This window comes from Phalacrocorax aristotelis, chromosome 21 (assembly GCF_949628215.1).
Source record: "Phalacrocorax aristotelis chromosome 21, bGulAri2.1, whole genome shotgun sequence".
NCBI classification, from domain to species: Eukaryota; Metazoa; Chordata; class Aves; order Suliformes; family Phalacrocoracidae; genus Phalacrocorax; species Phalacrocorax aristotelis.
Window position 1 is genome coordinate 2,917,637 of NC_134296.1, and position 234,834 is coordinate 3,152,470.

Consider the following 234,834-nt stretch of genomic DNA (forward strand, 5'->3'; position numbering starts at 1 on the left):
GTTCTCTGGTTTCTACCAAAATCACTCGACAGATTTTGCCGGAGGTGAAACTGCTGGTGGTTAAAATGGGGATGACAATGGGTAGGGGAGAGCCAAGAGGTGACAGAAAAACCCTTTCGTAGCTCATCGTGTTTCGCTTTCTAACAAACACAGAAGCAAACTCACTGGCAGAGTCATTCTGGAGCCATCAAACTTCCATCAGAGTTTGATAAAGTCACGGAAAGAAACAGGGCAATAGCTGCCTGGCTGCAATTAGAGTGCCACGCTCCAAAGACAAGGATGCTCCAGTAGGCTGCATCCCCCAGCAACACGGTCCTCGGGCTTTTGGTCTCAAAGGAAATGGCTAAATAGAAAATTAAAACTCGCACAGGTCACCAGGCAAAACACATTACTGCAGCCCTGGCTTCCTGGCTTAAGTTAATTAGTTCATGTTTGTACAGTGCTTTGAAACAAAAAAAAAAACCCAAACCCCGCATTAAGTGCTAACATTGCCATCGTTCACTTTCTAGCTGGCAATCCAGGGGAAATTATCTTCTGCCTGAAAGCCCTTCTGTCCGTCCTCCCCATCTTCCCGGGGAGTTTAACCCTCCATCACTGGCACTGGGAACTGCTTTTTCTTAAAAAAGCCCTCCCTTAACTGTTACATTATTATATGGGGGGTTATTTTCTGCAGGGGAGATGCATTTGCGCAGGGCTTGCAGTTTCCAAACACAGGCAGTAGGTTGGTTTGGGTTTAGCTGTCACATCTGGGTGCTGGTAGAGCTGCAGAGCCTGCAGGTAAGGCTGGAGCTCCTTAACGCTTCCCAGCCATTAGCCAAAGGCTTCATTTCTAGCTGGGAAACCCAAACCAGCAAAAATCCGGAGCAGAGGAATTTGTGCAGCATCCCGGGGAGCCTGCAGGAGAGCTCAGAGACCCAAGCTCTCAGCAAGACCCCATGATTTCTTTGTAAGCAGTGCTTTTTAGCTACAGCACTTCTTCTCCGGGATCCCCCTTCTTGCACAGCCCGTTCCTGAGAAACACTGAAATCCTGCTCAGAAATCCCCTTGTACCACAGGGTGTTTGCGAGGAGGAATGCACCAAAAACGGGGTGAGGGGCAGCAGATGAGTCGGGTTTTTGTCTCCTTAAGCCCCCTCATTGGGACCAAGGGGTGTGATGCTGGGCGGTGGGTGACACAGTCCTGCCAGGAGGTCACCGGTGGATGCCACAGCGGCCGTGTTCGTGTTGCTGACTGACAGTCTTTTTAGCAAGAGCTAATAACGAACGACGTCTGCTAACAATTAATGCAAGATTCTCTCAAATGACTTTTCTTACGCAACCTCCAAAGCAAAAGTAAAAGCCACCATGTTCCTCTTTCCCATCTCTCTAAGCCCAAAATGACAATAGAACCAATCTGGGGATGGTTTCTTTGGATGGGGGGGCTTCCTGGAGCCTGGCTTTTTTTTTTTTCTATGATATATTAGGAAAAACAAGTCCTTGCTCAGCTTGGGGACACCAGGAAAGCTGAACCGCTCTGTCACCTGTGACAGTAACCCCAGCAACAGCTCGGCTGCTGGCAGAGGCAGGAGAGGATGCTGACTCACTGCCTGCTTCCCTTTTGCAGCTCATCCTTCATAAAAAGCATTGCTGGAAGAGTCTTGCTATTCCTTTCCTCTAACCCTCCCCTTAAAAAATAATTAAGAAACCTCAGTTATAAATGAACACATGAAAAAAGTATCAGTGAATATCAAGGAAAAGTTTTAATTCCACGAAGGAACTCATTTTGGTTCAAAAGGCAGCACCCACCATTAATTCGCTGAAGTCATTACAAACACAAATGACTTCCGAGATGGAAGGTTTTGCTGCAAATATAAATCACTGAATTATTAACGGCCTAGAGATAGCAAGAAAGGGGAAGAAACTTGAGAAGACCTTCTTAAAAGACGTATTCTCCCCAAAATGACTGAAAGTCTCTTCTCTCCTTTCCTTTGACCTTATTTCTTTGTCTGCTGCTTGCTTTCTTTTTTAATGCAAATCTTGTGCTTTCTCTGCTGCTTTGTTCCCCTTCTTCTCTTGAGGAAGCACAAAATGAGATCCAGAACAGCCAAGAGAGAGGAAATCAGTTGCCTTTGCCTTTTTCTCACAGCTTTTCCTCCCAGTAAAGTCATTTTGGCCAGAGAGCGATGGGAACAGAGCGCAGGCAGAGCGTGGAGACGCTGGCAGGAGCGGGACCCAAGGGTGCCTCCCAGCATCCCGGGGAGAGAGGGAGCGGGGAGGGAGCCGAGGTGTCACGGGGGTCCCCACCAGGACACACTTCTGCAGCTGCCCCTTGGCAGCAAAGCTATGTGACACCCCTCCTAATAAACAGTGAATTTGGTGATGCTTTTTTAACTGCCAGGATTTATTTCTGCTTTTGATTCACCCCTTTGGTCCATCATGAGGAGAAGGTCTAGGTACCCCCGACTCACTGTAAAGCTGCCCGGATGGTCTTGCCCGTCGCGGTCATGTCTGGGCTGGGTTCCCTCTCCTGCCACCCAGCAGTGATGGAAGACCCTCGCCTTTCGCTCAGAGGGTGGGTTTCCAGCCCTCGCGCAGAACAGAGCCAGCAAAACCCCGGCACAAGGTATTATTATTGTTATTATCTTCTCAAAACCTCATGTGGTGCCTGGTGATTTCGGGGAGGGGGAAGAGTGAGGATGAGATGTGACTCACGGCTGGGAAACGCACGAGGGTGGCAGAGCCTGTTAGAGAAAAATCTACCCAAAAGATGCTTCCTTGCTCAACAGTTATCATAAGCCAGAATTTATCAGGGAAATCCTGCTAAATCCTCCAATTTCTGCAACACATACAACCCTGTTCAGCACTGCAGGAACCCAACGATGCCAGAGCCCAGGGCACAGGGAAAATGTGGGTCTGGGGGTATGGTGGGATACTGAAGAAGCTCTGCTGGCCATAGAGACCCTACACACACCTTTTTTCCCCGATTCACCCAGGCTCAGGTGACAACCATCACCTATAGATAAGCCTCCCTAGGAGCCCCTGCACCATAAGGCCAGGTCCCTCCGTGCCCAGCAAGCAGCCTCTGTGCCATGGAGATGCTGCCGGCAGATCCAGTCTCTTCCTCCTGCTCCCGGCATGGGAAGCGGGTGAGAAAATGTGTTTTTTACCCCATACCCTTGGCAATGGGGTTTCAGGCTGTACCTGCCTGTGCCTATTGTGTGCCGCCTGCCTTACATGGGAGCTTTTAATAGCTCCATTATGGCAGCAAAGGCGGTGAGAGGCATCTCTGCAAAGCTGAACTGGAAATGCTTTTTAATGAGGATGATTCATGGTAGCAACTCGCCCCGGTGTCAGCCATGGTACTGCGGACGGGCGCTGCCTTGTGCTGACATTTCATCACGGGGGAGCCTGGAAGAAAAGCTTACGACTGCCAGCATCTCCCGGCCTTTTGCAGCGCGGAGCAGAGACTGAGGTTTGGACCTGGGGCTGTTCTCTGCTCATCTGAATCTCCAAAGCAAAGAGGTAAAAGGACTTTTTTAACTCCAAAGTCTGCAGGGATGCCCCAAAACATGATGTGAACAACACTGCAACCACCTCCTCCACCAGCCTGACTCAAGGAGAGGGATAAAGCCCCAGAGCAGGGACAGGAGGAGGTCCTGGACCTGTATTTTGGAGGCGGCTTCACTATTTAAAGATACGTGAACTGCAAATCAGGGTCAGGGAAACACCAGGAGACTTGACTCAGTGACCACATTTGGGTCTGGTTTAGCCCATCATTCATTAGTCCATTAAACAGATGACTTTGGGACTATTTCCCAAGGTGATGCATAAAATTGGGGCGAAAAAGGACTAAACTTGATGTCCCCTCATCCCTGTCACCAAGGCTCTGCAATGCCCTCAGGGAACAGTGCCTCAGTCTCCTCATCTGTAAAATGGGTTGCAGATATCGACCTTCCTTCGTGGAGTGCCCTGAAATCTAGGGAAAATGTGATTAGGGTGGTAATTGTCGTTATTTACACCACCCTAACGGCATTTCAAAGCCATCATGGTTGTGGCTGGATTTCTAACATTTGTTAGAAAGAGATAAGAGCTTTTTCCTCTGGTCAGTCTGAAGGCTTTCAGGCTCTCTTTGATGTGCTGTGGCTAATATCCCCTTCATTTGATTTATTGTCATTTCTGCCGTCGGTCTTTTAAGAGCTGCCACGCAGACTTTGTGAATGGATTGGAAGAGACGGAGCAGCGATCCCCCCCGAAAGCTGCTCCAATTCTCATTAATACAAATCCCCGCAGGGCGAACTCCCAGCCCAGCGCTCGTGTGCGAGGAAGCCGAAAATAGCAACGTTTATAACAATAATAAATAACGGGGCGGGTGCTAGAAACCATTAAGTGCCTCCAACGGATTTGGTGTGTGTGTGCGTGTATGTGTGTGGGAAGGTCCCAAAACGCAAGTGACAGCAATAATCGAGGCTTTTGTCAGAGCGTGAGTGTTAGGAATAATTGAATCGCTGCCTTGTTACATACGGACCGATTTAGACCCTCATTATGCATTTGGCAAGTACTTAGCATAACGAATCAATTTAAAATGGCACATGAGACTCAAGTAATTCATAATGAAACTCCAAATCAAGATTACAAGGCAAGACTAAGCCTCCTCAGCTCAAATTAACAGGATGGAGAGGCAGCCCGTGATGAAGATGAGCTGAGGGTGGGGAACAGGATGGAGGAAGCCTCGAAGCCTCTGCCACCGCCTCCCACGTGGCCTTGGGTCAGACATTTAAGTCTCCTGGGGCTCTGGACCCTCGTACTAAAATTGCACGTGTGGTATTTCTGTTTCGGAGAGTAATTCATGGCTGGCTCCTTTCACAGATGAGAAAGGCACGGTCTGGTCTGTGATCGCTGTTGGGTGTCCCTGGCTCTGTCACGTCTTCTCCTCTCTTGCTATTCAAGAAACAGCCCCAGATCTAACTAGTTTCTTCTCCTGAAATTAGCCCATAAAAGCCCCTTTGCCACCATGGCATATGAGCTTACTGCAGCTCTGCCGTCCCTCTCGGCCCAGCCACAATACTTCCCTGCCTCCCAGATATCACATAGTTTAATGGGCTTAAAACAGTGAGATGGGGAAGAGGCATCAGATGAGTCGCGTGGGCAAGATGGGGTAGCCAAGACAGGACTGAGGTGGAAACGAAGCACGTAAATCCAGGAAGGCTTCACAAACATCCCTACACAGGTGTACGCAACAAATCCAGCACACAACAGCAAAACTCAGCAGAAAGGAGCCGGCTGCTGCCCAAGAGGCCCAGAGCAAGGCGGAGCCTGGCATAAGCTGCGCTCAAGTCCAGCTTTACGCACCCAAGGCAGCAGAGGAGCGTAACAGCACATTCTCATAGAAGCTGTCTGCTAAGGCTTTACCTCTGTGCATTTTAGGAATTATCCAGCTGGGATTAAAAATGCCTCCCACCCTTTCATATTTAAATATAGGTTTTCAGGCTAACAGAAAAAAAAAAAAAGACAGAGACAAGGCTTTGCTCAACCAGAGCTGAATAATTAGGGATGACTAATATGGTGTACTGTGGGGAAATGCAGAAGAGACTCTTGCCAGGATGCAGACCCTGACTGATAAAGCCTACTACAACCACAGGACAGGTCATCTGGGGTTTCTGGGATACTGCTGTTTCAAGTTTGCAGCCTTTCCTTCTTCTAAGTCTCCAAACAGGCTGCTTCGCTTTAACATCACGGGTAAAAGATGAGTCTATGGGGAGTTTGCTGGGCTGGGACCACTCGTTTCGTCCTGTTCCTTTGAAGAGGTCCCAAATATACACCAGAGCCAAGCGGGTGCCCTGCGGGATACAAGCACAGCTGGGAGGGCTGGGAACTCTGACTTGGCTGGAGCTCTTGGGTTACTTGGGGAAAAGAAAAAAAGCCCATCTCAGTAAATTTACACCCAAGCGACAGCCTGGGAGTCTCTGGCGCAGGGGTTGTTGCTTGACAGCAGGAGGAGGATGCTCCTGCAGAATCCCTTTGCTCCAGGTGGTCCCCAGTTAAGCCCTATTCTCCCCAAGAAAGATTAGGAGGGGAATTTTTCATAGGTAATTCCAAATCTCTGCTCTTTGTGCTCAGCCTGACATCTCACCCCAGCTTCTGGCTTAACAGCATAGGTCAGCTAAAAGATATTTTCCAACCTTGCTGCTCCATGCAGTAATTCCTGGTTATAGAGGGCTGCTGCTGTAGGGTGACAAAAGGAGGCTACTAGGCTCCTGACAGGCACAAGCAGTCCTTAATCTCTGTATTATAATGTCAATATTTGGGATCCTCTGATATTCCCAGCGCTGCTAAAGTTACTACCCAGTGCTACAGAGAGATACTAGGCACGTGCAGCAGCAGCTCCAATGCTTTTTTTTGAAGATCTCAGGGGAAAAAAAAAAAAAAAAGGAGATCTGCACGTGCATGAATATTTAATGAAAGAGATTTAAAAGAACAGTACCATATCCAGTATCACGGTGGGGTGGTTTGGCTGAAAGGCACCTCTGGAGGAGGCTGTGCAGGTGCACAGGAACTGTTAGGGCAGTCAAGCATTGTGCAAAAAACATTCACGGAGGCTGGTACGTTGTGATGAATCAAGCTGCTACTTGTTGCATTAAGTCACCCTAGCCATATTTTTTCTTTAAATTAATGCTTAAGTTCTTAGAGGTTCAGGATTTATCCTGCAAAGTGCAGGGATGAAGTGGCAAGATCCTTTACAAGGCTATTTTGTCTATTTTTCAACATATAGCACCTAATTATTCTCTTCTCAGTATTACATCAACAGTGCAATAGCCTGTACCGGTCTTGGTTTGTAGCATATTCCACCCAAACCTCCTCCGTGCTACCCTGTGTGTTACAGTTAAGACAGAACAACAGATGTTTTACGAGGAATATAGAATTTTGGTGGGATGGGCCCCGTTGTCTCCAAGGTTTTAGCAAAATTAAGGTTCCTGCTGCCCAGGTGCTGGCTCGTATCTCCCATTAGGGTAGCTGGATCCATAAGGTTCTTTACATCAAATGCCCAGAAGCAAGTCTTTCCTGTCTCCACATTTTTCCCCAAATAATCCTTTTTTGCTGAAAACGCTGTGGTACATTTCCGTGTTAAAGGCAGGGGTTTTTCTGCTTCCTCTAAATTCTGATACAACTCAACAGAAAACGAGAGAAGTTCGTTCCCCAAAATGTGGTCATAATGCTGCTACCTAAAATAGTTCAGGGGAGCCAAACCAGAATGAAATATTCCGCTTTCATCCAAGTTTGCCCATCCTTATAAATTTATTTAGAAAACCACAATTCCTATGAAATCCCGAGAAAAGGCGGGGAGGAAAAAAGAAAATCAAAGGGGGAAAGCATGGGAAACTGAAAACTTGGTTCACAGCCAGCTCTAAGGGATGCGCTGCAAACGCAGAGTCTGTCTCCAGTGAAAACTCAGGACTTGGAGCATCTCTAGCGAGATTAGAGCGTTTGGATAGAAAACGGTGAACGTGGTCACCTAAGCCAGCGAGGGAGTGTGTGTGCGCGGGCACACGCGTGTTCACGGAGCACAACTGGGACACGGGGGAGTGTGGACGGTGCATTTTATTAGAAATTCATGTGCTCCAGTGAGGGTTCTTCGCCAGTCCTTTGCAAGCTGCGTCCAGGAGGCAGTGCCTTCCCCGGGTCCCACGGAGCCAGCTCCTCCGCACACGGGCACAGCTGGTTTCAGGGCCGCGATGCTGACACTGGGTGAAAACCAAGCCCGGGCAGCGCAGGATTGGTGCATCTTCTGTTGTTCCAGCGGGTCACTGTATGTGACCCAGAACGAGAGCGGGTTTATAGGTTGTCACATAACCTCCTCCTGCCATTTTGTGGCTATGTAGGACACGCAGCCTCCAGGGAGGCTCCAACGCTGATACAGCGTTCTTGATTACTGAGGTCTCTGCTGCAGCATGTTCGCTGGCAGATGGATTATCCGGGCCAAATCCTGCACTCAGGGATACCCAACACATCTCTCGATGACTTCATTAAGCCTCCTGAGTGACACAGGCGGTGTGACCCTGAGGTCTATGTGCAGCTACTGGAACAGCCTCCCATGTGTCCCCGGCAAGCTGTCCCGGCACACGGCCACGGGGCACGGCGGGGCAGGGGGGGACGCAGCCACCCACGGCCAGAACATCCCTCTCAGCACGACAAAGAGCGTGTGCCTACCCCAGGCACTCAGAAAGGCAGAAGGAAAAGGGTGTTCGTCAGCTCCCCAGCTTGTGTGTTTATTTTCTTTAAGTTAAAGGATGGGCTGGTCAAGACAGATTTCAGCTCCTGCCAGTTGTACTGCGCATTTACCCTGAATCCTCCACAAATCCCAGATCTTGAGAGAAGCCAGGTCGCAGCTGCATGTGTTCAGCCTGTAAGTGCAAATTATTGTAAACCCTTTTCTCAGGAGAACCTACCCTTCCATCCCCTCACCACCCACACAAATCGATGTCTTCTTCCTTGCTGGGAAAAGGAGTTGACCTTATTAACAGCTGTCCCTCCTCCAGAGCCACGAGGGAAGGTGACACGGTTTGGAGATCCAGCTGTGGCATGAGCTGGATCTCCTGAGCTTTGTTAGAGCATCCTGCAAGGTGCTCTAAACTAGGAAGGGTGAAATTTTCAGCACCCAATGTCTTCCGCAATGAGCTCTTCTAAAAAGCTGACTTGCTATTAAAGCACCCAACAGAGCTTCATGCTACTAAAAATTCTTGCCCCTGGTAAAAGACTGCTCTGAAATACCAAGAGCCGAAGGTTAGCCATTTCTTGGGAAATGTCCCCCAAACCGTGTCCCCGAAGCACAGACTAAATCCATTCTTGTTTGGCAGAGAGTTTAAGAAAATGATCTGGGCTTCCCCACATCTGGCTTGATGTTAATACAAAACACAGATTTAAAGGCCAAGAGGAAGGCTTTCCATTTCGTTTAACAGAAAACACCTCCTTTCCCTGTAAGTCCCACACCAAGCCTGGTTTGTGGCAGAGCTGGAGGAGATCTTTAACATTACACCTCATCTCAGTGCAAAATTTCCACTACTTTTTCTATTCCCTTTTTATTCTATGGCTGAGTTTATTTAGCTACATCCTACAGACACTCCCGTAAAGAGCCCCTCAACTGCTGCGGGAGATAGTCTTTGAACTGCAAATCTTAGGGCCTCAGCTCAAAACATGATGGAGCCACCATTTAAAGCAGAGAAAAGAAGGAGCATCTCCCTGCCAAGTATTTTAGCACTTTAGCCTACCAGATGCAGACAGGCGGCTTAGCCCAGCTTTGTAGGAATTCTTTTGGAGATGCAGATTTTGAATGAAAAATGCAATTTTGCTCAGGAAGAAAACTCCGCGAGCCACCCAAGAGAGAGACAGCAGCACGGCCCTCAGCACCGGCCTGGAGCAAACACAGCGATTGCTCTCGGCCATCTGAGGTCGAGGAGTTTGTTTCTTATCCTATTTTAAAACCAGCTGGGTCCAGGTGGCAGAAAGACAGAGCAAATGCAGTTGGCCAAAGCTGTTGATTTAATTTCTATTTGTCTCCTTCAATTTTGCTCGATGCTGAACCTATTACTTTTGATACGTCCCACAAAGATGCTGCACTGCTCTTCCCGGGAAGTGCATTATCCAAGCACAGCAAGCTCAGCAGTGGCCAAATCCTTTCTGGTTCTTGAATTAATCCCCACTCTCTCCATTTTACCTAATAATCTCTGTGTTGCTCTATTTATACTGCTCTGCTGACCTCCAGCCATACGCTCTCCTGCACTCCCCGTCTAGGAAAGCCAGGGATTAGGCTTGTGAATTTTTCGGTTGTGCAGGCATACATCTCGGTGATGTGTTAAAAATTCTGGTTTCAGATTCATAATCTCATATAGCCATTTTTCTTTCCCGTTTTCTGAGACAGTGAAAAAATGTGTGAGCTGTGGGGTTTGGGGGACAAACGGCCCCAGCAGCTCCCAGCAAAGGTGGCACCCAGCAGCGATGCTAGGGGTGAAGAGCTGAGGATCTCCTGGGTGGCCATTTCACTCCTTATCTCAGACGGACCCGACCATAAATATATGCAGAGAAAATAAGAGGAAAAAAAGGCTATTTTTAGCCATCACTGGGTCGATGGGAAAGTTCACTTCTGAGGCTCAAAGACCGACCTTTGTGGGCCCAAGGACTGGAGCTCAGCCGAGCATAACAAGTTCATCCAGAAAACCTGCTGCCCTTGGTTATGAGCTCTGCTTTAATACAGATGCTACAGGACTCAGCTCTCTGACTCGCGGGTTGGGAAGTCTGTCCTTGGGGAGGCTGTGAAGATACACAGACACCCAGCCTGGTCCCTTCACCTGCACGTTTAGTTACACCTCCCTACACACGCACGATCCCCGTCTCCTTCTCTGAGGCAACATGCAGAGCCCCAGCGCCTCTCAACTTCTGCTCATGTGCCTGGGGGGGATGTGTGTGACAAGCATGGAGATGTTTTCCAGAAAGCAGAAAACCTCACAGATTTCCCCAAGTCTTCCCCCAGACGCCTTCAGCTCCCAACCAGACTCTCTTACAGAGCCACATGCATTAAAATCAGATGCAAATCTCCCCGCTACAGAAATATCCAACTGACACAAGCCTTTGTTCTTTCCCAGGCAAAATTGCAATTTGAGGAATGCTCTCCTCTAAGAGAAATGTCTATTTAACCTCTGCATTATCTAAAGGTGGTTAAACTCCATGTGCCCATCTGCAGCAGCTGATAGGGAAACACTGAAGGAAGCTGATACCATCTCTCATTTCTCATCGCTAACCCCACGGCTAGCCTGCTGCCAGCCGGCTTATTTTCCATTGTACAAGGCACCAGCTGCATCCTTCTTGGTCCTAATAGCCCACTTTTATATCTGTTCAAAGCCTGTCATTTCTACCAATATCATTAATGACAAGATTTGGGACAAAATGTTTTGCACCTTGGGTTTTTGTTCGTTTTATACTCACAGCTGGGAGAAGGAGGCTTGTTTTTTGCTTTGCAAAGGAAGCTGCTAGGAGAATGACAAGCCTTTGTTCTTCCTAGGGCACTCGGAGAATTGGCACTTCCAGAATTCAAGTCTTTAGGAGGCTATTCAGACCCAAGGCTGTTAAGAAAATTGATTATAAATTCCATTAAGCAAGTCAAGATGAACTGAAGCTGGCACCGTTGATTGCCAGCCCTCCTTGCCTCAAACCGACACTCCCAAAAGCCTGAGAGATCCAGGCATGGGCTTTGAGAAAAACCCTTTCTGTGAAGTTCAACAACACAGCTGAATAGCCCCGATGCAGAAACCCAGGGCCAAGCCTTACACTTGGCTCCCACATCTGTGCTATGTCTATGATGTGTAAGGCAGCCTGGTTGTGGCAGAGCCTCCACCCAAACCCATTCATCCCTTCCCACATTAGCAAAACACCTCGCAAACTCTCTAGCTAGAGCTGGAGAATGAAGGGCAGCAAACAAGCAAACCCACCACCCATGTCCTCAGCAGCGAGTCAGGCACTGGGAGGAAGATGGGGCCCCGAGTGGCACAAACTGACTGCAGCGGATGCCCCAGGCTCCTGCCACAGACCCCGCAGCAAGGAGAGGTTGTCCTCCCTCGCCACAAGGTCCTGGCTGACCACAAGATGTGCCCAGAACTCCTCGAGAGCTTTTCTGGAGAGCTTGGAAAGCACTGCATCACCACCAGCACCCAACACGCATTTCTACCACAGTAAGGAGATAACTCTGGGCCTTTTATCAGTCCTGCTGCAATGGGACAATCTCTTCTTCTGTGGACTGATGCTGGTAACCCCCACCACAGTAAGAGCTGAGTGTATCCACCCTTACTCCATACCCAAAAGTCCTCCACCAGGCTCTGCCACTCCCTGTGTCAGGTCTTGCGTACACACCTACTGAAAGACCACTTTTGTTCCAAAAAGCTACAGCTGAAAGTGCTAACCTTGCTTCAGAGACAGGAAATCAAGGTGCAAGGTTTCCTCCAGCAGCCTCTTCTCAGGAACCACTAGCGTCTCACCTCAATGTCCCTGCTGCTAAACCACAGGCACCTCTAAGCCCAGCAGCCCACACACTTACAGCTGCCAGGGGAGCTGAACAGCGGCTCATTTCGGTTGCCTTTGCACAAGGACAGCTGAATTCTCCCCGTTTGCAGCGCTCATGCTGCGGCAGGACCTATTCCCAACCCAAGCGCCTGGCCAACATCACCTCACCAGGTGAGGTGTGATGAGGGGTGTGTGACACACCAGCACACCTCTATTTTAAGGTGCTGCTGTGCGACTTCTGGAGAGGTGTTTTTCATCTTCCAAGTCTTCAGCGGTGTGAACTTCGTGTCAGGGAGAAGGTGGAGACGGCCACCCCGCCAGAGCGCAGGCACGTGTTTAGCCATGCAACGGGAACAAAGCTCACATTTTCATCCTGAGCCACCACAGATGCATGGAGAAAGTAGCCATCCCATCCCATCCCAATCCATCCCAGCACAGCCCAGCCCAGCCCAGCCAGTCTGGGGCATAGAAGTGAGCTTGGGATGGGAGAGCTGATGATTTCACAGGGATAAGGGAATCAAGTGCCTGGTAACACGCAAACCTCCATCACCCCTCGGTGTCACTGGTGCCTGATGACAGCATCTTCAACCACTTCCATCTGGCCACCTGGAGACCCCCACCCGAAACCGCTCACTAGGCAAGAGCGGATCCCAGTGCCCAGCGCAGAGCTGACTGCTCCCGTCCCCGTTCCAGCGGCTCCGTTTGCTTTCCTACCTGCCCGCCAACTTACACACCCGGGCACAGAGGGGGAAGGTATGTGCCCCACCAGCCCTGCCGTGAGAAGACACATTGTGCTCAGCTCCCTCCTGGCCAGGAGTTATTTGTCTGCTGGCATTTGGGAGGGTTATTAATACAGAAGCAAAACTGAGCAGACAATAAACCCACAGTGCTAGAGCAGCAACACATGTTGTTTTAGGAAACTTAAAAAGCCTGTCAACAGGGACTTCAGCCCAGTGGTGGCTAACCCTGTTCTGTTAACCAGGTTTGTATTTATTTTTAATAATAATTCTTCTATTAAATCCACAGTGATTGGAGGTTGCAGAGACAGGAAAGTAAAAATAACGGGATATTGAAGCTGGAAGCCCAGACAGGGACGTCCACTGTTCTCTTTATCCTCCTCAAAATAACCCTAAAAACAAGCAAAAACTTGTCTCCCTGGCAGCCCGTCCTTTCATTTGCGGGGGGGGGATGGAATCTACAAACACTTTGGCAGACCGAGTACAGCAAAGAAGAAAGCCCTATACACTGACCTGCCTCTGATAACTAAGTAAAACCACACTTATGGGATTAGCTCAGCTAATCCCTGGTAAACACAGTTTTGTTGCACCATGTTTGGATTCAGAAAACAACCGAGCATAAAAACCAGGACAAAAAGCAGAGTTGCAGATATTCGGATCCCGACAGGGAGAGGCTGGGAGGGCAGGTGATGGTAAACACTGAAATCCAGCAATCAACTAAAAATTGACCTTAGGGGAGAATTTATGGTAGATGAAGGTAGTGCAGGGAAGGTTTCAGGGTTTTTGCCTTTACACCTGGTTGTGTATTTAATGCTCAACTCTGTGACACCCTCACAGAGCAAGAAAAATGGGTCTGAGGGCTTCATTTTAGCTCAGCTTGGACCCAGAGCCCACCAGAAATACGTTCAGATGGAGCTGCTGCACATAACGAGATGCTTCCCCACCTCTTCATGGCACACTTCAGCGGGGCAACCCAGCAATGGTCCGTACGCCTGGTGCAGCCCTGCTGCTAGTTAATAACCTGCCTGATGGACCAGAGCCCCCGGGGATGTCTCCAGTCCCCCTCTACGTGCTGCAATGACTCCGGCTCTCTGCCGTCCCCCAACCTGCGCTTCCCCCGTCAGGAAACCCGCAGCAAGGGATGCTCTTTCCCCACCTCAACTCCGAGGCTCTCAAAATGGAAAGAGTGCGATGCCATTCAGCGCGTCCGCAGCCACATGAAGAACGCGAATGCCTTCTGCAGGCACGGCTGGACGTGTTTCAAACCCCCCGAGACCTCACCCCAGACAGTGCTTTCCTTTCAGGCCTGCAGCAACTGAATTTCTTGCTTTAACGTGACCTGACATGGTTCTTTTTTTCCCCAGGTACACTGTCTGTCTTTTCCTCTTTCCTTCTGGTTTCTTGATTGCTGCAAAGCTGTCAGCCTCATCCTGTTCTGCAGCAGGGTCTGGCCCTGGGGGATTTTCACTGGAGGGAGAGCTGAGATGCTGTTATCTTCCCTTTAGTTGCAAAAGGGGGTTAGCTTTTGCTCCCTTCTTTCCCACAGGGCCAGCCCTTCATTGGGACTATGTATTTCCACAGCACTTTTTGCACAGGGACACCACGAATTGCAGCTATGTCACCAAAAGGTCCAGACCCCATGGATTTTAATGCAAAATAGGGTGCTGAATAGCTGGAGAGACACTGTGATACTCTGCTGTTGCAACCGCAGAGGTGCAGGGTTACACACGGCAAGCCACAACTCATGACCTGTACGGTTTGAGATTTACTTTGAAGACAAACACTCCTCCCAGATCCCATCCCCTTTGCCACATCCCTTCTCAGCAGCAACAGCCTGGCGAGCTCAGACTCAGCGTGCCAGATGGAGGACCTTCAGGCGAGCAAGCATGGTTGGATTTAACATGTTGAACAATCCTGCTGAAATCCTGGGCCCAGATCCTGCATCTGCTCCCGTAGCCCGACGGCACCTGCAGCCAGCCCCCACGGGGTTCCCTGCGTGTGGGGAATCCCAGCATGACACCGATACCCAGGGTGGTGAGAGAAAACAGGGCTTGGGCGGGGAAATCAATCTATTCCCGTAAAAGCACCTTGGGGACGTACTATCATAGCCTTGGAGCTGATCTAAGTGACACGTGGGGCTACCAGCCAACATCAGGGCCATAAAACAGGGCTGGGTTGCTGCTCTGCTTTGGCAGAGGCTGCGTATCAGTGCAGCGACGCAGGAGACGCAGCCAGGCTCGGATAAGGCTGAAACAGGCCCATGCTCTGCAGCCCGCTTTGTGGCAGCACGCCGCAGAGCCCCCAAACCACACCTGCAATGCCAGCAGCCGGCGAGCACCCGAGCCACCACCAGCCTTTTCGTGCTCTGTGTATACGTTTTCTAGTCTACTGCAGCAGGACAGAAAAGTCTCACAAACTCCAGGTCTGGCATCCTTTCAGCGTGCCGGGAGACCCGTCATGAAGGGAGCTGTGGATGCCAAGTGTGGCAGGATCCTTGATGCAAGCTACAGCGTGCTATCTTTAGAAGGAACACATGCTATGCTCAATTCCTTCTGCTCTATTTCCTACATGAAACCCTTCGCGGTGCACGCTCGCAGGGGCGCAGAGGGAGGAGGGGGCTCTCCATGTCCCACAACTTGTGCTAACGAGACTAGTCAATGAGCACCAAGCAGGATGGCATTTAAGCTATGATATCATAACGCACCTCCTCCTGCTGAAGACTTTCTTGTCACTTTATCAAGAGCCACAGGAGCATGTCACTCCGGTGGGGCATGGAACGGAGCCGCCTTCTGCACAGGCACCAGCACCACCCACAGCCAGCTCCAGGGCCAGGAAGGCTGGTGTAAGCTCTGGGCAAAGAGTATCCAGGATCCATCCTCCAACTCAGAGTCCAGCATCCAGGCTCATCCAAGACTAGGAGCTGGTGACTTCCATCCTTTTATACACTCACAAATGTCAACCTTTTAGCAACAGTTGTACAAGTGTGCCCTATGGAAGCCTCTAGGGTCGGTAGGTCTCTGCATGAAAGGACTACCCAGGAAGCTGATGCTGTGAAAAGCCAAAATCAGGACTCAACAGTCTGAAGGACTGTTAAGCAGGTATTCTTTATTGCAGCACTGGACGAGCAGGGGATCACTCCTCCTAATGTGCATCCCGCAAGTCATGATGAACAAAGCCTATATTGCTCAGTTCTTACTCATGCCTTAGATTTCCTGGAACTAACTCTAATACTTGCATCTTAATTACCCATGCGTTTTAAGTCCCTTCTTCCACATATGGCCATGAGTTGGCCCATCAAGTAATCTTGTCACAGTGTATTGCAAGGTGTGTTGGTTTCAACTGGTGTTCTGACTCTTATCTAGACGGAGGTGTCCTTAGTCCCTTTTGTCTTGGTTTGGACTGGTGCCTGCTGCTAGGTTGCCTGCATCCCCCCAGGACGTTCCCCATCAGGCTTTCTAAGATGATGTCCTTGAGTGCCTCCTTGCCCGAGGCCCCTTACAACAGTGGCAGTCATGAGGCTGTTGCCTGTTTGTCCTGGGCGCTTCTGAGTGGAACCTCAGGGATCATGAGGTGGTTTCCAGACAGGAGTTTGGTAGTTCTGCAGTGTCCTTATCTTTATGGTTCTGTACATCTGCGTCGTAAATTTTGTTTAGGCGTTTCTTGTCTTGAAGCCTTTCTGACTCCCCCAAAGCAACACGTTTTAGTCACAACAGCTCTAACTAGCAAAACCATATCAGCCGCTTGGGGTGGGTGCTGCTAAGTGAGGTCCTTCCAGCAAGTTTCTCCATCCTTGGTAGAGATTAATTTCAACAGCCTTGGGCTGGGGTCCAACCTCTGCTTCCTGGTGGAGTGTTTTCACTGCTAGACACTGCTATAAATGGGACAAAAGGGTATTGCCTGACTTGCAGAGTCTGCAGGAAAAGTGCTGATGTTTTTTGTGGATTCGGGTGTGAACCCAGCCAGAGGTAGACCTTACGGTCCCCTTGAGACTTAGTTGTACAGCGCCCTGGTTTGCAAACCCCAAAGAGGTTAATGCAGTGCAGAAGCTCTAACCTCAGACCAAACAAGTCAGCTTCATCATTTCCCCTAGATTTCAGGGGCTTCCATGCTTTATGGGAATCTGTCCCTAAAACCCAGGTCAGAAGTAAATGGCAAGTATTTACACCACCTGGGAAGGGAGATGGGAGAAATAAACTCCCCTCTGGGGGACAAATTAAACCCTAGTGCAGCCCCAAAGGAGAAACAGGAGTGAAGGGACACCCAGGCTGTCCCTGCCCTGCTCTGAAAATCTTCTCAGTGTGCCCCCACCTCTGGGGTTTACAATCCAGCCAAACCACGTGAAGTAGAAAGAAAAATGTTTGGCAAGGAGTTGGAGGCTGCTCTTCTGCACTGCCAAACCTCAGAGCTGCCTGTGGGCAAAGCGGGGCTCTGCCGCCTCCGTGCAGCACTGCACACGGCCACCCACCAGCCCCACCGCGGCTCCAGGGCAGGAGAAAAACATGCTGCCAGCCGAGGTGAGCAGAAACCAAATACACTTGTCTCCTGATAGACCCAAGGCAGGATTTTTAACAGAAGACCATTCTCTCTATTAAAAAAAACCAAAACTAAATAGAGAGACTGGTCATTTATTGTCATCAGTGGACTTACACACTATCGATACCGCACTGGTGCGTGATTTATCAGCAGGGTGACAAGGCTGTCACCCGTAACAACCTTTCCTGTTTTGTGCTGACAGTCACCCAAGGCGGGAGCAAGCACGCAGCCCCCGCTCAGGCAGGGCTGGTGGACGCAAGGCTGACTGTCGAGACAGCTTGGATGACTTCTGGGCCATTGCACCAGCGGAGGGGATGTAATCACGAGAGCTTATTGCAGTGAGAGACCTGCTCAGCAGCTTCAATTCCTCTTTTGCAAGCCATTGCTCATTGCAAGGTGCCAGCTCCTGTTTTCTTTGCAGGAGTTAAGAGAAAGGGAATGTGGGAATCTTTCAAATTAATCCAAACTGCCCCAACAGGGGAGGGAGCAGCGTCCATCCTCGGTCCCGGCAAAGAGGGAATTGGCCTCCTCTGCTCCCCGAAGTCGCGCACATAGAAGGGATGCAAGCAGCTGAGCGGTTCTCCTGCTCTCTGGGCATCTGGAGCACAACTCTGATACACCCCGTTTCTCACTGAACCCAGGAAGGATGGCGGAAAACACAAGGCTCCTTGCAGATATTTATTTCTCCTTTCTAAGAGGAACAAGAACAAAAAAGCTCCAGCGGTCTGCTGCAGCAAGCAGCCCAGCAGACCCGCTGGCCAGGCAAGCAATTAACACATTGTCAAGGAAGCAGAACAACAGCCCTAACGACTGCAACTGCAGAGCAGCCTCCGGCTTCTTCTCTTTTGTTTTGGAGCCAAAGCAAAACAGAGGAAGGAGCCGCTCTCCCTGTTGGCCAAAGGTCCAATTTGACTCAGTCACATCAACACAAAGCAGCCTGATGCACCCTGATCCCAAGCTGAAGTGGATGTAAAGTGGCTGTGGCCAGGCAGCCAGGGGCTAGAGGCTGACGAGGAGCTCTCCTCTGCCACTGCTCTGCCACCGGCCTTTAGTAGAGGCCACTTTGTCATCCCGAAGTGTTCAGCTATGCCTCCAGCCAAGAGGGGTTGCCCTGACATTTCTTGCGGCTTCCTCCACCCACCACCAGAACTCCAAAGGGATAAAAACAAAGTCTGGAGGTAGGAGGAGAGGAATCATTTCTCAAGACATTTCTACTGAAAATTACTTGGGGAGTTCCAGTTTCAAATCTCTTCTGGCACTGAGGAAAAGAGGCAGCGGACCTGTTCTCCTGGGGGACACCCAGCGCCGGCTGAACCTTCTCTTGTAGAAGGCATCTCAACCCACCCTGTTGCCGGCTTTAATGCCATGAGCCTGCTCCATCTGATACAGAAACCCAGGCTGGGAATGAGGTTTCGAACTGTGATTTTCAGTCTCTGCAGGAATACCGAGATTTTGGACAGCCTCGCAGGGCTCAAGCACCATTCGCAGGCAATGTCAGGAGCAGGATCGGGGGATGCTCACACCAGGCCGGGTGCTCTGACCCTTTGAACATCAGCAATAATAAAAGCAAAAGAACTACAGAGCCACAGAGGGGAGTGTTAAGCCCTGAGACAGGGGAGGTCACAACCCAGGGCTGGCTTTTTAGATAGCACAGCAGTGAGTTTGGCTCCTTCTACCCAGGAATGCACTTGAACTTGGCTGAAACAAGGAGGAAAAATTAAACAGGGGGGAGGGGGGTCCTTGATTAAATATTCATATGAAAAAGCACTACTCTCCTTCATAAATAACAAAAATGTGTTCTTCCTCAATTAATATGCATCACTACTAACTTCTCTAATGAAGCCAAGCTCTATCCCAGGAACTGAACACTAATGCCTTCTGTCAGCAACATGCAGCAGCACTCTGAGGTTATTTTTCAGTCTTCTTTTTTTTTTCCTCCTGATTTTCCTCCCAGGGTGGTAGTTCTCAGCTTGTGCCTGCCCTGAACAGCACCAGCTAAGGAGCCATAGCCACAATATGTAAGAACATCACGCTAGAAACACAGGAGCAATCACGCTGCACCAGGTGGTCCTACCTGCCCTTGGTGGCTTGGGTTTTTTTCTTAACTAGAAGTCTAAGCAATGCCTCTTGCTGGCCTATGTTTGGACTAGGATATTTAAAGCTGCAAAAAGAGGAAGACACGGAAACGACCCTGTGGGAGGAGGCTGATATCAGAAGAGATGAAGGCTGGGGGGGACACATGTACCCCATATTTCCCCTTTTGCCAGCCCACAGGTGGATGATTAGAGGAGGATGATGCTGAAGCCTGTCCCCAGGCACAGTGTAAAGCACCTCAAGGCAGAGCTGAGCTCTGCCTTGCACCCCTCGAGACCCTTGCAGAGGGGGTCTGGGGACATGCCCGGGGCAGTTGCAGGCCCATACCTGAATGCAGATGGATTTTGTGGATTACGGTTCAGCTGAGCCTTTGCTTCACATGTCACTAGAGGTCCTCCAGAAAGGTCCTTGACCGGTTACTTGCTTGAATCATTGCTCTGCATCTTCCACATTAGCTACACTATCTCTCCCAGAGTCCTTTCTGATTGCCTGGATCTGTTCTTTCGCAAAAGGCCAGTACACCGTACTTGCTGTCTCCAGCAGCTCTCTGCCCCCGCCACGTAACGCAGCCAGCCAACACCACCGTCTCTCGCCTCCCTAGCTGCCGTATGTCAGTGCCTGACTTCAATCACTGTCATTTGCAGCCTGCGCTAACGGGGCAGGCTGCGAACAGCGGCAGCGGGATGCAGACACGTGTGAGCACGATGCTGTCCCTCCTGCAGGGACAGTCGCCTCCAGGCAGCCAGAAAGGTAGCTCCTTCCAGAGCTCCAGCAAGATTCAGCAGAGCTGGGCTGTCACAGTGTTTAAGCCCTGGAGACCACAGCTGCTCCACAGAGGTTCACTGATGTCTCCTTAAACCACCCTAAAAGCTCCGTGAGGGTGACTTGCAGTGAAAACTGCAGCATCTGTCACAAATTCCATTGCTTTGGCCACAGTGAGTTGACTTTGACAGAGACCGAGCCGGCAGGCCATGCCCAACAGCACATCACCATGGGTCACTGCTCTCCATTTGCATAGCCACTCTGCCCACCCTCTCCAGCAGCCCCCAAAATGGTTGAGGTGTGATTTTAACATCATCTTGCTGGACCCCCGGCGAGGTGTCCTACTGCAAGCAGAGCGCCAAATGCCGGCTATAGCAGCCCATCCTCAGGGGAAGTCTGGGGCCTTTGCAGCCAAAGAGCAGATTATGGACCCCACACAGCCTGAAGTCCACAAGCAACTCCTGAACCTGCCATGCTGCTACCCTCCTCCTCCTCTCTCAGCTCCTGCCCCAGGGAGGAAAGCTGCAAAGGGGAGCAGAGAGGAGTACAGGTGCCAGACCAGCTCACAGCAGCTTTGGAGATGAGTATCCAAATGAGCTTCCCGATTTAAGCCCTCAAAATCAGGCTTGCATAGCCAAAGAGTGAGGCACAAGCCCAGCTCCTACTGACAGTTCACACTACACAGTGCTTACAACAGCAGAGTGCCAGAGACTGTACAAATAAACAAAAAATAGTCCCCGGTTTGAAACCTCCTTACACAGGTCCCATTCAGGAGGGCCTGGAATTGATGGATCCCAAATTTTCTTTCACCAGGCTGGCCAAAACCTTGTATCTGCTTGAGAGAGCACACAACGTTACACAGCAAGAGAGCCAAGAGCAATACTTTTAATCCTGCATTAACAAACACGACTCACCCATTTATTTTCGCTGTTATGTTCATGGTTATTTTAAGCTTTGTCTAAAGAATGCCAGCTACTGTATAATAACGGGAACGAAAGATGGCAGTGTTTTTATTTTGCTTTACAACCAAAGGTTTATTTTTAGTTCCTTTAAAAAAAAGTTAAGTGAAACTGGCCTGTAAATTATTTTAAATCCTTTGGCACCGGTTTCCTAAAGCAGATCCACATGAGCAAGTCCCACCTTCAGGCCAGAGTCACCACTAGGGAAAACTGGTAACCCCAGTGCCACCAGCTCTGGATCTGGCTCTGCGCTTCCCTGGGAGTCAGCCTGGCTGCCAGGACATCCCTGGCAAATCCCACCTCATAGATGAGGGTTTAAGAGCTAAGACATTCTCTTTGCAGGATGTCTAGCTCAAGCCCAGGTCCAAAGAGCCCTGCTGCATTTCCCCAGCCTCTTCCCAGCACTTAAGCAAGATTAAGTCTTGGTGTGCTGGACCCATCGTTGCTCTGCTCCCCGTTGTGCTGGTTGGCAACCCGGGGCACTCCCCACTCAGGGGCTGCCACGCAGGGTTACACCATACGCTCGTTTCGGGCGGCCGTCTGCTCCGCACGGTTCACCATCTGCTGCCACGGTGAGTGGGTGGCTGTTGTCTAGGGGTTACAGGCGGCAGGGAAGATGCGAGTCAGGACTCCTGGGCTCTGTTCCTATAGATAAATCAATGGAGGGGAGCATAAATATCCAGAGCGCGAGGTTGTCCTCTCTGCTTCAGAAGTGGGGGAAAAAAAAACACAACACAAAACACCCACCCCAGCCCCAGAGTAACCCGTTACCAAGTAGTCAGAGCCCAGGGTTCAATGACCTAGTTAGAACAGGAGTGACAAATCAGCACTCCCAGCTTTCTTCTCCTTGTCAAGATTCAAAAATGCTCATTTGACCCCCAGCACTGGGAGAAGAGCGGCCTGAAGCGTGCCTCCGGTCACGGCCTGGAGGAAAGGAGAAGCTGGGACTGCTGCCTGCTTCTCCCTGCAGTGCCAGACTCGGGCCACAGCATTGCTCTATGCCTCAGTTTCACTAGTGAGCCTTGTTGGATGGACATCTCAAAACACCCTGGATACCCTGTCTGGCAGAAGCTGGAGAAACAGGGGTTAGGCACCTGTTCATGTGCATGATTAGTTTTGCACATGCAAATCCCTCTTACAGCTTCCTTGATGCTGGCAAACATGGAGCTCCCTGGGGCCAAGGCCTGTTGCTTTGACCTGGCCACTGCAGGGTTTTCCCTAGGCCAGACCTAAGCAAAGCAAAGAGCAGCTGCCCTGAGAGCCGCTGTGCACACTCGAGACAATGTCTCCCTGGACACTCCACTGTGCATATCTGGTGTCGGCTGGTGGTTTGCATGCACCAGGGAGAACATATCTTCTCTCTCCATCACACCAATTTCCACACCAGTGCATTGGTGTAAACCACAATTCCTGTCTGGGAACTGCTGGGAACAGGAGAAGCAGTGTTTTTGGGATGAGAGGGGCTGAACTTTAACCGAGCGAGGGAACCGCTAGCCACACAGCCATCCCTTCTCCAACCTCCCACAACCCTGAGTAAATACCCTCCTCATCTCCTCCCATAGCTTCAGTTCTCCCTCCCACTTTCCCCATACTTGTATCTGGAATAAATCCCCTTTGCCCTACCCAGGAGGCAGAGGGATGAGGGCAGCTCACATGAAATGCACAACTGTTCACACAGGGTGCTCACGGCAGGGATGCCCCTGGTTTTGCTCTCTGCTACATGTTTATGCCAGCTCTCCTAGCAAATCTGCAATATACTTCTGCCTCCAAGCAGAGCAGAGCTCCCTAAGAATCCTCCATCAGAAAGTCACTGTCAGGCTCCCAGAGCCACACACGTTTCCACAGCCGTTTTCTGCCCTCTTGTGAGGCTCTGCAGAAATCCACGAGAGCTCTGCAAACCCACGCTCCCATGCTAGCTTGTTTCCTGTGCAGAGGCACAAAGAGATGATGACTTTAGCTTCCATTGCTAAAGATTTCCTGCGTGTGAATGAAGGGCTGTAAGGACCATTACCTCTCCCAAAAAAGGGCATTGCTACCAGCACCATAACCCACACCAGGCTCAAACCTCTTTTATCCTATAATTGATCACTTTTTAAATCCCTGAGCCAGGAGATTCCTCCTTGCACTGCTGGCCTTTGCTGAGATGAAGTTCTCACACTCTGCATCCAGCCTAGCTCAGGGCTTCCCTGGAATCCCACGGGATTAAAGGCTGATCAATCTATTGATTATAAAAAGCCTGAGCATGTCTGTGTGCTCTTCTCACCAATAGCTCCCAGAAGCACACACCAGGATGTTGCAAGGTTCATCCCTCCCTCCCCTTTTCATGATCTTATTTTGGGTATTGCCTCCATGGGACACCCAGATTTGGTGGTTTATCCCAGGGGATATGGCCAGGAAAGGGCAGGGATGCCATAAGCAGCCTGGGGCTCCGCACACTCCTGCCTGCTGAAGACAAAAAGGAGCAGGAACCTTTGGCTCTAATCCACATTTGGTGCCAGTGTGGGCTGTACCAGCATAGCCCAAATTTCCACTTCAATCCCATATCTCTCCCATTGGCTCCAGGTAGGGACAGAAGGGGTGTGACTCATCCAGAAACCGAGACAGACCAGGGACAGAAGGGGAGGTCTGTCACCTTGCTGTGCACATTGCCCTCCAAGCACTCCCCCCACCTGAAACCCTGCCGCCCCACCATCTGATCAACAAGTCATTTTCTTGTTCAGAGAAAATGGTACATCTCGCACTGACCCAGGCCAGCCAGATGGGTCCCTCTATAAATCTCTAGCTGCAACTCCCCGTGCCTACAATCTGTGGTCCCCCTCCTTTACAACAGCAAAACTGAAGCACAAAAAGGGCTGTGACTCAAAAATACCTAGCCTTGTTAGAGACTAGAAGATTCACCCACATGCCCTGGCTATGAAAGCCATGCCAGGTCAAACTCTGCCCAGCAATCAGTATTCTCCTCCTTCCCAAAAGTGTCTGTGACAGATGCCAACAGCTCCCTGGGGTCCCTTTCATCTTCCCAAGGCATTTAATGCTCTCATATAGATCATTACTGGTCCCATCAATTACTTGACTTTGGCATGATGATGCAATACAAAATACATGCTGCACAACCCACTGGCTTTTAAATGCCATGGACATAAGGAGAACAAACTCCATTTGGACTGCTCCAGCCATTTGTCATGGCCATTACAGGACCATTCCTTAAAATGTAGGGTTTTATTTTAGATTGCCTGATTGCATCCAACAGTATAACACCACCACGCCAAGCCTTTTTCCTTCCAAGGGCTCCTTTTCATTGCTTGAGCTCTGAACCATGCAGGTGCTGCCAGGGAGCTGCTTGTATCGATGCCAGATCCATCCCAAAAGCTGACAATCAGCACGATCCAGCACGTCCGGAGCCACACGCCAGATGGCACAGCCACTCCGCTCCCAGACAAACACTCAGCGACTCACAGCCCAACCTGCTCTGACAAGTAAGACAGGAGGAAGGTCAAACCATCTGTTTGCTGAGAGCTCAGTGCCATATTTAAATACAAAGCATTTAAAGACAGGAAAGCCGATCTTAGACTTCCCATTATACAATTGCTTTAGTCTGGCTTCTTGCACCTAGTCTTTATGAGCTTGCAGTCGCTTTGGGTGCTAAAGCTGGATGGCCAGAACAGAACGAGGACGGCACCCAACACCTACGAGGAGCAGCACAGTTGTCCTTCTCAAACTGATGCCACTTCAGTGAAGCACTGTGCACATGCCAGAGCCAGACCTGACTGTATGCCCAGAACAGGAAAAAAGACTCATTATTTTTTCCTGTTTAAGTCTCTGAAGCCCTTATTGCTTAAATATTTTGAATTCTCCCTACAGTTTCCATCGCTTTCCAGTGCAAAGCAGCTGGTGCCTTTCATCACAAGCAGCTGCATTTCATGAGGCTGTAACTACTGCCAAGTGTTTGGGGGAGCCCTGAGACAATTGGGTCCAGTTACTCAGGCTTATTAATTCCTCCAGCAAACAAGGCTTTTTTTTTTTTTTAAACCTAGCACTCCTACACACCTAAACCATATCATGAGTCCCCTGGTTTGAACTCCTGGCTCACACTGCTTTGGAGAGCTGGACTACCTGACTTTCCTTGAGCTCACTCAAGCTGAGTTTCGAGGCTGTCTGTTATTTATAACTTTACATAAGAAAAACCTTAAGAAGCTGTTTCAGGCCGTTTGCTCATTTACCTCCAAGTAAAGCAGCCATTATACTCAGACAGGAGCAACAGGCAGAGGGCTCAGGGGAGGCTTCCTTCACCCCCAGACCCTCCAAGACCTGGGGGACACCCCTGCCTAAGAATAAGCTCTAACATACAAAAACACGATAAAAAGATATAGGGAACAACATACCGACTACCACCTCAGTGGAGGGCGGCTGCCCCCGGCCGGCCGCCCCCGGCCGGCCTTTTATACCCGCGTGAGGGGGCGGGGCCTCCTGCCCTCACCCTTGCCCTTCTCCAACATGGCGGGTCCGGCAAACGCCGGCCTTGCGCACGCGTGCGCCGGGAGTCTTTAAAAATGCGAGGGAAGGGCCTAATAGAGGTGTTTTTTTTCTGCGAATGGATCTTTTTGGCGTTTTATTTAATTCTTTCTGTAGGCTGACATGAGGCGGGAAAGGGAAAATGGAGGAGGCGTGGTGGTGTGATGGTTGGGTGACGTCAGCGCGGCGGGCGGTGTGTGAGGGAAGGAGGGAGGGAAGATGGCGACCGCAGCCAAGGTGCTCCCCGCCTGGCGTGAGCGGCAGCCCGGCTTCTCCTGCGGCAGGCCGGGGGTAGTCCTGGCCTCACACCGGGCCCTTCTTTGTTAGGGGTGCTGTTATATATACTTCTTGGATGAAATGGAACAGCCCGGAGTTACTGGTAGTTAAGAAAGGATCACACCTGAGAATTTTAGAATATTCAAGGTAGTTAGGCCAGATAGGAGGGTATTAGCAATGAATGCCTTATTAACAAGAACCTCCTAAAAATAATACAAATTGGTAGAACTTAAAGGACTGACAGTGGAAACATCCTGCTGCAAAGAAGGTTGTGGAGGCAAGGGAGGGCCACAAATCAGTCAGCAGTGATAAAAGGGGACACCTTGGCCCAGAGGTGCTGAAAAACTGGACAATTGCTGAAGTACAATAACTGGGAGAAGGTAATTCTGGCATGGGGAGATTGCGATACCTGACTCAATTGAGGGATGAAAGGACTGACCCCCCCCTTATTCCTTTTGAGCATGGGCAGTGAATTAGAATCATACTAGCATTGAAGTTAAGCAAAAAAGATACCAATGGAAGAAGAGATGCTCAGTCAGGTCAATGATGTGTATTAGGTGTAGTGTGTTGACTTCCATGTATAAATGGCAAAATGCACTCCAGTAGGTGTGCATGTTAGGCAGAGCCCCTATGTACCTGGCACTGAATAAAGTAGCGCCTGCTCTTTAATGTGCCCAGTGGTAAGGAGTTTTATATCCAGTTTTGGTGACAGTGCTGATGTGAGACCTTCACCCCTCCAGCAGGTTGTGCTGCTGAGCTGCGCCCTGAGGGCCCCCCTGAGCCCCCTCATCCCTTCTGCAGCGTTTCACTGACCCCTCAGTCAGTCCTGGGCCAGTGGCTGGCTCTGAGGTGGCTGCAGGTGCCAGCCCCTTATGCCCACCGTGTGTTGGTGCTCCCAAATCATGGATAAGTTTGGGTGCCCCAATTTTTTGGCTTCTTAAATGGCAGCCATTTATGGTAGAAAATGCTAAATGCCCCAGTAAAGATTAGGAAGGTTCTGCTTCTTGCAGATTCTGAAAGTGCATTTTTTCTCTTTAGAGCTTGAGATACCCCTTTTTGTTAAACTGCCCATGTCAAGTGTTCAGAGTCTGCCTCAGGGCTTGTAGGTTCCAGCATTCTTGCACTGATGAGGGTCTTCAAACTTTTAAGTAGCAAAGTCTGCCTTTTCCTTGGGCTTTTCGCTTTCCAGAATGTGTCATCTGACTGCTGACTTGCTGTCCTGGGTAGCAATAGCAGTCCTACAGCCAAAGAGCACTGAAAAGCTCCTAAGTGGTGTGGGCATAAGCGTAGATGATGAACGTATCAGAAAGGTTGAGTTTTTTGCTTTCTTTTGATGTTCTGGCTGGTTCAGAAGGTTCTGGCTGCCTTTTGATAGGGAAGCAGCTCTTCTCAGGTCTTTTCCCCTACCTAAAAAGAGGAGGTGATGTCACTTTGCTCTGACATCATGTAACATCTACTGCTAAGGTAGCTTATTAGTATAACGGGGTGATCTTATGGGTCTGGTAAGGCTAAAGAATCTCTGCTACTCTGACTTCCTCAGACTGGAGATGACCTACTTCAAACAACTTGTTCTCAAAGCCCCACGTGCGCAGCTGTCAGCAGGAAAAGATCTGCAGCAGAGAGGCCACTGCAGTGGTCCGTTTGTCTGCGAGCACCATATGCTACAGCCTTTGCCTGCAGCTGTAGGGCACCTGTGAAGTCAGTGGTTTTCATCACCATTAGGACACTTCATCCAGCTGCTGGAGACAGTCACATCATGTCATGTGCCTCGATAAGATGCTTGTCACATGAGCAGGGGGAGGGCTTTTCTAACTAATGGGAAACATAGTATAGACTGGAGGTTCATATGCCATATATCTGTTAAAAGAAGAAAAAGAAATGTATCGTGGGGCACATTCTGGAAGCTGCCAAAGTCACAGAAATACCAGTTTACAAGGCAAGGTCTAGGATGGATTGTTAATCCTTTTTATTTTTTTCTTTCCTATTTATAATAAAGGTTGTCAGTGAAATCAGTGGCAAAAATGTTGATTCGGTTGTCAACTCTGTTAAAATCAGTGTCTTGGCAGGGGACAGGCAGATTGGAGCACGGTCTCTGGGACCAGTGTCAGCCGTTTCTGGTGAGGAGGCAGTGGGTGATCTGTTTCCAGGTCAGTGCTATGTGCTGATTTAACACGAGCAGGCTAAGAGGTAGACAAGGTGCACGGGGTGAGCAGAGCACACCATTGCCAAGCTGGGAGAAATGGCATTTCCCCCAGCACGGGCAAGTCCACACCACTGTCAGGGCCGCACCTTTGTTCGTGCTCCTGTTTCAATGCACTAAGCTGGGGAGGTGCCAAGGAAACTCCTTGATGAATCACTTTACAGGCTTTTTAGACACAAACAAAAAATGTTTAAAACAGACACATAAACTGATTTTTGCCAAGAGTAGGCTCTTACATGAGAAGATTTCAACCCAAAATAAAACTTGTCTTGAATTTCTACAATGATTTTTTTCTCCTCCTCAATCTTTCAGTTGTTTCTCCTGCTGTAGCTGGAGGGAATTCCCACTTTCCCTGTTTTGGACGCTGCAACATCACAGGTTGCTTCCAATTATTCACAGAAGTAGCAGGGCAATGAGGCTGGGCTTGTACATGGGGAAGCAGGACAGAGGCTATAGGCAAGGCTGATAAATCCTTTGGTGTTGGGACAGTCTTGCTAGTATTAATGTGAAGCCAAAGCCAGAACTTGCACCCTTTTGTTCCAGCACGTGTGAAAGAGGCTACAGCCTAGGCTAATCCCTGCTGACCCCAAGGGAGAGGAAACAGTCTCCTAACAGCAAGGGGTAGTCTGTCCCTGTTCTGGAAATATCACAGGCACTTTGCTTTTCTAGCAAGCCATGAGGCCTCTCCAGCTCAACAATTTGCAGTCAGTAACTTTTATTCCTGTGCGTTTTGCATCAGCAGCTGCAGGGTTCAGAATTCTTCCTCGTCCTGCACAGGGTTTGTCCCTGCCAGGGACATTCCAACTGTCGTGAGGCTTTTAGATTAGTGTTGGGCATTGCTACAAATATAGCTGGATTAGGAAATTTTGGGAGGTGACTCAGCGCACAGCTTGGATGAGCTCAGCCCCTCCTGACCTCTGCTTCTTGCCCTGAACATCCTGCCTAGCTAAAAGCTTCCTCATCCAGCGTGATGCATTTAGAGTAGCCAGACACTACCGTCTAAGGGGAACAAATTTGTTACACATGGCTGAGTAAAAAAAAGTTCAGACATGGCTTTTCCTTTTTTCTCAGTCGCAGAAGATGATATTTCTGGGCATCCAGTGGTCTGCCTGGGAAGCAATGCACCTGCAGCTCACGGCTAGTTAAATCCTGAAAGGCACCGCAGTACCAGCTCATCTGCTGCACTTTTAATGTATTTGTCGAGGTATGTGTTAGTGCTTGAAGTCTGACAAACTGCACATCTTAAGCAGTGAGTTGATTCATTGTCCCACAGAAATTAATTCCTCAAAGTCTTTCTCTTGAAACGACTTGCACATCAGAAACGCTGTGTGGGTTAGGAACACTACTGGGTTCCCAGAACAGTGCAGCCCTGAGGTCACAGTTTTATCATTGCAGAAGATCTGTGAAAGAAACATTTTGGTCTGGCAGCAGCTCAATGCTAAAATATGCCACCTTGGGGAGCCAAGATAACGTCTTGGCATCTGTCAGCCTGTTCCCTCCTGCGTCCTGACCAGGCTGCTGGGTCAGCTTCTGGTTCATTTTAATGCCATAGGAGGAAAATTCTGTTTTGGGTATCGCCCTGTATTCACAGTAATTTTGTGAATGCACATGGATTCCTTTGTTTCATTTGGCTGCCTGAAGTGGTGCTTCAAACTGACCCACCCCAGATGACCAGCTTGCTCAAGGCCAAGCTTGGCTTTGTCCAAAGCTGGGATGTAGATCTGAGAGACAAACGAGCAGGGTCCCTCTGCTGGGACCTTGTTCTGTCCCAGTAATGGAGACATGACACGTGCCAAAGAGCATGAGGGCACTTGGCCTGGTAAAACAGCAGACCTAAAACTCGGAGCGTCACGCAAAGATGCACACGATCTGTGTCCCATCCCAGTGCAGGGCAGAGAAGGGCCAAGAAGCAACTTCTGCATTTCCACAACAGGATTTCTCAATTACTGTTTATGCCATCTGGGTCGCTGCTTTCTGGATCACCTGGATTAATTCTACATTACAAGCCCCATTGGTGAGGTCTGGATACCCCTCACTCTGATACAAAGCCCACCCAGGGCTGTGTAAACAGGTTTGCAATTTTTTTTTCACTCCTTGCTCCTTTTGAAAGACACCAGGGACAGTCGGAGCGTTTGAAAGACAAGGAGAGGTGGCAGTACCTTCTAGTGATGGAATAAGCAGGTGGAGACTTGGCTTCTCTTTACTCTCCCACTAAAACACTGTTTACTTCTTGATGCTGCAAGATTGGTTAAGAAGTGAAAACAAATGGATTTAGAAACTATCTTAATAATGCAGAGATGCGATTAAGAATAAAACATAGCCTGTGTGGCCTGATCCATGGTTTTGGTTTGCGATTTGAGTAATCCAGTTGTCCAGCCGTGTTTGGAAAGCAGTGCAATAATGCGTCACGTTTCTAGCTCCCTGCCCTGCTGCTGACTTAGGCTTGAACCCGAGGCTTGAAGCAGTGGGGACGTTGTTGCTTCTGCAAGGTTGGCTCAATTTTTTTGCCCTCGTCCTGGAGTTGGGCATCAAAGTTTTCCTTGATCTCAAGAGCTTCCTTTGTGTGCTTCACCAGTGGGTTTCAAATGCCACGTGCCTCTTGTACCCGATAAACAGCACAGAGCAGCTTCTGGAATTGACTCTTCTCATTGCAGTTAATTCTTAGGGGTTCCTTACACTAAAGGGTAGATGGAAAATTATTTCTAGTGCATTTGTTCTCTTGACTGCTCATGGAATATATTTATTCCTCTCTTCTTGAGTCTTCAGTTTTTCTTTGCTCTTCTTACTTTGCAGTTCAGCAGTGGGATCTGCAATGCTCACGCGAGGCGTCTGCAAGGAGCTTAGTGGCTTGGCTCCTGGGTGGAGCTGGGTGGTGACATACACTGCTCCCATGTGGAATTGCGGCTGGATTAACACTGTGCCGATGGTGCTCGGACAACAAGAGCGTGGGGTTTAGTGGAGACCACAGCCCTGTTCGCACTAGCATATCCAGCACAGCTGCTATGTGATCATCAGGGTTGCTTTGCAGCCCCCTTGCATACATCAGGGCTGCATCCAGCTACAAACCTCACCCAGCACTGCCTCAACACACAGCAAGAGGGAGAGAAACGTCTCCTAGGTGGTTTTGGAAGCCTTTTTACCTGAAGACATTGGGTAGATTTCCATTTATCTCAGAGAAGTATGTCCAAATCGTTATTGTTTGTGTTGGACAGCTGTTTCTGCTCTTGCCCAGCTTTCAGTGCTGCTTTTCCCCATAACAGTTTCCCAATGTCTCGCCTAGCTGCAAGGCTAAGAAGGCTTTGCGTTTCTGGATGGATAATCAATAGATCACTCTGTGTGTCAGACTTCTTTTCCCCCCCTCTTTACTTCTTTATTGACCTGTTGCTCGACTGAAACCTCAGCCATTTAGGAGGCAGATTAAGCCACGAGTTGTTACTTGGACTCTGCTTTTACCCTTTTGTAAGCAAACTCAAACCCTGAAATTGTGAAACTGGGAGAGCAACTTGGGTTGTGATTTTTTTAATAATCCAGTCACCTTCTCCAACTTCTCTGATCCCTTGGATGGGGTTTGGTAACCTCTTACAAATGGGGCAAGACAGTTTTGAGCAGCGTCTTGCAAGACTCCTGTATACCAGGGAATATTTGCTGTTCCTACCTCCCAAGAGGCTGGAAGCTTAGGCTGGGACCCCAGGGTACCACTAAACCAGTCCACCAGCTTGAGGAAGCAGCTTTTCTCTCTGGAGGTCTCACTTCTGAGGCCCTGCTGACTGCCCCTGGGCTGCTTTCCCCACACATCAGTGTGACGTGCGGCCCTCCACATCACCTGGGGCTTCAGCTGCTAAGTGCACACCTTAGAAACATATTGCAATGTAGTAATTTTATTTTAATGAGTGGCCTTTGGTATTAAGACATCACGTCATCCACTTCTGACCACTGCTGTTTCACTAGACATTTGGTTAGGGATCTATGTTAAACAGAGAGATATAAAACAGCAAGAGCGTGATCAGAAACAGAAGCAGGTTGGGAACAGCCACAGCTAAGCATAGGCTGGCTGTGGAAAGAAACCTCTGAACCTGTCCAGGGCAGCTGCTTTCTTGTGGCCTGAGTGTTAGCAGAGATGGTGAAAATAAATGGAAATGAGGGAGGATCTTTGTCTATACTGATTAGAGGCTGCAGTTTCATGATACCATACGAAGCTGGAGCGTTACGTGCTTTGCAGGAATTGTCGCCTGACTTATTGAAATCTGCATCCAGGATCTATGGGGCATCTTCAGGATCACTTGTAGCTACATTTGCATTGTGTGGGTGTGATATAGGTAAGAGCTATGCACTTCCATTTATTCTGTGTCTAAAGAGATAGAACGTCTGGAAATTTTGGAGTTGTGAAAGATTTTTTTTTAATTATTATCCTTAATCAGTGGTTAATTCCTCAGAATTTTACTTCATTGACTCCTTTAGAGTGGAAAGCATGCATAAATTAACAAGCACAGAGAAAATAGACTAGATATAGTTACTAAGTCATTGCATCTTATTAGTTTGAATTAATGGTAAGCATATCTAATATGATAGAAACAGAAGTGCCCTCCCTAATAAGGCATTTGGGGTTGTTGGTAGATTCCCAAAACACAGTGTTGAAAGAAAATATTTAATATGGAGAGGATCAGTGTTGCTGTTGCACGAGATAAAAAGTTATAGTCACAGAGCTGAGAAATACATTAGGGGGCATAGATGCAAAGCCAGCAGGAGAAAATGCTACACAAAGGCTTCCTGTCAGTCTTCTCCCATATGGCCAAAAATTTGTAAGACATCTTGTGCAGGGAGTGGAGAGAAATAGGAAAAGAAAATGAAATAATTCTGCTTCCTGCAATATTGAAGGTCCTTGGAAAATCTGGGTCCAGTCATGAAAGCTTTATGAAAATAACAGCCCTTTATGAGTGTTTACCAACATGGTAAAATGCCCCTTTGCCAGGTGGAAGCGCAGCCAGAAAGTACATAAATAATAATATAATGGATGTGGAATGATTGCTTTGCTTTGCTTTAGATGAGGTAAAGCTGATTGCCTTCAAAGCTGTGAAAAGCTCTTTCTGGTGGTGGCTCCCTGGACAAAGAACGATTAACACCTTAAGGAATATCTTAAACCACTTTCTGCCTACGAACGCCCACCAGCTGGTATCTGGAAAGCTGCATGTTATCATCACCCGTGTGCACGACTGGAGAAGCATCGCGGTTTCAGAGTTTGCCTCAAGGGAGGACCTCATTCAGGTGAGAGCAGCCACAGCCACCCTGCGAGGGGAGGAGCTGCAGGAGATTTACTGCCTGTCCGTGCCCCACAGCATCCGCGGGGGAAGCCTGGGGCCTCGCACTGGTCCATGCCATGATTTCTGTCCTTACCACCCTCTGAAGTCAGACTGGGTCACAAGCTGAAAATAGTAAAAAAAAAAAAAAAAAAAAAAAAAGAAGAAATCAACCCTTTTGATTGCTGGCTGAATTACCTGCAGGGCCTGAGTATGCAGGGAGCAAAATGAGGCATTTCACAGGTTACCTTCCTGCTTCTCCATCCCTGGCTGTGGATATCACAGAATCCCAGGTTGGAAGGGACCTCAGGGATCATCTAGTCCAACCTTTCTAGGAAGAGCAGAGTCTAGACAAGAAGGCCCAGCATCCTGTCCAGACGACTCTTAAAGGCGTCCAACATGGCCGGGTCAACCCCTTCCATGGGGAGATTATTCCAACGGTGACTGTCCTCAGTGTGAAAAATTTCCCTCTCGTGTCCAATCGGAATCTCCCCAAGAGCAACCTGTGTCCATTCCCCCTTGTCCTCTCCATGGAACTCCTTGTAAAAAGGGAGTCTCCAGCTTCTTTGTAGCTACCCCTTCAGTCCTTTGATCATCCTGGTGGCCCTTCTCTGGACCCCTTCCAGCCTGTCCACATCCTTTTTTTATAGCGGGGACCAGAACTGCACACAGCGCTCCAGGTGTGGCCTGACAAGCGCTGAGTAGAGCAGGATGATGACTTCTTTCTCTCTGCTGGCGATGCCCTTTTTGATGCAACCCAGCACCTTGTTGGCCTTCTTGGCCGCAGCAGCCACTGTTCGCTCATGTTGAGCTTCCCCCCACCAGGACCCCCAGGTCCCTTCCCACAGAGCTGCTCTCCAGCCAGGTGCATCCCAGTCTGTGCTGCACTCCCGGATTATGTTTTCCCAGGTGCAAGACCTTACACTTGTCCTTGTTGAACTTCATAAGGTTCTTGTTAGCCCACTCTTCCAGCCTATCCAGATCTTGCTGCAGAGCGGCTCTCCCTTCCGGAGGGTCTGCTTCCCCACTCAGTTTGGTATTGTCAGCAGAGTTCATCAGGCTACACTTGATCCATTATCCAGATCACTTACAAAGATATGGTCTGGCCCACAATAGCCAGTGGTGCCCAATAACCCAGCCGTGGGTCCCCATTTTGGCATTCACAGAAAAGCCACCATTCCCAAAGGCAGAAGGGTTTTGTGGCTCTTTGCTCACCTCTGTGCCTTCCCTCTCACCCACAGGCCCTAATATGCAGCTGCTTCATCCCTGTGTATTTTGGACTTTTACCTCCTGTGTACCATGGGGTGGTGAGTAGCCTTGTGGTGTGGAAAGCCTATCCCGGGTCAGGCCGAGGGCCCATCTAGCCTGTGTCCTTTCTCCAGTGGTGGCATTAAGCATGTTTATATGCATGTTTGCCACCAAAGTTGCTTGGTGCTGTGTTCATGCAGTGTCTGCAGAGGGAAAAACTGAACTCAGCTGCCCCACAATCTGACCTCACTGCAGACAGAACTGACCTGCTCACATAAGAGTCCATCCTCACCCTGTTTATGGGGTTAGCTCAACTCCTTTCTGCTGCACTTCCCCCAGTTTCATTAAAGAGTAATTTTTTGGCTGGAGGGGAGGAGGTGGCGGGTGTAGACCTGGAGCACATGGGACAGTGGTCAGGGCTGTTCCCTGGAATGGGATCTCTGTAGCCTCAGTAACCTCAGTCTAATTTGGTCCTGGGTGGGGAAGAAACACCAAATGCATGCACACGTGACACAGCACTCTTCACTCTGAAGAGAGGAAGGCTCAAGGTTCCTTGTTTTCTTTTCTAGCGTTATGTTGATGGGGAACTCGGCATGTGGCGGGCCAACTTCATTTCCCAGAGCACGATCACCATATCTGCTTTCGCCGGCGAATACGACATCTGTCCCAAAGATGGCCCAGCTGCCTTCTTCACTTTCCACATCTCTGACTGTACTTTACAGATATCAAAAAGAAACTTCTACCGCTTCCAGTGTATTTTTCAGCTTCCTCCACTTCAAGTGAGCTGCTTCTATAGGTATCAAGAGCCATGAGGGCCCTATAGCTGGACCATCTTCCCTCACTGCCACCTTCCCCCTGCAGGTTCTGGACCAGCTTTTAACCCAAGGCTATGAGGACACAGTCTCCTACTTAAAAAGACTGAGTAAGTGATTGGGAGTGAGGAGCAGGTAGGTTGGGTGCTTCTCTTACAATGTTGGGTTGCTGACAGAAGGTAAGAGATGCTGCCAGCACATCTAGAGTGACCGGGGCAGGGAGATCCCTGCATCCCTGGCATTGCCAGGGTTACTTGAGTCCCATCCTCTCTATGGCCTCTCCTGCAGCTCCCTGTTCACCCCTTCCCTCTGATGACATTAGGCCCCTCGTCTCTTCCACACTGGGCATGGTAGAGCTTTCCTGGGAACACAGGTCCCCAGCACCTAGACAGAAGTGTGGGCTCGGGTGCCCTGTGTGGTGTTAGACTGATAACCCACACATTGGTGATCCCTGACCCAGAAACCCAACTCAGATTAGCCATGAACTGTGCTCATCGGTCCCCCTATTTCCAGTCAGCCCTGGTCATGCCTCACATTGCTGGAGAGCTGGTAGTTGAGCAACAGGCAGTGAGAAATGGATTCTCTTCCCACCAGGTGAATTTAGAATAAATTACCTTGATGAGGGCTTTATGCTTTCATTGTCCAATAAATCACTTCAGAAAGGTGAAGGGACCCTCAACAGGAAGCCAGAAACAAGAATACTTCACTCCAGAGCCACAGACCCTGAGGATGTCACCAAAGAGAATGCAGGGACCATCCAGGCAGCAGGTGAAGTGGAAGAGGAAGACCTGCACCACCTTCTCCACCAACAGAAAGGTAGAGGACCAGCAATTCCTTTACTCCATCAATTTTCATTAGCTAAGTGGCACTTGCCCAGGGCTGTCGCTGCTGAAAGAGGCTGTCTGGGGTTTTGCAGGCTCCAGTAGGTGAGAACATCAGGAATGGGAGAGAGTCCCCTCTTGGGTCAATGGTTATTAGTGAAGCCTGCTGCTGAACTTGGTTTGGGTGAGGTTTGAGGACTTAGGCTGTGGCCAGGTCAGAAGGGCTCTTTGGAGAAGTAGCTCTTTCTAAGAAGAAAGCCATTTATTCACCTGGCAAGGTAATCCCAGGTTCTACCCACGCATCAAGTCATTAAGGGCGAGGGAAGGAGCAGTGCCCCAATGGTTAGAGCTGGGTTTGCTGTGCTAGTCAAATCATAATTTCTACTTAGTTACTCTGGTGTGTAGCCACATGTAAGTACTTAAGTGCAAGAAAAGCTTATTAGAGCTGCAGGTAAACCGCTACCTGTATAATTTTTAAGCAACATAAGGCAGGTTTAAATCCAAAACAACCAGTTTTCTGCAAACCTGTGCAAAATAATTCCCTCTCCCATTTCAGTTTTGACATGGAAAACCAGTGAACCCTCAGCATTTTGGATTCCAGTTTGTCTTATTGTTACTAGCAGAATACAAAGAAGTATGTGCTGGAGTGCAATGTTTCTTTTAATTTTATTATTTATTTTCTTTTTCTTTCTGAGTCTTTCAACATTTCAGAATTTGTTGGCTTAGGAAAAATTACACCACTTTTCCAATATTACGATGGTTTAAAATGCTGCCACATAAATTAAAGAAATAGTGAAAAAAGACCCAAATATTGTTCTGCTATATCTACAAGGACAACACCAAATGAAGCATATAAAGGGGAAAGAACAGGACCATTACCATTCCAGATCTAAAAATAAAAACTTGGAAAATATAAAATAAAAGCAAAGATTTCCATTGAAAACAAAACAACTCTACCTATGGGAAGGGAGCCACTAAAGAAATGCAGGACACAGGGTTAGGCTGTACAGTTTGCTTCCATGCTTGCTTTTTTAAAGGCTTCATTAGTCTGAGCTACATGGAACTTTTAAAATCAACAGCGTAGGAACCAAGTTTCTTTGGAGGTTGGGCAGGCTCTGGGCTATAAGGAGTCTCTTGGTCTCTGGTTTGTAGCTGGGCTGCTTTGCACCAACCTGAGGTCACTGTGGAAGGAATCAAGACTCATTTGTTAGGCCACAGAGCAACCAAGAGGAGAGCCAGGGCTCTCAGTCTCCAGGGGAGAAGTACATTGGATTTTTCAAGTCTGGGAAGGAAAAGCCTGGATGATCTAGGCCAGAAAAAGACTGTTTTACTGTTTATCTGCACAATACTATAATATCATTGATGTTACCAAATGAGCAAGGGTATAAACCTGCAAGCAACTCGCACCTGTTTTCTTGAATAAGTCAGAATATCCCCAAAGGACTACTGCTGCAGTAGAGCCTGCACACCAGCAGGGCTCAGGCTGGATTAGCAAGGTAACCACAAACATTTGCATTTTTATCCACGTGCCCACCAGGACAGTTGCACATGAGTTGCACCCTCCTTAGTATCTAGACTAGAAGTAGAGTCTGGCATAAAGCACCTGCAGCCAACAGCCAGAGGCGCAAACAGGCTTGGACACATTTGGTTTTGTTTGGCGCAGTTGCATGGATCAGGCCCCAGGACTCCCCTTCTCACTAGATGCACAGTGGGATCGAGTTTTAGAGAAAGCTCCAGCTGACTTGGGTTGTCTCCAAACTCTCATCCCACCCACCCCAGTCTTCACATCTATGAGTTCCCTACAGACCAGGGCAAGCAACAGCACAGTGGTATGGGGGCAATACTTGAAGGATATCAAAACCTGCTTATCCCATTACCCTGTAGACAAAAGGAGGGAGGGAAGCAGCCCTGATCAGGTATTTGAATCCAGTTTGTCTCACAAGAACTGCCACAAGGGTCTGTCAGATTGACCAATATGGTTTTTCTCCCTTTAAAGCCATGCCAGACATACAAAAGCATTTTTGGCTCCAGTTCATGTTTTAAAGAGAGAAAAGGCAGCTTGCAACCCAGCCTGCAGACAGACACCAAGATGCACTGAAGAGCACCCTTGGGCAGCAGTGTCACCAGCACGGGCAGGGCCACAGCCCTCACCCTCCCACAGCCCCCAGGTGATTCCCATGACCCACCTTTAAAGAAGGCATTTCAGGCTGAGGACAGGATCTAGTGCAGCTGGTTTGAACTGCAGCTGGGTTTCCCAGTTTGCTTCCCTAGGGCAGAAACAAGCTCCTTGAGAGCCAAGAGATGCCAAACTTTGCCTCTATCCGTTGCCCCTTGCAGAGCCTCTTTTTGTCATTGGTTCCAAGCTCATGCAAAGACAGTGTCAGGTGTTCTTGCTTGAAAAGGTGGGGGATTAATGAATCAAAAAACAGCTACTTTGAATGATGAGTCATTAAATACTTTTAACACATGCCTGCAGGTTTGGAGCAGGAAGGTTCTATGCTGTGACCAGTTTGTTTTGAGTGTTCCTTGTAGGCTATTTTTTGTTAAAGTTCTCCAAGTTTTACTAACTTTTTATGATCAAGCACCTTGTCACGTGAGGGCAGGTAGGTAGTTCAACATAAGCTCCTGTTTGTGGCTGAGATTTGCATCCAAATTTAGTGGATTTGGATGTCAAATTCCTATACGAGAATTTTCTTTTGGTGCTTTTAATTCCCATTTGAATAGGGATAGTGTAACTGCCTGAGGCTGTCTGAAATCGTTGTATCCTGCCTGGAGGTGGTGGGGCTTGCTAGGAAGAGCAGGAGCCTGGTAGAAGCGCTCTGTCATGGAAGTGGGGCAGTCTGCCTGGGAGGGAAGGCAGAAGTGTAGTATGAGCAAAAGCAAATGGTGGGCTGTCTGGCCCTGCTCCTGCCTGGGGAGTGGTGGGGTCTCTGCACCCTCTCCGCTCTGACCTGTGGCAGGAACATAGTCACAGTTCATGAACTGGTTTGGAGCAGCCCAGCTTGGGCTGTAGGGGTTGAGAGATGTAAATCCATCTGGGATGGGAGGGAGACAGGAGTAGGTTTTGGTGGATCCAATGCAAATAAGCATCCGGGTTTCTTTTAGCAAGCTCATTGCAGAGATAATATTCCTAGGTCATTGATTTCAACCAGAGATAGCAGAATATATTATATAAATCTTTCGCTGAGCATTCATAGTTAACTTTGAATCTGTTTACATCAATGCAGCCTTCAGCTATTCCCCACATTTATGCCTGCAGTCTCCAGGGCCCTTTGGCCATGAACCATTTCCCTTTGTGCAATTACACAAGCTGTTCATTCAGATAAACAGCTTGTGCTGCTGTGATCCATTTGTTGCCCATCGGGAACCAAAAAACAGGGGATATAGTTGGGGTACAGCCAATCCATCAGCCTCTGATGTGCGGATTGTGTTTGGGATGATAAGAGTGCCAATTCGTTCTGCACACACAAGCCACACAAGGTGGGTTTGCCTGGACCGTACACTGTTCATAGCAGTGGGTTACAGAAGATCGCATGGGAAGAACTAAGGTGTTTGTGAAATGTCAGCTCTCCTGGTGCAATAGGAGATGCAGTCTGCAAGACTGTGGTACTTTGAAGTAGGGGGAGGTTAATCTTTAGGTTTCTCCATCCTTCTCCACAGCTGCAAATTCAGAAGGGTCCAAATGTGAGCCTACCTCCACTGTCAGCAGAAGCAGGCCTCCGAAGGTGTAAGAAGCTCAAGAATAGGTAATTGGTAAAATAACTTCAGGAAAATGGATAAAAATGAGTTCCTGCCCAGTGTGATGCTCCCTAAGGCTTCTCCCTCTCTCTGTTTTCTGTTTGATGAATCTCTCTGAAAGTTCTTGAGTGGGAGGCAAACACTTAAAATGGGATATTTCCTGGCAGATGTCTGCCCTGTAATCTGCATTAAAGCAGGGGGAGGGATGCTGCTGGTGATCAGCAAGTGGAGCGGCTAGGGAAAACAGCAGCCGGGATGTGCACCCATGCAAGTAAAGATGCCCAATCCCCCCTGCGCAGACTGCGGTTTGGCCGTCATGTTAAAGCAGGTCAGGCCTGGGCAGGGAGACTGCAGCAGCACTAGGAACGAAATCAGCTGGTTTTCCCAAGTGAAAGAACCACCCCCAAAATACTCCACAAAAACCCACAGCTGTGCCACTGTGTGAAATGGACTCTGGTGTCACCCACCGCTTCCCAGGCCAGCAGAACCGTGTGATGCCTGAGGTCCCCAGGGGCCATCCAGGATGGCTACCTAAGGAACAAACATGGCAGTTAGTTGAGTCAGGATCAGTGATCCAACAGGGGCAAGTAGTCCTGGGAATGTTTGATGCCGAAGGGCTTTTTCACGGCTGAGGAATTGTATAGCTGCCTGCAGCATGAAATCATTCTGTGCAAGTCTCTTCGCCAGCTGCACGTGAAGTAACTTGCAAGCAGGTTTTAGGGAGGTATGGCTTAAAAACTATTTGTGTGACAAGTTATATGCCTTGAATCCTTGAGAGTTTAGTGCCAACACACCTCTCGGGATCTTGCTGAACATGCCTGATGTCCTGCTAGGACAGAGCCCATCAGATAAGTGCTCTGGAACAAGAATATGTTGTTGTAGGGAAGCAACACTGAGCTATTTCATAGCTTCTTTCAGTCATCAGTCAAAAAATAATATCATGGGGACAAAAATTAGCTTCTTTTAAGGTGGGGTACCCCAGATTTGGAATCTTTAGCCACGTTCAGCATCAGTGACCCATGGGTGAGGTTCCCTGGGGTTTCCTGCTCTGCACCCTGCCCTCCCTCCGCTGAGGCTTTGCATCCCCTGAGCACCTCACCTCCTGGCCACGGCTCTCAGAGGCAATCCAGGCACCATGGTTTGGAGGAGCTTCTGGAACCGTTTTACCGTGGAGCTGATACCTTCCAGCACCCCCCACAGCTTCTTCAGCCTGCAAAAACAAAATAAACAGGCAGATTTTAATAACTGGTAAATGCAGCAAAAGGGGGAGGGTGTTAATGGTAAATGCACACTGTAGTGTTCTTTTTCATAACCAAGCAATCCTATGGTGTTCCTGCTAGCCACACCCACTCTCCCTGAGAGCTCCCCTTCAGGGAATACCAAATCCTCCTGCGGAAGAAGGGGATGCTGCTAAGCCTATTTATGCAGTAGATGTACATCAGCTTGCCCTAGTCCATGGAAAAGGAGGGACTCGCCGCCAACGCACACTGTCTGCCCCGTGTGTTTCCCATGGAGCTGCCATCTGAAGGATGCTACAGCCCATTGCACACCCCAGCACTGCGCTTGCAGGGCTGCCTGCCTGCCTCAGGCTAATCTCGCACCATTTCCCTTCTGCTGTCTCGCCACTGCTGAAAGCCCAGCCACTGGTTTCGGCATCACACTCAGCTTCGACACCTCTATCAAGATGTTCTTACCCCTTCCTGACAAAAGCTGGCAGCCTATATGGCTGCAACAGGATCTTCGACAGTGGATCCTGCAGTCCAGTCACCTGCTCCTTCTTCCACAGAGCCAAGCCTGTGCCCATGAATGACAAAACAGAAGTAAATAAAAAGCAGTAATTAGAAATAACCCAATAAATGCAATAATTGCTCTTGTCCAGCAACTCTTGCTGCAGCTCAGCCTGTAGGTACTGAAGCCCAAGCCAGCAGCCTGAGCCGCTCTTACAAAGCTTCTTTGAACAGCTACTGCAGATATAGAAATATTTACTATAATAAATACCTTAGTAACATCTTAAATATAATACTTCTCCTCTCAAAGACTGCAGCAGCCCTCAGGGGCCTCAGCCATCCCCAAAACCCAGGATCAGTACCCCAAATCCTCTACCTGGCAGGAAGCAAGGAGCCAGACACTGCGGTACCCTTTTGCACAGGCCGGCAAACATCCTGCTGGGTTTTGCAAAGTCGTTCTTCCCACACATGCTGGCGAAGCGGAAATTGCCATCAAAGTAGTTAAAGCCAAAGGCATCTGTGGGACATGAAAGGGCCAATGTTTGGCTGGTTGCATCGGCCGCGCAATGCTGATGGACAGTGGGTCACACTTCTAGGCTGCCATTGGGGTCTTGAGGTAACACTTACTGTTCCTGTACAGGAAAAGGGCAGTGTCCTGGTACCCTTGGGAGAAAATGTCATTCAAGACCTGCAAAGAGAAACACTTGAGGTCACTAAAGAGCCCTCCATCAAGTACCGGCAGGACCTATCCAAGGCTGTTTGACCGTGGGGGGTTGGGATGGCTCATTTGGGAAGGCAGCAAGGACAGGCTGGTGTCCAACCACCAAAGCACTGGTCCTTTGCAGGTTGTTAAACCAAGGTGGATCCCATCCCAGGCTGGCCACCCATCAGCAGTGTCCGCCAAAACAATGTGCTGCCCTTGAAATCTGATTCATTAACAGTGGAGATTGAGCTGAACCTTAAAGCTTGGGAAGGCAGGTCCAGCATGAATTTGTTTTAACTGAAACACAGCTGGGAAGAAGACCTGGTGGGCTTACCATGGTGCTAGGCGGAAAGAGAGCATAGCTAATCCTGCAGAGGTTTTCTATCGAGATCTGAATGCTGCCGTTGAAGATCTGGAAGCAGAAGAAGATAGCGGGACAATCCCGCGGACAGATATCGAGCTCTCCCGTGAATGGGGACACAGTGATCACGGCTTCTTCCAAGCTGGAAACAGGCTGCAGGCCGGTGAATCCTCCATCAACGTATCGCTGAGGGGGAACAGCAGAGGAGGGTTTGCTTTGAGGATTGCTACAGCGTACGTGTGAGGGCAGCGTTGCCAAGAGGAAAGCAAGCAGCTGCAAAGGCAACATCTGCCACGAGCCAGTCCCAGCACGTCCTCTCTTTCCACTTGCATCAGCATCTCTTCCCACCCCTTGCTCTTTATCCTGGCCTTTGCCAGCTCCTTCTGCTGCCCTGCCTATGGCACCCCACTGGCTCCTCAACCAGGTGCTGTAATCCACAGCAGTTATTAAAATGGAAATATAATTATTTTAATTCACAAAGCTTTGTAAAGTTGTTTTGGCAGTCATTAACCAATTCAAACATCACTGAATTCACAGCGTCATATAAATTTCAAGTCCTGAGCTCAAGCAGTAGGGCTTCTACATTAAATGATTGCCTGCAAATCCCTGGAGGATTACTCACTGGGCAAGGAAAATGTCATTTGCTGTATTCCAAAAGGAATCTGAATTTACCACCCACCTCAGTGGGGTTTGAGGTTGCAAGGACTGCAGCTGATCAGATTAAATGCTTATGAAATAACAGTGCAGAGGAGCCTCATGCAGCAACACCACTGAGCTCTGGGTCCTGCAAACTTTATGCACTTTGTAGGCAAGCCCTGCAGTCCAGGGTAAGCTGGAGATCTGACCTGGCAGCCTGGTACAGACATCGGAGGGCTAAATAGGCTCAATCTGTGCAGACCAACAGAGTCAAGGAAAGATCCTAGCTCTATCCCAGCTGCAAATCTGGTATCATGGCTTTGCGGGCTTTGACAGACAAGCGGGTCACGATGCATCGGCTGCTCCATGGTCCACCTGCACATGCTTCGCCACTGCGCTGCTGTGCTCCTCCTTTGCTGAGGGTTAGCAAGAAGCCAGCCAAAATTTATTGGCTTCACTGTGGTGTTTCACAGTTTGTGAATATGCTCGTGGTTGGGGGAGGATCCTTCCATGAACTTCTGATATTTCAGCCATGCAAGTCTGCACCTGAGCTAATGGAGACATTTGCACTGCAGACAGATCCTGCCCAGGATAACCGGACCGTGTGTCAATGTCCTGAGTGTGGGCGTCCTCTCATCTCACTTTGGAGATCTGCAAGGCAAGATCTAGTCATCCAGGCTCTGTCTGTAGGCAAAGCCAGAGAGGGCTCTCCAGATGGCAATTCCACCCAGCTATCATGTTAGGATGGGATGAAGAACAAGCTAAAATGCTTTATCATCCTCCGTTAACTAAAGAAGAAGCCTAGACATATATATCCTTCTCTGCTCAAGGGAATGTGAAGTTCAGACCCAAGAACTTACTGCTGGGAGCGTATCTTTTATGGGAAATATCACTCACCACACCTCGGTAGGACGGAGGGATGAATCCACAGTAGATAGGAAGAAAGCAGCTGCAGAGGAGAGCCTGGGGGAGGAGAGGGATTGCAGAAGTAAATGTTCTTGTCAAAGTTCTCCTGGACAAAAGCTGTTGACTTGGTGCCTGCAAGTTTAGGCTTGACAAATCGCCTGGAGCCCGGCTGGCAGAACCGCCTGGACTTTGTGCTTGCGTGTGTCAGGAACAAAGGTTCACGAAGAGGGAAACATCTCCTTTCAATAAAGTTGAAACACTTCTCTTTAAAAGGGCATAGCGCTTCATTTTTTATCTTTATAGCTGCCAGCAATATTAGAGTTGTGTATTTATATATCACAGTCCAAACCCTGCCCTTCAGTGGTGGCAAGGTGAAGCTTTGGGGTCATTTTTCATATTTGCAGGTTTTTGGACAAAACCAAGACATCCTCACAGTGCGTTTTCATTCTGCTGGGATTTGTCAATGGTGAAGCCACTGCTGGGCTGTTTGCAACCATTTTCCACCAATCTCATCAGCTGGGAGTGAACATCCCAGGCTCCTGGGTTGACCTAGGGCAGGGAGTACATGGCGAACTCCAACATCTCCATGGGCTTTGCCATCCACTACTGGCTCCCTGGGACAAGCCAGCCCACGGCCTCATGGTCAGCTCTTTAGTGTTTTACCCTGGGATTCTTTCTCCAGCAGCTAATTTACTGGTTAATCAGCTGCTTGTTGTTTGGCAGCACAAACACTTTGTCCAGCTCTTTCGTCCCAGGAAAGTGCTGAGGCAACGAGGGAAACTACTGCCAATGGGACTGGGCCAAGGAGAGACCTGTCCAGAAAGCTGAGAGGTCGTGTTAGCATTAACGCAGCTCTTTGCAAAGAGTCATTAGCACTTAGTAGAGCTGGTCAACATGTCAGCATCAGCTTTTTGAGGCTGGAAACAAGCCTTCTGCTTTTTTAGTGTGATTTATTCTTGCCTGACTCTGGACCTAACAACATCTTCCTCCCTCTCTCTAAGCTTCATGGAGCTCACTGTGGTGGGACCACAGCTCTGGCAGAGCTTCCTGACTCTCTCCCCATCTTGGGTAGAAAACAGTGCAGTTAAAGTCATCAACGCTTTGCTACCTCCACCCCAAGCAGTAGGTAGAGATCTTCCTACGGCATCAGAGGAGAGTCCCTTTACCTGAATGAGCTCCTCTTTCGAGCTGAACTCAGAGGCCATAACATTTTGGCCATCCACCACCCGCGTGAGCGAGATGTGCAGCCGCCCTGAAGCCATCTGGTAGGAGTCCTCTGGCAGCATCTGCTGCAAAACAGTCTTGATATTCGCCAGCAAGCTGCACTTGGGAGAGAGAGGGCCCAAGATGGTTTTCCTGACTTCCTTTGCCATGGCAAAGAAAAATTCCTTTAGGTCATCTGACACAGAGGGGGGAAGATAGAGAGAAGTCAATATCCCTGCTGCCCTAACAGTTATATTTTTAATCCTATTTTTAACACTCCTCACAAATAAAGCCTCTTGCAGCCCCTGTGCATGACACAGGATGATAGTGCTGCTACAGTGGGAGACATTGTGGCAGGACAGAAGGGGGGAAGTCACCCCCATGATGTCCTCAAAGGACAACGTACTGCTGAGCACAACCCCACTGGTGAAATCCCCATTGGCACCAGAGACCGGTGCTCAAGATGTTCCTGGCTGGGGATTAGCGAAAGGCTCCAAAGAGCCCCGGGAAGGGGGATGCAGGTGCAGGCACCGAATTATTGATGTCAGCGTGACTTGCGCAACAGATTCCTGCCTTACACCTCCGATTTTGCACGTGGGCAGCCCCGGGCCTCATGGGGGAGCTGGGACAGCTCAAGGGTGAGGATGAGGGGCAGACCCCCACCTCCTCTGCTTAGGGCTTTCCTGCAAGCCGGGCACCCTGGCTCCACCATGCTGGGACTCCCCGGTGACCTCCCAGCCGGTGTTAATAGTCATTACACATTCCAGAAGGTGGATTAAAGGAGCAGAGCTGCAGAGCTGCAGAGCGCCGGCCGAGGGCTCAGGAGATGCCGGGTTTTACCGGGTGACTGGGGGGAAGAGGGGTGCAACAAACCCAGCCGTCAGCCTGATCCCAGGGAGGAGCCTTGGTCCCTTTGCCGAAATGAGGAGCTCACTTGGAGGAATACCCCACCTTGGGGGGCTAAACTCTTGCAGCAAAAGCTTATCCAGCTCCCCAGTGCTGCAACGAGCAGCACTGCTCCTGGGGGGGGCTCCCCAGGACCCCGCACTGGCATGGAGCTGCGGGGTTGCCTTAGCGCCATGGCTTTGTAGAGGCAAAGGTTTCTGGGCTGTCTCGTGAGATTGCTTTAAAAGCACAGACAGACAGATTAGATGGAGTGTCCCGAAGGCAACTGGAGCAACACAGGTATTAAGAGGGGTTATAAATGTTTGAGCAGATGTTCAGGCCATGTGGTGTGATGATTAGTGCTCGGCAGGTTCACGCAGGGTCCTCAGGGACGCTGAAAGAGCTGGAGATACCCCAGGCAGGTGATACACCCACTGTCTGGCTGCAATGTGTCCTGGAAGTGGGGTAAGCCTGGAAAAACTGCCTGCAAGCTGCCGGGTAGGAGGTGGGAGCCAACCCCAGCTTTGGGAGCTTTGGCTCTGGATGGGGCTTTGACTCGGGGCGAGTGAGGGATGACCCTGGCATGCAATGCTGCGACTGCCCTGCCTGCTCCGTCTTGCTGGTGACCAGCATGTGCCCAGGAGGTGACCTGCAGGGTGGCAGAGGACAGCTGGGCTTGGAAAGCTCAGAGCAGCTCACCCAGCCCGGGTCAGGGGAGGGGCTGGGTACACAGCCACAGCCCCGCCATGGGACCCCAAGCACACCTTTAACCCTCCTTTTGCCCCAGTCCTCCCCAGTGTGAATTTGGCAGAGTTTGTGCCACATTCATTTTCCTTATTAGAAACCCAACCAGAGTCATCACTACCCAAAAGGTCTGTTCTTCCCCTAGGGAAGACGTTTTGGGCACAAGATCATGTCAGTGCCTCTAAGTGGATGGTGCCTACCACCCCCAGTGAAGCAGACCCCCATTTCAGCACTGGTGCCCATAGCAAGAGCGGTCGCCAAACTGGTTTGTACCTGCTGGACGGCCCCAGATCCATCCAATTGCACCAGCATGAAGAATCGGTGAGGAAAGTTTTGGGGCACTTGCTGATTTGTAGAGGAGTTCATCCCCATGCGGGCAGAAAGGTTCCTTTCTCCTTTGTGTAAATATACTTGCCAAAGTTTTGAATTCTTTTTAGCTCCAGCAGAGTGGTTCTAGTATCCACCAGAGGTTTCAGGAACTGCGTGTTTCCTCCCTGCTTCCTCCATCATTATTTGGGCCCTAAAACCCCTGCTCCTCCTAAATGTCCCCATTGCTTGAAGTGGGGCTTGGGTGAGCCTTCAAAGTCTTAAGTCTTGTGTACACTTGTTTACGCAGGACGCTAATTGGAAGTATGGGAGGGTGTGATTGTTAAAAGTGGATTAACTGCTCTGAACTAATTCTACACATAGATGATCTTACTGCTTGCGGGGTGCTGCTTCCCCATTGTCTAAAGGGATTCAGAGTAAAACCTCATTTGCACAAATAAGAGAAACCCCAGCCCCGGGCTGGAGCGGGGGCTTCTGCTCCCCCAGGCACGTCCCACTGATGAACCCTTGAGCTTTTTCCAAGGGGGAAGGTGCCACATCTTCCCTTGTGCTGGGAAGGTTGAGTGGGATAACCCCACGCACCACGCAGACAGGGCTGTCAGCTCTGTCGGCACCTATGTGACTGCCACTCGTGCCCCTTCGTACCTAAGGATACCAAAGGACCTGATCTATAGGGGACAAGGGCACCTCCACCCGCCACAGCCGTGTAGACTTGCTTTGGGATGCATCCCGGCACTCCTTAAACCTCGTAGCGGTAGAGGAGGAGATCTGCTTCTTCAGCAGGAGCAGGAAAATGAGGCAATAAAATACAGGTACGTCCAGATTTACCCCTGCAATATCTACCCGACCATCAGAGATAACATTCAGTCCGTAATAACTGGCTTTTTCAGCTTACGCCACCCAAAAGTGCTCCAGGGTGGCTGCCAAAGGTGGCAACATCTGCAGATTTCTGTTATGCCTTGTGAGTGATACGAGTTACACCAGTATCGCGTCCCCACTGGTGCTTTAAGGCATTAGCTCCTCTATTTCTATTTTGAAATAAAACATCTACAGTAAGGAAGTCTAGGCAATAATTGTCTTACCGAGGCTGATGCCGCACACCACGGCGGCGGCGATGAGCGAGCCGGCGGACGACCCATAGACCTTGCACGCGGACTTGAGGAGTTCGGGAGCCAGCTCCAGGAGGGACTGCACCACCCCAACCTGGTACAGGGCAAGAAAGCCACTGCCGGAAAAGGAGAGCGAGAAAGGGGTGCTCGAACCCCGGAGATCCTCCTCAGCCATCTTGAGATCAAAGCGGTGTATCCGGCTTGATGTCTTGGGTTGTCCTTTTTCACCAGGTGGACCTCAAGCTCTCTCCTCTGCCTCCTCCAGGCTCATCTCTGGCTGCGGAGGAATCCAGAAGATGGATTTTCTACCCCCTTTTATGACAGCTCCCCGAGGTGTTTAGATTCATGAGCTATTTTAATTGCTGCCTGTGCTAAAAACAGAATTTTTCCCCTGATCAAAACAGCTCTTGTAATCCTCGACCGCAGCCAGCTCAGATGCTCAGGGCTGGATCAAGGCTCCCTTTTTATACCAAGTGATCTGAAGTGCGCCAGGAGCCCCCCGCGAGGTGGTGCCCGCGCTACGGTGCCCGTCACACTTGGAAACATCCATGCAAAATTTCCTCTTTGCTTTGTGCTTCTTTCATCAAAGGTGTTTTCCTAAATAGGATTCTCCATCAATCCTGGCTTAGGCACAGCTCAGTACTGAGTGAGTAAAGGCTTGTATAAGACACTTAAAGCCAGAGGGTGTTACACAAGGGGTGGATGCACAGGGCGTTACGTTGGGTTGGGTTTGGAATTACTGCTTATATTTGTTCCCTATTGGAAGAGTTTTGTCCTTGCCTGACTCTTGGATATCCTTTGGGAGGCAAAACCAGGGAGCTGGATTTGCTTTTCTCTTCCCTGCCTCCAGCGCCGTGCTCTGTAGGGTCCAAGAAGGATGCCTGCAGCAGCACCGTGTTCCCCAAAGCTGGGGTTACTGAACCAAACCCAAACTGCCTTCAGGCTGTCTTCATCGGCTGGGTGGTAGTTAAAAAATAGGGGGAAATTCAGTACATTTCTAGTGTCTTTTCAGCCTTAATACCCTAATGCTGCTGCCAACACGCAGAACAAAAATAGCCATTTTAAACAGATGTATTTATTAAATATTACTAAATATTGTGTCGCTTATGTTGTCCAAACACATATAGCGTGCGCACTGTGTAATGAATATTATGTATGGTACGTTCAAGGTTGTGTCTATGTACAGAACAAGGGCATGTGCTTAACCACAGGCTGAAGGAGAGAGCTCTCATTCCCCGCGTTGGCCCGCCAGCCTGGCCCGGACCGTACAAGAGAACAGAGGGTGGTCCCAGCACCCCGACACAACCTTTGCAATGCTGTTTCACCCCAAATTTTCATATATTTTTTCCTTGGCCTCTCCAGCCATTGCTGGGTCCCCACGACGGGCGTCGTGTCCTGTGCTGTACCTGGGGGCAGAGATCCCCACCTCCATGTGCAAAATGTCCCTGGGTTGAAGTTTCGCCAGTAGCTGCCCATCAGCAGGTGAACACTGCCTGCACACCCCCCAGGTAAATGTCACTTGGCATGGCCAAGGCTGTCCTCGACGGCTGCTCCCGGCACGGCTGGACAAGCGGGAGCAAGTCGTCAGGTCAGAGGTGTTTTGGAACAGCTGGACTCTCCTGGAGGTGAACAACTGCTTGAGTCAGGGCATTTGCATGCGGTCCCGTCCTGCCGTAGGTACACGGCCTGACTGGGTTCGGTCTTCTCACCTCTCGTCTTCCCGGTGTTTGAAGTTGGTTTTATGTTATCCCCTCGCTGTGCGAGTCTCCCACACGTTCCAGCCTTTCTGCCAGCTTCTGGTGATATCTGGGGTCTCAGTGATTTGTACCTCTGTCTCCTCCAGCCCTTGGGAAAGCAAATTCCTTCATTTAAAGGACTTTTTTCCAGCGCTGGTAAACATCTGCAGGTCAAAGGGGAAAAGTGTCATCTCTCGCTGCAACCGATCCAGCGCGCAAGTGCATTGGGAGCGCACGAGTGTTTGCACGCTGGGAGAAGTTTGTTCCATGTTCTCTGTGCATTAACTAGGGCAATTATGTGCACCAGGTCCCCAGGAAACTCAACAGGTGCTGCATGGAAGGGGCGTAGGATGCTCCTGCTTCACTCAGCGCTTGCACCTCCTTGGTCAAGCCCAGACCCAGCTGCCAAGCTTCAGGAAGGGTGTAAACGATCCCATGGGACATGCAGGAACGTGCTCCTCTGTCCAGTGCATGGCACGAGGATGGTTTCCTCGCAGGAGCTGGGCTTGCTACAAAATGTGGTGCTCCAGGAGCGCCTTGTGAGTGCGAAGCCCAGCCGAGCGGAGCCGGGAGATGTTCTCCCCCCAGGCTCTCCTTTGGGCATCTTGTAATAGCTTCTTCCCTTGCAGCTGCCATGAAGTAATGCATTAAATGGGATTTTCCATTCCCAGAGCCAGATGATGAAGGGCAGTGCAGTGGCCACGAAAAAGCTGTTATCCCTGCAGGCAGGCAAGTGAGTAGCTCCGTGGGGAGGTGCACAGCGAATGCAAGAAGGTCCCTAACAAGGAGAAAGCCCAGCAGACAGCACAGCCCCACGCCGAGGCAGGGCCAGCCCCAGGAGAGGGACAGGGGGGCACGGCAGGACCGACAGGAGGACAAGAGCCACCTGACCTGGCCAGGGCAGGGCAGCACCCCAAAGGGCAGCGGCTCAGACCTGCGAGGACTTCGTGGCAGGCTCAGACACCCCAAGCTCCCCTTGGGATCCTCAAAACCCAAGAGGGGCCAGGCTTTAGGGCACACCTCGGGGGTCTGCCAGCCGAGGGGGTGCACAGCCACATCGCAGCATTTCCCACAAATCGCCCTGGCCTGCAATGAGCTACGGGGGGCATCTCAAGGCAGGGGCCGGATGCAAAATTTGCCCTGCATCCTCACCCGCTGCAGACACCGAGGCCCCGGGACAGCATCTCAGGAGGCAGCATCCTCCCTGGCCCGGTGCCACGCTCCCGTGAGATGAAACCTTGTCATCATCCTCTTAGTGACAGCGAATTTTGCATTAATTGGCTCATGAAGTGCTGGGCTGATTTTTCTAAGCTGCCCTCCCCCCACCTGGTGCTCAACAAAGCAGGATTAGCGAGGACTAATGACTTCGGAGATGCCAGATCCCAGAAGCAGCCTGAGATGCTTTCAGGAGAAGGCCCCCGGCTCACGCTGAGCACCAGGCGGGCAGGGGGCTGTGTGGGGCACAGAGCTGCTTTGTGCCCGGGCAGGATGAGTGCCCAGATGGCCAGTGTCCGTGATCCCAGGGATTTTCAGGCAAGGCGATTGCTTTAGCTGTTTGAAGCCACAGCAGGGTGTTTAGGGAAGGATGAAGGTAACACCAAGAATTGGAAACTGATCAAAACCCCGGGGCTAATAACTCGCCCTTCTTTAATACCTTCTTAATATCTTCAGCGGCCTCAGGCAATCAGGGTCTCAATTTTATAACTAAGAGATTAAGCCAAGACGCTGGAGTTGCTCACGAGAAGGCACCTGGGCTCTGGGAGCCACCGGCCACAGGGTGCTGCACCAACAGCAGCCGTGGCTGCTCCTGTCCTCGTCCCACCGCGCCAGGGCAACATCCCTGCTTCGGGCTGGGTTATTTGGGACCAGGAGCCTGTTGTGCAAAGGGCTGGGCAGGTTTTGCTCCTCGTTTCCCCAGTCACCGCTGCCCTGATGGGAGGGGAAAGGTCCAGTGACCACAGAAGGAGGATATTTGGTTCAGCCGTGATATCAGGAAAAGCACAGAACAAGGAAATGGGAGACACGAGTTGTTTTTCTCACCAGGGTTTTGCCCGGCAGGCACGTCCCATGTGCCGAGGCAAGATGATGTCCTCTGGGAAGTCAGCGAGGCGACAAAAACCCCTTTGCTGCTCTGTGCAAATGCCAGCCCACACCTGGCCCCGCATGAGCTCAGATGCAAAACAAATCGGGGCATCACATGATCGTCCCGCCAGGTCCCCACCTTGTCCCCAACACCAGCTCGCCCTGCCCCGGTCACAGCCCAGCACCGTTCCCCGGGTCGTCCTGACAGTTTGCAAACAGGCGAGAGCGGTTTCAGTTTCTCCTGCAGTAAATCTCTCCCGGCTTGGTTCCCGGCCAGAAGGAAACATGGTGCTGGTGCTGTGCTTGTTCCTGGCATCACCGGCAGGACCCAGGAGTGGGATCTGATGTTTTTCACAGTCCTGATTACCCTGGGCTAAATTAGACAAAGCCCCTGCAAGGTATCCCCCCTCCTTGGGGCCTTTCGGCAGCCAGTGATTCAACCCTCTGCAGCTTTATCAAACGTTTCCTTAAAGGCTTCGCGAAGGGGGATGTTGGTCTGTGTGGGGAAGGGCTGCTTCCTTCTTATGAGGACTGCTTCTGTTTCATTTTACTTAGGGTTTTACAAGGACTGGAAATATCGTGTCCTCCAGGAGAGGAGGTAAGAGAGCGGTGCTGGGCAGACACAGGACTGTCACGCCATGCATGGCACTAACCCAGACCCACAGGTTGGTTTGCCACCACCACCACCTTCAACCCACTAGATCACCCCACCTCTTGCACACTGTGAGCCCCAAAGTGTTGTGCCCTTCGCTCCAGGCTGGATCCCAGCCTGCCAGGGGAGATGCTCCTGCCTGTGGCACCGCCCTCAGCGCTGGCAATCCCCCCTGGCCCCAGGCTGCCTTAATCCATGGCCCTACTTAGGGGTCTGGGTGAAGATTAGCTAGGAACTAATTCCCAGGGATTAGGGTTTAATCTCTTTGACATTTCACATCTTCTTAGACCTCGTAGGTGAGACCCCGGCAGCCGTAAATCCCCTTGGTGCTCGAGGGAGCGACAGCGAGGGCAGCTCCTGCACCACTTGGAAACAAGCTTTACACAGTTCTTGGTGTCAGATCAAGCTGCTTTGGCCAATAAATCTCCTTCTGCCAGAAATAGTAAATATAAATAGTAAAAAATAGCAGGGCTGCACCGTGTATCTGCTAAGACTCCCTTTGTGCCACTTTGCATCTGGCTTGAAAGGAGCAGCCCACAACAGCTGTAGCAAAGCAAACATTATTCCATGTACAACGTCTGCACACATCACGCATTAGACAGGCCTGGCAGTCATTTAGGGACCAATTTATTTGAGTTTTAGGGTTTTTTCCCTGAACTGGATAATTGGCTGACAGCAGAAGCTACAAAAATTATGTTGCGTAGAAAAGCAGGTAAATAAATACACGCACATAAACACAAACGAACCATGAGGTTCAACACATGCACTTGGTGAGAGCTAAAATGCAAATACAGGGTGAAATTTGGGGTTTGTTTGATTTACAGACTCTTCGCCACCAGCCAGGTGAGTTTTAAGCATTTCATGCTGCTGTGGCTATCGCTACGGTTTTCCTTAGAAGATTTTAAATCCACACGTCAGAAAATCACCCCACCTCCAGGTCACCAAGAGGGACTGTCCCCCCCATCAGTAAATCGGCATCCTTGGGTTCCCCAGGCCCCGCAGGCCCTTCGGAGCAGCCGATGTCAGTCCGGGCTCTCGCAGTTGTCTGTGCTGAACTTTTCTTTGTCCTGCTGAGGCAAAAGAAAGCATCCGTGAGGCCCCTTCCAAAACTGAGCTGGCGCTATTGGTCTTCTAGAGGAGGAAATTCTCCCCAAGGAGAGCTGCGGCCACACCAGGCTGCAGCAGTGCCATGCACTACGGGGCATCTGGCTGCGGAGGTGCAGCGGGCAGGAGGCAAAGCAAGTCCTGCTCCTTGTGTGTGCCTGGGCCATGCTCGTGTTGGAGAAAAGCAAAGGCAGCCCCAACAGCATGGATCCAGCACCCAGCCACCCCCCAGTATAAGCCAGTATGATTGCTACCCACCCAGGTCTATCGATCACCCTAAAACTACACCCTTTGCCTTAACTTGCTGCTGGAAGCTCAGCCCCGGACCCGGCCCTCCTCCCTACCTGGAGAATTTTGCTGTAGGACAAGGGTGCAAACGAATCTTCCAGGTAGCGGGTGCCGAAGCCCATGATCCTGTTCACCGCCTGGTTGCAGATGCCCGCCACCTTGGCCGTGAGGTGCACTGTTAAGGCAAACTGGATCTCTTGGGGGTTGACATTGGGTCTGCTGGCCGTCATTTCCTTGCGGACGTAGGCGTCGGCCAAGTCCTTGAAGGAGCTGTAGGACATGTCTCTGAAGAACGTCCGTAGCCGTGCGTCTTCCTTCACCTGGTTGAGAAGCAAGCGAATGCACATTATGAGTCAATAACTTGGTGTGTCATCCTTGCTTTCCCTCCATGCTAGGATTGCAGTTGAGGGAGGACAGACAGACAGCCACGATCACACCCAGTTGAGGAATTAAAAGATGCCATTTCCTTGATTTTACTGAGCCTTTGCCTGCACCGGGAAATCGATGGTGTTGCTGTATTTTACAGCAGTGCAGAGCTTGGCCTAGATCCCCTCGACCCCAGCACAGCTCTCACCTGCCTGTCCAGCTCATCTCCTGCGCTCTGGAGCAGGGCGACAATTCTCCTGATGGCTTCATCTGCAGAGAGAGATCCCACGTTATGTCCAGCCCTTTCTCCGAGCCTCACACGCCGGTGCTCTGTTTAGACTCCAGGAAAAATTCCCTGAGCAACGTTTATCCACCTCCATCCCTCCAAAACCCCTTTCAACCTATTGCCAAGTGCCTTGTTATCCTCAGCCAGCAACATCATCCTCCTGCCTTTGAATTTCTCTCTCCCCATATCAAGCCCTGACGCTGCAAATCTCCCCCAAAGTCTTCATACGACTGTTCGGGTCCCGTAAGACCCTGGGTCAAGCTTGAAGCAGGGTTTGGGTCCCGCGCAGGCTCTGCATGGGGACAAGTCTCGTGCCCGTGTTTTCTGTATGTGCCAGCGATGAAGCTCTTGCGAGGGCAGCACTCACCGATCCCGTCGGCGCTGGCCGGACGTGGTGGCTCCCTGCATCCACGTGCTGTGCTCCCCTTGCTCTCGCTGCCCTGCACGATCAGCCCGATCTCTTCTGAGAGTCGTGCGTAGTAACCGTCGGGCTGCTCCACGTCTGCTGGAAGAGAAACACGTATTCAGAAGCGAGGATTGCTTTTTGTTTTGTTTTGTTTTGGCCATTGTTTGATGGGGAACAGCAGCTGCAGCGGTGACCGCGTCCACGTGGTGCTCGTGCCCACCCTGGATTAGTGCATACGGCCGGTGAGCAGCGGGGCTGTGCCCTCCAAGCCACAACTGAGCGGCTGCAACTCGCCCTGAATACACCGAAGCTTCACAAAAATCACCTCACGGGTTTTTCGGCAGGGGAAGGGACGGGGGTGTCCTGCGGGCTCTGCCTGCTGTGCCGGCTGCCCACACCCTTCTCTGTAGCAAATTGAAAGCAGCTTAACGTTGGCCCTAGAGTGGTTTAAGATTTAATCTCGGGTCTTCAGCGCAGGTTTAAACTAAACCACCATGTCCCTTTTTTGCCAGAGGGGGAAAACCTGTGCTTGGATGGTTACTGCCGAGCGGCTGGCTTGGGGTCACTTGCTGCGCTCACAACTTGGAGCCATGACGTGCGCTCAAAGCACGGGCAGGTTGACCCTTTCCTGGGGCAGCATGTTGAGATTAGAGTCCCCAAAAGCTATCCCAAACCCCAGAAAGCACCGGGAGGGTGATGCTTAGGTTAGAAACCAGCACCAAATACTATAGCTTCCCAAAAGAAGCCCAGCAGAGGTGCTGTTGACAGTAGGTTGGTTTGGGGTCGGGGTTAGGGGTGGTGGGGGTCCCACCTGGTGAGGCCGGTGCCTGGATGTGCCGCAGGGGAAGGCAGCTGGGTCGCTTGGCCCTCGCCCCAGCTGCTGCCTCTCCCCGCTCCTCCTCCACATGCTTCTTGAAGGAGAAAGCCCTCTTGAGGCTGGGCCCCCTCTTTGGGGCTCTGCCCAGCGGTGGGGACGTGTGCGAGTCCACTCCAGGTCTTTTAGCCCCTTCTGGTTTGGAGCTGTGAGCAGCTTTGGCATCTTTCTCCTTTGGTTTCTGCCCTGCGTTTTCCTTCTGGTCCTCAGGGCTCTTCTTGAAGAGGAAATTCAAGAAACTTTTGAACCAGGTGCGTTGGGTTTTGCCCCGGGAGGAGTTTTTTGTGCTTTTCGTCTTGGGCTTCAGCTCCTCTTTAGGGACTTCCCCAGGAGTTTTGCTGTCACAAGCCAGAGCCTCATCCAGGTCTGGTGCTTTGGGTCCCTCCTTCCGGTCCTTCTTGGGGCTGAGTTTGGCACATGAATACTTGGAGAAGTCACTTTCCGACCGTTGTATCCCACCTGCCTTCCTCCCCCGCCCTCCAGCTCTCTCCTGAAGCCTTTTTTTGGCCACCAGTGAGTTTTCGCAGCAGCTCAGCGAGCGCCTGACATAGATCTCCAGCACTTTCTTGGCCTCTTGCCTGTCCAGTGAGAGGATCTTCCCCGACGGCTGATTCCCTGCATTCCACCGAGGTTTCTCTGCAGTCAGAGCTTGCATGTTGCTGTGGAGGAGAATGACATTTTCAGCCTGATTTTTTGCTTTCCCCTGGATGCTGCGCGGTCAGGCAGGGCACAATGGAAATCACCCCCATTTTGGCACCTGAAGGTGCTTTGTGTGTCCAGGACTGTTTATGTTCCCGGTAAATGATCAAACCCTTTGATAGCTGTTATCTGAGAGCTCCTCACGCAGACTGCACACGTGGGGTTTTACGATGGGCTGTAGACATGGCTGATAAAGGAAGCGAAACTGCGGGGAGGGGGGAGATGAGGAGGGAGATCCAGAGGGTTTGATCCAGCAGGGGTATCATGCAGATACCGTGGTGCTGTCTCTTCCTATTGCAACATATTCCCATCCTACGATGAAAAACTACACGCCAGGAGCACCGCTCCTCCAGTGAATCGCACAACCCAGATTTCTGCATATCTTCCCTTAAAGTATTGGCTGCTAAAAAAGTAAACCCACTCCCCATCAAGGCCAGGTGCTTCCAGCCCTTGAAGAGGCCAAGGGCAATGTGGGCTCTTGCAAATATCCTCAGTCACTGCCACTATTGGCTGAGCATGTTGCGATGATGCTGCCCCTCCATGAGCTCTCACCAGCACAGGGCTGCTAACGGAGCTCCGAGTGCTGCGTCCTTGCCCTTCCCACCCCTCTTTCCTCCACATTTACAAGCAACATTGAACAGGAGATGTTACTATTGAAAAAACAGAACACCATGCCTATGCCTTGTGGGGGCTCTACTTCAGAAACCAATTCCATCCTTCAGAAAACCAGACCCAAACCAGACCCAAACCAGACTTTCTCCACCACTGAACAGCTCACGGGAAGCCAGCACCGAAATGTGGCATGCTCGGCTGTACAAACCGCCCTGGAGCCGGGCATCAGCCTCCGTTTGGTCTTGATGAGCATCACAAGTTCACTCACATACCCCAAGCTGGCCTTTTTTTGGATCAAGAAGACAAGTTTCCTTCACCCAAGCCAACACCAAAGCCACCCGAGCACTCGATAATAAATCAATTAGATTTAATCACAGCAAAGCAACAACCCCCATCCTACTTCGATTGATTCCAGTACATTGGCTACAACATTCTTTATTTTCTCTTTGGGTATTTACCTTTCCGTCAGTATTTCTGCCCTTCTGGATATACGTCAAGACAAGCTCCTCGGCCACGGGTGCTAAGGGTTGTCAGACTCTCCTGGGAGGTGCCTTTTTTATACCTGGCTCATTTTATACCAGCAGCTGGCTGAGTTGGGTTCTATTTTTAGCAGCCATTCAGGTAGGAGAGCGGCCTAAGCTTTCGCCGGGATCCCTGCTATCACCTCCCTCGTGGTAGAAAACCAGTGGACGTGAGTTTCATTGGAGGAGAAAACAATTTCCTTATGACGAATAGCAGCAAAACAGCATAAAAATCACCTGTCACCTGGTGTAAGCACTGGCCTTTGAAACCTGCTATCTCAGCTAGCTGTTTGGCATTGGGTTTTGGTTTGTTTTCTTTTTTTTTTTAATGGGTGTGATACCATGTATGGGCTTTTCTGGGTTGTTTTTGTAAGGAGAAGTCATAACTTTCTCAGATAAATGGCGTTTCAATGCAGCAAGCAGATCACTCTGCTCGCATCCCTGGAGCTTCCAGGAAAGTGGATGTTGCGGGCTGTTGTGGGCCTGCAGGCACTCTGGGGCACGGTGCTGTCAGGTTGTTGCCTAACACCGAGCATGGCTGGGCTGCAGCCTCTTTGAAACCCACCCTGGGGTCCTTCAAACAGCCCGTGCACCCACCCTAAATCATGAAATGAGACGGCTTCATGACCCGAATCCTTTGCACCCACGTGGCTCCCACTCAGCCTTGCCCAGGGACAGAGCATCTCCCAGGGCTGAACCCACACAACACAGGCCTGCCCATCCCAGCTCTGCAACCTGCCCCCGGGCCAAACAAACCTTCCTACACCTTTCTTACACCAGAGATCCATTTGGCCCCTGTGCCTGTTGCACGTTCCCGCAGGCTGCTGCTGGCTATCCTCATTGCTATTTTGCCATCTGATGGCAATATTTCACACTGCACCTCGCAGGGACGGCGCTGGATGCGGATGCGTTTGCCGGGTGGCGGCTGCTGGCACGCAGGCTTTGGAAAACCCCTCGGCAAGATTTCCACCTGAGAAGTGCTGCATTTTCTCTAGTCTTCAGCTAGGATGATGCGCTGCCCGTCTGCCTCCCGGACACAAACGGTCTTTTCCTGATAATGGGTTCAGCTTGCAACTGAACGAGTCCAGGATTATTGTCTTTCTGCTTCTACAAACTTTCTGTGCCATAATTTCCTATAGCTGGGAGAGATCCAGTCCATTTCCCTCCATTTCTCCTGAGCCTACACCGATGAATCAGTCTAGTATTGATTAGGAATTACCTGGCTTTGTCTTCCAGCTCCCCCATCTGCTTCTGATAAATAATTAAACCATTCATCAGGAGCTCCATGCAGCTAACTAGCACATGACCACATCCTTTCATAAGCAGATCGATTCCAGTAGGTGAGAAGGAGTTTCACAATCAATTTTTTCTCTTTAACATCCATAAAATAAAATAAAAAGCCACATCCACTCTGGCACTGGGGCGCAGTTTGGCCATCTCCAGTTTGGAGATCTTGCTACTGGAGATCATCCAAGGCTGAGTCCAAACACCGTCCCTGCTCATGGAGGACTTCTCACGATTAAACTGGGAATCAGCATTGTCTTATGGCCTCTTACAGGCTTTTCCTCTTTGTAGCAGCATTTCTGGACACAGCCTGAAGATGGGATACCCAAAGTGACTCCAGAAAAAGTCTTGACCTGAATTGTGATTTTGGATCTAGACCCTTATGCAAGTTCAGATCCCTGCTGGGATTTGGGATATGCCCAAACCTAACGGGAGAGAGGCATAAGAAAAAGATGTTTGCAAGAGGCCAAAAGCCCGTTATCAGAGTTGGGGAAAGAGAGCTGGACCCAAATATGTCTGCTTTTCTCACCAGTAAGGGGAGAGAATGAGGAAGCTGACTGAAAACATGGTCACGTGGAGGGAGCACGCAATGCCAAGGCTGGTATCTTCAGGCCAGCAATATTGGAGGAGAAAGCAGAACTAAAAGCATGGTGACACAGCAGGGTATAACTGGATTATTTAGAGGAACTTGCTCCAGAAGATGGAAAAAAACAAGGGAGTGGTTGGAGCTGTGCGGTGCGGAGGGTTGCAATGGGCTCAGAAGGCAGGAGCCAAATCACCCAAATTTCTTTGGAACAAGAGACAGGCCACAGGCTGATGCTGGACATCAGGAAGAACCTCTTCTGCAGGAGGGTGGAACAACCTCAAGTGGGTGTCCAGAGGTGTAGGGGATCACCATTCTTGGAGTTCTTCAAGATTTGGCTAGCCAAAGCCACAGCCAATCTGACCGGGTGTTGGAGGCAGTTGTGTTTTAAGTGAACCACAAAGGTCCCTTCGAGCCAACACCAGCCACCTGGGCACAAAACTATCTGCACTTTCAGATCTGGTCCATGGCAGGGGTGTTGAGGGCAGCCACTGCTCCCTGCACAGCCACAGCTTGAACAGACCAACACATGGCCTTGGTGGAGACCTCTCAGCCCTGTTGTGCGGTGCCACTGATCCCAGAGCGTGATTGGCGCCAGCCCCCAAAGCAAATCCTCTTCTCCTCCAGCCCTGGGGCTGATTTTAGCCGCTTGCCTCAGCAGATGAGCAGTGCAAGACAGTCCCCTGCCTCAAACACCACCAGACCAGGCGCCGCTGAAGCAAGCACGATGACCTTCAGGGAACAAAGCACCTGCAAGCCTTTGGGAAAGCCCCCCTGGGGCACCCACCCGAGCGCCACTGCCCCTGGACATCAGCCATGGTTCGAGTCGCCGACTGCTGTGCGCCCTCCCTCCCCGCACACCCGCGCCAAACACCCCGGCACAGGCGGCAGTTACTCGGCTGTTTACCAAAAGGGATGGGCCCCCGTTCCACAAGAACGGCAGGTTTACAACAGCCTTTCTGCCTCTGTTTACCACAGGGAAGAGAGACGCCTTGCCCCAGGGAGGACACGAGGGCTTCCTGAGAGCACGGGAAGAGCTCGCCATTGCAGCCCATCCTTGCAAAGGCACCCTTTGATATTCACCCTCCAAGATCCCTCCGGAGCTGCAGTGGCACAGCACAAGGAGGGTTGAGTGCTTTTGGCAGCTTCCCAACCAGGAGAGCAAACCCCTGTCCAAGTCTAACAGGATCCTTGGTCATCGTAGGAAAAACCGACGAAAGGGCACCCCGCACATTCCCTGCAAGCACGGCGCAAGCACTGGGGTCACCGATCACCTGCTCCAACAAACCATGCAGGCTGGAGAAGCGATGGGACGCTCAGGAGGCATCAGGGCTGTTTCCACAGCAAGAAAGCAGGGGGGATGTCCTGTTCGGAGAATGTCAGGGAAAATGCACCCTTGGGTGTATATCCCAGGAGCGACAAAGGGTCAGGATGGGACAGTTACCAAGGAAAGAGGTCTGCTTTCCCACCAAAGCTGTCCCTCAGGGCTGGGTAGGACTTGCACTGACTCTGCTGGATTTCACCCCAAGAAAGATCTGGCTTAATCTTCTCAGGGACAAAAAAACCCACCACCTTTTGTGGAAGGAAGGAGGCGGTCTGGGTGCTTCACTGCACGTTCCTGGCGCATCCCCAGGCTGCAGCCTGGCTGAGCGCTGGGTAACCTCCAGCCCCCTCTCCTAGAAGAGATTTTGGCCTCCCTTCCTAGCCAGGGCCTCACAAACACTCTGATGCTGTGTTCATTTACCCCACTGGAGCGTCTCATTTCTTCACTGCTTGACTTGTCAAGCACATGCATTTTGCCAACAAGCTGGTGATTTTTTTTTTTCTTTTGGAAGTGAACCTTCTCAGCCGGCGTTTCCGGAGATGTCCAACTGTTGACATTTTGCCAACCAGCCACCATGCGTCCCACCACCATCTCTTGCTGGCTACACCCCACCAGCATCTCCAGGGTCCAGTTAACGTGTGTAAAATAGTTTTGGAGAAGCAACACCAGTTACAGCAAACGGAACTGTAGGTTCAAGTTGGCAACAACCAGTTTTGGTGGAAACATCAGTCGCCAACCCCTGCTAAAGTTTTTCACAAGGCTGACAGTGCCCAGACCCATTCACAGCACAGCTGCCCCAAAAGCACTGCTGATGGGGCTCTAGATGACAGCCTGGGCTTGGGAAAGGGTCCAGAGCAAAGATACAAGGCAGCAGATTAATTTCTGCAGTGGTGCAAAAACCAGGCTTGGAAGGAAGTCACCTTTTCCTATCGGCCATGAAACACGATGCTCTTTCAGGACCTGTATCAGTGCTTGTCCACATAGCTACAAAATGCCACGTTTGCACTGTGTTCAGGCATCAGCTGCTGGGCAGCTCGGGCTGTTGCACTCTGGTTTAGGGGCTGCTGAGCTGGGGGAACAAGATCTGGGTCTCCACAGGAACCACCTTTGAATGAGGAAGGCTTAGATTCCCCAGTTTCAGACCTTCAACCCACAAGAAGTTGAATTTTCAACCTTGCACAGTCACGGTATTTTATTTCCTCCACTGAAGAACAATCTGAAAATATTGGTGGATATTTTCAGATTCAAAAACACACACATTGTTTCTTCCAGGTCACTAACAGTGCCTGGGCTTGCAGGTGTTCCTGCGTCAGACTCAAAGCACGTGTCTGATGATGAGTGTGCTCACTCGTTACTGTCTTTGTTTCTTTTCACATTATTTAGTCAGCTAATTATAAAAAGCATTACATGGATGGAAAGGAGTTAAAATGAGACCCAGCTTAGGGCATCTATGCAGCCTGGAACTACAGCCAGGCCTGATGCGGGCGGATATTTCAGCACACTCCCACCCTTAGTCACCAGAGCAACCCCACAGAAGACACAGAAGAGTACAGTGTACAGCGTATCTGCAATACAAGTCCATTCTCGAATTGGGGAAATGGCTCCGATTCAGAGCAGCGTGTCCACGCTTAGGGCCACTCGTCTCCAGAAGCACTTCAGTAGATGTTTAACCAGGAGCACGTGTTCCCGTGCTCTCTGCTCAGCACGTCTCGCTGTAAGAACAGAGCGGTCTTTACCAGCCAGTTTAAATCTTAAGAGAAGCATCAAAATTCACAGAGCAAAAATATCACATTCCCTCCCAGCGGACAGAAGAGAAGTGAACAGAAGACCAGCCCACACGTTCATCTGCGCTTTGGGGGCTGGGGGACAGTTTCTGGGTGTGTTTTGCTAATGAAGCCCCAGAGATGTCACAGCTTTTTGGCTCAGGGCAGGTTTTGAAATCCAGGGCCCGCTCCGTGGCCTTCTGTCCAGGAGACGCAAGAGATGCCGGCAGAGCACAGCCCTGTCTGCAATGCGCTGCTAGTGCCACCTTCAAAGATTTCCTTCTTTCAAATCCTCATGGTCCTCATCCTCCAGCTGCTCCAGTTTACTGGATTTCTCATGGATGATCTCCCCAGGAGTCTTCAAAAACCTACAATATATTTTTTTAATGGCACATCCAAATCCAGCCCCAAACCAGGCTGTAAATGCTGGAACCCTTGCCTTCATCAGCTGAGCTCTGGAGCTCGCCAGAAGGTATCTGCCATCCCTGGGCTTTGCTGGGGAACCCAGCTCTTCCTTTGCACCCAGGATGCACCAAGCCTGGGGAGACAAAGCTCAGCCTTCATCTAAGTTTAAACTAGTCCCAGGGAAGCAGCCAGCACTGAAAACAGGAGGCTCCTGTCCTGTTTGGAGGTGGACTTCAGACCTTGTGTCACTGGGGATGTTCCTGGGAGGGACCTCTCCAGCTTGGGCGTGCTCAGGGGCATTTCCTCCAGCACCAGCTGGATTCCTTGCAGGGGAGCAGATGGATGCTTGCCCCAGGGCAGGTTGCTGGCCTGCAGCCCTGGACCGTGCATCGGATGGAACCCAGAGCCCAGGCACCCAGCTCCTACAGGACAGAGCCCAGACACACACCCCCACTGGGGTGTTGTGTTTGCAGGGGAGGATCTTGCTGGATGAAACCACTATCAACATCTGGAACCCACTGCTTTTCTGTGCCGCATCTATGCCGTCCCAGGCAGCTCATTTCTCAAATCTGCTTCATCTCACCTGAACAACAGCTTTTGCCCTGGCTCCTTTTTGATGATGTTAAGCTTGTAGTAATGTCTGAGAGCTCGAGACATCTTTTCGTACGTCATGTTCATTCGGTTCTGGAGGGAGAAAAGAATTGGGGGGCAAGGGAGGTGGAGTAGCAGGAAGCATCAACACCTGGTTTTGGTCTGGCTGCAGCAGGACCACACGTGGGACATTCAAGGTGGTTCTTGGGCATTGCAGGCTGCAGTGGGGGTCTCTAACCCAGGCTTGCTTCTGGGTCCACAGCCATCATGGTTTGCTTTCCAGGGAACAAGAGCCTCCCTCTAATCACCAGGAGGCTGGCATCTCTCAGTAGCCCTGCGCCCACTCTGTCCCACCCTTCCCTGTCCCTCTGCCATCAGCTCAAGGGAACAGGTCACAAAGGTGACATGCAGAAGCCCAGGAATAACAAATTTGTTCTCAATTGCATTTACCTTGTGGTTCCCCCAGAGCTGGGCAAGTCCATTTGGGTTAACGACCCGGAAGACCTTGGCTTCCTTGTCTTCCCACTTGATGTAAGGCTCATAGCGGCTGTCAGAGAGGAGCTGGTACACGTATTCCCACAGCAACCTGCAGTCTGAGGGTTCATGGAGAATAAATAGTCACAGAGCTCCCACTAAGGCTCCAGTGAGTCAATCAGCAACAGGAGCACACATGTTAGCAATGATAATAAATATAAGAGCCCAGAGCTAATGCACAGCACTTTCATTGCTAGATCTCAAAACACTAGCAGGAACTACAGTTTTTCAGGTGGGGAAACTGAGGCAGGGAAGGACACACTGATATATAGAATAAATGGAAAGGAGACAGATGGGCAGACAGGACAAAGCACAATCTCATTTCCCCAGGGAACCAGGCTATAAAATCATATTTACCTGCAATTTTCCCATCCACTGGGGCCGAGAAGGCTGTAGGAAAAGAGCCAATGGGATCTGCCCTGCAGCTGCCCTCTGGGCTGTGATGGGAGAGGTTCAGTGGCTCTGAGCAGCTGTGAGACACAAGCTGTTCTACACAACCCAGGCAGGAGAAAACAGCAACCGGGGCAGCCTCAGCACTACAGTCTGTCCCTGAAAAAAAAAAAAAAAAAAAAGAAAAAACCCAAACACCCTGTGGTGCTTTATGGCAGGTCCCAGGAGATCTTCCAAAGCCCTGAAACAGGGACAGAAGGAACAGCCCAGGTTGGTATCAGCCCAGCCAGAGCAGGCAGGTGCTAAGGAAAGCCTGGGATTTTCCTAAGGCGGGAGCAGCAGAAGGCCCAGGGTGGTTAGAGGAGATGCTGAGCAGGGCAAGGGTCAGATACAGAAGAAAAACTAGAATAGGAGAATGCACAGGCACTCCCTTATAAATTGTTGTGGGCAAAGCTAAGATACTCATTATCTTACTCCTAAGCCAGCAGAAGAGCTCAGGAAATCACTCCCAGATGCACCAGCCACTAATACCAACCTACCCACACCCTAACTCCTACTAACCACCCCCAGGGCATTTATAAGCATTGCTGGCCCTGACCAGCCTCACCTGGGGCCTCTTCCCACTCCACCCATCGGCCCAGAAATGCTATTTAAGCTCAGCCCTGTTTCTTTAATCCTTTCCTGGGTGTACTGCAGGAGAACTAGTCTCTAGCTAGGGCTGTGCTACTACCTGGCTATTGACTCTCCCTGCTCCAGATCTCAATCTGCAGGTAGACTTCCTAGTGTAGACAGGGCCTTACCTGGTCACCATGGACCCCCGGTGCTGTCTAGCCCTGATTCTGACCAGACCTGCTTTATCACTACAAAATTCCTGGATGACCTGGACTGTGTTGGACCTGGTTGCCTTGCTCAGGTAGCGTGGGATGGGTTCAGCTGGCTGAGCTTCAAACCCCAGATGTGTGCAACCCACTAGCTGAGGGCAGGCTCTGCTTGATGGACAGCTCCCATTCTCCATCATACCTTTCTCTGTGCTCCTGGTTTCCCTGAAGGGTGAGTTCACCAAAGGGCTACACACCAGAGCTCTTCTTTGAGTTTTAATGTAATGGAGTATTTCATATAACACATCACCTGCAGGGAAGGAAAGCCTACTCAGATGATTTTGGATTATAGTCTCTCTCAGTTGATGTTGCTTAGACTTCTGTGCTACAGAGTAAGAGGTTATTCCCCATCCCAAAGCATCTGCAGTCCAGATGGACTAAAGGAAGGAAGAGAGTTGTCCTTGTCTCCAGCACCCAACTAAAGCCAGAGCTAAAGCCTGGTCTGCTGGGATTCATCCAGCCCCTCTCAGCAGCCCACAGCTTGTGCTGTACTTGGATGGTCCTCAGAAACACCCTTGCACTCAGTCTAACCTGAGCTCGGAGCTCGGTATCTGAAGTCATCCTTGGTGAGGATGCACAGGGCTTTGCCGTTCATTTCAAACTTGCTTTCGTCGGTTTGCCGAAGGGAATACTCTTTCTCAGCCCATCTTAGCCAGTGGATCACGTCATCCTTGCTCCACAGCGAGGGCTGGATTCCTGAAACCAGGGGCAGCCTCTGAAACAACTCAGTCTCCATCTTCAAAACTGCTGAGGGGCAGGGTGGGATACTAGTCTTCTCCATCACCAAACTTTCCCTCTATATTAAGCACTTACAGGTCCAAAACACCCCAAAGAGAGAAAATGAATGCTGATGACTGGTCCACCTTGTCCCCGTTGACAGCAGGGAATGGTCCCTGGGTGGGACACCACAGCTGAACCCACCATATTCCACCCTGTGAGAACTCTTTTTAAGCAGCATTGACTTGCCTAACATCTACTCACTCAGCCTGCCTGGAAGCTTGAAGATCTCCCCCTCGCTGATGGGCGCGTGTCTGGGCTGGGACAGGGGTGGTAAGGAAGCTGCGACGGCGGGGCTGGACGAGCTGACTGCCACTTTACCCTGGGGAAAAGAGATCAAACACATCAGTGGGAGAAAATTCCCAGCTCTGGACCTGCTTTTGCTTTGGAGATGCCTCCAACACAGCAAACACTGCTCAATCATTTCTAACTGCTTTCTCATAGCAGCATGTTGTGCTGTCTGCAGCTCTTCCACACTGGTTCTAGGTCCTTTGCCAGCCCCCGGGTGAATCTCTGGTTGCCCAAGAAGAGCATTAGTAGCCAGAGATCCCCCTCTCTTTCTCCAGCTCTTCTCTTTAGCAGAGGCACCTGCCTTCATCCAGGCTCTGGATGTGGGTTATCCGTCCCTGCTGGCCCATGGCTGCAGGGAAGTAGAAGATGAAGCCAAGACTGGCAGAGCCTGTGGTGCCCGTGCTGGCACCCGCTTCCTGTGGCATCCTCACGTGCTCATTGCATGCCCAGGGTTTTAGGATGGACAGTACTTCAGTTCTTTGGAGTTGTGAAAATACAGCTGGCAGTAATGCTTATGTTTTGTCTTAAAAACACAGCATGAAGAGATCTCCAGCTTCTGCCCCAGTGATCATTTGGGCATGACTGGAAATAGCAGTCCTGTGGTTTAGAGAGATGTCCTCTCATCTTGCTTCTGCCATTAAATCCCAACCTCTCAACAATTACGCATCCCTCTCGGCTGCTCACTGAGGAGCCCCTCCAGCCTCACCACCCGGGTGATACGGGCAGTGCTGGGAGGAGAGGCAGCCCCAGCACCTCTGCTGGGCTGGGGGGGCAGCGTCGCCCGGCTCTGCCTCCGGGCTCTCGTCCAGAGCGCGCGAGCCAGAAGGGAGCTCGGCTCCTGCTTTCAGCCCCATCTATATCTTGAAATATTACCGGCAGCCAAGCAGATAATGTTTCCCCTTAAAAACCTATTAACGTGAATCCCAGCAATTTCTCAGCCTCATTCTCTGGAAAATTAACAATTTTGCCTGCAAATAGTATTTTCTGAAGCGGTTGCCAACTCTGGGCACTTCAGTACAGCCTCGGGCAGATTTTCGGAGGTGGTTAGAGCAGCCAGTGCTCCTCGACTATGTGGGGGCAGAGGAGATAAGCCCCCCTGAAAATCAGGGGTGAAGAAAATCACAGCGTGTGCTGACAGAGCAGGTGGTGGTTGGACACATCTTAAATGCAAAGCTGGTGTCCCCAAACCCGGGAGCGTGGGAGAGGGGAGCAAAGCGCTCCATCCTTCCTGGGGAAAATGCTTCCCTGCAGTCCCGGGGGAGTTACAGCAGGAGGAAGGCATTGGTTTGGTGGTGGGTGGTGGGGTTTTCTTCAGCAGAAGGATGAGTGTTAATTTCTCTGCTAATGGTGTAAAATCGCTGGTTCTGTCAGGGTTCTTGGTTTTAGCAAAGCAAGCAGCTGCATAATATTGTATGAGGAAACCAGGGAAACTCCAGTATAAACTCTGAACAGGCTTGATAGCAATGAAAACTGCGTTTCGGATTCATTATAAGCAATAAGCTATGGGGAAAAATAAAAGTGAAAGAAATTAGCCATGGTTTTTTTTGTCTAGAACTCCTCTAAAAAGGTATTTTAGTTTTCTCCCATCGATGTGACTCACTTACAGTGAGATTTTCAGTAAAAACAGACCGAAGTGTGATATTTTTCTTGCTCCTAAAGATTTCTAGGGCATAAGAGATGCATTCTTAATTTTTATTACTTTGTACTGATTTTATGTCCTTGCTTTTTTTCCCCGTTAAGCTGCTTTCCCGCGTTTCTGAGGCGGCATTTCCTCGCTTCAAGAGGAAATATTGCCCTTGGGAAAGGTTCGAGTGGGAAAATGGGTAAAGGGGGGGTGGAAACGAAACCCCAGCCATGGGAGAGCGGCTTCGGGCTCGGTCCCAAACGGGGGGGGGGGGCTGGAGCCCCCCGGCTGCTCGGGCTCCGGGAGGCCGTTCGGAGGCCGGGGGTGTGTGTGTGTGTGTTACACCCCCCCGCTCCGGGGCATGAAGCCCCCGGTGGAGACCGGGGAGCGGGCTGGGGGCGGGCGGCTCTTACCTGCATCCCCGGCGGCGGAGGGCGGCCGCCCCCCGCAGCGGTGCTCGGCGCTGCCCGGGTGCCCGGCGCGGGTGGGTCCCGTCCCTGCGGCCGCTGCGGCTCCGGCGCGATCCTTCCGGGAAACGAAATCGAAACGAGCCGGAGCCCCGGGAGGCAGGAGAGCGGCTGGGTGCAGCCGTGCCCCGTCCTGCCCTACCCCGGGGCCGGGGGTCCCGCGTCCCTCCGGAACGGCCACCGCCTCCACCCGGGGGATGCCCCCACATACACACGCACACACACACACTGCCGGGATCGGGACGGCGCCGGTGGCCCGGGGGTCCCCGAGGACCCCCGTCCTCCCGGGGGATCTTGTTCCCCACCTCCCCGGGCATGGCCACGGGGGTGGACGCGGCGCCGGAGGCGGGAGGGGTCGTGTGACACGCCGCGGGGTGGGGGGGCAGCTCGAATATTTGCTTTTCTCCCTTTTCTCCACTGGGACCGGACAGGGCTGCTGCGAGCGGGACCGGGGCGGGGGGTTGGTGCGGGGGGCCATGGGAGGATGCACACAGGAGGACGCCCAGGCGGGTGCACGGAGGAGGGGACACACGGGTCCGTGAGCACCGGGAGGCGCGCTGCGGTGCGCGCGCACCGGGCGGGGACAGGGGCGCGCACCGGGCGGGGACGGGGAAGCGCACCGGAGCCAGGCGCGCGCACCGGGGCGTCCCCGCCCCGCTCCCCTTCTCTCGATTCCCATTGGCTAGCCGGCACTGCGAGCGGGGCCAATCGGGTGGCGGCGGGGACGGGGCGGGGCTCGGCGGCGGGGACGGGGCGGGGCTCGGCGGCGGGAGCCCGCCCTCCGCCCGCCTGAGGGAGCGGCCTCGGCGGGGACGCGGTGAGTGAGGCCTAAAGGTGGGGGTGGGGGCGGGGGCGACTGGGGGCCTGTCCTTGCCCTGCGTAGGGTCTGGGGTCACCCGTGGAGCCTTCCCGGCCCTCCGTGGACCTCCGGGTGGGGCTGTGGGGACCCTTCCCAGCCCTCTGTGAGGCTTTTGGCGCCTTCCCGGCCCTCGCTGTGCGCGGAGGGTGGCTTGTGGGCCTGGGGGCGCCCGTTGTGCGCTGTGTGCTCGGGGGAAGGGGGGCACCGCGGCGGCCGGGGAGGCCTTCCCGGTCCCCTGCGGGCGTTGAGGAGGATGTCTGTGGGGCCCAGGGGATGTCCGTGGGGTCACAGTTGGCCGCATTGTTCTCTATGGGCTTTGGAGGGGCCTGTGGGGCCGGGGGGGTGCTCTTCCCCTGGGGGCGTTTGGGGAGGTGAGTATGGGGCCTTCTTTGTGCCCTCAGAGGAGGGGCCGGCTATGGGGCTGGGAGTGCCGCCCCCTGCCTCGTGTTTACCTGGAGAAGGGCCCTTTGGGGCCTCTCCTACACTCTTGCCTGCGTTTGGCGGGGGACGGGGGCTGTTACCCCTCGAGAGAGTGCTGCATCCCTGCATCTCTGGCGTGTCACCCCTTTCCCCTGCGCTGTGTAGGAGGCCTCGGGGCCCGGGCTGTGCCCAGTGCCCTTTGATGGGGCTGCTGCTTGTGACCGCCACCCCCGGAGCGCGGAGCGGGGCGCTGGTTGCTCACGCTGCCCTCCTACGCGCGTTCTGGGGCGGTAGGCTGGTGCGTTATTTTTCTTAAGCATGTTTTTAGTCTGGAGGTTACCTTCCCTTTCACCCCTGCATTCTGGCCCCACTATGCTTTGAAAGGGAGGAGGAGTTTCTAAGGGGTTTTCCCCTAAAGGGGTACAGCAGGTGAGACCTCAGCCTGCCTCTGCTCATAGATGCCTTTTTGTGTTGTGACTCTCCCCATCCCTGATCCTGCTCTCCCTGTACTGCCTTCTCAGTGACCTTAGGCTTCTCAGGGAAGGGGTAATAATAATGCTGACAATCTTGGGCATAAACCTGGAAGGCTGAGAACACACCTCTGTAGGGAGGAGAGTGTTTTGAATTACTCTGCTAGGATGGCTGCAAACCCAAATACTGTTGTAGCAGTAGGTTATGGCTTTAAAGCAGAAGGTTTACCTGTGCTCCCTGTGCCTGCATTATCCTCACCACAAAGTCACAATCCTTCCTGCTGCCATTAGCAGCAATCACAAACTGTTAACTGGAAGGAGGTTGTGTCTGGGGAGTCACCAGAAAGGCACAGCTCTCCCTTTTGAGGTGTGTCCTTGTTTACCCCGGTGCCCGGACTGTGGGTCTGCACTGCTGACAGTCACCTGCATTTAAGGGTTATAAATACTTCTGCCTCGGTTCCTAGAAGCATTTTCATTGATGTAAGCATCGAAAGAGTGAATTAGTAGGCTCAAAAACTGTGGGTTAGTCTGTAAGCAAAGCTTCTTGCAAAGAGTTGTTAGTTATTCTTCACACTCAATTTCCACATGCCTTTATTACAGTGGAGCAATTTTATTTAGATAAAAAGGTTACTTTTTTACTAAAATTAATTGATATTGTTTACAACTTGTACGTACTTCTGTTGCTAAGAAAAATGCTAAAAGCAGCCTGTACAGCTTATACTGGTGCAATTGTCCCTATTTTCTGTAATAACATCCACATTAGAGGGTCTTCTATGGTCTGATCTTATGGTTGAAATGGAGCAGTTTATGTATACTGATCCTAAGTGAAACCTGTGCAGAAGAATGTGTCCAGATTTATTTCAGCTTATCTTAAAACAATTTAAGAACAGGTTGAAGTAAGTTACTCTTTCAAGGAAATAATAAGTGCGTGCCAAGTTAGCTAAATTGGTGGTTTTTTCAAGATAGACTTACCTGCAGCGTGTGAAATGCTTTTTGATCTCTTTCAGCACTGTCTTTTGCTACTAGAGTTGAAGGGGATGAGTTTTCTGTTCGATTTGGGATTAAAAGGAGGAGTGATCTTTCTGGTAGGCATTCACCACATAATTTTTTTTTTTGGGAGCTTTCTGTTTTGTAGTTATCCTGTATAAAGTTGAGCGGACTTCAGTGAGCCAAGCCAAGATGCAGGTGTCTGCCTGGAAGAAGCTGTAGTCGGAAGGACCAAACTGGTTATTTATACAATTCTCAATAGTGGTGAGAAACAAGTTATAGCAAAGACATTTGAGCTGTTTGATGTAGATTGCATGTACCTACAGGCAGAGAAAGTGGTTGGGGTTTTGGGGGTTTTGTTGGGGTTGTGTTTTTTTTCTGGAAAGGTTTTGTGACACTTTTTTGAGTGGAAGGTAAGATAATCATTCCAGACCCTCAAAAATAGGAAGCCTCATCACTGGTCATAATTGTGCCAATAGAAATGTATCATCCAAGATCCATGTGAATGTGGCCAGGTTTGTTGGATGTGGCCAGTATAAAATTACTCAATGTTACACTTTATTTTTCTCTGCTCAATAGGTAGCTTTCCCTGAGCTATATACATAAGTCATCTTTGTTTCCTTCCCCAGAGTATTTTTAACCACAGAACTGAGAAAACATCTTACTTTATCTGATCTGATCATAAATTTGATCTTACCTTGGTCTTTTTGAGGTGCCTTCATATCTTGGCATGTTCAGTCTCGTCTACTCCAAATCCAAGAGGTTTCATAACTACTCGCTTTGAGTTTTCTGTTCAGGATATAGTAACATTTTTTGTGTGTTGATTCAGTCTGTCTTCCCAGGTCATGAGAAGTAAGAATCATGTCTGGTTTTATTAGTTCATGCTTTCAGCACAAAGTGTGGGGCATGCTAGGATGTGTTTGTCACTCGACCTCATCTTGAACTCATAGCATGTGCCCATGACAGGCAGCCAAGCGTTTAGTTCACAGTGTAGCAGCGTAGTCAAAGGAAACAGAGTATAATATTGTTTGAAAGTAATGCTTTTAACTCCTATTTAAGTACCTGAAGTACCTGAAAACCCGTAAGTAGAAAATTTGAGTGTAGAGAGAGGTCAATAATACTTAACCCTTTGTAATGAATTTGCTGTAAGACTTCAGTGCTGTACAGCAATGAACACACCTTTGTCCCCGTTTGCTGAAAGCTGTGATCATAAAGGAGTATTGGCCAAGCTGTAGGTAGTGGTGGTACTGCATTAATAATTGCATCACAAAGTTGCAGTCCTGTTATGAAAGTCGCTACATGATGACAGGCCAACTCAGCAGCCAAATAACTTGTGAAAGGAGACTTTCAGAGCTACCTGAAATAGCGCGTCCCTGTGCAGTCTCTCTTAGTTACATGGTCTTGACAAAGATGGTGTCAGAAATGCTTCCTCCTACCAGAAAGTAAATTCCTGTTTAATGAATCCGAAGTGAGCCTCCCTAAAGCCTTTAGCTTAGGAACAGACTCTGGGACTGCTGCTTTCTGTGTAAAGATCCCAGAGGAATATGTAGATAATGAGCTCTTTCTTTACAGGAAAAATGCTGAATTGGTGCCTGCTGATAATGGCAGCTTCAGCTGTCTACAGGATCCCTTGACTTTTAAATGAATTGCTTAATAGAAAGTAAATTTAGCTAGATAAGTTCATTACTGGCTAATTTAACCCTTATTCAGATAAGCAGCACAATAAATACTTTTCTGTGGGGAAATGTAAAAGGCTGGGGAGCCACCACCATTTTTAATTCCGCTTTAGCTCTAGTTATCCTATTTATGAATAATGATGAGTTCAGAAACTACCAATTTGGTAAAATTAACATTTTCTGTAGAAGCAATGTGACTGCGATATCTGTTTTTTGGGGGACTTGGCCAGACTGCTGATGTAGGCCCCTCAGACTTCAGGTGTCTGATCCCAACATCCCCTCCAACTCCAGCATGACAGCTGGGCAGAGCTTGTGGGCCGTCTTTTACCGAGGTTAGTAGAATTTTGGGTCCCTCGCTTTTGGACAGCCTTGCCATGTAAATTACTGTCCACTGTACATACTCCCTGTTCTGAAAAATTCCCAAACTTCATCTTTTGTCCCGTAGCCCAGGCTGATCCTGTCTGCATTCTGAGGAGCTGAGTTGCCTTCCAGTGCCTGTTTCTTACCACTGTTTGTATAGAGAAGCTGGGACTTGTAATCTAGACTGCTCAGGTGAGATGAGTCCAACCCCCTGTGTGCCAGGGTAAGCAGGGAGTGCTTTAGCATGCCCCATGCAGCCCTGCGTTACCCTGGGGAAAAGGGAGGCAACCACAGCTGCGTGAGGAGGACCTAAAGGAGGGACTCTGTCCAGCCTACAGCATAGAGGATGGCAGATTAGGAGTGTGAATATCAAAACTGCAGTTTTCTGAGATGAGAATGGCTAGTGGCTAATCCCTGCTGCAGAGCCTGACAACCTGATTTTGCTACCACTTGTTCCCCAGCGGGGCTCGGGTGGCTCACAGCTAAGGTGGAGCCCTGGGATGTGTCTGTGCATGGTGGGGGGGGAGGCTGTGGAGCAGTGTTTTTGAGAGTCCAAGGCTGTCCAGCTTTCCAGAGGAAGAGGTTAATAACAGGAGGCCATAGCTGAGGAATATGTCCTTCAGTCTCAGGTCTGGAAGTAGTGGAGAGCCTCTTTTTATCAAGACCTTGTTAGAAAGTCCCCATGGAACTGGTGACTGGAATTCCTTTGCAGCAGACTGGTGAGCGAACTAGGCTGGGCTGTAATGTAGCAGAACCACAAAGGCAGAGCAAAGTGGGCTTTCACATGGGTGTGTTTCAGGAGTCTAGTACAGGGAAATAATTACAGATGTTCTAAGTAGCTGAAGCCCTGGGACTTGCCTTCCCTATGTCTCATTTCATCAGCTTTCATGGCTGTTTCTCCTCCTGTCTCCTGTTCAAGTTCTAATTTGCAGTCATGATGTGTCGTCTGACCTGAGCCCAGACAATATGTTGCCCTGTGTGTTGTTTGGCTCTGCTTGTCCGAGCACGAAACAGGGCTGTGACTTTTGAAGGACAGCTGCTTTGTGAGCCCAGGCCTGAAACCGGGAGGTAAAATCAATGGCTGTTAGTCTTAGAATAGGCATTGACTGTGGGCTGTAGTCGCTGAAGTTCAATGTTCAATAATTTTGTCAGCAGTGAACGGATTTGTTTTTTTCCTGGCTTTTGTTCTCAGGACAACCTCAAATGTGTTATTTGCAGCTAGTAAAAATTACATTAATCCACTGATTGCTCCTGAGTGTGGCAATGTTCAGTCATTGCATCGGTTTCGCTGCTGATCATGCAAATATAGTAATACCCTTGTGAACTATAAAGTGGAACAGGTCATATGTATCCCACTGCCAGAGTGACTAGAGAACTAGTCAGCAATTTACTCTGAGAGTAAAAAAAAAAAACTGCATGGGATCCTATACTGAAATAGCCAAAAGAAGGAAAAAAAAAAAAGTGAGGGAAATTGAAAAAAGAGAGAGAAATGAGAGCACAGCTATGTGAGTGTCAGGTCTGCCTTTGCAACTTGTGGAAAAATAATATGGATTAAAATTTATTAGTCATACTTTCAGTGGCAAAAGTGTGTATTACAAGAACAGGGAAATGAATGCAACTACCAACCAGCTCTCATAAAATAGCGCTACATCCCTGAGCCGTGTGTTGGGATGTAGTAGTTTAGTCCATTGAATCAAAGAGTATTCAGGAGGAAGTAGAGCTTGGCAGCCATAAAAGTAGCAGAACTGAACCTCATGCCCAATGCTCATCACAGCGGAGCAGTGCGAGAATGTCCAAGTCCAGCGACAGCTGCTCTTGTGACAGCAATAAAAAACATGTAGCATAATCGGTGATTGCTGCTGCCAGGTAATGCTCTTGTACGTAAGGTTTTGGCAACAAAGCTTTGAAAAACAGATTAGGCAGGCAAAAGTAGTGAGGCTGTATTTAATAAAAGAGGGTTTCATCAAGAAATGTGATTCTGGGTCTGGAAAGTGTAGCTGGATCTCTTGGGGCCCAGCCCCGTGGCTCACTCAGCTGGGACAACAGCTGGTGACATTTCCTGAGATTAATCTGTGAGTCCGCATGATGTTGTAGCATGTCCTGTTCACTGTCTGGATTAAGGACATACTCCAGCTTTAGCAATTTTCTGAGTTTAATAATAATTGACGTTATTTATCTCTAAGTGGTATCTGTCTTATAACTTGAATGACTCAAGGTGTTCTGATAACTTAGAGAAACTGAAGTGAAAGGTCCTTCAAGGAGGCGCGCAGGGAAAAGGCAGGACGAGAGAAACTGTTTGCAGCTACTGTGTTGCAGCAACAGTTTCTAGTAGGAGTGGAAATCAGCTGGGTGGATTTACAAGTCTCCCAGTTCATGTGCAGGTAATATCATCTGCTAGTTAATGTAACTGGAACAAATAACAGAGAAACAGAATGAGGGAGCTTCAACCTGTGTGAAAGCTAACTAATTTCTTCTTCCCCTGGGTGAGTGGATTCAGAATCATAGCATTGCATAATCTCTAGCCATGGAAAAGGTTACATCTGCCTGGAATGTTATCTCTGTAGCAGCTGGTGGTTATGAATGAGTTTCCTAATCCATTGACATAAGTGTTCTGGTGGGCACTTGCAAACCTCCCTGTAGTCTGATGCTCTTTGAGAAACTGCCCTTCATCAGATGTTAGTGACTGGTGCGGACTCAGGAGATGGAAGTTTATGGTAGCAGAGGCCTTTTATGCAAAAATGGTTTTTAGAAAAAGACTGTACTGAATGTGTTGGCAAAGGAGACTTTGGAGGTTTTAAAAAAGTTTGCCTTATTTCTTGTAACTTTGTTCAGGAGGCCAGCTAAGGAATAGACAAGAAATATAGATTATTTAAATTTCAGAAAGTGCTGATTTGCTGGTACAATTTGATTTGTTAAATCTATGGAGTTTCTCTAATATATAGGAGCACAATCTTTTTTTCCTCTATGGGCTGTTTTCTATAGGATCTACGTTGTTCTTTTTCCTTTCAGACAGACCAAGTTGCAAATATGAAAAATCGTAAGATTATTCAGTGATCTTCAAATTAGATGATTCAGGTATATTTGTGAAATGGTTTAGTTTTAATGTAAAGCACCGCAAATCCTCAAGTTTTTTGCTAATCTCCAGTTTCTATGAGATACATTGTTATGGTGTGTAAATCAACTAATGTGTGAGTCATAGAATCATGAAGGTTGGAAAAGACCTCTGGGATCATCAAGTCCCACCCCCAACCCAACACCCCCAGGCCTCCTAAACCATGTCCCCAAGGGCCACGTCTGCACGTTGTTTGAACCCCCCCAGGGACGGTGACTCCCCCACCTCTCTGGGCAGCCTGTGCCAGGGCCTGACCACTCTTGCACTAAAGACATTTTCCCAATCTCCAACCTAAACCTCCCCTGACGCAGCCTGAGGCCGTTCCCTCTCGTCCTGTCACTGGTGCCTTGGGAGCAGAGACCAGCCCCCCCCTCACTCCAGCCCCTCTCAGGCAGCTGCAGAGAGCGAGAAGGGCTCCCCTCAGCCCCCTCTTCTCCAGGCTAAACCCCCCCAGCCCCCTCAGCCGCCCCCAGCACACTTGTGCTCCAGACCCTGCCCCAGCCCCGCTGCCCTTCTCTGGACACGCTCCAGCCTCTCAAGGTCCTTCTTGTCCCGAGGGGCCCAAAACCAAACACAGTACTTAAGTCATTTTTGACCAGACAGGTTTTAGCTTTTACCCTTAACGCTGGCTACTTCTGGATTAAGCTGTACAGCACAGCAATTTAAAACCTTCTTTCTGAGTATGATCGAAAGCCGTTGACTTGGATGCTGCACTAATGGAGAAAAATACTGATGATGCACATTTCTTGGGCATGTGTGAGCAGCAAGTGGGAGAGGATGCTTTCTCGTTACCACCTCCCAGAATAGTCCCCCGTTTCAGATCCTGTAAGAGGGCCCATGCGTGTGTCTGTCCCCCTCCCTGCAGCAGCCTGTCCGCTTTCAAATGTACGGGTGAGGCTGTGGTCAGACATGCTGTTCTGGCGGCTGTTGAGTGGTATGAAAACGTTGCTGTGACTCAGTTCTGCATCACTGCTCCCAGCCTGCTGGAGATGGTAGTCCCCTGGGAGGGCTGCATGATGTGGCGCTCTCAGAAAGACCTAAATGAACATATTTGATAGTGAGGAAATGCGTTTACATGCGGTTTTGCTGTCAGACTTGAGGAGAGGTGATAAACAGCTGGTTTTGAGATGGTTAGCTTTGAATGTCCTGTGCAAGATACTGAAGTGAAACAGTCTAATTATGTCTGTTACCTAGTGTTGGATGAGCAAGGGGGAAACTGGATTTCTGTTTACTGGTAATTATAAAGCTGTGGAGAGCTTAGTGCATTAGGGCTGTGCTATATTTAAATGGTACCCTGTCTGTCAAATGTCCCTATTACAAAATGTTCTGTGCCAAGGTCATGGGGTGAGCCTCTCCTTTTAAAAGCTGTTTTTGAGACTCTCAGTTGTTTTCCGAAAACTGGTTAATATGACATGGCTGTGGCATCTGTATCTGTCTTCACTTTGCGCGGTTAAGTTGCTCCAAGACCATTTTAAAGGTGTTGTGGGCAGCTATGGGAAATGCCATTTCACCACTTGCAGAGTGGAATTATTTCATTTCTGAGAGATGAAACTGTTATTCGTGCAGAAAATAGACTCTTCTCCAGTCTCTCACCCTGTGTGTTGCAGACACTTAGTGCTATATTTAATTAGGAGACTGTCACAGCTAAATTAAAAATAACAATTCAAAACAAAATGTCTGTGAACTCGGGCCAGCCAGGTTGGCAGCCATGGGACTTAAAGGCTTTCCTTATCCCCAGAGAAGCTGGAGCCCTGACAATGAGGATGCCAGCACCCTCGTGCTGCCCCGGTGGTATCCCGCAGACGGGGTGGGAGGAAGCATTCACCCGCTGGTGTTGAGTGTGCTGAGACTTCTGCCAACATGAATTTTGGTCCAGGTTTACCACCAAGAGGTTCACTTAGTGATGGTGGTTTCTTCTAAGTCTCTTGGCTAGTTGGCAGCCAGACTGAAAAGAGCAAACTTGTTTCATTCAGTCCACGTTAAGAGCTCTGAAATGTCACGGTTTTGGTCACGTCTGATCAGGATTGAGTTGAAATCCTAGGGTTAGAGAGCGCTTCTTTGTACGTTAATAGACCCTTTAATTAGGCTTTGCAGTAAGATCTGCCTCCTTGTTAAGGATTTGTAAAATCATGCGTAAGTACTACTACTGGAATATGCTCATTTATTTGTGAATCTCTTGGATTATTCAGCAGAGGAGTTCAATATTCCTCACAAGGACAGACTTTGAAGACTGTTTCCTTGAATCAAATAAATTTTAAAAAATCCTAGCCTTTCTTTTGCTTGTTGTCTTTGAGATAAGCGCTCATAAAGCCAGCTGTAATTTTGGCTGGAATATTGGTGAGTGGGTTGCTTGTCAAAAATGAGCTGGAGTGGACTGTTCTGGAATACATTTCAATTTTAGAACTTTCCACTTTCAAGAGCCACCTTATTCAGTACCTAAATGGGCACCTTTCCTCTGCACGAACACCTCATTATGTGTGTTGAAATAGGCATCGTCCCTGCTTTTTCAATTTTGTTTTTTCCTTAGTGGTATTTTCCTTTTTTTAAACTGCCACGAAATATGGCTATGGTTCCTGGCTAATTTTGCTGAAACATAACACTAGCCAAATATTTTTGTGAGAGGATTATTAGTCACATAAGAAAGAATGTAATGGAATATTCTTAGAAAGTGTTATAACTATGCTTGACATGTAAAATATTTATCCAGACATGTAAACAAAGCATGAGGTGCCTTGCCAATGTACCATCGTAAACCTTAGTTGAAATCTTGAGCAAGATGTTTTTCAGTTCTTGAAAATAAGGTATCGAGTTCTCTGCTGACATAAATTGACAGAGTGCTAATGGTTGGCTTTACCTAGCTGAAATTTTAGCCCCTGCTCTTGCCTCCCTAAAAATAAATAAAGATGTGTGTTCCTGAAGAGCTGCAATTGTACTAAATAAAACTCTTCTGTTTATTTTGGTTTTGGATTACTGTAGTATTACTTGCAGAGGTTACTAACGCTCCAAAAGGTAGGCCTTATGTTTGTTTTGCTTGTTATTGTCTCTATCTTACTGTGAACTAAACAACTTTCTTGATTCAGAGAACTCCTTTGTTTCTACAGTCAATGCTGATAGTCTTCGCTTTCCTTGTGCCACTGCTCATAAGGAGCACCTCAGCCCTTTGGCCGGACAGTACAGCTGTAGCTTCAGCGGCATTATCTGAGCTGGCTTCCAGCGACTTGCCGCGCTGACTGTTGTGGTGAGATATGGCCCTGCCTGGTTGGGATGCCAGATACCCTGGCAGGGATCCCACGCCAGCCTGTCTCGTACCAAAGTTAGGTAAAGATCTCCTGTGCTGGGCTATGACACATGAGTTTTGCTGAACCCGGTTCTGCTCTTCACACTGGACACAAAATTGCTGCTGGACCTTTAATCAGCGACAGGAGTGCCTGGCCCAGTGCACCAGGGCCCTGTGCTGCAGGTAGAGGAGCTGGCTTGCAATGCTGTGCCCTATTCCCATTCCCGTCCCCCTCGTACAGCCCTCCTTCGGGCCCTGAAACAGAGGCACGGCTGTATGGGTAGGTCAGAGCTTATTCAGGTCCATCTGTAAGCATTGAGCTCCTCCTGACCGTAGTACCGCTGAACTGTTTTTACAAGACTGGAATATTTACTTTCAAATTTAATTGCTTTTCATTAAATGGTATGCAGCTTCCCTGTTTTGGTTTTGGGTTTTTTTTATACTCTATGCTCTGTTATTCTGAAACTTCTTCAGTGAATAGCTAGTGTAACTGCATTCGACTTTCAAAAGTGTGGCATCTATTGTTAGTTTTTCAAGCTGCTGCCATGTAATTGGTTAAAAATGAATGGCAGTTGGAGTTGTAGCAGATGAGCTGGGAATGAGTGAGCAGTTACTTGTTGGGATCCCTTCCAGAGAAGGAAGGTGGAGTTTTAAGCTGCTCGCAGCCTTTCTAAAATAAGAGTCAAAGCAAGTAGGTGCTTTTTGCTGTGGGTGAAACATCAACTAACTTTTTGTAGTAAACTAAGAGCTCAGTAAGTGGGGAGAGGAATTTTTAGTCTGAATATTCTCTCCACAGATATTCTGCTGTAAAATAACCCACTCATATTAAAACTGTTGTGTATTTCAAAATACCCTGATTCTTCATAGAGTGATCCTCATCTCGGGAGGATGCACACTGGCTAGTTGCTATGCTGAAAGCAAAGAGGTAGTTTATCCTTTATGGTGCTGCAGGGTGGGTGTTGGTGTTGGGACCCTGCACTGCAGGTCAAAATCGCAGGTGGCAACAGCTCCAAGTGTGGGGCTTCAGATGCTGTCTGCAACTCCTGGCTCTCCTAAGGCTGCTGTGGTGAAGGAGATAGGAGGGGGGTAATGGTGTGTTCAGCCCCTCAGTTGTGAGCTGAAGTGTTAATTCGTACCCTGCTGTCATGCCCTTGCTGATTTTTGGGGTGAATGCTCTTCTGCTTGCTTTGAAAGTGCAACAAGCTGCCTTGTTCTCGAGCACCGTGTGCTCTGTGTGGAGAATGATGGTAACCCACCTCACCTTGTGTGGGACAATACACCTTAGTGGTTAGAGGCTGTTGCTCTTCCCTTACATCCCCCCAATCTCCTTAACAGGCTGCAGGTGCTTTGTTGCACCTGTATCTGGATAGACTAGATAATTGGGCATTAAAGAATGGAGAGCTTGCCCCCAAATCAAGAGCAATAACAAGTGCAATGCCTTGTGTGTAAGTACAGTGCAAACATGAGTCACTTAATAAAAACAAGTTGTCACTAATTTACTATGTTGGATTGATTTGTTTTTCAGTAAGATATCTCTTCACATGTGTTTTCATTAATCAGGTGCTATGGAATGATGAGACTTTAAAACTTGCCAGTACACACACATGCTTTATCACTGGCATGAGTCAGGACAAAGATAGTTTCCTACCTCAGGTTCTGTTGCATTAAAAATGATACATTATTGATGATATGCGATATATTTAATTCTGTTCTGTGAAATTGTTGGAGCAGTCTCTGAGCAATGCAGATATATCTTAGGGGAAAGCATTAAGAACAACAGAATAGATTGATTTAATATTTGAACTGATAGAGGGTCCATTTCCAGGTGACATAAACAAGTAATGCCCCTGCAATGCTGTGCATAGGCATCCAAGCTCTGAGGAAAGAAGGTACTTATTGGGGCTTGTTAGTGATGTGTCTTGGGGGCAATTAACATATCAAAATAACTAATTTTATCCTCAGTTACTGTAAATTTGTTTGGGCCCAAGTCCAAGGTCTTTTGGACTCAGGAATCTGTATGCACATGGTTGTGTGAGTATTCAGGAATTCTGGTAGTTAATTCCTTTCTGCCTGCATAAGGGCTGTCTGGCAGGTGAGTGGCAGGAGTGTATTTAACCATATGGCATCAAAGGTTGAATAAAACTGCACCTTTTCTGCCATGCGATTCCTGCAAAAACAGGCTGAACCAGGCATCTAGGGAGACAGATTTGAGGGGACTTTTGCTGGAAATAGGAGGCTTAAAACAAAGCTATTTGTTACCATACAGATTTTTCTATTCAAACTTCACATGAATCAGCTGGGGGGGCGGGGGGAGACTCTTAAACTGAAATATTTACGTGAATCAGACATCTGGGCTTTGGGGGAGTGACCATTGCCGCACAAACAGTTTAAACTCCGAAGCTTTGCTGTGACTTAGTGCTTCCCTCTATTAAGGATTTCAGGATATTGGTGCTGGTAGCACTGAGAACATATGAGCCGCCAGTAAGTACAGAGCTGCGTTGTTTGAGAGGGGGTGATTGGCAGTGGGTTTGCTCCCGAGTTACAATAGGAAGCATGGGTGATTATTCCTGTTCGGAAGTTCTGATTGCTGCAGGTATATTGGGCTTGGGGTTAGAGCCTGCTCGGAAGTACTGTTGTCCTTATGCTTTATTTCTATAGCTTGTATGATTGAGAAGCTTGACTTCTTGCAGTGTAGATGTAGGAATTGGTGTGAATTTGAAACCAAGTTAGATTTAACTGTCTAAGAAGGAAAATTGAGAAAGAAAATAGCATTTAAACTCTAAAGAGCTAAGGTAGGTCTTGCTTTTATGTCTTGTTAAAACATGGGGTTTTTTTCTAAAACCTTTGCCAGTAGTTTTGCAGAAAATGGTGGAACAGACAATACAAGACAAAACTATTGTCTGCTGCTGTTGCTCCTGTTGAAGTTCTTTACATGAGTATTTGTAGCTTAATCTAACATAGGTGAAGACAAAGTGTAACTCATAGGTGTTACCTGGCTTAAAACTTTATTTAGCTCAGTATTCTGTATTTTAGCAGGGGAACATTTGGTTTTCTAGCCTTTAGGAAGAAAATCCTGCTTATATTTGTAGAAGTTCATCTTTCACCAGGGTTTCTCCCCTTACCCTGGTCAGATCTGCATGCTCCATCCTTCTGCCTAGAAAGGAGGTATATATTCTATATGGGCATGGCCAGCTTTATTTAAATTGCTGAGTGAATTTAATCAGATAGCCCTAGCAAAGCTGCCATCACTATAGTGTTAAGAAGCTCTTTATGAGGATCAGGTAGTATAACTTTTCAGGTGACTGTCTTAAACCCAGTGATATGAATAGTGAAAATTGCCTTTATAGGTTGCTTGGTTGTGCTCTAACACTAGTACCTTGAGCCTCACAGGGAGGAAAATAGCCCCAGCAAAGCATTAACCTGTTGCCTTATTCAGAAATTTGGTTCCCTTCTGAGCCACCCAATGGTAGGACATGACTGGATACACTTCATCTGTTCCACTTGATGAGGCTGTCATTAACTTGCCTATTTTGGGAAAGATACTTCAAGTTCATAAAACTCAACAAGTTTTCTGCATGCGTTAGTCTTGGCGATTATAGGTTGGCAAAAGTAGTGATGCTGTCAGTGTGGGGCACCGATGTGGGTCAGTGCTATCATCAGCGATGCGAGCTTTCCGCGCGTAAACCGGGCACTGGAAGTTATGGAAGAACCTGCTGAACCATGGGTCTTAAAAAACGAAGGTGTGGATGTGCGGTGTTAAACCATCAAAAAACGTATTGCAGACTTTAATTTTGAACTGCACTTGTAGAAACAGTGGATTTTTGTTAAGCCTCAAGTAAACGAGTAAGTCTGTAAACTTTGCTAACAGTGAAGCACTATGCACAGAATAGGAGAAAACAATCAAGTGTTTCATCAGCCTTCTTGCTGTCTCTTGCCAGAATTTGCGGGCTGTCCTGCATTGCATCAGTCCTGCTGGACATTATTTTCCATCTATATTTCAAAGCCAGATGGAAAATGATTCCTCTGTATATTGACAGAGTTATTTCATAATGAGGGAAAAGCCTTTTGTAATGTGCTTGTGCTAGTTCAACCTATAAATCAGCCTTTTATTGTCTGGTTATGTTTGTGTTTATAGCAGAGAATGAAGCAAGGATCATTAGTAGGCATGAGAAAAGTACATTGAAGGCTCCAGGTAGATTTTCTATCTGATGCAATTTGGGTGAATGCACTTTTATGCTGTTCTCCTGTGGTACAGGCATATCTCCAGGTGCCAATGAGTGGCTGACCTCAGACCTGCCAAGTCTGACATTGCCTTGAGCTTGCCCAGGGTAGCCTGATGGCACCAGCTTCCCTACTTATGTGAGACTTCACACGTGGCACTTCACCTTCTGGAAGAGGGTAAAAACTGATCTCCTAGGCAAGTCCTATGTTTAAAAGAGAAGTAGTAACGAGGAACCAGACTTGTACTTGACAACTGGAAAAATGCTTTTGAAAAAAAACGAAGACCAAAAAAAACACCTGCTGTGGGAATGAGAGACCCTCTGAATCTTAAAATGGTTAAAGACTGTAGAATTTGGCCAAAAGCAGGATGTGTCATTGCTTTAGAAGTGCCTTTCTTCTAATGTGAACTGTGCAGTACTGACAATGCGGGCCTGTCGCTCGCTTTTATTTTTAGCGGATAAAGAATCGATAGGCTTGTGTTTACTCCAAGCAACTTGTGAAAGGAAAGGCGGCTTCTTGCATTTTAAACTCTAGAGGAGTTTTATATTATTTATACTGAAGATGTGTTTTAATAGGCGTTTTTTATACTTATTTTGCCTTTTCCAGTTTCCTGATGGTGCTGTGTTTCCCTCTTACTGGGAATGCAGCAGGGAACAAAGCAGAGCATAAGACAGGAGGCTCTGTCGAGACTAGAGCAGGCGCAGCCTGGCAGGTTTTTTTCCCAGTATCCTTCTATGCTGTTTTATTTCCATACTTTCTCCATTTTCTTTTGTAAAATCTTTCAGGGACTCCCAAGTTACAGGTTTGGGAACAAACAGAAGCTGGGGCCAAAATTCCTGGGGTTTGATTGCAGTCTCATTCATGCAAATTCAAACCTGCCTTTTTCAGTGGATTTCCATCATATTTACAGAGTGAGACCCCCAGATCTGTTCTCTATCTTTAATAGAGCAGGAAGTTTTACTTCTTGCCTTTCTAACGGTTGGATTACTCTCATTCTGCACAGCCCTCTGGAATGCTTCCCTGCGACTGGGGAATTTTTATTGCCACTGAACTGAGCTGACAAGCGGTATGGATATTTTTTTCTTCCTTTCTCTCCAGGAAAGGAAGCATCTGATGATGAAAAGCAAATAGTTTTTGTGAAAATTAGCAAGTTGGATTGCTGCCTACTTGCCAATATGATATTTTTTCATAGCAAGTTTAAGCACTTTTTTTTTTACTTAGCCCAGTTGCAAGAATGTGTAGGGGGCACAAGAGCAGGCCAGGTGAGAGAAGATAAATGTGAGTGGTGAGTACTACGAGAGAGGCCAGGTTACTAACTCGGCGTGGGACAGGACTGATACTGCTAGGCTGCTTCTGGCCTCCAGCTGACAAATCCTCACGTTGTTTACGGCACAGCGAAGCCTTGGGCAGCGGATCTCTCCTGGCTTGGGTATCTCCATGCTGCACTCCCTGTTGTGGTTTAGCCATACCCCATACTGATTCGCTAATCCTTATGTACAGGGAAATGCTTCTCGGTATTTATCTTAAGCCTGTGAGATTTCCCTTTTCCTCTCCAGAGGGAGGAATTCAATCATTGCTAATTTGTTTTTCTGATTTTATGTTTAGAGGAACTTTTGGCGTGTTCCAAGGATATCTTTTAAGAAATTAAAGCAAGGCTAAACTTTTGTGAAAGGCGTGCAATTATATTAGAAATACATCTTGTTCTAAAGCAGTAGGCTGGAGAATTGGGTCAGGCACACCCTGCGTATGCGTGTTTCCTGCTTGCTCATATTTCTGAGAATAATTGTACATGGGAATGTTTTTGTAGATTTAAAGGAGTGTTGTCACCTTAAAAATGAGTTGTTTGGAGTTTTATTTAAGTCATCGTGGTTACGCTGTGGTTTAGGAAGAGTGGAAGATTGCAAACCATCTGATTCACTCGCTCAGTGGGCTGGCCGTCGTTCACCATTTGCAAACCGAACGGTGAAGTAGGGTTACTCACTTCTACTATTTTTACTCTCTTACGCGAATTCCTTCTTGCCAAGCCAGATGACGGTGAAGCAGTGCATAAGCTGTCAGATATTACAGTAAAGGGCTTTACTCTTCGATGGATTTTGACAGCTCAGCCTTTCATTATTTTTCTTTGAAGTTTCTGTGAAGTTCTGCAAAGTTGTTGCCTAAAATATTTTATAATGGCTCTTTTAAAAAATCCCAAGAGTAAGGATAAGGAACAAGTAATACACTAAAAAGTTAGAAACCAGCAAGTCTGTATTGATGCTTTTGTTATTTTTCACTTAATAAAATGTCCTGCATCGAAATGGGTTTTCTCTGTTGCACATGTTACTTTTCTTCGCACGCATCGCCTGTGTACTGTTTATGCTGGTCTGTACAAGTTAAGCCATTCAGCTCTTTCCAGTAGCTGGGTGAGGGCTGTATACCTTGGGAAGTGGGTTTGGATGTGCCTCAGATTCATTAGGGTGGGGAAGGATAATGTGCTGAAGATTGTCCCAGCCTTTTTACATTCCAGTACACTTCCTTCTTTTCTTTAGAGTTAAGTAGGGCAAGGATCGGCCTCTTTATCTCTGCAAAAAGTTTGTAGCATGAATTGTCTGTGCCAAAGATGCATTGCTAAATAAAACTTAGTTTCCAGTTTGTGTTTAAAAAAAATTTAAGTATCACTTTTATATTTTTCTCTCAACAAAATGTTAGCTCTGAAGTTCAAATAAGGATGACTTCACCGTGACCATCAGCACATGGTTTGGAGAACAGAGATGCTTGTTCAGTTGCACAGCTCATTCTTAACATCGTCATGTTCTGGAGGGAGGAGGGACCTACATGCTCCAAGTTAGGCAAACCCAGTGGCCAGAGTCAGATGTGAATTTTGATTTTTGACTGCAATACTGATCTCCTTTAAAACGAATGAACAAAAAAAAAACCCAAACCCAAAAATCAATTGCAGCGTCTTTAGGGGCTCTTTCTCTGATCTTTAGCACTGAATGTGACACTGACTTCTGATATTCATGAGTTCCCAGCTCCCAAAATCCAGCTGTCTACAAGCTGTGACTCTTCAACTCCTCTGCAGACTCATCTCTACCTGGTCCTTCAGCATCTGAGCATACAAACAAGTTACTGAGAAGCGAGCTAAGAAGTCTGGTGCTCGTTTACTGCTCACGATCAAGTTTGTGGTACCAGCCAATTTATGCTTACCAGAGGGTAGAAACGTGCATGGAAACAGACCTCAAAAGAAGACAGTAGCCTGCTACTATTCGTCCTGCTAACCGCGGGGCAATTGCTGGTGCAGGGCCAGGGAGCGTGAGTTGCGAACGTGCTGAAAGTCAGCCTAACACCTAGTTAGTGGGCCTGGTGCTCTGGCTGGTCCCGAAGATTATGTGTCTCTGTGTCCCTGTTTTCTCTCATAAAAGACTTCCCTGCAGTGCTTCCCAGGGCTGTTAGGAGGAATGTGCAGTTAATATTTGTAAAAAGCTTTGAAGATTAATAGTGCTAATTATTATTTATAGTTATTCGTTTTCACCACAGGTAGTTCATCTTGATCCTGGGCATGAAAGGAAACCAGGACATTTGTAAGCTGGTCAGGCAAGAGTATGGCCTTCTGAAGTCTTTATGTACTGGTTCCCCTACTGGGTTCTGTGCGTGATTGCAATAAATTTGTCATGTTAAATGACTAGTTTGGGTATTTATTGTACCAGCCAGATGTGCTAAAGGAATCCTTACTCATTTGCCTCAATTCTGCCAATGCATAATGTGTTGGATTTGGGCATGCCAAGAGGGGACAGAAGACAGGAAGATAACATCAGCCTGGCCCGAGTCTGATTATCAGCAGGGCTGAACATTCAGCTTCCCGTAAATTTAATTTAATGAGGAAAGTCAGATCTGATGCTTGTGAGAGCCACCACAATTGCAAAGAGCATCTGTTTCTGAATTTTCCAATCTCTGCAGTTTTTAGCCCCTTTCACTGGTGCTAAACTTAGTGTAATAGAAAAGAATGAGGAGAAGAAAGGTGTCAACAGCTGGGTTTTTTTTCCTAAAAATCCTGCTTAGCAGATATAGCAGAAAAGGGTGGGGAAACAGTCAAGGAAAATTACTGTAATGCAGTCCCTGGGTATCTGATGATATTTCTGTAAATAGTTTCTGAGATATTGTGGTAGAGGACTCTGCTGAATGGCACGCAGGGTCTCTTGAACTATTCAAAGCTTAAGGTGATGAAAAAAGATTGATCATCAAGTTACAGATTGCTACATTCATCAAACCCAACTTGATGATTGTGAAAAGTTGCTCTGTAGGCATTTCGTGCTATTTGACATCACTAAAATATGGCTTATAAGGCCATACTTCTTGTGAAGTTACGGAATATGTGTCCCTTGATGAAGCTGCTGTTTGCCTGGATATAAACTGCTTATTGATCTGACTCCCTGTCTAAATTCTCCTCTCTGCTAGATAATCTATTAAATAATTAAGAGATTGTTCAGACAGTGCAAGGGGAGCTTATTGGCAGAACTGCAGCCACAGAGCACTCGTGAAAGAAAGAGGCCTAAGTAGTACATTTTATGCTTATCAAGTTTTCTTAATAGAGTTCTCGTCAGCTCACAGAGCAAAGTCTGTTCCCAAGCGAGTGCGTTAGCATCTCGGTTTTATCGGGGAGCTTGTTTCTATACAGAAAAGTTGGGGGGGGGGGGGAGGAGAAGAGTTCCTGAGGCACAACCCAGTACGTTGTCTGTGTTCCTCCCAGTCTCACGCCACTCTCAAGAATGACTCCTCTCAAGGGCTTTCCCAAGATGATTTTGTCCACTCGACAAAGATTTTTTTTCCCCCCAGCTCAAAACACTTTTGCCTAAGTAAATCAAACTGCAGTTTTTAAAATTATGTTTTGGCTTTCTATGCAGTTACTAAATTTTAAAGCATTTTGGTCAAAAACTGTTGTGTAATTATAGCGTATGGAATTCAGTGAATATGTTTGAAACCAAAGTATTAGTTGTATAAATAGTATCACATTTGCAGTCTGGGAAACTTCATTTGATCACAATAATTATGATAAGCTGTATGAAATTGAGAAATGGTTGAATTTTTATTGCTATGTTTGAAACTGTCAATTCTGGAGTTAATTAAAAGGCGTTTTTTTGTTTGTTTCCCCCAGGGTTTGCAGGGTACAGTATGTGGGTTTGCATATTGGGGTTTACTTTGAACAGTATTTTCTGCATATTCCATATGTTTCCTCATTTCTATAGCTCATTCCTGGGATAGTAGGTTTGTCCTGCAGTTGTATGAGCGGGGCAGTTTGTGCAATGCACATGAAGTCGGTATGTTCTGCTTGGGTGCTGGGGACTCCACACACCCATGGCCCGCTGCCCACGGCCCACAAGCAGGCTGCTGGCCTTTCTTACGCCCTCTTCGCCAGTCTGACACACGAGAGAAGGGGGAAAAGCTTGCACAGGTTTATTCACGGGGAGTTTGTGTCGCCCTTTGCTGAGGCAGAAGGGGATGGATTTCTTCGTGTGTGACCAAATGCAAGGCAGCGTTCATGGGGAGTGCTGGGTTGCTGGTGGGACTGATGAGGGGTCTCTGGGGTCCAGGCAACCAGTGCAATGGGTCCAAGGGAAACAGCCTGGAAAACATCAGGAGAGGGAGTTTTCTGGGGTTGTGGTAATGGCCCCAGCCAACATTGGGTAGCTGGCGCAAGGAGAGGTGAATAGTGATGCACTGCACGGTTTGCCGAACTAAGGTGACCCTCGCAGGCTCCTCACACTGCTGTTCTACTTGCCAGCCAGAGCCTTTAAAGAAAGAAAGAATACGGCAGCTTTTCACATGGTTTTGCTGTTGCCAAAAACCTTCCTTCTGATGAATATCACATGATGCGTAAGCAACAGATTTTCTAAAAATATCCAGATATAATAATGCTGGCAACTTAATATTGGTTTTACGGATCAAGAGGAAGGAATTGTTATTCCTTTTTAAAATTTCTAATTAAGAATGAAATGCTTGCACTGACAGCCAGTAACGATGGGCTTGAAACCCACCAAAGTGCTCATTAAAGCCTTCATCCTCAGCAGGTCCTGACCAGAAAACTCGCCAACTCTTATTTGGCATTTTTGTTTTTTATTAATGCTGTATTTGATCTGGTTTGTATTTAGCCATGTCAGTGTTCTGCCGTGCTTTATAGATGGCACCCGCAGGCCCCGGAGTCTTAATTCAGCCAAGAAAAAGACACAGGACAATTGTTCTGCAGGGGGGAAATTGGGAAAATCCATTAATGAGGAAATTGGTGTTTTATGTTGGAGAGAGTGAAAGGAAAACACTTCAAGCCAAGAAAGGAGAGCTGTTTCTTGTCCAAGGCAACAGCAGGACAAAATAAATGCCAAAGAGAGAATGAGGGAGAGAGGCAGCAAAAGAGATCTGTTAGGAGAGACAAAGGAGTGAAGTGGGTCTTAAAGAGAGGAGCAGGGAAGAAGAATTTCACTGAAGAGTGAAGTGGCCAAACAGCAAAAACGGAAGCTGTCTCTCTGTGTATGCTGAAAGAACATTTAAGATTTGAATGGCATTGGTTAAAGCATCGTGTGTGTTGGGCCGAGCCAGGATACGGTGGATGTAAGGCTGCTGCAGTCATGGCTGTTCTATGGGATATGAGTATTTGTTGTAGGACTATGCTGGGTTAAACACCGGGGTGAGCACTTGTGTGGTTTGTGGTTTGACCCCAGCCGGCAGCTCAGCCCCACGCAGCCGCTCACTGGCTCCCCCCTGGAGGGACAGGGGGAGAAAGAGAGGTGTAAAAGTGAGAAAACTCTGGGTGGAGACAAAGACAGTTTAATACAGGAAAAGCCGCACACATAGGCAAAGCAAACCAAGGAATTCATTCACCACTTCCCACCAGCAAGAGGTGTTCGGCCATCTCCAGGAAAGCAGGGCTTCCATCACGCATAACGCTGGCTTGGGAAGACAAATACCATCGCTCCAAACGGCCCCCCCTTTCTTTTCCTTCCCCCAGCTCTATGTGCTGAGCATGACACCGTGTGGTGTGGGACATCCCTGGGGTCAGCTGGGGTCACTGTCCCGGCCATGTCCCCTCCCAGCCCCTTGTGCCCCCCCAGCCCACTCACTGGTGGGGTGAGAGGCAGAAAGGCCTTGGCTCTGTGCGAGCCCTGCTCAGCTGGAACGAAACCACCCCTGGGTTACCAGCACTGTTTTCAGCAGAAATCCCAAACACTGCCCTGTACCAGCTACTGTGAAGAAAATTAACTCTCAGCCAAAACCAGCACAGCACTATATAATGGGAGGGTGGTAAATCAAGAAGGAAGACGAAAAAAAAAGCCTTGACTGGGAGCAGGGAACCTCCAAGTCAAACCTCAGAGTGGTTCACGGGCAATGCCTGAGCCATTAACTGAGAAAACGTTATATTTCGGGCTATAGCCGTGTTACAGAGCTCATTTTGCCAGAGCTGGGAATCAAGAGATATGTAAACATTTTTAAAGGGCTCTATTGGTCTGGAGGTCAGGCAATTGCCAGGAAGGTATTTGCTGGAACACATGTGTGATCTAAAGACATCAGTGGCTCTGGACTTACTCCTGAAAAAGCAAAGGCTTGTAGGTTAAATAGACCCCTGGTTACTTTAAAACCTTTTTTTCCCCCCTTCTTCCTAGGTAAGTGTAGGGACATAACTAGCATCATAAGCCTCTCTGAAACACAGCTGAATATCTGAAGAAATGTCTTTTGAGCCTGGGGGACTTTGCTTGCAGTACCAGATACAGGGATTTGAGCTTCGTTGCTTGGGAGTTTCTTCCAAAACTAACAGCCTGGTGTTTTCTCTCCTAGCTCTTCTCTTAGGAAACGCAACCAGCTCCTCACATCGCGGAGGCCCAGCATGAATGTTAACTGTGCTGGTGGGACAGGCTGGTCTAGAAATCTGGAGTCCAGTTGCTCTGTGGAAAACGTAACTGTAGCAGTCCATGAGTCAGAAGAAAGTAATGTGGTGCTAGGAGGTCACAGCCCTGCTGCAGTTCCCAGGACTGAGGGTGAGGATAATGTCTTTACCTTATAGTAATCTTTAAGGGAGATTTTTTTTTTGAGCAGTGTAATGTTTTGGAAAAATTCCCGTATCCCAAGGCAGTTTGCGCTGGGGAGTGCGTGCCCTGCCTTTGCCAGGCTGGTCTAAAGGACAATGGTTCACAGCAGAGTTTAGGGTCTTGCTGTCTTGGCAAGGTCATGACGTGGGTATGCCCTGGCCGGCCAACTTATAGCTCCTTCTGAAATTGTCCCTGAACAGATTAACTGAAAGTAGCTGGACAGTCCTGAGGAGCTGCACGCCCGCCATGGGCCAGGGATCAAGCACCGCTGGCTTAAACACCTCTCGTGCGGTGTGTGCTTCTGCTCTAGCTTTCCTGTGAGGGTAGTTGTCAGTGCTAGGAATCTGTGTCTGTCTTTCTGGCCTTGTTTAATTCCTGTGCTCCTGCTCTTTACACACTGAATCCATCTTGCTCTAACAAGGAGTATTAAGCATTGTGGTTCATTGGGAAATTTTTTATCCAAAATCCTGGCTCAATTTGAAAATGCAGTCTAGTTTTATGTCATAGAACATTACCCTGACAGTTAGGTATATTGACATCCTTTGTAATTGTATGACTCAGATTTCTCATTAGAGTAGAAAGTGTTACTATGAAGTTTTTCAATAAATTATATCTTACCCTTGCAATATTCATTTGTCTCTCTCAGGTTTAGATTCTGAATGCCGACACACTGCTTGTCCAGTAAGTCCCCAGATCAGTAGCATGTTGTCTGCTCCTGAAGACACGCACAACTCTCATTTCCAAGATGGAAATAAGAGACAGTCAGAATATTTTAATACCCAGGAACGCCATGGATGCTGCGCTTTGTCATCAAGCAACAATTCACAAACAGTGGCTCCAGAGAAAGTGACGCTTGTGGTAGATGGCACTCGCTTTGCAGTGAATCCACAGATTTTCACTGCTCACCCTGATACTATGCTGGGAAGGTGGGTGATTTTCCGCTGTTTTCAGGATACCTCAAGGGAGTCAAATGTCTGCTAAAACGGAACAAACCCCTGATGTTTGTTTTGGGATCTCATCTGTACACACAAGCGAAGCAAGGGTGACTTGGCTGTGAGTGAGGCCTTGAAGATATGACCAGATGTAGAGAGGGTTGGTAGTTCTCTAGATAACAGTCTCCCTTCGGTCCACTTCCCTGAAACATTGTGCACTTCTAGCTAGACAAGGTCTCCTTTTGCCTCCTCTCCAAGTGTTTGCCTTGTTTGTAAGCAGTACATGTGTTCACAGCTGATAACCTCCCTTCCAGAATGGGGAAAATGATAAAGCTCCATCCCTCTCCTGCTGTTATCTTTTGATACTCTCCCAAAAGATAAGTTCCTCAGCTCCCTGTAACATGGCTTAAAGGTTGGAGCCTACAAGCAGCAGTCATTTTCTGTATTGCCAGCACTTTCACCCATCTCTGACCAGAGGGAGCCAGGTTCTGTTGGGTTACTGACCCTTGCATGGCTCGTTGTGTAAAACAAGGGATCAAAAGGCGTGTGGCAGTTCACTATCTTGCATAGCCCCAGTGAAAGGGCTTTATTGCCAGGCTGTTTTCTGACCCAGGGTTGAATGGTCTGTTCCCCTGAGCTGTGGCTTGTTCCATACAGTGCAGTAGCTATAGCGACAGACAGAGTCCAGCTGTAGGAGCACGTGGCCGAGAGAGATCTTGTGCTTATTTACTACATAAGAGATTTGAATACAGGTTTCAAATTACTGTATATATGTGTCATAGCTGGTTTTCTTTAACTTCAGTGCACCTATCGGTCTCTAGAGTTAATGCATTTAAGTATATTTGTGCATTTACATAGATTTTTTATCTATTCAGAATGTTTGGACCAGGAAGAGAATATAATTTCACCAGGCCAAATGAAAAGGGAGAATATGAAATCGCAGAAGGAATTAGCTCAGCTGTGTTCCGGACTGTGCTGGTAAGGAGACATTTGCAGATTGGAAAAAACCCAATCTGTTTGTCACATGTGCAAAACCAAGCCGTCTCCCAGGCAGCCGCACACCCCCCGGGACATAGTCTTTTATTACTGTTTTGCATTGTGATTTTTAAAAAAGATTATAGTAGACCTTGGTATGACTCAACATTTCAGATAGTTGCTCGTGTTGCCTTGTACCTTTCATGTGTCGTGCTGTTGTAGTTCCTGAGCTGTGTCCTGACTTTATGGTTGCATATAAATGCGTATTGCATGTGAGATGTTATGAAAACCTATGCCATGGGAAAAGTTTTAACTGGAGCTCACAGTTTATCAGACCCAAGAGGATCTGCAGAGAGACGTAGATTCTCGGACAAGCGGAGCTCTTTTTACTGTTCACAGAGCTATATATAGCCTCTGTAACTCTCAAATGTTGGTTAACAAAACAAAGAACTAATTAAATATTATCAGGGTCCAAGATATTCTTAGTTTCTCTCTCCAGAAACTGTCCTTTTGTTTGCAGGATTATTACAAAACCGGAATCATTAACTGCCCTGATGGGATTTCCATCCCAGACCTTCGAGACACATGTGATTACCTCTGCATAAACTTTGATTTCAACACCATCAAATGTCAAGATTTAAGTAAGTATGGAGAGAAATGAGCTCTTAGGAGATCATCTGCATGGTGTTGAGCAGTCTGATCCTGACTCAGTGCAGTTCTTAACTGTGTGCTTTAGTTTAAGCTTGAAGCTATGGACTCCACTGGGACTCATGTATGCGTTGCATTTAAACAGCTTCCTTTTTTGCTGCATCAATCCAAAGTGAAGTGATTGAATCCTGCAGAACACAGACACCTTGCTCAAAAAAGCAAATTGAAATTGTAAACGTTCTAGTCTCCTCTTGTAACAGAGGCTGAGGAGAAAAGCTTGCTGTTAAGCCAAATGAAATGAAGGCTAAAAGCAGGGTTATAACTCCTATGTAAAATGTAGCAGAGAATTGTGAATAATTTAAGGTAAAGGATGATGGGCAGAGCAGGAACCAATGATACCAAAGTTGGAAAGTAGTAGAGAGTTCCTAGTCATGAGGGGACCTGACTGGGAGCAGCTTTTCAGTGGGTATGCTGGCAAAGAAGTAATTTTAACACAGGCAAATCTGTGAAAGGCACTCATAGCACAGGCTGGGGGTGGAATTCCCTACCCTGTCCTATCCTGAGTGATCACAGAGAAGGCAGAAAATGTGCTTTCAAGGACAGAGGTAGTTGCTGGAAATTCAGATTAAGTATCATAAAGAATTAATTATTCAGTCTGTTGCTGTTTCACTGTATTGATTGGACCTTGGTGTTTTTTTAATGGTAGTGTAATGGTTCTACAGTGTAATCTGCATCCCATTTGAAATGCAGTCTCATACATCTGATTTTGCCAGTTCTGGAGCTGGATCTGTTGATGCATCTGAACATTGGTTAAGGAGTTTGTCTAAAGAAGGATGCGGGCTGTGCTCTTGAATGTATCTGGAAAGTGTAGAGCTGGGATGTATTTTCGTACTGTGTGAAAAAGCTCATCATATGATTTATGTCTCATTAGGTGCTCTGTTGCATGAGCTCTCCAATGATGGTGCTCACAAGCAGTTTGATGGCTACCTGGAGGAGCTAATTCTGCCTATAATGGTGGATAGCGCAAGGAAAGGGGAACGTGAATGCCATATTGTCGTGCTGACAGATGAAGACACCGTGGACTGGGATGAAGATCATCCGCCTCCAATGGGAGAGGAGTACTCGCAAAGTAAGGGCTCTGCACTGGGGCTGCTGGCGCTGTGTTCAGCACACACCCAGACATCCGGCCATAGGGAAAGGACCCATTGCCCAAACAGCAGCCTTCCTCCAGGAAGTGATGCTGGCATGTGGAGTCCTGTTTTGTACGTTCCTCCTGAACCGGCTGCTGCTTGAGGCAGGATACCTGGCTGGTTAGAGCTTTGGCCTGACCACCTGCACTGGTAACGACAGCACTCACTGCATCCTTTCCTCTTGTTTGCCACTTTCCCCTCAGCCTTTCCTGGCTCTTTAGTGAGCGAATACTCTTTGCTTTACACACCCATCACCACCCGTCCTACCCAGACTGTAGTGTCTGTCACTACCCTCCCACCAAGGAAGCGTAGTTAATCTGAGTGATGAGAACAGACACCTGAGGTAGTTCTTGGAAACCAGACCTGGTTTTTGGGACTCCCACAGCTGAGCATGTCAGAAAGGGCAAGAAGGGCCCTCCTTGTACATTCTAATCACCTTTTCTATTTCTTGAAGTCCTTTACAGTTCCAAGCTGTACAGATTCTTCAAGTACATTGAGAACCGCGATGTTGCAAAAGCTGTATTAAAGGAACGGGGCCTGAAAAATATTCGCATTGGCATTGAAGGTAAAGTATTTCTTCAACAAAGGAAATTCTGAAACAGGTGACTCCATTGTCAGTAAAGCCTGGCTTCCTCTGGAGTCAAGGCATTTCCTGTTTTCCTCTGTGTTTTACTAGGCATTTATTTTCATGAACCTAGTAGAAGCTGGGCATCTTCCTTCACCTCAACCATGTTACACTGAAATTGGCCAGGAGGTGTCAAAGTTAAGGGAAAAATGAGAGCATATACCAGTAAACCTTGTCACTTTAGGATCAAGCAAACAGGAAAGGGGAGTCACACTTCCACATGCTCATCCAAGCGTTCCCTTAGGGAGATCAGAGAACATGCTCTGTCCTGAGAGACTGTCTTATTTTTATAGTAGCCGTGTTTGCTCACAGAATGACTAACGCCGTGCAGCCATTGATCATATGACTACACACAATGCCACGCTGTCTTTTCAGGGGAAAAGCAAGCCAATATTTACAAGCCAATAATGTGGAATGTGAGCATTTGTCTACTAAGTGCCCCCTGCCCCCATAATTACTCCTGCCTGGCTGTTCTGGGATCCTGTTGTCCCTTTGTGCGGGTCAGAGCTGTGTAGCACAACTGACTGGCCTTCTGTGTTTTCAGGATATCCCACCTGCAAAGAGAAGGTGAAGAGGAGGCCTGGTGGCCGGTCAGAAGTGATATACAACTATGTTCAACGGCCGTTCATCCAGATGTCATGGGAAAAGGAAGAAGGCAAAAGCCGTCATGTTGATTTCCAGTGTGTTCGGAGCAAGTCTCTAACAAACCTAGTCACTGTGGGTGATGACGTTTCAGAGGACCATGAGGTTATAATGCATCACCCCCCTCAAGTAGATGAGCTCGACAGGCTAAACGCACCATTCTCCCAAATGGCTGTTAACGATCTACCAGACTAGTCGTGGCTCAGGGTGGATAGTCCTGCCTGATGTGGGAATGTCTCAGTGTAGTTTCATCCCAGGTGATGGAACACAGACTCTGCAAGGTGCTTTATCCTCATTCATGCTCTTACTACGTTGTCGTATCTCAAGCATGTTAATAAAGAGCCACACTCCATAGTTTAATTGTGCAATCAAAAGCAACGTCTCCTCAAACAAAAAGAAATTATGTTGTTTGTTTCTACTATAAAGGCTTCCAGTCTGGCGGGTGCTGAATATTTTACCTAAACTTCTAAAAGAAGAGCAGAAGTATTTAGAAACGTACTGTTTGACATGAGAGAGGAAGTTCTGGGCCTGTCAAGACAAAGCTTTCCTTTACCATGAGGCACTTAGCTTTGCTTTTGTGATAATCAGTTACAAAGGACCGAACATCAAAGCAGGACAGATGATGCTCTTTCATCAACCAGCAGAAATGTAGCACAGTTCTGACAGCAAAATCCTGAGTGTGGAGAAACCTGTTTACACTGCCATCTGGCTTTGCATCCAGTATGTTGTACTGCTGTTCTAGGGTAGGGTGGACTAGTTTAATAGGAAACATATGCCTGTTCACAGGAATTCCCCATATATATTCCTACATAAGATGGAATCACTGTTTTTAGGGATGTTGTCTCTTAAGTTCAGTAAAACAAGTATATCATGCTGAAGGAAAAAGCCAAAAAAAAAAAAAAAAAGACTGGACTTGATATTTTACCAACAAAGTAAATCTATTTAGTAGCCTGATAGATGTAAGAAGCTTTCTAGAGGTGACTGTGCATGCTAAAGACTTTCAGTTGTCTCCTCGATCCCCCTGCTAAGACAAAAAAAGCCAGTGGAGGAGCTCCCAGTACAGTTTCCTACCTGAGTAAAATCCTTGGTCTCATCAACCTTTACCCGTCAAAATTTCTGTAGACTCTCCAAAGAGCATTCTACTATTGCAGCTTTAAAAGGCCAGCTGCTTTCTTCCCAATTTGGAACTAACTGGACCGTTTTGCTGTCAGACAGGTAAGGCATACCAATAGTAAACCAGCCTTCAGTAGACAAAAGTACATATGCCGAGGAACAACTCTCCTTTGCTGCTCTGAACGTATAATCCTAGCCTGTGGTTAAGGCTCTGTTCGTTTTGGATTCGGGCCCAACAAAGCTGTGACTATAGGTATAGACACACTCCGGGCTGGTTTAGCTCAGTTAGGTGTATTAGAGCCTCGCTGCTCCTGTTCCTGCAGCGTGCAGTTCCCTGTAGGTTTGCATAACCCGCTGCTGAGCACACAGTGAGGTCGGTCCTGCCACAGCCGAGCCGCACGTTAACCAGCGCGGGCCTGCCTGACAAAGCCATCATCTCTGATGGCTGTGTAGAGCTTTTACGTACCCAAAGTGGAGCGCTGGAACATGCGGTGGTGCAAAGAAAAGCTGAAACTCATTCAAAAAAGAGAGACAGGGAGCGTGCTCCCGTGCAAAGTTGTTAAGCTCAGGTCGGTTCTGCTCTTGCAGCCAGCTGCTGTTGGAGCCTGTACCACGTACGCGTTGCGTTACCCGGTCACTCTTGGCAAAACAGAGGTCGGGATCAGGCTGCCCCTAGAAGGTTTCCTCCGTTGTTGTCAAGCAAATTTTTATTATTCTCTGTCTGTCTGCAAAGTGTATGGTAGACTTAGCATTGAAGATTGCTGTTAATCTTTGCTGCTAAGGGTGTTTGGTTTTTTCAGAGTAAGTAACCTGACAATATCAAGGTTTATGAGTGTTGTTTCAGTTACAAGTAACAAAATATCTGCCAAGGCATGTATTTGCTGATACATTTAGTTCCCATTTGTATGGATATGGGTTCCATTCTTCGCAGTGATTCTGGTTTTAGCTTCTTTCCTAAGGGCGGCAAATAGATTTCTTCTTTTTATAAGTGCCTAGGGGAAGATTTCCACAAGTGCTTCAGGAAGGTGCTCCGGAGAGTCCCGGGGGTTCAGATGCCCCGTCCACCTGGCTACTTTTGAAAAATCCTCCCCATGTGTCATTGGATCAGTACAGAGAAGTGTCCTTCAGTAGCTGCACAGAGATGATGTGCAATCACTTTCCATTATTGCTTTAGATTAATTTCTATTTTTGTAGCAGAGAAAGGAAGACATATGGACCATTAACCTTCCAGCTAAGGGCCAGACAAACCCATTACTTGCCGTGGTAAGGAGCTGGTCCCACAAGTCAAGCAAAGGCAGTGGTGAGCCTGTCCCCCAGCAATGATGGAGCTTGCCCCCAGGCCCTATGGATTTGTTTTTTTTTTTTTTCTGTGTATTTATTTTTACAGTTTTAAGTAAATATATATTGGTTTTGACCAGCTGACTGGAATTGGAGTTTACACATGTTCTGCTCTAAGGACTTGAATGTGCGTGTTCTTGAGCGCTACCCTACAGGACCATGTCAAGGCATCGGAGGCCGAGCAGCCGACATCGACGGCACCGTATGGGATCTGACAGCTAAGTACCGTATTCAGCCAAAACAAACTGAGCCAAGTGTCATCTACGCTGCTTGAAGGATTCAGCCATTTTATTAGAAATAGTGGCCCCAGGCTCTTGCCTGAGGGTTAAAGACCGTGCCTCGTAGGAACCGGTTGGTACTCCGTGTAATCAATTTGGGATGGAGGTAGCCAGCTTCTGTGATCTCCATGCAGTTTTTTCACTCCAAAAAGCCACTGTTACGTGACTGGCTTTCCCAAGTAATTAAAGAGGAATTTTGGATATTTTTTTTTTCAGCAGAGTGAGTTCAAATTGAAAAAGCATGCATTTGCTTTTCTTCCTCTCTTGGTCACCTACTATTCAGGTACAAGGTCAAGTCTTGTCTTGTTCTAGATATACTGAAGTGTTACCTGTGGTGTGTATTAACTACAGCTGTACGGTTTCCTTTCTGTATTAAAGTATAAATTATACATGGCTTGTTTGGGTCTTCTAAAAACTGTTTTAAATGGGGAATAGATCGCTAGGTTTTGTTTCCTTGCTTTATAAAGCAAATGTGGCTTGTGACCCCAGTCTTAGTACTAGTTTTGCATCAGGCAGAGCCTCGTTGATTTGGCAGGAACCTTGTGCAGCAGCTGCACAGAAGTGCGATTACCACTCGTGCTGAGAGGGCCTCAAAGTTTACCAACTCACTGCAGTGATGTTCTAAAAGCAGCACATAACACAGGTATGAGACAACACTACTTAACCCACAAACTATGCGGCAGCTCTCACAGGCCCCAGTGCTATTTTTGGTTAGTGTGCTGTGAAAGATACGCTCCGCTTCCACCTACTTCTGTCTTCAGAAGAACACACTGACTTTTATTTCCATCTTCAGTATTGGATGTATCTCAAGGGTTTTCTTAATGAAGCTCGAGAAAGGCGTTAAGAGTTTGAACAAGGTGGCATTTAGTGGAATTGCTGAAGTGGGAACAGGAACTCGCACTCACGAGCGGAGCTGTCACAAATGTGAAGCAATGGAATAAGAACTGTAGGTTCATTTTGGCATGTTACAAACCAGTCAAAAAAAAATGAAGGGTTGTAGCTTTGCCTCTAGTGCCACTTGTTCACTACTTATTATCCCTTTTAAATATAGAAAGAGGAAAAGATTAAAAATAGCTTGCCCTTAAGTTGGTAAACCGAAGTGACATTTACACGAGGCAGACACCTGGGCACGAGTAAGACCCTTGCCCAGAAGCCAGGCACACTCTGCCAGACAGGTTTAAATCTTCTGAAGATGAGCACTGCCTTTCACCTTTAATAGGGTGCTCCTTTCTTCCCATCTGCTTGCATCTTTTAGAAGTGCAGTCTTCAGCCCCCGAGTTACCATCACATTCTCATACCCAAGCAGTTGATTCTAAGACCAATTTCAAGTCTGGGGAGAAAAAAAAAGCCAACCTGAGAGATTTGTTTGTAAAAACAACACATGCTAGCAAAATTGTGTTTACTAAGAGGGGTTTATTTACACGACACGATGTAAAGATCGCTCCATAAAAAGTTGGCTCCCCCAGCAACCCACAATACACCTGCCAAATTTTACAGTGCAATTTAGTAACAGCTTTTAAATATTTACAGAACACTTTTTCAGCTTAGAGGTTAAGGCAGAGTCAGGGCACAGTGATAAGAAACACTTAGTGCAGTTTTGTGCTAGGCATGATACAGAGATGAACTGGCAGCACAACTCGTGTTCAGAGCCACTGGAAATTCAGACTGGAATTACTCCTAGAAGTCCAGCAACTGCTTGCAGCTTAAAAAGAAGAGCAAAGATACATACGACCTCAATACACAAGCCAGCAGCAAAGAAAAACGTTTGGCTAACATGGGAGATGCACCAGGCATACAAAACTTCATCTGTCAGCAGTGAGGTATGGATCCTGGAAAGACGACACTGTACTTTTCTCCTGGTGTTGGTGAACACGGGTAGTAGAAAGCAGGCTCTCGATGCAAGTGTGCCACAAAGCCTACCGCTGGAAAGGCGCGTCCAGGAGGACTATACTCGAAGACATCCAACTTCTAGGGAAAGACAACAGGAGCGAGGTACCCAACTGCTCCTTGTGCCTTTGAAAAACTTCACCTTTAACTCAAAAAGGGAGCAATCTGAGGTTTCAGAAGACTTTAAAACACATGCACTAGAAATGGGTGATACGTATTATTATATAGGGGGTTTTTCACAGCAAGTTATCACAATGTACAGTTGTATAGCTTCTTCATCTTTGGTATTTATAAATAAAAATGCCAGTCCCTTTTAGTAAAGGGCTAATAATGCAGCTACTCAAAATTATTTATTCCTAATTCACAGCAGCTTTAAAGAATTTAGATTTTTTTTTTTTTTTAATTCTAAGACAGTAACTAAGCTGTTTGGAATTTTAAAAAAATGTTTTGATATTAATACCTCTTAGTTTTCCAATGGTTTATAAGGCAACATCTTCAAATGGCTAGAAGAAACTGCAGGATAAGGAGATAGAGCAATCTGAGAAGTTGGTATCAGTCGTTCATAAAAAAAAAGTGAGCAGAAGGTGATATTACCGACTAGTTGATAAAAAGCCTGACCCTATAAAGCATTACTTCAGTTAGCCCTTATTCATCTGAGTAAGCCCTACTGACTACAGTGATCCTGGTACTTCTAATTAAGGCTATTTTTTCATTTCAGCTCTGTAGGATCCAATGGGTATCTAAACTGCTTATGGCAATTCATTAAACTCCTAGGACACATACAAAAAGCACAAGGGGTGGTTACGGAGAGGGCGATAGCGAGTCACCACCCAGTTTTAGCTATATACAGTACTTTCAAGGCCCCAATCAGTCCTTCATGATGGCACTCAGATCAAGAGACATCTAGGTAAAAATTCCCTAAAAGCACCTGTTAAAAAAAAAGTTCCACTACAAACTCATTTTCTTTCATTTCCTGATCTGGAAAGTTAGGACTAAATATAACTGAAAGCCTTCATTTTACTTCATTTGCTAGAGCAAGCTGCTCTAGCTTTGTTTATAAACAGCTCTTTTTTTTTGTCTGTGCTATGTAGTTAGTGTTCAGCACCAATAAAGGTTTGCAAGAACTTTGCAAGAAATTAAATTGCAAATTAAAGACTGGTACCAGGCTGACCCAAAGGTTAATGCCACCTGCCCCTGGAAGTGCGGGGTTAACTACAGAATGGGTACAAAGTGGAGCTCATGATTATGAAAAGGAATTACCAAAAGCTCAGCTGAGGTTCAGTCCTCCCTCCCAAAACGCAGTCATGTTCTGAGAGATGCTTAGGCAAGGAAAGGCACTGGGGGGATCTCCTGGAGAGCATCCTGATCTTACCTGAATGTACTTTTTATAAGTTATATTAGGCAATAATCAAAGAGTGGACATGATGGGTTCCACTGCCCCAAAAGTGACCTCATGAGGCACCATCTCCTTGGAGGACTGGAGGGACAGACGGTTCAGCCAGGACAGCTCGAGGAATTCTGTATGAAAAAGCCAGGGAGGCCTCTGTCATCAAGATCCATGGAAGAATCTGATACTGTTCTACTCAAAACCGAGAGCAAAGAGGTCACAAGAGAGGGTTGTGTCTTTAAACAGATGAACATGCAGCAGATCTTTGAAGTGGCCAAAAGATGGCAGAGCAGGAAAAGGGAAGCCTCAGCTGACCCGACTGTACACAAGATGCCCACCAATGATCAGGTTAAATGAACTTCCCTCCCCCTCTTCTCTAATTCCAGATCCACCTGTGTTACCCGGCCTTAGTTTTTATTATCCGCATCATTTATAGATCCATCCTTTCATACAGTCACTGAAAACTGTTGGCGCTGGAGGAGGTGGCCTGTTTCTCCTATGACTGTCTAGAAAAGGTGTTGCACAATTTTTTAATTTAGAAAAAATACTAAATGGCTTGAGGGTCGCTGTCTTAGTACCAAAAGTAAAGTGCACCGCAACTGGAGGCCACTGCGACAGAGCTGAGAAATGCTATGAAAAGAGGCTTCCAAGTAGCATTATAAAAACCAGCGTTACAAACTAAGGTTAAGGCAATACAAGTTGTGTCCTTCTACTACATAGTTTACTAGAGGGTTGTCTATCTCAAGCTTTAATTATTGCTTTGTTTCCTCTGTACTGAAGTCCTTAGCCACTGGGAAAACAGTGCTGGCAGAATTGGCAGATTGAGTTTGTCACTTAATGTACGACCAGCAACAGAGTCCATATAAATGTCACGTGCTTTGCAACGTCAGAGTGAAGGCTTGCTCTCATCTCCTGATGGGCTGTACAATCTGGCAAAGAATTTAAAAATAAAACAAACTCTTGCTCCTGAAGCAGCAGAACGTGCTTGCAGCAGAGACGATGCAAACATTTTGTGGAATTTTTCAATGGCGCAGGAAGAAATAAGTCCTTAGTAACAACCAGGGTGTGTAACAAAACAGGGTCCTGAAGTCTTCTCCAAGAGTCAATAGCCCTCAAGTTTTCTTTAAAAAAAGATAAAGTTCTTTTATGGGTATAAACCCAAAGTACAGGAACAGAATTCCACGGCTCAGAAGTCGTCCCAGGTAAAGATTTATTACTTTCCTGCTTTCATATAGGATGGTATTGCTCCTCGGGCTGTCAGACCTTCAAAACGCTTGTAGGTGTAATTGATAAAAACCCAGTCTTTGTTCTTGTAGTCAGTCTCTGGATGGTTGCTTGTTGCCACTGGTAAGACACAGGAAAATAAAATTACCCTTTGAAGACTGCCAAGTTTATCTTCATACAAAACACTGGATGTGGAGTAGGGGAGAAAGCTTCTAAAGAAAGAAATATCATAAATCTAGGCATTCAGTTTCATTCTTCAACCCCATGGAACAAATGTGTGAATATGCTCTGACATGTAAATACAAAGAACCTTTAGGGATTTACATCCCCTTCTGTCCACCCTCTCCTTACCCGCTATACTAAGGGTTAGACGTGGGAGCAAGAATTAGGCAATACCAAGAGGTACTCGCAGTGTTGGGCTCGCAGGCACCACTGAGATCTGCGCTTACATCTGGGAGCTCTGCTGCCTCCTGGAGATGCCCTTCCTCAGACGGCTCCCGCATCGTTCGCAAGTCTGCATCCCATCTCCCGAAGCCCAGATTACAGCTTGCACAGCCCGGCACCGCAGGACTACCAAGCTAACAGTTTGATCATGATAAAAAACTAGCATCTAGTAAGATCCTTCCTCTGGTTAACAGGAAAGCTACAGTACTCTACTGGAGAAGTGGAAGGACTATTTACATGCAGAATCAAAGCATTTACCTGTTGGCTTAAGGATATCAGATTCTGGAAATTCATCAAAGTTTGAGGTATCATCAATGCTTTTAATTTCTATTGAAATTGCAGCAGGTCTCTCCCTGCCAAGAAGAGCAGTTTCAGCATTAAGATTTCAAAGGCAGAAGCAAGCAGGATTCAACTACTTTCCATTTCTTAAACAGAATCAAAGACTGAAGGTACCTAAACCTTAGCAAGCTTCAGGTAAGGATGAAAATACTCTCACCCACACCTAGATATAATAAATGCCAGTCAAGCTGCTCACTTCTGTTGAGCTTTAAACAGTCCATAGAGAAGAGCAGCTTGCTTTTCTGCAAGGCATCTTACCTGATATGCTCCCAATCAACCCCTTCAAAGAACGGGTTACTTTTTATTTCCTCCACACCAGACGCACCAATTCTGTGCTCCCATTCACAGCAAAATCTGGGATGGAAGGAAGAATGAAAACGAAGGAAGAATGAAAACGAAAGCATTCCATCCAGAAATGGAACAGCTTTCTGAACCGATAGTACTACGGTTTCTTAACGTATAAATGGAGAAGGTCAGGGACTCCCGCTACAAACCAACACACAGAGTTATGCTCAGGAATGTCATGTCAAATGCTACAATTACGATGTGGTATTCTTTCACCACAGGATGATGTGCCCTTTCTATTTCAGGACCAGCGTAGAGCAGGACATATAAAGCCTAAAAAGCCAGACATTTATATTTCTGTCCTGAGAATAGATAAGTGATTGAAAATATAAATGGAAGAGCAGGAGTCAGCATGCACTGGGATAAGTTTGTATGCTCCAGTGCATACAGTGTCAAAAGCACTGCCATCGTAAGAAGCTAGCTCTGGCAAAAAAGATCAAGCTGCTTCCACAAGAAGCTTCCAGACAAAATGAAGAGCAGAAACATTCATATTTTGCCAGATTAGCAGCACTTACATGGGAGCTCCTTTTTAGTATGGCTCGCTCAGGGCTCCGCTAAATGACCTCTGGGAGACAAATGTGTTTGACAAGCAAGTTCGGCGTTTGATGCATGTGCGTAACAGAGTACGTAGCTGTCACAAGCATCAGGGTTTTTTCATGTGAAACAACCTATGAGACGTACATAGTACAGTTTGCAAGACAAGAAAATTAGTACTATGTTAACTGGAAAACCAAACGGTTGGCACCTTAAAATAAGATCCTTTGCTTTATCAGATATTGGAACTTCTGGAGGAAATGTGAGAGTCTCTTTCCAATTCATTACTTTCTTGTATGTTTCTTGAGGAGTCTCAGAACAGAATGGTGGATAACCTGAAAAGAAAAATACAGTCTTGTATAAAGCAAAAAAAGTTCCTGTAGTCACTGAAGTCTACAGTGCACCAGAAGAAACCGCGCAAGCCATGCAAGGAGCAGGTGCTTTGGGAACCGGACCCCAAGCGCACAAATACAGCTGATGTCCTACACCACAATTCCCGCTTAACACTTGAGCGCTGCCTGTCTCTTACCAATCAACATCTCATACATGATGACTCCAAGTGACCACCAGTCACAAAGTTTGTTGTAGCCGGTCTGCATGAAAACTTCAGGGGCAATGTAATCCGGAGTGCCCACAGTAGAAAAAGCCTGGAACAAACACCAGAGCGTTATGCCTCTTTAGAGAAAACTGCCTGATATAGAAGTGGGAACTTACGCAACGGTGGTTATTTTGAGGAAGACACCAGATTGTCTCTAAGATCCTTTAGCTAAGTTGTTTAAAGCCTTTATTTCAAGACATGCAGAGACAAAAATCAAGATGTTCATGTGAGAGAGTCTTAAAATACCATCAGAGAAATGGGGGAAGGCACCACTGTCTATATGCACCTTGGAATGGGTCATTAGCCCTTTGTTATACTGAAAGTGGCAAGAACTGTTAGTTTTAGCTGGGAGGCAACAGACGTCAATGTAAATAATTATGGCAGCGCTATCTCAGGCACACATGTCACCAGCTGTTCAGCAGATGGATGAAGGATAAAGTAGAGTCATTCCTCTTTTTAAAAGAAAAAGCGAGAATCTTTTTATTTCAGCATTGCTCAGAACTCTGAAATGGATTAATGCCCGTCACTGAAATACGTGCGAACACAACAGCTCAGCAGAGAACATTTCCAAGCAGGTGAAATGCACTTACCAACTGCCGTCTGTTTCTCTTCCAAGTCTCTGCTTTCCTTTTGGAATTCATGTTCTGGAAAGCTAAAGGAGATTGGAATATATTTGACTTCATCCGACTGGTTACCCAACATACATTTTTACCCCAAAACCATTACACTAAAAATCTCCGTTACAACAAAAAAGGTCGCCAGGGCCCGGACAGCCAGCCCATTTTGTATTCAGCTGTCCTGGTAAGAGGTTACAGTCCCCAGGTGCTCATCACCAGCCCCTACGGCCAAAGTTTACCACCACGGTGAAGCTGGAGCTATTTGTGGAGGCACCCCTTAATTCACCTCACAGAAGGTAAGCCACATCAGCAGAGATGAGCGAGTTAAACTGAGCGCAGCAAGGCTGAGGTTACCTGGCACAATCGAAGGGGTGCCGGCAATGGCAGACCAGAGCGGTCAGGAGCCGCCGGCAGGCCGTGGCAGCTGACAGGTAAGAGCAAAGCCGGGGATGTAACCGCTTCCACCGGTACAGATGGTTGCAAAGAGCACCTCTGTCAATACCCTAAATCTATCAACAACTGCCAAACCTATGTAATATTGATAAGATTTTATAAAGCCTTTCATTAGCAATCCATACTTTCAGTGTTTAACTCCATGATCAAAAGTTATTCCCCTTGAGACAATTACTGAATATTCAAAGAGACTGTGTGCTCGCTTATTAATTTAAATAACATGTGAGATACAGCCAGCATCTACCAAGGCACACCGAGTTTTCATTCAAGTTCTATTACACATGCAAGGAAAGGCTACAGCAGAGTCTTTCAAAGACAAACTTCTAGTTCAAAGACAAACTCATAGAAATGAAGACATTTATGAACATTAAAGGAACTGTTTCTATAAACAAGGTCTACAGAAAATCAAAATTACACCCCATGATGCAACGCCGATTATTAGACCCGCCCCCACAGCCTTCTAACCTCACACTGACATGAGTTATGTCAGGCACCGCGAGCACGTATGCGGATACCCTTCTGAAGCCAAATAACTTACTGAAGTCACTAGGAAGACTATGGTTCAAGTTTCGATAAAATTCTGTTCTGTGGGCTTTCTTTAGTCCAGTACACAGACCAAAATCTGAGAGCTTTACGTGGCCCTAGAAACAAACAAACAAAAAAACCAAAATACAAGAACAGTGTGAGATGTTGCTGTAGCAAATCAAGTTTTCTACGTCTTCCACTCCCTTTACTTTGTACAATAAATAGATGCACTCTCTTTGCATTCCTTGTTTTAGCCAAAGTCTGGATGTGTGCATAGAATCAAGCTATTAATACTTTCATCACTACCACACAGAGAAAGCCCAGTAGCTATTTACTTCAGGAAACCTCTGCTCCTGCAAGCTCCTGACTGCTTCAGAGTGAAAACAAACGTCTCCGGAGGGAGCTGTAGGCCCTGGATTGTGCATTGACCCCAGCAGATAAGGAGAAACACCTTAAATTCACAGACTGGATCTGTCCTAGCACATAACCTGCAACCACACCGACTATGTGCGATTTTTAGATGTATATCTAAAGTATACATACTTTTCAAAATCCTACATTTATCTCCATCTAGAAGGAGGCATACTGAATTACATCAGTAATTCCACAGTGCCTTATTAACTGGCAAATGGTAAAGTGTAATTATTTACTGGTGACAAACTTCTCCCAAACAAGCTATATTTTAAGCAAACTTGTAGTCAGCAACAGGACAGTGAAACAATCAAGCTTTCTGCAAACTGCCTCCAGTAACCATCTACAAGTAATCAGGTAGCCTGGCCAGCCTCCAAAAATACATCCTGATTCTGAGGGAGATAATATCTCAGTTTGCAGTCTTGCTAATGAAACAGCTACACCCTTCACATTTGATATGATCATCTACCCAGTAGCTGGCAAGTGTAAACGTAACAGATGTGAGACCAAAAGGAAACATCTTTGACTAAGAGGGTAGAACTGAAACTGTGTACTTTAAATTGCAGCTGAAATCACCAAGAATAGCTTAAACAACTGTCAGAAGAGAGCTCGTAAGTGAGGTATGAATACAGCCGGAGGTGGAGGAGAGGTCTGTCTTGGCTTGGTTTTTCCCCCCCAGCAATATGGCAGATATGCCCTCAAGAGCTAGAAGGAACAGGGCTAAGAAAGAAGCACCATCTTCTTTCACAACCATCAACACTGGTTCAGGGCAATACGAAAAACTACAAGACCTATTACTACTACCCAGCCAGCAGTTAGCACATACCTTGCTATCCAGAAGAAGGTTGTCTGGTTTTATGTCTCGATGGATAAAACCCAGCTGATGAATAGAATCGATGGCTAGCACGGTCTCAGCTATGTAGAACTGTGTCTCTTCTTCTGTTAGAGTGTCTTTTTTCATCAACAGCGTCATCATATCACCTAGAAGCCACCCCACAAATAGCAAAGGTAAATACAAACAAACACACAAACTCTGCTCTCACTAATTCGGAAGATGTTTGCAAAGGAAAGAATTAAGCTGTTTAAAACCTCAGGAAATCTAAAATTATTTCATAAAAAGTAACAGAGTTCCCCAGGACCTCTGTGACAAACTCTTGTACTTCCCCTTGTATCAGTGTATGTGGAAAGTCCTGCCCTGTAGTCGCATTAAACTTAGTGAGAGCTAAAATAGCATGAAGATGAAATAGAAGTACAGAAACATCCCTTAAGAGTCAGCTATGGGCTGCCACTCTTCACTACGCATCTGAATCACAGGTTAAAATAGATGCTTTCAGCTACAGAGCTGTTAGAAAAAACAGATTGCATTTGTGCAGCATCATCTCAGAAAGCATTCTTGTGGTCACATATTAGTCACATATATTCCAGACTTTCAGTATAACTTTCTTCTTAAGTGAATTACAGTGGCATTATCATTCAAGGACAAACATCATCCTCCTCTCAAAAAAGGACCTCAAAAGTTACTCTTGCTGCAAGCCAGCAAAAAGCAAAAGGCTAGAAAATCAAAAGCTGGTTATGTTACGGACCTATAGATAGCCCATGCGCAGTAAGGGTAAGAACCAGCAGAACATTAAGGCCAAGTTTCAGACACCTGTAGCTAGAAGACCCAAGCCGATAACCTCGAGCCCGACCCACAGACCTCAGCACCCTAACTCCTGAAAGCAGAAAGCTTTACAACCACTTGTTTCCTCACAAAGTCACGTCCAGTACAAACACCACTACAGTAACCACATACACTCCCATCCCAGACTACGTTTGTAATCAAGAAGTTTGAAATCCGCAGACATGAGGAAAGCAGTCTTTTGATTTCCAGTAGTTACCTCCAGGCAGGAACTCCATGATAAGGTAAAGGTTTAGCTTGTCCTGAAAACTATAGAACATTTTCACAACCCACAAACTGTCTGCCTCCACTAGAATGTCCCGCTCCGCACGAATATGGCCAACCTGGAGATACACATATGCATGTGATTAATTACAAGTCTATGTTTTATTACATGCATTTATTTCACAGACAATTCGAGTATTACATTGAAAAGCATCGAATATTGAAAAGACAACAGTCAAGCTTCTCCATGAGGGCATAAACACCATCAAAACTTCAGTAGTTTCACCCCTCAATATTTTCAGGTAATAAAACAGCATAACATGTTCAAAATCAAATCCAAAAGTCATGCTTCTGGCAGTAAAAAGGTGAGAAGCTTTCATTAAACTGCTGTAGTTCCCCAATCTGAAAAATTCCATTGAACACTGACTCCATTTCACTCCTCAGCATGAGGATCTGAAAGGCCTTTTAACATTCAAAAGTTTCCACTGGAAAGTTTATGGGGACCTTTCCCTTTGGACATTTACACTTGAGTAACATTTTTACTCATTGTGTGGCTTTTGCTGCCACCCATTCAGACATATCACAGAATCACAGCTTGGAAGGGACCTCAGGGATCATCTAGTCCAACATATGTGGGAAAGCAAGACAGCCCTAACCTCATTCTTTTCAGCAAAAACTCAAGCAGAATAAATTTAAACCACCCTCTTGAACAACCAGATTCCGTACAGAAAGATAACCCACATTAATGTTTTTATTCTTTCAATTCTTACGGCATTTGGGTCCCCTTCAAATCAGAACTGTACGAGTGATATGGGACACTACGGAAACACTTAATCTTAAAACCACTTAGAGAACAGACCGCTCCAAAATACAATTTATTACCATGGGAAGATTCAGGAGGAGAAACATATGATTGATTATAAAACCAGGTTAATCCTATACATAAAAAAATCTCAATTTTTTACAAAAATATCCAATAATTAGATCTCTCACAGTCTAGCTCTCCTCAGAACAGTCAGCATGCCCTTCAAGTATGGCTTCAGCCTTTGCCTACAGATTTACACCACAGCACTGATTTAGCAGGGCTGCATAAAGCTCGTGCGTGAACACACCGCTGTTTGGTTTTTAAACAAGTACTTTCAGAAATGGAAACCAGTTCCTCATTTTATGAGCACACACACACAGAGTGCTTCCTGGACTCATCCCAGTGCTGAACAAGAAATGATTCTCAGACCACTGTACTTCTGGAAATTGAACACCGCTAACATTATGTCCCTGCGAGTCAGAATTCCAGTGGTCCCATCACTTGATATTTGATATCTGATTCCAGAAATCCAAAATGCAGCAAAACACCGATCCTGACATCTATAGCTAGCATTTGCACGTGTGCACGTGTAACACACATCGCCATAAAACAAGGAGCAGGAACATAAATCAGATACACAGAACCGTCCTTCTTTCATTGGAGAATGACAAACCTAGTCCTTAGAAAAATGCTCTGCTTCCCCCTGTTTTCAAGTAGGAGGTGAGTTCAGCCCTACCTTGCTTCAGACTGAAGAGCCCCTTCGAAAGGAGCGTTACAACCCCAGCTTCCATTAAGGCTAAGCAAGGCATTAGAGGTTGTTTGAAACACTGCTCTGAGCATTCAGGACATAGAGTAGCCAGTAACTACTACTGTAACCCTGTGTACAGTCCTCAACCTTTTGCACTGTTAAAAGGAATGTTTAAAAAAAAGACTTGAGAGCACCCGCTAGAAGACAGGTCCTTTTGAATTCATACAAGATTTTTTCTGACCTATTTCCTCAATAAATAATGAGGAAAAAAACCCACATCATATTTTAGCTAGTAAACCTAGACCACAGATGCCTATTGCCCCTCTCTACACATCACAGTTACCTCCCGACGTCATCTAAAACACGGATGGTAGCATTGCTACTCAAGGTGGTTATTCACCTGCTCTTTTTCAAGCATATCAGCTTTACGTAGTATTTTCATTGCATAAACATGCCCCGTATCTTTCTTCTGGACAAGCCGCACCTAGGAAGTACGCAAAAATCTGAGTCAAAGACAGCGTTATCGCAACAGCTCTTGACAAATCTGGGTGTCAAGCCCTTGGCTTCCATTTAATAAACTGTATCAGATCATAAAAACAAGCAGCGTTACCTAGCGCGCAGTAGTGGCAACCAAGTTCTGTTAATTCTAGGGATGAGATCATTTTAAGAGATGACACACCGAGCAATCGCACCTAAAGCACAAGGTCCGCTGCCACTTTCTCTGAAGGCCACCAGAAAAGACTACTGCAAGGGGCCCTCCAGCTCTCCCTCTCCCGTAAGGCCAGCCCCGGGAGGTCAGAATTAAAGTACGCTGCCAAACTGGTATTTGGCCTGCTCATCAAGTGCTTTTCAACAGTATTCATCTTACTTTAAAGCACATAATGTTTTTAAACCAGCATTTATTAGGCAGAAAGACAGATACACATGACTGTTAAGCTAAAAATCAATCTGCGGTTGTTATAACATTTATCTTTCACTTGTATGAACTGTGCAAGTCTTTAAATGTCTTTTTAAATGGCACTGGTATTTGTTAGTCATCTTTTCTGGACTTACCTCTCCAAATGCTCCTCTGCCTATTACTTTTAAAGACTCAAAGTCTTCCAAACCAAGCCTTGTTCTCTTTAGGCGAAGAAACTCTGTCTCCTTCTGTGCATGTGCTGACCTCCGGATTCTTTTCTAGAGTTTCGGAGAAAACCCACAGTGACAATTCTGCAGGTGGGCTCCATAGAGATCACAGCAACTCCATTTATAAAAGAAAATCACTTGTATTTAACCATTAAGATCATTTTCCCATATTCATTACCTCTTCGTCTTTTAAGCCTTCTTCTTCCATCATTTGTTCTAGCTTCTTTTGTCTATAGCAGAGACAAATTAGGAAAATAAAGGTTGAGTCATTAACATTGTCTCTTCACCACATGCACATATCCAGCATCTCTGGCCTAGGCTTGCTGTGAAAGGAGGATGTAATGCCAGCAAGTAATTAATTTTTGAAGAATCGAATATTACAGCTTTACCATTCATTCCTCATCCTTCCTAATTTTGACAGTCTAAACCCGCCTCGTGTTTTACGTCTTGACCAAGTGTATGTTTTCACTATATATGAATATAGATTGAGGAGATCTGGGTTCAGTTCTTATCTCTCTCTTTGACAGCCAGGCAAATAGCTTAAGGCCAGACCTATAATAAATATTTAAATACCAAAGTATCGCTTATTCCAGGGAGAACTGGCTATTTAAACACATCTGTGGATCTGTGCTGTAATTTTTCTGCATCTCGAACTCATCACACACAAAATGATCAAAGTTACTTTCTGTTTCCTAATACCTGAGATACTCAAAGTATTTGGGAAGAGGAAGCATGTCTATATATATTCTCCCCCTTAAAGAATCAAAATATTTACAGCTTTAGTACAAAATGATTATTTGGGAGAAGAGAAAAAACAACTAAGCAAGCCTTCACTGGGGGGAATGGCTTCAGGGGACATTTGTAATGTCCCTCTGAGAACTTTCTCCCAGCACTGATCATATTAATAGCTGGCTGAACTGGGATTGGTGGTTTGGGTTTGGGGTTTTTTTCCCTCTCTCCACCTGTGTTTTTACTGGTATAACATGACAAATGTACCAAAAAATTCCTTTTCCTTATGCAAGTCATTCTTCGCAAGATCCTCTTCCGGTCTCCTGCGCCACTACGCAGCTGCTGCGACGTGATAATATTTTGTGCTATTGCTTCCACAGTCCAGCACATTTAAATCGCTTTGCCCTTATTTAAGTGCCCAGCGAGCCCTGTCTGGCCATCTCATTTCACACACCAAACAGTGACTCCAGTAGCAAAAGACGACTGCTGCAATATGCAGAATTAAACAGCTCAGCATGACCGAGCCATGCTGAAATTCCCCCAAATATCCTTAATAGGTCCTTTCTGCGCTTCAGCGTACATTCTGTCAACACCCTTTAAACTCCAAATAGCATATCCACAGACACACGTGTTGTTAAAAAACATGGGACTTGTAAAGTCCAGTATGTTTGTTGAGCCACAGTCTTGACCCTAAACAGAAAAAACCCTGTCATTGAGGTTTTGGGAATAGACAATAGCACTCATAATAAAAAGCAAGAGCTATGCAAAGAGAAAGAAAGGAATTAAATCAGTGATATTTTCTGTTTGGATTAGACCTCAGTGTCTCATCACTAATTTTAAGCTTTGAAGAAAATACGTATACAAGTTAGTATGTATTTCTAAATTGCTTCCTCATTTCTGCAGTTATTGTAGTTAGCGGGCGCTCCTCTTGGATCTAGTTAGGTTTTTGGCAGCAAGTCTACAAGCGAACGAACACTGAATCTTTTTGAAAATAGTGATTATAGACTACACAGCAAGCTGAGAGAACATCAGAAGTCCCAGTGCTACAACTTGAAGGTATTCAGCAAATTAGAGGGTTCCAGCCAAAGGAAAGTAGAAGTAACACTTCTCAATTAAATTGCCCATTGTATTTTGACCAATATATTTAAAGAGATGCCATAGGTTCAGCTAACTCTCAGACAAGAAGTTAGCATCAAGTGACAGTCCTTACAGCCATCCCTCATTGTCTTTGAAAAGATTATCTTCCTTCGTCAGCTGATCGCACATTATCATCCAAACTGGAACTGATGCTCTAGAACGAGTTTTAAATATTACAACCAGGGACATCAAAAGGGAAGAGGCAACACAACAGACACAGGCAGGATAAACCTTGGTAAGCGTTGGTTTTCTACTTCAGAACTTCGAATCATCCCAAGCACACCCCGAAGTTAGTTTCTACTTAGTCGTGTAATCAAATATATGACTTTTAAAAAAAAACCTGGTGACAGTCGTCTCACTTTTGCATTTGCAAGCACGTTTCAATTGGCTGCAGGAGGAACTCAGAACGCTCCAGCCTGAACTCCCGTGGGGCTCAGAAGCCCCACAGCTGCCTGCGGAGGCTCATGCCAAGCCCCAGCCAGGTGCCCATCTCAGGAGCTTCGGTACGTGCTCAAAGATGGTCTGGTTTTGCTTCGGCTCCAGAAAACTACATGCAGTAAATAGACATTTTTGGCTCTTACCCAGTTTGCAAAGGAAGAAAGCTTTTTACCTCATCTCTCGTTCCTCGTGCTGCGCAATGAGATTGCTGTAGAAGTTTTCTAATGTCACCTTTGTCATCGTAACTCGCTCCTTGGTGTGATTACTCATGGACGAGCATGGTGTTGGGCCTGTCATTGCCATGGCTGTTAGGAAAGAAAAAGGGAGGAAACATTTGACATTATAAATGACAAATAACCTTCAAACGCGAGCTGCAATCAATTAAGCGATGCTGAATCACAGAGTTAAGAATTTAACAACAAACGCTAACAGCCCTCTTGTCTAAACTAAAACTAGGTAGGGAAAAGTCTTACAAAATAAAAGGTACAAGTCAAACTTCCTGTTTTGAACATGTTTGATCTGAAAATAAGAGGGAAGGAAACTTAAGAAACATGATGCCTCAAAAACCACAATTTCAGGCAGTATTGCACGTTTATTTCTCCCAATATATTCTATCTTTAATAAATGTTCAGCAATGGCACCCTGAAACGTTTAATCCAGAAGTTGTTCTTCCTTTGACCCTTGCAGAAATAACTCCATCAGTTGCCTGCTGTCTCTTCTGCTCTGACATTCATCAAAATTCTGAAAGCCACCCCAATAACTGAGCAACTGAGGAAGAAAAAAAAAAAAGGCATTTAGTTGCTTTTAAGGACTCTCGCTTTTACTCAATGCTTTCACACCGAAATCTGGCAGGATCCAGAGGACCGATGCCTTTGAACAAGCTGTAGTTTAAAAAAAAAAAAACCAAAACAACCACCAAACCCTAGAGTAAGTGTCCTACATTTACATCCTGGATTCTCTTAATAAATAAATATATCAGAATACACTACTTCCAACCCGTAGCACAGCTTCAGGGCATATTTGACAACCCAGCTCTACTTTCTAAAACGCATTAAAATGCAAAGCTTTCAAGTGTAAGACTACCCGAGTCTAGTTCTCCGGGTCACAACGCAACTCCTCGCAGTAAGGTAACCGAGTTTTGCAACTATTACTAGAAATTGCAGACAAATATAGGTTAGACACACTTCCCGTTTCTACAATGCCTGAGCACTGGCAGCATTTTACGAGTTATTCTTTTCCGTTTACTTTTTACAGATCTTTACAAGGCATCGTTATTGTGCCTTTGCAAATCATGTCCTTTACAGACACCGACTATTTTGTTCGCTCCGCTTGCAGGCTCGTTCAGGGACAAGATAACAAGGAGGGGCCGGTCAGAACCTCCAGCCATATGGGGTTTTTGAGATGGAGCTATGCCTTTACGGAGGAGCAGCTGCGAGCGACAGGGCGCGAGTGGCGGGTCACGTTCTCCACACACCCCGAGGAGATGGCACCTTGCATCCCTGCGCGCTGCAAGCGGGTAGGTGTGAAAGCCACGTCCCCGGTTTCCACCTCCTAGAGAACTGGACGTGAAAATTATCTGACAGAAGCAGGTTACGAGGGGGTGCGGGGCGGGGAGGAAAGACGGGAAAAGGAAGAAAAAGGAAAGCAAGCGGCTGGAAGGCGGCAGAGCCAAAGCACCTGTTGGTGCTCGGGTGCCCTTTCTGTGGGGACCGGCGCTCGGAGCCGACCGACACCCCTCCCGGCGCTCGGGTGGTGCCGGGGCGGGATGCTCCCGCCGCCCGGGCCCCGCCGGAGCCGGTGGGGGGCGAGGCAGCCCCCGGGGGCGGCGGCTCCCGGCCCTTGGTGCGGCCCGACCCGCCGCGCTGGCGGAGGGGCCCGGCGGCATCACCGCGAGCGGACAAAAGGGGCCCAAGCTGCCCCCCTCGCCCCGGACCGGGGGGAGAAGGGTGCTCCCGCCGCCCCCGGACCCGCAGCGCGGCCGCCCCCGGGGGAAGGGGGACCCCGCTGCCGGAGGGACCCCGGCCCGCAGCGCCTCCGCTCCCAGCCCTACCGGACCCGGGCGCTCCGGGGGTCCGGCCCTAGTCCCCGGCTCCCTCCCCGGGAGCGACAAAGGGCTCCGGGTGGAGGGAGGAGACCTGTGGGGGTGGGTGTGGAGCACCGGGCGGGGGTACACGGCGTTCGCCATGGCAACGAAAGGGAGCAGCTTACCGGAGCCCCCCGCGAGCGGAGCGGCGAGGAGCTGAAGGCGACGGTGGGGTCCCGGCGCCGCCGAGCCAAGCGAAGTAGCCGCGGAAAGGCAGGACGAGACCGGGGCGACCGGAGCCCCCCGCGCCGCTACTGCCGCCCCCCCACACCGACGGCGACCCGGACGGGACGAGCACCCCCGGGACCGCTAGGGCAGCGCGCATGCGCCACCATCCTCCCAGCCCCGCCCTCTGCCCGCGGGGCGGTGCTGCCGCGCCCCGCCCTCCCGCTCTCCTCAGCAGCGCATGCGCGACTAGGCTTCACGCCAGCCCCCAGGGCGGGGGGGGCGATGTGTGCGCGTGCCGTGCGCATGTGCAGTGCGCTCCGGGCCGAGGGAGGGGCGGGCGCACCTGAGGGGCGGTGGGGCGCGGGTGCAGGGCGAGCTGAGGGCGCAGCGGAGGCGATACCCATGCGTTTTATTTCAAATCAGCTTTTTTCTCTATTGGGCCTAGATAGAGGTAGCAGCACGTCATGCTGCAGGGTGTCAGCCTGCCTGCTGTGCTTCCACAGGCCCGGGGAGCCCTGTCGTGCTCCCTTCCCTCTTCCCTGGAATGGCGCTGCAACCTGCTGCCTCGCAGCGGGCGGCCTCACCTCGCTTCCAGCCCGCGGTGGAGGGGAGGTTGGTTCTTTCCCTTCCCCACAGGGTTGATAACGCAGTGGGTCACCGTGTGGTGACTTTGGGGGTGAGGCGCACCCAGAGGCAGGTGCCACCAAGACACCAATGGTCAGGAAATGGTCCTCAGCCCAGGAGGACACTGCATCTGCAAGGGCAGATGGACGGATCCAAAGAGCGTGACGAGTGATTTCTGAGAGCTTCTCATAGTCAGGTCCCCTCAGTTTGATCCCCCCCCCAGCTCTGAAGTCTGGCACAGCCCGGAGATGGGTTCAGGGTGAGGAAGGGCTCCCATGTCCCAGCTCGGCAAACTCATTGCTTGGGCAGCGTAAGCTGTTTACATCCGAGCCCTCTTCTGCTCTTCAGGACCATCTGAAACCATGTTTTATTAAAGGTTTGCCTGGGCTTGGGAATCTAATGGGGAGTTCTCAAGAATGGCATGATAAAAGAAATGTGATTCCATATCATCCCAAATCTGTGCCGATACTAGCAGAAGAGGATTTTGCTTCATTTTACTTAAAATTCTATAAAAAAGCAAGTGCAATTCAGAGGGTGAAAAGGGTTTTTATTAGCAACATCAAGGAGTTTGGGGGTTTTAATCACTCAGAAATACCTTCTGCACATGCGGCTGAAGTCTATCAGCAACAGGAATTTCAGGATTTAGAAGGGCGTGTATAGTCCCTACGCGATGGAAACACTGATGTATTTGTAACACACACGATGGAGATTTAATTTCTGAAAGACTAATTTTGCAATTAAACTGGACCTTACTTTGCTTAGACAGAGCCCGTCAGTTTGACATTAAAGGTGAATAGCAAAATGATGCACTACCTTTCGTTCAGGAAACAGATGGCTTCACAAAGCTGAATTTCTGCCAAGAAAACTTGATGCGCTATGGGAGCTCTTGGAGAGAATTTCACATGAACAAAGAAAAGGTGGGAAGTCTTGAAACAAAAGGCTCAAATAGGGACCCTGGAAGCTGCTTCTCAACTCTTCCACCAGCAGAAGAAGGTGAGTGTCTGCAGCTTTGGCTGGGAGGGAGGGGGTCACTGCCAACTTCTGCCTCTGTGACCTGGCAAAAGTTTGCCACCCTGAAGGAAAACCTGAGAGATGAGAGGCTTAAAACATTCTTTATGCTGGAGAAGCTGGAAAAAACAAACCTTTGGACCTAAAGTATAAGAGAGTTATCACTACTGCAGAGCAGGGCAGAACTGCTGGCAGGTGTGAAACAGAACCTGTATGAGGCGGTAACTGCTGCTTCAGGAGTGAAAAACGTCAGGCTGCAAGTGAGCCTGTGAATATGCAGATTACAGAACCAAACTTCCAGCTACAGGTGGTCTACAAGAGCTACAAAGAGCTGCCACAGCCCTAAGGCATCAGTGACAGGGAGGCGCTGCCATGGAAAGAGACGCTGGCCTGTGACAAACCACCCCATCTCGCAATCTTAATGCTCAGACTGCCTGCTAGGGAGAGAACCTGGCTCCTTCTGAGGGTCTCTGTTCAACATCTAGGGGTAGTTAATGGAACAAATGGGCATTATTTTTCTTTTGCAGTTCACCTTTGCGCTAGAGTTTTTCCTTACAACATCGCATGTCTAAAGCCATGGACGGACTGAGCCGGACTGAAGCTAGCGGGAGAACTTCTGTGGCTGGGTGCTAGGATTTCTCTTGCTGCCCAGCTCTTTGACTTGAAGGAGGTCAAAAAGGTCTTGTGGGTTCCAGTTACCCTTTGGGGTCTTCACATACTGCAGCAAATCCTGCTTTAATGGGGGGAAGCCCTGCTCTTTTTCCATCAGTTCCAGCAGCTGCTTCATTAGGCTTGAAGTCTCGTCTCTGCTGATGCTGTTGTAGAGATCTGAGGGATCTTGGCTTTTCTGAGAATCCCACATGGCATTTGAAAGTGAAATATCCCTGCTGCTGGCTGTGTGCACGCTACCTAGGGCATTGTGGAGCCACATCAGGCGCTTCAGCCCTTGAAATGCCCTCCCCTTGTCATGCATGAGCTGATGCTCCGTCACTGCTCTTTTACTGCAAGGGGAAGAAAGAGTTGGTTAGGAAACAAGCACAGCCAGATCTAAGCTCCTATTTCAAATGTGGCTGGTTTGCATCCATCAATCTTAGCTGCTTCCCTAAGCTGAGGAGGGAGCACTGGTGGTGCCCACACCTGAGGGGGAGGACAGCGCCGCGGCGAGGCGAGCAGCGCTGGTGCCCAGAGCCAGCCTGGCCCTTGCCAGGCCTGCAGCTCCCACACCGGCTGGGTCGGGCAGCCCGTGGGGCAGCGGGCAGCCGGCTCCTGAGGATGGGAACCTGGAACGCTGCCATTCCCTAGAGGTATACCTTGAACTGGGGAGACGGTGACAAAATTACCTTAGCAGGATTAAAAAGCTCTTGCAGAGATTCGGTCTTTCCCAAATCTGGGTTCTTTTCAGAGGTTTAAATGCCAGAATAAAATCCCCTTTTTGTGACCTTAGTGTTCTAGCATTGTTGGGTTTGTTTTTTTCCTTCCAGAGCTGTACGTCAGGAGTAATTTAACTGAAATGGGTGGTGTCCGTGAAATGGAAACAAATCCTCATTTTCTTCAGATATACCAAAAATTTTGAGCCAAACATGACTGGGGAGGGCAGGCTAATTCTGTGATGGAAATATTTTTGGATTTCAGGCTGTTTAGATCACAGCTAACTGCAGCTATAGACTCCCACTGCAGATTTGGATCTGAATGGGAACCTAAATATGGAATTTTAGTGTGTGCCATTTCATGGCTTGCTTTGAACATCCTTATATGGTTTGCTACCCTGTGTTTAAAAGCATCACCTGAACTGTGGTACATGTTACGCATCTGAAAATGCAGCTGGTCTAATTTTATGCTGCATAAAGGGCGATGTAAAATTTTACTTCCACCATGCCCTGCAGTAAATGACAGCAGTGGAGAATACAGCCCATTAAATCAAAGGCAAGCAGTCTTCCAACGATACTAAGTAAAAGGATGGTATTGCTTACTTTTCAGTGTCTTGACATGTTGCAAAACAGGCAAAAAAAAGAATTGCCAAAAATGTAACCATCTGCAGAGATCTCTGGGGCAGGAACATTTTCTCTCTTCTTTAAATCTGCTCCACAGGAGAAGCAGCTGACAGTATGATCAAAAATCGTTTTTTCTCTGTTCTTGCTTTCACCTGACAAAATGAATTTCAGCCTTTAAGCACTGGTAAAAGTGGAGCATTGTACTGTGGTACATCATCCCAGGACCTCCCAGACCATCAGACAGATGGATTTGTAACATACACCAGTAAAAGATGAATAGATTTCATAGTATATGTCGACATTTCCTTGCTAAGAGTCCTAAACCTTGTTTTCCGCTATTGCCTCTCAATATATTGCCCTTCCCACTCTTGTGCATTTGCAAGCACAGGAGATCCTTTCATTTAGAACTGGCACGAGACCCTCCTGATAAGAACTTAGCAGAAATTTAACAAATATATAAGGATTGCTGCCTAAAATCTGTCACAAAACTTAAAACGAGTTTAAGACTGGACCATGCAGATCAAGTTAAAAGGTGTGCTCGGCCCTGGGATTTGGACCTTTAACAGTACAGCCTTTTCCATCAGCAATACAAGTGTTGACACCAAAGCTGCCGCTGCCTGAAGATGATACCAGAATGCTACTGGATTTCTTTTCTGTTAGGAAGTGGGTTTCTTGCTTAGGGAAGTGACAACTAGAAATTGTAACTGTGCAATTATTATTTTCATCAAACTAATAACTGCATTCAGTTATGTGTCAGCTCCTGGCGTTGATACACCTCTGTCTACCCATCCTTTCAACCCAAACGCTCCTTTATCAACAGATCTATCACTTAAAATATCTGCATTTTTTACACTAATGACTGTCCCCTGCTTTTAGGATTGGCTCCAGCCTGTCCCGTTAGTTATTTACCAGCAAATCTTGTGTTAATTGTTACATCAAAACCTAGATGGACAACAAAACAAAGGCTGCAGCATTTAACTTCTCATGTAAGAATAGTAAAGATATGTCCCCATAGAATGAGGCTACTAATTTTTTGAAGATCTATTTCTTTTTGTGCAGAAGCAGTTTGAGTTAAAAAACTCCGCACCTCCTCAAGTGACTTTTCCTTATGCTAACTTGAATATTGGATTGGCAGTGACTGGATAGAAAGGCGAATTATATCATACCTTTCATTGTAAAAACTAAGCTTTTTCTTATTAAAGTCTACTCTGCTAATTTGTGAGTAATTTCCTTGGATGATATGTTCAAATTAAACTAGGCATGAACAAATAGGTACTAGTTCCAATTTACAAATTTCTGCATTAAATACATATATATACATAAATATAGAGATAAAATATGGGTATTTACATGCTGTATGGTATTTCAGCTTTTGCTTACAACTGGTAGAACTCCTGCTTACACATAATGGATAAGCTATAGTTTCCTATTGTGATCAACAGTAAACTAGGTACTAATTAAAAAAACATCTTCCAGTTACAAAAGTAACATTATCTACTTACTGATGATCTTGTAGAGATCACGGTGAAGTTCTGATCCGCACAGATGTGTCTCCTTGCCAGTCTTGTCGTGACGTTCCAGTTGCAATGACAAGTGCCTTTCACCTTCTTTTATACCTGCCCAGAAGCCCCAGAAACAATAGAAATGATCTCTACAGCATTTGTGACTAAGACCTTCCCTCTCATGTCAGTGAAATGACACAGCTCCCTGTTTCCAGTGATAATAAATCTTGGATTCTAAAATGTTCCATTCAGCTGTGACTAAGGAAAAGATCACAAGTTTGTGGACAGTTTCTTATTCCTTTGCCATCTCTCCCGTTTTGTGAGAACTCTATTATAACGCAGCGTTCATGTGCCCCAAGGTGATGGAAAAGGGATATTCAAGCCCGCTGTGCCAGGGCTGATCAGGAAAAATGTCTGGCATGCAAAAGAGGTCTCCCTCCTTTGCTGTCCTCACGGACCCGCATACAGGACGCTAATGTTTCGTACGAGGAACCTAAATCAACACTGATGAACTCTGTAATGCCAGTTACCAGACACTAGCAAAATGGGACTGTTACTAGCAGAAAATCTAACTGAGGTGTTGGTAAATAAAATCCCACTGGATTTTAATGTTCAGTTTGAATTTCATTTAAATCTGTTGATTGCACAGTAAACATATTTGTTTTAAATCCTGAAAACTGGAGAGATACGGAAACTTATCACCTGATAAAAATGCAGGTAGTAGCTCAGGCAAACAGGCAGATTCCGATATGCTTTGAAACCCTCCGAGCTGACGCTATGCGAGGTTTGATACTCGCTTTGTGATCTCTAACCAGGTAATTTCAATAGAATTTGGATATTCAGGATGCGGCTGGACCATTAGGCTGAAACATGAGTGTATTTAAAAGGACCAGGTCCTATTTCTCAAAGTGAAAGAAAGTGAATGTATTTCATCGGTGAGGAAAAATTATCTGGAAAGATTGAAAAGATAATTACTTCATCGCTATCGGAAGCTACCGATTCCTTTTGCATAGGCACAGCCATACCTTCCCGTTAAGCCCGGTCTCAGGTGAATGCGAGCACATTGTCCAAACGGAGACGGGCCCTATTAGCGGTGCTCGCACGACCTCATCTGTTCTTGCAGCTTCTGTGGGCATCAAATTGCTTTTTATTATATTCCTCATGACAGCTTATTTTGAGCCCCGCTATTTCAGAGCAATCAAATAAGCGTTCCTGATTTCATTACGTGAGTCCCGATTGTTAAGGAGAGTGTCACTCATTAAAGAGAACAAAGTGTACCACCAATTAAAGATGACATTTGTTAAATGTTGGTAAAACGGGCGTGCTTCGCATCTTAGTTTCCAGGGCAGCGGTTACACTGCAGTTACACTGAATTATCTGCCTGTGAAACTAAGGTTTCTTAGTTACTTCTTCAAGGACTAATAAGCATTAGCCAAAGTCATGTCCAAAACATGTGGTCTAATTCATCCTTGAACTTTTCGAGTCTCCATTATGTAATGGCTTTTCACTGATGCAGTTACTGGCATCTCCAACGGAAGAACTAATACCACATTAACACGAGCGGCTGCAGGCAGGCCGGGGACGCTGACGTGGGGTCAGTAAATGGGCACCTGAAGCATTCTGTAATGGCCAAACTGCTTTGCCATGGCTACGCTCTTCCACTGGCTATTTCTCTCCACCCAAGGACTTACAAGAGTCAAAATAGCCCCGGACGTGGCTTTGTAACACCTCCTCGAGAGGCGTATGTGAAGACAGACTGCACTGATGTTACGATGGATCCTTGAGGAGCATCTGGTGCAAAGACTTAGTGGCACCAGCAGCGCAGTGGGGAAGAGCTGCTTGCAGGGATTGATTTCCATGGTTTGCAATATTTCTAAAGGAAATATAAATTGTGTTGATTGCACAGCTTACACCACCACCACAGGCATAGTGGTTAGCATTGCCAACTATGATGGGAACGTTGCTAATTTCACAAGGAGAAATTGTACAAACAGCACTGCCAGGTGATATTTTTACCTGGTTTAGATTAATCTCTGCAAGAGCCCTGAACAGCCTAGAGCCGACTAAGAGCCCATTTTGCCAGGGCAGTAACCAGCAAACCCAGCTGATGGGTGTTGGGTTACCTCGGGGCCTCCCTCCAAGCACATTTGGAGCCATTAAAGGTTTTGGCCTTGGCTTCAAAGGCTTTGCTCCCAGCCTCCGGCTTCTCCTGGTCTGAAGGCCTGACTTCTTGTAGAGTTTCCATCACCTTTTTCAGTGGGAATGTTTGAGCGAGGAGGGCTGTGCAAATTAGGTTTCCCAGTGAGTGATTCTTTTGTTTTGCTTTCCAGTCCTCTCCCCAGGGAGCCAGGTGGGGGAGGAAGGGAATATGGCTTGCTGCAAAGCACGAAAGAAAAAGGAAGGAGAAAGCCTGGAGGCCCCGTTGAGGGGGAAGAAGGAATGGGAGGAGGGAACAGAAAGCAAAGCACATGTGCAAATAGCCTCATTAGGGCAAGGGGGATCCTCTTGCCTGGGATTTTAAAACTTAATTAGATAAAGGCTCTACAGCATCAAAGGGATCCTCTATCTGTAGGGAGAAGGACAGACAGATATGATGAATTTTTTCCATGTGCTCTGCTATTCACCAGTAACTGGAGTGTGTGCTCCAGAAGGCTTCGTGCTTCACCAATGTAAAAATCTACTTTGTTTTTTTTTAATATTTTTTTTTCTCCCCTAACTGCTCTTGGCCTAACACACCACTAAAATTCACACGAGCTGTTCAGTGCAGCGTGTGGAAAGAAAGGCACCGCCCTGTTGAGAGGAAACTGTTTGACCACACTTGGATGGTAAATATAGTTCCCCTGAGCTGCTGGTGAAGCAGCTGCTAATGAATGGCTGCTCTCCCTTCCTGGCCTCCCTAATTAAGAGATCAGAGGAAATGACACCTCGCAGCAAACCCGGAGGCCACGAAGACTTTTGCACCACCACACCCGTGCCACGGTGCTGGGCCCTGCCAGGCCATCACCAGCCCTCTGCCCGGGAGGAAGGAGCCAGCAGCAGCACCGCCTCGGTAACCACTGAAAGGAGATGACGTTCAGCTCTTTGAGAGAGCTCCAGGCTTCCTCTCCTCTTCGGTGCTTACAGCTCTTCTGTACCACAGTCTTACTGCTAAGGGGGGGATAGCCTTGTGCAATCCGGAGAGACGTAAGTGTAGGGGCTAGGCTGGCTCCAGGGCCGGCGCCTAGGCTGCACGGGCAGTTTTAAATCCCAGCCCCTGATCCGCTACATACTGCATCATCCCAGAGAGAACTCCCATCTTCCAGGGAATTAAAATTAGAGTTGAAGAGCGGTGAGTCAGGCTCACTGTTTGAATGTTGTGTTTTCTGATTTCAAGCCAGATTTACAGAAGTGCCTGGGACTCACAACTCTATCTGAACACAGTAGCAAGGGTGAGTGTTTTGTCCTGTGAAACCTGCCCTGGAGCCAAGCCTGAGGCTGATTCTTTTTACTTCTCAAAATAGCCTCCAGATGGAATATTTTCCCTGTGCAAAACAAATTCAGGTTAAGCTGAGACAAAGCCTCCAGTCCCTTCTGCTGCTTCTCTAACACCCACTGGGGAGCTTATCCCTGGTTCGACAGCGTTGCAGTACGCCTGGAGAAGGCTGCTGAGAACCTCGACTGAGCAGAAATCAAACAAAAGGAGGGGTCTGCGCGGTGCCATGGGGCCTGCCTCCCCTGGAAGGGGGCTCGGGCTGGGGGATCTGCCCCTGTGAGAGGAGAATGCCGCCATCTGGTGCCCACACCTCGGTTTGCCTGGGCCGGGGAGGAGCTGGGCGGGTGGGTGCTGACCCCAGGTGGGTGCAGGGGAGCCCTGAGGTTACCTGGGGATCAGCTCTCTTGTCCCCACCCAGAGGGGGTGCCCAGTCACTGATGTCTGTAAGACCAAGAAGGTGTTTCTTAAAGGACCATATTGGCCAAGAACTGGTCTGGATTTCATCTTTCTGTACAGAGCCAGCAAACGGTGTGCTGACCCTGAGGGAGAACGGTGTGTCAGCCTGCCACCACGCAGGGGTCGGGGGGTCCCAGCACAGGGGGTACAAAGGATGTAAATCTCAGATATGAAAGATGTGGAAGGAGGTGGGACCCCAACGATGGCGGAAGGCTCACACCCGGAAAGATGGGAATGAGGGCTGAGGAACTGAGTTCCCAAATGACATATCGTTCGAGTCAATGGACTTCTTGCTAACTATTCCCCAAGCGCCAAGTCTTGGGGACGTGCTGTGGCTCTGCACTAGATGCTGAGTGTGTCTTAGTTTAGGTCCATGATGTAAACATTACAGTCTCTTGTTTCACTCTTCCTTTACTTAAGGTCTGAGGCATAGCTAAAAGCTTTCACAGTGTAAAAATGTATACATTTTAAAAGTGAGGGGGTAAGGGACAGGGACTTGTATCCTGTAAACAGAAGAGCAGTTGCGGCAGGAATAAGCTTACGCAAGCTGGTTGTAACATATCTAAAGATCAGACAAGCGTATATCACTGTTTCTGTAGAAAATAACCATCAAGATTAGTTTATTGGCAGGATGTGAAAATGGGTTGAATCCACAAGAACTTCACAAGCAGCTGGCTGAGGTATGACTACGTGTGTTCGGTTTTCTGACCCAAGTAAAGGCCTGTCCCCTTGGACCAGTTCCTGTTGAGACGTGTAATGACATTTCCTAGCAAAAGACCTTTCTGTAGATATAATCATGACAGCAAGTAAGTATTTTTGCTAATGTCTAGTTTTGCTTGAGGAGCAACTCTAAGAGATCCTATTGCTGATAGACGTACTCTTCAGTAAATATTGTCTGTCTCCTTCAGTATCCCTTAAATCTGGCTGACGTGGCTGAGGTTTCTTCCAAATTGTAACGGCTACAATATGTTCATTTTCTTGTATGAGATTTAAATTTCAGAAACCATGACAGCAGCTTGAATGTAACACGTATTTCACGTCAGTGTGGTCGTGAATTCTGGTCACATAGGTAACTATGCTCCACCGTAATTGTGCAGGCGTGAGGTGCCTCTTCAATCCAGCCTTGGCCCCACCAGTTTAAAGTAGATCTGGTTTTGTTTGTAGGGTCAATGCTCTCTCCTTCCTTTTATGGAAGATCCGATGAGTGTAAAAGCTCTGTACATCTCATAAATATTGGACATGAATGGTGTTCTCTTACTGCAAAAGCAAGAGAGTTGCAATGCAGCAGGATTTTTCAAATTATCTTTAAACTTAGAATAAGGAAGAAGGTAGTGTAACACAATGCAGCTTCCCTATAGGTATGCATGTACACATATGTATTGCTGCTCAGAGCTGATTCAGGGTATCATCTTTTGGAGGACAATCAAAATGCTGACTTTTGAATTACTGAAGTGCTGTGTGGCTGTGTTGGGGCATCCTAAACCGACTCTGGAAGTAGGTTGGGGTTTTTGGCTGAATACAGTTGCCTCTGTTCTGACCTCTGCCTTTTGTCACAGCATGTGCCACGTTTAGTTTCTTTATAATAGCAAAAGCAAAATGAAAATGGATTATGTTTGGATGATGTGCTTTTTACGGTATGTGGTCTATAAAGCATGATGATGGGCCTAAGCCCACGTAAGAAGTGCCTTGAATAGAACAGGTCGTATGTCCTAGATGAGTGCTGAATGTCCTGTTTACTTTGCAGGAGGTGAACTTACTTCTGAATAAATCCTTTGTTGCCAAGTCTGTAATCTGTAATTATTTTCATATGTCATGTGTAACTTTGGTAGGAAGTTAAAAGGTCTGTGAAGATTACAAGGTTGTCCGAGTTGCTCTATAACTTATGTTTGGTGTGGCTTGGTTTCTTTTTTTTAAAATATTCATTATTCCAATACTTAAATCATGTTTCAAATGTACATTATGTGATATGAGGCAGGGTCTAGTTAATGTTACAAATGCCGATGGAGAAGGGAGGAGAGCATGGGAAGTCACCATCTCAAAGAAGCCATGAAGTGCAATGGCTGAACAGCCCCAAGTCAGCTTCAAATTATTTCCTTTGTTTATGTCGCCTCAGGAAATTAACCATCAGCTAATTTAGATTACAGTGCATTAGATTTCTTTAATTAAAAGCAGGTAACTGTGAGATAACGGCACACATCATAAAGATACTTCAGAGCATCAGTTACCTCAAAATCCTTATTGTTTTTCTGTCCCTTGGCCAATTTTGACCCTTGGGAGGATTTTACTGAGAAGAGGCTCTTTAAAATACTAACGAATGCTGCAAAAGGTTTTGGAAAATTCTAATGAGTTATACCAGCTGGTCGTCTTGAATTCCTGTTTGGGTTTTTTTTTGCATGCTGGTACAATTCTAGTGGACTGAGGATGCCCCATCCTCTGCACAGTTCCTGCTTGGAAAACACAGTGAACACGCATTAAGTTGTGCTCAGAATGCCTTATCACATATAATATTACTCAGAGTGTTGTTAATTGTACTTGTACCAGATAAATTTGTCTTGTCTGGCCCAAGTCAAAGAGGTAAAGTCTGGATTAAACACAGTCTACGGATATGGCTGCAAAGTGACCTTTTGGGAAGTTGCTGCAGCAACAGCCCTGGCTGGGTTTCTCACATTACCTGATAACCCAAAACAAGAGGTTTGTTATATGAAGCAACCTCTCTGGAGCAAGTTATTTTTTAAACTCATGTTAAAACTCATGTTGTATGTCGTAGCTAAATGGATGTGTTTAGTAAAGCACGCCAACACCACTAGCAATGCCTGCTGTAACTAAACCTAACAAAAATTATGGGCTAACACTGGTTTGTTCAAGACATTTGTTTAAAGCCCCGTCCATGGGTAGAAATGGCTATTAGTGAATCAAAGCTTTCACACATGTAAAACGCCGAGGGGATGATGTTTAAAAAACGGCCTGAATGTATCCCACTGGGTCAGAGACGTAAGAAACCCTTCTTCTTCCTTTTTAGCCAACAAAACAGCCCCCTTGTGTGTGTTCCCGTTTCCTGATTTCGGGGGCCTAAAGTCTCCTCGGTCGTCAGTTCCTAAAGCGAAATTTAGGGCTCGGTGGGAGCAGGTTCGGGCCCCCGGAGCCGCCTCGGCGCTCCCGCCCGCCGCTCTTTGGGGCCGCGCGGAGGCGGCGGGACGAAGCGGCTTGTCAATCAGCGGAGCGACGCCCTCTGATTTGCTGCCAGGTGGTGTCACGTGGGAGCGGGCTGCCCGTATATAACAGCGGGCGGGGTAGGCGGCCGCCGCCATTTTGTCCAGTGAAGAAAAGCGGAGCGGGAGTGTCGTTGAGGGTCGAGTCGGCTACGAATTTAGCGCGGGCTCCCTTCGCGCGCCCTCCCTCTTAGCATCGGTGAGGAGCTTCAGCTCGGAGGGCGGGGGGGAGGCGGGACCCGCGGTCTCGGTCCCCGGCAGGGCGGATGGAAGCGGCGGGGCCCGGTGGCGGCAAACAAAGAGCGGCCGCCATTTTGTAAAGCTGGGCCGCGGGCGGTGGCTGCCGCCACGCTGAGGAAAGCCGGGCGGGGAGAAGGCGGGTAGGCCACGGATTGCCTTGAAGAGTCTGCTCGCCGCCTTTTTTCTGCGGCTGTGACCAGTGAGGCGAGGCGCGGCTGGGCGGGAGGTGCCGCGGGGGTGGCGTGCCGCCTTCCCACCCGCTCCGGGGGAGCGCTGGTTCCTCACGCAGCGCTGGGAGGACGCTCTGAAGAGATTCCCGGAGCACGCCCGGCCTGGCTTCTGCCGGAGATGGCGCTGCTTCTCCCCCCCGGCATGTGCAGCTTCCCCCGAATCCCGCTCCGAGAACAATGGAGCCCTTCTCCCGCGCAGCGCTCCCCCTGCAGGCCCGGCCCCCGCTGGAACCCAGGGGCAGGGGAAAGGCGCGTAGAGAAACACCGCCCTTCAAAGTTGGGGGTCTTGAAAGTGAACGGAATTCCCTGAAGTAGTTTTAATCACAAATATGATATAGCAGCTAGCTTTTGTGTTTGGTTTTGAACAGTCTCCTTCCGCCTCCCCCTCCCTCCGCAGGTTAATGTTTCCTTCATGTCACATCATATCGCTGCTGAAGTTTCTGGGAAAAGCAACTGACAGAATTACATACTTTGTAAGTGAATAAGCCGTGGCTGTGTGTTAAATATACATGAGATTTTTCTTTGGTTTTTTTTTGTCCTAGCAATGCATCGTGACTCTTGTCCGCTGGACTGCAAGGTTTATGTGGGTAACCTTGGAAACAATGGCAACAAAACTGAACTAGAGCGAGCTTTTGGCTACTATGGACCACTGCGCAGTGTATGGGTGGCAAGAAATCCTCCTGGTTTTGCATTTGTGGAATTTGAAGATCCACGTGATGCAGCTGATGCAGTAAGAGAACTAGATGGAAGGTAAAATGTGTTTCTTGCGTGTTTGGCCTGCCTGGTGAAAATAAGAGAAATTGTGGGTAGTGATACAGTTTAAACTGGGAAGCTTCAACTGGCAAAACCAAGGGCTTGACACACTTGTTATGCAATATTTTTGTACAGTGGTATAAGGGTAGTCTTTCTTAATAGTGCAGGAGTAGCATCGGGACAGTTAATTTTACACCTCGGAGTTGGACTCCCAACTTAGATGTAACTTGGACCTCTTGGTGCACATTAGTTGAAGTCAAGATGGTGTGTGTTACTATAGAGGCAATGCTGATCAGGGAGAGTCTCCTTGGTCCCCTCTCTCCCTGCTTTAATAGCACGACAGGCTTTCAGAAGTGTCCAAACCTTCTGTCTGTCATGCTGGAGTCTGCTTTTTTAGACTCTGAATACTGTGTACTTTGACTAATGTGTATCATGGAATGTTTCTTCCCTTGTTGTGCATTCCTTTTCCCGCTCTTGATTCTGTAGGTGTTCTTCTGCACCAGACTTGTTCCCTAGACGTGCTAACCTGTGTCACTCTTTTCCCAGAACCCTCTGTGGGTGTCGTGTCAGAGTGGAGCTCTCCAATGGTGAGAAACGGAGTCGGAACCGTGGTCCACCTCCATCCTGGGGCAGGCGTCCTCGAGACGACTACCGCAGAAGAAGTCCTCCTCCTCGTCGCAGGTACTCCAGGTCAAAGTACGCTCATAAACCTGTTGGCACTGTTACCATTTAGCGTTCTAGAAGCAGGCTTTTTAAAAGCATGTTGATGGATAACATTCAACTATCTGATCATAATTTGGAGATGGCAAATGCTAAAAAAAAACAAACCCCAAACCCCACAAAATCGAGGTGAACTTAAGTTGTGTTGAATGTTGGCTTTTGTCCTTAGGTCACTGTGCAATTTGGTAGGCAGTGCCCTCTATCCTGGACTTGCCCTCGTTCCTCCTAAAATCCGCTCATCTTCTAGTCACACTTTCCCTTTCTTCCCCATACTTCAACTTAGGCTGTTCCTTTCCTTTATTCCATAATGGCAAAACATGACATACAGCAGCTTAGCATTTCCATACAGATGTGTTTCTCCGCTTTGTTTGCACGATTTAAATACTTTCCAAGTAGGCAGCTGTTTAATAATAGATCAAGTAACAGTTGCTTTAAGCATCTAGAGTCTTTACACTTTAGTGTTAGTTTGGAATTAAAATGCCACGTGACGCTCCTGTCACTTGAGCTTTGCAAACCCAGCTCTAAAATGTAGCAGGATTTTTGGTAACTGACACGTTCTTGGACCCAGACTAGCTTGTCTGGCGGTGTAAGTCTGCAACGTGGTTTTTGCAGGACTGAATTTACCTGTTGCAGGTGAGTGAAGTCCTCAGGTCAGGGTTTCAAGCTTACCCTTTTGTTGTTGAAAAATAACACATTAGGAGTATTTGTTAGCTAATAGATGGTTGTACTGATGGCTTGTTTTTCATTTTTTTTATGCTTTTTGGTCCATCTATTAATAAAAATGAACCCGTTACAGAGTCACCATCATGTCTCTTCTCACCACCCTCTGAGTCTGCATTAGCCAGTCAACTAGCCCTTTCAGCGTCATGTGACCAGCGCGCCCCATTCAGCTTGGCTGGTGTCGTTTCACATGACCCAGGCATGGCCAGTCGTCAGGTTGCACCGCCCTTTGGTTCCCGAGCATGCTGTTTTCTCTCAGCCTTCTCTCCAACCTTAACCAAATCGGCAGCAGCCACCTCGACCGCCCACACATTCCCGGCCAATCAGCTCAGCTGTTTATTTACCAAATGTCTTCACAACAACTACAGCAGCAGCCTTCGGCTAACAAAAAAGCAGGAAAAATCCACAACACCCCCTTCGCCAACCAACTAAATACAACGCAACATCTGGCAAAACCTTTTCAGCAAATTCTTCTTGGCAGTCAGTCCGGCAGCCTCACCTCACCATTTCTAGCTTGTTGAAACCAAAAACTAGTAAGTTTTTCCTGCTTATACAGTTTACTGCTGGTTAAAATAAGGAGTAAGCGGCTTATAAGTAATTACTTTTCTCAATCAAAGGCTGGCTGTGCATAATTGAGTGGTAACGTACATATGTTGCTTGAGAAAACTTTTAAGGGTGATACGGAAGCTCTTACACTGTGAATAACGTAAAAACCAGTATATTTGCATGTGAGATGCCAAACTAAATTTTTTAATAAAGCTCTAACAAACTTAGCTTTTCCTTGCCAGAAAAATCCTATCACCTTTAAATGGTTTTACTAACAGTTTTCAAAACTTAAAACAATTACTTTTTGGGATGAACTGGGCCGACCTAAGGTTATTTTTTTTTTTTTTTAAAGAAAATAGTCTAAACACACTCTATGGCATTAAAAATGACAATCACAGATATGCAGTTCTAATGTAGCACTTAATGGCATTATCAATATTGACACTGAGCGCATTTTCACTTTTTTTTTCCACTTGGTATCTCTTATGTCTTGTCATGGACCTTTTTGGCTTGCATGGGTTCCAAAACATTTGGTCTGTGCTATTTTTTTTTTTTTGGAACCACTTGTGGGACTTTGGTGTGGTGTTCTGGGCAGTGTATTTAGTTGAAATGGAAAGTGTTGCATTGGACAACTCTGCTATGAAGCATTCTTAGTTAAAGTGAATTCGTGGTTGGAAACGTGCTGTTCACACTGAGCTTTGTTTTACTGCCTAATCTTTCCATGCCTTTTACTGGATGATGGATGCCAGTTATTCTTGGCACGTTCCCTGGGCCCAACAGTGAGTTTGACAAGTTGGGAAATGCCTCACCCCGTTAATGCTGAAAGAATCGATAAAAAGCCTCACATTTCTTTTTCTGGTTCTAGATCACCACGAAGGAGAAGCTTTTCTCGTAGCCGCAGCAGGTATGTGTCAGTTACCGTTGCCTGGACTGCTTTGTCCAGAGGTTTAAAAAGAAACAGCTTAATTTTGGGGCTGTATGCATTGGCAGACTCCAGGGTGGGCATTGCGGTTCGGTACAAGGGAGAAAGGGGGTTGCTTCTGTCACGTTGCTTGCCTGGAGTTAATATATTTACACAGCTATTAGAGGTTCCAGGGTCATCAGTAGAAGGATATTAAGGACGGAAGTAATTAGGTTTTCTGTTCTGCAGCTGTCCAAGGTTCCTGCCAGTGTTTCGCAAAGTTTCTGTGTTAATATATTACTCCAGATACTGTGAGCCACAAGTACGGGTGATAAGAAACACAGTGAGTGTGTTCTGCTGTTGCGTACTGCGACATGTTAGGTGGCAGTGGCACAGCGGTGTAACAGTTCTGCGTTAGGATCTTTGAAGCTGCCAGAGTTCGTATGTGATTTTTACATTCTTGCAGCATAGGGTGCCGTGTTACTGTACGGGATGCGTAAGTACATGTGGGCACGCTGTGTCAGTGGGGCACAGTCGCTTCCAGTCTGACTCTGAAGAGATTTAAACTGCTGCAGAGGAAGAGATGCCTGTTTACAGCACAACTTAAGCTGTGTTGTATGGCTCAAGCTGATTATTCTTACCCGAAGGAAGGGCTAATACTATCATATTTAACAGGTTTCCCCTTGTTGAATAGTTAAAAACCTTAATTTCCTGAAGGGAAGCTCTTCAGATAGCTTTGTAACCTAATCAGTTCAGCTTTCCTTTGACACTGTAGTCATCTTGCTTTGAATCTTCAACAGGTCCCTCTCCAGAGACAGAAGAAGAGAGAGATCACTCTCACGGGAGAGGAATCACAAGCCTTCTCGTTCCTTTTCCAGGTCTCGCAGGTAGGATGAGTCTTAGAGTAGTTGTGTTTTGAGTAAATCTGTAAAAACTATTGTTTCCATGTGTTAGTAATACTGAAATAGGTCGTGGTGGAGGATCATCTCTAGTTCCTTAGCAGTATTCTTTACCTTAAAGAATTAAATCCCCAGTTTTATTAAATGAACAGTATTTTTTTTAATGTATAAATGTAATTTACTGAGTTGGGCTGGGGGGTTTGAAGCAAAATCTGCTCTTGGCACCTGGAAACTAACGTGTCTTTTCTTCTTCAGTCGCTCCAGGTCAAATGAGAGGAAATAGGACTGTGAGGAGGAGCTGTGTACAGGAGGTCATTAGATCTGAGGATGGGAGGAGTATGTACAGAACATTGTTTTGTTTTGAAACTTCATAAAGCTCGGTGCATTTTTAAAATGTTTTAGCTGTTGCTTTGTTCCTTGTATCTTGTAACAGGTGGCAAATGTAAAGATGTGAATCTGTATATGGTTCTGAGCAGATCATATGATTTGTAATATTAATCCCTTTACAATGTACCATTATACATAGGTTTTTTTTTTGCTTGCGTTGAATGGTAAGCAGTTTGTCTTGCGTAGATAGAATGTTTCTGGTATTGACATGCTGGGGTGTGTTTTGCTGGGACTCAGCGTTTGCAAGGAGGTGTGCAATGAAGACGCGTTCATTGCGGAAGCGTGGCCATGAGCGGTGTTCGTCTGTGCAGAACGAGACGTAGATGCTTCGTAGCACGGTTCTCGGAAAAGTCAGGAACGTCGAGCTAGTGGCATGTGAAGGGAATGACTGAGCTGCAGTTTCATCCGGAGCTCTAGTTCTGACTTCCATTACCTGGAACTGAGCTGCTTTATATTATGTGAAATATAAATTTTTAGCTGTAGGGTCAGTTAATTTTGTACTTCATGTGACTAGAGTACTTCTTAAATAGATGATTGTTGACCATCTATTCCAGAACCTCTGAATAGACCAAATACACAGCAGAACTGACAACTGGAGTGGATGCGTTGAGTGTGTAATGGTACATTGTAAAAGTTACAAATTAAACATTTCTTTACTGTACAAGAATTTTCATGTCACTTGTAAAATGTCTTTTGTGAGATCCTTGGGATTAAAGTTTTGGTTACAACTTGTTGTTCAGTATTTAACTTGCAGAACGGGAGCTTGGGTCTTGTGGTACAACTTGGTTCAAGTTAAATGCGCTCCGCAGTACGGAGTAAAACTAAACACTTGCCCTGTCTCACTGTAACACACCTGCAACAGTAAGTGTTCAGATGCTGTCCTAAGTGGCAGGTCGCTGCCTGTGGCTGTGCTCCACGCTGTCTGGCACCTCGGCCAGGGGCACGGCCTCCCGTTCTGTCACCGGCATCTCGTGCCAGCATTGTTAAATGCAGCCTAGGTCAGCTTGGCGATGCTTGACTTCTTGCTAATGAACACTGATCTCCATACTGCTTACTTGGAAAGCTTGGAGATCCAAAGGTTCACAGCATTTCTTGCACCCTGGGGGTGTGGGTTGGTAACAACACTTAAACTACTCTTTCTGTGTGTTAGTTTTGAAATTGCTGGTCTGTAAACTGAAGCTTTGCGTTAAGGTTTCACTTCGAGTGTAAAACCGTGGTGTGGCTCAAGTGCCATGGGAGCTCCCAAGCTGCCTGACGGCTTCCCCCACCCCACCGCCCGTATCCCAGAGAAGATGAGCTACATCAGTTCTGATCGTGTGTGTTTAGATTAAATCCATCATACTGAACAGTCTTGTGGTTTAATTTCCTTCACTTGTACTATCCAGGTGTGGACAAGACTATGGCAAAGCTGTGATGGAAAGAAATTGCTGCTGCTTCACAGATGGCTGAGAAAGGGTGTGTGTGAAAGGGGAGTGGGGACAGTGTGGGGTTCATCAGTCTGCAGCTGGAGCAGAGGTGTTGCAGTTTAGCTGTTGAGGTGTACTGTCTTGGTTTATTTATTTTTTCTGTTAACTATTTAGGATTATTTATGGTTGGACTCAATCTTTAAAGGTCTTTTCCAACCAGAACAATTCTATGATCCTCTTGACTAGCAGTTTAACATCCCCTGGCCCAAAGAGCGTAACCAATCTTGTGTTCCCTGAAAAGCAGGAAGGCTGCAGGTGGTGCAACAGGTATGCACAGCCCTTAATCGTCTTGAACTGGGAGTGTGGTGAGCTTAAAAGGCACAGAAAAATACATGGATGCCATGGCAGAGGGGTTGTTGCTGGCAGACCAGCTGCTGCTGCTCAGGGTGGAAGTTCAGTTGACCTGTAGCCCTTGGCATCCAGCTGGCCTGTACGTTTATAGGCTGTTCCCTGTGTTGAGCAGCATTCCCTGCTCGGTACAGCAGGGCTTCTGCATCAGCCGGAGCACGTAGGAAGTGTCGGGCTCGGGGCTGAGCCCAGCCATTGGCGCGGAGGCTGAGGTGGCGCACTGTCGCGGCTCCCCGGCAGAGGTCGGGGTGGCCTCGTCAGCCGGATGGGGCTCCTGTCCTGCCGATTCCGAATCAGGTTTGCTCTCAGAATGTTGACAGACCAACTCCTCTGGGGATGTTTGTATTGGATGAAAGGCAGCCAAGGGCTGAGATGATATCATGTGCCATGCACAGCCGTGTTCCCTTTTTTAATACGTGCTTCTACCAGGGTTTGATTTGTGGAAGGATTGCAGCTCTTGTTGCCTGGGAGCCAGCCTCTCTGCTGGCACGTCGGTTCCTCTTGTGGTTACGGCGGGGGGTGGGAACAGCAGGGGACAAGTAGCCTTCAGTAGTTTTCAGCTACCGAGGGGAAAGGAGGGAAGGAAATCTCAAGTGCTGGAGACAGCGTGTGCTGCGGGGAAGCAGGTTGCGGTTTTTGTGCGCAAGGGAGTTGGCAGAACTGGGAATCTTTATCAGTTTTGGGCTTCCGACTTCATGTTTTACTCCTCAGCTGAATGAAGAAGTTTCACAGCAAACTGCTGGTTTTATGTAATCAGGTGGGGTTTTGATTGGGAGCAAAATTGGCAGCTTCTAGAGAAGGATGGGAAATGTATAGACAGTGGCTGTGTACAGCCCTTCTTCCAGGGTATAATTAGCAAGTGTTATTATTAATGCAGGAACGCACAGTCGGACTTAAGGCTTCCAGTTTGTTTCGGAACGAGGGTGACCAGCCTGGGAGTGCTATTGACAGGTAGAGCATTGTGGCTTGGGTTTCAGAAGTCTACTCTCAAATTAAATTTACAAGGAAATGTTTGTGTTGACCTTCTGAGGCCAGGAACACCCCTCACCTCTCCCCAAAGATTCTTAAACCAGGAAGAGCCGCTAAGCAGCCTGTCCTGGCCAGAAGAGGACAGACGGACACTATCCGCTGGTTCCTGGGCAGAACCCGGTGGCTTGTGGCCCATCCTCAGAGACAGCCCTGCTCTGAAGGCTCCTGGGTGATGGCGGAATCTCTTCTGTCTGCTACTTCTAAATTGTTCCCGGGCTGGGTTTCAGGGTACTCACACAAAGGTGTTAAGCTGCATTTCTGAGCTGGGGAGAGGTTCAGCTGCCTCCGCTTTTGCCCGTCAGAAGCACCCTGGGGTTAAAGCGATCCGAGTTCCTCAGACGCTCACCAGCGCAGTGTCCGAGCGCATCCCGGGAGCGCATTACACGACGTAACTACCCTCTGTGCGGTTTGTTCTTTTCTCACACTCTCCCTAGGGAGAGCATTGTGTGCAAATGGTTTTGTGAAGAAAGGGATTTTTTTTTCTTTTTATGTACATGCTGCTCTGTTTATGGCAGAGAAGATCATTTTAAGAATGTGCCTTGCACTTAAAACAGAAAATGGAGAGGTTAAATATGTTCTCTCTTTCAATGGGATATGTTCCACCGACCTTCAGACAGGTTCAGCTGACGGGGGTTTGCTTGGGTGAGAAACTGCAATCTTAGTGAACACTGACAGTAGTTGTAGTTAACAAGAGGTGTTCAAGGTACATGTGGGGAGCTGCTGCAGGTCACCTCCAAAACGAACGTGTTGCCGGAGCTGTGCTATTCTCTGCTCCACCAAGAACTCAAATATATGCTTGATAGAAAATAACTTGTGTGCTCTGTGCTCTCAGTCTCTGCATTTCTTTTGGTTTGGAGTCAAAGGAGACAGGAGAGACGCTGTGCCGTGCCCTTGGGTCTCCCTGCAGCAGCCAGCCTTGCCTGGAAGGGCAGGTTACGCCTCTTATCTCCGACTCTCTACATGCTGCGGTGGGGACCTGTCAGCAGAACCCACCGCTGGAAGTGACGACTGCCCTAGCGGTTGTACAGCTTTTTTCTTTTGCTGTTATCGTGACGTCTTTCCAATTCCCAGTTTTACTTTCTTTCCCTCATGATCCCATCACCACAAGCTGCCACAATGTCTCCTGACATAAAGATCCATGAAGCAGCTGAATGTTTGAGAAACTTTCTCCAACCTCTGCTGGTTTGAATCCCTGCCCCCATGCCCCTGCTCAAATCATACCCCAGAAATACTGTCCCAAAACCTGAGCTACCGTCACCGTCATGAATCACCCTACTCTGGTGCTGATGTAGCGCGGCTTAGCTAGGGAAAAAAAAAACAAGTGGGAAAACTGGAGCATCAACCCCTTTTGCAAACAGGTGGCCGAAGGGCAGAAGTGCAGTTCCAGTAGCTCTGGTTCGACCTTAGATCCCGAACAGGGAGGTGATAGCGCAGTGCTCAGACTGCCATAAAGAGGCGGGTCTTGGTTTCCCTCTTGCTGAAATGCAGCTAGCTCCGATTTCACACCTCAACCTGCCAAAAATAGGCAAAATAAAGACAAGTTTTAGCTTGGCAGCTATTGCAGTCATTTAGTAAAGCAGTTGCTGAAGCTGAAGCAGCATCCCAGCCTGCCAGCCCACGCAAGAAGTGTTCTGGCTTCCTAGAAACACTGTCACTGTCTTGGTTTTCTGTTTCATTTCTGAAGTTTCACTGAGGAACTACCGTCAGTTACATTTTGGTGGTGCCCTTCAAACAAACGCTGTTGTGGACTAAAATAGGAGGTCCAGACAAATATCAAACAGGCTATGCAACGGGAATGCTATGTTCCCAAGTGATTCATTCATCCCTTATTTAATAATTTAGGAGCTGACATAACTATTAGTTGAACAAATCTTCACATTGATTCAAGTGATGTTTCTGCTCGGTCCTTAAAGTAGTTTTAGCTGTCAGATTTTCTGTGGGAGTAATCCCAACCGGAAAAGGGAAGTGTACCTCCCCAGCTAATTCTGCCACCGATTTCAGTGGTGTTACTCCACAACCTGCCTGCGATACCCCAGGATTCATCCTGCTACAGTCAGAGTCAGATTGTCCTGTCCTTGGGCACTTCGCTGGACGACGCACGAACACGCTGCCCAGTTGTGATGTACCAATAGCACGCGCAGCCGCTGCCCGCGGCCATCGGCAAAGCGGCCCTGCGACGTGCCGTGGTGTGAAAGGCCCTTGGCAGGCTGCAGCCCTCCGTTGGGAGCTGCGGTACCGGGGTGGGGCAGCGATATCAGGGTGGGGCACCGTGTCACCCTGGGTGTCGCTTTGGAGTCAGCTGGAAGATCACTACTGCCAGCTGTGAGACAGAAGCGTTATCTCCACCGAGGGCAGAGCTGCTTTGGCCATGAATATTCAGCGCTCTTGAGCGGTGTCTCTGTGAGGAAGCCCCACTGCTCCACCCAGCCTTTCCCCCAGCTCGGGCGACGGAGGGCTCGCAGTTAGTGTTTGCTATAAAATGTTTGCAGTCAACTCATTTCTGACTAACACCGGCATTATTTGCCATCGCATTAAAACGCGGTCAGTCACTGCAGAACGCCCACTGGCTAGTCTGAGCGCCGTGCTTCCTGGTACTAGCAGACGGCGGATGGACCAGCTTTTTGTGCATTGATGTTAGCAGCTTTCTGGGAGGAGGTTGCCCCAGCTAGAGAGAGATGGGCTTCAGGTGTGGTACAGGGCCGCTGGTCCTGCTACTAGGAATTCATCTAGCTGCCTGGTTGACATGTCCTGCTCAGAAACTCATGGTTGAAGGTTCACCAGGCTTGGAGGCAGCAGTTCCCCCTGCACAGGGTCAGGCTGTCAGGGACCGGTGGGGTATTTTTTGACTTACTGCACAGCAGGGACATTTCACAGAATCACAGAATCCCAGACTGGCAGGGGCTGGAAGGGCCCTCTGGAGCTCATCCCGTCCCACCCCCTGCTTGGGCAGGCACACCCAGAGTGGGGGGCACAGCACCGCGTCGAGGCAGGGTGTGAATGACCCCAGGGCAGCCTGTTCCACTGCTCTGTCACCCACAGAGGGAAGGAGTTTTTTCTCATCTTTAAGCATAACTTCCTGCATTCCAACTTGTGCCCGTTGCCCCTGTCATTGGGCACCACTGAAAAGACTCTGGCCCCAAGACCAGACTTCCCAGGTTTTCATGTTTCCTGTTTCATGACCTTCCTCTCCCTCTCTCCTCCTCCCTGCTCTCTTTGTGGTGTATTACAGTTGATCATCAGCAAAGCCCAAGTTTGTTACAGGACAATGAGAAGGGTTCCGATGCGGCATCTCTTCTGGCGGGTGAAGTATGGGACATTTTTAACCTGTTTCCAGCCTCTGTTGCACTGACGGCAGCTCCAAGATTGAGCGAATTTCCTTTCCGAGGTGCAATGTGGATTCTCACAGGCGAGGCAGAGAAACCAGCGAGGGAGGCTGAAACCAAAAGAGAAATGTTTTACGTTGGCATCTGGAACTCCCCGACCCAGATCCCTGTTCGGTGGAGCCGAGCAGAGCTCTGCCACGGTGCATGGACCCCGTCCGCCCTCATTGCCAGGTCCGGCACAGCTCTGTGCCAGCGCTCGGTGTCAAGGCCAGCGGAGGTTCAGCACCAGGTGAAAGCTGCTCCTTCACCCCAGCTCCAGGAAATCCTGTTGTGCGTGACCGACATGTGGAAAGGAAAGTGCAATTGACCCTTACCCTGGCGTCTAGGTGGCGGCTGTCATATCATCATCAATGGCTTTATTGGAAGTTGTACACACAGCTGTCGCCTCCCGTGACCTCTGCTCCACACAAGACTCTGTCACTGTGCAAGACAGCTGTCTGTCTGTCTGTCAGTGGCACGTAGTCTGGGTATTGCCCTCCTACAGGTGCCATTTGAGGCATCCCTTTACTCATGGTGCCCTGGGGCTGATCTGCCCCTGCCTCTACCCCTTCCCTCTCCTCTGCCCCATGCCCAGCCCCACTCCTCGCGCCCAACACAAGGGCAAAGTGAATCACGGCCCTGCGCCCGCCCTCACCCGGGGTGACAGGATTCCCGAAACGCGTGCCATGAGCGCAGAGATCCCAGGAGACGCTGACACACAATGAGCCACTGCCTGGCAGCGCCGGCGGGTGCCGGGGCAGGCGAGCGGGCCAGCACGCGTCTCCCACATCCGTGGGTTTGGCGTTCGGTGTCCCTGCCTCCGTGAGCGGGAGCGGAGGGACCTGCCTCACAGACACCCCATCCCTGTGTCTGCTCTGGGCGGCAGGGGCTCTGCCGAAGCAGGGATTGTTTTTAAAGCACACATCATGAGCAAGCATTAGTCAACAGCTCTCTGTAGTCACTTCCTTCTCACACATGGCTATAAAGGGCCAGATCGTGCCTCCAGTGGATTTCAAGCAAAGCCGCGGCTCAGGGAGCAGCAAATCCCTTGTCAGCAGTGCCAAGCCACACGTGTCATCTATTGGGAAGAAGTTACTTCAGTCGACAGCTTCCCGTGGGCCCGGCTGCACCAAGGGCTGCTGAGGGCTGGAGACTTCGTACGCCACATGGATGAGAGCAATTCTGCCCCACGTTCCGCTTGCTTATTCCCACCCATGCAGCGAATCCTGCTCTGGAAGGTGCCGGTGACCCTGGAGCAGTCCCTGTCCTCCCCCCACACACTGCCACCCCGACGGGGAGCTTCTGCCCTCACAGAGATACCTGCGGGGAAGAGCTGGCTGCAAAAAAAACACCCTGTGGACATTTTGGATGGACCTTATTCCCTGCAAAGAGCTTTGCAAAAGGCTGGAGCTGTTCGTCCCGATTCCCAGTGGGGCATCCATGCCCCCTCCGGGGGTGCCGGCCGTCTGCACGGTCCTGCCTTCCTCTCGAGTTGTAATCAGTGAGGTGAAGCAGCAAGTAAATAAACATGCAAACGAGCGCGAGGTTCGAAGGCAGGTACTCCCTGCCGCCCTCGCCGGGCTCCGAACAATGAGGTCCTTTGCTGCCAGCTGAAAAAAAAAACCCACCCCACAAAGCTTCCAAGCTGCTCATGGAAAGTCAGTGAAGCAATTACGTTAATGACTATGAATGGGGCTAAAAACAATCTTGGATGAAAATGAGTGAGGGGCCGAATGAAGCGACCGATTCATAGCCCAGCTCCCACATCCAGGAATATTTCCAGTAAGCAAAGGCCTTGTTTTAGGGACTGTCTCATCCCCCATTTGTGCTTGGTGGGACTCTATTTCCACTCTGCTGGGTCCGGTGTCTCATCAAAATGCCTTCATAAATGGAGCAAACAAGGGCTGTATATGGCAGGGAAACAGTCAATTAACACGATCCGAGTTCTTTTAGGGGCAGAGTTAATCAAGCATTCAGCGTTTTGTCATTCTTGTCTTTCTTTCCTGGGAAAATCCTATTAGTATAAAATCACTTAATTGGGCACTTCAAAGAGCTGATGGGAAAACAGCCTTCGCTGGGATATAAACGCCATTCAGCCAAACACTGGGTTCATTTAGACTTTTGCTGGAGCTTGAGTGTTTCATTAAGAGCCTTCACGTTTCCCACTTAAAAGAAAAAAGCTTGTTAGTAGAGATAATAAAAACTCGGAGATTTGAATCTCGCTGAAGAGGGTTTTTACTGCCTGAATACGCAGGGCTTTGTTTCGGGGCTTTGTCCCCAGCGGAGCCTCTTACACCTCTAGTGAGTGCCTGTCAATCTGCTTTCCTGAGACGAGCGATTTCACACCTGCCCGGGCTGTTCTTGCGAGTAAAGGCTGCTCGAGGAGGGAAGGAGTCACCCCCGTGCCCCTGAGAGGTGGGTGACAGCCCTGGTCTGACCTTTGTGGGGTAGGATGGTGCGTTTGGCAGGACTGAGCCCCAAGGCCCCTGTGCTCATCCCCGCTCTCCGTGCTGGGGTGGAGGTCCTGTGTTAGTCCTTCCGTTCTCAGGTTATTTCCCTGGGCAGAAATTCAGGTTTTTGAAGAGCTTACATTTATCCCACCTTGAAAAATAACATGGCGTGTCCTGATCTGTCATTGCCAGCTCCATCCCCAAAGTCCTGAAGGATGCCCATCTGCCCAACTCTTTGCTGTTTCTTCCCTTCCGTTGGTTGATCTAACAGGAATATTACATTTTCCCCTCCAAAAAAAAACACTTCACGTGCACCTTTGACCACCAAATTTCCAAACCTGCCCTGCTGCTGGGGAGGGCTGGGTGAGGAACCGCGCAGATCACTTTGTTTCTGTGGTTGGCGCTGGCAGGTCTCTGTCTGGGCAGGTCAACCATGTATTAATGACATTTTATACTCAGCCTTTGTAAAATTCTTACACATAGGTGTTCGTGTGCATTTAAAACTGTTGTTATGAGCATGGGTTGGACCTCAGTATGTGATTCCCATGGAACACGCTGAGATCCTTCCTTGGCGCAACGTTTGGCTCTTCACTTGGGGCTCAGGGTTACTTTACGTGGCTCCACGAAGCCGCGTTTCCCCATTCTCCTCCTCACCCAAGGTTGGGCCATTCAAACCCTCATTTCTTCACCCAGCTGAAACCGTTCCCCCGCCCTGTGCTGAAGCTCCCACCCGCCTCCCCTTGGCCTTTGGGGTGCTGCTCCCCATGTCCCCGGAGAGGGAACTTGGTGTCAGAGGCGATGTGCCCAGGCACGTTCCCCTGATGAAACCCCGGCCGTGCCGGCGCTGAGGATGGGCTGAGTCACGCGCCGACTCTGCCTGCCGTGAATAATGTGTTTGCATCCATGTCTGCTGTGGCTTCTTCTCCCGCTGAGTCTGCGGGACCCACCTGGGGAGATCTGCCAGGAGGGAAACGCTGCCGCGGGCTCCCCGGCCGAGGCAGCGACTGCCGCTCGGTATCGAGGCGCCCCTGGCGCTGGGAAGAGCATTACTTTGAAGGCTATGAAATATGCAGTCATTTAATATATTCCTTTTGCTTCCAGGCGCTAGGATGGGCTTTTCAAGGAAATTACAAGGGCGGATTCTCCCACGATCACGCCCCTCCTGGGTGGGGGTTCGGGACTCCCCTCGGGGAGGGCGAGCCTGGGATGGGAGAGGTGACAGCTCCGATGGGGTGGCCATAAATGATGATGAGGAAACACCCCATCTGCCCTCGGCGCTGCTCCTGGTCCCCGGCCCCGCGCCTCAGACCAGCTCCTACTACGTGTTGTTGGGGTTGAGTCACCTTTGGGATTTTTTTTTTAAAGTTCCTGTACTGCCTTCTGTATTAATCACACTTTTTTTTTTTCCCCTTTTCTCTGGCGGTGCCACTGCAGACTTGACCGTGGACTCTCTGACCCAGACCCTGACGCCATTCCTCTCCCCACTTCCCATTTCCAGTAACCCACTTCACTGAGGTCTCCTCCGATGCCGCCACCGCCGCCCAGCTGGAGCTCCCCGGCTCCCGGCGTGGGGGCACGAAGAAGGGGAGCAAGAGCGGAGTCTGCAACAGCCAGAAACCTGCCCCCAGCCCAGCCAAACTCCCGCCCCACCAAAAAATCACAGAGATAATTACAGAGTTACTTTCCTAAGGGAAAATCTACACCCAATTTATTTTCTGGCTGGTTTTGCCCTGTGTAACTGGGGAGATTCGCATCAGCCAGGCTGGTCGGTTATCTCGCATCACTTCGCTTTTTTAATCCCTCGCTCTTGCATCAGTGGTTGTTGGATTTCACTGGGGGTTGTGCAAGCGAGGCCACTCCTTCCTCTGCCACTTCAGGTGCTAATTTAAAAAGCTGCTGGTTTTGATGGTGCCGTTGTTCCTTTTTGTGTATTCAGGAGGGCTTTGATGAAAAAAAAAAGAGCTGGTTTAAGCAGTGAGCATCCTCTCGGTAAATGCTGCTTCATCTGAGAGTCCCAGCTCGCAGCGGGAGGCTGCGCTGACCGGGGAGGATGCCCACGGTGCGGCGTCTGGGAAGGCGTTGGGCTTCCCTTTGGTGCTGATCGCATCTTCCTCGCATCCAGAGGGAGCGAACCAACGAACTGCAGCTGGAGCGGAGCTGGCGCTCGGCGAGTAAACGATCCGCTACTGCACAGCGTCGCATCGAGCCCTCCGCAGTGCGGCTCTGAAAGCTGCTCTTTGCAACCGGGAGCAAAAATCACTCCCACGTGGAAACAGCAGCGACAGCTTCCCTGCGAGGGGAGGCTGTTCCAGCTCGCCCCCTCCTCTCCCTGCATGGTACGAACGGAAGAACAGGCAGAATTCAGGAGCATCCCCAGCTTTGCCAGGGTGGATTTTCCACAGTGTGTGATATTAATTTAGGATGCTTTCACATTCCCCACCCTCCTTTCACCTTTCCTGCCCATCCCACCGTGCCCATCCAGGGGCAGCCGAGGGGTCGAGCGGCCGATGACGACCCAAACAGAAGCACCTTGGCCCGGCCCAGCGCCGTGGAGCGGGGACTGGCCATGGCAAAGGCTGCTGCGGCGCGTGGCAGCCTCCAGCCAAACATGTCCAAACACATTCTCCAGCTGCTCGGGCTGGGAAATGCACGGGGTGTTTTGCACACCAAGGGTCCTGCTCAGCACCCCAGCACCTGCTGGCTCCAGGGGCCTCACGGGGTGCCTGGCGCTCCCAAGGGACCGCTTTATTGTGGTCTTTGTCACTTGGAAGCGTGCTGTCACCTTCCTGTGCCCCACCCATGCACATCCTGCATTTGCACCCGTGCTGCCCAAATCGTGGTGTCCGAGGCACCTGGGCAGCTTATGCCATGCTGGGAGGGTGCTGCAGAACATGGCGCCCCTTGCACTGGGGTAGGCTGACGCCGTGGGCATCAGCTCGCATGCCGTGGGGCAGAGAGGGACCCACTGAGCCCGCTCCTGCCGCAGCACAGCGCGTAGGTGCCCTCTGGCCTTGCAGTTTAACCCCGGCAGAGGCTGCCCTGGGTTCAGACCTTTCCTGCCTGTGGACTTGGATGCCTTTTCCAGATAAGCCACAGATCCCTCCAAATCCTTCGCGCAGGTTCCTGCAGGACATGCACGGACTTGTTCCTCCTCCTCATCCCTGCCCTGGTGGCTGCAGGACTCGGACCGGCAGATCCATCCCGAAACGCTTTTCTCCAGCCGCAGCCGGGTGCTGGGGGGCTCAGTTGCCAGAGCAGAGCCAGGCCTGCGGGGAGAAAATCTGGCAGGAGAGGCCCGCGGCAGCCTGCGTTGCCTGGGGTGGGGTGGGGCAGTGGCTGGGGACCAGGGGAGCATCACCCCGGCGTGGCTCAGAGGTGGGCACCCCGAGGGCAGGAGAGAGTCACCCCTTAATCCATTATCCCTCTTTCCAACTGGAATCCTCCTGCATGGGGGACCCGGTGGGCAGGATAGCCTGGGTGGAGTGGGGAGCACCCCCTGTCCAGCCAGCTAAGGCTCCACTGCCTGAGGCCTCTGCGTCTCCTGATGGGGAGGGGACACCCCTGCATCCCCTGACGGGGGTCCCCCCACATCCCGCTAGGAAGAAGGCCCCTGTGCCCCCTGATGGGGGGGTCTCTGCATCCCCTATGGGGGGAGGGTGTTCCTGCACCCCGTAGGAAGGGGGTCCCTGTGTCCCCCGGTGGGGGTTCTCCACACCCCACTAGGAAGGGGGTCCCTGTATCCCCTGATGGGGGGCTCCCCGCACCCTCTAAGGAAGGGCGTCCCTGTATCCCCCGATGTTGGGGTCCCCGCACCCCCTAGGAAGGGTGTCCCCGCCCCGGGGTCCCGGCACGCCGCACTCCCCGCTGGCACCGCGCTCACTCACGGGAATGGGGACCGGGATGGGGGCGGGGGGCCCGGAGGACGCGGGCCCGAGGCGGCGGCCCCGGGGGCCGGTCCGGTGCCGGGGCGGGGGCGGGGCGGGGGCGGGAGGGAAATCCCGGGCGCCTCGGGGAGCAGCGGCGAGGCCCCGCCCCGCCCCGGTATAAAACGCTGCGAGACGCGACCGGCACCGGCCGCCGGGAGTCGCGACGCGACGGTGAGTGCGGCGGTGCCGGTGCGGCCCCGCGGGGGCGGCCGGTGGCTCCGGCCCGGCCCGGGGGGTGTCGCCGGGGGGCTGTCACCGGCAGGGGGGCGCCGGTGCCCGGCCCGGCTCGGGGGAGCGGGGGAAGCGCCGGAGCGGGCGGCGGCTCCGTCCCGGTGGCCGCGTCCCCGGGGCGGCGGAGGGAGGGAGCGGGGCCGGTGGCGGGGCTGGGGGTGGTTGGGCCCGGAGGGGTGGGCGGTGGGGACCCCCCGGAGCCGCCGCCCACCCCCACCTCGGGCGGGCGCGGAGCCCCGGGCCGGGCTGCGCTCGCCCCCCGGCGGCGGCGGGGCGCGGTGCGGGGCGCGGCCGGGCAGCCCCGCTGCGGAGCATCCCTGCGTGTCCGCCGGCCCGCGGGGCTGGGCGGGGGCGGCCGGGACCCGCACACCCGCCCCCTGAGGGCTCCGCAATACCCCCCGCGGCCGAAGAGCCCCATCGGTGTCATGAGTGGGGCGTCCTCTGCGCCTTCCTCCGGGGAGGCACCTGGCGCGGGGTCACGTTGGCTGCTGGCTCCATCCACCCCCGGGTGTGGGTGCTCCCAGCCCCTCCTGCTCCCTAAAGCCTTCTCCCAACTGGTGTAACTGGTCCTGGGTGTCACAGGTGCCTGTGGGGCTGGCAAGGGGGTGTGTGTGTCCCTGGGAGTGCTTTCATCTCCCAGCCCGGCTGGGCGAGGTTTTAATGCAACCGTGCACCTGCATCACCTCTTTGGCCAAGTTTGGGGTTCTCCAGCTGGGTTGCAGGAAACGTTGAAGCTCTTGCTTTGTGGAGGCTGCTAAAGCAGCACCAGCCCTATGGGAGGGGACGGTGACCTGGCCCTTGTCCTTCCCTATTCGGTGGCTCCAGCAATCTGCAATCATGAGTCAGGGCGAAGCTGTTATCTCAAGGTGTAGTGCTCTGGGGTGGCACCTGGGCCGTGGCGGTGGCCCGGGAATGGGGAGATCAGCGCCTGACGTAGGGAGGGCTGGAGGGTGTCTGGTCAGGTTGTCGAAACATGTCCCCAGCCCGCTACCTGCCAGGGCTTGCCTGGACATGCTGGGACTTGCCTCGCAGTGAGGTCACCCTGTTTATGTGCTCTGACTGCCAGGAGATAGGAAGCTGGATTTCTATTTTTACTTGGGGGTGCTCAGTCTGGGCTGGGAGCAGGGCTGGGAGGCGGGTCGGGGTGGCCCCGGGGAGGGACCATGGCCCCACCGGCCCCCGCGCTGGAGGTTCTCCAGCTGCCCGCTGGCACGCTGTGCCGGTGGCGTGCCTGGTTATGTGGCACAGGCGATCCGGAGGGGCTGGGGGTGTGAACTGGAGCAGATCTTTTCCCTGCAGGAGGTTGAGCGCCCCATCCCTGGGGATGTTTGAGTGTGGGGGGCCCAAGCCTGGGTGTCTGTTGTGGTCCTGGCTTTGGGGGTCCCAGGCTGGGTGGGCAATGACAAAGCTGTCTTGCACACGGGGATTTTGTTTCTGTGAATCTGGTTTTTTATTAAAGCAGATTTAATGAGCACAGCTATCCAAGTGGAATCAAACCTTAGCTCCGAAAGCCATCAAATCCTTTGCTCTGATAATGAGGTTCCTTATAACTGCGGGTGGCACGAGGGATCCATTAGCCCCACACATGTGTAGGGGGGAGAACTGCTCAGAAGGCAAGGCTTTGCCGCTTACTGTGAAGGTCAAGGCTTTTGGCATCGATTTGAAAACAAACAAACAGGGTCTTGTCTCTCGTTACCCAACAACCTCTTGCAGATAGAGTGTGCTTAACAAAGTGGTCAAGCTTGTGGCATGTTGCTTAAAAGCCTGCCTTGCCACTGGGCCTGGGTGCTTGCGATGAAGAAACTGGTCAGAAAAACATCCTGTTGCTTCACTTGCCCATGCGCCAGCTTGCCTCGTGCCCGCATGGAAGCGGGTATGCAGCGGGGTTGGGGATGGAGCCGGTGGCAGCGCTGAGGTGCCGGATGCTCTGCCCTGGTAGGGCTTTACCTGCTGGAGGAGGAACGGGGAACGTCAACATTTGCACCATCCCCATCCTTCTGCATCACACCAGGCTGCGTTTGACTTCAGTCATGCTCAAGGCTCTGCCCAAGACGCCACTAAAATCCCTCATTGCAGAGCCCCACCCAGCTTGTCCCGCCTTGGCTACTGCCTGCTTTGCCCTGGTAGCAAATGTGCCAGCCCTTGCGCTGGCTCGTGGCTTGCCCAACAGCCCGGTAACTTGCTCTGCTTTCCTCCCAGCCACCACGATGTCCGTGTCTCAAAGCACGGCCAGGCAGGTGCCATGCAGCAGCAAGGTGTGCAGGAACCTCTTTGGCCCCGTGGACCACCACCAGCTCCAGAATGATGTTGAGGACCTGTTGAGGCAACACCTGGAAGAAGCTCAGCAGCGCTGGAACTTCAACTTTGAGACGGAGACTCCCTTGGAAGGACAATTCAAGTGGGAGAGAGTCTTCCCGGATGAGCAGCTGACCCAGGAGGTCCACAGCCTGGCCAAGGTCACTGGCAGTGAGAGCAGGAGCTCCTTGGCCCACAAGGTCCCGCCTAAGGACCATCTTGGAAGGATTTGCCCCGAGGGGTCTCAGCAGAGCTCGGTGGTTTGCAGGCCTGGTTCCCCACAGAGCCTGAAACGTGGGCAGACCACCATCAAAGGTGAGTGCTGGAGGCTCGGTGTCACTCCTTGAGTGCTTGGTGGCATTGCTGGTATTGTGGCTTTTCTGGTAGAGACAGATGGAGGGGACTTGGGTGCAAGAGCTCTGCCTGGCTCCTGGGCGTGGGGAGTGGACCACCCTTCATGCATCTCTCCCAGGAGAGCAGAGCCCATCTTCCAAGGGGAAAAGGCTGCAGACTGGGTGCCTCTTTGTTGCTGGGGTTTGGGCAGGGGGCTCATATCAGGCTTGTGGGTCTTATAGCTGAAGATGCCCCAAAATAGATCATCACCCTCAGTTCCCATGGTGTGAGCCTGTCCTCTGAGATCGAGGGCTGGGGTGGAAGCGCAGGTGGGACCAAACAGAAGAGATGGTGGAGACCTACGAGCTCTTCTCCCCAGGAACTCATGGCTTTGGGTGGGTGGCTCTAAAGCGGAGTCCACCTGGGCTGGGTTTTGGGCTGCTTCCCTGGTGACACCTCCCTCTTCCTGCCCCACTGCTCCTGATGGGCTGGAGGCACTTTCCAACCCTCTCTTTCTGCCTTCTAGACTTCTACAGCTCCAAGCGGAGGTTCGTCCCTGACAAGCCCAAGCCGTGACCTGGCGGTGCTCGGCTCCTCTGCCATCGGGGAGAGCTGCCGATGCTGCCGTGGCTCTTTTCCCCTACCCTGTACTGTGTAAGCTGTCTGTATGAAGAAACGTAGAGTCTGTAGTTCCCTATTTATAATTAGCTCTGGGGTCCTGAGGGACCTTCACTGTGTGCAATGTATAGGAGTAGCCCATGTTGAGGCTTGTGGCCCCACGGAGGGGGATGGAGGAGGACTGAAACAGGCCTGGTGGGACCAAGGCATCGCCCTGCCTGCAGAGAAGAAAGTGTCTTCTGCCCTGTGTTGATGGGGCCAAGCTTTGTCCTTGTACCATCCTGCTGTCTAGCTGTGGTCCTTCCCCTGCATGGTGGCTGACCATGGGGGACACTTGTGTCCCAGCCACCTGGTGGCACCAGATGTCATTAAGAAAGCATCACTGATGTGGATCATAGAGCCCTGGGACAGCCTGGCCCTGAGGACACCCCAGTTGCTGGCACGTGGTCGTGGCCCTCTTCCCAGCAGGATGGACACAGCAGCAGCAAGACCTCATCCATGTGTGGAAGTGGGGTCACACAGGTCCCACAGCTGCTTGGGAGAGGAAACCCTGTTCCCCAGATAGCCCTTTCTTTGGGTGACTCACAAGTGCTGTCACCGGTCAAGATGGGCTGTAGGTGGTGACAAACCCACTGGAGGTCCCCAGCGCTGAGCTCATTGTGGGACCAACACTGCCGGGGAAGCTTGGGAGTCCCTGGACTCCGCTGACCCAAACCCCCCCTTCCTTACCTTGCTGTTGGCTTGTTGGGTGGTGCTGTTTGCCCTTGTTCCTGCCTCCAACACTGACACCAGGCTGGGGAGCTGCCTGCTCTGGCCACGTTGGACTGCTCTAGGAAGGAAGGAGTCCTGCTCACCAGCAAGGATGACACTGAAAGATGAAATTGTAGCTTTTTTTTTTTCCTGGACTCTTTCTCCTTTGGGGCTGGGGGGAGAGAGGTCCCTCACCTGACTCTGCAGAGCAGGGGCTTTGGCTGCCTCAGGGAACAAGGGATGTCCTGGAGCAAAGGCCGCTTGGTCCCAGTGTGGAAGGATGAGTCCCTGCTCTTGAAGGACTCAACACTGTCAGGTTTCAGCACTTTCATGGGGTTCATCTCCTGCTCTGCTGGATTTGGACTCTGGAAACTGGTGCAAGATGGTCCCAGGCAGAAAAGCGACAGCCGACCTCCTGCCTTGCACCATGATGCACTTTGCTGTTGGTGAAGCTGGCAACCTCCCAGCACTAAATGTTTATTTATATTAAAAAAAAAAAATGCTGTTAAGTCTGGGGGGGGAAGAGGGAATACCTATTTGTCTATAAATGTTAACTCTGAATAAACACTTGTCTGTGTAAGGGAATTGGTGTCTCTGGGTTAATGGAGGTAACTGTGCTGGGAGCAGGGTCTGGCTGTGGGGAAGAGGATGCTGGGGCTGGGTCCCTGCCTGGCTCAGGGGGCTTGGGGGTCACTCTGGGGGTGCAGCCCTGAGCTCGGGGCTGGCTGGGAGTGGGGGTGGCTGCAGCACAAACCCAGCTGTGCTTTCTACCCAGCGGGCTGCGGGAAGGGGCTGTCGCAGCTCTGGGTGACTCCTCTGCAGCCTGAAACAGCAAAGCAGGGGGATGGGAGCTGCGCAAGGGCTGAGGGGCAAAGCCTCGCCACAGCCCCTGTGCTTAGCTGTGCTTCCCTTAGGGCAGCTGTCTGCTGTGGTCCCAGGTGCAGGACTGGTGCTGCCACCATATCCCCAGCAGAAGCTGCTGCCCCCTGTGCAGGGGGTCACCGTTGGGACCCCTGTGTGAATGTAGGCTCCTCTGCTGCCCACATCACTTCCCCCTTTCCCACTGTGACCCCTACTCCTAACCCCCAGCGCGCTACCTTGGGCAGGTGGCCATTAGCCATGGGCAAGCTGGTCATGTCCCCCTTCCTCCTTTAAAGGGGTGCCAGGTGCCCAGGCCAATGAGGGTGACCCATGTTGTGGGACAGGGACATATCAGAGCATGTTCTGGCACTGCTGGTGAAAACATACAGCACCGAGTCCCACGTGGGACTGAGACTGGAGCTGCTGGATGCCAGGGCTGAGGTCCCCTGGGAGTCAGGGATGCCTCCGCCATCAGCGGCTTCCTCCGAGGGCTGTGCAAGACTTCTCTGTGGCCTGTGAGTTCAAATTTGGTTAATGTGACAAATGACCGGATTTGCAGCGGATCCAGCTGAAAGTAGTTTTGATCGTAACAACCTTGTTGTGTCATCGTTCAGCTGAGGATCCCTAGAGCATCTGCCTGTCCCCATAGCATTGGGTGACACCCACGCACACCGATGCCCCTTGAAATGCTTGCAGAGCACAATCATGCAGTCTTTTAGCTGCTGCTGAGTCAAGTCCTACAGATTTAGCACTTTTAATCTTTCCCCTTACGTCAGTCCTTCCAGCCCCCTTGGCCGCTGCCAGCTGCTCCCCTCTGTTGTCACCTCCCATTTGTCAGGAGCAGTGGCGATGGAGGAAGCAAGAAATAAATCAGCACATACTCCCTCAGCCCTGTTTGTGGGGCTCTGAGGGCAGCCAGGGCCCGGTGCTGCTGTGCGAGAGGCAGTCTGGCACCCGGGCTTGAGCTTTGCTCCCCCCTGGGAGAACCTGGTCCTGCACCGCCTCTTCCAGGCAGGGGAGGAGAGTGTCCCCTCCCAGTTTTGGGGACACAAAATAGTGATGGCTTTCCAGCAGCTGAGGAATGGATGGAAACCTTGCACTTTCAGCCCAGGTTGTGTTTTGCTGCTCTCCTATCCCAGCCTGGCCTCAGCACAGGGCGAGGATGCCCAGGTTCAAACTCCCACAACAGCGGAGTGGGGCTGGGAGGAGGGTCAGGCGCTTCCCCTCCTTTCCCCACGCTGTTCAATCCCCTTTCACCGAGACCTGCCTGGCATCTCCTCAGGCCTGGAAAGGGCTGTTGCTGCTGTGGGGCTGGATGGTACCCTCCTGTGGCTGGCACTAACCCTGGCACAGGCTGCCAGCAGGACTCTGCAGCTGGAGTCTTGGTGGGCAGAGGGTGTGAATCAGTGACCTCTCCCAGGGATATTTAGGGTTTCCCCCCCCCCACAAAAAGCATCCTCAGGGAAAGCAAAGCCAAAATTCACTCTTTGTGCAGCAGCAAACAGCCCTGGGCGTTGCGAGAAGCGGTGATAAACACGAGCTCAGAGGTGGTTTTTGCAAGATGAGTACCCGAGCCTGGCCGTGGGGTTGCTTCAGCCTGGGGTAACAGGCACCAGCTTTGCTCAGGGAGCAGAGAAGAAGCAGCTGAGCCTTGAATTGCCCTGCAGATGCCCAAATGGAGAGGTTGCACCTGAGCCGGCTGCTGCTTCGTTAGGTTAAACGGCAAACGAGCAGGGCTGGGCTGTGACTGGGTGGGTGTGATGGGGCAGGGCACCTGCGCAGCCGGTTCCCAGCAAGTGATTTAACCAGCTCAGATGGGAAGAGTTGGGTAGGGCACCAGCCCCCACCCCACAGCCCCTGCCCTGGGAGGCAGTGCATGTTAATTCTAGTTATAACCTAAAGATAATAGTTTTTTTACCCCTTGCTTGAGATCTTTTCCCATTTTGCAGTTAAAGTGAAGCAAGAATGCACACGATCCATCCAATTCTCCTGTCCCCTTGTAAACCAGAGTGGATGCGGATCACAGGTGGTCAGTGCGTTTGGTGCTGGCTTCAAAGCTGACTTAAAAATTCAGGCAGGAGCCTTGAAAAAAAACATCAGTAGGAGCAGCACAGCAGGGGAGCTCTGCAAATCCTGGGGCCGAAGAGCTGGGGGCCGGGTTTGCAGGTTTGTTCTGTCTTTAGTAGGATGTTATAATCTGTGGGTTATGTGTAGTCTTGTAGTTTGGGTTATTTGGACTCTTAAAATAGCATTTGCTGTTTCTCTGATGTTTTTCCCCTGCCCCAAACACCTTCCAGCCTTGGCCAGACCATTGCAAACAAGAAAGGGATGGGGACTTCTGCTGCAGCTCCTGATGACACTGGCGGTGCCCTTGCTTTGGGATCAGGGGGCTCGAGGGGACGGTGACCCTCCGGACAGGCCCTTCCCGCACCCTGCTTGCAACGCGGCAAACAGGAAACGTGTGAGCACTGGCAGTTGTGTGTAACCCGAAAACGGAAAGCTGCCTTGAGTAAGACAGAAAATGAGAGTTCGGGTGCAGAGCAGGTCAAACACCCTCGGTGTGGAACCAGCATCCCTTCCAGCCTGGGGAGCCTCGCTGCCCCGTGCACCCCAAAACTGAGGGTCCTTCTTGGTAGGTGGGAAAGGTAAGCTTTGCTGCTCTGGAGGTGGCTCATGCATCACCTTAAAAAATAGAAAAGCAAGGAAAATAAGGGTATTTTCTCACTGTCGGTGAGCTGGGGCGGGGGTTCTTGCTGCCTGTTGAGGGAGTGCGGCCGGGGATACTTTTCTTATGGCTGGGAGCAGCGTGGGGTGTTTTGGAGGGGAGGCAGGTCGCTGGGAGTTGGTGATGCCGGGAGGCACCCTGCTCAGCTGGGGCCAGGGGCTGTGCTGTTCTCATCCCAGCCCCCCTGCTTGTTGCGTGCCTCTGCTGTGCAGTGGGCTCAGCTCACCCTTCAGGGCTGGGGCAGGTAACTGGGGGCTTCCTCATGCCTTAAACAACCCACCTGCCCCCCAGAGCTCCCACTTCTGCTGTCTTAGAGGCTGGGACCACCATAAAGGCACCTGCTTTCTGCCACCCCCCCACCCGGTGCCCTGTGGGACTCCAGCAACTCCACAAGACCTTCTTCCTTTAAGGGGAAGGGGGTGTTTTTGGGGGGCCTATTCTCGTGTTTCCAGTGTGCCCTGGGATGTAGCAGAATCACCATTTCACATTGTAAAAGGGCAGAGGGCTGGAGCAGCTGGGGGTCTCCCTGGGCTGGGAGCGGAGAGCCGGGCTGTAGCCGGCTTAAGCATGGCCCTGGTTCTGCGTCACTGCTTTTCATGGCTGTGGTTTCCTTCTCTTGGTTTTTCAGCTCTGCCGTGCAGAGAACAACCCCTCGTGGGGATGGAACAGTGGCTGCTGGTGATGCTGCTGCCCACCCGGGATGGGGAGAGGAGAGCGGGCGGGTGGGGGGGTGTCACAAGCTCAGACCCTGCAAGCCAGGGCGAGCACGCAGGCGTGATGGAAACCTCGCCAAGGTTTCAGGCAGCTCTCCCCGGAGGTGACTCACAGCTGTGAAAAGTGGGGGAGGAAATTTAAAAGCTGCTGCTGAGCTCCGAGAAAGCAGGTGGAACCACCACGTTTTGCCCAGACCTCCAGCATCACCTTGGCAGGTCCTTTGCTGGTGTCACCTCCCGGTTGTGTCACCTCCCAGGTGGCCCTCGAGCCCCGGCAGTGCTGGTGCTCGGTGCATCCTCCACAGCCGGGGTGGAGCATGGGGAGGTTTGGGGTGGGTGCGTGGCCAGAGGCAGGAGAAGCCGCTTGCCCGGTGGGTGCTGGGCTCGCAGCCGGTCGGGACGGATGTTGCTCGCTGCAGGTCGAGGCTCCGTTTGCACTGTGCAACTGGAGATAAGCGCCTCTCTTCCTGTTGCCAAACCCGGGGGCCATTTACGCCAGCCAAAGTGACTTTCCAGCTCGGTCCTGCTCCGCTGTCTCCCACCGCACCACAGCAAAGGTCTCCGGCAAGGAAAGAGCTGGCCAAGGCCCAGCACCTACTGGTTTGCCCCTCACCAGGACCGAGCCGCGAGCCATGGCCGAGCACCGGGCGGCCACCAAGGGCCGGCGCATGGGCTCCAGCCGGCGCAAGCAGCTGCGTGAGGGCTCTGGCGAGGCAGCGGCAGCAGCCTCCGGCCCCATTGAGGAGCTGCCACGGGCATCTGAAATAGTACAGAGGGTGCCGGACTTCTTCAGGGAGCGGAACAAGGACCAGGCGGGGTTTGTCACCCGCTCGGACATGCAGGTAAGGGATGGGGAAGTCTTCTCAGGTCAAATGCCACCAGGGTGGCTGGAGTTTGGATGATGGATTGTTTTTTTCCCCTGATTTGCTTGGTTCTTAGAAATTGCAGGAGGAAGATTTCCCTTGCAGCATGGAGGAGCTGGAGCTCATCTTTAATGGGCTGGATGCTGCCGGCGCCGGGCGATTAAGCACCGAGGAGTTCACTGCCAGGCTCTGTAAGTGCTGGCATGCTGCCTCCAAACAGCCCGGGCTGATCCTGGACACAGCCCTTGGGCTGTCCTGGGGGGAACCTGAAATGGTCCCCTTGCTGGGCGGCACGTGATGGCCCAACAAGTGTCCCCATGGCCGGGTCTCAGCCCACGGCTCACTTGGTGAGGTGTCCTATTGTGCCAAAGCAGCTTCTTGAAACCATGGGGTGGGAAATGTCCCAGTTTGGGCTTTGGTGTCACCCCTGCTGGGCACTGAGGGTTTGGGGTATCTGTCATCAGGCCAATTCCTGAGCTCCCAAAAAGCTGCCAGGGACCACCGCCGGCGGAAAACGGCATCCCGGAGGGTCCGCTTGGTCCTCCCCAGCCCAGCGTTGGAGGGGGCAGACAGCGAGGAGCAGAGACAGTTTGCTGCCTTCATGGACCAGCTGGGCACAGCCAACGCCTCTGAAGAGTAAGCCGCCCTGTTTAGCACCCATGGGTGTCCTGCAGGATGGGGGCAGAGCTGCCATAGGGGGAAAGGCTTGGGGCAGGGCAGGGTTTTTGCTTCATCTGGTCCCCATGCAGGCAGCGAGCCCAAAAATGCCTTGGAGGTGCCTTTGCCCCAAGTGCCAGAGCAGAGGACAGGATCGTGGTCACCCCAATGCTCATCTGTCCCTCAGGACCGTGTGTCCTGCACGGTGTGAGCTAAATGACCCAGGATCCCCCAGCTCTTTGCTAGTCTTTGGGGGGTTCTGGGGAGATGCTCACCACAAAGCACCCCTCTCCCTGCAGGCAGGAGATCTGGCAGCTCTGGGTGAAACTCTGGCAGGACGAACCCCAGCTCCTGGGCAACCTCGAGGACTTTCTGGCCAAGATGAGGCACCGCATTCAAGAAGCCAGGAGCAAGAAGGAGGCTTTGGAGGTGACCCTGAACAAGTGAGTCACCCCTGGGCAGTGGACAGGGATGGGGCCCCCTACTCACCCCAGCCATGGACAGGCACTCAAGGACGGAGAAACCTGGGGGCTTTCAGCATCTCCATCAGTGCCTGGAGCAGAGGTTTTGCTGGGAGCTGACGTTTGGGGTCGGGCTCCCTCTACAGTCACGCACGGGATGGCAAAAGTGCTGGACTCAGACTGCCGGACACGTCCTTGCTGGGTGAACCCCTCTGGGCAAACCTGGCTGCAGCCTGCAGGTCCTGTGGGCAATGTGGGGTCCCAGGGACCTGCACCCACTGCGGCAGGGTCTGACCACTCCCTTGGCCTTGCTGTCCCTGGCAGGCATGTGGCTGAGCATGACAAGGAGGTGCAGCAGCTCTGCGAGGCCCTGGAGCAGCAGATCCAGCAGGAGCAGCAGCGGCTGGAGCAGGAGGTGGGCCACCAGCTGCTCCTCTCCACTTGCCACCCACCGTGGGAGGGGACCCAGAACGCCTGAGCCACTGCGGCAGCTCCCAGAAGGACAAGTGGGTGCTAATCTACCTTGTTGCCATCCCAGAGCATGGCCCGGAGCCACCAGCACAGCATGGAGCTGCAGCAAGCACTGGATGCCAGTGAGAGGGAGGTGCAGCGCTTGGTCACGGCGCAGAGGGAGGTGAGCTGGCTCCAACCCCTGGTCCCTGGGGTGCCGTGCGTCCGGGGTCTCTGGGCTGTGCCTGTAGCATCAACTTGGTGTTGTACACCTGATGTCGGTCTGTCCCTGCCAGTCCTTGATGCAGGTTGTGACATAGGACCTCCATTACCTCTCCTGTCCCACCCCTTCCCCACACTCCCCTCTGTCCTCAGAGCACCCGATTTGAGTTTCCCACTCTCCACCCTCAGGGATAAAAATTCAGCCCCAGGTCTACAGGAGATGGTTGTGCATCATTCTTTGGCATGGGTTTCATGGGGGTCCTGGCTGGGTGTAAGTGTCCTGGTTGCCATCCTGCAGCTGGAGACGCGGTGCCACAGCCTCCGCAGCATGCAGCAGGCCACCAGCACTGAAAACAGGCAGCTGGAGGAGAGCAACCGGGTGCTGGAGGACCGCCTGCAGCACCTCCACCAGCAGCTCCAGCAGACCCACAGGAGCCTGCAGACAGCGAGGGCAACGCTGGTTCGGGAGCATGTGGAGGAGCCCAGGTGAGTAGCTGAGTGAGCAGCATCTCCCTCTGCACCTATGTGGTTTCCTCCTGGGAGCTGCTGTGGATGGGGAATGAGTTTGATGGGTCTCAGCCATGGCGGTGCTTCAGTGGTCTTCATGGAACACATTAATCATGATTTGGTGTGAAAAGCATCAGAATAAAAAACCAGGCCTATCTACACCATGCAGCGAATGTGTCCCTGCAGGGCAGTGCCAGGGATGTCCTTCACCCAGAACCCAACAAGGACGGATCCAAGGGTTGTGGGGTTTGCTGTCCTGCTCCAGCACATCACTGCCTCAAGGGCTGGGGACAACCCTGGGGCAGGGATGGACACGGTGAAGAGGATGCAATTGCCATTTTGACACCTGTGCTCTGTCTTTGTAGGGACAGAGAGGTGGCAGAGCTGCCTGGCGAGATGCCCCTGTCCCCACAGGTATTTCAGCTGGGTACACGGCGTTGGGACGGGGGGTGTCTGTGCTCCAGGGCCTCGCACTGTTTGGTTTGGGACTGCCAGGAAGCCCAAGAGCACAGGGTGCTTCTGCAGCAGAGGCAGTGCCCTTGAAAGTTTTCTTAAACTGGGTCAGCGTGGTGCCCTATGGATGCTTGGGAAGGGAGGGGGGGTAGCAGCACGGTACTTCTGATACCCCCAAGATTTCGGATGGGTATGTCTGGATACTGCCGGAGAGCGCAGCATCATTTCACATGGTTATGCTTCCTTGCCAAGTGCTTTTCTTCCTCTTCTTCCCACCCTCTTTACTGCAGATCAGTCTGGAGAAGAGTGAGAAGTACCTCTCCGAGATGCAGATCAGGATGGGGTCCCAGAGCACCAAGCCCAAAGCCAAGAGCACCCATCAAGTGTAAGGGGTCCTGGGTAGCAGCTGCTGTTTCAGCTCACGCCCTTGACATCTGCGAGCTGGTGCCAAGCACCCAAGTCCTCCACCCACCCCAAGCAAAACACAATATTTAGTCCTTTTAAGGCTTCTTTCCCACCCACTCATCTCTCATCCCAGAGCTCAGATTTCTTACCCCGGCTCGTCGCCCTGCATCACTCCCTTGGGTCAGGCACTTGCTGTATCTGGCCAAAAGTTGTCTTTTCACCTCTAATAATGTGAACACAGAGCCTGGGAAGAAGCACACTTGCTTGCCGGGCAGGATACAGCCCTGGGTCTGGCTCCCAGGGTGTGCATCCCCCTTTCCCCTGTCCCCATCACTGCCTGTGTGAACCTCCAGTACCCCTGGAGGGTAAATACAATCGGGTTTGGAGAGGGATGGGGTGAGATGATGGAGGAGAGACCCCCCTGGTACTGGCCCAGGTGGGTGGGAGGGAGCTGCAGCCTGACCCAGGGGCTGGGCTAACCCCCCACCATTTTCTGCCCTTTCCAGGGTTTGGGAAGCGCTGCCAGCAGAAATAAGCATTATGGGAGCCCCGCTGAGAGCGAGCTCCACAGACGAGGACCCCTTCGCAGAATTTCTGAAAGAGGAACACTTTTCTGACCAAAGCTCTTTGTTAAGAGAGATGAATGATGCAATAGTGACTTTGAGCAAACAGCTGAAGCCACAGGGACTGGGTGCACCTCCTGCGCTGGCAGATGCTGCCTGTCACCCCCAGAACGATGCTGAGCTCCAGACAGGGCCAGAGGCATCCGCAGCACATGGCACAACCCCCAGGATCCTGCAAGAGACCCTTCCCGGCCATGTTGGTCATGAGCTGTTTGAAGGAGACCTGAAAGAGGGACCAGCCACAGCTGAGCTTTGTGCTCCAGACACGACACGAGCTGGTGCGTCCGTGGGAGCCAGGCACCGTGGGGCTCAGGAGCCGGGGGCAGAGCAGGGAGAGAGCCCAGAGGAGGCACAGAGGATGATATTCCTGCAGGGAAAGGGTGCTGGTGTGAAGGAGATGATGCTAAAGGCAGCTGAGCATCTGCAAGGAGCACCAGGAGAGAGCGTGGAGGCAGCAGAGCAGGTGCTTGTGGAGGTGGAGGGAGAAGGATGGATACAGGAAAAAATGGGCTGGGAAAAGGCACAGCTCCTGGGAGAAGCTGAGGAATCGGCATTAAACCAGGGAGAAAATCTGGAGGCAGGTCTGGGGTCACCTGAGGCTGGGGAGACAGGTCTAGCAGTGGGATGGCAGCTTGCCACAGATGAGCTTGGCCCAGCTGCGGCTCTGGAAGAGTGTGCACAGCCCCCAGGCGCAGAACCGGGGGAAGAGGCTGACCTGCCATCGGGCGTCTCTGAGAAACTTGAAATACAGCCTGGAGAGCACCTGGAGGCAGAGCCACCATCCTGGGGTGAGGCACAAATGGGAGCAGCCCAGGGTGATGATGTCCTCCCCGAGGTGACAGTGGCTCCTGACCCCGGGATGCCGGAGGAAGAGCACATCAGTGCAGAGGCGCAGCCCTGGGGAGAGACCTTAGATGCCGACGTGCCACCAGCCCAGGCTCAGCATGGAGCGAGCAGCAGAGCTGGGGCCGAGGAAGGGGAGATGGAGGTAACGCAGCCCTGGGAGGCAGAGCAGCAGCCGCAGGGTGAGTCTGTGAGGGGAGACGCAATGTGGGGAGTGAGCGTAGGTGAAGAGGCGCTGCTGCCACCCGCCGACACGCAGGAAGGGGGAAAGGGAACAGATGTGCAACCGCTGGAGGCGCAGAGTAGCGATGCCAATGTGCAGCTGCTTGCTGAGGTGGCGGCAGCTCTGCAGCCCCCAGGTGGGGCTGGCTCCCTGGGGGCAGAGCAGGGAGGTAGCACGGCTCCAGGTGTGCAGCCACCAGAGGAGGATGATAAACCAGAGTTAGGGATGCAGGATGAAATAGGTGCTGCTATGGTGCTCAGTGAGGGACCTTCCCCAGCAGAAACAGCTACAGCGAGCCTGGACCTGTGTGGGTTGTTCCCAGATAAGGCTCAGGCGCTGGAACTGGTGAAGGAAGAGGACTCCCAGGGAGATGTGCAGCAGCATGGGGGTGCCAGCCCAGAAACCCCAAGAGGCGGGGAGGGTCCTGCAGTAGGACATTTCACGGAGCGTAGGGAACACAAGAATAGTCAATTTAGGCTGCCACAGCAGCCTGTGCTTCACCCCCCTGGAGCGGCCATCAGGCAGGGAGAGGGGGCTGCTGCAGGCGTGCAGCCCCCTGGGGAAGCTGTAATCCTGGACACGCTGGAGGCTCACAGCACTGATGCCGATGTGCAGATGCCTGCAGAGGAGGATGAGCTCAGGTGGACCCCAGGAACCAGCATGGAGGCAGATCTGCAGCCCGTGAGTGAGGCTGGCTCCCTGGATACAGGGCGGAGAGGGAGCATGGCTCCAGATGTGCAACCTCTGGATGAGGCTGATAAACCAGAGCTAGTGGAAATGGAGGCAGAAGACACCCAGGCAGACACAGAGCTGCATGGGGGTCTCAACCTTGAAGCCCCAAGGGGAGGGGTGGGTGGAGCAGCCATGCAGCTCATGGAGGAGGCTGAGGATGGGGGATATGAGCAGAGCGAGCATGGGCTGCCACAGGAGCAGGTGCTTGACCCGCAGGGAGCAGGAGCGGGGCCGGGAGAGGGGGCAGGTGCAGGCATGCAGCCTCAGGAGGAGGCTGGAATCCTGGAGACTCTGGTCGCCCAGAGTCTCAATGCAAACATGCAGCCTCTTACTGAGATGGAAGAGCTCAAATCAGCCCCAGGAGGGAGCATGGAGGCAGATCTGCAGCCTGTGAGAGAGGCTGGCTCCCTGGATACAGAGCAGGGAGGGAGCGTGGCTCCAGATGTGGAACCTCTGGATCAGGCTGATAAGCCAGAGTTAGTAGAAATGTTGGAAGAAGAGGACTCCTGGGTAGACACGGAGCTGCGTGGGGATGTGAGCCCAGAAACCCCAAGAGGAGGGGAGGGTCCTGCAGTAGGACATTTCACGGAGCATAGGGAACAAGAGCAGGGCAAGCATGGGCTGCGACAGCAGCTGGTGCCTCACCCCCCTGGAGTGGCCATCAGGAACAGAGAGGGAGCTGCTGCAGGCATTCAGCCGTGGAAGGAGGTTTTAATCCTAGATATGGTGAAGGGCCAGAGCCCTGATGCAAACGTGCAGCCACTCACAGAGGAGGATTTGCTCAGGTGGACCCTAGGAACGAGCATGGAGGCAGATCTGCAGCCCGTGAGTGAGGCTGGCTCCCTGGATACAGGGCGGAGAGGGAGCATGGCTCCAGATGTGCAACCTCTGGATGAGGCTGATAAACCAGAGCTAGTGGAAATGGAGGCAGAAGACACCCAGGCAGACACAGAGCTGCATGGGGGTCTCAACCTTGAAGCCCCAAGGGGAGGGGTGGGTGGAGCAGCCATGCAGCTCATGGAGGAGGCTGAGGATGGGGGATATGAGCAGAGTGAGCACGGGCTGCCACAGGAGCCTGTGCTTCACCCCCCTGGAGCGGCCATCAGGCAGGAAGAGGGGGCTGCTGCAGGCGTGCAGCCCCCTGGGGAAGCTGCAATCCTCGAGGCTCACAGCACTGATGCCGATGTGCAGATGCCTGCAGAGGCAGAGAAATTAAAATTAACCCCAGGAACAAGCGTGGAGGCAGATCTGCAGCCCGTGAGTGAGGCTGGCTCCCTGGATACAGGGTGGAGAGGGAGCATGGCTCCAGATGTGCAACCTCTGGATGAGGCTGATAAACCAGAGCTAGTGGAAATGGAGGCAGAAGACACCCAGGCAGACACAGAGCTGCATGGGGGTCTCAACCTTGAAGCCCCAAGGGGAGGGGTGGGTGGAGCAGCCATGCAGCTCATGGAGGAGGCTGAGGATGGGGGATATGAGCAGAGCGAGCATGGGCTGCCACAGGAGCAGGTGCTTGACCCGCAGGGAGCAGGAGCGGGGCCGGGAGAGGGGGCAGGTGCAGGCATGCAGCCTCAGGAGGAGGCTGGAATCCTGGAGACTCTGGTCGCCCAGAGTCTCAATGCAAACATGCAGCCTCTTACTGAGATGGAAGAGCTCAAATCAGCCCCAGGAGGGAGCATGGAGGCAGATCTGCAGCCTGTGAGAGAGGCTGGCTCCCTGGATACAGAGCAGGGAGGGAGCGTGGCTCCAGATGTGCAGCCCCTGGATCAGGCTGATAAACCAGGGTCAGTGGAGAAGGTGGAAGAAGAGGACTCCTGGGTAGACACGGAGCTGCGTGGGGATGCCAGCCCAGAAACTCTTCTGGGAGGGGGGATCTGTGCAGCCATGCATCTCATGAAGGAGGCTGAGGATGGGGAACATGAGCAGAGTGAGCACGGGCTGCCACAGGAGCCTGTGCTCAATCTGCAGGGAGCAGGAGTCTGGCAGGGCGAGGGGGTTGCTGGAGGCATGCACTCCCCTATGGAGGCTGTAATCCTGGACATACCAGAGTACCAGAGCACTGAGGAACTCAAATCAACCCCAGGGAGGAGCACAGAGGCAGGTATGGCACCCCTGGGTGCAGCTTGGATGCAAGAAGGGGTGCAGAGCCAGACTCCTGCTTTGGAGGCAGGTCTGTGTGCAGCTTACACCGCACACCTATGGGAGGGGGCTGCTGGTGCAGATGTGTCCTCTCTGGCTGAGGCTGCTTTAGATCCTGAGTGTGCCACTGCTGCCAAGGGTCCTTGTCTGGAGCAAATGCTGGGAACACTCGCTGGTCCGGATGGGCAGATCCTGGAGTATACCCAGACACTGCAAATACCGCAGGGAGAGAGTGCTGATGCAGAGGAGAGGCCTTTGGATGGAGCTCAAGGTCTGGAAGTGTTGCAGGAAGAAAGGCTGGAAGCAGGGGCAAGGATTTTAGTTGAAACTCGGAGTCTAGGGATAAAGCAGACCCATGATGATGGTGCATCTGCACTGGACCCCCCAGTCTCCAAAGCGACATTACAAATCAGCACGCTAAAGCTGGAACCAATGATGCAGGAGGATGTTCTCGTTCCAGATGTGTGGCGGCTAGGCGCTTCAGGACAGGCAGCCCAAAGTGAGCTTCAGGAGCAGGTCTCAGCGCAGGCAGATAAGATGAGTCTTCACGCTGCTTCCCAGCAGCTGGAGAAGAAGCTGCTGCATGGGATGGAAATGGAGCGGGGAGCTGCCGGACCTGCCAAACCTCCAAAACAAGAGGTGCCACCAGTGTCAACCATTCACGCAAGGGTCCAAGAGGAGGAAGAAGCTGGGAGTGATCAGTTGGGGATGGTCCTCAGAGGCAGCTCACTGGGGGATGCAGCCAACAGCAGCATGCAGCCTCAAAGGCAGCTCTTGGGAGAACAGCGTGAAGACCTCAGTGTTGGTCAACAGGAGAAGCAGCAAAAGATTGGGCAGAAAATGAGCCAGGAAGGTGAGCCCAGCCCAGGAGAGCCAGGGGCTGTGACTGCAGATGGGGCAGGAGCTGCCCCAAGGGGTTCTTCTGAAGCCTCCCTGGACCCAGACCACCTCTACAATGTGCTGTTCGTTGGGGACTCCCATGTGGGCAAAACATCATTCCTGTACCGGTTGCACGCCAACACCTTCAACCCACACCTCACTGCCACAGTAGGTAGGTCTCCTCCAGCTCCTCTCCAGCACGGCTCTGCACCTGCTTGGCTGACCTGCACAATTCCTTTTCCTCCACCCTAGAAGCTGCTGGTGGTCATTACGTGCATGTTACAGCTCATGCCAAGCATGCTATACAACCTGGCACCAAGGACCAAACAGGACCACTGACTTCACGTGTCTCGATGCTCCTCAGCAGGCAATGCTGGTCCTCCTTGCCTTCTTTAGGGCAACAATACTAATGGCCCTAGTGCTTTTCTCTCTGCTTTGCCTTTCAGCTATATCCTCCTCTCAACCAACCTGTTTCTACTCACCATGAGATCAGAGACCTTCCCAAAATCCAGCCATCAAAGATATAAAAGCTGGAGGATCACTTAAGACCAGCCACTTGAGCTGCAGCCTTAGACCACACCATGTGCCACCTTCACCCATCCTCTGTCACGGGGTGGACTCTACAGCATCAAAATATTCCTCTTTGTGTCTCCTAGGACTGGATTATCAGATCAAAAACCTTGTCGTGGACAACAAGCGCTTTGCTCTCCGCCTGTGGGACTCAGCTGGTCAAGAAAGGTGAGGTGTTGTGCTGTCTGCTTAAGGAGAGCAACCTGTGGTTTTCTTTTTTTATTATTGTTATTATTTTCCTGGTAGTTTAGTGGAAATGCATGTTCTTGGCTTTGCCAAGCAAAGGAGGCGTTGTTTAAGAAGGGACTCTGTACAGCGTGTGATCTGATAAAGAATAATAAAGGAAGTAATTAAGATAAAAATAAGCACTCAGGCTGTTTGTATGACCTCTGTGATCAGGACAGGAGCAAAACCAGGGGTTTGCCTTTATTTGCAGACATGCATTTTCAGCTTTCCCACGGGGATTTCAGACCGCTTCTAGGTGAAACCTCCTTAGACCTTATCGGTGACCATTTAAAATGCAGGTACCAGAGCATCACCAAGCAGTTCTTCCGGAAGGCGGATGGGGTCGTGCTGATGTACGATATCACGTCAGAGTACTCCTTCTCAGATGTGCGGTACTGGCTGAGCTGCATCCAGGTGGGTGAAGCAGAAAAAACCTCATTCTATCCCCAAGGTCTTGGAACTGGCAGTGACTTCCCCGCCTGACCTCTGCCACCGGTTAGGGACGGACACCTGGGGGTGACCAAGCCCTTTGTAAAGGGCATTTTGCTTTGTTTTGGTCAGAAAATAATTTTTCTTGGAGCATTTAAATTCAGATACTGACAATTTTAACGTTTTTGCAGTGTTTCCTGGGGTACTTTGTTGATAGCATTGTTATGATAATGATCAACTTTTTTTAAAAAAAACTTGGCAGAGGAATGGAGAATGTGGAAAGTAATTTTGATAATTTAAATCAAGAATAGTCCACTTTGTCCTGGGAAATGGGAGGTAACTCTTGTCTTATTAAAAACTTCTTGTCAGAGATTTCCAGTCAAGTACAAAGTCAGTGTTCAAAAATGCTGGAACAAAACAGGAGGCCGCCTTGCTCAGTGCCAGTAAATCTCATCCAGAGCATCTTCTGGAGGGTTTCTGAAGTTGAACACAGTGAATTCACTGCGAGGGTAACTCATCCAGTGCTCTGTCTTGTTAATAGACTAGGATAAATGATTTAAGGAAAAAAAAATAATCCCTTTCTTAAATGCTGTTAAATTCGTTTAAGAATTTAAGGTTTTGTTATTGGCCCAAATCCATGGACATCCTTCATGGTGCTCCAGGATGTGTCTAGATAGCGTGGCTGGCTGCGTTTCAAGGGAGATTCAGACGCACTCCTGATCCCCTTCCCTCTTTAACTGTCCAGGAAGGAGCAGAAGATGGAGTCGCTATTCTGCTCCTCGGGAACAAAACTGACTGTGCTGCAGAGAGACAGGTCCCTACGAAGGATGGGGAACGCTTGGCTGAGGTAAGTGCATGGTCCTGCTAAACCCTCGAATGCTGGGCTCAGGTTTGGGCCCCTCGGGACAAGAAGGGCCTTGAGGGGCTGGAGCGTGTCCAGAGAAGGGCAGCGGGTCTGGGGCAGGGTCTGGAGCACAAGTGTGCTGGGGGGCGGCTGAGGGAGCTGGGGGGGTTTAGCCTGGAGAAGAGGGGGCTGAGGGGAGCCCTTCTCGCTCTCTGCAGCTGCCTGAGAGGGGCTGGAGTGAGGGGGGGTTGGTCTCTGCTCCCAAGTCACCAGGGACAGGACGAGAGGGAACGGCCTCAAGCTGCATCAGGGGAGGTTTAGGTTGGGTGTGAGGGAAATGCCTTCCCTGCCAGAGCGGTCAGGCCCTGGCACAGGCTGCCCAGAGAGGTGGGGGAGTCACCGTCCCTGGGGGGGGTTCAAACACCGTGCAGACGTGGCCCTTGGGGACATGGTTTAGGAGGCCTGGGGGTGTTGGGTTGGTGGTGGGACTTGATGATCCCAGAGGTCTTTTCCAACCTTCATGGTTCTATGATTCTGTGAAAGTGTGCTGTCCACCCAAGTTAAGCAAGGGCAGCTAAGGGTGGATGCCACCAGCCTGAGGACCTGGAGAAAGGTGAAAGACCTTAACTTACCTTTTGTGCATCGGTGTGTGGCCAAGTGATCTTTGAACCCATCTTCCACTCTTTCCTGCCTTGCTTTCCCCTTGACATTTTTGTTTTGACTCAGCACTGCCCCAGTAAAACAGTTTATGGAACTGGATCTATAAATTAAAACATTTTCAGCTCCACTTATCTTATCTGTGAAGTGTCACTTATCTTCCCAGCAAAATATAAATAATAAAACCATCAAGGCCTATCCTGTTTCAAAGATACTGAAATGCTTAAAGTACGATTAATCTCTTCACATGTAGATGGCTAATAAAAATTAGGCAAGAAGAATCTGACCTTTACCGACTTAATTTCAAAGTTTATGTGATTTGGGTCAGTATCCATTGACCAGTTTTACAAATGGAGACGGAAGGGCAAAGGATTAAATGCTTCTTCCCCCTACCCCAACCAGTCACTGGTAGGCACAAAAGGCCCAGGAACATCTAGTCATGTCTCCATATTCACTCCACTAACCAGAGGGCACCGCATCTCATTCTGTTTGCAGCGTCAGCCTTTTTCTTGATATTAAACGTTGGTGTTGTAGCTACCAGAAGAGCTGGATTTCACCTTCACATTCCCATAAATAAATTATTGAGTTATTTCTTTCCTTGAGTCCTGCTTCCCTTTGACCATGACTGACCCCTGGCTGTTTACTCCCATGTTAAGCTATTCCAATGCAAGAATATTACATTTCTCTTCGGGGTCTGTGTCTTCCAGGAGCATCAGCTCATGTTTTACGAATGCAGTGCTGCCTCGGGCCAGAATGTCGCCGAGTCCATGGTCAGCTTAATCAGGTGAGGCATGTACATGGATTTTGCCAGCTGTCCTGAATTTAATGGGCACCCTCCCTGCTTTTTAAACTCCAAATGCTGATGTGTTACTGTCACCAGAGACACCATGTGCCCAAATATCAGGGAAACTCAGAGCAGCATGTGTATGGTGGGGATGAGCCGGAGAGATGTGCTTTAAGATGCCTCCTGAATATCTAGCATTGCAAGGAGATTAATAGAGCCCTTCTCGGGATGCTGCTGATTTTGACAGAAATCAGTTCTGTCTGTGATTTGATTTAGGTTGGCATTTTTAGCAGAGTTTGTGGTTCTCAAATCACACCAAGCTGAAAGGCTCCTAACTCCTTTCCGCCATGCTGAGCCTCTCTTACTGATGCTTGTCAAGACAAATAGCACAGCAATACAAACTATGGGGGAAATATCCAGCTAACTTGCTTCATTTTCTCCCAGGTTGCTCAAAGTTCGTGAAGATGAATTGAAAAACAAGGCAGAAGAGGTACCAAAGCCACCTCAGAAGAAAAAAGGCTGCTGCTGGTGATGGGCAGACCCCCCCACAGTTGTGATCTGAAACTGCAGTGACAGCCAGAAAAGCATAAAAATAACCCTCAGGCACCATCTCTGCTCCCTGTGTGTCTGCCTTGCCTGATGTCCCTTGGATGCCGAGAGCAAAAGCCGCTGTGGAGGAGCTGGCTGTCACCCGGCCCCTTCCCTGCTCATCTCCTGCCATTATCCCAGGGCACACGAGCCCTCCAAAATACCTGTTGGGAAACTGTACTGCTTTCTTTTGGAGACAAAAAACAGGCTAAGGAAAGAGGCAGAAAAGGAACCCAGCTGGATCTGAGATGCTGGAATGATACTGGAAGCAGCAGGGAGCAAAACCGAGTCTTGGGATAAAAGAAATGAATACCAGGAGTCACCTGAAGGCCAGCATATAAAACAAGAGGGTTTAGGGCTGTCGGTGCTGCTGTGCAGCGGTGACTTTTGCTCTCACTTTGTAATCTGATCAGATTTGATGCAGAACAATGAAATAAGCAATATATCCTAAATGCACTTTGTAGGCCTCTCCAATTAGGCAAGGTAGAGCTAGTCTCCTGGTTTATTGTGCCAGTGAGCAGCAACGGGTCTTGACAGAAAACTACTAAAAACTTTGCTCAAAGTATATTCAAAAGCACCAAGAGCACATCCAGGGTAACAGAAAGAACACTGGGGTGGTGGGATATACGATCAGATAAATGCTTGCAAGACCTCTTTTCATCGCGTTGCCCCCAGAGCAGATTTTTGCACTATTGCAGCAGATCTCAGGATGGGCAGGGAAGAGCAAACTGCCGCACCCTGCCCTTCTGCAACGGAGACGGCGTCTTCCTGAAGTACTGAATCAGTTTTAAAACCCAGCATGGAAAATCTCAACAAGTGCATGTCACAATTTCAAGGTTTTTCTTCTTTCAGCTTGATGCAGAGAAAGACATACAGACTAAATAAATAAGAAACAAGTGTTATACTTTAGTATTTTTATATATTACATGTGTTGTCTCGTCCCCCAGCAGTTCAACAGATGTATTTAAAGACTGTGCTTACATGCAGATTTGGGGGAAATAAGTCTGCTCAGATGGGTTTGCTTTTTGCTGCCATTATTATTTATAAGTACATTATGGCAAAGCATAATACTAGCCAGCTTCTGCTTTACAAAAATATAGTGCAAGAGTTTTCTAAATAACACTATATATTTTTAAAAAAGGATATAATTTTGCATGTTTCTGACTCTGTTATAGCTCAGCTTTCCAAGGAAACGAGGCTTAAGAGCTCCTGTTGCCCATCTATATGTACATGTTTTCTGGAGATGTTTTCTGAGCTCTGGAGTCCATGGGCTGTTTTTAGCAGTCCCCAATGGGCAGAAGCTGCAAAGCTATGAGATGCTACGACTTCTGTATGAATAAAGGCCTGAGTAACTGAGACTAATTGCCATCCCCACTGATGGAAAAAGTGCAGTTTACTCTTTATCAGACAATGACAAGTCTCTATGGGAGAGCCCTGCGATGCCCAGAGCCAGGCAAGAGCAGACTTTTTTGGTTCCGCCGCTCACAGAATTACCCCTTCGAATGGGGCCAGCTCTGTGTGATACCCGTAAGCGCCTGGTGGAAATAGCATTGATTTGCAGATGGAGACAGACAGAGACCACAGATAGACGAAGCTCATGCTCAGAAAACGTCCAGGTTGTGAGCTTCACCAGGTAGGGTATGACTTTGCAGTGACACAGGAATATCCAAGGCTTTTAGAGATGAGCTCTCTCCTCTGCACGCCCCATCTCAGTGGTCCAACACCTCCATACCACTAAAGCCCCTACCCTCTCAGGGTCTCCCCCCAGCCTACCTCCCCCCAGGCCATCCTCTCTTGGCAGTAATCTTTAAAAGACTTTCTTTTCTTAATGCAATATATTTATACTCCCATTCCATGTCGATCATGCTTTGCCATATTTCACTACAAAATATGTTTACTGACAGACAGTGGGAGCAGCCTGAAGACCACAGCTCCTCAGGAAGAGTTTATGTGGCTCAGTTCCAAGCTGTGCCTGGATTTGGTATTCTGGGGGATCCCACAACAGCTTTTTTGTTTCTTTAGGCCCATCTTTACTACCTCTGCTTTGCTATTTTATCTTAAAATAATATAAATCCAAGCATACTTTGCAAGTCTGGTCCATGATCAGAGAAACACCATTTCAGCCTGATTAACCCCCAAAAGCTCTTTTTACTGGGTCTGCAATGGTTCCTGGCTGCATGACCCCTGTGCAGAGCCACCCAGCTGCACGTACGCCAAAGCCATCCATCAGAACAGCTTTTCCCTTTGCCTAAATTTCCTGTGATTATAAATAGAAGATACTGCTTTGCCAAGTGGTAGTAAGATTGCCCAGGAATATGTTTTTATTTGCTTGCAAAAGAATTAGGAGTTGAGGTCGCTGAGGCTGAACTCTCCCATTAGATGGCAGCAAATGCAGCAATACCTTCAAACTGTGCAATGTTTGTGCTGCAAAGAAAGACCAGGGAGCTTGAACAGGGCCCAAAAGAGAGATCTGCAAAAGAAAAGGCTTCGCAGGACAGCAGGCAGAAAGGAATGTCTGTCATATTCCACTACAAATCAGGTCTAGAAAAAAGGATGGAGTTTGTGCCCAAAGGTGTTGCATAAAACAAGTGTTACGCCACTCCAAACCTCCCCTCCAAACTTGGAAATGAATTTTTCATTGCCAGGTTGAGAGAAATGCCAGGAAGGCAATAAAGCTTGCTGGAAAACATGGTCAGCGCATTGCACTTGAAAGCGTCTTTCACCTTTAATAATTCATGGTCCCAGCAAACATTCCCACTCCAGAATCAAAGGAACCGCTCATCTGCAAGCTGTTAAACGCATGCACGGGTATTTGGAGAAGGATCAAGGTCTGAGGATATTAATAGCAACAGGGAAATGCATATTTGTTTGGACCACAGGAATCTTTTTAAAATCAGGTTGTTTCCCCCGAGCTGTTTGTAATCCCTCAAGGCACTCCACGAGAATTAGAGGAGCTGCCCCAGCCAAACCAAGATTGCAAAAGATCTCACATACCAGCTCAAAGTCAGCGGGCGTTTACCGCCATCTCGCTTTGATGCATCCACCTTGAAAGCAGAGAACCCAGACGAGCTCCTGGCAAGTTGGAACACATTGTCGGCCAAAGCTTTGGTGCCCCAGCCACTGGGTCTCACCCAGCAGCGTCCCGCAGAGTTTCACTCCATTCCCCTCGAAAGGCAGTAAAATAGGGACACGGTGACTGCTCCGCTTCCCGCGCCGGGATTGACATGGCAGGAAATTCAAACCTGATAAGAGGAAGTACTTTTTCTTGCGATGTTTAATTAAACTGTAGAATTCATCACTGCAGGAAGTTGTTGAGGCTGAGAACTTAAACAAGGCTGTAAAGGGACCGGAGAGATACCAAAAATGCCTGTCACAACCAACAGCTGTCTCTGAAAATATATTTCATTGCAATTAAGGACGGAAGCCTGCATCTGAGAGCCAGGTGAGGCTGAGACCCCTCGCTCCTGCTTTCTTCTGAGCTTTTCATGCCAGGGATGGCTCTGGGGATCTCTGCTTGCTCCCTCTCCCAGCCCTTCACTCCTGGAAGCCTTTCCTACACTTTTTAGTGTAGTAGCATCTTTCTTCCCCCCTGCTCCCCAATACCCACCCTGTGCACGGCCACTGCTCGTTGCTCGAGCTGCGGGAATGGGCATCTGTGTCCCTATGGGGCTGGGGGGTAAATGGGGTTCAGGGGGACACTGGATAGGTCTTGCTGGGGAGCACAAATGCAGTTCGGTAGAGCTGGAGAAGGTAAATAGGACCTATGGGGCGGCTGTGGGGTCTGGGGGAGCTGTAGGGGGTGATGGGTGGGTGCTGTGAGGGGATGCTGGGGACTTAGGGGGTGCTTGGGGGTGGAGGGGGTGTGTCTCATGGATGCTGTGGGATCTGGCTATCAAAGGATTTGGGGATGCTGTGGACTCAAGCAGGTGCTGGGGAGGGGTGGTGAGGGTGTTGGGGGTTCAGATGGGTGTTGGGGGGGATGTCTTAAAGTGCTGGTAGGGGTCTGAGAGTGCTGGGGGCTCAAGTGGGTGCTGGGAGCGGTCTGAAGGTAATGGGGGTCAGGCAAGTGCTGAGGGCATCTCAAGGTAGTCATGGGCTCAGGTGGGTGCTGGGGGGGGTGTCTCAGGGTTCCCAGGCAGGTCTGAGGGTCCCGGAGTGGGTCAGGCTGGTGCTGGGGGGACAGTCTGAGGGAGGTCATGGGCTCAAGTGGGTGCTGGGGGTCTTAGGGTTAGTAGGGGGATGTCTGAATGTGCTGGGAGCTCAGGTGGATGCTGGGGGTTGTCTGAAGGTAATGGGGGGCAGGCAGGTGCTGGGGGCATCTCCAGGTGGTCATGGGCTCAAGTGGGTGCTGGAGGGGGTCTGAGGGTCCTGGGGAGGGGGTGTCTGAGGGTGGTCATGGGCTCAGTTGGGTGCTGGGGGGTCTTAGGGTTAGCAGGGGGGGTGCCTTAATGTGCTGGGGACTCAGGCGGGTGCTGGGGGGGCGGTTTTAAGGTGCTGGGGCTTCAGGTAGTCATGGACTCAAGTGGATGCTGGGAGTGTTGTCTTAGGGATACGGGAGGGGGTGTGTGTCTCCGTGCTCTTTCTGGGTGCTGGGGGTCTCGGAGAACTCTGGGCTCCGGTGGGTGTTGAGGGGTGTGTCTTAGGGCCACCCGGACCCGCGTCGGGTGCTGGGGGTCTCGCGGTGCCCCTGCCGCCCCGGGCTGGGCCGGAACACGGCGGAAGCAGGAAGCGGCAGGGCGGCCCGGCCCCTCGGCCCCCCGCGGCCCGCCTCCATCGCGGGCGGGAGGAGCCCGGAGCCGGGCGGCGGAGCGGGGCGGCCGCCGGGCGGTGCGGGGGTGAGGCCGGGGGCGGCTGCGGGGGGCCGGGGCGGGGGTCAGAGGGGGCCGGGGCGGGCGGCCGGGCCTCGGCCCCTACGGTGGGCGCCGGCCTGGGGGGGCTCCCTGGGCCTCAGCGCGGGCCTCGCCAGGCGCCCAGCTGCGGGTGGGGGGAGGGGGGGGGAATGTTTTCTGCTTCAATTTATTGATTTTTTTTTGTTTGTTTGTTCTTAAAAAAAAAAGTCCTGAGTGAAGGTCCTCTGCCTCGGAGATAAATAAAGACGATGCCGTGGGCCTGCGGTGGGGTGAAGGCCCCTCTCCGGCGGGTTTTAGCCCAGGACTGGGACCTGACCCCCCTGAGCAGGGCCCAGGGAGGCAGATGAGAATGTGTGTGTATTTATATCCCTGTTTCAGTTTCCCCAGCGAGGCGAGCAAGCTTTCCCTTTTAAAGACTCCTCCGACAGCGTTTCTCTCTAAATATTTAGCTTTCTAAAGCCTGGGTCTAAATACCCCGCCGCGCGTCGGGGTTTGCGGGTAGGACTGGGCGATTGGGTGGAAACCTTTCAGGCCAAGAACCATCGCTATTTATGTTTGTGGAGAGAGCTGTTTATTCCTCCTAGGGTGGTGGAGTTTATAAAAAATAGCACTGCCATATGGGTTCCCTAGTTTAAAAGGCCTGTCTCTGAGAGGTTGCTGTGTGGAAGGAATAAGACTCCCTCAGTGCGTGCGTGTGACAGCGAAGTGGGTACAGTAGTCTGTTGTTATTATTATTAAGTCGGTTGTGCTGTGGTGATAGGAAGGGAAATAATGGATTGTTATTTGTTTTTTTAAGGCCTCATCTGCTCTCAAAGCAATGTGGGAGCATAATGCCTTTTTTCCCAGCTTGAGGATATGTTACTGCTGAGTGTGTCAAGGAACTGCGTTGGATTTTTAATGTCTGTGACTTTCAGGGGTTGTCTTCAAAGGTTTGCTCAGAGTTGAATACAACTGTAGAGGGGGGAGAACTGGGATGGATCTTGGCATTTTATCATAGTAAGATGTTTCTGCTGTTTGGAAAGGGAGAAATCACTGTGTGTGACAGCATTTCTGTAGGGATAAGTGTTTTGAGTGGTTCCAGGCAGATTCTGCAAGCAGGGGGAGCTTGCTGAATCTGCTGGAATTCAGCACAGGAGAGCTTCACAGGCGAAAGCTTTGGCACACAGGAGCCAGAGGAAGCTAGATAACCTTTCAGGGCATTTAGCCCACCAGTTGCAGTGTCAAGGCAACTAGAATAATCATAAAAGCTGGGGGTGGGGGGGGGGAAGGCATTTAATATCCTGCAGATGTGCTGGCTCTTGCTTGTTATGTGAATCAGGGTATTACATAAATGAAAGAGTTAGTAAAGCAATGTATTGTTTTTATAGAGCCAAGTGTGTGCCAGGTGCTTTACAGGTGAGAAGAAAAGGTCCCTTCCTTGGAGAGTTTATGATCCGTAATGAGATATTATTGATCAAACCTGCTTTGGTGCAGCTTTGCTAGCACGTGGGGCTGCTCAGGTGGTAAGATCTGGGACAAATATTTGCACAGAACACAAGGAATGTTGGTAGAACAGGGCCAGGAGCTAATTAACCTGGCAATGTAGTGCAGCATGTTCTCATTGCGTTCTTGGGGTTAGGTTTTAATTTGGCGTTTTGCTCTTTTGGTGTTTCTAAGGCCGCGGCTAGAAATTTGACACTAATGTTAATGTAACGTCTGACATTAACTGCTTGAGTTGGATGCTTAGGCAGCTGCTGACCAAACAAATAGGGGTTACTTTTCAGCCAGATAATTTTCCTGATCTGATTCACCATGTGAGCACATAAACAAATGTGCAAGAGCAGAACAAGGAGCTAATCTTGGGGGGAGAGGAGTGATTGCTGAATCTGGTAGTCCTGTTGAAAAGCGTGGGGTTTTGTTCTGAAACTACACCCTAACATCGAAAATAAATAAGAGATTAAAAATGCCATTGCTTGAGTTCTGACTTGTAGGAGCCCATGGTTTAGGGGGAGAGCTGTCGGCCAGTTCTTTAAAGGCAAATCAGATTTCAAGCTTGGTTGCCTAACAAGAGAATCTTATTTCTTGATATATACATTTTATGGCTGATTTGTCCTGTGGGAGCAGCCAGAACGAGTTACAGCAGAGCCAATCTAAGTTGAGCTGGCATGTTACGCAGTGCTTGTCAGCTTGTTCTCAAGTGAGCAAAGCGGATCTCTGCTTTTAAAATGCAGGCTGTGCTGTGAGGTGTGTGCAGAGAAAACACGTGCAAGTAGTTTCACAATTCTTGCAGTACAGCGACAGACTTCGCGGAGCAAGGTGGTGAGTTAGGTGAAGCGGCACACAGGATTCGCGAGCAGGTTCCTGGTGTTGGGTGGTATTAGGAGCAAAAGGGGGACATTTGCAGCTGTGAGCTGGGTGTATCGGTCGGGCTTCTTGTGTTTTTACGTGATGGTCTTCAGTGTGCGCTTTCAGGGCAACGCATTGCTAAGCTGTGTCTCTCCAGAAAGAGCTTCCGTTGTCCCAGTTTGATCCAGGTTAGAGTTTTCCCAGCTCAGAAACAAGAAGCAGCGCAAGACCTCACAGATGCTCCCTTTCCCCCAGCAGTGTTTTTCCGAGGCTAAATGTGTCTCTAACAATGGGATTCTCACGTTGGCAGCTATTAGCTTGTCCAGCAATTTCTTTGCATCTGTTCTTCAGCCCATCTGCTGCTCTTGCTATGTCGAGGCTCTGCCTTTGTGGCAGACAGGGGGAGTGGTAGAGGAACACATTTCTTTTTTTGGCATCTTAATGTTGATGGCTCTTAGGTGTGTTCTTACAAGCTTCCCCATTGAAAATTCACGGTGGGAAATAATTTGCTGTCAAATGCCATTTTGTCTCTGTCTGGAGTTTACAATGCAATTCTTGCTGCGGTATTTAGTTATGTGGCATTTCTGCATATGAATGACCTGCAGGCAAACTTTCAGAGGAACCTAGGAGCTTTTGTTGCCTGCAGAGCATGCTGCTATCGCGTTACTGTTACTCAATAATCAGTTGGCCTGGACATTAGGTTGCGAAAACTTAAACAAATTGTAAACTGTTGAACTTTGCCCCATGCATACTGCTTATTTCTCTGTCCTGTTCTTAGAGCTGACAGGGGATTTAATGGAAACAAATCTATGTTAAAATAAGCAACTAAAATTATAGTGCAGGAGAGCTTAGCTTGGCTACTGTGTGTGATGATCGGCTTTGTATTGCTGGCACTTGTACTTGGTGAGCAATCGCTTTATGGGACAGATTCATTTGGAATAGATGAATAAATGGAGTTTCATTGATTTCTGGGAAGCTTTGTTGATTTACATAAGCTGCGAATCTCAGCCAGTTCTTCTCTTGTCAGGAAATTTCACGGCTATCAGGAGATACTGAATCAGCAGAGACTATTAGGACTGCAGCTAAATGTTGTGCCTTTGGCTGCAAGCAGGTTTGCTCCAGAGAAGCCTTCCTTCTTGCCTCGACATTGCGATGTTCCTGTGATCTCTCTGTACACGCTGGTGTTGAGCTGTACGGCTGGAGTGTGTTTTCTGTTAACGTACTGAATCTCTCCACAGGGATTTTTCATCAGAGGCCATGGAGCTTTCGGCCAATGAGCTCAGCATTTATGACAAGCTATCAGAGACGATTGATCTAGTGAGGCAGACTGGCCACCAGTGTGGGATGTCAGAAAAAGCCATTGAGAAATTCATCAAGCAGCTCTTGGAAAGAAACGAACCCCAAAGGGGGCCTCCACGGTACCCTATCTTAGTGGCTCTCTACAAGGTAAGATGTCCTTTGGGCATGCACAAACCATTTGACAGTCACAAGTTCTCCCTTTGAACCCGGGTCTTTTATTTCCCATTGTATTTTCTTGATTAATTTTTCTGAGTTCTTTATTTAAAAAGCTGTGAAGTGTAGTTTCCTTCCTTCATCCCATGAATTGGTTTGAGAACAGAAGACAGCCGACGGACATTTGCAATTGCTCACATGTGTTGAAAGTTTAACATGTCAACACCTACCTGTCCTTAAATTATTAAAGAATGAGACTTGGATTGATTCTTCAGGTAAAGATTCCCAGTGTCAGCACCCTCAGTGGAAGTGTGAGGAAGGAAGGAGGTTCTTAAAGTTCAGTGTTGAATAATCAAGAGATCCAGGTTCTGTTTCTGACCCTGCCACAACCTTCTACCTGTCTTTATTATCCTTTTATTCTATAAAATAAACCTGTTGCCATGATGCTTGATGTTAGAAAAACGTTTTGAGACCCTTAACTAAAAGCCGCTGCACAAAGTTTTGCAAAGTGGGTGAAAGCATGCTATTGTTAGCTTCGAGATGTTTGCTACAAGGACGAAAAACTTCCCACTGGCATAATATTCAGTAATATTTTGGTGTCATCTTTATAAAATCATCACGATGGTCTCTGTTGAGAAAAAATTCAAGCTTTCTTCCTCGTGTCCTATAAAAAGCTGTAAAACGAGGCAGGAGAACAGGAACCTGGAAATTTGAACTTCTAGCTTCTCTTCTCTTCTCGTTTTTGCTGTTGATTCAGTTTGACTTTGGCCAGGGGGAGAAATGCGTCATGTCATCTCTTTAAGGCTTATTCGGGATTCTGGTATGGAGGAGGGAGCTGGTGCCAGCTCTGCCAAAGTGTTTCAAGGCTTGATGGATGTTTGCAAAAAGCCTTGAAAACCTTGTGTAAGAGGTATGGCAGAAGTACAAGCTTTTATTTGATTAGGCGGGAGGAATTGGAACTATCTGTAGATAATCCTCATTACCCTGGTGCTGAATTATTTGAAGTGCTAAAATACATGAACGGAGTTGTATGGCTTGGGTTTGAAGGCTGCTTAATTTCATCCTTGGACAGCCCTAACAATAAAACTGAGCGACAACTCTGTGTACCTGAATAGCATTGCAGCTGAACGAGGAGCCACAGCAAAAATTTGAGTGCTCATCTTAGCACGCAATCACAACCCTTTGATACCAGTGAGAAGGTGTGTCCCGTTCTGAAGGCATATCAGCTCGCTGCAGTGTAATTAATTATGTGCCTGTTTTCTCTTGCAGGGTCTGCTCACGCTGGGATTGGTCTTGCTGACTGTTTACTTCGTGATCCAGCCATACAGCCCGCTGCCGCCTGAAGCTCCGCTCTCCAGAGCCCATGCCTGGGGCTCCCTCATCGGTCACATCCGGCTGCTTTCTCTGCCCATTGCCAAGAAGTACATGCTGGAGAGTAAGGGAGACTATTTCTCTGCTGTAGCATAAGCCTAGCAAGAAATACCAAGTTAAATACCAGCTCTGCGAATCATTTGAGTGTCTCCCTGGGCGCCAAATAACAAATGTGTTACTGGCATGGCACCATGGTTTTCTCCTTTCCTACCACTGTATTTAAAAATAGCATCCTGCATCCTAGCTAGAGCTCTTTCCCTTCCATTCACTGGGGTTGAAACATATTTTATTTCTGACTTAATAATTTTGTTCTTGCATATTCTCTTTTCATTGCTTTTAACGCCTCGGGTTTTTTCTTCCATAAGAGTTCCCCTTCCTCTAAAAACCTCTGCAGTTCTGAGACTCATACTGAGATAGCTATGCTGGGTAAATGTCACCTTTTTTTAATTTTTTCTGAGTAAGCAGGCAAAAACAGTTTGTCAACCAAATCTTGATATCTGTGAGCAAAGTGTAGGAACCTCAACATGTGAGCTGGGTTTAAGGAAAAGTAGTTTTTGCCAATATTAGGAAAGGACTGTGGGCTTGAGAGCTACGACGTTTATAGCAGTTAACTTAACATTAAGGGTAATTGTGTGTGTGTGAGGAAGCTAGATAAGTGGCTCCCTGATGAGGTGGTCCCTTCACCAGAGAGGAACGTAATAGATTTTCCTAGACTGGCATAATAGAAATGGAAAAGTTTGAGTATTTCTTGTTCTCAGTTAATCATTTCCACTGACTTAGGCTGGTAAATGGGTGTAAGCATGGGCTGTCTTTGATAAAATACAAAGACTGTCAGTAATGATAAAGTTGTGAATTATTTTGAGCAGGGATGTGGCACAATGCTGATCGTCTGTCGGCTCACTGTAAAAACAAACTCCTATATCCATGCCCTCAACAGGTTTATATTTAGCTTCAGCAGCTCATTGTGTTGGAGTAGTCTGTTCCAGCTCTGACCTTCCTGCTGTAGCTAAAAAGGGTGCCCTGAAATGCCAGCGCTGTTCTGCATTTTCTCTGCGTGTCTCCCTCTCTTCCGCTGACACATGGGTTTTCTGTTGATTCGGGTTCGTATGGGTGGGACGGGGATCCCCCATTGTTCGTCTCTTTCCTTAAACATCGGGATCTCTTGCAGGGAGGAAAAAACATAGGCGAGGAGATGGCTCTGATAGCCACTTGACATTAGTAGCCTGCTTATCTAACGCATTCCAGCATTGACGCGAATCTCTGCCCACCCCTCCGCTTCTGTATGGAGAAGGAAACCAGCGGGAACGTTAATGCTTGTATTTGTTCAGTGAAATTTTGTTCAGAAAGTTGACAGTTTCTTCCTTCAGATGCTGTAGGGCTCCCTTGGCTGGGGAGAGCCCAGGGAGGTTCCTTAGGAGAGCAAAAGGTTTCTAGGACAGGGGCTGCCTGAAATCATGAGCATCTTGCTGTGAAGATAAATAAGAGTAGGAGCAAGTCTAGGCTACTGATGGGAAAACCAGCTGAATGGAGAGGGGATAGGGAAGCATCCAAAGGGAAAAGGGTGGATGAGGAGGAGGGCTGCAAGGTGGTTGTTTAAATGCATATAAAATCCTTCGTGCCTCCATGAGTCCCGGAATTCTTCTGAAGTGATAAGCAATAGGGTAGGCAGGAAGCCAGTTCAGGGGAAAGGAGGGGAGGTACAGAGGGGATGAGCCAGTTCTTGCTCTGTTTTTCCAATAGTGTTAGGTTGTGGTAGAAACCACAGCATGTCCCGATTAATAGATTCGCTAGGGATGGCTGGAGTAACTTTGATCTTGCCTTAGCAAAAGGAACTGGACTGGACCCCGGCTATTTGAATGGGGGAGTGCAGCACCCAGGCTGAACCTTGGCTGGGTTCCTGTGGGAATCCCTCGTGTCCTGGCTTCCCAGCAGGCAGCTGCAGCCACTGGGGCTGTCCCAGCGGCACTGGTGTCAACTTCTTGGCTTGCTGCTGAGTGGACCATGGTAAAGCCCTCCAGCAGGGATCTGGAAGAGAGAGTTTGATGGTGCGTGGCTCAGTGGTCTCCCGAGCTGTCTTTCAGCCATGCCTTGTGCATGATGTAATGTTTTGTCCTTAATTTGGGCCTTGTGCTGTGTTGAAGGGAAGGGATAAAGGTACATCTTGCTGTCCTGTTTGTTGATGTGAGCGTAAGGCTGGGAGGTCTTACAAGCAGGTCTAGTGTTCTCCAGTGCGTGCTTGCTTAGGAGAATGCACCATGCAAGGAGACTGAGCAGCAGAGAAAAACAGTAACCAAGGGACTCGATGTACAGACTCCTCTTCCTTTCTCTGTGTAGATCCTGGTAGATTAATTTTTTGAGGGGGCTGAGGATGAAACTTGGAGCTTTCTGTGCTCGGGCACCCGTTCAAATCCAGCTTGGGCTGTTCTTGTTGAAAGCCACCTGTTAGCAGTTTGGAGGCTGCCTTGGCCCACCGGCAGTGCTGGCAGATTTTCCCCGGCCGCACCGCCCAACGTGGTGCAGACAAAGCCCGGCTGTGGCGAGCACGGACGCATGGGTGGTCCAGTTTGCTTCCTCTGGGCCTGGAGCTGCCTGGGCAGGCAGGGGCAGCCTGCCTGCGTGGGGCTGTGGTCTGGGGCTCTGCTGTCCCTCCTGAGCCTGCTCGGGGATTATTGGTCTTGGGGCAGTTTTCCTGTCTCCGGGATTGCAGGTTGGAGCCTGGTCCCCTGGAGGATGTGGGCTGAGCAGCTAGATTTGAGCTGCAGAACAAGGGGAGCTCAGATGCCTGGTTTCCCCCAAGAACCAGAGCCCCATGTTAGAGTGGTGGTGAGACCTTGGGAGGAGCGAGGGCACAGGATACTACTCCCTTCTCCATCCAGCTCAGGGTGACCTGTCTTCACTCTCACCTTCATCCTCATCCCTTCCACCCCAAGAGCCGTGCTGTGGATGACAAGGGCTGCCTGTCTGTCGGTGGCTGTGGGTGGACCTTTGAGCAGCTGAGGTGAGGAGCAATGTCTGCAAAGCTCTCTCTTGCGTTAAGTTTGTAGGATTAGGTCCAAAGTAAATTTCCTTTTTGCCTGCCTCTCTGCTCTGTTGCTTGCTCGCTTTCTCCCCCGAATCAATTCCCATATTAAAACTAATGTTCCCACCCTTTGTTTCTTCAAAGCTGACTCGTAGACCCTTGGGTTTGGCTTCCATGCCTCTTTTTCAGCTGTTTTCCCAGGGCTAGGAACCAAGGTCCCTTCGGTTGGGGAAAAGTTCTGCGGAAATGTGGTTTGCATTTGTTCTTCCTGAGCTTGTGTTTACGCAGAACTTGTGAAAGCCCCAGTGCTGGGTCACGCTGCCTGCTCTGGGCAGGGGGAAACGCCTCTCGCCGTGGCAGCGCGCGGCTGTTAGCCGTGTAGATCAGGGCTTCACGTAGCCCCCAGGGAGACAATGGGTTTGCAGTCCTCTGGGCTCTACCTGCTATAAGGAACACAGTGGATTTTGCATGGGCACAGGGGTTAACTCAAGACTTTCTAGTGCTGTTCCAAGGAGAAAGTAGGGCCTACATAACCTGAATTTGTTCCTCTTCTCTGACATAGGATGTGGTGGACAAGTCATTCCCTCTGTGTTTCGGTTCTCTGGTGCAAAATCAGGGTACGAGTACTTTCCTCTCCCCTGTGAGCATTAGCAAGTAGTATATTGAGCTCTCAAAGTCTGTAGTAATTGGAACCAAATGAAAAGGGGTTTTCTCTTTTTTTTTTTTTTTTTTTTTTAACAGAACTTTTAAAACCACAGTGGTGGTCACCCTACCTGTTTTTCAGTCACTCTTCCCTTTACAACTGTGTGACATCCTTATAGGCTTGTTGATATCTAGATGTGAATTTTGATGTCAACGGGTTGATAGCTGTTCCCTGCCAGCTACACAGAGCAATGACCTGATGAGCAGAGCGTTAAGTTGCTCTTACATTAACTTGTGTGTCTGCCTATGGTAAGTTCAATCCTTGCAGCTCAAAAACCTCAGCAGGGTAGGCTGGTCGGTGGCAAAAGGCACTTGTCCAACAACGTGACAGTTTGCACATTGTACTGATAGCAGTACCTTTGTTTCTAATAATGGGACCCAGTCCTGACCGCGCACACAGTTCAAAATCAACTGGATCAGTAGCGGCTCAGTACCTCTAAAATCAGGTGCAAACACACACGTTGGAAAAGGGATCCTGTGCAAGTTACCCCCAGCTCATAGAATACTCCTTGTGTTTACAAACTCCCTTTTGCATAGACCAGAAGGGCTAAAATAATGTTTATTGGTTTTATACATAATCTGTTCTAGAGAAAGGAACCCTGCTGGAGGAGCTGTGTTTACACGACACCTTGTAAATGGCCTGTCACTGTCGTATCCTGAGGCCTGCTGGGTGGGAGAGCTATTTGTGGGGATGGGTCACAGCAGGCTGGGTTACTGGGAGAGGACGGCAGCTTCTGCCTCTTGGCTGGCCACCTTCAGTTTAGCTGGAGGCTTGCCTTGGCACCCGGCCAGGTCCCGGCTTCTTTCCGATCTTAACCCTTTGCAGGCAACCTGCGATGGACCAGCCACAGCCACTTTTCTCTCTGCTTTTGATGATCGTCTCCTCCCCTCTTACTGTAGCCTTCAAGTGTGTTTATCCTTGGCACAGCTCTGTGCAGAAAGGGAGCATCCAGCACACCTGTCTTACACAAGGGTGACTTTCTGCTTCTTGGGTGCAACGGGGACTAAGCACCCAGGTATTCAGCCAGCCTTTCCCCAGGGCTTTGCAGCCCACGTGGTTTCTGACCTGCTGGGTTTAGTGATGCACGAGGAATACGGGCCTGCTCTGACTGAAAGGGTTGCACAAAAAGGCTGCTTGGCAGATAAAGTAGGGTCTGATTTCTGACTTCTTGCTGCCTTCAGCATGAGCCTCTTGCTCACAAAGGTTCTTACCTTTTTTTTTTCCTTAGCAAAGTCAAGCTGTTTTGCTCTTGTGTTCGTGCATATTCTCACATACCGCTCTGGGGGCCGGAGGATTCTGAGGTGTGAGTGTGATGTGGGTTGCAGAGCTATACAGAGCTCCCTCCCATCCCTATACAGCTCCCAGTTTATCTGATCTTTTCATGCGTGTGTGTGTGTAAACAACCCTTTTATGATACAACCTGAGAGTGACCAAGAGACACGTGTGTTGGCTCCTTCAAAGGGGGGAACAAAAGGCTGACTCGGCAGCGCAGGTGGTGCCAAGCTGTTTTCATATACTGCTTTACTTTGGCCTCCATTCAGCCAGTGGACTGTTTATTTGGATTTGCTGACAGTAAACTAACTCGAAATCATTGTGGTAATCTGAAGCATGAAAAAACCTCTTCCTTTTGCTTCTATATTTTGACGCCTGCAGAATTTCTTGTTTTCTCATTTGCAGAGCAAGTGAAGTCTCGCTTTGGGTTTGCTTCCCTGGAAAGAGAGCCACGTGCCGTACGTGGCCTGTTGCAGAGGCATTTAGCAGCCTAGCAGAGCCCTGTTTGCACTAGTGACCCAGGCACATCAAGCCTTTTACAGACTGAAACCACTGTCAGGCAAGTGGCAGCAACTGGGAGGGGTTTGCTCCAAAAGCATGCTGTTCCTCCGAGCCAGATTGCTCACGCAGACGCTGCCAGAGCAGCACAAGCTGCCTTCTAGGGCACATAACCAGAGGTGCAGGCTGGATGGGACTTGGGAGGCTTTCCTGACAGCTGCCTTCAGTTTTCTAGATTGGTAGGTGCAGATTTCTCCTGGAAATAATACTGTTTCACCCGAGTGGACTGTGAGTTCCTCTTGGGCTAGGCTGAGCAGACTTGATTTCACAATGTCTCGTTGGATCAAAATCATTTTTGTGCTTTGCTAGAGATTGACTAATTATCCTTTGGTTGTTTGACCAGCCATTACCCATTAGTGAAATGAATGAGTCGTTCTTTTCGCTGTTGACTTTTTACCCAGAACAAAAATAAGGGTTTCGTGATGGGTGTATTTGTAGCTCTTATTTTGTTGCTAGCTGTTCCTAAAAATGCCATGAACCAAACTGGGAGGTACTTTCTTCTGCTGGCATAAATATATTCAATATACTCAGAGCTACAAAAGAGCTCAATATGAGGAAGAGGTGAGGATCTTGTGCTGAGCAGGGACCCCTCTTTGTAGCATATATTTAAAACCCCATTGTGATGCATTCCTTAATCAGGACTTCCATACTGTAATTAATAAGCACTCCTTATGATTCCTGCCTGACTTACTCAAGAACCCATCAGTTTAGCCTGACTTTGACATGGCATTATAAATGATCAAATTAATTTTTAGCCTAGCGAAAAAGTTCAGCAAGATGGAGCTTGGGAAATGTTGCTTTTGCCACAAAGTGCTCTGAATGTCTCCTCTGAACTGTGCCACACAGTAACTACAGAGCTCCTAATTTCTCTATCTGTAAAATATGAATGATGAGATTTACTCATGTCATAAGCTCTGATGGTGAGTTGATGTCTGTAAAATGCTTTGAGTTTTTAAAATACTGTTTTATCTTTCTGTAGGGTGTGGGAATGGGGGCATACAGTATATCCTGCTGCAATGGCATAGCACAAGTAATGAGCCGTTGACTTGAGTAGCATAGTATCTATAAGTCTGCAGTGGTCCCAATGCGGCAAGTGGCTGGTACCATCTTAGGAGCAAGAACAACCTGGCCTGCATATTCTTTGGCTGTCAAATCAATAGCAGTAGGTTATGAGCTGCAATTTCACTTTAAGGTTAAGGACTAGACCTTCAAAATGCCTGTCCTTAAAATAATGGAAAACAGCACTGTAAAATCCAGCATCTGGAAGCTAGATGTTTCCAACTGGAAGGAAAGCTGTAGCCCTTCTGTGGTGATGGTATTTGGACATCAGAGCACTGAGGATCTTGTGGCCCCTTCATCCACTGGGAATCTTACAGGTGGGATCGAATGTTTCTTAAAAAGCTCTGCCCTATGTCAGCTGTAAGAACCAGCTTGTAGTTGGGCATTTGCTATGAAAATGAATAGAGGAGGTAAGTATCCCACAGGCTGTCAGATGCACATCTGTAAAGGACCCATTTGGCTGAGGGGAAAGTATGGTTGAAGACAGCAGGGGCGAGGCTGAGGTTTTAATCCCCTCCTTTTGAAGGGTCTCTTCAGATCCACCTTGAAATTTTCCCCAACTTTTACAGATTTGCAGTTGTGGGGAGGCATTGCAGAAGTGGAGAGCAGCATCTTCTCATTATTGGATCTAACACGTAGGAGCAAGGTTATGACTGTCAGTGCAGTGCCATAAATGAGTCTCTGTGTCCACCCCCATCCTGACCTTATATTCAAATTGGCTAATGTAGAGTTGGTCATGCTTTTGGAGAGCCTTGAGGTTTTCCTGTTCACCTGCTCTGATTACAAGTGTTTTTGTAGTTCTTGATGCTATGTTGGATCCTGTGAGGGATGGTCCAAAAGTGGTGTGGGTGTATGATGGTGCAAATGAACATTTGCAGCCAGGCTTGTACAATGGACCTATGAGAAAGAACAGTCTTGTGAATATTCGGTGCACAGGCCAGTCTTTCTTGAGAGTGCTGAGTTCATCCTAGACTTGCTGAAGTTGCTTGACTACTCCTAGCACTAGTCCCTAGTGAGTTATGTGGTGGGACTGGGGAATAGCGTCATCCTCGGAAAAGAGCAATTGGGGATTTAGAACCAACCTCTGCAGATTGCGGAGCTGCTCAGTGCATTTGATGGCCCTCTGGGGAGCTTGCTTCTAGTTATCGTGGGTGATGGTAGAAACAACCCGTAAAGACAGAAGACCTGGGGGGACTGTGAAGTCCTCGGGGAGTCCCCCTTCCCCTGGACCAGACTTTTCTGTGCAGACCTAGCTGTCGCTTGCTTGCTGAATGCTGCTTCAACCTTGCAGTCATGAGTGCTGGGAGCAAACCAGCTGGGTGGGGAGCCAGTGAGCTGCCTCAGCACCTGCAGTTGTACATGCAGGAGGTGTGATGTTTTCAACACTTCGTTAGGGTCAGAAGCAGCCCTTGGCTCTGTGTGTCTTGCTGGAGCAAAAAGTCCCCCTGCTACAGGGCTTCCCTTTGAACCTGCTGCAGCGGCAGACTGATATTTCACCCTCCATACGGTCCCTAAAGAGACCAGGGCTGTTGCCGAGGTCTCGCTCTCAGATCTATGTGGGCAAGTTTCCATGACTTTTATTGCTTCTCTGCAATGGGTAGAAGCAGGGCCAGGTCTTCTCAGTAACCTCTTAGCTTCCAATCTGATCGTCCACACCCAGCATCTCTGGGGTTGTGCGCACACACCCCTCTGTAGTTCAGGGGACAGCCAAAAAATTTGGGAGATCCTCTGTGAAAATGGCCAAGAAGGGCGGGGTACTCATTTTAAATTGATTGTAAGTTGAAAATTATTTTTCTGCATAGTGGAAAGTACAGTCATAAACTCCTTCTAGCATTAATCATAGATGTGTTTTAAGGAAAGTTGTTATCTCTTCGTCTGTGCTCTTAGCAGCTGCGGTTCCCCAGCCCTGCCTCTGCTAAGAGTTGTCCCAACACAGGGGAGAAGTCAGCTCTTGTTCTGTAGAGCTAATAAAGCCTAAAAGCAAATACCAGGCAGGTATGACTGATGGGGAGCTGAGGTTCTGCTTAACAAACTGAAGGCTGCTCCTCAAAGAGGGGTGAGGAAGCACAAGCGTGGAGGAGAGGTTAGTTGGGACTGGCCTGGCTTCTGTTGCCTAACGGATAGCTGTACATGTCAATACTACAGCTGCTTTCCTGCAGCCAGACTCCGGAGGGATAATTGCACACGCCCAGCATTTTAACATTTAAATGCAAGTGGATGGGACCATTGTGTGACGGCTGCACGTGACAGTTGCACTGGGATGAGGAGTGCATCTTTCTTTTCAGTCTCCAAGCAGACTGTGCGTGCGCACAGACAGCGCACTCGACTTAAACCAAAATAATCCCCCAGGGTGTCTGGGCAGGGTGATAATGTAAAAGGAATGCAGGGAGGGTAATAGAAAGAGAGAATAAGCATCCTCGGTAAAAGTCCCGCTCTGGTCCCCAGTGTGCAGTTGCATGCCCTCTCCTCTGCGCGTGGGCTCTTCTCCCTCCCTCCCTGGGAAGGGCAGGCGCTTCTCGCTGCCCGTACTTGTCATGCCAGTCACACACATGCTGGTGCACAGACTAACACCCTCAACAATAAATCTAAAAGATTAATTACCAAAAAAAAAAAAAAGAAAAATCCCACAACCCCACTTGCGGCATTTGAAATGCGTCTCAACTGTGCTCTGCTTGGGTTATTCATGGGGAAAAGAAATAACCTCCTGAATTGAGCAATTGAGAATGCAAATATCCCAGCCTCACTCAAAAGAGGAATCAAGCTCTATACTGTCAAGCTGATTAGCATCCTGTTACGTGGGGTACTGCCCTGAGCCCAGGGAGAAAATTTTGGGACAACTGTGCTTAACACTCTGGGATGAGGTTTCTAAGTTTTGCCCAGAAAGAAATTATAGTATTGCTGCTCCCTGTATGATGAGAGACCATAAGATATGTTTTCTTGTCCTCTTCATGGCGGCTGCCCTTCCTCTGGTGAGACCTTTCAGCCTTTTGTTTCCTGTCACTGACCAGCTGTTTTTTGTGAGTTGAGTTTTTTTTTTGGTTGTAAAATTGAGGCTTTCTACAGGCAGTGGAACAAAGATTTTCTTTTTTCTCTTGTGAGCAGGGAGGGAAAGTACATTGGAGCAGTTTCTCATGGGAGCAGGACTTCTGCTTGCAATAAGGATTTTACACTTTGTTTTGCCTTTTTACCCCTTTCCCTGAAAGCAGTGTAGATGCGTCTTCCAGAAAGCCTAGGAATTATATCCTGGTCCCCTTCAGTCCATATCACAGCAGTAGGGTGGGAAATGCAGCATTTGGGAGTTGACTGGAGATACTTAGAGAGAAAAAAAGCAAAATTAATCCCAATCTGCTCCTTGTTGTTATGTCACAGTGAACCTAAGTCCTCTATAACATTGCTGTTTGTCTGTTGCAGATGTCAGAGGGAAAAAATAAAATGAGAGCTTTCCTATTAAGTGCTGTTCCTCAATTATGATCCATGGGCAGGAGGGCGAGCGCGGCTGGAAACCACGATGGCAGTAACAGGCAGGCGGCGTGCAGGTTTTTTTCCCCCTGAAAAGCTGCTGTGCATCCTTGTTCCCCAACTTTATTTTTCATACAGGCTTCGCTATCTCTTCTTCCTCCTCTTTCCCATCCACTCGGATTCCCGAGTGGGTGGCCTGCAGCAATGTCCAGGAGACATGAGCTGTTTTGACACGTGCTGCCACCAAACAGGGCAGGTGGGCCTGTCGCGAGGAGAGATCTCCGGACATTTCATGTGAGGTGTGTCCCGGCTCTTGGGTTTTTCCTAACACACCCCAACAGATCAGGTGTTTGGATAGGTTTGCTGCCACTGCCCAAGTTAAACATCTCCCTGTTGGATTAAGGCTGCAGAACTAGGGCTGTCACTGCCGTGAAATTAGAGATGCATCCTTTTAGTGTGGCAGCTCCTCCTGCAGATACTTTAGCATAGAAATACGTGGGGCATTCAGCACTATTGGCTCTTGTCCTGTTCATTCAGTGCTGCAGCAGGGCACTTCTGTTAATGTTTGCTTCCTTATTGTACTGGGAGGGCTGCTAAGTTGGAGGAGGGAGGCAGGATATAGTCATCAAGTAATGGTTTCACATAAAAAGTGAATTGTTGAAGGTGTAAGCATATGCGGTGTTCATTGTAGGCCGGTTCAGCCGACTGTGGTGTAACAAGGATTTCTGGTATTTAAAATGGATATAGCTGTGGTCCAGGGTTCCTCGTGCCTTCTGGGTGTCTCCCTGATAACGTGCTGCAATTGCTCTTCTGCTTGTGGACTTGTTCCAGTTTAATTGCAATATATATGGTGGTTGCCATCCTTCTATTGATAATGAAAGGGTAACTTAGCCTGTGTTTCTTGTATATATAGAAAAGTAGAATTTCCATAAAGCTCTCCCATTTCTCACAACCCTGAGCCGTATCTCCAAAATCTTCAGCCTGTGCTGGAAACGTTCTGTGATGAGTTCTTTGCCCCAGCAAGGTTTCCTCTTTTTGAGTAACTTACAGCCATCGGAAGCTCTAAGAAATCTCACTGTTTCATGTTAGGAGTAAAGAGTTTATCATCGAGCCTGTCTCCTTTCCAGGTCATTTTTGGTCTTATTAAACACACTTCTCTTGTTTCTTCCCAAGAATGCCAGGACTGGTGGGCAGCAGGTTGCAGACAGAACACTTCTACGCTTCCTGCAAACTGCACAGTCTGTTCTGCTGTGAAAAGCCTTCAGGTCGTGACAGACTTCGGAGAACTATCAGAAAAGCTCCAGAGGTCTCAGCCTTTTCTAATCAAGGTAATCCATGGACTTGTAAGTCCAAACTCTTGAACAGTGCCAGCCAAAGACCCCTGCCCAGTATTTTCAACCACAAGCTCAAACTGCTGATTGAGGTAGAACATATATCTAAGAAGACGTTTAGCCCAGTTTGAACCTGTCAGGGGGTGAGGAGCTCACTGCATACTTAACAAATTGTTTCTCCTCTGGCTAATTATCACTGTGGTTGGAAGCGTAGCAATTTAGATGGCTGTTGCTCTTGGATGTTCTTTGGCAGGATGGAAATGGGAGCAGGGAGGAGCCCCAGGTGTGCAGCTTTTATCTTTGTTTTGTGTCATTTAAGACAGGGCAGCATCTCTCCTATGAAGAACTGAAGCATTTTCAGTCCCAGGATCCAGAACTGGCAGAGGTTATAATAGAAGAAAATTCAGCTGAATTGTGGAGCTGCCCATTTTTCTTTCCCTGGTGAGTCAAAGACAAAACGTGGCTGGTGTATACGTCCTTTCTGCAGGGATTCCCCGGGGGTTTTGCTGATGTGAACTACCAGGAGCTTGCAAGTTGCACTTTAACTGGAGAGAAGGGGAACAGGAGTGGGTTAGAGTCCTCTGTCTGCCTGCTGACACTAATTTGATCCAAGGAGAAGACTTCTGCACTAAAAATGGAGTGTTGTGGCTGGGACTTCACGTATTGCTCCCCTTACAAGACAAAAATATCCCAGTGACTGCTCGGTCCTGTTCTTCAGGCTGTACGTTAATCATCTGGGCTGTGGTCTCATCACCTGAGGCAACTGGTTTACATTTCTAATCGCTTCTGTCTGCTCAGTGGAAATCCTCCACCATCAGTGCTGACTGAGAAGAGGTGCCATGACTTTTGCAAAACACTGAGAAGTAACAGAAAGCTAAGGGATCCTGCAATTTGTATCTGGTCTCATGCAGGAAAAATGGCCTACCCTAATCGTGGCCCTCTGCTAACTGTGCTAAAGCCTTTAGCGAGGCTACAAGACATCTGAACAATTGAGAGCTTTCTAAGGTTGCAGAGCAGCCCAGTGCCTTAGCTAAGTCTTTTCATGTGGAGAAGAGCGAGAAGTGACGTGGGAAGGTGCCACCTGGTGTGGAGCAGGCTCCCTGGCACGTTTGTATGAGCAAAGGAAAGGTGTCCAACCCGACTTGGAGAAGGCACGGTGGGATCTGTGCTTTGGCTAATGCTTAATGGGATCTTCTTGCTGCACTTCTTGACCACAGCACTGGTAGGCAGATGATCAGGGTGCAGAAGTATTAATCGTGTCAAGCCACTGGACAGAGATAAACATAACGAGCCCCACCCTGCATTTTCCAGTTACATTCCCTGGCCTAGAGAATAGACTTGGACTCCCCCTGCCTTGCCATGTGGTTTCAGTTATGGTTGCATACAATGCCACCTCTCTGCATCTTTTGTAGTTAATGGATCCAATCAATGACTCAGATCATTTTAGGGGAAGAGGGGAGGAAAATGAAGTTTAGGCATCCATGATAATCAGTTTGTTCCCTATTTACATGGTCCTGCTGCAAGTACTAAGAGGAAGATACGAAGAAGCACAGGTTTAGAAGCTGAGAGGTAGAATTTTGCTCCTAGGGCTAGTCTGTCAGCAGGCTGTTTATCAGACATAAATATTTGTGAAGAATTTTGATCTTGGAAGTAGCCTTTTAAATACATTGCATGATATTTCTTTAATATGGCTTGTTTTGTTTTGTTTAGGAACAAATCTGTGAACAAAACTCGGATTCTGCAGGAATTTTTCCCCACTTCCTCTTTGCCATCTTTCCCCAAGACAGTGTCCCTGGAGAGCTGCTTCCTCATCCGCCATCCAGATTTGGGGAATAAGGTGAGAAATTCATCCCAGAGACGCTATCTCCCTGTCTGTGAATTGTCCTCCAGAAGCTCCAAACCTCTGGGGGATTTGCAGGGCATTTTCAGCTAATACGATCCTGACAGAAAGCTCTGGGGTTGTATCGGTTCTGTCCAGCCCTGTGCAAAGCGGCAGCTCAAGGCTGCTGTACTACCCAGAAGTCATGCCTAGTTTTGTGCAGGTGGCACATTGCGCCCGTCTCCCTCGGCAGTTAGAGGCACCCGTGAGGTGTTCCAGCTCCGTTCACGTCCTGCCCTTGCTCTGTAGCTGGGTGAGGGGATGGTCTTTTTGTGCACAGTTGGGCAGAATTCATTTAAGAGTTGCATTTTAGGAGCTGTTCCTGGCAGTAAGTCTCACCCATTCTGAGATACCTGCCATGGAGACGTTTCACTGAAGATAGTGACACTTCAGACTTCTAGCCTGATCTCCTCCTCCAATTTCTTGCGGGCTTTGTGGGTGTGGAGGGCCTGCATTGCCTTGGACAGAAGAGGAGAGGAGGACCCTTGCATGCAGCTGACCTCAGCTATGATCTGCTGGTAACTGCGGGGAGCAACAAACCTGTGGTTTGTGCTGGGCAGTGACTTGCTGCAGGGCAGTGACTTGCCCCTTGTTTGATCAGACAGACCCAAGAAAAGCCACCAATGCTTTTGAAATACTGTCCTCTCATCCTAGAGTTACAGTTTGCACAGCCTCTTTGCTGTTGGAAGCGGACAGCTCACCCTGACTGTTGCACCTCTGGACAAGTGCAGAGGACACTGTGAGATGTTCAAGGTGGAGCTGGAAGCTGGAGACTTGGGTGAGTAATGGTGCTGTAGCATGCAGGGTCTGGGAGATCCCTTGGAGTCAGGAGAGTGCTTCTAGCTGGGTCGCTTCTGCCTGACACCTGGGAGGGTGGTGTGAGCCATTACCACCTCCAAACTGGTGTGTGCCTGCTTGTAGCAGTCCAGAGGAGCGATCGTTCTGGACTGGGACAAAAAGAACAGGATACCATGAGATGCTCAGTGTAAAAATTGAGCGATACGGGCTACACAAGACACTACGCTCTGTCAGGTGTTACAAACCTGGTGTGTCAGTGAGGGCAGTGTCATTCCAAAGAGCTTTGGGATAGCCACGTCACTTCACAGGAAATGCGAGCAGTCGTTAAACATGGATTCACCTAATACTGCCTCTATTGCATCTTCCAAAGGTTATGCCAGCGCAGATTACTGGACGATGAGCTTCATGGCCAAAGGGACAGAGCCGGCGGTTGTTTGTGACGGAGCTGCTAGCTAAGGACGGTGGGGTGGGAAAACAGCTGTTTCCAGGACAAGAAGACTTTCAGCTTTGAAGCCAAGGCAACGTCTTGAAAGTGATAGAGCTGGGGCAACTGGGGCAGGCAGCTTTGCCACTCTGCATGTTTACAGTGTTTAAAAATGACTGTTTTCCTGACCCTTGAGGTAATTCTTTGCCTTTTCTCAAATGTAGTTTGGGAGAAGCGCAAGCTATTTATGACCTTCCCTGTCCCCTCAGGTAAGCCCTGGGTTTGCAGCAAAGCATTTTTTTTTTTTCCAGAAGCAACAGAGGGATTTCTCAGGATGAGATTCACCTTGTGTCCTCTGTGGTTTATGGCACTTCTGAAGCTTCCTGGGGGTTTGGGAGTGGAGGGGGTGTCTGTGTGCATTCCTCCTGAGGAGGAAGCTTTGAGCCAGCTCTATAAAGGGAATGAATTGGTGATGTGTCCCAACTCCACCCCGTCTCTCCACCACGTACATAGCTGTGTGCCCCGCAAAGCCAATCTCAGCTCCGTGCTCCAGGGCTGAGATGAGCCTTGTAGCCTAAGGGCAGAGACCCTCACCCACTGCATCGCTCTTGTACCAGAAGAACCTGTTCAGGCCTCTTCTTTGTGTCTTGTGACTGCTCTTCTGCCATTCTCTATGAGCAGGCTGGAGTGAGTCAAATTGTAACTGTGCTTTTTTTTTTCCCCCCACCTCCTTTCCTACAAAAATACTGATGCAAGTTTTAGTGGTGATGGTGCTGAGAGTGCAGTGGTTCTGGACGGAGATGGGGCTAGGTGCAGAGCAGCTCTGCACAAATTTCATCTTCTGATTGTGCACCTAAGACACCAGGGCTGCACGACCGTTTTCATATACTCCTTGCTTTGAGAGGTGCCTGCATTCCCAGCCCGGGGTACCTACGGGAGCACCTGAAAGCTTCCTCATCCCTGGCATTTTTTGCATCGACTCCTTCCAGACCTGGAACTCTTGTCTTCAGAATGAACGTTGGTTTTTCCTGAGTCCTTTCCAAGCTGCCTTCACATGCTTCCTGTTGCTTGAGCACTGCTTTATCCAGTGCCCTGAGAGAGGCTCGGTTTCAGTGTTTGCAGGCTGCGGATGCTGCGGTCCCTTCCAAGTCTGATCCTTTGGGTCTGATCCTGCTGTTGAAGATCATTTACAGATGTGTCAGGCTGAACTCATAGGCCAGGGCTGGGGTTCAGGACATACTCTCACAGTTATTAATATGGAATTGGGAGGGGTTTTGATTGAAAGCAAGTTAACTTAGTTCTCAGGAGCGAGAACCTTTTCCTCTGTAAATATTTTAGGTACTCATAAAATGACAGATTGGAAAAATGTATATCCAGCCTTTGTTTTTGAGCAAGACCAGGAGGATGGGAGCAAACATTGTACTAATCTTGTTAGGGTCTGATAAAAGCTGCCAAGTGGGATGACCATGTCTGGCTCCTGGACAAGCGTAAAGCAGAAGACAGTTCCTGCTCCAAAGAATTCATTCTTGAGGCCTTGATGCTACAAACATTTCTATGCGTAACCCTTGTTTTTCTTCTCTAAGTGAATGAGAACAACCTCAGCACCCATGCCAGCCTGGTGCCTGGCCCTCGGCACTGGACCAGCACGCACCAGATCCAGTAGAACCAAAGGGGGAGAGTCTCACTCTCTCAGGACAGAAAAGGACTAATTTAATTTGTAGCATAATATTAAAGGGAATTGGATTAATAAGACTTCTGTTAGTATTGTTAATGGTTGGGGTGTGTTTTACACTTGTGACGCTACATGCCAAGACACACACACACACCCCACACACCCCCTCCCTCCTCTTAAAGCCTGGGTCTTAGTTCATGGAAATTTGGGAGCTTGGTGATGGCAGAATTAGGGCCTCGTTAGTGACTGTTGCTATTTACACTTTGGCAGCTTCTCAAGTCAAATTCAAAGGCTGACAAGGTTACTTCACCTCTTACTGGTTTTGTACCCAATCTATTTCTGTAGAGCATTTGGTTAGAGACTTGTAGGGAGAGAACCTGCTGGACCCGTTCTTGCTGAGACTGTGGTGGTTTGGTGATGCTGGTACTTCTAAGTGTCCTTGAATGTAACTCTAAAAGAGCTGCGGAGACAATTCTCAAGTGTCTGTGAAATGCCTGTATTTTGCAAGTCGCACTTGCGCCATTGTGGCTGTCTGGCTCCTTTGGGCAGAAGCAAATGTGGCTGTTTAAGGTTGCTGTTTAGACTGGGGGGAAAGGGGCGGCTCTAGGGCAGGTTTGTGCCTATGTAGCAACAGTGCTCTCACGTATTGCTTCTCCCCTCTGCAAAGAGCTGCAGCTGGTTGGATGGAAGACGGTGAATCTGGACTGTTTGCAGATCAGCTTTCCAAGTGCACTTTATGGTCTTTGCATAAGTTTCCAGATCTGTGTCTAGGTGATACATTGCATATGTCCCAACCTTGCTCCCCTTGGAGTTTACATCATTTGTTTTTAAACTTCTAGTATATTTTCTCTTCCTCTTCCAAAAGCTGTAAGGAATTAGCTGCTAAACTAAAAGAGGAGGGCAATTCTTCTACTGATAAAGAGCCGATTTTTGGCCCTGGCCGCTGTTGAGTGCGGAGCCCCAGTCTGTAGCACGGCTTCTAGAGGAGCTCCTGTCTTCCGCTGCCAGAGAAGTAGTGCTGACGCCTTCCGCATCGCAGCACTGGCGAGGAGCCGGGCTGGAAAACTCATAAGTGAGGTCAAAGTGGCAAAACTAGGATGGCCAAAAGGAGACGTTGACACCTCGGCCAAATGGCTGCAAGTGAGCCCTGGTCATCTTCCTCTTCTGGGGCTCCAGCTTCACAGAGCCTTTCCTAAGGCTGCAGGAGGCTGGGACTTCCCCAGAGAGCCTGGTGGCTCCTAGTGATCTGCTGAGGCTGGACTGGGGGGAATGTGGCTGTTTTTTCAGCTGTTGCGGCATCGCGGTGACAGATGTCACTGGGTGAGTCAGAGGGTGTGCGTCCCATCGAGGTCTCCCTCGCCTCTAGCGTCACTTTGCCACTTGCGCGTATGCAAGCGTACGTGCTGGTTCGGACAATCCCCACTCCCCACCTTGGCCAGCTCAGAGGGGTGCTCGGCCAATGCCTGTGTCATGTTGTTTTGTTTCTTTTGGGTTTTTTTTGTTTTGTTTTAAAAAAAAAAAAATATTTGTGTGCTTTAGAGCCCTTTGCCTGTGAGCTGGGAGATGGACTCCCGCTCACTCGACGTCCCGGAGGCTGCAAAGCTGCTCTGAAATCACACCAGCGAGATGCAGAACTCTGTGCGACCCAAGAGCCCAGGTGCAGAGATGCAGAGTGGTCATTTCTCCACTTGTCAGGGTAGAAAGATGGACTGTCACCCGTCAGCTGGGCAGGAAGATCGTGGTTTAAAGCTGGTTTCCAAAAGCAGGGGTCATCGACCGTTGTTCTCAGTCAGTCCTGAACTCAGGGGAACTGAAAGGAGTATTATTATTTACTTCAGTACCAGGAAATCAGCATCCCCTATGGGAGCCAAGCTGCCAGTTTCTATTCTTTTTTTTTTCCCCTCTTTTTTCCCCTCCCCATTGGCATCGCACACACAAATTCCCCCGAGGCAGCTCTGCAGATCCCAGCCTCAAATTCCCTTTGCAAAACCCTGGAGACCTTTCTCTAGAGTCAGGTTTTCCAGGAGTCTTGGTCCTTTAGCTTCTCCCGCTAGTCCTCTTGCTGTAATGGTCTGGCAGAGAAGCTGGTTTTACTAGGCTGGATCAAAGCACCTCCCTTCTCTGGTGGCTGGCCTCGCCGGCTTTCCCGCGCGCAGCATGGAACGCCCCAGGCGAGCGGAGGTGGGGAGCAGGAATATCTCACTACTGGAGATGCAAGCTCTTACAAACTTCAGCATCTCAGAAAGGGGATCCTGCCTTCAAACCCCGGTGTTCACATCAGTAACGCCGCTCCGGGGAGCGAAGTTTCTGGGGTCTGCCTAATCCCAGGCTCAGTGGTTCAGGTTTAGCCCCGTGGCCCCTGGGAGAACCGAGCGCTTTCTGGGGTGAGGCCATTTGGGTGGGCCTTGCGGTGGGTGCCCGAAGAGCTCTTGCTTCCTGCAGATCAAATTTTCTCCTCTCGGTAAATTTTGTGTGTAGAACTATATATATTCTCCTCTTCAGGAAACTCCTTCTTGTAAGGGATAGATTTACTGCCCTGCTGAGTTAAACAAGGGAGATGCTGGACTTCCCCTTTGCTTTGGAGATTCAAACGTATGACAGGTGATTTATTTTTAGTATTATCTCTTTGTCTACAAGGAAGGGGGGAGGCATGTTACAAAGGCTCAGGGGTGCTGGGAAGTAAAGCTATATATGCCTAAAGACTGTTTCAATGCTGAACACTAAATTCAGTGGTGAATAAAAAAAGAATGTAAATATGCACTTAATGCAGAATTTTATGGATGGTGATAATTTAATATATTGCAAACTTTGTAAATACTTGGAAAAAGCCTGTAAAGTGTGTAAATAAATGAGATTTGTATGTAAGAATAAAAAAAAAAGTTTTTACTTTTTGCAATTAAATACAAGTGTTAACGCACCTTCTCCCCTTTCCTGATTTTTTTTTTTTTTTTTCATGGTGCATATCTGCCACTGAGGGGTTATTTAACCCTTTTTAGAGCACTTTTTTCTAAGTGGAAATGTCATTTTAAGTGAAAAGGCAGAACTGGAAAATGTCAAAAGAAACACTTTGGAAAATGTTTTGTCAATTTTCGCCTGGTTCCCTACACAAAGCCGGTGCAGCAGCTCTGCCTACCCTTCCTTTCTTCCTAATAACAATCACTGTCCTTCCTTCACAATTCAGCTTATTTCAGCCAAACCTTGAGGGGTAGAAGATGATAAGCTCCTCCAGAGTTCATAAAAACAGGTGCGTAGAGGAGAGAAAGATCCCGCTACTGCCAGGACACCGCGTTAGCCTTGTTAGACACCAGCGACGCCACGCTGAAGACCCTCAAGATGTGAGTCAGTAGAAAACCAGGCTTTGCTTCTGCAGCGCAGGACCGTGCCTTTCCAGAGCCCACCGGCCTCGAGCCGGACCCTGCGCGCCCCATCGGGTGCCTGTGCGGCCCCTGCCTCCCGCGCCGAGGCTGCTGCCTGCCCGGGGCTGCGGTGGACGGGCTGTTCCTTGAGTGAGCAGAAGGAAAGCCACATTCCTCATGCGCTTACCTAATGCCGGCTGGACACGAGCTTGTCAGCTCCAGGGTGGGGCTTGGACCTTGTGTCATTAATCTCAATGCTTCAGACATTGGCTCCGGAAATTGCTGTTGGGGCAGGTTGGAGAGTTGGGAAATGGCCCTGCACCCCCTTTGCCAGCAGCCGTGCCTGACCTTGCCAAATGCACCGGCTCTTACGTTTCCCCATGAGCCACATGCCCTGGTGGTGACTCCTCCAGCGCTGTTTTCTCTTCCCCACAAGCCTTGTATCCCGTTTTCCTTAATCCTTGTTGCTGTGCTGTCTCCTGCGAGGCTTCGTCAGGGTGCTGTAGCGCCAGGGGTTACGTGGAGCTTGGTCCTTCATCTCCCCATCACATTTGCAGAGACCAGTATGTGCGTTACGGTCTCCTCCGCGCTGCCTTGTTCCTCGTAAGCCAGACCACAGTGAGCTGGCTGACGGGAGCTGGACCCAGCATTGATCCTTTCTATTTGTTTCTCCAGGTCTCTGGAGACACAGCAACAGAGCTTTTGAGGTATCTTTTGTTGCAGACGGGTTTGTCTTGACCCAGATTCCAGGCCTGCAGCTCACCTTAGCAATAAACGGGAACGTTTGGTTTGACCAGATGAGTTAAGATAGTCTCTTGAGATGTTAGCCTCAGACCCTGCTTGCAGAAATTGTTGGATTATTGAGAGTGTGGTAGACCCTGGACCTAGTGAAGGAGATAACGAGCAGAGGTAAGAGATTTGGGGGGCAGTAGGAGAGCTGTTGTGGTGACGGGTGATCATCGTGGTCTAAAGCAAAAGGCAAAATGGCGAAGCATTGCCTGGGGAGCCGGGAGGGGAGAAGGGGAGGCAGAGCCGACAGCGTGTGATTAACTTGGCTCTGCTAGTCAGAGCTGCCCACCCGCTGATCCTTTCTAATAGCCTGTGATCCCCAAAGGCAGCTCCTGGAGCAGAGCCGGGGCGGTTGCACAATCGCAGATGGGGAGGAAGAGGCTGCAGGCAGGCTGGAGGGTCTCTGCCAGACAGCCTCCATGGTGGGGCGATTTGGGACACCTGATGCTGAGCCCTCCGGGTGTCTGCCTGGGGAGCGAGCACAGCCTGTCCCTGCAGAGCTAACGGCTGGTTATTCCAGCCAGCCCTGAAGGCAGCTATAGACTCTCAGCTCCCCTTTTTTTAGGGCAATTTCAGCTCTATATCCTGATCTTCCTCTCCTGCCCACCGTTCTCCTGATGGCACAGGGGAGGGCTTTAACCCTTGGTTACCCACCCGCTTCCCAGCAGGCTGGGGGAGCCCCGGGCATGTTCCTCGGCTGCCCGCTGCTTTCCCCCCGACACGGGGCTGGATGCGGTGGGCTCTGACTCCCAGCTGGGGAGTTACTGTGCTGCAAACTGTTCTCAGCAGTTGCATCTTGTTGCCTTTGTTTCTAGACACAGCTGTGATCCAGGGACAGGGGAGGGCCCCTGTGTAAATCAGGGCTTTGCTGGTTGCTTAGGGATTATTATTATAGTTTAGGAGAAAAGGGACGGGAGGTAAAAGAGAGGACCTGTAACTGAGGGCTGAGGGGATGTCTGAGGTTTGGAGCAGCAGAGACTTGGATGAAAATACCAATCCAGGGATTCCGATTCAGGCACAGGGTCTGTTTTGGGGAGTGGACCCTGCGCTCTCGTTGGCACCAGCCGTACTGCTGCTTCTCCATCAAGGCTGATATGTGAGATGGGTGTGTACCGTGTGGCTCCAAAACTCTGCTCTAATAAAGAAATACATTTCCTCCCCAATATTCAAGCTGTTGGGTGTTCCTTGCTTTTGGGAGGTGCTTTAAATGTGACTGCCAGAGCCGTGGGCTGCTAAGAGCAGAAGCTGGCTGCACGATGCTGAGCTCAGGTCTTCCTCCTGTTTTCCTGTTGCTCACAGCGCTGGAGCTGAGCTGGTCCCTGAGTGATGAAGAAAAGAAGATCATCTTGGATGAACATAATAAATACCGCTCCCAGGTCTCTCCTCCTGCTATGGATATGCTGAAGATGGTAAGTGGCTTTTATTGCTGGGGAATGTCAGAAGGTGTTTGTGTCATGCAAGCCTCACTCTTAATGCTAGGAGGGGTCAGGGTTTTCTTTAGGGGAGACAGAGTAATTCTTCTGTAGGGCTACAACTCAGTGAAGGGGTTCCCTAAATTGCCTCTAAAGAGATGAGTTTGCTTTCACCTATGGAGTTCTCTTTGATTGTTTTTGGAAGTTCCTATGTGTGATGTGAGTCCCCTGATGCTCTGTGTGAGAGCGATGCAGCTCTTGCTCACGTGCGTGCTGGGGAGGAAAGGCAGGGGAGACACTGCCATGAGCAGGTGCCCTGGGCTGGAGGGGGAATCCTGCTGTGTGGGGCATCGCCTGGTGCATTTTATTTGCCTTTGCAGGTGAATGGGCTTTTATCTGTAGGAGGGAACATCAACTTCAAATCTGACAGCCGGGTCATTCAGTTACCTGGGCTTTCCATCACTCTCCTAATCCCCACCATGACTTGTGCGTGGCTGTCTTGGAGGTGAGGGATCACCCATTTTGCTTGGGGAAACTGAGCCAGGTGCATCACGTGTGGCTGCAGTGGCAGCAAAAACGAGCTCTCGAGCTAGTGCTGCTTTTTGTCGTATTTGGACCCTTGATTTGATTAGAATTTGGCTATCGTGTTTTATCTTGCACCGCATGTGATTTTTTCCACTGTTTGCAACACACGTGGAGGGAGGAGGACAACTGTTTAGGATGGATAGTTGGAGTGCTTTGCTCTTTTGGTCACAGTGTGCTTGGAGGAGACCTCCCTGCCTGGCCCAAAAGTCACACAGGCTGAATTTAACCATCATGGGCTGGTAAATGGGACCTTGCTGAGCAAATGAAGGAAAAAGCTATGTTCATGTATAGGGGGTCTGACTAGTGACTTCAGACTCAAAGAGGACAGAGTGAGGACCCTAAGCACCATGACCCCACAGACACCCACCAAAGCAAGGCACAGAAAACTTGGAGAATAAGGGCTTTGGAGCCAAAGTCTTAGAGAATGCCTGAGGGAAACAATATCTCAGGGTCCTTAAGCCAGCGACAATTCTGAAACGGTGACTGCTGCCCCCGGCTGAAGCTTTGATTGCAGGTCGTGTGCTTTGAGATGCTCCCCTCCGCAGCATGGCTTTGTTTCTGCTTAAACATACAGGACCCACTCACAGTCCAGTGCTTTTGCTTTTTATTTTTTTTTGAAGCACAAGTGTTTAGCTTACAGCAGCACTGACAATTCCTTGGTAGAGGTTTTCCACAAGAGCACTGTCCTCACCTCCTTCCCGGGATGTTTGCTTGGGCTGCCTTCGCCTCCGAGTTCACCTGCTGCCGTGGCGCAGTGCCCGGCTGAGGTCACCCTGCGCTTCTGTTTGGGACGTGGATCTGGTTGCTGTGGAAATAGTTAGGCGATGGGGGGGATACGTAGCCTAAAGCCGCTTTTCTTTTTTAATGAAGCAAATCCTGCAGGTGCGAGTCCCCTGTTTATGGAGCCCGGCTCCGTGCCAGGAGGAGAGGGGCGTGCACTCCCCAGACTGGGTTTCCAGCCACTGCTCTCAGCCTGGCTTGGGGCCACAGTGGGAGGTCAAACAACATTCTGCGCTCCCATCCAGATATCTCAGTTTCCTTCCCCCTGGTCCCCTAGCGCTGCTGCTCAGGGGCCCATCCACATCCCCTCAACACCCCGATGGTGACATGCTCTGCATTGAGGCCATGTTGCCCCTTTGGATCCAGCCCTAGGTTTGGCCGGGAAGGTCCCTGCTTAGGTAGTTGGGCTGCCTTCCACCCCGCTGCAGGAGCAAAGCTGGCATCGCCATCGAACGGTGCAAGGACAGTCCAAACAGCTGCAGTGTAGGGTTCCTCGTATGCCTCCCTGCGAGAAAACCTCTCCTCCTCCTGCCTATCCATGCAGCCGGCAGGGCGCCATGGGCCAGTGGGCTCAGCTGGCGGCAGGGACGCTGCCGCTCCGGAGGGGGCTCTTGGCAGGCAGCCAGCCGGCCACGTCTCGGGTCCAGGCAAGCAGATGATGTTTCCCAGGAGTGTGTGCTCCCAGGCTCTGTGCAGCTGCTAGGGAAGATGTATCCCGCTCTCCTCCCAGCCAACCCCGGTCAAAGAGAGATGTCCCCAGGCCCCCTCCTGTGTGACCCGGGGTGAGTTTCCTGCCTTCCTCCATCTGACCTCACGGTTTGTCCATGCTGAATTGAGGATGCTCCATGAAGACGATAGAGATGCTCCGGGCAAGGTTGTGCTGATGCACTGACCTTCCCCTGCGTGACCTATAAGCTAAGGTTTGGTTTGTGCTGGGACTGACTGCAGAGCTCCCCTCTCCTGAGGTCTGTGTTGGGTAGGGATCTGAATTTTACTCCTGAATAGGGAAGTTGTGGCCAGAGAGCACAAGGGTCCTTGGTACATGTCCTTGTGTATGTTGGAGAGCCCAGTGTCCCTCTCTGTATGCTGATGCTGAGCTCTTTTCAGACCTGGGACACGGAGCTGGAGGCCTTTGCTCAAGCCTATGCAGAGAAGTGCATCTGGGACCACAACAAGGAAAGGGGACGGCGGGGGGAAAACCTCTTCGCTATGGCCCCAACCCTGGACCTGGAATTCGCCGTGGAAGACTGGAACGGGGAGGAGAAATACTACAACCTGACAACTTCCACGTGTGTCCCTGGGCAGATGTGTGGCCACTACACCCAGGTACCGAGCTGGTGGGGCAGAGGGATGGGGTTGTCAGGAAAGGAGCGGTACCAGAGCCCCAGCTCCTCCCAGAGTCTTTACAAAGGGATGGGGAACGAGGCAGGAATCACAGTAGTGCAGGGGCACCTGGGCATGGTGCCAGCCATGACCAGCCTTTTTAAAGATCTCTGTTAAACAAGCTTTGCAGCCCCTTTTGGCTACTCAACAGAGCGGGGTGCCAGCTTGTCTTAGGCAGAGATATGAGGTCTCGGCGTTTCTTCACAGCTTGGGTGGGAGCAAGGAGCAGAGATGGTGGTGGTAAATATGAGGATGGATGTATGGAGGGTTCCAGGAACAAAGCAGAGATGGTGATGCTCTACCTGGGTAGACTATGTGGTAGGACAGCTGTGGCACTTGGATATGCAGACCACAGCCCTAGGCTGGGAAGGGGGTCCAACGGGGGCAAGAGGCAGGATCCTGAATGCTAAAGCAACGTGGGGATGTGGGATCTGGGGCACACATTAGGTTGAGAGGGCCATTGGTGTGGTGACAGAACAGCCTTCAAGGACAGGGGACAGGTTGCCAACACTGTGTCTGCCCTCCCCCAGTCACCTCACCTTCACCCCTGGTCTTTGCCTTAGGTGGTCTGGGCAGGCACGCATCAGATCGGCTGTGGGGCAAAGTTTTGTGAGAAGATCAGCGGAATCGAAACAGAGGACATGTACCTGCTTGTTTGCAACTACTATCCCCCGTAAGTCCCGTGCCTCACGTGGCTTGGTGCATCTTGACAGGATTTCTGTGCTGGAAATGTCCTTCCTTCAGTCACTATAGCAGAGCAGGATTTGGCCTTGTTCAGAAATAAAAACAAAGTGATTCCGAGAAAGGCCTTTGTTATCTTGGGTTGGTCACAAAGGAAGGAAGAGTTGTCTGGTGATCCTTGCCAGTGATTGCAGCTGTTGACGTCTGGTTCAGCCCCTGGCACAGACGTGGGGAGGGAGCTCCCCTCCAAGAGCTGCCCAAGCTGATGCTGCCGTGGCTGAGGGTGCAACCAGCAGCTCCCTGCTCTGTGCCTTGTTCTTCCCTGCCAGCAGCAGCAGTTGCCTGGGGTGGAGAGGCCCATTTACACCAGCAGGAAGTGTTGGACGTGGGAGGAGAGGTGGGTGGCCGCTTGCGAAGCCCTGGGGCTAGACTTGGGGACCACTAGCTTGGAGCTGATGAGACCAAGAAGAGCAGCTGGTTGCTGCCAACCTTCTTAGGGGTCTTGAGCACAAGGGAGAAAAAAAATCACATGTATAAATGCCCTTCGACTGCTCTGTTCTAAGAGGTGGTGAAGGATCTGGTCCATGGAGCTGTCTCCCCTGGTTTTAGCAGCCTTGGGGTCAGGCTGTTGAGTAAACGGCACGGATATTCTGTGGCATGAGACCTGTTTTTCGCATTAATCCTGAATTTTGCCTTGGCTGGGATATTCCAGTTGAATCAGACCCCCTCTTTGGGATGAGTGTTTCCCCCTCTCCTCACGCCTTCTTTTTCTTGGCATCTTCTACTTCCAGGGGTAATATGAAAGGCCGAAAGCCGTACAAGGAAGGACCTTCATGCTCACAGTGTCCCGAGGGCAGAGTCTGTGTCAACTCCTTGTGTGGTAAGTGAAGCGAAGTGGCACAAGTACCTTGACAGGCTATTGGGTCTCAGACCCCTGGGTTGGGGTCCAAGCTCTGAACCGTCCTCGAGCTATCAGAAAGCCCTGGACCAGCAGTTCCAGGGCTGGAGCGTGAGACATCAGGTGTGATGGCAGCCCCTAGGACAGACCAGCTGCCTCAAGATGAGGATGATCAGATAAGGACCTCATATCCCCTTAGCCAGCCATTGCTGCCCCATGTGGATCCCTGATCTCGAGTGGCAGGAGGTTGTGTGAGGGAGTTGAGATGTCTCCAGGTTGGGAACCCTAGAGTAGGGGATGGCCCAGAGTGACCTGAGAGGGGTCGGCTGCTGCTTCACCCCCCAGCTGATTTCTGCTGGCCCTGCTCTGTGCAGGGGATTTGTTGAGGTCACCTGACCCCAGCCCTAATCGATGGCACTTTTCGTCTCTTACCAGAACCCACTGTAGAAGAGACCACTCCAGCCCCTGTGACAACAAAGGCCAGCCCATCTGCCCCAACCACAGCCATGCCAAAACCCACAACCACAGCCAAACCAGAACCCACAACACCAGTGCCCACCACAGCCAAGCCAAGACCCACAACCACACTTCAAACCACAACCACAGCCAAGCCACCACCCAAAACCACGCTCCCAACCACAGCCAAGCCACCACTCAAAACCACACTTCCAATCACAACCACAGCCAAGGCACCACCCAAAACCACTCTCCCAACCACAACCACAGCCAAGCCACCACCCACAACCATGCTCCCAGACACAGCCAAACCAGTCACAACCGTGCTCCCAGCCACTACAGCCAAGGCGCCACCCACAGCCACACTCCCAACCACAGCCAAGCCAAAACCCTCAACACCAGCAACCATCACAATGGCAGCCAAGCCAAAACATGCCACCACCCTCCCAACAACAACCACAGCCAAGCCAAAACCTGTAATACCAGCAGCCACCACAGCCATGGCCAAGCTAAAACCCACCATGCCAGCACCCACCACAGCTACTGCCAAGCTAAAGCCCACCACAACAACCGCTACCGCTAAGCCAACACCCACCACACCAAAACCCACCACAACGGCCAAGCCAACACCCACCACACCAAAACCCACCACAACGGCCAAGCCAACACCAACCACACCAAAACCCACCACAACAGCCAAGCCAACACCCACCACACCAAAACCCACCACAACGGCCAAGCCAACACCCACCACGCCAAAACCCACCACAATGGCCAAGCCAACACCCACCACACCAAAACCCACCACAACGGCCAAGCCAACACCCACCACGCCAAAACCCACCACAATGGCCAAGCCAACACCCACCACGCCAAAACCCACCACAATGGCCAAGCCAACACCCACCACACCAAAACCCACCACAACGGCCAAGCCAACACCCACCACACCAAAACCCACCACAACGGCCAAGCCAACACCCACCACACCAAAACCCACCACAACGGCCAAGCCAACACCCACCACACCAAAACCCACCACAACGGCCAAGCCAACACCCACCACACCAAAACCCACCACAACGGCCAAGCCAACACCCACCACACCAAAACCCACCACAACGGCCAAGCCAACACCCACCACACCAAAACCCACCACAACGGCCAAGCCAACACCCACCACACCAAAACCCACCACAACGGCCAAGCCAACACCCACCACACCAAAACCCACCACAACAGCCAAGCCAACACCCACCATGCCAAAACCCACCACAACAGCCACGCCAACACCCACCACACCAAAACCCACCACAATGGCCAAGCCAACACCCACCATGCCAAAACCCACCACAACAGCCAAGCCAACACCCACCACACCAAAACCCACCACAATCACTACTACAGCCAAGCCAACAGCCAAGCCAACACCCACCACACCCAAACCTTCCACAACCACCACCACAGCCAAGCCAACACCCACCACACCAAAACCCACCACAATCACTACTACAGCCAAGCCAACACCTACCACACCCAAACCTTCCACAACCACCACCACAGCCAAGCCAACACCCACCACACCAAAACCCACCACAGCCAAGCTGACACCCACCACACCAAAACCCACCACAGCCAAGCCAACACCCACCACACCAACATCTACCACCACTACAGCCAAGACAAAACCTGCCACTACAACATCAGCAAAGCCAAAACTCACTACTGCAACACCAGCACGTACCACAACAGCAAAGACACAACCAAAAGCTGCCCCAACCACACACCCAAAACTCACTGAACTGGAAAGATCCACTCCTACTGAGGCGGCTGGGCTAACGCTTTCGTTTGAGCCCACATTAGACCTGGATTATAAAGTATCTCCAGAAGTAGGTGTAGGCACTGGAGAGCCCGTTAGCCCCTTAACTACGGAGGATCCGGCCTTATTAGAAAGCACACCCTTCGGCCCTAAATCAGTCCCAGAAACAAATAAAGGTATCAAAGAGGAAGGGAAAGAGAAATCAGCCTTTTCCAGTCCACATCCATCCCTCACCCAAATCGTTCCAGAGATCAAGTTAGGTTTCAATAAAGCTGAGCTCATAACCCCCTCAAAGTCAGTGGTCTTCAGCCCTGAAGAGCCCACCTTCTTGCGCTTAACATCATCTTCCAATGAAAAAAAAGGGCAGAGCCCTCCTTTCCAGACCTCCCTCTCAGGTAAGGTAATTGTGGAGTCTGTCCTGGCATGGACACTCAGACAGTCAGTGATCCCCAAGCAGCATGGAGAGCGCTTGGGAGGAACCAGCATCGGACTGGTCCTATGGATCCTTGTCTCATTTGTGGCCCCAACCCTTGTCCTCACTCTTTCTTCTAACACTGACAGGGGCTGGTTGGATGTCTCATTTGTGAAGCATGGTTTTGTTCACAGTCTGCTCCCCACTAACCCACCAGCTGTGTCACGCCTTCGCTGGATTGATTCACTGCTGCCTTGTACCTCACGGTGTCTTGGTGCACGTTACTGATGGTCCTGCATGAGTGGGAGTTACTCTTTTGTCCAGCTCTTCCCCTCTAACTCCAGGTTTTCTTCTGCCAGCAGGTGCCCTGGACACTGAAGAATCAGAGACAAACTCCGACCAGACAAGCATGGATCAGCCCACGGCTGGAGCCCCCAGCACCTGCCTGGGGCTTTCACTCTTCCTCCTACCCAGTGTCATCCTGGTGGGCCTTCTTCTTTGAATGGTCTTTCTCAGCTGTCCCTGCACCAGTCACCAAGGCTTTCTTCAGCATTGGTTGTTCCACAACCCTGGTAGGCTTGGGAGACACCACGGACACTTCAGGCTGACATGCTCTCTTCTTACGCGGCCTTATCTGCGCCAGCCCTGACGAGCCAAGGGCAGCTGGCAGTCCCATGGGAACTTGGTCCCCTTCCTGAGGAGACCCAAGGGCAGGAGGGTGTCTGCCATAATGCTGGTGACCTTGGACGCTTCTCCTTTCTTCCCAGCCAGCCTGGGCATCTGGTCCATTTTCAAGCTGGAAATGATGAGCTATCCCACCCACCTGTGTGGCTGGCAGGCCCCACCACACCCTGTCCCCAGGGAAAGCAGGACGACTTGGAAACCCGAGTGGCGATGAGACGTGCTCATTGGTTTTGGTGTTTGTCTGTACATGAGACATAGTGATTCGGTTTGGCGTTTGTTGGACGACTCTCCAACAGAAATGCTCTTTTCCCCTCCTGATGTGTCTGTTTATCTCAATTTTGGAGAAATTTCACCTTTTCCCTTCTTGTCCAAGAAGAGTGCCTTTTTTTCCCCCCCACAGGAGAGGATTTCTATTTCCTTCCTGGTTCTAGTGCACCTATGGCCAGTATCACCCAGCTGTACTCCTTTCTCCTCCCCACACATCTGGAACCCTTGCGTCCTTCCTCTCTTCTCTCTACCACGTGTACCCGTTCCACAGTTAGTCCATTGCCATGGCTTTATTTTACGCGTGTGCCTGCACCTGTGTGCGTGCACAGAAGAAATATCTTCAGTGCTACCGGCTCCTTCATAGAGCTTTCTTCTGCATGGCTTCCTTCTTTGCGTAACTTAAGTGTATTCGAATTTAGATACAGATCCCAATTGACATATATTTTCCATGTGGTGCAACCTGGTCCAGGAGAAACAAGTCATCACATGTGTTGGTACAATTTGAGCTCAAGAGAGCCAAGTGAATGATGTTAGAGGTTACCAGTGGTTCCAGGACTTGCTGGAGGACCACTGCCATTGTCTGGGACACGGAGTGTTTTATTCTCCCATGTCTTTGCTCCCTTCACCTGAGGATTCCCAGGAAGGTGTGTTAAATATGTGACAAGCTTTGCAGACCGGTGGAAGGGACTAGGAGATACGGTCCCTTCTCTAGTTGTTGCATCCTTTGATTTCTTAAACACATGAGGTGGAGAATGACCTGAAGGCCAATATTTGTGTCCTCCTCCATGATGCTGTGTCCTGTGCATCTCAAGAGCATGCACCGAATAAATCCTGGTGTGAAAGTCTGTTGTGGGGTGTGCAGTGTCTCGCTGGGGGATCTGGAGGCCGGGGTCTTCCTTATTATATTTGTAAAATACTCTTGATTGTGTGCTTAGGTAGAATTGCTAAATGACCATGTGGTTCCTGGGGGTGCTGAAGGTCTTTTTTTGGCTTTCCAAAAGCATCCGGGTGCCAGTTTTTGCAAGGTTGCAACTTAATGTTTTTAAGCCTGTGTAAAAGCCGCAGAAGGAGGAAATTGAGGATGACGCAGGGAATATTCCTTAAGAGCCCAGCTGAATGCAAAGCAAAAATGTATCCCCAGCAGGAATTTTTGGGCAAGGAAAGCAAGAAGAAGAGCGCTCAGAGCAAAAAAAGAGATCAGAACTGGGGCTGGAGCGCTTCTGGTTCCCTCTTTGGAGAGGCCCAGCAGCCAGCCCCTTCCTGCCCCCAAACACACACTCTTTCATCTTTGCAGCAAAGAAGTTAAATGCAAGCGTGTGTTCCCAGATCCCATGTCTCTGCAGCATTTTTGTGGCAGAACATCACCCAGGTGTGAGCAGCACACAGGGAGAGGGCCTTGCGAGGCATAAATTCGCAGCACAGGAGCGATGCTGGGATCAGACCTTTGCTGTTTGCTTTCCCCATCCTTCCGCCCCTGCTTTGCCTGGCGAGGCTGCCCTGTGGCTCTGCATTTCCCTTCTCCCTGAAATCCTGCTGCAAGAGCCCAGCAACACCAGCTCTCTTACAGGAAACCAGCTGCCTGTGGGGTTTTTTTAGGTCACGGTCACCACTAGCCCTGCTAAACGGTGACCGGCAGATGGCAGTGGGAGAGATACCGCAGAGAACTGGGCAGCTCTGAACTCGCTCCGCAGAACCCTACAGAGAGTTTAGTGCTTTGTTTAATCACAAGCATCAGATGTAGTTAAGAATCAGATTAAAAATAACCTCCTGCCCAGGTGCTGTGGCTGCTGTACGCTCTCGTTGCAGGCCCAGCTCCTGCTGCTGAGCTGCTTTCAGGGAAAAAAAATCCAGCCTTGGGTTAGGGACAGATGATAGAAACACAGCCAGAGCGGCTGCTGTTCGCCTGTTGTAAGGGACGAGGGTTCGGGCAGGGATGGAGCTGGGAGAGCATTTCAGGACCGTGACTGTTTTTCCGTCTGGGTTAAGGAGAGGGTAGCATTCATTCTCTATAAATGGTAAAAAGTGCAGAAAAGCATTTCTTCTCCCAGCAAAATCAGGGCATTTGGTCAACACCTGATTTTTTGCCATGTTGGATCCACCACCCTGCTGAGAGCCATCATGGATCTGGGAGGAACGGTGCTGCTGATTAACAGCATTAGAAGAAGCCCATCAAAGTAATTCTAGGATTTAAATATTTTATCATGATTCCGGGGCTAGTGATCCCTGAAAACAAAATGTTGAGGTTTGTCTTCTTTAAGGTTTTGAGTTCTGGAGACAGGCAGTTGTGCAAGGACCTATTTATAGAGTTCCTTGTAACAGAAAATTCAAACCCAGAAGGCAAATCCCCTTTCCTCTTCCGCCTGCACCCCAGGGCTGAGCCCTGCTAGCCTGGGCATTCGGGATGGCTTGGTTTAGTCCTGAATTAGGGGTGTTTAGGGAAGGTGACCACATGGAGAGGGCAGGGTATGGTGTGGTACACAAGGGAGGACACGAAACATTCAAGGGAAGCTTTTGCAGCATTTGCACTCCATTTCTGGGGTCGGAGTGATGCAGTGGGCAGCTCCTGGTGGGGAGAAGGAGGGAAGACCCTGGCAAAGGTGCTACTGGATCCTGGCAACCCCATGACCACATGTGGTGGGAGGAGCAGGAAGCATTTAACCATCAGCTGTGGTCAGTTGGGTTAAAATAATGGGATTTGTGGTGTTTATAAGGCTTGGCTATGGCATTAACCCTACTTGCTTGGTTCTCTGCCCCCAGCCCTGGGTCCTGTTTCCCAGCAGGGAGTGGGACTGTGCCTGCGGCAGGCTGAGAGAGAAGGCACTTAGCTTCATGCTCCTGAAGCTCCTCTGAACATGGTGAGTTGGAAGGGTTGGGACAAGCATGTATGCCATCCTGGGGGATTAGCTAGCTGCCCGATGTTCCCTCTACGTATTTAGGCTGAAAGCACTCTCATCCCGCAGTGTCCCCTGGGGTCTGGCAGGGACCCACCGTTCTCCCTCTTGCTTCCTGGCTGCTTTCTGCTAAAAGAGGGCGCCTGCCCCTCCTCGCTGTTGTGGTTAGCAATGGCATTGCTGCCACAGTGCGGCTTCCCCACTGAGATGTGCCTGGGCATCCCAAATATCCATAGTTGTAAGCTCAGCCAGCCTGCCACCCCTTCTCATGGGAAGAGGCTGTTCTTCCCATGCATCAGGAAGCATTAGATGGAGTAAATATTGCCTTGGCTGGTTTCTGAGCCCTAGCTGTGATTTATCGGAGACAAGATGATGGGTTAGTGGAGCCTGGAAGTCCCTGTGTTCTCCTGTTGCTGGTATCAGTTATAAACGTGCTTATAGAGATGACTATCCAAGGCAGAGAGAAGCCCAACCTGCAGCCCTCGAGCTGACTGAGGGTGAGGAAGCAGGTTAGGCCTTCACGATAGGATTCAGGTGGGCCCAGGAAAGCATCTACTGACAGCCAAAAGGGATGGTCTCAGCTGCTTGGCCAACCTAATCTGCCCCACAGCCTCACCGTGTCCTGTGGCTGTGGCTTCCCTTTTGTGCTCAGGATTTTGGTCAAACAGAGGATTTGATCAGTGATGCACAGGAACACTGGCCACCCCTTTAAAGGTCCCATTTCACCAGCCAAGCTCACTTCAAGGCAGTAGAAAGACACTTTTTTTTAGAAAGTCAAACCAAGTTTATTTTCACAAGAGAATATCTCTGGTAATATTTTATTCATGGCTTTCTGCTCACACAGTTTTACTGCTTGAGATTCTCTGCATTAACATCAGTGCAGTGGAGGGGGACTGAACTGAATTCATCTGGGATACACAGGATTAGTTCTTTTCTAGGGGATACCTCTTAAATATGAAGTGGATATGCTGCTCAGTTCCCATGCTTGTGGTGCTATTTTGGTACCTTCCAAGCAATTTGCGGGTAGGAGCCCTGCCCCTCAGCAAACAGCTAGAGGATAATAATGCATCTAAGAGGACCAAGCTGTAGTTTCACACAGCAAGTCGCCAGGACTGCTGAAGAGCCAGATTTATGGAGAGAGGACTGCATTCCTTCGCTGCTAGACACTGCAGCATCCCCACCCACCAGCTGTTGCCCAGCCTGAGGAAGTCACATCCCAGCCTCGCTGCAGCTACACCCCATCCCAAGAAGCAGCAGAGCCTTAAACAAGCTGCTTCAGTTTGGGGATTCCCGTGGCCCAAGCAGTCAGGCCTGGGTCTCCCTGTGTATTTGCTCAGGCTGAAATTTGAGGGCTCTGGTTTCTTTTTGCAGCTTCCTTCCTCCTACTTCACCTGAGAAGGTGTCCTCTGCTTGCCCTCGCTCCCTGGTGTCTCAGATCTCACACGTTTCCCTGACAGTGAGATGGCAGTGATAATGGCCTGAGATGTCCTTCAGTCTTGAAGAACTGATGCAGCCCTGGTCATATTACAGCTCCACTCACAGCCTTGATCCTACTTGCTTTGGAACATGGCAGAGGGACAGTCCCATCTGCTCCAAAGAACTAGAAGAAATAATGATTCCCTGTCCCTTGTCAAGTGCCTGGGCTCTGAAGCATGCTGTCTTCTCATAAGTCTGTTGTCAGATGGCAGTGCTACTTGTCTGGGAGAACCCAGAAGGATTAGGACTTGCTCCCTTTGGCTCACACATCTTCCTTACCTGTCTCCCCTCTAGGACAGCGTGTTAGTCTGAATCATTGGCTTATTCTATGTAAATACACAAGACCCCTAATCTCCTCACCAGGGTTTGGAGTTTGGTTGATAGGGATTATTGAATGAGAAACAACTAGCCTCTTACTCTATACTATGGGAGAGCTGGGAATTTGTCCAAAACAGAATGCGCTTCCTGAACAGGGGCCAACCAGCCAAATCTGATCAGCTCCCAGGCCTTCGAGTCCACAGGCTAAACTTGCTCTTGGATCTACTTCTTAACCCAAACTTCAGAATTGGGTGCAACGAACTTAAGTTACAAGCTCAGATCTATCTTCTTCGTACCAAAGCATCCACTCCCTTCCAGACTTGAGGACAGCCCAGAAAAGACACTTAAACTCTTTACACCTTTACCCCATCTCCTGCAAAAATAATAATAGAACTGAACACCAGGAGCTGATGCACCAACTTATTTCATTGTTTCTCTCGCACCCATTATAGAGATAGATTTTCTATAAGTAGGCGCTCCATGCTCATATGACTGAGGCATGGAGCAGTCCCTGGAATAATGCAATCCTGGATGCTGTAAGAGGAGACCCACTGAGTTGTTCAGCAATACCATGCTGTGTTTTGGGAAAGAAGTGATGCCTCAGGAGCTCTGTGGCTGAGCCAGTCCTCCAGTGGTTTTGCTGCTCTTTAAGGAAGGCAATAGACTGTATAGTTATCACCTGAAATGGGATAAAATCCCTCCCACCAAACTATACAACCTACTACCTCACCTCCACAGAGCAGTACAGAGGTCTTGCCTGATTCACGGCCGTATCACTGGCTTTGCGTTACTTGCATCACCTGCTGCCATGTTTGGAGTAGAAGTAGATGATGAGAACTGAAGACCTGACTGTCTCCTTAGGAAAGACAGTAGATTGTATAGTTAGCTCAAAGGGAGGATAGGACTCCACAACTATTCAATCTACTACCTCAGCCTCAAGGACAGCTTGGGATCATGGTAGTCTAAGGCAATGAGATGGTCCTTATCCAGGCATCAGCTGCTCTGCGGCTCCTGTGGAGAGAAATGCATGAAAGTTCATCAGACTTAATGATGTTAGGGAAAAGGAGTCTCATATACAACCTTGTCTTGGAGCTCCCTTTCCTTATTTAAGCCTCCTTCAGTCCTCTTGGGCTATACTTTATCCTTGGAAATCTCACTGGCTGCCAACTTTATGCACCCAAGGGCTTACAGAAGCAGCAGCAGCCCTCTCGTTTGAACCCAGGGCCATACATGCAGATAGCATGTCCCTTCTGAAGCTGCAATAATGCCAAGAAACATACAGCCAGGCTGACCTCACCTCTTGAACACACAGCATATCTAGAACAAACCTGCCAGACCAGATAAGAGAATCCATCAATTTAGCTGCTATGCACTCCAGGGAATTGAGCAGATTAGAAATAACTGAGTACAAGGAAGCTTTTAGGCTGCAAATGTAATGGTATCGAGTACATCAAGGCAGATCTCATTTCCTAAACAAATGAGTGCAACATGCAAGCTTGGTGTCCCTTTAATGCTATAGCACAGCCAGGCAATATTAGCATGGATCTGAGACAGACTGGCTTCCCCCCAAGCCCTTGGCTCACCTTCTGAGACATTTTCATTCTCTGTACACCCAAATACAGATGCAAGGTATTAAGTTGGTAGTTTAAAAGAAACGTGTGAGGTTCTTTTGCAATGAGAAAGAATTCCCCTTGAAGATTAAAGCAAGCTGTAACGAAAAGGGAGCCACCAGTAGCACATTAGGCAGGCTGCATGTGCAGCACAGCAGAGACCCAAAGGAGGGCTTCCCACGAGAGCTCAGCAGGAGGTGTCCCCAGCCTCCCCAAACATCTGCTGAGTGTTGTGGTGAGAGAGGCAGGGGCTAAGGCAGAAGTCCCCAAAGGGACAAAGGCTGCCTAATGCTTTGTGCTTCCACAGCTAACAGGCAACAGCCTAAATGAGATTCCTGAAGGTCTGCTGAAGTATTGTAGTTGGGAGCCTTAAGGTGAGAGTTCAGGATGGCCTGGGGTACAAGGATATCTTTGCAGCGAGGTTTGGAAAGTGCCCCTGTTCCTTTGCAGAGCTGTCCAGAAGTCCTCCTCACTGGCATTCAACACAGTCCAGGTAATTCTTTTAATTTCCTTTGACAAACTCAGCCTTCACAACGGATGACCTACTGTGTGAGGCCATCTGGCCCAGGCCTCTCCTAGTGTGACAGGGCATAAACAGCATCAACAAATCAGCATTGCAAGACTGATTCCTACAGCATTTAAGTACCCAGCGCATCCCCAGTGCCAAGTACATTGTGTCCCAAACAGCATTCTGATGGGAAATATTATTCTTCCTGTTTTATTGGCATAGAAAGTGATGGAGAGGTTGCACACCCCATGCAACACCAGCCAGAGCTTCACCAAGGCTACAATCAGACTCAGAGGTCCATCCAGTCTGTCACAGGTCACTCTGCCTCCTCAGGGACCAACATTAATTTAGACTAAAGTGGTTCAGCTTTCCAGAAATTTAGCTAGTGCCACTGGCGTCAACCAGAAGGGATCACAGTGGCAAGACAGCCAGCAGTTGCTGCAATGGTAGAGGACGGGGAAGGTGGGTGGCCCAGATGACTGCATCAGGTAATGCCTATAGCAGAGGACACCCATCTTCTCCGAAGAGACTCCTGCCAACTGACCTGGAAGAACAATTTTTTCCTGATTCCCCATCTGGTGGCTTATATTATTTTAAGCATATAAGCGAGATATAAAGGCCAGGCATTTAAAAGGTCACTCTTGATACCATTGCAGAGAACAGGCGTTTGGGCCAATCTCAAACTGTGGGTGGGAAATTACATTAAATAACTCCTAGTTCACAGAGACCTAATTATGCATGGAGAGAAAAAAACAAAAATCCCTTCTGCCTTCTATAAGGAATCCTGAAAACAGGAGGTTTAATTATAATAATTGTCTTAATGAGTATAGGTTTCAGGAATACCCAGCTGCTGACTCTGCAATCCTGATCTTGCCAGGATCTGCAAAGAAAGGATTCAAACAGGAGGATTTAGCAATACTACGCCCGATAAGGATTACTATGACCATCCTGCCCTTAGTATCACTGTCACACTTGTTTGTGCTAGGTGCTATACAAATTGCAACAACAGCAATGGCTTGTGGTCTAAACTACGAAGACAAAAGATGGGGAAAGAAGGAGAAGTAGGGAGGTGACCAAATTTGCCAAAGATCACACAGCATGTCCATGGTAAAGCTGACACTGGAGCCAGCCTTGGGAAGTCCTGCTCCAGTCTCTGGTTGCACTGCCAGGGCAATGGTTTGCCTGGCCAGCCTAACGAGGTTAGGGCAGGTCAATATCCACCTCTCCCAACTGTCTTTAACAGAGAGGGAAAAAGTGATATTCCGTTTTAGTACCTGCAGGAGAATCATAGATCCTGGGAGAGAGAAGATCACACATATACTGGGTAACAGCTCAGTGGTAAAACCCCGCTGGGGCTTCACAAAGAGGCATTATAAATCAGTCATATATCCATGCAGCCATAAGATTTGTGAAAACTCCATATCTACCAAGGTTCTCAGCAAAAATCCCACAGCAGTCGCCAAAGTGAGCTGTGTTCCAGCTCTGCCCTGCTTTCCAGACACAAAGCCTTCCCTTCTAGCATATCACTGCTGAAGGATTGGATTTACAAGTGCCCAAATGTGCAAAATTCTGGATAACATAGCCAACAGGGTCTGTAGGGGTCAAGCCTATACCCCAAAACCTCTCACTGCCTTCTAAGTTATTTAAGCCCAGATTTTGAAAATTTTTGGATGCTTGACTGCTAAGAACTGGGCCTATTTGAAAAACACCATTTTCTGTGCAGACCTTAAGGTAGTGCCACTGCACTTTTCCCTTCCCAGATTCATATCAGTCTTTCAAAACTAGCCAAATTTTATTTTTGTGAAAAAGCTTGGTCAGTCTCCATGAGAGACTGCAGGAAGATCCCTGTGCTCAGCGTGTGCCACAGCACAGTCCTGCTATCTAGAGGTGCTTAGAGGGGTGAGAGAAATTGCAGGTAAAGGATTAATATGTTTCTTCACAGCAAGATCCTCCAGGCTAGCAAGAAAAATGGCATTTCCAGTCCCGTTTTCAGACTCAATTTGGGATGGAGAGGTGACCTACAACTGTTCTTCAGTTAGAAGGGCTCAGGGTGGTTCGTGATGACCAGCCAGCCGATCAGACCCCCAGCAGACAACCCAAGCTGATGCCCCCCAGATTTCAAAGCATCTGCAGACCAAAGATGCCAAAGCACGGCCAAGTCTCTGCCTTTAAAACAGGGAGGCACGGAGCCCGCCTCAGAGGGTAGAGCTGGAAAGGCTCTGAAGCTTTGAGGAGCTGATCTGGTTTATTAAGGAGCACTGAATGAAATGGAGGAGGGGGGAGGAGGGAGGAGGAAACCATAAAACAACAAAGTCGCTCCTTTAAAAGCAGACACTGCTTTCAGCCTTTGTATAGCCGCAGTCCTGCGCATCGGTGCCAAACGCGCCGGGGACAGGCAGGGTTTCTCAGCGGGAAATCAGGGCCCTGCGTTTCTGAGAGGATTTTCAGCCTCTGGAGCACCGGCTGGACCGGGGCAGAACCAGCCCCGACCAAGGCGAAGCCTGCATGCAGCCAGCCAGCTCTGTTGGCACAAAATGGCTGACCGTCGGCCATTTTGTTTCCTTAGCTTTGCCTGTAGGGAAGCTGGTAGTGACTTCATGTCCTTGCCTCGCCACGTTGCTGGAGTGGAAAAAGAAAAAGGACAAAAAAAACCCAAACCCCAAAATAAGCAAAGACCAAAAGAAGCGGGGAACGTTTTCATTAGCTCCCCAATGTTGCCGGGGTGTGCAGCCACATACAGCACCATTTGGAGCCGCGCAGCTACCAGCCGGCAGTGAGGAACCCGCTCACAGAAAAAGCAGCAGACGGCCCAAAAAAACATCTTGAATGCACCCTGTGCCACTGGAAAGCAAAAAAACCAACATTTGCCAAGCTAGCCACGAGGACAATTTGCTTTTAACTTCTCACAGGCCAGGCAAACCTCTCAGAAAAGCAAGGCCAACCATCTTCCCAGACACCCAGTCCTGGAGTTGATACTAAAATATCACGCTTCAAAAGAGTTAATCAAAGGTGCTGTGAATAGGGAAAGGGAAATGGAAGTAAAAATATTTCAGGTTCATTCCTACAACAGCCCCCGTGTCTCAGCAATGCTTTTCCTCCATGACCTTTTAATGGTGTCGGTAGTATTTCATATCGATGTTGTCATAGCATTTGTTTATTATTAAACAATTAGCAGGTAACTTAATAAATAGCTACTCATCTATTAGGGGTTGTTTCAAGTCCTATCAGACTTTATAAACATCTGGATCATCATTAGTGAATCTGCTATTGTTACCTATAATAATTTATCTGTAACCTGCTTGTTACATGACTTATCTTTTATTAGCCCTTCATAAATCTGTTATTAAAGGTGACTACAAAGGTAATGTTTTTTCTAACCATTCATGCTTTTTCCTTGTAAACTAGCATACAATTTACACTCTCCTGAAGGAAAAAAAAATCCCAGAATTTTTGTCATAAAACAGGCGCTATTGACATTTGATAGAGTAATTTCTCCATAATACTAAAAATCAAGAGATACAATAGAAAAAATATCTTTTGGGTTTATTTTTATCTGCTCCATACTGAATTCTATAGGTTAACTCAAAAATCTAAAGAAAGATGATCCTTTCCTGTAATACTCCATAAAGCTCTTCCACTAATATGTTTTCCTTCTCGATGTTCAGTTCAAAAGCTGCTCACGAAAGGTGCGCAGGTAACGTCCACCCCTAACATAGATTTGGACCAAAACATTTAATTTGCAATGCAAACCGCCTGCCCAGCGCCCACACATGCAGCCCCGGCTCCGGGACCACCATCGCCCGTGCAATTCCCTACATTGTCCGTTTGTAAGCAAGCCAAGCAGATATGGAGGCAAATACCTTTCTGTGCAAGAAAAGCGATTTCCCCTCTTTCTGATCTCCTTCCCAGCTCCTCTCTGAAAGTGTCTCCTTCTCTCCAGATGTCCAGGCAGCCCCTCAAGGAAAGACAGGATGATCACCCCAACACTGATGGCTTATCAGAGCCCAATCCCCCCCATGCCACTAGACAGAGATCTGTTCCTCCGAGCGTCCATGAATGAAGAGACGTGACTACTAACTCCAAGACATCCAGGCTACTGAAGGAAATGCAGAATCACTTTTAAAAAAAAAAAAAAAAAAAAAAAAAAAAAAAAAAAAAAAAGCTTTTATTTGGCGCATGTTCTGGTATTTTTGCCATGCTTCTGCACAAAATTGTATGGTAACGCCACCAAGTTCCCTTAAACTTTCAAGGCGTGTTACTGTTGATGGCGTCTCTGTTGTGTATCACACCTTAACGTGTGCAGGATACACATGCTGGTGCAGTAAACAGCTTGTTATCACAGTACAGCTCCATCCTCGTAAGAAAAGCAAGGGCTTAAAAAGCCAAGAACAGCTATTTCTTTTAATATTTAAATTAAGATTTTGTATTCCTGAGATTAAAACTTTCAAGACAAGAAGGCATAAACAAAACAAAAATCCCTGAAAAAAAATCCTCTGGATCACACCAGCTAAATACCAGCGCTGCCAGATCAGTGGAAAGGTCAGATCTCATATTCACCAAAAACAAGAGGACACACAACAGGTTAAAATGCTACTGTCCGGCAATGACCGGCTCTAATCATACCAAGCCGATGTGTAAAACCATCCGCCCGTCCAAAAACAAATTAGACAACAGTGCTCTCTGGTACTTTATAAATACAGAAGAAAGGAGGGCTGTTTTATTGAATATAGCGAACAAACCTTTCCGTCCGGCTATACCGTGCAGCCCCGCGACTCTGCATGCACCGAGTAGCCTTATGCTGCTAATACAAAAGCTCAATTTGGCAATTCCAGGCATTTTCAGTGCTCAACATACGCCAAAACTACCCACTCTCTGCCTCTGACTTTGGTCTCGTTCCAAAAGGTCCTTTTTTTTCTCTCTCTTTTTTTTTTCTCTCTCTCTCGCTACAGCCGGTGCCACGTAGAGACGGGAGAGTTGGGCTTGAACATGGCCGCAGCCTCCAAAAAAGAGCCAAGTCCCAGCGTCCTGGCTTCCCCCTTCCAGACGGAAAACAAAATGGCCATGCAGCAGCCATTTTGTTTGCTGCGGGATGGGAGGGAGAAGGGAAGGGAGGGGAGACGCAGGCCAGGCGGGAGCACACGGGAAGGATGGGGGGGGAGAGGGAGGGAGAGGGGAGGGCGTCGATTCGGCAGGAACCCAAAAGCTCTGCAGCGATGCCCGGGCGCGTCCTCCCTTCCTCCCGCTGGGGCTGAGTGGCCCCATCCAGCCCTGCAGCAGGACCGATGCATAGGGACGGACATGGGGTCGGCTTTTCTAGCCCTCCTAGGCTGGTTGAGCTTGAGTTGTCCAGCCTGACAGGAGTTATGCTTCCTTCCCTGGGCCTGGCTGGCACCTCCATCCTGCCTGCTGGCATGGGCAGGCTCCTGCTTGGCCACTGCTGGCACTGCAGGGCTCAGGCTCTGCAAGAGCTCCCGATGGGAGCCAGGCAGGAGAGCGGAAACCAACCCGGTAACGTCAAACTCCTGAACTTCCCTGGGCAGGAAACGATGTAAATAACACCCGCGGGGAGGGGGAGAGGAACCCAGAGCAGGCGATGAGGCCTTGGGGATGGTGGCTGGGCAGCAGCATGGCCCCTACAGCCCGGATCTTCACGGCACCTGCGGTGAGGAGGCCGAGGGAGGAGCAATCCGAGGTTTCCTTGCTTGCTCCTGTCCGCCTCAAAAACAGAGCTGCATGGCTAAGGCCCATGCAGGGTTCCAGGCTGGCCTGCAAGGACACCTCCCCGCTCTCAAGCACGCCAGGGGACCGTGCAGGCAGCTGCCTGGTACCTGCCCATAACGCAGGGTGCAGGGCTGTCCCTGCCCCTCTGAGCATGCCGGGAGGAGCGAAAGGCTGTGCGAGCAGTGGACGACGGGGCTGAGCCGCACTGCAGGCAGCGGGGCTTACAGGCAGACCTGCCTGCCCAGTGACCAGCTGGCTCTCCCCAGCAGCGCCTTGCGTCTGCGAAGCACCTCGCAAGCTCCATGGCTTTTACCTGTCTTTCTGCCCTTTCACAGACCAACACCACAACTGCTCATTCAGCGAGCACGCCTACGGCTTGAGGGACCAGAGAATAATGGAGTGAAACCTCCATGACCCTCTTCTCCCTAAAGGACAGAGGCGAACTCATAGCTGACAGCCTTACTGAAGAGGCCAACAAGCTGCAGAAATGAAGCCCATCCTCCACCAAGGAGGTAAAGTCCCTTCAAGTCCTGACCAAAACCAGACAAGATGTTTTTAGAGCAGGGCAAGCACCTTGTGACCTTGTGAGAGGGTACCCAGCATAGAAGACCCTTAGGAGCACACAAATCAAACAACTCCCAGCTTTCTGCTTCTGTAGGCGAGACAAGCAGTGAAAATCAGGACTATTCCCAGGATTTAGGATTGGTACGAGTTCCCAGTTATAAGCCCGATCCCCTAAGGATGCAGGGTACAGGAAATGCCTAAACCTAGCACAGTTTTGAAGCTGTTACAGATCTTGTAGGAAAATCCTATAAGGAAGGTTGTTAATTGGACAGGAAACTTTGTGACATATTCATGTGGGATAAATTCAAGCACTGGAGGCTGGACCTGCTAAGCTTTATCTAGTCAGCGGGGAGGGCAATTTCTCTGCAGAGTAATTCAGAGCAGAAACATAATGCCAACATCTTGAATTATCCTGTGAAGAAACCTAAAATGGTAAGATTTTTTTTAATAACCACTATTCCTCACCATCTAATCCTCTACCAATTTTCTGCAAAGTAACCTAAGATCTCCAGGTGAAAATTATTATGAATATATTGCTTTGTGATTTGCTGTGATTGATTAGTCTTATTAACATGTCCCTGAAAATAAGCATCACCTGTAACAAACTCTATCAAGTGCCTGCCCATCCTAACTTCTCATATGGGCTTGGGGGGGAGCCACGTGGCCTCAGAGGTAGGTTTGCGCACTTTATATTAACCTTGTAGTTTGGGAATTTGGAAGGTATTTGAGAGATCCAAGTCTGGTTTATTTTAATAAGATTTGGGAAGGCAAGACTCACTGGAGAACCCTAGCTTTTGCACTGAAAGAATATTGCATTTCTTGTGCAATACTTTTCCAGGAAAAACATCAAGGCAGCTTGCAGAATAAAGACGAAAGGGCTTTAGATGCCTATAGCCATAGATCAACAAATGTCCACATGCAGCATGTCAGTTTGAAGCTAGAAATGAGAAACAGTTTCACCTGCTCTTGACACCAACACTCTTTTCTAGAAAAACTCTGGCAAACTGAGGAACTTTATGTTTATCCTTATCCTAAGTGAAAATTTATTATGATCAGGGCAGGACAAGATACATTTACAAGACAGGGTGTTTTGCCTTTTGCAGTAACAGGGCCCCTAGATGAGCTAGGCAGCACCTTGCTGGTGAATCCCAGGATGGAGTAATAAGGGGTTAGGGGCACGCATGGGGCTCAGACTGCTGGAGACATTAATAGTCCACACAAAGTTGCATGTAGCCCCTCAGCACTAGTTGCTTATTCAATATATCTTAGTCAAATGGCGGGGGGTATGCACAGGGTGAAAGATGGGAATAAGAACTTAAGAGTAAACAAGAGGGTGTGTGCCCTTGGGAGGCTTATTAGCATGGAGGGGAAGGTATCTGACTGTGTAAGCAAGGGAAAGAGATCATGAATGCACAGGTTTTGTGGACCCAGATTACTGAAAGAGCTGAGGTGGTTTGTGTTAGGAGACGGAGGTGTGAATATGATTAAAATGCTGGAGCTTTACAAAGGGCAAAGGAGGACTTGCTGAGTAGGAGGATATTTTTGTAGCCTCCAATCTGGGCTGCTCTGGGCTCAGTAAACTGGTGGTAGATTAAGACATGATCATGAACGGAGTCCCTTCTACAGGACAGGCCGCTTGCTTTTGGTGCTTTCTGCTTTCATACGCTGCTGCTGAGGCCTCATCAGAGCTCTCATTCAAGGCACCCCCTTGACATTGTTTTTCAAGCTCCCAATGTTGTGAAGAGCTTACTGCCTGTGCAAAAGCCATACTTAAGCCCCAGGAGTCTCTCTTCCTCAGGGACGAATCACTGAATGCAGGAGCTGGTTCTTATTCTTCTAACACACATATACTTGCTGCCAAGGATTGTCGTTTGATAGTAGGTAGAGCAAAGCCTGCTGTATGACTTCAGATCAGAGCTGGGTGGGGACAAGAAGGCTCTCGTTTCTGTTTGTGATCAGGACTCGTGAGAAAGGGTCTGTGATGCTGTCATGGGTCTTGCAAGCCAAAGAACTCAATCCTTGTGCTTTAGTTCTGTTTTTTCCTACCACATTGTAAAGCTGTGGAAATCAGCTGCTCATCATCATGTGTTTGAGTCTGTGGACTTCCTCAGCATCAAAGCTTCCCCTCTGGCTGTTTGCTGGAGTCTCTTCAGGTCTTATCCTTCTGGTCTATTCACATCCCAGTGAGCCCATACAAACACAGCCCCACCGTCATCTCTCACATGCTCCCTCCTCCCCGCACTGGCCATTTTGCTTCTGGTTCATTAAATTTAGAGTGGATGAAAATACGAGTATGAAGCAAAGGGATTTTATTCATTTGCTGATGAGAAAAGCTTTCCTTGTGAATGGGGTGAAATGGCATTAACTTTTTCCTTAGTTGGTGCGAGCATGTGGGTGAACCAGATCACCTTCTCCAGGGATATTTGGATGGATTCTTTTCTTCTCTAGGTTTCTCCAGCAGCACCTTTCCCCACTGGGCCTGAGCACACTCTGGGAGTCTTTAGGACTCCTCCATTTCTGTCTCAGGGGAACTATATACATAAGGTTGCAGCAGCAACAACAAAATCATTTGGGAAGGAAAAATCCAGACTTAGTTGCGTTGCTGAGCTCCTGCATCCAGTCTTAGTGATTCACTTTCCCTCTCTTTCCTCCTTTGGGAGACAGATACTCCCTACCTGGGATGCAGAGAAGGTTAATTAGTTAATGTACTAATTAATTGAATGTGCTTTAAACAATGGAATTGCTTGAGGCAGTAGATCTCATGAAGGTCTAAGTCTAATACTGACTTTAACAAGGGTGGGGTCCCAGTTGTTATCAGCTGGGACACCTTGCCCTCAGCCACAGAGAAAAGAATTGAATTTATCTGCATTATTCATACTGTTGCCACAGCACATCTGAAGCACAAATGGCCAGAGCCCATTCAAGCTCTTCCCTGCCTGCTTCTCCCACCAAGACTGAATATGGAGCCGACTTTCTTCTTCTCACAAACACAGCTCTGGGGCTGCAGACAAAGGACGCAGAGAAATCCAAGCTAGGGTATTTTACAACATTGCTAGTCTTTTTGGCACATGCACAGCAGTCTGTTTGTGACCCATATCGCACCTTGCTCTGGAGGACTGCACGCACCCAAGGCAGTTTCTCCTCTGTCTTCCAAAAGATGGCTGGTGGTAGAGAGCACTCTTCTTGCTAAAGTGAGAGGTGGCTTCACTTTTCACATCCCTGGGACCTATCCCAAACCAGATTTGGAGCTGCAGTTGAAATTAATCCTGCAAGCCAAATGGTTTTAGGTTTTGGCTAGCCCTGACCTCATCCAAAGGCCATTTCATGCAGCTTCAAGCACATTATGTGTCTATAGAGGCAACTGAACAGTGAAGTCAAACCCCACAGAGGAGGCTGTAACCTAGTTCTGAAGTGTTCCAACAAAGAAGTAACCACCAGAGATGATGGAGGTTATTTGCCTTACTCAGGCATTAATACAGCCAGCCATCTAGACCCTGGACTTCATCAGGGTGCCAAAAGATACCCTTTAAAGTGAGACCATCTCTAGGCCATCCCGTGTGGCCTGGAAGGAAGAGAAATTGTGACAGTTTGGGTTGCTCAGGGAACTGAGGTCGAGTTTGATTTCCAAATGTGAGACTAAATTCTCCTTCCACTACAGTTCTGCAAGCTGTGAAACTCTGCAGGTTTAGCTGGGTTCCTCCCCAGCTGGAAAAGAAAATGCAACGCAATGTCACAGCTATTTCTTCTGTGTCACATTTATACAATGCAAAGGCCTAATCTTAAGAAGTTGAAAATCATAATTAGGCAGGCAAGAACCCACAGTCTGAAAAATGCATCCCTACAGTCTAGTCTAGTCTGAGGCGTGTATTGTATTAGGCTCCTAAGGGCTGAGTTTTCAGAGCTGCATTTTCAGAAACGCACTGCTGCTGAAAGCAGGCCCCCTAAAATAAGCAAGATTAGCAAATGTTCCCACCTCCAGCAGTTCTGAGGATGATACCAACAGACAGATTTTCATCACCCTTTCGGCTGAGCCCTTCTGGAGCTGTGGACGTATTTTCTACAGGCAGAGTTCTTTACAAAACTCCCCTTTTCCAACACAGAAACTATACAGATTCCTAACTGCAGCCAAGTTTGACCACAGATACCATAACACAGATCCATCTCTCTTCCCTCTTTGTTGATGCAAAATGCCTTGGAGAAATAATATCAATATGTCTTTACTAATTGATGGTGTTGTGTTGGCTTTGACCCATCAGTTGATTGGCCATCCTCAACTGTCATTTCCTAAAACCAATATTTTTCTGCTTGTTTGTCTTCCCTGGCCTTGTTTGCACACAGCCACCACCCAAAAACCTCTCTCTGTCCAGGGAGTAGGATTTATCGCCTCTGTTTCAGTAGCAGCAGAACACAGAACAATGTAGGGCCTATGCAAACAAGTACTGCTGTTTTCTTTTGCTTTTCATTCATTCCTTAGTGGTAAATCAATGTAATCCAAAACAAACAAAAATCAGAAGATTTAGGACCCAAAGAGCCGTCCAGAGCAATATAATAGGGGCTGAAGACAGGTTGCATTTAGAAGTTAAGCAACAAGTAACCCTTGAAAGCAAACAAAATGTTTAATCTGTGATGCATACCTCAAATTGTTTCTGGCCGGGAATGACATTTTGGCGCTCTGCAAATGGCAGAAGCTCAGGTGCCTGGATCACTTCATGCTACACATGGGAGAGGGCCGGACTGATCGGGTAAACTGCTCCCGGTAGGGAGCCCTCAAGATACTCCAATGACCAAATGCAGCACAAGTAAGAGCTAATATAAGTCCAGGTTGGCACAGTTTGAGTATACAAACCTGATATACATTTAAATCAGGTATAATTCCCCGGGACTGGGAATTATAACCCTCAGATTTTGTCACCAAGCTTGACCTTTCAGAAGACCCTAAAGGACCATGCAAGCTTGAGCCACTGCATTAAGAAAAAACACCACCGCGCACCATCATGATCCACGCACCAGCTTCCTCTTTGACTTCATGTCAGCCCAATCCGCACGTTGGCCTGGCATTTGCCAATGCATCAGCCAATGCAGGGCTGCCACATGGGTTTTTTGTGTAGTTGGACAAGATTGCCAAGGAAAAGAAGGTGGAATGACTCCTCAGGATCCTGCATCAGCAACTATCAACTTTAACCAGCGTTCCTGCAGAGTGGGACTGAAAGCCCAGTCCCTTCCATGACCACGTGGGGACTGTATAGCCTGTACTCAGTCACCCACGTGATGAACAAGACTTGACAAGCCTGGCAGCCGAACATAATCCACCTTTACCTGCTTGTGCCAAAGCTGAGCTCAGATGAGCAGGCAGCGTCTGAAAAGCTGGGCTTATCAGCATGTTACAAAGATTACTTTGAACTTTTGTTCAAAGCCCTTTGGAGAAGACGCCTGCCCTCCCTCCAAAGGAGAGGCTTTTCCTGAGCTTGCTCCTGCTGTTTGCAGCAATCGTAGCTGGTTTGCTGGCTGCAGCTCTCCTGGGGCTCCCTCTGGCCTGACCTATGCTGCCGAGCCCAGTAGGGAGAGGGAGCAGACGCCGTCACCACATCCACGGCTCAGGGCGAGCCTTGTTCTCAGCCTGCCTGGAGTGGCCATGGCAGTCACGGATCAAAACAGTGCCTGGGAGGCATCTGCCTGCAATGGGGTGTGCGCTGTTGATGCGCAAGGATGAACAGATGGGTTGATTACACAGGGAGAAATGGACACTAATCGTATCCAGATTCACCAGCTGCAGGATTTCCTCCTGAGCCCTAAAGGACAGGAAGCCCTTACCTGCTTCGTTATCCTGTCTCTGTTCATTAGCCCCTTCCCCCGCCCTGGGAACTACATCTCGGCTAATCCCCTGGGCAGGGGAGGGCCCAGACTGCAAAGCTGAGATCCAGATGGGAACTCCCACAGTGCTCAGGCATGGCTGGATCCAGCCGCACGCCAGGGGCCTATCCTGGCTGTCAGCTCCAGCACAGCCAGGCTCCACAAGCTCACGTTTCCCTACTTTGGGAGCTCGTTGCCGGACTCTTCTTTGGCCGCTGCCTCTCTGAACAGCCGGCAAGATTTCAGGACTAACAAGAGCAAGTTGTGTAACGAAGACTGCGTTGGGGATCGACACATCATGTGTCACCACTGAAGATGCAGCCGCCTCTGGGGTGGAGTCCAGTGTGTGTTGAACAGCACACGGCTGATGGAGCCAGGGAGTGAAGGAGCTTTTGCAGAGTTAAAACAGCATAGGCGATCCCCCAGCAGGCTGTAGGATGACTGGCCAGACTGAACTGGGAGGTGATGGTGGAGACCTTATCTGTATTCTTATTCCTGGGAGAATGAAACATGCTGAGTGGTCGGGTTTCATCACCTGCTTAGCTTTTTTGCAGTGCCAACTTAGAGACTGTAGCAAAACCCTCCTAGACCCCTTTATCCATGTCCCTCTGCATCCATCCCAGCTCTCTTCAGCCGCAGTGACAGGCTCCCAAGGCAAGGCAGCTGGAGGGACGACCCCAGGCGTCCCTGCTGTGGGCCTGCTCAGCTCCCAGGGCCTTAGCTCAATCCTTCTCCCACAAACAGGAGCCCTGGGAGCAGGTGCGCAGAAATTCAAGCTTTTGGTGCAGTCTCCACATGAGGAGTGCAGCCTGCATGAAAAATGTTATAACCCAAGCCATTGCTCTGAGTCGGGCTTTTTAGGACCCTCTCTCCTTGCGTGCCCAGGGTGCCTCAATTCCTAGCCCTCAGGCTTCTGTTGTGAAACTTGGTGCAAAAAAATTAGCCTGCTCCCATCCTGCTGCCTGCTCCCAAGCTGTCCTGGCTCCCTGTGCTGGGACACCCCTGAGACCTCCATTCCCCTCGGCAGAGCCGGTGCCCAGCACTGAGCAAGCCCACACTGAAGGAGAGGAGAACCACTCCCTGAATTCTTGGTGTCACTCCCAGAATGTCCCTGCCCAGCTGAAGCTGCTTCAGGTCCCAGCACCTGGCACTAAAACATCAGTACGGGTCACCCACAAGGTCAAACCAGACCATGAAGATCCTGACTGAACAGTTGACCAAGTCAAAGGCGGTCGTGGCTGACCCTCAGAGCCCTCCAGCTGGGAGAAGGAGGAAGAAGCACACCACTTGTCATGGTCTTGCAGGTGAGGAGAAACCTCCTGGCCGGTCTTGCGTGGGCCGGGGCTGCCCTGGGACACACGGCCATCTCCCTCGGGCTGGTCCTCAGTCCCCAGGCCCAGCAGGACCATGGTGCTGATGTCGGCAGCAGCCACAGGACAGAACAGCGCTGGTGGGAACGAGCAGGAGAGGTGCTTGCAAAGCCACCACCCCACAGCCTGGCTACGGTCCTCCCAAAACCACAAGGTGTTACATACGGGTGATATTTGGTCGTCATCGTCACAACAACATAATACCTACCTCTCAGACTCCACAGACCTCACTTTATGCAGCATGTTGGTTGTGCCCTTTGCTGGGCTACTTCTTCTCCTACGTTTTCTGCGGCCAGGACTATCTCGTGAGCGACCCTAGCATGCCAAAGCCAGCGTGCAGTAGCCCTGCATATCTCATGGGCTTTCCAACTGCAAAGCCAGACAGCACAGCTCAGTGCCCATGAGCAACCCTGCAATAACAAACCGGCCGCCTCGCTTTGTCCTCCCAGACCTCACCTTTCGCAGCAGCCAAGTAACATCAAAGATAAACAGTGGCCGTGAGCAACCCCACAATAACAAACCAGTACCACAGAAAAAAGTGGAGGGAAATTAGGGAATGAAAGAGGTGGCAGCGAGAGAAAAAAAAACTGCAGGAAGGAAAATAAACAATATTGATTCTTCAGAGGACCAGCTGTGGGGTGGCACGGTGGGTGAATTAGATCTGGGTACCTCTGGATACTGTGTGTTCTCCATGGTGCGTGAAGCTGCCAGCATCAGCTCTCCCTCAGACAGGTTTCTACAAGGATCCTGTTAAACTTGTGCCCCCAGATCCATTGGAACAATTAGTGGAAAGGCTGAGGACGGAGCCCACAAAGGCCAAATTCAGTATCCCTGCCTTTTACCCCCCTCTTTCCCCATCAGAAGCTGTCACTGGAGTGGTGAAGCTGAATATGTGGATGGCCCAGCACGGGGGAAGCTGGTCCCCTCAGGCCTGGCCTGTGGAGACACAGAGCACAGCATTTTCTGCAACTGTAAATCAGGCAATTTTCACCAATGCAAGTTTTGCTCCAAGTTTTGGTTTTGTGTGGGTTTTTTTTTTTTTTTTTAATATTAAAAAAAAAAGGAAAAAGAAAAAAGGAAATCACAATCCAAACTCTGCCTTGGCCAAACCTGGCCCTTTTAAGGAAAGGAAATTTCCCAGAGCCACCCTCGACAAACCAGGAGGACTGATCCTGCTCTCAGGAATGTCAGTGCAAATCCAGAGTGGCTCTGCTGACTGCTGGGGGGGTACAGCAGCCAGATGAGGTTCCAGCCTTGGAGGAAAGCTCCTGGTCTCCTGCCTGGAGATGGAGCAGAGCTCGCACCAGAGCAGCCTGAGAGCAAACTCCTGATTTAAAGGCAATAAACGGCAGAAAGATCCAACTCCCAATTTCAAGAATCATCCTTTTTGCTGAGCCATGTTCTGGAAGCATAAGCCCTATTTTGCTGCGAGCTGTGTGGAATAAAACAGCTGCGTCCCTTGGCTGGATGGCTCTTCCAGGGGTGCCAGATGTTTTGCTTAGGACACGTCAGAAGTGTCTTGCCTGAGTTCAGACTTTCTCTCCTCTCGAGCTGACCACTGGAGAGTCCACTGGAGCCATCGGCTTCAGCGGGTGTTTTTTATATCCACTCTCCCCCCCTAGCTTTTCCCAGGGAAGCAGTAGGGATTGGGGACAAATTGGGAAAAGTCTGGTTCCACCCCAGTCCTTGTTTGTGTATTCTGTAAGGGAAAAGCTGGACTGACGAGCAAAACACTAGTTCTGCCTTCTCATTGGCATTAAGGGTCAGGATGTAAATCTGCGTGTAAACGCGCTCTGCTGAAGAGGGCATCAGTTTGGGGTCAGACCCCACGAATGACCAACTGCCCCCAGCTCCCACAACACAGGATTTTCAGCTTCCAAATCAACCAGACCCCGGCACCCTGGCTACCAAACCTGGGTGCATGAGGCCACACAGTTCGCCGTGGGGCTGGGAAGATGCGCAACACCGGGACAGCATCTCTGGGAGGCAAAAAGGCAGGCGAGGCAGCCCTGGGGATGTTCCCAGAGCGTGCTCGACACACCAGCGCAGGCTGGCGGGTTACAGAAGCAAAGCGGGGCCCAGGCATTCGGGCGCTTTGTGGCCAGTTCGAAGGCTTTACTGTAGGGCCATGTGTCACTCACGGAAAGAGGGGTGTTTTTTTTCAGAGAAGGGAAGAGGAGGGGGGAAGCCGGGCGGAGGGGAAGTAGGAGAAAAAATTTGGTGAAGGAGGAGGGGCGGCTTTCATGGCTCCCTAGCGCCTGCGACGTACACGGCGGCCGGGAAGGAGGACCCTGCCCTGCAAACAAGCTCCTTTTGTTGCGTCCCAAAAGGGCCTAAATTAAGTTTGACAGAAAGAGGGCAGATTCACATGCATTGGGGCCAAACCCCCAGGCTTCGTTACGGCCAGGCAGACCGGGAGAGCTTCAGCACGGCGGTGCCAAATCCCACCTGGGTGCGAGGGGAGAGGCGCGAACCTCCACGAGGCAGGAGGTGCTGGGCGACCGCAAGCGGCCCCGTTAATCGTCCTGATCCTCCCCAAAGCAGCTTCCTGCCAGGACCGCCCGGCTCGGTCCAGCTCCAAAGCCTAAAGGCCACCATCGCTCTGGGAAAAGCTGCCTCCGGAGCAATCCCTCGGCCAGCTTTGCCCGCCAGGGTCGGCAGAGCCTCCCGCCCCGCTCCCGGCATCTCCCCGGCCCTGCCACCCGCCCTGGCACGCTGTGCCAGTGTGAAAAAGAAGCCAGCTTCTAAACAGTTAACGCTGTCAAAACCAGACCGCTTGAATTCCCTCCTTCCCGAATCGCTCCTGGTGTAATTCACCCCCTCAAAAAAGAAATAAAATTATCCTCCTCCTCTGACCTTGCCCGGGTGTCCTCTCTCCCTCCCTCCCGTCCTCCCTCTCCCGCCTTCCACCCTTCCCATGCCCCCACCCTGCGCTGGCACGGCGGGCCAGGAGCACGCGTGCCCGCCGGACTGCTCGGCACTACGAGCTCCCACCACGTTAGCTGCGGCTGCCATGTTGAATTGCAAATCCGACATGATTCAACATATTTTTATTCTCCCCTCAGCGGTGCCCGGTGGGGAACTAAAGAGGCACCCGCACAGCACGCACCCAGCCCCGGGTGGCTCTCGGGGACGTCCCGGGCGGTGGGGCGAGGGCAGGGAGAGAAATCACCCTCCAGTCCTGCTCCAAACACTGCACGTAGGGACCTGCCTATCTCCTATACATCCCTCTCTATAGGAGACCGATTTTAAAGTCGGATGTTTTAGCACCAAGGGCCAGAGGACTCGACGGGAAGGGGTTTCGGGGAGAAGGAAGGTTACAGCAACAACAAAGCGACTGAGCAAGTGGAGGAACAAAACGTTATTTCAAATCAAAGGCAAAAAAACCCAACCGCACGAATAAAAAAAAAAGAAGAAAAAAAAAAAGCCCAAAATTAAGAGTGAGGTTCGATTTCGTACCAAGGCAGCAAGAGAGACGCACCGTGGAAGAGAGTGGTTTTGTTGTTGAGTGGTGGCTGGATTTAGCTCCGCTTATCCGGACAATCATCGGGGAAGGATCCTTTTCCGAGAAAGGCCAGTTTGAGTGAGACAGCTTTTTTTTTTCCTTCTCTCGCTCGCTCTCTCCCCTTTCCTTCTCCTCGCAGCTCAACGCCAAGAAATGGGCGGTGCCTAGATGCCAGGCTCCATCCAAACGAGACACCCAAGGCCAACGGAGGCTGGCACAAAGGCGAGCTGGCAGGAATTCCTGCACTCGGAGCCGCGCACCCGCGGGACGAGCCCGCCACCTCCCAAAAAATCAACCTCTGACACCGCCCGCTCCGGAAGGTTGCCCTGTTGGGCTCGAAAATGCCCCACCAGGCTCAAGCACAGGAGGGAAAAAAAGGACAAGGGGAGGAAAAAAAAAAAGCCAAGACCTTCCTTTGCATTGATGCAGGTTAAACAAAAGGCCTGGGAAGGTGGATTATTTTTTTTCTGCCCCCCCAGGCTCGTTTTTCCCGCCTGCCCGTCCCCCTCCTCCTTCCTCGCGCCCTCCATCACCAGCTCCCTCGCCCGCCGCCCCAGCGTCCAGGCAGAAATGAGCCCTGGGCTCCCTCCTTCCTGGTTTTAGCACGACAGGAGGTGGCGGGTGCTTGAATAGGAACGCACATACCCAACGCGAGAGGGATCTGATGGGGGGGGAGCGAAAAAAAAGACCAAAAAAAAAATATACGCAAACAACAACCCACCCGCCATGGAGGAAGGTTGGGAGCAGTCGCTGACGAGGGGGGCGGATTGGGGGTGGTTTGGGTGCCAGGGGGTACTTTTGGCCTTTT

At 49.5% G+C, this 234,834-nt stretch overlaps 12 protein-coding genes and 1 long non-coding RNA gene across 29 annotated transcripts; 8 read left to right on the forward strand and 5 right to left on the reverse strand.

The window, feature by feature from the left end:
- Positions 1–33,133: 33,133 nt before the first annotated feature.
- On the forward strand, positions 33,134–40,002 carry LOC142067384 (omega-hydroxyceramide transacylase-like; the record flags this gene model as incomplete). The annotated part of the gene is made up of 6 exons (XM_075115961.1): positions 33,134–33,358; positions 34,632–34,697; positions 35,208–35,417; positions 35,500–35,560; positions 36,045–36,266; positions 39,932–40,002. Coding segments are annotated over 6 exons (855 nt in total), but the record flags the coding sequence as incomplete, so codon positions are not given.
- Positions 39,338–49,254, reverse strand: PNPLA1 (patatin like domain 1, omega-hydroxyceramide transacylase). The gene is made up of 9 exons (XM_075115311.1): positions 48,584–49,254; positions 45,509–45,741; positions 44,334–44,399; positions 42,774–42,986; positions 42,364–42,424; positions 42,113–42,253; positions 41,704–41,803; positions 41,109–41,219; positions 39,338–40,540 (listed from the first exon to the last, which is right to left on the reverse strand). The coding sequence occupies exons 1-9, from the start codon at positions 48,783–48,785 to the stop codon at positions 40,537–40,539; spliced, it is 1,131 nt and encodes a 376-aa protein (XP_074971412.1). The 5' UTR covers positions 48,786–49,254; the 3' UTR covers positions 39,338–40,536.
- A 4,432-nt stretch (positions 49,255–53,686) lies between these two features.
- LOC142067102 (uncharacterized) lies at positions 53,687–58,262 on the reverse strand. 2 transcript variants are annotated; one of them, XM_075115401.1, is made up of 6 exons: positions 58,174–58,262; positions 56,342–57,063; positions 55,492–55,626; positions 55,047–55,108; positions 54,529–54,792; positions 53,687–54,147 (listed from the first exon to the last, which is right to left on the reverse strand). In XM_075115401.1, the coding sequence occupies exons 2-6, from the start codon at positions 57,057–57,059 to the stop codon at positions 54,103–54,105; spliced, it is 1,224 nt and encodes a 407-aa protein (XP_074971502.1). In that variant the 5' UTR covers positions 57,060–57,063; positions 58,174–58,262; the 3' UTR covers positions 53,687–54,102. The 2 variants fall into 2 exon arrangements, with proteins under 2 accessions (XP_074971502.1, XP_074971501.1); XM_075115400.1 differs by lacking the exon at positions 58,174–58,262 and having other exon boundaries at positions 53,687–54,150; positions 56,342–57,155.
- A 3,671-nt stretch (positions 58,263–61,933) lies between these two features.
- Positions 61,934–69,220, reverse strand: ETV7 (ETS variant transcription factor 7). 3 transcript variants are annotated; one of them, XM_075115658.1, is made up of 8 exons: positions 69,094–69,220; positions 66,970–67,087; positions 66,520–66,684; positions 66,131–66,238; positions 65,078–65,269; positions 64,637–64,779; positions 64,179–64,279; positions 61,934–63,558 (listed from the first exon to the last, which is right to left on the reverse strand). In XM_075115658.1, the coding sequence occupies exons 1-8, from the start codon at positions 69,097–69,099 to the stop codon at positions 63,459–63,461; spliced, it is 933 nt and encodes a 310-aa protein (XP_074971759.1). In that variant the 5' UTR covers positions 69,100–69,220; the 3' UTR covers positions 61,934–63,458. The 3 variants fall into 3 exon arrangements, with proteins under 3 accessions (XP_074971759.1, XP_074971761.1, XP_074971760.1); XM_075115660.1 differs by lacking the exon at positions 66,520–66,684; XM_075115659.1 differs by lacking the exon at positions 66,131–66,238.
- Positions 69,221–69,884: 664 nt separating this feature from the next.
- Positions 69,885–100,710, forward strand: KCTD20 (potassium channel tetramerization domain containing 20). 6 transcript variants are annotated; one of them, XM_075115807.1, is made up of 9 exons: positions 69,885–69,964; positions 92,330–92,529; positions 93,227–93,261; positions 93,364–93,506; positions 94,388–94,490; positions 95,008–95,128; positions 96,067–96,264; positions 96,780–96,890; positions 97,495–100,710. In XM_075115807.1, exons 2-9 carry the CDS (start codon positions 92,379–92,381, stop codon positions 97,785–97,787), a joined length of 1,155 nt encoding a protein of 384 aa, XP_074971908.1. In that variant the 5' UTR covers positions 69,885–69,964; positions 92,330–92,378; the 3' UTR covers positions 97,788–100,710. The 6 variants fall into 6 exon arrangements, with proteins under 6 accessions (XP_074971908.1, XP_074971904.1, XP_074971905.1 ...); XM_075115806.1 differs by lacking the exon at positions 69,885–69,964 and adding an exon at positions 82,679–82,789; XM_075115803.1 differs by having other exon boundaries at positions 93,227–93,506.
- A 1,004-nt stretch (positions 100,711–101,714) lies between these two features.
- STK38 (serine/threonine kinase 38) lies at positions 101,715–118,386 on the reverse strand. 2 transcript variants are annotated; one of them, XM_075115800.1, is made up of 14 exons: positions 118,158–118,386; positions 116,122–116,254; positions 113,824–113,875; positions 113,574–113,696; positions 112,921–113,004; positions 110,963–111,086; positions 109,912–110,066; positions 108,688–108,790; positions 107,670–107,731; positions 107,011–107,128; positions 106,693–106,816; positions 105,861–105,956; positions 105,522–105,616; positions 101,715–104,939 (listed from the first exon to the last, which is right to left on the reverse strand). In XM_075115800.1, the coding sequence occupies exons 2-14, from the start codon at positions 116,250–116,252 to the stop codon at positions 104,809–104,811; spliced, it is 1,398 nt and encodes a 465-aa protein (XP_074971901.1). In that variant the 5' UTR covers positions 116,253–116,254; positions 118,158–118,386; the 3' UTR covers positions 101,715–104,808. The 2 variants fall into 2 exon arrangements, with proteins under 2 accessions (XP_074971901.1, XP_074971902.1); XM_075115801.1 differs by lacking the exon at positions 118,158–118,386 and adding an exon at positions 116,591–116,684.
- Positions 118,387–118,509: 123 nt separating this feature from the next.
- LOC142067299 (uncharacterized) lies at positions 118,510–120,443 on the forward strand. Its single transcript, XR_012663963.1, has 3 exons — positions 118,510–118,812; positions 119,649–119,817; positions 120,360–120,443. It is a non-coding gene; the product is annotated as an uncharacterized LOC142067299 (long non-coding RNA).
- Positions 120,434–121,891, reverse strand: LOC142067298 (parathyroid hormone 4-like). Its single transcript, XM_075115809.1, has 2 exons — positions 121,803–121,891; positions 120,434–120,833 (listed from the first exon to the last, which is right to left on the reverse strand). The coding sequence occupies exons 1-2, from the start codon at positions 121,889–121,891 to the stop codon at positions 120,434–120,436; spliced, it is 489 nt and encodes a 162-aa protein (XP_074971910.1).
- An 8,635-nt stretch (positions 121,892–130,526) lies between these two features.
- SRSF3 (serine and arginine rich splicing factor 3) lies at positions 130,527–136,586 on the forward strand. Of its 2 annotated transcripts, none has more exons than XM_075115256.1 (6): positions 130,527–130,661; positions 131,475–131,682; positions 132,232–132,366; positions 134,537–134,575; positions 135,373–135,459; positions 135,727–136,586. In XM_075115256.1, the coding sequence occupies exons 2-6, from the start codon at positions 131,477–131,479 to the stop codon at positions 135,752–135,754; spliced, it is 495 nt and encodes a 164-aa protein (XP_074971357.1). In that variant the 5' UTR covers positions 130,527–130,661; positions 131,475–131,476; the 3' UTR covers positions 135,755–136,586. The 2 variants fall into 2 exon arrangements, with proteins under 2 accessions (XP_074971357.1, XP_074971356.1); XM_075115255.1 differs by having other exon boundaries at positions 130,544–130,661; positions 132,232–132,381.
- Positions 136,587–148,548: 11,962 nt separating this feature from the next.
- On the forward strand, positions 148,549–153,251 carry CDKN1A (cyclin dependent kinase inhibitor 1A). The gene is made up of 3 exons (XM_075115601.1): positions 148,549–148,610; positions 150,870–151,280; positions 151,825–153,251. The coding sequence occupies exons 2-3, from the start codon at positions 150,878–150,880 to the stop codon at positions 151,872–151,874; spliced, it is 453 nt and encodes a 150-aa protein (XP_074971702.1). The 5' UTR covers positions 148,549–148,610; positions 150,870–150,877; the 3' UTR covers positions 151,875–153,251.
- A 3,467-nt stretch (positions 153,252–156,718) lies between these two features.
- RAB44 (RAB44, member RAS oncogene family) lies at positions 156,719–171,876 on the forward strand. Its single transcript, XM_075115934.1, has 15 exons — positions 156,719–157,807; positions 157,905–158,019; positions 158,293–158,464; positions 158,785–158,928; positions 159,271–159,361; positions 159,485–159,580; positions 159,917–160,104; positions 160,491–160,539; positions 160,869–160,963; positions 161,490–166,594; positions 167,079–167,160; positions 167,517–167,631; positions 168,392–168,493; positions 169,855–169,931; positions 170,376–171,876. The coding sequence occupies exons 1-15, from the start codon at positions 157,598–157,600 to the stop codon at positions 170,461–170,463; spliced, it is 6,729 nt and encodes a 2,242-aa protein (XP_074972035.1). The 5' UTR covers positions 156,719–157,597; the 3' UTR covers positions 170,464–171,876.
- A 2,060-nt stretch (positions 171,877–173,936) lies between these two features.
- C21H6orf89 (chromosome 21 C6orf89 homolog) lies at positions 173,937–199,608 on the forward strand. Of its 7 annotated transcripts, none has more exons than XM_075115942.1 (8): positions 173,937–173,961; positions 178,933–179,140; positions 180,416–180,581; positions 191,761–191,915; positions 192,238–192,359; positions 193,629–193,755; positions 194,452–194,575; positions 194,966–199,608. In XM_075115942.1, exons 2-8 carry the CDS (start codon positions 178,952–178,954, stop codon positions 195,049–195,051), a joined length of 969 nt encoding a protein of 322 aa, XP_074972043.1. In that variant the 5' UTR covers positions 173,937–173,961; positions 178,933–178,951; the 3' UTR covers positions 195,052–199,608. The 7 variants fall into 7 exon arrangements, with proteins under 7 accessions (XP_074972043.1, XP_074972038.1, XP_074972037.1 ...); XM_075115937.1 differs by lacking the exon at positions 173,937–173,961 and adding an exon at positions 175,273–175,354; XM_075115936.1 differs by lacking the exon at positions 173,937–173,961 and adding an exon at positions 175,698–175,720.
- Positions 199,609–201,074: 1,466 nt separating this feature from the next.
- PI16 (peptidase inhibitor 16) lies at positions 201,075–211,058 on the forward strand. Its single transcript, XM_075115962.1, has 6 exons — positions 201,075–202,245; positions 204,721–204,939; positions 205,560–205,669; positions 206,469–206,557; positions 207,011–209,245; positions 209,622–211,058. Exons 1-6 carry the CDS (start codon positions 202,093–202,095, stop codon positions 209,762–209,764), a joined length of 2,949 nt encoding a protein of 982 aa, XP_074972063.1. The 5' UTR covers positions 201,075–202,092; the 3' UTR covers positions 209,765–211,058.
- Positions 211,059–234,834: the final 23,776 nt, after the last annotated feature.

Coding starts and splice junctions, on each gene's coding strand:
- PNPLA1 (XM_075115311.1), bottom strand. CDS start 48,785: ATGGCTGAGGAGGATCTCCGGGGTTCGAGCACCCCTTTCTCGCTCTCC. Junction 41,804..42,112: donor GGCTCCTTGCTTCCTGCCAG/GTAGAGGATTTG, acceptor TCATGGGCACAG/GCTTGGCTCTGTGGAAGAAG. Junction 41,220..41,703: donor CCAGCTTTTGTCAGGAAGGG/GTAAGAACATCT, acceptor TTGTTTTTGCAG/GCTGAAGAAGCTGTGGGGGG.
- LOC142067102 (XM_075115400.1), bottom strand. CDS start 57,059: ATGCAAGCTCTGACTGCAGAGAAACCTCGGTGGAATGCAGGGAATCAG. Junction 55,627..56,341: donor CCAGGCACCGGCCTCACCAG/GTGGGACCCCCA, acceptor CTCTTCCAGCAG/ACGTGGAGCAGCCCGACGGT. Junction 54,151..54,528: donor CCTACAGCAAAATTCTCCAG/GTAGGGAGGAGG, acceptor CTTTTGCCTCAG/CAGGACAAAGAAAAGTTCAG.
- ETV7 (XM_075115658.1), bottom strand. Junction 64,780..65,077: donor AGTGGATGGGAAAATTGCAG/GTAAATATGATT, acceptor ATGAACCCTCAG/ACTGCAGGTTGCTGTGGGAA. Junction 63,559..64,178: donor GGGCAAAAGCTGTTGTTCAG/GTGAGATGAAGC, acceptor AATATATTGTAG/GTTTTTGAAGACTCCTGGGG.
- KCTD20 (XM_075115808.1), top strand. CDS start 85,171: ATGCAGCAGGGAACAAAGCAGAGCATAAGACAGGAGGCTCTGTCGAGA. Junction 85,242..92,329: donor GAGCAGGCGCAGCCTGGCAG/GTTTTTTTCCCA, acceptor TTTCTCTCCTAG/CTCTTCTCTTAGGAAACGCA. Junction 96,265..96,779: donor GGGAGAGGAGTACTCGCAAA/GTAAGGGCTCTG, acceptor TATTTCTTGAAG/TCCTTTACAGTTCCAAGCTG.
- STK38 (XM_075115800.1), bottom strand. CDS start 116,252: ATGGCAATGACAGGCCCAACACCATGCTCGTCCATGAGTAATCACACC. Junction 113,876..116,121: donor CACGAGGAACGAGAGATGAG/GTAAAAAGCTTT, acceptor TCTCTGCTATAG/ACAAAAGAAGCTAGAACAAA. Junction 107,732..108,687: donor TAGTCTTCCTAGTGACTTCA/GTAAGTTATTTG, acceptor AATCTCCTTTAG/CTTTCCAGAACATGAATTCC.
- LOC142067298 (XM_075115809.1), bottom strand. CDS start 121,891: ATGTTCCTGCCCCAGAGATCTCTGCAGATGGTTACATTTTTGGCAATT. Junction 120,834..121,802: donor ACATGTCAAGACACTGAAAA/GTAAGCAATACC, acceptor TTCCCCTTGCAG/TAAAAGAGCAGTGACGGAGC.
- SRSF3 (XM_075115255.1), top strand. CDS start 131,477: ATGCATCGTGACTCTTGTCCGCTGGACTGCAAGGTTTATGTGGGTAAC. Junction 131,683..132,231: donor GTAAGAGAACTAGATGGAAG/GTAAAATGTGTT, acceptor CTCTTTTCCCAG/AACCCTCTGTGGGTGTCGTG. Junction 134,576..135,372: donor TTTTCTCGTAGCCGCAGCAG/GTATGTGTCAGT, acceptor AATCTTCAACAG/GTCCCTCTCCAGAGACAGAA.
- CDKN1A (XM_075115601.1), top strand. CDS start 150,878: ATGTCCGTGTCTCAAAGCACGGCCAGGCAGGTGCCATGCAGCAGCAAG. Junction 151,281..151,824: donor TGGGCAGACCACCATCAAAG/GTGAGTGCTGGA, acceptor TCTGCCTTCTAG/ACTTCTACAGCTCCAAGCGG.
- RAB44 (XM_075115934.1), top strand. CDS start 157,598: ATGGCCGAGCACCGGGCGGCCACCAAGGGCCGGCGCATGGGCTCCAGC. Junction 160,105..160,490: donor GAGCATGTGGAGGAGCCCAG/GTGAGTAGCTGA, acceptor CTGTCTTTGTAG/GGACAGAGAGGTGGCAGAGC. Junction 160,540..160,868: donor AGATGCCCCTGTCCCCACAG/GTATTTCAGCTG, acceptor TCTTTACTGCAG/ATCAGTCTGGAGAAGAGTGA.
- C21H6orf89 (XM_075115936.1), top strand. Junction 179,141..180,415: donor TCTTAGTGGCTCTCTACAAG/GTAAGATGTCCT, acceptor TTTCTCTTGCAG/GGTCTGCTCACGCTGGGATT. Junction 191,916..192,237: donor CTCAGCCTTTTCTAATCAAG/GTAATCCATGGA, acceptor GTGTCATTTAAG/ACAGGGCAGCATCTCTCCTA.
- PI16 (XM_075115962.1), top strand. CDS start 202,093: ATGCTGAGCTCAGGTCTTCCTCCTGTTTTCCTGTTGCTCACAGCGCTG. Junction 204,940..205,559: donor TGTGTGGCCACTACACCCAG/GTACCGAGCTGG, acceptor TCTTTGCCTTAG/GTGGTCTGGGCAGGCACGCA. Junction 206,558..207,010: donor CTGTGTCAACTCCTTGTGTG/GTAAGTGAAGCG, acceptor GTCTCTTACCAG/AACCCACTGTAGAAGAGACC.